Below are 268938 nucleotides of genomic sequence, written 5' to 3' on the forward strand. Positions count from 1 at the left end.
CATGCCTAGCAGTTAGTTCAGCATCTGAGAAATACTTGCTCTACTACTGCTCTGTTGTTAAGGTCACTGGCTCAGGCATGTCCAACATTGGACAGTGTAAGAAAACTGATATTTTTTTTATAGCATTAGAGCACGTTAACGTATTCTAGTAGAAAACCAAAATGTGATCATGAACCAGAATATGAGCATAATGCATGGCCTTTAATACCAAAGCCTTTAGAAAGGTAAATATAACTTCTGAGTGACATTTTGATTTAATGACAGAAAACGGCAGTTGTGAAAAAAAGCATTTTAATTATTTTCTAAAATCATCTTTAACTATTTTCACACAGGATTTAATTCTCAAAGAAATACACATCAATGACAACAACAACAAAAACAAAAGATTTTCTTCAGATATTGGCATTTCTACAGTGAAGAGCTGGTGGCAGCATCAGGAGCCCAGATGGGGGCCGGGATGCTGAGCTTCAGTCCTCAGACCAGTTGCCCGAGCAGACTTTCTATGCCCCTCTGGTGCCAGTCAATCAAGCAGCAGCAGCAGGTAGAAGCGCCAAAAAACAACCTCGCACTCTCTGCCAAAAACCCAGAGAGCTCCCTCCCATCAGTACAACACCACACACACACACATACATACATACATACATACCATACACACAAACACACGCTCATACATACAAAGACCTGGATGACAGCAGAGATGTACATCCAGTTCTCGTGGTGCAAAAAAGAAACAAAATCCATTTTCTAAATTAAAGGTTAATACAGACTACAGATGTGTGCCTGGTGCCTCATGAGACCTAACCGAATGATCAAGTCTGGAGCAAAACAATAATTTACAACAAACAAAAACAAAACAAGGAGATTCTTAACATACTCTACTTGGTTTTGTTTCATTGTAATTTGTATTAAAAGGACCCATCATAGCCTATGTATCACTATATCTAGTGGAAGTGATGTAGCAGAGGTAAAGCTCCTATAAAGCACAAAGAGCAGCAGTAGGGACGACCCATAATGACACATTACTCTGGCATTATAGGAGCGTTGGAGGAGCAGAAAAAACTCCAGTTTGTAAATTCGTAATTGTTGCTTTTTTTGATTCAGATCTTATGAATGAATGACATCTGAAGCTGTCAAAGTCACTGAGAGAGTGAGGTTTGCCTCGCCAGAAGAGGTGAGGCCGAGGAAGGCTGGATAAGTAGTTCTTGGTTGTATGTGCTGTTGGTTTTAAAGTTAAAAGGAGGTTGAGCAACGTAAGGTACGGAGGGTTTCTGCTCAAACGATGGGAGCATTTAGACTTACACGATGGTCACAGTCAGAATCAACACTGTTCCTGAAACAGGAAGAGAGACACGCAGGGAAATAGACTGATGTGAAAAGGAGACGGGAGAATGAAATTGACAGAATGGATGCCCTCCAGCCTAGCTCCCAGTCCTAACATCTCCACATCCATCTCTGGTTGATTTGTCTATACAGTATTTGATTCTTTTTTTTTTCTGTATTCAATAGCTTTCGTACTTCCCTTTAAACTTTACAGTACAATACACTATAGTGCACAATAGGGTTTCTGAGCCAGTTCTGGGGCTCAGAGTGGAGGGTGAGAGCATGTCAGCCTCACAGCGCTGCTTGATGTTCAAGTAACTATCGGGCGCGACACTCAGTCCCGCAGCCTGGTTGCTCTGCTGCAGCAGCCAGACGGTCCAAATAACCGGGGATGGTGCTTTGCGCCTCAGTCCTGCCCCAGGTCCTTCGCAGGGCCTCCGTCCAGGTAAATCTTGAGGGCTTTTTCCTTGCGTGGCGAGTAGCTGACGCGATGTCCGGTCTTAAGGAGACGGCTGCTCTCTTTCTTCATCAGCTCATTGCGCTCATCCTCTGAGAGCTCCATAGGTTCCTCTGTGCTCTGCCTGCACACACAAAGATCATAGTAATGTTCAAGTCACAACTAAATGTTACATTCTAAGAAAATGTGATGTCATGTAACGTGGTATCTACTCTCTGCTCATCTCCAGCTTTTAAGTTATTTTTGGTAAGTAGAAATCAGCTTTCTCGCTTAGTTGCAGCTCTCTTCAAAATGGTTCTGATATTATAAAAAGGTATGTATAGAATGTCATAATGCACAATGCCAACATTAGGGTCAGACAATAACAAGTTCTATTGTAGATTATATCAGTAAAAAAAACACAAAAGTCAATAGATCTTCTGTACCTGCGCATCTTTTGTAGGTCGACAGGAAGACTGGAAACTATCATACATATACATAGCTATAGTTTCAAATCTTATTAATATGATTATCATATCAAATAAGTCCCTCTTAAAGCTCCCATGAAGTCAAAATCGCTCTTTAAGTGTTTTTTTCACATACATCTTGCTCAGCATCTCACCTATAGGCCAGTATCAGGCCCAACAGTAGCAAAAAAGCTATTTTGAAGTTGTTTTAGTGTTAGAGTTTTGTTATGTACTGTAGATATTCAAGATGTTCATAAAGAAATCCAATACATGAAATAAATAGAGCAGAAACATCAGATTGGTCAGGCTATCATGTTTAACTATATATCTTTAGACTTTATGTTACGGTTTAAATTGAAAAAAAAAATAAAAATAAACAAGATTGGTGATCTCTCATACCTCCAAAACAAAAAACAGTTTTCTAAACAGAAGTAACAGCTGTTGCTAGCAAAATGACGCAGTGATTAGGTCTATAAACACCTCTGTTATTTCATGATGCTGCCATGGATATAAAAAAGAATGTCGCCAGAGGAGTGTGTTGCGAGAGACCAGACCCAAAGCATAAATACACAAAATCACAACTTTACAGTTCAACTTTACACTCTGTAATAGAGTTGACTGTTTCTCCAGAATTGCTTTTTGCACCTTTAATATTAAAAATTCTCATTCTGGTTATTGTCAAAACAATTGTGTACAATGACATAATGTACACCGAATTGTTACTATCAAATTTTCATATTGCTACATGCATAATGACATATCATAGTCGACACTGCTTGACCATAGTCAAGGACTGCAAGAGAAACTTCCATCAGTATTTGAATGTGGATAGTGATAATTTTGAGCTTGCTTACCTGTAGAATACCACAGCTCCATCGTCACAGATGTACAGAGGCCACACGTTTAGAGTCGACACTTTGGGGTTCCAGTCCAAATCCTGATGGATCTCCAACACAGAGATATCACAAGGGAATGTTCCTCTACCCTGCAGAGAACAGACGGACGGATTCTATGTCAGAATGGAATAGTTTAGTAGAATACAAAGAAGTAACCTGTGTGTCGTGCTGCATCAGACATACCTTTGCAAACTCCAGGTTCTCGAGGGGAATATCGCTGATTTCACTAAGCTGAAAATGGAAAAAAGAAACTCGTCAGAAAAGGCACATTGGACACAGTGAATGGTACAGAATGGCATTTGCTGCTAATATTTCTATCATTTAATATAGTTGAATGTTATTATCTATTCTATTATTCTGTGGATATTTAAAATTCTACATGTTTCTATGGATAAATGCATTGTATCTGATTATATAAAATATCTTAGTAAATATCTAAGAACACAGACATACCTTCTCCTTGAGTTCTTCTACACTGCTGCTCTCCAGAATAACTTCCTGGAAGGGCCCCAGCTTCATCGTAGCGGGGCTCCATCTCCTGGTGAGAACAGCCAGCTGCGACATCGACTTCATCTTCTCTGGTTCTGAAAACGGAATCACACCAGAATTTAACCCTGTGGTACTCTAACTCTACTTTATTTCACCTGGAAAAAAGAACACAAGTTCCCCTGCAGTCTATTACTTGTCTGCTGGCGTCACAGGTTTCAGCTAAGAATGACATCATAAATGAAGTAATAGCTTTGCTGTGATGTTGCTTTTGGGCCTCTGAAAACAACACTTACTGTCACCTTTCGGTGTGAACAAGTGTCTTTGAGGATTTCTTTCTTTCTTTCTTTCTTTTTTTTTTTACTGTCACATTTAGTTTTACTTTAGAACTACAGCTCCCACAGTACAAAAAACTCCTTAAAAGTACAATGACTAGCTTGTAGGAAACCGCAGTGTTACCATTAAGAACTTCCAGGAAAACTTCCCAGTTGGAGGAGATGCTGATGTCTTCTTCATAGACATGGTAGTCCAGAAATACTGTGCCTGGATTCTTCCATGTCTTTTTCCTGAGACGAACCCTGAACACACACACACACACACACACACACACACACATATATTGTTCATTAAAAACTTTATCAACTACACTTCTACTATTTTTTGAGTTATTATTGTGTAGTAACAAAGTCTTACCTGTCAATGCTGAGGTCAAGCTTGCACTGCTCTTTCAACTGAGGGAGCAGCTCCTCTTTCGACTGTCTGACAGTCATGCCCTTGGCAAACACCGTGTCCACGAGGAACTTGCAGGGCTGGGGCGCATGAATAAATGATCAATATTTATATCAGTGCTCACCTACTGTCCTGAGCTTAGAAACAAAAAAAACGTTCTTGCAGTGCTCACCTCTGTTTCATTCACTAGTAGTTGGTACACTTTCACTCTGTATTCACCCTTTTTCAGGGCTCTTCCTAGTCGAATAGTTATCTGTGGAAAGAAGAGAAATGTTGAATTTAAGTATTGGCTCACTAGTAGAAATTAGTGACATCTTACAAATATCTTATAAAACCAATCCTGACCTTGTTATCATCAGAGAAAGATGAGAGTGTTTCATTGAGCCGAACACTCTCAAACTCCTGGTTGTTGGCATACACTCGAAACACCTTAAACTGGGTGGAGGTGACACCCACATAGGGCTCCAGGTTCTGTTTAAATGCTGCTAATGTTATTCTCTTGTCCACATGAACCACTAAACCTGAAGCAGATCATAAGAAACAACAATTAGACATCATGGGAGATTTATTACTCTCCAAGCTTGATCAAGTTCTGCAAGCAAACAGCAGTGAAAGTGGTCTCTGTTTTAAACAGGACGTTGACTAATTCACCTATTTAACGATGATTAATCCTTTAAACTCAATCATAAATAGCAGGTTCGTACATTTTTGTGCATCCCACGTGGAGTCATCCTGAGAACAAGGCTCTGCTCTGAAGTACAGGTACTGTGCCTCAGCCTTGCTCTTCCCATTGTCATCATACTCGCTGTCTGTCCCAGAGTCTTCTTCAGCGGTGTCCCACGTCTCCTTTTTGCCCTCATGCGCTTTGGAGCGACGGCTACTCGTGATGCTGTGCGAGTCCAATCCATTGGCCAGCTGTATGGGCCCACTGTCTGCATTACACAGCGTATCACTACTGTGGCTGGAGCTCAGGATGTCGCTGTCCACTGAGCTGGTGCTGCGGTCATTGTTCACCTCAGAGTCCGAGCGCTCCTCACAGGCAAAGTGGTTCTCAGGGTCGGAGGAGGCACCGCTGCTTCCTCCAGCTGCGGCCCTGATCCGGTTCTCTAACTCTCTATTGTCTGCAGCTACACAGAGTGAAGAGTTTGAGTCAGCATCCTGGGTCGGGGATTCAATATGTTCAAAGTCGCTGGCGTCAGAGCTTTTCTGGCTGTCACTGGTGCTGGAGCCCTGCTGCTGCTGCTGCTGCTGCTGCTGCTGCTGCTGCTGCTGCTGCAGAGAGAGATTCTTTAACTTTTCTGTGCTCTCCTCAAGGATAGCCTCGACAGATTTCCTGTTACCCTTTGACCCCTCAAAGGTGACATCAGAGTCACCGCCTACTTTTTGGCAAAGAGTTCTGTTGGCCAAGGTACCAGGGGACTGCTCAGGCAGTAAGACCAAGAGTCGGATCGTATTCCCATGACGATCCAACAGTTTCCACAAGAGTGAGTCAGTGAAAGCAACCTGATGATCCGTTGACTCAGAGCTCTCTACAAAAACCTGATGGGAAAATAAAACGCAGAACAGGTCAAATTCAAATGTAGCTGTGTTTAGAAGTGTTCAAGTAGATTTCCTGACATAGTATTACAACGGAAACACCTGGAAGCAAAATTGTCTGAATGAAAAGAAAAAGTAGGGACCTTGTTGCTCCTGAAGAATCCCTCAGCTTTCAGTGTCTTGTTTGGAACATAGAGGAGCCGGAGGTCATTATAGCAGCGCTCAAGGACCACACGCATGTTTTCTGCAGAAAGCCCTGTAGCCTGGGAAGAAATGCGTTCCAAGTTTGCAAGAATTATCTCACGTTCTCACAGCTCATGTACATAGTTCATAAAATTAAGGAAGGAAGAGGACATTCAGTGAAAGAACTGAGAAAAGCGAGTTACCTGTGCAATAAGCTGTTTGAATTCAGTGATCGACTGGTTCAAGTATGCTCGAACACTGATTGGAGAGGCGATAGTCTCAGTCTTCAGATCCACAACATGAACCTTCACCATCACCTCTGCAGAAAATAAGAAAACATAACCACACAGACATAAAGCAGTTAGCAGTCTGCTCCTAAACAAAAGAGATTTTGAAACGTAATCATCTTATTTTATGTTATTACTTTCAGATATTCCTAACTAGTCTGATCAACAGCAGCGGGATACCGACCTCCAGGTTTGTAAGGCTGGAACACTTGCTCTGGTCTGCGTGTCTCGAGCAGCAAGTCGAACATATAGGAGGACTTGACTCCTCCCAGCAGCAGGCCCATTGGCGTGTCCTCCTCACCTTCGTAGGAGCGCTCCAGGTACTCGTGGAACTCATCATACTTTACCAAACGGCAGCAGTCCAGGGAGACCACTCCCTCCAGCTCCATCAGCTTAAGTAACAAACAAATGAAAAGAAAATGATACAGATGTTTTCCAGAAATTAACCAGAATTCTTTTGGCAATGTTAGATTACTGTGTAGTACTGACGCTGGACACATTACCCTTTTTTTTAGTATCTATTGTGGTTCATTTAAAGACACTTCAACATTCAATACTCAAACGTACGTTGAAAAAACACATGGGGAAGACAAACAATAAACCAACAAACCTTATAGGCCATGTCTGTTGCTTCTCTGAGAGTCTTGTCCTTGTGTACTTCCAGCTTGCTTTCCATCATCATTTTTACAGGGTGCATGCAGAAAAGCTTTATCTGAAGGTATAAACCAAGACAGCAAAAATAGTCAAACTTGATTTAAAAGAGAAGCAATATGTAAACTGATCCTAGTTCAGAACTAAAACATGTCTGGGGTTGAGCCATAAGCAGCACGTACCTTGCAAGTGTTACGCTCAATCTCCCTCTGTCGCTTCTCCTGCTCTTCAGACTCCTTCTCTTTCTGAACCAAGCTCTTTATGTGCTCTGGGAAGTCATCCACAGATAAATACTCTGCAGAGAAGACAGACAGTATACACATTACAACTGCATACTAATTCAAGGACAGGTAAAGACTAGACAACCCTAGTAATAGAAGCAATATTGAGATAAAAACATCTCCACAAAACTGAAGGGATAAAGTGACATGGTTTCTTGTTTTTTTGGGAATTAATTCACTTCTTACTTGCATTCCTTGAGGGATCTTTCAGTCTATAAATCAGCATATATGCATTTGTAGAGCTGCAGGGAGGAAAACAGATGTCTTGTTAATGATTGTAGTGGAACAAATACAGAGTTGCATGTGATGTGCGTCAACCCAGTGATTTTTCCAGATAGATTTGACAGCCAACTGACCTTGCAAAGGCACTGGAGTAATAGCCTCTGCTCCCTGAGGACCCCCCATATGTCTTCCTGATATCATCTTGGGTGATCTGCCAAACAAAAAATGCATAGACAACTAACGAGTTACAACCAGGTTAATGATATGTAGAGTGCAAACTGATGACTAGCACTGATATAATCTGCCGAGTCATTCTGCCTGGCATTCAAGTGCTCTAAGAGGACAAAGCAGGTTATTCCAGGGTTGAGGCTGACCTTGCTAACGTGTTGATCATTGAAACTGTACCACTGGCCATCACTGAAGGATTTGATGCAGGCGTAGTAGTGGCCACCCGCAGCACTCCCAGAATGGACCATGACGGAGAACAGCTCAAAGGTCAGCAAACTCTGAGAACAGATAGGAGGGGAAAAAATGTGATCAGGTGAAAGTAACAACTGAGTGACTTTTTGTAAGTGCTCAACATGATGTCAGTTTTGTGTAACGAAATCACCAGGAACCACAAAGTGTCTGCCACAAAGGTCATCATCTGGAAAGTGCCATCCGCAATATGAAAGACAGACATCTCATGTAACAATAACAGGGGAGTTTGGAATCACTTTTCAGCTTCGTCTGCAAGCACACAGCTGCTCAGTATCATTTTCTAGCAGTCTCCCCTATCGGTACAATATTGGCACAGCAAATCTCAGATAAGAGAAAATATGAAATAATTAGATTTACTGCCTCGTGGTTGCACCGCGCACCAGTCAAGTTGCAATTTAATTTTTTTGTATGTGACGGACAACCCAAAAATATGCCTCTGGCCACGGTTATCACTGGCTCAGAGGCATGAAAACCAAACCACAATTGAAACGAGTCTCTGGAAGAGCTTTACTACCCTTTATAATTCTGCTGAAGAAACTAAAATAATTAATTTGTGGTTTTCAAGATGTGATGCTGCGTATGCCGATGATGTTTGAACCCTTTTCATGTTTTGACATCTTGGGACTGTGAAATTTACATGATTCACATAATTTTCATCTGCATTTAGAGTTTTCTTTTATATGACCTTTTCTTTTATAGCATTTATCATAACTATTAATCTAATTAAGCACATATCAGCTAAAGTAAAGCAAATCAAAATCTGATGCTTTCTTGTAGGTACTCTATGTTTTGTCCACCTCAGCCTGCTTGTGTTGTGGTTCTCCTTAATGACAGCGAGTTCAGCAGAGTTCTACACTGTTTGCATTAAGCTGCAGATACAAGTGTAATTCAGAGTGTGTAAAACTGAAGAATTATTTTGTCAAGCCAGTGATTGACACCCAGGTTGGCAAAATACAGAGATTAACTTCACCAGATGGTGTCAAAACTATCATCTCTCCTCTTATTACCAAAGAACAGTGGTTAATAGCTCTCAATTTTTAGCTGTCGCTGACAGTCACGTTTAAGCTGTCGAAAGGCGGCAGCAGGCCATATCAGCTGCCGCTAATTAATGTTAATTCTGTGAGTAACTTGATGGTAGGCCAATGTAAATCTTGGCTGTCGTCAGGTCTGTTTGCAAGCTGCCATCTGTACTCTGCCAACGATCGTTTAGTGTTTCCGTAGTCCCAACAAATCCAGAGTGATACGGCTTCACTCTAGCTGATCACGCCAAGTCAATCAGGATGTTGAGTATTTGGATCAAGCAACTTGTCTAAAATACAGTGGATCAAATTCAGAAGGCAAAGTTATTTTCAATGTGCCATTCACAAATTTTATCAACATTTAGGCAGATAAAAGTATCAGATTGGGGCCACACTCAATGGAGACATCCAACACTCTTACAGACAACTAACCAACAATATCTATAACATGGTTGTTAAAGATCATTACCTTGGGCTTCAATACCCTCTCTGCACTGCCAGTGCTGTCCAAGCAGATGCCCTCATCCACACAATCATCGGTGGAGAAATCGTTGCTCATCTGGTCGCTGTGGCAACTGCCTTCATTCTCTGCCCCGCTGTCGGTGCAGCTCTCTGTCTGAGGAGACTTCTAGAGACAACAATATTTTAAAACCAATCAGAAATACAGGCTAGACACAGTGGCCAACCATAGCTTATGGAATACAAAGCAGAAAGTAGCTTCATTGGGAAAATGTGTCACACCCTCTAATGTCATGTGTTCTGTTTACTTGATCACATTTTAACAGTAAAAAAAACAAAACACACCTGTGACACACTGGGTGATGCCAAAAAGGTGTTTGTTCAATGATCTTGCACTTGCCACACAGGCAGTATAAGATGCAGAACAATAAATCGTTCAGGGATATCACATGTTGCTCCGTCACTACTAAATATACTGGTATTGAGAGAATATCAATAAACAGGGTTAAACGGTACTAGAAGAAAAATAGATGTTTATTCAGCATTTAAGAACATCAGCACCAATGGTTTCTTTATAACACTTAAAAAAAACACATGGAAGTGGAGTGTGTGGTGTATTTATTCTTTTTCCAAACTATGACTTATAGTCACACCAACTAATGGATGGTCAGTAGAAGGAAAACCACAATATATTCACAATTCTAAGGGCAAATGAATCTAATGTGTATCAGAAATAACACTGGAAGCAAGTAATGCCATTTGTGCTTTCACCTCATCTTCCACATCAATGAATGGACTCATGTCAAGCTCCTCAGGGAAAGTCATGCGGTCGTTCAGCTTGATGCGATGCATAGTGGTGTAATCGAAATCAAAGCGCTTCAGCTGGAGTGTCAGCAGGTAGGGAAAGTGCAGAAATCTCAGACCCTGTGCAGAGAAGCATTAATTAGCAGACAAGGCAGACCAATAGCAGAACTGTCTTCAATAAACATGACTCAGTTTGCTCACCTTCCGGGCATCACATTTCTTTTTGCATCGTTCACAGAAGTACTGATTGGGCCCATCCAGGGTTTCTGGTTGGATAAATGCCTGCAAAGCCTCTTCCTGTGGCAGAAAAAGTTGTTTGGGGTCCATTTAGAAGAAGAATAAAATACTTAATGGTCACGGTCAACTGTATAATCTGTATTAAAATGGCTGAATTCAATATACACTTAGTTAGTTGCTTCAGTCATAACAGTCAATATGTTAAAATGAAATGTAATGTGAACAGAAACACACCACACTGCCGTAGACCTGGCTGGCTCCAAAGGGTCTGATCACAAGAGGGATGTCCAGGTAAGTATCAATCCTCCAGCTTTCATAGCCACACTCCAGACAGCGCACATAATCCTTCAGCTTCCCCTGGTACAGCTGGTTGATCAGGTCAGCCTGAGGATACAGAGGCATGATAGTCAGGCATTCTCAACCAACTTTCTCTTGTAACAATACAACATTTGTTTGGACAACAGTTTCTCTCACTAAAGGAGACATCAATGAGCAATTATTGCTGTGTGAATCCACCTGCCATCAGAAACTTTAAAAAAAAGGATTAAACTGATTAAAAACAACTTTGCTATTCTTAAACTTGTGAGACAAGACATTAATATGTTGGTTTAAGGTGTAAAATAGAGCTACAGTGAAAGATATGAAAAAGAAACTGACCTCAAATGTGTTTCTTTATCCTTTTAATGCAATTCACTGTGTTGTGCTTCTCGCAATGAATGTCTAAAGGACATTCTTGCCTTAACGCACACTTCATATGTTCAGTTCCAACGTTAAGAAATTATTGTCACTTAAAATATAAGATTTATTTATCAATGCACTTATAAATGTTCAAAATAGTGCTCTATATTGACCTCATAAAAGCAACAAAACAAAACATTGTTTCATGCTATACGCAAGTGCTCAAATAGTGGAAGAAAGACTGTATCTCCACCACGGCTTCAGTAACAAACAGGGGACAGTACCTGTGAACCCAGTCTCAATAAGATAAGAAAGAATAACTGTTTTCATTGGCTGTGGACCAACAGTCAACCAACACGGATAAAGATTTTGGCATATAAAAAATTCTAGTTTGGGGCTTGAAGGGATGCATAATTTTCATACAACCCTGGTTCCCCAAAACGTTATAACACAGTTTTAAACACAATGGGATCATCTGCCACTTCATTTCTGAATAAGTTCAATTGAAAATCAGTAAACAGATGAGATGTTCCATGGTTGACCTCTTCAGTGTCACTCATCTCTGTGAATATATCATACATACATTTCAAAATCCTTGCTGTAACTTTCAACCTCCAAAAAGTAAACTAAAAAACAAGCAGAATCCATTACAGTAGTTCTCTACATCACTGTATTATTTTTAATGGGGCTCAATCACATGCATTCATTTTGTGTTGACCAGGAGCTCATGTGTACAGACCACATGGCTGTACATACGCACACTGGATTAAGTGTTTCCAGTTTAGAACTCACTCATGAGATAAGAAACAGCTAACCCTCAGGCTTACTGGCCCATTTCACTTTTCCAACAGTAGCCCTTTTGTTTCCATTGTCGGGGGGGGCTCCTTAGACTGGCTGCTGAAATTATGTTCGTCAGAAGTCTCGACAAACTTCTTGATTTCTCCTACCTGCTCGGTCTGCTTCCACTTTTGCTCCAGGGCATCAAACATGACTCTACACAGCTCCTGGACATCATGCTGCTGCCAAGCTAAAAATAAAAACACACAAAAAGAGCTATTAGGTGTACAGAAATTGAGGCACATGGTTTCTACTTTCGCAAACATGCAAACAAAAACAAAACGAAACATGTGAGCCTAGTCACAAGAGATTACAAGAGCTCACCCTCACTGCTGTCCCAACCAAAGCTCCGCGTTACATCAGTGGTCTCTATCGCCCGTTTCTTACTGGTCTGCAGCAGAACAAACAGCCTCTGCAGCTGGAAGGGGATACTGGTGACTGGATCCTCTTCAGACTCCTCAAACTCCCAGCTGAAGTTAGAGAAAATAACTTTAGTACTTCAAAGTGAAACATCACAAAGACTTCTAGGAGTGTAGTTCCTTACTTGTACAGTGCGTTTCTGAACTCCGGAGTCATGAACAGTGTCTGTAGAAGACTGTTCAAGTAGCAGGTCATAGCCTGGTTGACCAAGCCCACATAACCTAATGCAGGGGCAAGAGATAGGGAGTCAGAGGTCAGCTGGAGTTGTATTAAAGGTATACTGCCACATGTTCACAACAGAGTCAACAGCTCACCTGTCTCAGATTTGCTGAGGATGGATGAGTACGAGTAAGATGGACTGCTGTAGTCACCACTGCAGCCTGCAGCGCCGTCTCTGGGTAGCGGTCCAATGAAGCGCTCCTGGGAACTGTCATCCAGTCCACTGCTATCTGCTGTTCCTGACTCATCCTGCACAAATGAACACAGAGAGAGGAATCTTTTGAACTAACATCTTTAGTTTCCAATCTCCCTGTAACCCAAACACAAAAGAACTATTTAAGAAATTGGCAAGTATTTTGTTGATCTCACTTTACTCACAGATGCAATCTGGGGCTGCTCTCCATCTTTGTCTGTAAGCTGTAGGAAATTCTTCTTACCACCAGGCTCAAATCCAGAATCTAAGAGGGACATCTCACTGCTGTGGTCCAGTGGTGCCTAGGGGGAGGCAAAGCAATAACAAAAGTTATATTAACAGAAACATAAAATCAACAATCCCTGGACAAATCTGAGAAACAACAGCTTCAAAACAAGTAAGCTTCCTGCATGCTGAACTCACAAAGAGACTTAGATTCCCGCTAAACTCATTTTCAGCAAATTCTCTGTTTTGACGCATATGAGGAAAGTAGCTTGAAGCCAACATGTGAACAGAGCAACACAGACGACCAAGACTTTCCGTCTTTCTCCTGTGCGAGCTGAGGACAAGCAGGCAATGTGCTGCAGTGGAAACATACAGTAGCTTAATCCACTGACCTACTCAGTGAGATAACAACAGACACAGCACCTGGGCTTTGGCCTGGGTCAGCAGCGGGATTAGCCAGGGCTCATTTTAAAAAAAGGATGTAGTATGAACACAAACACAGACAACGCAGGACAAACTCAAAGTCAACAGAGAGAGAGAGCACATTGAGAATGTATTCATTCTATTGTTCTCTGAGCTAAACTTCAGAGTAAACTCTCTAAGGACCGCCTTTCTCAAACAGCTTGATTTCTTTGTAGCAGGCAGCAATGGTATGGCAACATCCGCTTCTGAACACTGATAGCACGAATAAAAAAAAAGTTGGCTGCCTGATTTTCAAGTATATCTCCAGACTATCAGCTTCTCTGGCGTCATGATATCACGACATAGTCCTTCCACTGTAAAAGTGGTGGGGCTGTGAGCCTTAAGTATACTTCTAGTAAGAAGAGGATGTGTGAACGGCAACTGCAAACACTGCCATTATTATGAATCCCACTAAAGTTCACCCTAACCCTAACTACATGAATCCAAAACGTTAACTTAAAGCTGCATCGGTTCATTTTTTGGCCTTTAACCTTCTAAAATTGGTACTGGAGACAAATAAGTCCGATATTTGTTTTTGTTGAAATAAAATCCAGCTTTTTAGATGTTGAATGTTCACAACATTTACAAGTTGGTCAAGGGGTGTCAAACTCAAATTAGGTTGGGGCCACTGCTGGTATTGTCATCAGTAGGAGCGTAACATCAGCTTTCAAGTACTACAAGAAAGAGCAGCATCCATGCACTACACGAACAATTCAAATATACTTGTACTTTATTTCTTGCAAGACATCTGGCTGCACTTCTGCTTCCATTTTCTTGCGAGAAATGCAATCAGAAGTCAACATCTGTATGTACATTAGTTTTTAACACTGCAAAACTTTTACCTAAGGTCACCTCTGTAGTTGGTGTTCGCAGTGTTACACATTGGTCAAACACAAGCATGGTAACCACTTGTACATACATCATCTCGTCATAGTACGGTCACAGCACAATGGAGATCAAGACAGAGAACATGACATTGCTGATTTTTGTGGCTTATTTTGTGTTGTTTTGGTCACAGACAGCCCTCTAACATTCCTGGACTTCTTGATTATGAGAGGCGGCATTATACGCATGTTATACGCATGATTAGACTTTTTTTATTATGTCCTTGTTGTGCACCCATGCTTGTGCTCATGCATGAGCAACCGTACTGTGTTGTAGCAAACCTCTTCTGATCGCGCAAGGTCCAAGAAAGTGTACCGTGCTTGAGCACAGTACAGAGCACTCACACTAGTCAAACAAACCGTGCAGGGTGCGGATTGCCTAGTGCGAGTGCACCCTAAATACAGAGGTTTCCCTGCCTAACTAGGGCAAGTCAACTATGTTTTTTATTTGAGCAATGTGAAAAGGCTCCTATCGATTGCAAACCTAGATTTACCAAGATACAAACAAGACCATTCATTGTGCAATTTCACCTTAGAATCATGTTGAATCCTTGAAATGCAACTTTTACGGGCCTCAAACCTTTGATTTGATGGAGTAATCATACACTCATATCTGTGTAGGTTTATGTAGAAATACAATTATCACAGGTTGGAAGAAACAAAAGTGACTGTCTGGATAAATTAATCTCCTAACCGCATCTGGTGTATTCCCCCAGACGAGGCCAAAAGTGCCATTCACATATCCTGCTTTGTGGGCGACATCTTCATGAAGTTTGGGGAGGGTGGTGGAAGCAGGCAGGTTGAGGGTGAGCCTCTCATTGACCGTCTTCGCACTGGTGGTGTCCTGAATAATACACAGCACTCTGGGCTCCTCAGCTGCATTTTGGATCTGCCAATCAAGAAGAATTGGGGAAAGAAATATTAGCAGGATGTATTAGGTGCATTTCCATTCTTTTTGTGTTATGAGTTAGAGTAAAAGGTTAAAACGTTTCAGGCTGTGCAACATAATGCAAGTCTTTACTAGAAACATTCAAGTATACAAATGCAAAATGTCATGCCTCAGTGCTGACATGAAACTTTTATATTGTATTTCAAAAAAAAGATTTCAATACTCATTTTCTGCAGTTTTCATACACCTTACTAGCTGCATGTTTTACACTCTCCTTTATGACAACAAGTCAGAACTAGTGTGTTAAAAAAGAAAACATCAGAGCTGGCACATAGTGTGTTTTCAATCAGATGTGTTATTATTTTTACTTATTCGACAAACAGAGAGTTTGTTGCAATTGCAAACCATCTAATTTAGGAAAATTCCTCTATGGTTGCTAGTGCTGCGAAAAAATATATAATTTGAGGATCTAAGCTTCATTCCCACTAGGTATAGATCTTAGGAAAACGCGTGTCTACTCTTCAAAATATGTTTTAAAAAAAAAGGATCATTTAAATAGCTGTACCAGGAAGAGTGCTGAGAGTGTTGGAACGAGGGCTGAAATTTCTGAAATTATATGCGGCCCTAATGAAAACATTATTTTTGAAAACACTTAAAAAGCTTCTTAAGTTCACTAACACATTTTTAGCCTAGGGATTACAGGGTTAGCCGAAAGTTTGCTCTCCTGTAAGTCAACCACAAACATGCTAATGATAAACAAGGTAGTCAGACGTCATTCCAGAATGTTAATCAGCTGCATGTCCCAACAAACATTAACATTAAAATTAAATAATTATTACTTAATCAGTTATGGTATCAAATTGTGAGGAAAGCTGCCAACATGTAGCTGTTATTATCCATTTCATTATACAATGCCATTATCTTGACAAATGAACAAACAGTATTTATTTGTGTGTGTGTGTGTGCGTGTGTTTACCCATCTGAACACTCTCCATAGTTTGTTTTCTGGTTAGTCTGGTATTTAATGAATGTAATCTACCTGTTCAGGCTGAAATGATGTGTAAACTGAAAACAAAGATCAAAACAAAAGTAGCAAGAACTGGCAGAATAACTCACTCAACAAGCGCTAATACACTGAGCATGCAAAGATGATGCCCAACTAGCTTCCTCAGCTTCATTTGAGTCATTACAAAATGTTTGGCATTTCAGATGACTAGACTACCGGAAGGCCGTATACAGCATCATGCTGCATAATGATGATTATCCGGTGCTGCTTCATGCATCTATTTAACACCATGCTTTAGCACTTTCTCCCACACCACACGCAAGGCATGGCTACCTGAGAAATCCTCTTCATCTCATCAAAAATACTCTGTCTGCAACTCCAAAACACACCCTAATAAAACACATGGAGATGGTTGAGGTGAGGGTCAATTAAAAAAACAAACAAACACAAGAACGAAAAATAAGTAGGAAAACATATCTTTTCAGGGTGTTTATTACCCTAAAATAAACACCTATAGGCTCAATGTGGTTGACTAGTAGGCCTACACTTACTAAAGTCCGGCTTTGAAATCAAACTCTTAGCTGGCAATTCAGAGATAATTACAGGAATGTATTCCAAGTTATTCCTGTTTTTGCAACCTCTTTGGGAGGTTTGGCAAAATGTGACTGGCAGGTCTTATAAAGAGGCCGCAGCTGACAACACACAAGTGTATTATGAGATTAAAGGTTATTTTTATCATGGATATAATTACAAGGTGCTGACATGAAGCCACAGGTACAACAAAGCACAGGCTCTATACATTTACAGCTTTAAATTATTATAAATAGCACAAAAATAAAGATTGGGAAACATCATTATCCCCGAACACCTATAAAATGCAATGCAATTACAACTGTACATGTCACGCATGCAGACAGTGAGAAGAGAGCAGAGATGTAGAGTAGATTATCACTAGAAATATGCACTGCCAAATATCCCCTGTATTTGCCTTTTAACTACAGCTCAACAAATCAAAGTAGCTACCTTAAATCACTGCCTTGTTGAGACACCATGTTGCCTGACAGTGAAGGCAAAATACCTATACAAAAAAAAAATGAAAAAAAAAAACACTGCACAGGAGGTTAACCAAAGCTGTAAACTTTAGTTTCCACTTAAAACGTCCTCAAATTCAAACATAAAGCAGGCTATGTGTCAGCTTCCTGCTATCAGGCTTAATAACAAAGACCCCTTAACATTGGAAGGAAAACATCAGGGAAACCCAGTGATGGCAACAAAGTCCATAATAGTGGGGGCAAACATCCTGTGTTGACGGGCCGTTTGTTTTTGGCTTGTTATGACTTGTACAAGCACAACAGACCAAAGGCAACACCAAAGAAAAAGAAGCGTAGATGATAGTCAACTTTCTCAAGGAAGGAACTCTGTGACCCGCAGAACTTAATAATTAACCAACCATGCCATGCTAGTCTAATTCCTACTTACCGTAAATGTTACGTTGTTGCACATGTATGGTGACTGGGGTTATTAACTGGGCACCTCTCCTCACAAATGCTTCATGTATTATGGCCCTTGGCATCACCCTACAGCTCTGAGTGACTTCTGGTATCCCAGTACACCAGCAACACTGCTGCCATCCACTTTCAACACCAAACACCAGCTTAAGTTACCGACACTAACCTTGAGCTCACGTCTTGTTCCACAACATTAGTCAATAGTTTGTTCACTTCGCCATTGCTTTCAGCAATAGGCCTGGAGTACTGGAAGCAATCTTTGAATAGGTTCTATATTACTATCCTAAAAGCATTTCTACAAACCTGAAAGATAGTCTGATGCATATCTTAATGATCGATGAGTTCATTGTTGGATCGCTGGAGAAATAAACAAGTAACCACAGCTGCACCTAGCAGCACCAATTTTACACAAGGAAGTTTGCAAACATATCTGCATGGTTTTGACCAATGTGTGCAGCAGTTAATTTGTGCAAAGATTCAAAGGATAGTTATCAACTGAGGGAATGCTTCCCTTCTACTCCATGCTAAGTATAGAGTGGTGTAGTTTGTAGTCTTAGAACACAGAAATTAGTATGCATTTCAGTTAAAAGCCTGACATAAGGTCTGTGGTTACCTCAAGCTCAAGATATTTACACATTATGTTGTAAATCAGGGCAGAAAATACATAATTAAATGTCCTACAATTTAAAAATAAGCACTTGCATGTCTTAAAAGCAAAAATCTTAATGAGATTTTAGTTAAAAAATTATTCCAACCCTGACTTTACAATTTGTTGATCAATTTTTAGAAAATGTGTATGGGAATTGTGCAGTAAGATGCTTAGTGGTGGTGACGTTTAAGTATTGCATCAACATCAGCTTTTTCCTAAAAATCTTTTAAAAATAACAAACCCTGCTTCATCCTCACAAGCCCATGTCATCCCTCTTGTTTATAATGAAGGCTTGCCCATCAGGGTTTTATTACATCCATTAATAATCAATCCATACATTGCTAAGATAGAGGCTACACTATTATTAGTAATATATTGAAACCTGTGCAGTGCTGCGACATTTATCTCATTTTCCCAGCAGCCCTGATATGAACAAGTGACGTCCTGTGCTTGATATATGACTGCTGCTGACGTCAATGCGGCCAAGTGTTATTAAAACAATAACCACAAATACTGGGAATCCCAATAACGTGTAGCAATCCTGTAGATAATTGTAAGTATAAAAAGCACATGAACGTGAGGGCAATGCCAATATTTTCCGAAGCATGTTAAAATCAGCGTTAACCTGAGTCAACACGTCAGCAAGCAAATTACCATCTGAAAAGCATGAATGGTGTTGACAGAGGATCGACCTGATTAATATACTGCTTGTGTGGAAAACATGACATCCATCGTAAATCAAAAGATTATTGTTTTAAGTTACGCATCGCACTGGACGTTTATACTTTAGATAACCACCAAGCCAAACAAGATAAACAAGCGAAGGCTACATAACTTATCACAACAAATCAGTTCGTCGAAGGTGCCTGAAAGGAAAGTGACATTATAAAGTCAACATTGAGGGCACCCAGACGACTAACTCTAGCAGCAACGTTGTGCTCACGCTATATACATCTGCATCTTTGATGAGTTACGTTAGCTAGTCAAATCTGCTAACATTAGCGCTAGCTCCTGGATTTGTCTAGCTAACGTTAACGCTAAAGCTACAAGTACCATTCAAAACAAGCTGCAAACGACAATACGGAATCAAAGTATGCATACTTATAGAACTAGCATTAGGGTTTATTGTTGCTTCAACACTGTCAGTAGGTGAATTGATGTGCTATAGCTAATGACATTTGGTTTAGCAACTTCAATAACATCTAGGTTGTTGTCATTACACAGACTTCTAGGGCTAACGACATTAGCTACCCACTTCCTACGAGCTAGCTAATGTTCCTGGCAAGTTAGCCAACTAATGTTGACAAACGTCGTGTTCGTCTGTCGACCGCAACATTTGAAACGCATTATAGTTTGTGATGTTCAGTACGCTTAATACGGAGTCCAAATAACTAAATGATAATTACGCTAAAGCGTTAGCTACCCATATAAACTCACTGTATGGGTAGCCGCTAACTGATGTTAGCTAAGACGTTAGTTAGCTAGCCGTGTCACGACAGGCCGTCCAAGTCATGTTTAGCTAACAGTTAGCAGCTGAGAGTTAGCCTCTAAATCACAAACCAAGATTACAAACTCTCAAAGTGGTGTAAAAGTTTTTGCCAATAACATTATCAATGAACATGATCTGCAAGGGTGACAGCTAACGCCCAGAGGTTGATTCTCCGACCTGGGCTGGGTCCGTGATAACCTCACCTCTTTGGGTACGAACTGGTTCTCCTCGCTAGGCACCATTTCCATTTGTGCGACAGTTTAGACAAGCATCTACCCGGACAAGGATGTCAGCGCAAAAACTTTGCAACGGCAAACACAGACATGGCTTGTGTCCGGTTTGTTGGAAGTTTGGATGCTTGGAAACCAAAATTCAACTTGCCAAAAACTTGTAGGCTTGTATCGAAGTGATCGCAACACTTTCGGTTACACTACCCAAGCACAAAGTGTCCTGCTATAAATGGAGAAAGATGGCCGGTGTTGTACTCCGCGAGACTTCACTCAGGCAGCTCTGGCGTCACATTCCATCCAGACAAACGTGCGTGATGCGTGTGTGTGTGTGTGTGTGTGTGTGTGTGTGTGTGTGTGTGTGTGTGTGTGTGTGTGTGTGTGTGTGTGTGTGCGGGCAGGATGACGTCGGCGTGTGTCTGCGTTTTTAAACGGACAGTTGATGACAGAAAGACAAAAACACGACTCTGATGGTTCGGCTCGTGTGAGAGAGACTGGAGCGGACCACAAGCAAACACGTGTGGTACTGTATGGAAGACCAGAGAGGGGAAAATCATTCTTGTGATCCATTTTCTAAGTCCAATTGATTTTGTTTTCTCTGCTATGTTTGTTGTTTACACAGGTGATTTTTTATGTTTTATGGCTTTTTTTTAAACAGACAATCTTTCAAATTTCCTTTTATTTTCCACATTCCATACTTGAATCTCAAGTTTCCTTAATTCACTGCCTGTGTATAAAATGCCACTCTCCCCACTGTGCTCAGGTTATGAAAAATATGAATAATGAGGAATCTAACATAGGCATATATAAAAAGTATTTTTAAAAAATAAAAGCATAAACAGTGATTCAAATCATAATTTTCTTCTCGTTATCTGGCAGGCCACTTCGGGTAGCCCTGGATCAGATGGAGAAGGTTCCCACTTGTCTACAAAAGGACCTGCAGTATGGATGAAAGAAGACTCACATGAACTGCAGAGAAATGCTGACCAGTGCATAGATACTTAGAAGCAAGACTGACAACCAACCATGATTAGGAACATGAAAAATTGCTGAATATCAATAGTATCAACTGACTTTTTAAGGGGTGTCAAATAGGGCCTCACTCATTTTATTGTCCTTTAATAAAATAAATGGGCTTTTTTGTGATAAATTGTCAATTGTGGCCACAGGACAGATGTTAACTAACTTGATATCTATTTGTATTTTTTTAGGGCACTTCAGGCCTGTCTTTACAAATAGAAGAGATAACAGGATATGAGGGAGACTGAGACTCAACAAAGGTCCCCAGCCGCACTCTATCAGGAGGATGTTATGGTTCATGGTTTGTACCTTAACCCCGATGTTACAGGGACGTCCCTGTTTAGACTGTAAGGTGAGTAACGCCGCACAGTAATGTGTTTACATCACTGGATATTTCTTCACTTCAGGGTAGCAGCACATGTGCAGAGCAAACAGTTACAAAATGCATATTTCACATTGTCACCTCACACTAAGAAGGGTCAGGGTGTGATAACAGTCTCTCTCTGCAGGTTTGCATGCTCCTTGTCTTTGTTCAAGTTTACATTCGGTTATCCGGGTTCCACATTCCAAAGACAAGTCAGGAGAACTGACTGAACTCTGAATCTGAGAGCTGAAAGATTTCACACAAAGTCTGTTTGTGCGTGTTGAGTCTGGAGACAAAGATGTGATTTTGGTTGTTCATTAGTTCACTGTGCCAGCATGAAATGATTTAAAAACATATCAAACTCACCGGTGAATAACTTCTTGTGATAGAATAATAAAACAAGCATGGTATGAGGGATTTCCTCAGTGCTTGCTGTCACCAAACAAGTGGATGGGCAAAGGGAGGGCTATAAGTAGGAGGTATAGAGGCCACGTTTTGTACCAGAATACTTATTTATATGTATCTGTTATACAAAGAAATGCATTTATGGTGATAAAATCTTCAGTCGGTTAATTAAAAAAGAGGAGATATCAATCCTTCAGTAATTCACAGTTCATTTGCTATTGCATAAGGCTGTACCACTGATATATTCTCTCAGTGAGATGATCTTATTTATGAACAGTGCAGTGAAAGACCAGTTTGAGAAGTTATATATTTTGATGGAGGTCCAGGTGCTGAATTTTGTGAAAGTGACCAAACGTTCAATCCACATTGAAAGGCAGGGCATCTGTTACTAAGTGATGTCACAAGCAGTCATTGCCCTCAGCCACACCCCCCGAGCAAAGCTGTAGTTGCAACAACATCGGCAAAGCTGAGCTGACGGTGGGAGATGTCGGCTCAGGCCTGTGAGGGCTGACCAATCAGAGCAGAGTGGGATTTTCAATAGGATAGCCTTAAAGAGACAGGCATTAAAAGAGAGCATTCAGACAGAAGGTGAATAGAGGTGCTGCAGCAATGGACAGTATGAGAAACATATATGCATTTTTTTTAAATATTAGATCATGTAAACATTTCCTATAAAGCATCTACAATTAAGTTTAAACCTGAAAATGAGCATACTATGGGACATTTAACAATGAGGCTCCCAAGAACAACCAGCTCAAAGTGAACTATACTTTACAGCAGCCAGCAGCTGAGGAGTCACTGAGGGAATCCACTGGTTGTTTATAGATGATATTTAAGAAATTGGCAAATTTAATGCAACAAAAATTGAGAGGTATAATCACAAAAGTTTATGTTTTTGTATATTTCTATGCATCTTCATCCAGATTTTCTGACTTCTCATGTTCTTCATTTATAACCTGAGGCTTTGGGACATAAAGTTAAGAAGCCTGATTGCTGTTGTGAAAAGGAAATCCCATCCGGGCACCTGTTAATCTATTGATTAAAGTTACTACAGTGTAACCAATAACTATATAGATGCACAAGAAATGTTGTAATACAATGCCAAAAATTAAAGCTGTGAGCAGCGTTGGTCGGGCCCTCGCAGTCCACGCACCTCGGGGCATGCTGCCGTCAGGGCTTCCGCACGCAACGCCTCGAAGAAGCCGTTTCTTTATAATTTGGTGCCCTGCTCCCGCTGGCATTAAGTAATGTACGCTGAAGACAGAAAAAAGAGCGTGTACTGCTGCACGATTCCCCAGACAAAGACTGAGATGATGGTCCGCTTCTGGAGCTGGCTGACGAAAATGTCCACATGAGGCATGATGCAATGAAATAGTTTCGGGAAGAAGCTGAAAGTATCATCGTCCAGTAGCTGAAGAGAATTTTTTCTCCAGTTCTTCCAGCTGCTCTACACTCTGGTGATGATGTCACGCACTCTAGCTCACGCAATACACACCCATTATAAAATCAGAAGGGTTAAAATCCGTAAAACTAAAACTGTGATGATTTGGAAACCGTAAGAGATTTTTAAAAACTGAATACATGCCCAACAGTTCAAGGTCTTCTCACTCTTTAAAAGGTGGAATGGTATCTGTAGCTCAAAGCATGAGCACAAGAAGAGGTTGAAAGTCGATGAGTTTTGAAGAGGATTTTAAGATTTTCCCATTTACTTTCCATTCAAACTAATCAGACTGTGACCAGATCGCCATCTATAGGCCGATTTGCACCAAATTTTACACAGAGCCTCATCAGTCCATGGAACACAATTATGAACATTTACGTGATAATCAGACCGTATTTTGTTTAGATGTGCAAGATTGTCTGCTTTCAACACAATATGCAGGAATTTTGTTGCAGGTTCCCTGCTCGGGCCCTAATAAAGAATCGCTTCAAAAACAATAGGGTCCTCGCAGGTTCCCTGCTCGGGCCCTAATTAAGGATCCATGGCGGGACTCAAACCCAGAGCAGAAGCAAAGCCTCCATTCACATCCTGCTCTACCACCTGAGCTAAACACCATTATGAGTTCACACTGGATGAATAAACACAATGAGTCCCGCCCACAGACTTTCTGACGAATGCAGGTGGAGCGCGCCGAAAAGGGGCGGTCTCGCTCGTTTCCCGCGTGAAATTAGTGGATTTCCCTCCAAAACTGTAGATGTGTATTTAAATAGCTGTTGGATCGTCACTCTGGTTCCAGCGGCTCTACTCTGAGGACACGAATACGGTCAGTAAACTCTTCTGTACGAATCTGCTTTATGTGTGTGCTTACCTGCTCAGTTCAGGTGTGTTCATGTCTGTGTGGGAGTTGTATAGATCTCAGGTGATTAGCCCAGGTGATGTTCCTTTATATCAAAGAGCTCCACATTGCAAAGTAACCTCCATGTTGTCTCAGCCTAGTGCCGGTTAAAATGGAGCCAGCCTCCCTCTCATGTCGGTCAGATTTGTTTTTGCCTCAAATGTTTCTGAAATAACTCTGAACACGAAACTGTAGACGTCTCGTGTGACTGTTTAGTGTTGAGATAAATTCGGCTGGAACATAATTCTGTAATTACATCCATTTAAACGCGCCGCGGACTGTATGTTTTGCCCAATGCACCAAACTCCATTGTGATTTTGGCCGTTTTATATCTGCGGTGTTACATGAACACTGCACAGTTAAGTAAATTTGGGTCACTGTCTCAGAACAAGTCGCTAGTTTCGTTAAATTCGGCTTGAAGTATTATTTATTTATTTATTATTTTAAACGGCATGAAAGCTGGTTAGCTAACGTTTACTGGTCAGTTTAAGTCAGTGGTTATGTTAGCTAGCTGAGTTTAAATTTGTTGGAGATGCACTGCAAGGTTTGGAAACATGTTACCAGCGGCTCAGCTGCTTTATTAACGGGCTACTGACACTATAATGAGCTTATAAAGACGTCTGGGTCATTTCATCGTTGTGTTTTTACAGACGGGTTTGCATGTTAGCTAAGGTGTGTGTCTGTTGGAGAGTGTTAGCATGACGCCATTATCGTGCTGTGTAATGTTAGCTTGTTAATACTATCATCTTTACAGCTGAATATCTGAGTACAGCACAGTTAGCTAACAGGCTCCAGGTGCTCAATAATGTCTCAGTATGTTAGTATGTCAGCATCTAGAAGGTCATTTTGAGCAGCTAAAGTAGTTTATACACAAAATAAGCAGCCTCATTGTAGCTGCACAGCATGTATTCAGTGTGTTTGTCTCAGTTTTGGTTTAATGTGTTACTGCAATCACTGCACTGTGTCAAAAGATAGACTTTGAAATCATATTACTCGTGTATAAAGCTCTTAATGTTCTCAGAACTTATTACATTTGGTTTACATTTGTTTTACCTTTAAAAAACACATTTATTAAATCAGATGAAAGTAGATTTTATAGTGCAGAGTGATGTGAGACTCCTGAGGTGATGTCATGCACGTGGTCACAGACCGCTATATCATTCTTTATTATGAAATGATAATCCTGTAAGAAATCCCATTTTGCCAGATGTGTCTATAATCTGTCCATACATCTTTTTTCTGCTTACAATCAGAATATGTGTATGCATGTAGTCATTATGTTATACTAAAGTGCCTCCTCCTCTCTCCAGGTGAACAGTGGGACTTGTCTTCAGCTTCAGGTGGAACAGCTCTGACCTGTATGGTGATCAGACCCGGAGAGGAGACACACCTGGTCCAACCAGGTCAGTGCAATATAGGTGCAAAAATTAGAGGCAGAAAGTGTGAGTTTTGTCAATTTCTGCTCATTAATACTCTATGATCAGTAAATGATTTTAGAGGATAGTCGAGTCTCATTCACAGGTCGTTGAATACCGACAGTTTGGGTTGGCAGAAGCCATGACAGTGTCACTGTTGGGACACTAGTCTCTCTCCCTCTTTTTCTGTTTGTCTTTAAAAAAAAGCTAATTAAAAAGGCAAACAAATTTGCAAGCAAGCAATGTACAGGTTAGTTCAATGGGGAATAAAAGAAGGAAGTCATAGTATTTTAATATTTACTAAGTGCGATATTGTAGCCAGCTGGCATTGTTTCAGTTTAACGAACACCTGCATTTATATATATTATGAATTATATAATTATATTTTATTTAACATGTATATCTCCACTGTTCAGCCACAACATTAAAACAACTGACAAGTGAAGTGAGCATTGATCATCTTGTTACAATCAAATGTTCTGCTGGGAAACTTTGAGTTCTGTCATTTCTGTGGATTCTCTTTGACAAACACAGCCACCCAAACACCGTTCAAACCAACTGCACCCCCTCATGGCAAAGAACCCAAGGCCTCAAACTGGTCTCCTCATTGTCCAGATCCCACTTCAGCTGAGCATCTGCTGGATGCGCCAGAACCAACTCCAATCCATGTTGGGGCCCCCATGGATCGGTCTTGGCTCTGACTGCATCCAGTGGAAGCTCAGTTGGATTGAGATCTGGGGAATCTGGAGGTCATGTTGACACCTTGAGCTCTTTCCCACGTTCCTCGGGTCGTTCCTGAGCAGTTTTTGCAGCGTTGCAGGCGCGTTGTCCTGCAGGGGGCGCACTGCCACCAAGGAGTGCTGCTGCCATGAGGGCGTGTACTTAGTCTGCAGCTGTGTTTGGGTGACTGGTGTTTGTCAAAGAGACATCACACGAATGCTGGGACCCATGGCTTCACAGCCGAACATGGCATTGGAACAAAATCATCCATGTTATTTATTTCACCTGTCACTGTTATAATGATATGACTCTCAGTGTATACACATGTTAAATACTCTATATATGTCTAAAATATCTATATGTCTATATTTCCTCTCAGTAAATCAAAATCTGATTGACCTGATTTGATTTGATAAAGCAAAGCCTGTTTGAAATACTTGTACTTCCTTTGAACCCTGTTGGTTTTGAGCTGGGACTTTTACATTTAAATGGACAGCTTCATTTATGTAGATTCAACACTAACATTAGCCTCGGCGTATTCCCCTAGCAGGCCACTAATAAGGATCCTATTCAGTTGCTGACGTGCAGCTGTGTGGTGGTGAAGTTTTTGGTTTAGAAGCGGTTCTTGTGGTCACATTCATGGTAGAGGTGCAGCAAACTGAGCTGTAAACACCAGCAGAATGACCGGAGACATGTTAATTTTTGGTGGCTTGTGTAAGGTTTGTTAGCAGTAGCATTCTTATTCATGGTAGAAGTGCAGCGGATTGAGAGCTACGACACCAGCAGAACTGAGCTGAGACGTGTTGTTTTGGAGGCCTTGTGGTGTAGAGCTTTCTGGGGACAAAAGTTCAGTAAGAGCAGTCCCGTTGTTAGTGGTCTGCCAGGCTTACCTGGTGTTATTGTAATTTATAGTTTAACTTGGCCAGACTTCAGCTATCTTCAATGGCAAATGCCCGAGTGCAGTCCATCGGAGCTGTAAGCAGTGTTTTCCATGAATGGCAGTAGTCAGGCCTTTGATCAGTTGCTGGTATTGGTAATAGCGTATCTTACGAGCCCTCGTGCGATCCCGCCAACTTACAGGTCCCTCATGTCCAGAAACCTATGGTTGGTAGAAGCGTGCACATAGTGTGCGTGTTTAGCTTGGGCTTCGGCCTGGCTAGGGACATGCTCAGGGCCACGGTAGAAGCTAGCCTGACGCCACTAAAGCGGCTTGGATCTCTGCCCTCAACTGTCCATGACGATTTCCCTCGCGAGTTCAGTGTGTATGGGCGCGATGCCTTTGCTTGAAGATAATGTTGAACCTCTGTGATAAAACTAAATGAAAACAATTGCAGGAATTCATTTTCTTTGCAACTGTGTGCAACAGCATCCTGCTTGATAACACCAAGCAGAGATCATTACAAAGCTGTTACAGGGCCCTCGGCCTTAATGCCCAGCAGACCACTGATAACGATCTGAATGTGTTGTGGTGACATTTTTTCTTTGGAAGCAGCAGTTGTTGTTGTTGTTGTCATGTTAATGGTAGAGATGTAGTGAAATGATAGCTACAGATACTTTGAGTGGTTGTTAATTTGTCTGAGTACTTCTGAGTGTATTGAAGGTTTGTTTTTAGTTCTTGTACATGTGCACTTGAGCGCGCAACTGTGTGCTCAGAGAGTGCTTGATAAGCTTTATGAAGCCTTTGGAGTTGTTGTCTTGTGAACTGATAGCTACATACAGCTTGAGCGGTTGTTAGTTATTTTGCACCCTTCGGAGTGTATTGAAGGTTTGTTTTTAGTTCTTGTACATGTGCACTTGAGCGCGCAACTGTGTGCTCAGAGAGTGCTTGATAAGCTTTATGAAGCCTTTGGAGTTGTTGTCTTGTGAACTGATAGCTACAAACAGCTTGAGCGGTTGTTAGTTATTTTGCACCCTTCGGAGTGTATTGAAGGTTTGTTTTTAGTTCTTGTACATCTGCACTTGAGTGCGCAACTGTGTGCTCAGAGAGTGCTTGATGAGCTTTATGAACCCTCGGAAGTTGTTGTTCTGCTGGCGAAAACATCGTGGTATGAAGCTTTTCAGGCTAACATTGTTAGCTAAACAATGTTGAGTGCCGTAAGCTACAATAGCCAGTTCGCCACTGTAGAGTTCCAGGCACCAAAGTTCAGTAATAGCAATCCAGTTGTTTGTGGTCAGGCTTGTGTGAACTGACCAACCAGACCAGACTTAAGTCCCACCTCAAAACCCATAAGATCGAGGAGAGTTTTTACAGCCACTGGATAATCACAAAAAATTTATATAAAAAATGTATCTTGAAATAAAATGTAATTGAAAATACATGTCTTCTCACTGTTAACAACTTGACTCTCTATGAGTCCTGTTAATAGCTCACAAAGTGCGTTATTTGACGACCTGAGAATGAGACTCAAAAAGCAGCTGTCTTTGTACAGAATTGCTTTATAAGTATGCCGGCATCATGCAATATATCAATTAATTAATAATTGTCCTCCATAATGCAGGACACTGGCTTGTCTCACATGGCCTCTCTAAGATCTCAACTTTCTGCTTTTAATGCTGATTAACTTAATCTATAATAATATATCATGTTTCATCAGCAAATGTTTAATATTGATATGAATCGACAAAGTAACTAGTAACTAAAGCTGTCAGACAAAGTACTGTGAAAGTATGAATAATATAGTTAAAACTAAATTTATGCAAAATATGAAAATTATTTAACATATATATATATATATATATATATATATATATATATATATATATATATATATATATATATATATATACACACTGTTCAGTTGAAACATTAAAACAACTGACAAGTGAAGTGAGCATTGATCATCTTGTTACAATCAAATGTTCTGCTGGGAAACTTTGAGTTCTGTCATTTCTGTGGATTCTCTTTGACAAACACAGCCACCCAAACACCGTTCAAACCAACTGCACCCCCTCATGGCAAAGAACCCAAGGCCTCAAACTGGTCTCCTCATTGTCCAGATCCCACTTCAGCTGAGCATCTGCTGGATGCGCCAGAACCAACTGCCATCCATGTTGGGGCCCCCATGGATTGTTATTGGCTCTGACTGCATCCAGTGGAAGCTCAGCTGGATTGAGATCTGGGGAATCTGGAGGTCATATTGACACCTTGAGCTCTTTCCCACGTTCCTCGGGTCGTTCCTGAGCAGTTTTTGCAGCGTTGCAGGCGCGTTGTCCTGCAGGGGGGGCACTGCCACCAAGGAGTGCTGCTGCCATGAGAGGGTGTACTTGGTCTGCAGCTGTGTTTGGGTGGCTGGTGTTTGTCAAAGAGACATCCACACGAATGCTGGGACCCATAGTTTCACAGCCGAACATGACATTGGAACACAATGATCCATGTTATTTATTTCACCTGTCACTGGTTCTAATGTTGTGGCTCTCAGTGTTTACACGTGTTAACTGCTTTTTACAGACACACTCAAAACCTCCCAAAAAAGGCTAAAAACTTCCACAAATACAAACAAAACCTCCACAAATACACAAAACATTCTCAAATATACTCAAACCTCCACAAAAAACTTTAACAAATTCACTAAAAATTTCCATAAATTCACTAAAAACTTCCACAAATACACTCAAACCTCCACAAATACACAAAAAGTCCATAAATTCACTAAAACTTCCACAAATATACACAAAACCTCCACAAATACACTCAAACCTCCACAAATCCAGAAAAAACTTAAACAAATTCACAAAAAATTTCCATAAATTCACTAAAAACTTCCACAAATATACACAAAACCTCCACAAATACACTCAAACCTCCACAAATACACAAAACGTCCATAAATTCACAAAAAATTTCCATAAATTCACTAAAACTTCCACAAATATACACAAAACCTCCACAAATACACAAAAAGTCCATAAATTCACTAAAACTTCCACAAACATACACAAAACTTCCACAAATACACTCAAACCTCCACAAATCCAGAAAAACTTTAACAAATTCACTGAAAATTTCCATAAATTCACTAAAAACTTCCACGAATATACACAAAACCTCCACAAATACACTCAAACCTCCACAAATCCACAAAAAACTTATACAAATTCATTAAAAATTTCCATTAATTCACTAAAAACTTCCACAAATCGACACAAAACCTCCGCAAATACACAAACCTTCACAAATATACTCAAACCTCCACAAATTCACTAAAAACTTCCACAAATAGACACAAAACCTGCACAAGAGACGTGAAACTACCACTGCTCTTCTTTCTCATCTTGCAGGTGATGGACAGTTGAAAGGACGAATCACCAAGATGAGCCAATCAATGGAGACGAGCCGCCACAGGAGCCTGAACCTGTACTTCACGAGGGGGATCAAACATGGCTGATATATCTGCAGTTCACTGCTCGTTTCTCCAGAATTATTTTTGTAAGGAGCAATATTTTAAATAATCTAGTGTGTGGTTCTTTGACCTTAAATGTTCAGCTGCTAGGACAGGATTTAAGTGACAGAGCTGACATGATGTCATCTCTGTTTGTCGGTCAACATTTGAGGTGATGAGGGCGGCACATGACCAGGATGTATGTCTTATTGACCTTATTTATAAAAATAATAATATGTATAATAATGTATTTATTTTTAGAGCACCTTTAAAAACAGTTTACATATTTAGTTTCATTATGATTTTGATGATTTACCACACAGGCAGTTGAGAGTCACAGTAAAGTTCAGTCCAGCCTGCTGAGATACGAATCACAAAACAAAAGGTGAAACACCTGAAAACAAAGGAGAAGAAATGGAGAAGGGACGGAGGACAGTGTGTTCTTTAGTGTTTAACGGTATGAGATTGTAAAAATGTCCACATTCCTCAGAAGCCTCACATTAAAGATATGTACAGATACGTTTGTCTTTTAACTGCTTCAGAAACACTGCAAAGAAAAAATAAATTAAAAACTACCTGACAGGTTATATGACAGCAAAAATATAAGAAACACTCTCACAACATAATAAATATGTACAATGAACTCTGTAGGTATAATTTGCATTATTATCTGTACCATCTAATTATTCCACAACAAGCTCACCAGGTTAAAATAAAAAGATGTATAGTTAACTGAACATAATTTATGGTAAAATAATGTGTATTGCTCCATAATGTACTTAAAAAAATACACTAAACTGTATGTGTTTTTTTGTGTCTTATTTAACTTATTTAAAGAAAAACTCTTCTGTCTGCAGATGAGTCGGTGCGTCTCGTCTCAAAGACGCACAGCAACCACAGATTCAGACCCATCGATGAAGCTGCACAGGGTCTTAAATAAGAGCTCCAGAAGTCCCTGAAGCCCTTACAGGAGAACCTAAAGGTCTTTGAACAAGTTAAAGGAAACTGAGCTCAAACAGCAGAAGGCATCAAGGTCCAGGCCCGACACACAGAGGCGCAGATCAAAGAGCAGTTTAAGAGCTTCATCAGTTTCTACAAGAGGAAGAGGAGGCCAGGATCTCTGCTCTGGGCAGAGAAATAGCGGCACTTTCACAGTCAGAGCCACAGAGGAGGATCAGACAGCTGAAGACGTCTCAATCCTGCAGAACTACAAGGCTGAAGTGAAGAGAGTCCAGCAGCGCCTCCTGCTGGAGGATCCACAGCTGGTCTCAGGAGCTCTGATAGACCAGGCCAAACATCTGGGCAACCTGAGCTTCAACATCTGGAATAAGATGAGGGACACTGCTGTCATTCTGGATCTGAACTCTGCTCATCCAGAACTCCTCCACTGTTTGTCTGTGATGATAACTGTGCTGATGATGAGGACTGTGGTGATCAAGCAATGTGTTCTCCCACTGAAGTTTATCAGGAAATAATGTCTCTGCAACAGTGAAACTAAGTAAGTTAAAAGTTCAACCAAAAAGGAAAGTTCACTCTTTATCTACTCACCCCCAAGCTGACTGAAAGTCAGGTGAAGTTTTGTGGTCCACAAAACATTTCTGGAGCTTCAAATGCAAGACAATGTGGCAGCATTCTCCTAAAAAAACTGAAATAAAAACTTCAAAAAAACACAGAAAATAAGATAAAATGGCTCCTTGCAGCTTGTCCAGCCTCCAACACAAACATAATGTGATAAAATATTAGAAACATTTTCTTATTTATGGCTGATTGGAATATTACATCACTGACTTTCTCATGCAGTTCCCATGGATCGTGATCAGAATCAGAATCAGAACTCTTTTATTCATCCTGCAAATGGGGATATCTGTGTGTCACAGCAGCATAAGGACAGTTCAATTTAACAATAAAGAATAATCATAGTACAAAATGAACAACATAATAAAAAGGTAAGAAACAGATTCCTATAAACATAATATGTACAAGTGTCCCGCCCCTTTCTGTGACATCACCCCATGAAGTCATCGTTCACATTTAATTTAATTACTTGTCCACATGAGGCATAATGCAACGAAATAGTTTCAGGAAGAAGCTGAAAGTATCATCGTCCAGTAGCTGAAGAGAATTTTTTCTCCAGTTCTTCCAGCTGCTCTACACTCTGGCGATGATGTCACGCACTCTAGCTCACGCAATACACACCCATTATAAAATCAGAAGACGGCCTAAAAATCTGTAAAACTAAAACTGTGATGGTTTGGAAACCGTAAGAGATTTTTAAAAACTGAATACATGCCCAACAGTTCAAGGTCTTCCGACTCTTTAAAAGGTGGAATGGTATCTGTAGCTCAAAGCATGAAGCACAAGAAGAGGTTGAAAGTCGATGAGTTTTGAAGAGGATTTTAAGATTTTCCCATTTACTTTCCATTCAAACTAATCAGACTGTGACCAGATCGCCATCTATTGGCCGATTTGCACCAAATTTTACACAGAGCCTCATCAGTCCATGGAACACAATTATGAACATTTACGTGATAATCGGACCGTATTTTGTTTAGATGTGCAAGATTGTCTGCTTTCAACACAATATGCAGGATTTTGTTGTTTTATATTTCGGCCGTTTTAAGGACTATCAAAATACTTTTGATAACTTTTTGTCAGGGGGGTCCATAGATGCTTCACGCAAAATTTAATGCCAATTGGTCAAATTGCCTAGGAGGAGTTCGAAAAAGTAGCTTTTTCATTTGTCGCAATTTTGCGAATGGAAAGTTAATGTAAAAGTGGGCGTGGCCTACACCAAATAATTCAGCTGCATGCAGGGAACATGTAGATAAAAGGTTTACCAATGTGTGACACAATATGTGTGAGTTATGGGCCAAAAACGCCTTCAAGTGGAAAACAGCGCCACCTGCTGGTCATTTTTGGTGTGTAAGTTGCAGGGGCTAGTCTATACCACGCCTATGAATTTCATTCCCATAAGTGTTATGGTTTGGGCACAGGGCCAAATATAATTTTAAACTGGCATCAGGGCGCCACCTAGTGGCCAATTGATAAGTCCTTTGTCAGATATCCTCAAGAGCGCAGTGGCAATGACTATACCAAGTTTGGTGTCAATCCGCCCAACCGATGTGGAGATATAAACTATTTGAATTTAAAGAGCGCCACCTTGTGGTCATCGCCTAACCTTTTGGACACATCATCAGGAATTCATGTCAAAGTATTATCTCAAGTTTCATGTCATTTGGACACACCGTTGTGGAGATATCCAACACTTCCTGTTTGGCAGGAAATCTGCAGGAAGTTGTTATTTAATAACGTGAGTATTGTTTGGCCTATCAAAATTCTTTTAATAACTTCTTGTCAGGAGCGTCCACAGATACTGTGTGCCGAGTTTCGTGCAAATCGGTGAAATCGCCTGGGAGGAGTTCGAAAAAGTAGGTTTTCGACATTTTGCGACGTAGCGAAAAAAAACGGTAGGCGGAAATGGGCGTGGCCTATACCACGAGACCACTTCACTGAACGCGTGGATATAAGGAATTTGAATGTGCGACAAAGTATATGGGAGTTATAAGCCAAAACGCGCTGTGCTTAATTAACAGCGCCACCTAGTGGTGGAAATTCAGGACGACAATAGATTATAAAATTTTTCGCCAGGTGTGACTTATATTCCAAGTTTGGTGAGTTTTTGGGTATGTCCAGGCAGTGAAAAATGCAATCATTTCGTCCGAAGAAAAAATAAATAAATAAATAAATAAAGAATCGCTTCAAAAACAATAGGGTCCTTGCAGGTTCCCTGCTCGGGCCCTAACAAGTCATGCTTCCATTTTGAATCAGCACAGAAATGACAACTGAGCTTTGAACACTTTTTAATGAGGGAGCCATTCAAATGATCATCACATTCTTAACAACCACCGTGTCTCCTTCAGGGAATGACATATTCGCAGATGTACTTCTTGAGGCTGCGACACACCTCGTCGTACCACTTGCCTTGTGCGACCACTGAGAGAGCAACACAGCTCTCCCTCTTCGTTCCTGTGGGCTGCTTCTTGGAGCGATCCCAGTTGAAGTAGCTGACTGGCAGACTGTTGACATCGACATACTGGCCTTCTTTCACTATGTCTGCCACACCGATCCAGAAGTCCTTGGATCCCGGGGCACTCCTCTTAGCATAGTCTCTCAGTTCATTGTTTTCCATCAAGTCCCGGGGCGTCGCAAGGGTTCCTCCTTGTGCAATACAGTCTTCGTTTGCTTCGTGGTAATGTTTGGGCTCCTCAATGGTGAGGTAACACTTCCTGTGAGCTTTGATGCCACGGAGACAGACTGAAAACACAAAGCACTTACTTCATGAGTGAGCTGAATTGTGAAGTAAATGTATTGTACTTTTTTAAAAATACTTATGAATCCCCCCCTTTTTTTCCTTAGCTAAGATTTGTAGCAATCATACAGCAACTCTTTTTAAAAAAACTTTTAATAGAGAGGGCTCACACACTGAATAGTGACTACTAAACTGTCCATGTAAGGAAAACGCAGTGTAATAATAGATTACAGATAGATTACAGAAATAAAAACAGCAAGTATATGGAAACAACAGAACACTATTTTAAAGAATAGTTATAACATAACCTATGAAATGAGTTATGTGTTACGTAGATTCTTCTCCTTGGACAGTTTAACCTTCAACTTCACAATTTAAGGGGTCCCTTGAGTGCTGCTGCCCTCTGCTGGTGACTCAGAACACTAAGCAATTCAAAATCTAGTTTTTCAAGTCACCAATTATGTCCACGCACACACACACACACACACACACACACACACACACACACACACACACACACACACACACTACATGGCAGCTCAGTGGCCTTGATTAACAAGTAACAGCCAGGGGAGGGCGTGTTACTTGGCACGTTGTTGTGTACACACATTTTTCCATCTAATTCTTTCAAGGAGATTCAGTTTCAGTGGTCACATTTAATGCACTTTTTGTCCATCATGTTGAGTCAGTGATAAAAAGGGTGATTAATCAAAGGAGAAAGAAAAAACATTTAGTTTGTGTATAGCACTTGAATAACAAACGTGAAAAATTGTAATGTTTATGTAGAAGTTCCCCTCAGCTCTAAGTGTAACTGAGTAAACGCATGAAGTCTGCGTTTGTTTGAATTAATCACTATGCTATTTAACTGATTTAATTTTGACACAGACTCAACATGACAGCAAAGCTTTGCATCAATGTGACACTATACTGGACTGTAAAATGCACATGCAGTTATTATACTTAGAGATACACGATGTAGTTCGGGGAAATACATTTAAACTCAGGTAACATTTACAAAATCAATAAGGTAATAACACTTGTAATGTATAATATTTGATGTGTTTTTGTACCAAAAAGTAAACAAGTGTAAAATTAGTTTATTCAGTCATGAAAATCAAAAGATGCAGTTTTCTCTTCTGATGAAACTATCTCCCCCCAAAAACTACATAGTTCTCCCTTAAAATCACTGTTTTTAGGCAAAAAATCATAATCACAATATCAACCAACCACTGTCCTGTGACTTTGACTTATTTCTTTTAAACAAACACATTTTAAGACTGCATGTTATCTCCTGTCATCTCTTCTCTGTCCAACCTCTCCTCACTGACTCGGGGCAGTACCTGTCTGCAGCGCCTGCATCTCTTTGAGTGAATTCACCTCCTGCCACAACCGCTCCAGCTGGGACTTCACATCATCTTCCTCCGCAGCTGCATCTCGATGAAGAGGCGAGGAAAAAAAAAAAAAAAACACAGGACAGATGACCATCGGTGGCGGTTCTCGTTATCTCCACCATGTGTGTGCCGTGTGTGCGTGGTTACCTCCGGCCTGCCGAGGTGTCACGGCCTTCCTGGTGCGGGATGGACGGCTGGAGCTGAAGTGGAGCAGGGAGAAGCAGAGGACGAGGAAGACAGGGAGGGCCAGACGTGCCATGTCTGAGTCCAGTGGATCCTACAGGACGGGACACAGTGGCACACCTTGTACTGCTGCGAGAGGAACCGAAAAACTCTGCAGGCGGCTCTATATATATACTGGCCCTCTATGTGCCTCTCTGGGTGCGCTCCCTGCATTGGCTCCAGCTCTGTTTGTGTTTGTCCAAACATCAGGAGGAGGTGAGAGAGGTATAAGGGTGGAGTGGCAAATAATGACTTCCTTGTGTCTGGCTTTTTGATAAATATTTACTTGGGACAAGGTGCGCTGAGCAGCATTCCCTTTCATTTCACTAACAAACTGGAAATTCTTTGACTGCTCCGCTATTACAGAGTGTTCTTCACCCTGTCCAACGCTCAGTGTCAGTCTTTGGACTTGTGAAAAGTGATGTTACGCCTCTGTGCCATCCCCAGAAAGAAAGTGCTGGACTGTCAAACGGTCCCACCAAATTATCATTTATGTACTCTAAGTGGTATCAATCTACACTTAGAAGGCTTGAATGTACACTTTCCAGTGTAAGAAACAAGAACGAGAACAGAGTAAATGCTGTTGCGACTGACTGCCTCTAGATATCTTTCCAATGTTTCAATGACCACTTGTATGATCTTTAAAAAAATAAAGCCCCTGTGAGACTAGAGGAAGTCCAGCTCCCAGCTCAGGTCCAGGCCAAGTTATTTTTAGAGTGAGATGTTGTATATAGATGGGAGGGGAGAGCTAAATAAGAAAAACCTTTTGGGGCATATGGGCTCATTATAGCACCACGACTTTCAAACCCAGCTCATGCATGTTTTTTCCCATTTTCACAGTCTTCAAACTGCACATTTACAAAAACGCACACACACCCTATAGGGGACGAGTTTCAGATATATGTTGTTTTCCAGCAAGTTATGCAATCTGCCTTGAAATAAACATACAAGAAAATAAATGTATGTTTGTCTTTGTTTTGTTTACCACATAAGGTTGTGACAAATATTGATACTGTAATACTGTTTCAATACCACATGTTTAAAATGAATCAATATCCACATTTGATAGAATTTGAAGTACCAAATCTCTCTAAAAAAAAAAAAACTACTAATGTGTTGGTTTAGTCACATTTCCTGTACCAGCACTGTGCACAGGTTTTTAATTTGAAAATTATATATATAAAAAAAAATGTTTTGGGCCTTCAACTCCCCACCCTTTTTCAGTGGTATCAAAAGAGGTATTGAGTTTTTTTGTATCAAAGTATTGTGATGGCCTTACAGACAGCACGTTGCACTCTAACATCTATTTAGTTTAGACTCCTTGCACAGTATGGAGTCCACGTTCTGTTTAGTCAGCATGCAAAAAAAAAAAAAGAAAAAATCTGTTGCATTTGCAAGAACTTCTGTTCCAAACAGCTAACACTTCTGTCTTTCCATCCTGAGGCAGACGCAACACCCAAACTAATCCTGAGTTGAGGATGAGACAGACAGTGACTGTAATGAGGTCAGGTGTTCTGGTATAATTATTAAGACACTGCACACATACACACATTGTACTACCTGTATAATTTGTTGCCATCTGTTGCCAAATTGAGGGATGTGCGGTACACTTTGTAACATATTTCAAATTTTAAAATGTAATGTACACACACAAAGAAGTCATTGTTTTTGTTTGTTTTAAATAAGTAGGCCTATCTATAGAATATGTGTATCAAAAGAGAAGAGACACACTTTGAATTTGGAAAGAACTGACTTCAGGCAGGCCGCAAATCTCATGTGGGCCAGAAAAAGAAAAAGAAACACACAATCATGAGATACTTTGCAGATAAATGTATTCAAGTAAACAGAGTTGTACTCAAAGAAAGTACATAACAAGGAAGAAAATGTGAATATGCAACCACAGGTAAACCATAGTTTATAAGGATTCTTGTAAGCACACTACAATGCTAAATCATGTGCCAAACACTTCTTTAGACACTTTTTTTTTTCACAAGACAATGTGAATGCACACTCAAAAACATCCTCTCTCTCTCACACACACATTCAAACACATAATCTGACCCGACACTGAAGGCATCAAAATTGAGATGTATTTCTAAAGTGTCTACACGTCACCATCCTTTTTTCCAAACAGACAAATCAATTTCTAAAGCACTTCAGTACCCCTGATAAATGTTCACTCCTGTTAGTTTGTCTCTTACTATGCTGTTCCATTCATTCTGTCCTATCATGGCATTTTTTAATTAAATACTGGCTTTTATTAGAGTTGAGAAAATATTTTTTTTGACGATACTCTGGCCTTCACTTTGATAATCCAAAGTAATAAATAATTCAAATGACTAGCTGATATAAAGAACACCGAATAAGCACAGCAGGAGAAATGGTTAAACGTTGTTACCTTCACAAATAATTACAGATCAGCCAGCTGTAGCTATTTGCTCCCGGCCAGCTGTTCTCCTCTCGCGCTTCACTAACAACTTGCAGATGTGGAGTAAAGCAGAGGGCATCATACTTGAAAACAAAATAACACACACCACCCTGCCTTTGTACACCAGCTCACTGCAAAAATAATTTATGTTCTTCGTGTTCTTATGGCACTTTTGTTGTGAGGCACCAGCAATTAAACAACTTTGGTCAGACAGGCAAAGCAGAGACTTCGCAACCCTCGAACTGCAGTCTGTCTGATGACTTCACGATCCTTCACTGAGAAAATCCAGAATTTTGTATTTACATATTTTTCTGAAAGATTCTGATACAGATATGAACTCGAAACTTGGAATGTGTTCTGTTCTATGCCAAAAACGACGCGCCAAATAAATGTGACGCAGTCTAGTGCAGCACATTATGTACTGTGCTTTATTAAAAGTTATAAATACACAGTTTAGTGGGTAAATGTGTCAGATTTACCTTCCTACAGATTACATGATCAGGCAAGGAAGAATCTGCAAAAGTTTAGGCATCCATTTTTGTATTCCAGTTAAAAATATGAAGCGTTTCTGTGGGTCGTGTCAATGCAAACTTCACTCGAGGAAGGCAGTTCAAGCCTCAAACACTTGTTTGTAGCTCAAAGGCACTGGTGATCCCATAATATTACACAGTTGGCAAACAGAATAAAATATCATGCATCTATCTACACACAAAACCTTTGATCTACTGCTCTACTTTTCCATTGCTCTCATATTACAACGGTCATCACTGAGGACAGACATGATGTGGCACCTATGAGCTGAATCTGTTTCTGAAGGATGCTAATCTTGAAGTGATGACGGTGAGCCAGCATGCTAAAATGCTTGTTCTGTCTGTTACTAAGTCAATAAACTGTTGGCAGATGCAATCATCTGTAAATTTGACACAAACCTATTCACATCATCAGCTAGCATAATGTCCATATCATATTAATACTACTTCGAGAATTCCACTTGTTGCCCTCGGTGAGAAGAATGTCATTACCCCAAAAAATCAGCTTGACCGATCAACTGACAAACAACAGGGTACAAGAGGCACAAACATATTCTGTACAAACATACATTCATGCATTCATGCACACGGCACATGCATACACACACAGGCACATACTGCACGACACTATGTGTGTGTGGTAGTATTCCTCTGTGGGGGGTGGGGTGTGTGCAGCCTCTCCAGTCTCTAGGTGGGTTGGGGTGCGCTGGGCTTAATGGATGAAAGGCATTCGCTCCTTGCTGTCGTTGTCTCCCTCTGGCTCCTCTTCCTCCTCTCCTGCTTCACTGGTTTCTGTGCTGTCGCTGGCCATCTAGTGGTGGTAAAATATTATGCAGCTGTCATTCTCTGTATACTGATACTACTGGCAGCCTTGTCTGTTACTTTCTGATCAGTTAATTCCTGTCATTTACTAAGAACACACAAAACAATGTTTCAGTTACCAGAGGAGTGGGAGTCTTCTCAACATCCAGAATGAGTTTTCCTATGTTGCCTCTGTCATGAATTCTCTGCATGGCCTCTTTTACCTGAGAATAAAACACAACAATTAACTTATCATCAACCAGCTGAGCTGTCGGGAAACGACATCATGACTAAATGTGAGATTGTAATATCAACAAATGAAATCTCATAAAATGATGGCTCTTGTTTTCAACATCTAAATATGGCACAGCTCCTGTAATTACTGAAGGAACATGTGTGGAACTTTGACAAGAACTTGGGTTTATACACACAAATAGATGTTTGATTTTGGTTTGATTTTAATTCAGCATAAAATAATAATTTGCTTCTTTCTTCTCTGTGGTCGGCGTAGTTTATTTAAAACCAAACATAAACACAGAGGAAGAAGTTCTTGTTACAAAACAGTTCGAGGCTTGTACTGCAGCCAGACTGTTTTATAGAAAAACACCAAGTGCCAATTTCATTTTTTTTTTAACAAATGTATCTTATTTATAACATTGCCCCTTGTCATCATGTTTTCAGTTTTCATTTTTTAAAAACTGTCACATTTTTTGAGAGCACTACCATTGTTCCATTAACGTAATTCTAGTATTACTGCAACATTTCTTGTGTACGTTGATCAACACATCCCACAGGTCAAAGCTATAAACAATGAAACTTCAATGCTACTCGTGAAAGCTCGTCTGACTCAACTGTGTAGAAAAAAATTCACACATCACAAAAGATTAGCGCAGGATGCCGTAACTTGCTTTCTCATTACAGTCTGCACAAAGAAACAACTGAATGTGCCTCTTTGTCTGGGGGCCATTGTATCACGAGCATTCATTTGCTAAAAGAAACGTCGGAAATCATGCCAAGAGCAAAAAATAGGTCAGAAACTTGCTCGGCACTGCTGCTAGGTAAAGTTTGCAGAAGGGGAGTGGGGGAGGGACACGGGGAGTTAATCCACTTGGATCGTAGGTGTAATTGGACTTTCCTGGTACTTTCAAGCAACCATTGTAAGATTTTGTACGAGGATTCACTTTTTATTTCGTGTGTCCTAATCAACATTTACCTTTACCCTCACTCTTTTCCAAAGTCAAGGTTTGGTGGTCAAATCACCTCCTGTTAGTTTGATCCCGTCACAAACTCTCCACCTTTTCGTTTCAGAAAAAAAGCTTGCATGGTCAATATAAAATCCAACACCCTATGAATTCTCCCCCCAGGCATACCAAGAGATGAGGCAGACCGTGCCCCTGACACTACATCCCACATCATCCTCCCCTGTAATGAGATTCTTCACGGGCACTAGTTCCAGTGAAAGGCCTGAGCAATCTGCCAGAGTTTAATGACAACAGTACACGGGGAGTTTCCCATGAGAAATGAAATTTCAGCAATCATTTCATCACACACTCTCCCCCGAACGGTAGACAGAGTTCAGATTGACTTGTAATCAGCTACTTTTGATGTATAACCTGCACTGCCTCGCCTTTTATCAGTATTCCAGGAGCTTTTTTGGCAGTGAAATAAATTCCAAACATTTTACTAGTGAAGACAGAGGACGTGTTGGATACATTCTGATATTGCTGATTGGAGGAATTAGGCAAATCACCCCTAGGTTAAACTCTAAACTCAGAAAATGGCTTTCACTGAAGTTATAATGATACCATTAGTCATAATATATTAGGAAATGGAGATCAAACTAAAATACAACAGAAAGCAGCTTTTATCCTTTTGACTCTGCAGTTGTGGCTCATGGAAGTTATGGACTAAAATGCGTTTTACCAGGGGTGCATTTGAGAGCATCAAAAACACAGGTGTAACCGAGCATTTAAAATACAACTGGACTAGTCACCAAATTCTTGGTCTGAGTGCATAAGTGAAGTGAATAAGTGAGCGAATGAGTGAGTAAGTCTGCACAATTAATCGAAATAGTGAAATTGCACTACATAGGTTGATACATAGGTACAATGTGTGACAAAACTGCAGTACAAACAAGTACTGCGGTGTAATGTAATGTCTGGCACAGACCCAAACAAATGGCTCGTCATCATGATTTTGCACTGAAAATGAGCACTGCGCAGAAACGATCATTCATAATATCTGTCAAAACAAATCGCAATATTATCATCTTTTATTGTGCAGAAAGAATAGAAAGTATTCTCACCTATTCCAGCTAACAGACCCTTTTTTTCATGGCTGACATTTCACTGTCAAAGCAGGAAAGGCGCAGGTGTGACCAATAATGTTAACGATAGCTCAGTTCTATTAAGTGTCCCGGTGAACCATGTAAGTGAGGGAGCATACACAACACAGGAGCCCTGGGACAAGTTCAACTAAATTGGAATGCAGCCGATATTAATGTCATAAATTCCACCTGTGCTTTTCCTGCTTTGACAAGTCAAACAATGTCTGCTGTGAGGCTGAAATCAGGTGAAGCAATGCCAGAATTACATGTTGCTAATCTCCATAACAAAAGCTGTAGCCCCTCTCACCTCAGGCATAACAAAACTAATCAATCAAGTACAGTTTTCACAACAACACACTGGGGCTGTCTCTTTCAATTTGAAATTATTACATTTTTTACATTCTTTACATTCAATTTTCTGCTTGACCTGTTGCAAGTGCCCTTGAACAATCAGTAAACTAAGCTAATCATAATTTTGATTTTGGAGGAGGACATTGGCAGGCATAGCCGTGCTGATTGGAGAATCAATCTTGTCCAGCACATATGGACAGTGGTCACACATGCACTGGCACGGAACAGGGATACAACAACACTTTTTATCCCCCCCATTTTCAGATGCTATTGTGATAAAGTGGTAACATCTAAAATAGGTAACAGTCATAGTGCGTTGGCAATAAGTCTTAATGTTATGGTGTCAAACATGCACCTACTTTTACTTGTGTTACAATCACAGCCATGAGTGTCGCCTTCAAACCAATTTTTTAAAAAAAAATGTTGTGTGCGTTCAAATTGTGTTGAACTTTAAACTTTTTGAAAAAGAGAGAGCCCTTGCCCACACACAGTCCAGCCCTTACAGTCTATCGTGGTGTGTCTCATTAGCTTTGACCTCAGAGATACCACGACTAATGAGACGCTCTCAGGCAGACCACATCTAGGGGTGTGTTCGAACGTCTCATGTCATCTAACAGAGGCAAGCTTTGCAGTTATGGAGCTTCATTTACCAGGAAGTTATGTCCACCAGAATACAATTAAGTGGTAACTGCCATACTATTGCCTGATATCTGCTGATTTAGGATTTAATAAGGATTGGGTGAACCCTGAGGACTGCAGAAGATGCACCAGTTGTGTTTTGGAAAGGCTGAAGGCACGATTCAGCGCACATGAGAAAAGTGACTTTTTCAGAGGTGGACTTTGCACCAACAAGAAAAAATGTCACTCAATTTTGCATTCAGTATATTCTAAACAATGACCGATAAGCTGGTCCGAAGATGCTAACATACAAATGATTAGATTAAGTTCTTCCTCAGAAATGGAACAACCACAGGTAAAGGGACACCTGAAGAGTTTGTAGGGATCGCGAGTGAAATGACTGACGTGTGGGGTTTGTGTGGGTGTGATAATAACTGTGGAAGAGGCAGAAGCAACCTACCCACCATCTGTGGAAGTCTGTCCAAGAACAGCTGACAATGTCCCACAGAAAGCAGCAGAGACAAACAACAGCTGATCTGCTGTCCAAGATGATTGTAGAAAATCTCTCCTCATGTGACCACCACTGCCATCAGTTCATGTTCAATCTGAATCTCATTGATCTGACCGCCTTACACCCTTTGATCACCCCAGGTTCTTACCTCCTCCAGCGCCCACAGGGAGTCTACAACCGGCTTGATTTTCTTTTGGTTGTAGAGACATAAGAGTTTGTCCATCACTGTTTTCACGAGACTACATTTGCCGTGCTTGAAGAGGAGGTTGAGGAGAGAGAATCCAGCTATAACTTTGTTCTCCTCATAGAGTTTAATAGGATTCACCTTCTCCACCTGCCACCACTGGAGGGGAAAAAAAAACCAGAGAGGCACGTCAATCGCGGGTGACTCATTTTAGTTTGTGCGAGTGTGTGTTTCATTTGCTATGAAATGATCATTGGATAGTAACAGACTGCATCTCTGACTCACGGATTTTGCAAAGCTGAAGAAACTCTTTGTTTCCCCAGTTACCATGTTTGACGCGCCTGAAAAAACACAAAGAAAAGGATTTCTGTATGCTGGACAGAAGTGACTGGTCATTAATAAGCAGCCATGAAGCATGAAAGGTGAAGTGGGGGAGAAAGAGTTGGCACCTTTAGACCCTTAGATCGGTGCAAGCATGCCTTTGCACAAATTCAGTGTAACCAAAACTAATTAATTAATCTACTGCTAATGCTGTTACCGTATTCATAAGGCCTGACAGGAACTAAAGTAATTAACAGAGATCAGATTAGAATGGTAGTTGTAAAGGAGTGTGGAGTATGTTTAATTAGAGTGAGCCTCACTATTTCCTCACTCGTCTTTAAAGGAAGGATTTGATATCTTAATTGATATTTTTTCCCAGAGTAAGCTTAGGTTAACGATAAAGACTTGATGCCAGGCCTCCAGCAACTGAAGCAGAGGTTGAAGCCAACTTGACATAAGTCCAAAACGTTAAGTGACAACATCATGTGATGCACCCTAAACCTACAAGACTTTTTTCTCATAGGCTTACATTCTCAAAGAAGCCTCTGTAAAACAATGGATACATTTTTTTGCATGTCACAACCACCATTAAATGGTTTGTTTTACTATCAGAAATGGGGAAAAAAATAAATCAGACAATAAGTGCCTCCATAGATCACAAATTACCACATATGTCTCACAAAAAACATTAATCATTTGATTTACAAAGGAATATGTATCAGACTATTTGCCTGTTTCGGTGTACCAGACTATTTGCTTGTTTCCATGCTTCCATTCATTATATTACGTTATCTGTATCTTGGCTCAAGTTTTATATATAATGGTCAGTATGTCAGTACATATTCTCACCGTAGAGGATGTAAGTTCCTAAAGGCTTCAGCAGAGTCAGGCCTTTCCCTGTGTTCTCTCCACACAGACAGTCTAACACGATGTCCACTCCATCTGGAGAAATCCTAAAACATCAAGAGCAAAGTAAAGTTCACTGAACAAAAGGACTCATAATATGAATGTCATGACTACAAATATGCGTATAGCCTGAACATTAGTGCTGCAATTAACAATTATTTGCAGATTTATTTTCTATTAATAATTTTGTCCATCAAATATCAAAAATATTTAATCTGTCTTACACAGTTTAAGGGAGCCCAAGCTGAAATCTTCATATGTTTTGTTTTTGTCTTACCAACAGTCCAACACACACACAAATGTTGAGTTTGCAATAAAGTGGGGCCCCAACCAGAGAACCAATAAAGCTTTTGCTTTATAAATGCATCAAGTGGCTAATTGATAATCATTGCTTTGAGCTGAAACATATAATCAGTTAAAAGCTGTTCACCAGAAAAGGCATTAGTATCGTTTTTGAGAATCCAAAGCTCTTCTTTTTAATCATTTAATAATGGCCTGGAGGTCTTGTAGACTGTTTGTTGGACAAAACAAATGATTTGATGAGAAAACATTGTGCTTTTAGGAAATGGTGATTGTCCTTTAATGGCAAAACAATGACTCCTGAAAATAATCAGTAGATTAATCAATAAAGAAAATTAGTTGCCACCCCAAAATAGTTGCAGAATCAATTTTATGTCCATCCACTGATCAGTTAATGGTATGTTCTACTGAACATGTCGAGCTAATCAACAGACCTTTTTTGTTGAGATAAAGTTAAATCAGAGGCTAACTTCATCCATTGATAAGGCTGTCTTACCTTGTTTATGACTGTGAGCACTAAATGTATAAAAAAAAAAATAATTAAAAGAATGCAAAACATATGCACATATTTATGAGTCAGTCTATGATTCAAACTCTGGAGCAGCTTCAGGTTTTGTGTAATCACAGATTCATAAGACTTTAGCAACGATTCTCAGGAGCATTACTCCGAGAAAAAGTTGCAGTGCACAGCCCACATGTCTGCCCACTGCTTTCTTATAAAGAACTTATTGATGTTTTGCAATGCCCACATTACTCCTCATCAGAATCATCCTTTATGTTGTGTAACAAAAATGTTTAATGATCTTGTCGCACAGAGAATCAGCCGGACGCAAAAGAAAAAAAAAAAAAAAAAAAAAAAAGGTCTGCCTTGAAGTGACTCATTAAAGGCACGGATACAAAAGAATGAAAGGCATGCTTTTATCAAGGCAGCCATAATTCCTCACTTTCTGCCTTTCTGCCCTGGACACCTGCTTGGCTAAACTGCTTGGTGGTCTTGTGATTCCCATGGTTTTTTGCCTTTTGTAAAATGACTAATTTAATTGTACTTTGCTCTTGATCCGGAGAAGAATGTGTGGGCCATAGAGATGAAAGGCATATTAATCCACAACCACTTGATATGTAGGCAGAGATCATGAAACAGTAAGTGCTTTTAAGAAAGTGTATGTATCATAATCTGAAAAAATGTAAACTACATGTGGGGCAAATGTATCCTTTGTTACATCACTCAAGCTCTCTGAAGCAGAGGAGGCAGGATGGTGCTGAGCTTCACAACATCTTCACAAAACAGATTAAAACTTCACAGCATAAATTGCAGCAAATTTGTGTCACATTACATAAGATCTCGGGCAATGTGCGCTACAAGGTGCTTTCTTTGTTGTGCACACCGGCTAACAGCGTGGAATGCTTTGGATATCAATGCTCAGCCTTAATTGGCTCAGTTGTTCCACATTGCCAGTGCGGACCTCCGCCCCACACAATGCTGCTGCTGCTCTCTGAGATGAGCTGTGCGTTGCCATGGGGACCAGTGCCACACAAGACCAAATAAGGCAACAGGTAACATCTGCATCCTCGCACAGTGAGGTCCACGTTGTCACATTAATCCACATGTGTAACACGCAGGCTGCACAACAACGCCTCATGTGTTTTATCCTAGATCTTTTGTCGATCACATGTAAAACACTTGATTTTTTTAAATGGTGCTACATGAATAAAGTTTGATTGATCTCACTGATTGATGTCATTTTTAACATTATACAATTAGTATTGCACAAGAGGAAATAAATTCAGACTCCTCAAGCTCAAATCAACCATGATACAAATGAACCCATTGGGCTTACTTTTTGATTTCTTGCATATAATCAGCATTTCGGTCAAAGAGGTGAGTCACCGAGTCTCTGATGGCTGCGTGTTTGAAACATGAGGCGATCCCAAACACTGTGACATTAGGAACAGTGGAGCACAGTTGAGCCACAGCTTGACCCTGAAAATAACAAAACAATTAGCAACAACGTATCTATGCCTGAGAACACAACATACAGGCAACAACACATTTGTATTGACTAGAATCCTTTAAGTGATTGACTTTAGTTATAAGCATTTCTTTCAGTCATTCCAAAACTCAAAATTACTCGGGATGGTCAAGATGTTTTGGTAATACATAATGCAAAGTCTGGTCTATGATTTCATTCGGCACTGTGGCATAAACAACAGTGACTTCTCCCATTTGTGGCTATGAAGCCATCGGTTACAATGAAATTCGGATGAAATGGAGGAACTTGTTTGGTGGCTGTGCAACAATCAGAGGACAAACACTTACTACACCACCTCCAGCAGAGTGAACCAACACTGACATCCCCTCTCGCAGATTGGCGACCTCAAACAGCATCATATAGGCAGCCACAAAGTTCAGGGAGAATGCTGCGGCCTCGGCAAACGTCATCTCGTCCGGCATCTTGTAGACAAAATCCACCGGTGTGCAAACAACTTCGGCCCAGGCATTGTAATTCACAAAAGCCATGACTCTGTCTCCTATCTGAAAGACACATGTTAAGAGTAACTGGATGATGAGCAGATGGGAAGTTATTGGCCGATTATTGATTACCTGAAATGGATATCGTTTTAATAGGCTCACAGCAGCTTTGTTTTGCAGATTCGGCTGCTCAGAAACTGACACCTCATTTCACTTACCTCGAATCCTGTTGTGTTTTCAGCCACTGACTCTATTATTCCAGAGCACTCAAAGCCAGGGACGAGAGGAGGTTTTGGCGGATTATCAATATTCCCCTGGCGTACCATCAGGTCCAAAAAATTCAAGCCACTGCAACAAAAAATTGACAGTTCCCACCTTTAATGTTTGTTGACGTGAGATACACCCTGATACATAATATTGAGGGGAAACATGCCTCTGAACCTCCTAAATAATATAAATATTTAGTACGAACTGTTGAGAGGTTCACAAAATGTGCCATTTCCACATCATTATCAGCTGTGAGTCACCGGCTATTTCCCTGTGAAGGCCAGATTCAACAGGCATGAATAACATTTTTCTAGCAGAGTTTGCAAACACCAGGCACTGCTTTCAGCTGTCATGTTTCTGCATTAATGACTCAATTTATACCTCGTGATTGACTGAAAATAAGTCGATCTGTGAGGAAAAACGCTGGCTTGTCTGACAACAGTTGCTCCAGCCAGCCTTGCACTAGAAAAAAAAGGACCTGTGGCTTCATCACTGCGAATTTTCTTTTTTTTCCCCCATCAGATGTGAGGTCCATCGATTCATACTTGTCAGAAACACTGCATAGCGAAGGCCAGAGAACACGTCACAGTCCATCAGCAGGTACAGGTAGGCATACAGTGGTGTATTTTCATATTTACCATGCTTTGACGCGGATCTTCACTTCGCCACCCTGGAGCTCGGGCATCGCCTTCTTGCTCACCCTGAGTTTGTTGAGACCCCCGAAGCCTGCCAGTATCACCGCTCGCATCTCTTTGGCATCGCCGCCGGACGATTCCACGTTGTCCGGTTCTTTGCCCACGTTCTTGTCTATCATGAACTCGGTTTCCTCCGTCATATCTGCTCCCTCTTTAGCCATGTCGGAGACCTGCCGCTCTGCTTCTGCGCTCCTCCTCGGGGCTCAGACTGATGTGGCGTGCAGCCCTGCGTGCTGACAGTCAAGCCGCTGTACGGACCTGTTTACCCACTGCGGGGCCGGAGATCTCACCATCTACAACAGCTTCGTGCAGTCGTTCGCGATTTAAGTGCTGATATTCCCCCCCGTCCAAGTCACAGAGATTCTCGTTTGTTTCAATTTGAGTTTGCCATTATACGAATCTAGGACTATAATTCATCCCTGGCTATATCCTTTGCTTGCAAGCGTGAAGTGCACCATCTGCTGGTGAAGTGTGTAAAAAAACTTTAAAACTCCGATAATGCAACTCATCCATCCATCCATCCATGATGCAACCCACTACAGTGCTTCAACAAGTGTGGTGCCTTCAGGTGCGCTTGGGAATATTGGCAAAGCATCGTACATCCCATTTCTCAACTCAAAGTGTATGTCATGCTTGCCAGTGTTGCCGACCTGGTAATTATGGATGTTTTAGTGAATATGAAAAATAAACAATTGTGTCAGAAAGCTGAGGTGCAGATTAACAAAGGCACAATACAGAAACGACGATATGGCTAATGCTAACCAACATTAAGTACCTCAAACATTTAAACTGAATTTTAATAAGCTAACTTGAATGACATCACAAAAAATGGCAATGTTTTAAACAAAAACTGCTTCCATCACTTGTCACGAATCCCAAATAATAAAACATAAGTGAAAAAAACAGCATAAGTTAATCATTTGTTTGTTTGCCAGTCCTAGTCGTAGAAATCAAGCTAACGGTAAAAGAGACACATAACGCCAGCTTTAGTAACGTTAGCCCTAACATATTATAACTTCATTGAGTTATTGTGGTTACTGTGGTAAAAAACGATGGGCTAATTTACTTACACATCCAACAGGAGAGTGACATTATGAGCCTGTAAAGTACTGAACGCATGATGAATCTATAACTACTGCTTGCTACAACTGGTCTCAATCGACTTTTAGCCGTTCGCTTTACGTGTGACGTTGCTAGGTGATTGGAGCGGTCAGACAAATTGGTAATGCTAGCTGCTAGCATTATTAGCTTTACCAGTCTGATAAGGTGAGAAGTAACACAATGGCTTTTGTTTATTAATATTGTTTTATATAATATTAATTAGTGCCCTGATGAAAAAAACAGCAACATATGCTGGTCTTGCAGCATAAATTGTGTTTTGGTGCTGGTCTATGCTGTTTTGTTTTTTTTCAGCAGGATGAGGCTTTTAGGAGTGGTGGTTCTGTCAAACTGTAACTGTATAAAGTAGCAGAAATTCGATATACTCAAGTAAGGTACCTCAAAATTGTAAACCCTGAAAAAGCCACATTGACCCCTAATTGACAATATTGATAAGAATCCCTTAAATTTGATTAGTGGGGAATTGTGACCAACATGTGTTGATTACAGCTGAAAAATAAAACATGTCAGACAAAACGGAGGGACACATTTTCTACACTAGATTCAGGGGAACATGATTAATTGAAATAATTGAAATCGAATATGGCTAAGAAAAGCTCCACTTTTTAAGAAATATTTGAAGTGTCTGAAAAAACAGCATTACAGTTAAGTTATTTCTTGTTATTTCTTTGCCTACATATGTACAGTTGCAATCAAAATTATTCAACCCCCACTGCAAATTAAGTTTATTGGCAAAATGTACAAATTAGCAGCTGTTTGCAGTAAATAAATCAAACAAGAACACTTTAAATAGCTCAACACAACTAATATCACAAGAGGTTTCTCCAAATTCAACCCAAGATGTCACTTTTAATGACACTGCAGTGTCAAAATCATTCAACCCCATCCTGACAAGCGTCTTCAATACTTAGTGGAGCACCCTTTTGCTGTCATGACCTGCTGCAAATGTGATGCATAGCCAGACACCAGCTTCTGCCAGCGTTCCTGAGGAATCTTAGCCCGTTCCTTTTTGGCAAAGGCCTTCAGATAACAAATATTGTTGGGTTTGCGTGCTGCAACCGCCTTTTAAAAATCCCACCAGAGATTTTCCAATGGGGTTCAAGTCAGGAGACTGTGATGGCCACTCTAGTGTCTTTGAGGACTTCTTCTGAAACCAAGCCTTGGTGGATTTTGAGGTATGCTTGGGATCATTGTCCTGTTCGAAGGTCCAAAGACGCCCAAGCTTCAGCTTCCTCACAGAGGCCATGACATTTTGTCCCAGGATTTCCTGATACTTGATTGAATCCATCTTGCCCTCCACACACTGCAGGTTTCCAGTGCCAGAGGAAGCGAAGCAGCCCCAGAGCATCAGTGAGCCACCGCCATGTTATATTTTTGAGACTACAGTCATCATTAAAAGTAGGATTTATTGTTGAATTTGGATAAAATCCTTGTAATATTAGTTTTATTTAACCATTTACACTGTTCTTGTGTGATCTGTTTATTGCAAACACCTGAAAAATGTTACATTTTACCAATAAACCTAAAATGCAGTGGGAGTTGAATAATTAATGACTGCAACTGTACTTATCCAATAAATAGCTGGTGTACACAATTTAATATATAACCAGCCTGGCCTATATTTCAGTCAAGCTTGCTTTGATGCAATTCCTTAATGTGTCTTTAACGCTTCATCTGTGGTAAACAACTTTAAAAGTGTCTGTTTGTACCAGTGCTTTATGAGGAGGTGGGGAAAACATATCTGATGTTGAGACTCTTAGTTTGGAAGTGTTCATTTCTATTAGTTTCTGACTGACTGCAAAAATTGTCCATGCTCTCCAACTGCCTCTGACAGCAGAACATTTAGATTGACACCATTAATATTCAATATGGTTTGTATACATTTATAACTGGAGAACAAATAAAAGTGAGGCCAAACTTCTCATGGCTTGCGCACACCAAGATTTATTTAATTACATGTAACAACTGATTCTAGGATTACTATGGCTTTCTTTATTCGATCAAGTAAGAAAGTGTGTGTGTGTGTGTGTGGGGGAGCAGCTGCTTAACTAACATTTTCAAAGACTACATACATTACAATGGTTTGTAATCAATTTAAAAGCAAACGGCAAATCTTTCGTGGGAGGGTAACACAAATTGCGTTCATAACATTACAAAACAGTCTTCACAAACTGACTTTGGGTCTGTAGCAATTCTCCATTCATAATAGAGATGGCTGTATGTATTACTTCACCTGCTTATCATTACACCAGCAACATCATCAAACCTGAGAGGCCCCAAAATTGGGAAGAAACCTACATGACTTGACAATTCACAAGCATTTCACCAAGTCGCTTTGTGCGTATTGCAGCCTTCACTGGTTGTATATTATATCTCAGAGTAGAGAATATCCAACTTCTTTATAAAAAAATGATAATTTAGTGTAATCTCACTTTTCTGACCCATGCCGCACTGCCAATGTGCAACCGCCAGAGACCATGTCCCTCTGCTTTTCTGTCACCTGCACATCAACAATTATCATGGAGTTCATTTATTTAACAATATCCTTTTTAAAACTGTACATTTACATTAGATATGCTGAGCAAAGGAAAAGGCTGGAGGTCAGCTGTGGAAGGGCATTTCTCTCTCTAATGTTTTGGAACATCAGTGAATATTCGCAGTCCGTGCATTCCTTGAATCTCCTCCTTGAGTGCCTGTGGAGGACAGACATAACAGAAAATTGAGTAAAAATCAACTTAATATAAGCATCTGGAAGTGTTTCACAAACATGTTCAGCAATGTTATCGGGATAATCTTACAAGCTCACAAGCACGGTTGACAAACAGAGAGGTTTCATTTCATTAACTGCTTTTAAAAAATCTAAATTAGAACCGAACAGTATGTCACAAATAGCTCAGTACTATTCATCATTTTATACCACCAGAGGTAATACGCCGCGTAGACTGTTATTATGAGTTACCTGGTTAACTAGTTGGTGTTGCTGAATGGTCCTTTTTCCTTTGAACTCACTGGACTCTATATGGATCTCATACATGGCCCCACAGCCACCTGAACGCAACACAGGGTCACAAAAACAACAATTTCTCAAGTGTACAACCATCTGATCCTTCACAGCCACAATATACACAAACATATATTTATGTATAATAACTATTATGATGTCCTGACTTTCTTGAACATCTGGAATATATTTATTTGAGTCAAATGATGCAGCCAGAAACGTTGAAGTAGTCTCGTGTTGTTATACATAATATATGGTTAATTGCCAGTAAACTTAAGAGATAGCAGTGGGGGGACAGTGGATGTTCAGGGCACATTTAAGTCCATTATAAACACGATTTGCCAGTTAAGTGTAGCACAATAACGTGTCCATGCCCATAACTTCACACAGCCAGACCCCCCTGACAGATCTGCTTACCTGATATGTCCACAACTTTGAGCGACGAGGCTAACGGAAACTTCTCCTTCAGTATCTCTGTGATGCGTACCTCTCCGTCTGTTTGTGTGGACAGACACCTCCGCACACAGCCAGAGACAACAACCTGAGGAGGCAGAAACGAGGGGAGGTGATGAGCTGCGTCAAGTTTAGCAAACCGCCGTTAGCATCACAGGCACACCGTTTGAGCCGCAGAGCAAGGACGAATGAAGAGTATTTACTTGATCACTGCGAAGAACCCGCCGTGCAGAGACCATAATGTTGGCCAAGTTCCGTTTGCAAGACAACATTGTGAAGATGTGGCGTCAGTTTAACCATGGGACGTGTATTTAATCCACACCGGTTGCTCAACAAGTCATGTCCTCAGACAGCTTCGTCTCAGTATTATGACGTCACACATCCGGGTACTTCAGGTGGGGTCATTTTTCTAACGGTCAAAAAAATATGGTTATAAAATGTTTAAAAAGTGGAAAGACAAAGGTAATAAACAATAATTTAATGAATATATGTATAGGAAGAAAAACTGGAATAATTGATGTAATATGTGTTGATCAAAGAAATGTAAATCATAGCATTTCCAAGCTCAAAATCTTGTTTTTTCATGTGTCATATATATTCATGAAATGAATAGCTTAGCTATACTATAATATTTTGACACACTTTTGCAACATTAAATTATTATACAGTAATTAGAATTAAACTGATTAACAATGATGAGATCTGACTGTGCAGAAACACGTGGAAAGGAACAATGCTAGCTTTGCTAACTCTGAATCCTATTATATTGCATTTCATAGAACTTGCTCTATCTAATCCTATCAAAAATGTCTTCTTTATAAAATGAAGACTGAAACTTACATCGTTTGTGTCCAGACTGGAGAAACAAATACAGAAAATATCGTCTTTTCATATGCAAAGTATATAATTTGTATATTAGATTGTCCAGACTTGATCATTTTTGTGTTGGACATTTGGACTTCACATAGAAAGAAAAGCACATGTACTATTGACAGCATCAATGCTTAGTTCTATATTTGTCCTTAGTTAAGACCCTGAACCTGATGCAGCTAACTGGTAATTCATCCATAATTGATTTGATTATTTACTGCTGTATTTGTCCTATTGTTAGAAGTCAAAATGTGAAAAAGGCCTACCTACATTATATGCAGTCCTTATTATAGGATAGATTTCCAAAAAATATTTTATAATTTTTAGTTAGCCACCTTTTCACCATTGTTTTTAGTTCAACCTTCTGTACAAGTCTGAACAACAACAGGCCCACCGGACAGTTGGAGCATCTGGCTCCTTCTAAAGTGCAGATTGACATTTTCACGGTAGGAGCAGGTCTGAATGGGAAGCTTATCTCACTCTGCAGGTTGTGGGCCCCTTTATTAATGGAGGCAGAGGAGCAATTAGTGGCTGTTGACAGTGGGATCTGGTGCCTTTTCACTGCAGGCCTGGGTTTTGTTTGTGCACAAGAATTATGGGTAAAACACAAAGCTGGACAACCATCAAGGTAGCCCTCCTAATGTTAGGAATAATCCTCAAAAGCTTCTGACGTCAGTGCCCTTTTAAAGACACGATGCTCTAAGAGAGTCTGAGCAGTGTGCAGGTGGTCACAGAGATGGAGAGCACCACTTTTCCCACACTGACTTTGCTGCTTCTCCTCCTCAGCTGGACATGTTATGCTGAGGAGGATACAGAGGCTCTCTACTGTCCAGAGCACCAGGAGGGTTTTGATGGCTCTTGTTACGAATTTGTGGCTCTGCAGCGATCCTTCCTCAGTGCCCAGGGTTGGTGTGAGCGAGGCGGAGGACACTTGGCCTTCATCCTGAATGATGAAATCCAGCAGTTTCTTCAGAAGCACTTGGAGCCGGGGAAGGACTGGTGGCTCGGGCTGGCACCCGCAGCTCCAAACCTCACGCTTGACTCTGCTGCTTCAGAGGGTGAGAGGGCGTGTGGACAGTGGAACCAGAGTAGAAACTTAAACAACTTTTAATGGCTTTATCTCAGTCTTTAGTGACTTTACATATATTTGTAATATAATAATAATAATAATAATAATAATAATAATAAAAAGAAAAGCCTATACTTTTTTTTTTAAAACTACCTTTTCAGAAATGAGTCAGTATTTGATATATCTGTGATCAATGATTTTCTAATAACAGTGAAAAAATGCCACAAATAAGGATTGTTGCCTTAGCTGCTATCTCATTAGGCAGCTTGCATGTCCTTTGTGGAGACCTGCAGTGTGGTTGTTTACTGACATTTGTTAGAGGACTGACACGTAAAGATATCTCCCTCAAGCAGCAGGTGTAAAAAGAGATATTTCTCATTAATCTGAGCGTCTCAGTTGGCTTGCTGTCAAGTGGCTTGATTTACAAATGTGCCTTTTATTCCCCCTCACAGAGGATCAGTCTTTGTCATCCCTTCACCCTGTCACCGGCTCAGTCTGCTGCTTTGTTCTTTTATGATCGCTAAATCTTAACAAGCTTTTGTTAACAACTGTAGTGCAAACATTTTCTGCAGCGGTTCACTTGAGAAACAGAATTCAAAATCAAAGTTTGATCAATCTTATTGTTGTGATTTTTTTCTTTCCCAGGGTCCCTTGCATGGCTGGATGGCTCAGATGTCAGCTATAGTAACTGGCAGAACAGTCCAGATGTACACACAGCCTGTGGACATGTCCTGAGACATTCAGGCTTCCAGTGGGAAGCAACAGGAAACTGTAGTCAGGAGCTCAACTTCATCTGCCAGTTTGGTATGCTCTCCTAAGTGAATAAACGTCTAGCATTAAACTTATGTTGTGTTTGCTCTCCCTTGTTTGATTCTTGATTTTCTTCCCCCTCCTCAGATTCAGGGCGATCTATCGCATGTGATGGCCAAAATGCAACACTGCAATGTGGTTCTGGTCAAGTTATAGAGATCGATGACGGCTTCTATGGTCGAAAAACAATTCACTACTGCCAGTCTAAACTCACAGCTGCGCCTACATCCTCTCAGGAGGAGTGCAGCTGGATAGATGTCACGGATTCAGTCACAGGTATATAAAAGTGTTTTTTTTAAAATTATGATTCAATATAGAGAACCACTTTTTTTAATGCTACATATTAACATTCTAGCAATATGTGTAATGAAACATCAAATTATTTACATAATTTACTATTTGGTACTTTAAATAATGGAATATTTTGTTTAAAGGCACATTTCAATTAACAATAAAATCCATGGGAACATATTTGACTTTGTTAAAGCCGCTGCAACATAAAACCCTCTCAAATCCTCTTAAACTACCTTTTTATTTCATGCTTTGTGTCAAACACAAAAGCCATGATTGCCCTGTGACTGCAGACAAAAGGATTACATTTCCAGAAAAGACATTAGACAAATCCGCTCTCAGGAGCTGAATAGACTTTGGTGAAAATATACATTCACATTCATCTCAGTCTAGGATTAGTAATGCTACAGGAGTTAATGTAATTATGAAGCAAATATCTGGTGTTTCGTCTCTGTGTTAATATACCTCTTTAAGAGCAATTAGATGCTACTAGACCCTCTCGAAAATTGAACCGAATTGTTTCCTTGACTTGTGTGTCATTCCAGCCCACTGTCACGGACTGCAGGCTTGCCAGGCTCCAGTGGATGTGAGCTCTTTTGGTGAACCGTGTCCTATGCTCGGAAGTTACCTGTCTATAGAGTACCACTGCAAACATGGTCAGATTTGTTCTTTAATACTTCCACTATACTAGAGCACGAAGTCGTAGGTTATGTGTGGTTAACAACTATGTGGACTTAGCCAAAGCTGTGGTTTGTGTCATCATGCTCAGACTATGTCGTGCATGTCTTGTATTGCCCTTTCACCTCTCACCTCCTTTGACAGCAGAACTATGTAACCCCTTAAACTAAACTTGCAAGTTGACTTTCGATTCATTCATACGGTTGCCGTGCTGAGTGAACTAACTTTTATTACAACATGGATGACTATAAATTCCTCTCAGGACTCCACCTGTTGATGAGCAAGCTGGCGGCCGTCTTTGACAATGTCACCATCACCGTGAAGTGGCTCCTTCATCCTTTTCAGGGAAACCTCACATGCAAACTGAATGCTGGAGACGGCCACACTATTGATCCATACAGCCCAGCAGAGTAAGCAACACTTTGCATTCAACCAGGTTGAAAGTAAAATAGCAATTCACTGGATAGGTAGTTAGATAGATAGATAGATAGATAGATAGATAGATAGATAGATAGATAGATAGATAGATAGATAGATAGATAGATAGCTTTTATTTGTGTAGTATACACTATTAAACCTTTGACTTACAGGATGGAGAGCAATGTGATGCACACGTTCAAGCGTCCTGGTGTTTTCATGGTTGGAGTGGAGTGCAGCACCAGTGACTGGCATGTCACAGCTCAGAAATCCATCACCATTCAGGAGCCTGTGGGAGAGTTCGGTCTCATTGCGAGCTATAGCAGGAACATGTCAACAGATGGCACTAAATTCAATGCTCTCCATGGTAGACCTGTTCAGATCCAAGTTGAAGTGGAGGCAGGTAAGTCAGTCCTGCACTGTTAGGGGGAATAAACACCTCCAATAAACCACTTCTCAAAAAAAAAGAAAATAAAACAAAATCATTTGTCGCCCTTTTTTTCCTCCTGTAAATAGGTACAAATGTTTCCTACACAATTCAACATAAAGGCCATGTGGTTGCAAACTCATCTGTGGACACAGGGATCACACCCCACAACATCACACTGAGCGCCCTTGTGCTGGAGAAGCTTGGACATGGCTGCCACAACCTGACCCTAACCGCCTCTAACAGGGTCACATCCCAGCCAGTGTCCACCGGTCTGGAGCTGTGTCTCCTGGAGCCAGTCGAAGGCCTGCAGGCGTCAGTGACAGCAGAGGGAGACGACTGTCCAGACTCCACCGATCTCGTCATTGGTGTTTCGTTGGAGCGAGGAGCCCCTGTGGAGCTGTTCTTCACTCTGACTGGAGCCACGGACGCTATCTCTGAGCCCAGAGACATGCTTAACGGGAGCTTTCAAGCTTATACATTCTCCAGCCCACTTGAAGGTACTTCAGCCTAAGCTGTACTGTAATTAAATGAAAAACCAAAGCATATAATACGTGCACTTAGTGACCTTAAAAACTCTTTGTTTTGGTGAAGGATTGTTGAGGGTGAAGGTACAAGCTGTGAATGCCTTCTCAACCTCTGATGTGGACGTGGACTTAAAGAACATACTTCAGGCTTGTCAGAATTACTCTGACCGGTCACCAGATGACTATGACAACGCAGTATGTATACAGTGAGCGTGATCTGTGCATACATGTATGTCACCTAACATTGAATTATCAATATGTGCATGTTTGTTTCTGTTGCAGCGCAATGACTTTGTTTCCATCCACAGACAGACACAGACGACTCTCATGACTTGAAGATGATTGCTACTCCAGACACTTTGGTCGACTACACTCAGAGTGTCACACTGAGCACAACTTGGACTGAATCGTTGCCCAGCAAAGGACTCACGTTTGATTGGAAATGTAGTAAGTGTAACAATTAATTCACCACTTAACCTATTTTAGTTTTTAAAAGTCAAACACAATTAGAGGAACACACAAGGTCAAAAACTTTTTAAATAGGTTGAATCTTAAATGCTCAGTGAGAACATTCCTAATTGTCTGGACCCAGCTGTTTTCTTATCCCTCAAGCTTGGTATTTGTTCTATTAGCTCTTTGGCTGTTTTAACATCCTACTTTTGCAATGCAGTACAAGGCTGTTTGGCAGAGTGAAGGGTCAGAATCTAGCTTGTGTTCAGGTCTTCACCATGACCTTATCCTTTCATATTTAAAAACAGACTGAATGAAACTATTAGATGTAAGCCCACTATGGAATTTTTTAAAGCGCTTTTCCCACATATCTTACATTCCTTTGCTTTGGCGACCCCTAGTGGGCATCAAGACCCTCAGGTTGGGAAACAGCTTGCTTGCTTTGTGTTCTTGTTTTTTTGTCCACCCCGTGTAATTGTGATTCATAATTGTATTTTCTCTATACAACAGCAGCACTGTAATCTCTAATTTCAACTTCTACCTCTGCTTCTTTTCATACAGGAGGAGAATGTAAATGTGGAAACAAGACACAGGGTGAGACTCGCGTGGTGGAAAAAGACTGCCTTCCAGACCCGTTTGATATTTTCATATATGCTGTGATTGTGAGGAGAACTACCTGGTTTAGGAAATCGGTTAAACTTGCTGCAGCTTCAAAGTGCATCTCTGTTGTTCTGAAGGAATTCACAGACGTCAGCATCAGGTAAAAGTGGTCCATAAGTTTAAGATCAGATATTCTCAAAATAATCACTCTGCAGTTTGTTGCAGGGGTTGACACACCACAACAAATCGTGTAACGCTGCATACATGTATTTGGAATGGATCATAGTTATATATTTACTTTTATCCTTGCAGTTGTGATAATTGTGCTTCAGTAAATGTGAACAACGATGTAAGGCTAAAACTGAGCTGTGAGACAACTTGCCCAGAGGTAGTTTGGCATATTGAAGACCCCAAACCTTCGATGGTGAGTCTGAATCAGCCTATCCAGCATTAATTAATTAATTTTGCCTGAGAGATTAATACGTCAAACACTTTCAGTATTAACCGCTGTTTTTTTTTTTTCCCAGGAGGACCTTCACAGATGTTTCTCCAAAGCAGGTAGAAGGCCGTCTATTGAGAGGCAGGATGGCGACACTGAGTATGTTGTACATAGCCAACATCTGAAAACCTCAAGGGAAACACTGCACAACATCAGTGTGATTGCTTACAGTACGTGGTCACTGATCATTTTTAGATACAGATAAAGTGTTGATATAAATAGGGATTCAGGCGTTTTTGAATGACTCTTCAAAAGTAGTGCTGTTTTTGACAATATGCATTAATTGTGTTTATGTTTTCCATTGTCTGGCCTTGAAAGAAGAAGCATTTGACAAAATGTGTGCTCTTCTTCTTTTACAGGCAAGACGGTGCCAGGTTTTGCCAAATACACTTTACCGATACCAGGTCCTGCACCAACTGAACCAGCTGCACCTACAGCCCCCACCCCCCCCTCATGTAGCATCTCTCCAGGGTCAGGAACAGTCCTCGATGCTTTTGACATTACCTGCAAAGCAACCTCCTTCTGCTCCACGGGATGCTCTTACTGCTTCAAAACAGACACAGGTGAGAATTTGCACCACTGTCTCTTTTGATTTATTTCACTTTTAAAGAAATTCTAAAGTGAAAATGACTGCCTGTTATTAATTTTAAAGTTATGACTATTTAACAACCCATAAACTGAGACATAATCAAGAATTCCTCACAAGTTTCAATAAATTGTTTCTTTTATCTTCAAGGCCAACATTTACGCTGCAGTAATGCAAATGAGGTGAAATCTGTCTTCTTGCCTCTCGGAAATGAGAGCAACAATTACAGTTTGTCTATTCTGGTGACTGTGAAAAATGAGTATGAGGAAGCCACCGCCACGATCTCCACCCAGGTTTGTCACATGATCAGAGAAATTAAAACTGACAAAACAGGCTGTCCATATCAAAGACTTTTAATGATTTAGATTGACTGTTAATGTTCCTCAAGGTGCGAAAAAGCAGCTCTGGCACCTCGGTGGATATTCTCCAATCGGCAGTGGAGGATACTGTGAGTCAGTTGGAGCAGCAGGGGCTGCTCTCCGGCGAGGCCATCGGACAAATATTTACTTCAGTTTCTGATATGTTGAACATAGAGGCCGGCCAAGATCAGAAGGATGCAAGGATGAAGGTAACAAAATGATATTTGTGAGGCTTTCAGCTAGAAGTCGACCCATTAATCAGTTTGGTTAACTTTTGATTTTGTACCTTCTTGATGTTCAGTTCCAGATTTTTGTATTTTATATAGTTTTTATTTTGAGTTTGATGTTCAGTTATCTGGGTTTATTCATAACTTAGACTTAAATGTTCAGTTCATCAGTTATCCAGTTGCTTATTAAGTCAAAGTTAAGTATTAGTGTAGTATCAGTATTTTTATCCCCACATGTGAAGGGCTATTGTCTGGTTAATCACCTATCACCTTTTTCCTGTTTCAGACTAGCAGTAATGTATCTGCCTTTGAAAATCAGTTGACAACGTGATGTTGATCAGAACTTCCTTCCCCTTTAGCTCAGAGAGCAAATGTTGACCAGAATGACCTCGGTTCTTCTGGACTCACCCAGCAACACCACTCAGGGAGTGCAAGTGACGGCCAGAGCTGTGGCTGGACTCACCCAGCGTCCGGACGAGCTCAGTCCAGCTGCTCAAGTACCGTACAGTATATCAGCACAGCAACTTTAAGAAATCTACGAATGTCCATAGGATTGCAACAGCGGCTGTAAATGTCATCTTAGCCATCGTTTCTTAATTAAAGATAAGCTCAGCCTTTTGTTGCTTTATTTTCTCTCCAGGAAGAAGCGGGCTCGTTGCTGGTGGACCTCAGCTCCTCCCTCAGCACTGTCAGCGTTAATCAGGAAGACAGAGATGATGGAGAAGTCGTGCAAGCTGCTACACCAATAGTCGAAGCAGCCAGTAATATTTTGAACGTTTCGTCAAATGTAAGGGAAACACTATCGCTGATCACTTGCTAAAAATCTATTTTTCCTCTGTCCTCTATGGTCTTTACCAAACAAGATGATTTCTGTTTTCTTCAGAAAAAAGTCTCAGAGTTTCTTCTCACCGGGATAAACAATGTCCAAAGTGCTTTGCTGATTAATAAAAAGCTGAACGGAGAGCCTGCCATCATTGATTCTGGTCAGATCAGCGTGTATGTCAACAGGCAAGAGATGACACACTGGCTAGAGCATGTACTTGATAAACTAGGGTTTGCTGAAGTCACTAAGAATATTGTGATTATGTCTGCTGCAGAGTGTCTCCAGGAAAGATGCAAACACAGGATATAAATGTACAGAAGAGCAGCTCCTCCAGGTTTTCCTTCCCCACACTGCCTTCTCATATTGTCTCTCCAGACGAGCCGGTAGATGTCAGAGTAAGTGTGTGTACTGTGGGTGATACACAGGAGTGTCTTAAAAAGTTTTTTTCCCGTGGTAGGAGGGGTCAGCAGTGTGGGATGTATAAGGTTTTCCTTACTGTTAAACATCCATAATACCCAGACCAGTTAGAATGTCAGCAGTAACTCATTCATTCCTCATAAATAAAGAGTCCTGATCTGGAAACAGAAAATGGAAGAATGAAGTATAAAATCTCAAAACTTTTTTTAAAAATCTTATATCATGTATGGCTATAGAACCAACAGAAAAATCCTAAATAAAGTTAAGAGTTACATTTTTGCACAAATTGCCCTATTCTATGTGACCACTTCCTTCTAGATGATGAGTTTTGAGACAAATCCATATTCTTGGAAGGAGGACAACATCACAGGAGCTGTCGGATCCGTCTCTCTCACCAGAGCGAACGGCGATCTCATTACTGTAGAGAACTTACCTGAAGAGATAGAGGTAATATTTTGTAGAGGTACTTTTTTGTTACTTTGGATGACACTGGTATACTGTTCAGAATTATGTATTTTCCTGCTTTTTCAGATTCTCTTGCCAAGGCTTGATGTTGGGCAAGAGAACAGCACAGTCCTGGACCTTGCCAATTTCAGCACATTAATAATTGACGTCCCCTCGCCGGATGTAACACTTGTGCTGAAAATGGAGCCGTCTGAAGACATTTCCTTCATGCTATTCCTGGGATACAGAGATTATCCAAATGATGAAATTTATGTGGCTAAGACTCAGATCCCTCTCGAGAATGCCACAGACGGTAATATAAAACAGATTTACTTTTTATAATAATACGTCTGAAAGTCACATTTAAACTGTACTCGAGAGAGGCAGTGTGGTGTTTTGACTATCCATTACTTCAGACTTCCTTTGTGTTTTGGGTGAACTTATTCAAAGTCGGACAGACTGAATACAGTTCTGTCATTTCAACACAGGGGAGAAATACACCTGGGTGCTGAGTCCCAAAGACAGAACAGGAGATGTTGGAGTGCACTACCTTGTCATGAAGCCGATTGTGGATTCTGGCGTCAAATCCGTCAACGCCACTGTTAATGTGATTTCCATCGCTGCCCAGTGTAAATACTGGAATGAAACTGAGTCTTCTTGGAGTGAAGACGGCTGCAGGGTGAGTTGAAAAACAGTAACACACATCCTCAGTGGTTGTAACAGTACATCCTTGAAAAGTGAGCTGTGGCATTTCTTTCTTTTTATTTCTACAGGTCGGTCCACTCACCACGCCTCTGGTCACTCAGTGCCTCTGTAACCACTTAACTTTCTTCGGCAGCTCTTTCTTTGTCATGCCCAACTTAGTGGATGTGTCACGCACCGCAGAACTCTTTGCTACTTTCACCAACAATCCTGTGGTGGTGTGTTTTGTGGGGGCCATCTTTGCTGTTTATGTCATGGTTGTTGTGTGGGCGCGCAGGAAAGACATCCAGGACTCGGCCAAGGTAATTCTCAGTCAAGACTTCCACCACATTATTTCACTGAATCTTAGAAAAGCCAGACCATTTGGGAGGCTCAGACTTTGCTGCTCACACACATAATATGAAATCCTCACAGTGTCACTACCACAGCACACTGGGTTGTATAAAAGTACCCAGAACTCATACCTGAGTAAAAGTAAACACATGAAGTTAAAATGTTACTTGGGAAAATGAAAGTCATCCATATTAACAGTACCTGACAAAAAGTCAAAGTATCTGATATTGAATATACTCAAGTATCAAAAATACAAGTAATGGTAAATTATACATATGGTATATTCACATGTATAGTTCCTTTTTTCTTCTTCTCCTTTTCAACTATGACAGTAAACTGAATATCTTTTAACATTTACTTTTCGTCATTGAATTAACCAATAAAAACAAATCCCTGAACAGTGTTTCTTCCACTCTCTCGTAGGTCAAGATAACAGTACTCGAGGATAACGACCCGTTGGCTGAGTATCGATACATGCTAACTTTCAGCACAGGGCATCGGCATGGTGCAGCCACCTCCTCTCAGGTCAGTGATGATCCACTAACAGAAAACTTGCCTTCTGCTGGATGGCGGTTATGATGCATACACAACTTTGAGTATATCTGTTCATCTTGATTGTTTTTAGGTGACGATAACTCTTCTGGGTACAGAAGGGGAAAGTGAGCCCCACCACCTGACAGACTCTGAGAAGCCAGTGTTTGAGAGGGGTGGGATGGACATGTTTCTGCTGACCACACACTTCTCCCTGGGAGATCTGCAGAGCATCAGGCTGTGGCATGACAACTCAGGAGCTCACCCTGCATGGTGCGGGTTACAGGACAAGACCGACTGACTTCAATCACAGTAAAGCTTGAGTTTGTACTAATTATTGATGTTACACACAGGTATGTCAACAAAGTGATGGTGCAGGATCTGGAGAGTGGTCAGAAATGGCACTTCCTGTGTAACTCCTGGCTGGCTGTAGATGTGGGAGAGTGTGCTCTTGACAAGGTCTTCCCAGTTGCGACGGAGATAGATTTGAAGAGGTTTAGGTAAGACCAGCTATAGACCTGGTTAAAACACATTACTGAGCATTTTACGATTCGATGTATTATTCTCCTGACTCCAAATATACTTTATCTTCAATACTTTCTAGTAACCTGTTCTTCATGAAAACAGCAAAGGATTTCCGTGACGGCCACATCTGGTTCTCTGTCATCAGTCGGCCCCCCTGCAGCACTTTCACGCGTGTGCAGCGAGTCTCCTGCTGTTTTTCCCTGCTGTTGTGCACAATGCTCACCAGCATCATGTTTTGGGGCATCCCTACTGACCCCTCTGAGCAGACCATGGACCTGGGTGGGTAACTAAATTCAAATACTCTGATAATTTAATCACATGACAGAGTCTCATGAAGCTTCCCAGGATTCAAATCTCAATCAGGCCATGCACACTTAGAAAGGATGTGATTATTTCTGACAATGACCTGGGGCAGGAGAAGTTTAACTGTTATTGTAGTACAATAAAAAAATCACATCAGTTTAAACACAACTTACTTTTCAGGTCACATCGAGTTCACCTGGCAACAAGTTATGATTGGGATTCAAAGTTCGATCATCATGTTTCCTATCAATCTCCTCATTGTGAGCATCTTCAGAAACACTCGTCCTCGAGAGAAGTCCACCAAAGCAGATTCAGCATCTAAACAGGGGAAGACTGTTCGGGTCTCTCCCTCACAGACTTCTTCCCCTCATAAAGAGCTGAAAGACATCACACCAGACACTGTGATCAAGGTGAGGAAAGAGATTCTCCTCAGTCATTTTCACAAGTGATAATAACTCTTCTGTTGTCTACAGTAAAGTGCTCGATGTGGCGTCTCCATTAGGACATTAAGAGGATTGCTCAGTCACTGTCGAAGGCCATGAAGAGTCCACTGCCAGAGCTGGAGCTCCGGTCTGGTCAGCCAGCTGACATCAACACTCTGCTGTCTCTGGTGGAGGACATCATCAGACAGCAGAACCGCGCGGCAGGAGAATTTTACAGTGACGCCTCCAAGAGGGACCGCTCTATGATCCTCAGCTTAGGTGCAGTTAATCTACAAGGTAAAAAATGACACAAGCTTTGCAGTTCTCTTCATATTGTGTGTTTCATATTTGTATTGGCTGAACCAATTAAACTGGCTTATTAAGAGGAAGAACAATATAATGACCTTTTAATACATAGGAAAGCAGCTGTATCTTCCTGATGGTATTGGCTTTAAATTAATTTTAACTTTAACTTTTACTTTAAAAAATGGCCAAGTAGAATCATTTTCTTAATATGATCATCTAATGCTGTCAATGGTCTAAACCAACAATTATGTTGACATGAAGGGACATTTTTTTGAATTAGTAAAGTCAAAATATATACCCTATAAATGTATAACCCTGAAGGATTTCTTGATGATTGCTTTTTTTCCACGGACAGAAGACAGTGTGTGGGGGAGCCCTGAGAGGACTTCAGATGAAGCTCAGAAGAAGAGCAACAACAGCAGGTACCTGTACAGGCAGCTGCGTCACGTTGAGAAGGAGCTGGGCTTGTTGGGACCTTCTCGTTTTTTGAACCCAGGCAGCTACAACAGAGCCATGCAGCAGGTTCAGGGAATGAAAGGTCTCCTGGAGTACCGGCTCCCCTCGTCCAGCCTGGAAGGAGACCAGCTGGACGGCAGCCCCAGTCCAGAGGAGAGCATCAATGGAGACTCAGCCAAAAAGAAGTGTTGCCAAGGAGGGCTGCCGTGGTGGTTTGTGTTTGTTGGCTGGATACTGGTGATCGCAACCAGCGGTGTGTCGGGTTATTTCACCATGATGTACGGGCTTACGTACGGGAAAGACCGCTCTATAAGCTGGCTTATCTCCATGGTGGTATCCTTCTTTGAGAGTTTGTTTATCACTCAACCTCTGAAGGTGAGCAACATTACAGTTACAGCATCAGAGCACACAGTGATAACATGTATCGCATTGCAAATGTTGAGAAAGTAATTCATAAGTTAAGCATTCCAGTTAATGTTAAGCCTTTTCTCCTTAAGAAATTGTTACAGTACTTATACATTTATCAATCAATCATTCAAACTTCATTTAAATAGCACAATTCAAACAAATCACAATGCAATCCAAAGTGCTATACAAGTGAAAACAAATTTTGACACTTCTACTACTTATTGTCACATCTCAAAACACATAAACAACAAAGCTCCGCAGGGTCAAGTAACTCAAGTCTTTATGTGACACTTAAGTTTAAAGAAATGTAGATAGAAAAATAGAGACATAAAATAAGTTCTCTGATAAAAGTATGTATTGAGAAGACATTTGAAATAAATAATTTTAAAGTAATTTTCATTAATGTTGATGTATTTATAGTAAAAAGTAAAATAATTTATTGATTCTTTCTTTATTGTCAAATGTAGTAACAATTCATATATTGCTTTATACACATTTTGCAAAGCTATCTATGACCGTCACAGATGTCCTCCACAGTGTTACAACACAGGCATCATTGTGAAGTTCCCTGGTACTGAAGTGTGAAAATCTTCCATCACAGGTTCTTGGTTTTGCTGCTTTCTTTGCTCTCGTTCTGAAGAAAGTTGACCAGGAAGAGTATGGAGAGCCTCAGATAGATGATAGTCTGAGAAATACAGGTACTTTTTTTTCACAGTTTTCAATTTTTGCTTCAGTCTGAAAAAACAAAACAAATCAGACCAACATCACTCTCATCAGATGATCATGACGCAGTGCGTGCAGCAAGAAGAGACAGTACCTGCAGTTTCTATCAGCCGCCACCTCCCACTGACATTGAGAGGATGAGGAACAACATGATCAAAGAGCAGAAAGTCTTTGCCCTAATAAGGGAGATTCTTGGTAGGAAAACCGCGATAATACATAACAACACATGATGTAATGTAATACAATTTGACATGTAAGATATTTGTTTATCATGCAGTCTACATGGGATTTATGTGGATGTTGCTCCTGGTGGCGTATGGTCAGAGGGACCCCAACGCTTACTTTCTGACCCGACACATCCGACAGAGCTTCAGCAGAGACATCTCAGATAGTATGAGTATTCAGGATGTGTTTACCTGGGCAAACACAACTCTGCTGAGCAACCTGTTTGGAGAGCACCCAGGTCAGTATGTTGTGAAGTTATGTGTTGTGTTAGTGGTGACTAAAAGCAGAATTTACTAGGACTGACTGTGACTAATAAAATCCATCACAGGGTTCATCACAGATGGGAACTCTAAGCTGGTGGGTAACGCTCGTCTCCGCCAGGTGAGGGTGAATAAGAACTCCTGCCCTGTGGCTCCATCCATGCAGCAACCTGGACGAGACTGCCATGCTCCGTACTCATGGGAGCTGGAGGACATGGGCTCCTACGGTCCAGGCTGGAGCCACTATGTGGCTGATAACGCCTCAGTTGACCTTAATAGCCCATGGGCGTACCAGTCCCAGGGTAAACTGAGGGCGTACCCCATCTGGGGTAGCGTGAAGCTTTATAGAGGAGGAGGCTTTGTGGTGGATCTTGGGTCAGATTCACTAAATTCAAGCAAGTGGGTATTAAACATTAAGGAAATTAGGTCAAGATAGATTTTCATCAGTGCTGCTTTATCTTTTGTTTTGTTTTGATTGCTAGACCCCTAGCAGCAGAAATGACATACTGTGCATCTAACCATGTTTTTTTCTCTTCAGAACCCTTCAACATCTTCATGACAACACCTGGTTTGACATGTACACCCAGGCAATCTTCGTGGAGTTCACAGTGTACAACGCCAATGTCAACCTCTTTTGCATCGTTACTCTCATGCTGGAGACCACAGCCATCGGTCAGTAGTCAGTGTACAATTACCAGTGTGAGAGCTGCATGGATACTTTTTTTTTTACAAGTCTTATGTTGTGTTTCCTCCAGGAGCTTTCCAGTTCCGCAGTGAGCTTCAGAGTGTGCGTCTTTACCAGTCGACCGGCGGCCTTCACGTCTTTGTCATGGCCTCTGAAGCCATCTACTTCTTTTTTATCATCTATTACATGTTTGTCCAGGTATGAAATTGCCACAACTTGAACTTACTATCATCACTAGCAACGTTAATTGAGTTCCTCTCACAAACTCCTCTTGTCCTGTTAGGGAAAGCTGATGAAGCAGCAGAGATCTGCTTATTTCAAGAGTAAGTGGAACCTGCTGGAGCTGGCTATTATCCTCCTCAGCTGGAGCGCGCTGTCTGTCTTCATCAAGAGGACCTTACTAGGAAAGCGGGACATTGAGTACTACCAGAACCACAAAGACCAGTAAGCAATAAGAAAGACACAACCCGTACAAGTATATACTTACATCTTAATATTGGTATGAACAAGTTTTGCTTATTCATTGTCAATTTTGCTTGTTTATTTTCTATTTTCTATTCTCTAACATAGTTAAGTGAGTAAGTGCATCTCACTGTCACGACCAGGGAAACCACAACAATAGTTTGGACTCAAATGCACAACACAACACACAGTTGGGCAAGGCAACAGTCTTTACTTGGAAATAGGTTCGGTACACGAGTAGTCAGTCAGCAGAGGCAAACACATCAGACAGGGAGCAAGCAGATTGCGACGAGGTCGGTGCATGTGTGGTCATTCAGTGAGGGCAAACAAGCCAAGCAGGGATCAGGCAAAGAGGAGGTCGGAGGAAACATGCCTGAAGTCGAAAACCAAGAAACACTCGAAGACAACTGGAACAAAGGCTGGGACATTTCTGCACGGGGACTAGAAGGCGAACTGGCAATGGACAGGGGAAACACAGAGACTATATATACACACACACACCAGCACCAGGTGAAAGTGATCAGGGCAGAGACAGACAATCAGGGAAGAGGACGAAACCCCCAAGTTGGGGGGGGGGGATCTGGAACGAGAGGAGAGGTAAATGCACAAGACTAAAACAGGGACAAAACTAAAACATGGACCGAGTCATAACACTCACACTTAAACCTCAGAGAAACGCTCTGGGATAACGTGTACGCAAGGTTTATAGTATGTATGAGGTACACACGTCCTTCCCTTAGAAATACCAGTTTATGTGAAAAGTGAAAAAGTGAGAAAAGTGTACATGCTGTCTCTATCAGTCTGAACCTGTTTTTAGTTTTTGGTTTGTTCTTACTGTTTAGTCTTTATTTGTCTACCTGTCGGTGACATAATGCATCCATCCTCGACTTGCCATAAAAAGTTAAAACTAATAAGTACACATTACTAAATGGACTATTATTTCCTTAATCAATTCCACAGCTCTCTCAACAGATTGTTAAAACAGGACCCTGTCCTCTCATACTCTCTCCAGATACGCCAGTTTCCATGAGACGGCCAAGGCTGATGCAGTGCTCGGGTATCTGATTGCCTTCCTGGTGCTGCTGGCTACAATCAAACTGTGGCACCTGCTGAGACTGAACCCAAAGCTGCACATGATCACAGCCACGCTGCAGCGAGCCTGGACTGATATTTCAGGCTTCCTGGTGGTCATGACCATCATGTTCCTGGCGTACTCCATTGCTGTGAGCAGATTCCCACACTTAACATCAACATGCTATACGTTGTGAAATAATGCTAATTCAAAAGGTGATCTTTCATACAGAGGTAAACTTTTTTCTTTTTTCAGTCTAACCTGATGTATGGCTGGAAGCTTTACTCCTACAGGACTCTGCTGGATGCAGCACAAACCATGATCAGCCTGCAGCTTGGGATTTTTAACTATGAAGAGGTTGGCATTGAACTATTATGACCACAGCAGATTATGACAGTTGAGCCCTCTTCAGCATTATGTCTTCCTCCTGATCCCTCAGGTGCTGAATTACAATCCAGTTCTTGGGGCCTTTCTCATTGGCTCCTGCATCGTGTTCATGACCTTTGTGGTGCTGAATCTCTTCATCTCTGTCATTCTGGTGGCTTTCAGTCAGGAGCAGATACATCACAAGGTAACTCACACTATGCCAAGTCAGAACTGAGTTGTTACATTACAGAAACAGCCACTCATGAAACATATCTCACTGTTCTTACAGCCATCAGAAGAAGATGAGATTGTGGACCTGATGCTGATGAAACTGTGCAGTTTGTTTGGACTCAAATTTAAGCAACAAGGTGGCGACTGCCTAACTGAGAGGCCAGATGTTTCATCTGCTTCGAGTAATGGACTCTCAATGATTTCTTCTGGGAATATTCGTGATGGTTAAAATGTTGCCACAGAATGCTTTGCTTCAATTATTGCTTGCCATTGCTTGCTTCATTAGTCAAACAAATGTCTTGATGCTTGATGTGACTGAATATTAAGTCCTTACAAGTCTATACATTTTCAGAATTTCTCTCCAGAGAATCTGAAATACTGAGAGAACATAGGAATTGAGGATACTACTTATGCTATGCACTGATGTGCTGTATTTGAGCTGCGGCATATTTTGTTAAGCAAATAAATTTGTGTTTCTGTGAGTAAATCTGGTACAACATGCTTTTATTCCCAAAAATACATTAATTGGTACTTGGTGACACAGTTTGTGTGCATCAGTCTGACAAAAAAAACTTTCTACCCGCTGTCATCCTAAATGTCAGCAACATATTTCCGTCATGTATATAATTATAGTTTTGTCCAGTTATACAGTTAGTTAGTTTCTCACAAGTAAGTGTGTAGAAGTAGCCAAATAAAAATCAAACAAAAAAGTTCAACAAATCAGTGATAACAAAAGGTGGATCTTGTTTCTTTATAAAACAAATATTGGCAATGAATATTAAGCTTATGTAAGACATATCTTATAGTTCTCATAATACATACCATAGTACACAACAGCTAAGAAAACATGATTACTGAATCACTTCTGACACAAAAAGGTGGCTGCATGAAACAACTGACAACAATAGGAAATCGGCTCGCAAATGATGTTGCTACCTCTAGTTATTATTAGATTCAACAAGATATCATTTTACTGCATTTATATAGTCAAAATAAATAGTAATGTGTAATACAATCCGGAGAGCTGTGAACTATAAACATTGGTGCAAACTTGATATCTTTGCCAGGTGCCTTTAAACACCTTTTTGCCATTCAGTTATGTTACGGTGTTTCTCACCATAACTTTTTTCCTCTCACAAATTGAATCATTCCATTTGGAATAGCACGAGTTAAAGAAATGCGTTTTCTGAAAGGAACTGGAAAACTGAACAGGCATAACTGCTCCTAAGACAGCATATTTTTTTTTCTTTTTTGTAATAATATGTATCACAAAATAGGCAAAGATACAAACACATCAGACATTTACTACATATAATGAAACAGAAAAATCTGCTTGGGGTTGTAAAGGTAAAATAAGTTAGAGAAAGATAGAACAAAAGAGAGAAAGAAAGAAAGAAAAAAAAAGGAAGAAATAAAAGGTACAACAAGAGATTGAAAAGCTCATCATACAGCTTAACTGTTTTGTCACTTTCTTTTAGTGTCAATAAGTGCCAGAGTTTTAATATATTCTCAAAGTTTGAACAGGAAACCTCTAGTTTGGGGAAATTTGGGAAAATCTACATTTGTGTATGTGAAATTTACCATACATAATTAATAAGTTCACAGTAATGTCAGTACATAATGGCATATTACACTCAATTCTGATATCATCATTCATTTTACACCGTGTACAGTTTTCCAGTCAAATGCAAAAGACAAAAAAATGTGTTAAAGATTCTGGTTTATCATTAGACCAACATGAATTTGCTGTTGGTGTCCAAAGATTTATAGAAATATTTTGATGTGTACTTCCTAAGTCTTGTTAGTAATGCAATAAATATATACTGTCCCTCTTGGAGATTTCTTCCTCCTTTCATAAAATATATTATCAAACGCTTGTTGCTGCATTTTGAATCCACTTAATCAAAACTATAAATCCTGACAGGGACGCTGCTGGGAGCTCTGTGGAAATATCAAAATTAACCCCTACGCAGACACTTTTACGTATTGCGTCACCTGTGTGGGCGTAGCTCTCGGTGCCAGAGCAGCTCGAGTCGTTTGCCGACAACAACATGCGTCGTAGGCGGACCGACGAGGGACTGTACAGCCGAGAGGCGGCGGAGACGGTTAGCCAACTTTAAGGACAGGGTCAAGTTAACAACTACAGTTTAGTCCGAAAACAACTTTTAACGTTCTGTGACAGTCAAGCGACAGTACAGTAAAAAAAAAAAAAAAAAAAAAAAGAAAGAAAGAAAAAAAGAAGAGGGTCCAGCGACGTCACGGTGTATCTGAGTGAGGGGTGTCCGGTTTCTCAGTGTGAGGGATTGCGATGCCCTCTGACTTTACCACCCTTTTCAGCGGGGACCTCGACCTGAATGCTCCCAGATCCTTGTACTCAAAAGGTAATACAAGCCTTCTTTTTAAAACGTTGTTCTATATATCGCTCATGTACAGCTAAGTCTCTACTCTTGTTGTAGTTTGTGAGTATGTGTGTTAGCTTAACTTTATCCACCCACCTGTGTTTGGTCGTAACTGTTCATGTAGCCGCTCAGCCCTCCTCTCACTGTCAGTTATCTATAAACTGCCTCCCGTCTGTCACATGCCCGCTGATAATAGCCTTCAGTTGAAGTCTTGAACCTCTCTGCTCTTACTCCTCTTTTCTTTTCTTTTCTTTTCTTTTCTTGCTTCTGGAGCAAGGTGAAATGCTTTTTTTTTTTTTTTAAGCTGAAGCCCCGAGCAGCTGCGTGCACACCGGTCAGACCAGTTTACTTTTCCCCTGCCAGCTGAAAAGCAGTGCTGTCTATTTTCTGTGGGTTGTTTGAATAAGCCATCACCCCCCTCCCCCTTCCCTCCCTCTGTACCACACATGCACTGCACTGCCCCTGAGGGACAGAGAGAGGCTCTGCTGGGCCCATACACATCAACTGTGTCATCATCAGTATGGGAGCCTCAGGCTGCCCACAGGTACTGAATCTGTACTGAACTGAACTCATGAGGGCAGGTGTAAGTCTGAAGAAAATGAAGACTAAACTCCAGGCAGGGGATTATGTGTACTGTGGCATGCAAACTCAAGGAGAAGGTTAACAGGGCTCTGGGCTGGCTTTTTAAACCGGCTGCACTGGTGCGCATTGCTGTTTTAATTTGATTCCTTAATTTGTTACGTAGAACAGGCTCCACAGCATTTTTCATGACAAAAAGGAATCAATAGCCCGATTCAAATATATTTTGAGGTTGTGCAGCACGACTGACAAAATAATCCACAGAAAATATGGTTATTGGCTAATATTTGTTCCAAAGCAACTGCTTACACACTCAGTGTTTGTTAAATATTTTTGCAGGCTAGAATTTTTTTTGACATTTGAGGCGTTTGTCCAATGAAAATGTTTAGTCGCACTTGAAACATTTTTGGGCACATGTGCCACCAAAACTGTCTCTCCCTGGAGCACTGGTTAATAATGTATGGACACGTGTATGAAAATATGCTCATTTGCATGTGCATCATAGTTAGTACACTCGTCAGGACAGTTTGTAGAGTTACAGGGGCAGTGATTAAAGAGTCACTCACAGTAAGATACAGCAACATTTATGATACATTGCCCATGATAATGATAGTGTCATGATACAGCTAAATAATCTGTATGTTGCAAGTTAATCATCTAATGATCTGTGTGACTGAAGAATATGAAACACCCCTACAAAGGCAAAGTGCAGTGGATTTATTCACTGCATTCAGTTGTCGGTTACACAGAATTTGACCTGTACTGAGATGAAACTATGCATAAAGATGTGCATAGAGTCTCAGTTGAGGGCCTCTTTATTATACACACTGACTGCAACTTGTCCGTGTTCACATTCGGTATCATCCCAACATAAAATAAACTGGGAAAGTGCCAGAATTAATGTTTAAAGGAACCAAACAACTCTACCTCACTAAATTCTTTTCAGTGTGTGTAAATTAAGTTTATAGGGATTTACAACACAAGGACTCAAAAAGTAGTGACGCTGGTAAGAGGAAGGGGAATCTGTTTAAAGCTTCAAGATACTGATATCGAGGTCAAGCCTTCTTAGATGTTGTGTGTACCATCCAAAAGTAGCTATAGTGTGAACACTAGCAGTGTTCAGAACAAAACTAGCCTCATAAGACTCTACATCCATTTTAATGTGTTAGATATTTCTGAAATGTAAATGAATACTGGACAAGTGTTCTTTTGAACAACTGAATTATGACTCCTCCCTAGACCAAGCAGGACCGAAAACCAAAGTTATTTTTGAGGGTCTGTTCACACAAACTATGCAAAACACAACAACGAACACATTTTATTTCTTACTTGTTGTATCTATACTACTTTTATATACTACTATCTTTTATATACTACTATCTATACTACTAGAACTTTTTTGGGACAATTCACAGTCACGATTCTTCAACAGGAACAGGACACTGCAACGCAACACACTGCTGCTTACTTTAAAGAGGATCGTCTATAATTAGGATAGTCATGAATATACCATTAAGAATAATGAAAACAGGGAAAGACTCAGAATGAGTATAGTTAAAAAAACAAACAAACCACAAAATAAAGTTTTTGTAATATACTGGTCATCTGGATTTTTGTCCTTATTTTCCTTTTAATTATTACCTCATTTCAGAACATTTATTAAATGTACTGAGCCCCAGTCCGACAACAACATTTAGAGGAACTAAGATACATTGGTAAAGTTAAATATTTTATGTATTTTATCAACTAATTGGAAACAAAGGAACAGATGAAGCTATTTATATTTCTATGATAAGTTTTGAGTCACTATATCATTTATTGTTTTTACTTTTGACACATCAGAAAGACTAGGCTATATGTAGACTCATCATCTTATGTGCACCATATAGATCAACTGAAATTCCAATAAGATCTAGACCAATTGTAACCTAACGTCTGGCTTGTTTGCTTACTAAGCACACTGTTGAGTAATTGTGTCAGCATAGGTGACTTGGCTATGTGTCAGAGGTGAAGTTAGTTTTGCATCTTGACGCCAAGATCAGCAGAAACATACAGTAATGTTATGGATATAATATAGAGTACACTATAGCAGCTTTGTTGAAGGTCATTATTCCAGCATTTTTATTAGGTTGTTTTCTTCAGTTTTTAACTCTGCAGACAGCTGCATTGGCCAGCTAAACCACAATGATGAATACATATTTTTAGCATCTGAGCAGTCCAGGGAATTCCAAGGAAAAATTGCAGTTTGACTGAAACAATGGCTTTCAGGATAGGAATGCCAGTTAACTGACTGGGGGATGATGGACATCATAAAATGTCTTCTCACCAGTTTCACATCAAAGGTGAAGAACATTATGGCTTTCCCATAAGTTCTATTGAACTGCTTAACAATTGCAAAACCACAGATCTTAACATAGTTTTTTTTTCTTATTGAAACCCACCAAAGCCTGGTCAATCATTAACCATCTAGCTTCTCTGTGTGTAAACCTGGTCTCAAATAGCACTCTATTAATATTGACTCTCCTGTGTTAAGCAAACTTAGCGGCATGCGCTTAAAAATACTTGATTGCCTTGAAAGCTTGTTGATATCTCATGATGAAAGAAAAAAAACCTCAGAGGGAGAACATCTAGAAAAATCAGTTCATAAATGTGTAATTTAGGTTAGTGTCTAATCAGTATTTGACATAATTAACTTATGACCTACTGGTAGTCTAAAGACGCAGTCATCATAAAAATCACGAGGTAGAGATGTTTAGTGATTTGCAGTCATCCAGAACATCTATACACTCATTCACTGATTTGCCACGCGGCCAAAACAAAGTCACAAGTGTGCAGTAAATACCAGAGGAGGTGATATTTTGACCTGGGCCTGATTAATCTTTTTACTGAGCTTTGGTTAGTGTTAATGATTAATCAAAGAGATTTAGAAGAAGGTAAAGAGGTGTGAGTAATTTGCATCATTGCATTTGTTTTTTGATAAGACACAATGAATCTTTCAACACTTTACCAAACACTGAAACGAGGATACATATGTATTCCATATCATTATTTAGGCTCTAATTTACATGCCTGTATACATCAATATTATATCACTTTCAGCCAGCTACAAATGCTAAAGGAACTCTGTTTCATTGCTTGTGGGAATGTAATGTGGTCTATAGCATGTGGAATGAAGTGCCAAGTAACGTTTAATATGGTTCGCCTGATAACAAGCAGTGTTAATGGCTATAGGTTGGGGTGTGTCATCTAAGACTAAAAAAGTGAAGTAGCCATATCAGTTCAGTTATTTTTATGTTATCCTGTTGACAAACCAACCAACAAACACATGAACATGGGTGAAAACATAAATAGATATCTGAAAAAATATCAGTGAAATAATCAAATTATTGTGCATAAAGTATCTGTAAAATATTGGCCTAAAATGAATAAACTGTCCTACAAGATAGCAGTGAAATATTACTAAAATATCAGTTTTTTAATGCCAAAACTGCTTTCACTTGATAACTATGATGTACTTGAGTGACACTGCTATTTTAGTGACAGAACTTCATTGTGTTACAACATTTGTTGATGTTGTATGCCTTACCAGAAAAGACATGACTTCTTTGGACCATAACATCTGCTTATTTTGGGTTCACTTGAATAAATTTTATGATCCGCAGCAAAGTTCTCATCATACCCATAAAATGTCTAAAATACCACAAGTATGATGCCTAGTTTTTTTCCACCATGTCAGATATGTTATTTTTGTTTCCTCCGCCTATTTTAGGTCAGCAGGTCAGTTGTGTTCATTAAATGTAAGAAGATCTTTCTCACCCTGAAGCTGCTGTTGAATGGACTTTATTTTCTTCTTTTGCAATGGAGCAGAGTTTCTCTAAGAAAAAAAATCTTTGTTGTACAAAGTGGAACAAGATGCTACATGTTTTGAAACAGTATTTTATGCTGTTCAGGTTTTATTGCTGTGTGTCAAGCTGGATTTCTGCTTCTTCATCAAAGTGTTTCAGTGATACATCTGCAAGGGTAAGATTTTATTTACATTGCAGCATATGATTTGATGATGCTGTATTCACAGGCCAGAATGTAGAAGATAAGATGCTTTTTCAGTTTCAACTGACCTAGTCTTGACACAGTGCAGTTGGCCATGATGCCTAATGCTTTTTGCCTCCACTCATTTTGTGGAGGATTTCTCACACTCTTATGTGAAAAGCCCAAAGCACCTGTGAGATCTAACATCCACCCCCTTATGTGTCTCTCCAGAGCAAGATGATTCTGAACTAAGACATTAAATATTAAGTGTGGTGGATCTTGGCTGGCAGAAGTCTTTCCATTGGCAGATGAGATGCAGCAGTTAAGGTGTCAGGAGCTCATAACTAGGTTGTACACATGGTGTTATACGCAGCATACACTGGGAAAGTAGGCATGTATAGTTTTACCTGTTAATCTGTAGAAATTGAAAAAAAAAATCTGTTCACAATACAGCAAAAAAAAAAAACGTAGTTTTTGCACAGCCCACCATCAGCTTTATTTGTACAGTATTGTTCTCTAAATAAATATAAAAATACCAGAAACCAGAACATCAGCTTCATGTAATCCAATATACCAGCCTTACAATACACCCTCCCTTTGTGAAGGTTATCATATTCAGTTTTTGTTGAGACTATGCCAGAGAGCTGTTGATTCAACTCTTTGTTCTCTTTGAAGGCTGAATATTGTGGTTGTTTATTGTTTGATTGACATATTTTAAAGCAGCTTCAAATTGAAACTGGTTTATCTAAACACCTGTACTTTTCCTTTGCTCTTCATCCCCTTCCTTCTGTATTCTACTACAAATGTACAGTTTCTTGTAATGAGACTTATGCTGTGAAGGCCCAGCGGTAACTAGCTCATGTGTCACTATCATCTTACTGTGTTGTCATTTTCAATGGTACCCTGAAGTAAATACTGATTACTGTTGCAATTACAGTTGGCAGTGAAGCATTTGATGAATAGATGAGTCAACAAAACATCAGACTTTGTCTCAGGGGACCACTGCTTCTTTCCCATTACAAACCAACAGTTGGCTTTGTTTGTGTGACCAAGATCATTCCCTAACCATAACCATATGTTTATTGTTCAAACCATGACCACACAGGTCCCCTAACTTTAATGGAATAGTCATGTTAACCAAACAATGATCTTTTTGCAAACCTAACTAAGTGGTTTTGTGCCTACACCTAACCAAAACCTTAACCAAAGCGTTGTGCGATCGTAAACCGATGACCTTTTCAGCAGTGATTTGTGATGTTTCCGAAGGTACAGACAAATGATGTCAGTCTTCTGACATGGTCATTAGATCAGAAAACAGTTCTGTGTGTCATTCAGACAACTAATCAATTAACCGACTAGTAGCTGCTGATCTCAAGGTATGTATTTTCTCCACTTTTCGGCTGTAGTTGCTAATTGGGTCTGGGTTGGATTCTCCTCAGGTCCGTCCAAGCCCTGTTTCTGCTAAGTAGTTTGGTTTAGTTCAGTTCAGTTCTTTACGCACTAGGAAAGTAATTTTATTTATTTTCATAATTTAAAGGTCTTTCTGGATGGTACCTGTTAGTTCCTGCTGGAAAAGTGAAGCCAGCCAGTAACAATCTTGCCTACATTTAAGAATACTGCCCACAGTGGAAACGCAAAGCATGTCTTGTGCGTAGGTAAGGCAACCATGAGTTTTGTACCAGTTCAGAGAGTACGGTACTGAAAGTAATTGGGCTAAAACGAAGCTTTAGGATTTGGCGAAAAGAATTCTATAGATCTATTTGTCCATTGAATCTGGTTCTGCTCTGAGGTTTCTTAACATTAAGAGGAAGTTTTATTCTTGCCACTGTCACCAAGCGCTTGCTCAAGGGGTAAATATTGGGTCCATGAGTATGGTCTAGACCTGCTTAATTTGGGAAGTGTCTTGAGATGTCTTTTTTGTTAATTGGCACTATAAAAATAAAGACAGATTGAACACTTTGGACCAGGAAAAATCTAGCCCGGCTTTAGCCCAGCTAAAGCCCTGCTAGCTGCTCCAGAGTATTAGCCCAGCATTTGCGAGGTTGTCGGTTGTTGAAAGTAGTCATGTGTCAGATTACGATCTAGCTGCATGTTTCATAGGAATTTAATCCAGGGCTAGTCGGAGTGCAGTGTGAATCGTATAGCCCTGGGCTTAGGTTAAACCTAAGTCAACAATGTGGGTGTAAACGTAGCTGAGTTATCTCAGGGTCCACTCTCAGACCATGGTTAAGTATTTCAAAAAATTATGAAATGGAAAATTCCCTCAGGTGTTTTTTGTCTTATAACATGGCTGGTTATAGACACCATAAAACTGGGTTACAGATACAGATTTAAGAACACTGTTGGTTTGGTTGGTTCCCAAAGCCCAAGATGACATCCTCGAATATCTTGTTTTATCCACATCCCAAAGATATTCAGTTAAATGTCATTGAGGAGTATAGAAGAATCAAAGTTGACGGCTAATCAGTCTTTGTTGACTCTGTTCTGCCTTTTATAAAAACCCGTCAGATCACAAGGTATAAAGGTTCATATACAGAGGTATCTCATGACCTTTAGACATGCTGTCAAAGATCCATCCTACTGCCTAAAGTTCATGGTATCTCAATATCCTGTGTTTTCATTTCTTTTTTCTGAGTCATCTGCTGCTTCCTCAGCAGACTGGCAGGCTTGGAATGAATTGAATCTCAGGACCGCCCAATTTCCCCCTGCATCCTGTCTTTGTTGGTAGACCTTCCCGCTTTCTTTACCAAAGTGACAGTAAAGGGTTTGGGCACTAAGACTGATGCCTGTTAAGGCAGAGGCCCGATGAAGGATGGAAGATAATTATAGAAAAGAAATTGTTTCAGGTGAAAGCAGTAGAACCTACAGTACCGACAGCTTCTTTTCTTTATTGACTTGTAAAGTGATAACCATTATCAAGATGCTGCTGCGTTGTTTAGAAACAGAAGCTGGTATTGAAGTGGGCTCTTATCAACTGTCTCGTTTACCCACACACAGAACTATTGTCTGTCAGAAGTTTAGCTTCTAGATGTCATGTGTCAATATATCTTCTTAACATATGCAGAGCAAGTAGCATCAACCAACATTATTTTATTTGTCATCTGCTGTTTATGTTGATAAAAGCATAAAAGCATATGCACATTACAATCAATTTCTTTAATTGCTGCCCTATTAATGATTAGTTGTTAAACATTTTCCCCTAAGAAAATTGTTTAACAACTGGCATGATTTATGTTTGATGCAAAAATAGGACCTAGGAGTTAAAAGAACAGATAAAGAAAACACAAAATGACTTAAGTGATAAACTGGTCCTGGTCTATGTTTGACTCAGGATCCAGAAAGAGTAACAGCTGAGAGCAACACAAACTGCACCGATATTGACTTGGACTGTCTCATTTTTCTTCAAAACAGGGCTGTCACAATGTCAGTCTTTCACGACATTATTGTGGCCAAACAAATTCATGATGACGATTATCTAAATATCTATGCAAATTTGAACACGCAATCAAATCTATCTTTAACCATATTTCTTTTGTGTTCTATCTGTTTTATTAGCAAGAAAATGCCCTCTAAATACAACTGTACGAAGCTGGAGAGAGATCTTGTAACCATAACTGTACTAATAAGTGTACAAAAACCTTTGCTGGACCACCCTCAGGATATGATCATATGTGTATTACAATATCTATATTTCATTTTTTAAAATCACATTTATTGTTACTATTGTGTAGACTGCAGTATCACAAAACCGCCACTTCAAATAAAAACAACCACCGGAGTCATTTAAACAAAGAAAAACTTACACAAAGCTGCTCTGTACTTTTTTTCACGCTCAACCTAAAGATTATACAGTATTTGAGGAAGACATGACTACAAGTGGCTACCTGTATGAGTACTACAGGCAGCCACTTGTGCTTTTCTTGGTAATGAGTTGAAAAGGATCATTAAACTGAGCAACAAACAACTAGTGTGCACCGAAGAAAGCTAAGCAGAAACTGCCTGAATTACTTTAAACAATAAAAGGAAGAATCTAATTGATCTGCATGTTCAAAGCCCCTATTCTATGTTTTGAATTATGTTACATACAGCCCAGTTCTCTTTTTATCATTTGATGAGCGTGGTGTTTTTTTCCTCTACCTAATAAATAAAACCCAGAGTTCTGAAACTAGATTGTTGTATGTTAGATAAACAAGAATGTTATAATAAGATTGTAAGTTTATGATACATCGAAACCATTAAGAAAAACTGACCTATGTATATATGTTAGATTAGGATTAATTATATAATTGATTAAAAGTTAGATAAAATTCTTGTGACATGGCTGCAATCTGCATCTTTTTTTTTTAGTTTTATGAAACCAAGGTCTGCTAAGCTCCTGACTACATTATGGTCCTTTTGACTTTAATTTTAAAATTTTCATGTTCGCTTCTAACCCCCACTGACATTGGAATAACTTGCCCCAGGACAAGTCGAGGCAAGTTAAGGTGAACTCGTCTCTGATCTTGCTTTAATACATTTGTGTAGATGATTGTTGTCCTATATATCCCTTTTTCCATTTCTGTTGCCAGTATTACTTTTACTCTCTTGTCGTTATTAAAGTGTACCATAACTGCTACTACTTTAGCAAATAGTCGTTAAAGTTCTTTTTATCCATTATTCAAATTCTCATAATCAGCGTCAAAGGCATTATATTGCATAAGTACTATTTTTTTCATCCTCTCTCTTTTTGTTACCACTCCTTCTTGTATCTGACTTTGGCAAGCGGGGGGGGGGGGGGTTTGGATGAGTGAAAAGACGTCATCAACAGAAATTACAACGTTCAGATCTCACTGTCACAGCAAGCCACAACCTGCTCAAATAGAAATCTCAAATCTTTTTTTCTCCCCATGCTTCAGTGTGTATTCTGACATAAATCCTGTTTTAGTAGTGAGGATGCTATTGCTTAAAGTGTTTTTTTGTGTATTGGATCAAAGGCTGCCCACTTACAGAAAAAACAAAAACTGATTATGATTCACCTGCTATTTTTTTTCCTGGATTGTTGGTATTTTTAGCAATAATGGTACCTCAGCAGGAGCTGTGTGTGATATACATTTTTAAGTAATTTTTAAGGAATCTCAACCAAATCTACCTACCTCAAACAACAAACAACAAAAGCAAAGGCAACAACAAGTTTATACATTCTTGTATGTTTTTTCTGTTTATTGACCACACTTTTCTCAATCTGCTGTGGTTTTGCCTGACTAATCAGAAGCTATTCCAAATTGTTGATTAGACTGAACACCAAATCTTCTCATGTAAGTGATATATTATGTAAGCCTACACCTCAGTTTGCCTCTGGAAGGTGGTCAGCCAGAGAAAAACACTGTCAGAAATCTAGAAAAATTTCAAATATGATGACCGGAAAGATTGCAGTGTGTAAAAGGCATCAAGGAGCAGGTTAGGGTTCAGGCAGGGCTGAGCAGACATGCTGCCTTTTTGTTTAAGGCTGTGATTGTTTTGAAATGGCTTCTCAGTTTACCAAAGTGTTCGGCGTTAGGTTTCTCAGTTGTACATTCTTACACTCTACTGTTCTATTGTGAATTACTCAGTGCCTCAAGACTCAAATAGACCTTCCCAGTGTACACTAAATATTGACCCAATGCCAGATAATTTATCTGTTTATTCCCACTTTTTTATCAAAGAGTCAACAGCTTCCATCAAGAATCACTCAGCAAGGTCTCTACACATTGACCTCTGTGCCACAGACTATTTTTAAATCCTGTTCACTGTGATTGAAGGAGGACTGTGCACTGTGTGTAGATGCACTGTGCAAACCAAGATGGACTAGACGCAGTGGTGTCAAACTGATCCAGTAAAGGGCCTTGTGGCTGCAGGTTTTCATTCCAACTAAGCAAGAACACACCTGATCCAAATCAGGTGTGTTCTTGCGTCGTTGGCTGATTGGTTGGCTGATCCAAATCAGGTGTGTTCTTGCTTGGTTGGAATGAAAACCTGCAGCCACATGGCCCTTTACTGGATCAGTTTGACACCACTGGACTAGAGTCTTTGAACCTTTACCTCAAACATCTGTTCAAAGACTTTGATTGTAATTCTGTGAGTTATTGTTTGACTAGTCACAGAGCTATCCCAGGACACTGACCAAAATATTTCAGGAACCTTTTCCCCTTTTGTAACCATGAACATTTTTCCTTTTGTTATATTCCGTTTGATCTGTCTGTGTTTTAAAAAGAAATAGTTTGACTTGTTCTAAAAAAATGTTCATTCACTCCTTGTCCCAGTGCTGATTAAAATTTTAAGAAAGTTGTGCATTTAACCTTTATGTTAATGTAAACATTGAGGCTCATGTGACTCACTTGATTACCCTCCCAGTTCCTGAAAAAAAATAGGTGCATATCAATCTCAGCTCAAAATGTGTCTTTCTTTAGTGGATTATAACACATTGGGTATGGAGTTAATCTGCAGACTAGTTGTGCCACGTTTTGTAGTCTAGCGGCTTGCCGTAAACACCTTAACTGTGTCATAACTGCTACCATAAAATGGCCAAGCCTGCCTTACATGACATTGCACTTCCTGTGGTGTGACTATTGCACATGCAAACATTGCAATGTCATAGCTAAAATGATATAAATTGTGTTTACGAGAAGACTGCTGAAAACTATTTTGTTTGTACAGATTTAACAAACAAGATAAAACATGAAATAAGTGGGTTTGTGAGATGCGGGTTGGTAGATTTTATTGCATTTGGTCGGAGCCATGTGAGCTGTTTCCCAGTTTTTCCAGCCCTTGCGCTGAGCCAAACTAACTGGCTGTTGGCTGCAGCTTACTATTTACTGTAAAGACATAAAAACAAAACAGTTTTGTAATTATTCCTTCCGGGTTCAGCCTAAATGTGGTTAGCATGGCAGCTCGGTGATGTCACATTGTGTAGTGTTTTCGTGCGTTATTGCCAAAGGCCCTTCCTGTTGCCTCAGCACAATTTTCCTGTGAGACAGACAGAAATTCCTGTATTGGCTCACCAAGTTGTTCTTTTGTACTGTAGGTTGTTAATGTTAATGTGTATGTGTGTGTGTGTGTGTGTGTGTGTGTGTGTGTGTGTTGTCCCCACTGATTCAGAAACAACTTTCATTGGAAGTGTTGTGTAGAAGTTTAGTACGTTCCAGTAACGCATGGCATTTTTGGGCGAGTATGTGTGTATTAACTTGTGTGTGTCTGTGTGTAGTCCTCTGTAAATAGTTAGAATTCCACTGCTTTCTGAAGTCACGCTTTCATGCTAAGCTCAGTGTCTGTCTCGTCTTTTGGAGTCGACGGGTAAACACAGAGCCAAAGGTAGATGTGCTATACAACATTACCCGAACCAGATTTTGACTGTTTTTTTCCAAAGTTGTTTCCACTTCCAATTTATGCACACTAACACTAAATTTGTTGCAGCGCTGTCGCTGTGAGCTTGACGGTTTGGCCCTCACAGGAGTCTCAGTGGGCTGCTTTGTAAAGTTAGGATAGTGTTGGTTGTCACTGAAAGCAAGTCATGTACATTGATGCCTGGAGGTCATTCCTGATCACTTCAGGGATTAGCTGGACTGAAAGAGCTACATGCCACAAACTCTTGACTAAGCCTGATGTAAAGATTCGCTGACCTTAACTTTCACCTACCATTGTGAGTACTGGGTGTATTGGGATGCTGGGAGTTATTGCTAAAATTGTAAATCTTTACATTTCTGACATAAGTGAGAAAAACTGCCTTTACCAGTCTTAATTTTTCAGGACTTACCTAACTACGACACTTTTTATGTAATATCTATGGATCTACTAGGGTTGCACAATTAACCATATCAGTATCAAAATTTGCAATATATATTGCATTATAATGTAGAACCTTAAGTGCTGCAGAGATGCCTTTGCCAACAAACATATTATCGTATGTACCTAATGTATTAACAACTAACATAACATTATCTCATGATTATTGTATTTTTCTCAGTGAAAGTTATGATGTGATAGTGAAAATCGTGCACCCTTATTTTCCAACATACTTGAACACCTAATTTGCTTTTTGCCTAAAATATATCTTTCCATACCTTTGTAATTGTAGGCTACATAAGGAAAGGTCAGGTCAGGGAATATAAATATAATATTGTGAGCATTTTTAATCTAGTAGATTCTGTAGGTATTCTTGTAAGATTACCACTGGCGTAAGCAGCCTTTACTAGAAGTTTAGCACATGTGGTTAAAGCTAGAAAAGTGCTCAAGGTAGAAATATTGACTTATGGTCAATCGATTATCATGCAAGCCCATTTAAAGGTCCATTGCATAGGATTTAGTGGCATTTAACGGTGTGGTTGCAGATGATTGCAACCAACTGAACACTTCTTGTCTCTCTGGTAGCCACTAAAAATGCAAAAGAACATGGTTTGTCCTGGCTACTGTAAAAACATAGTGATTCTTAGTTTAAGGTGATAATACACTCATGAAAACCATGTATTCCTGCTGCTGAATTCCCCTTTCTCCTACCCATTGCACCTTTAAGTGTTCCTTGATGTCACCAGCCTAAGCAACCTTTTCTGTTGTAAACCGGTGTCAAGTTTAGAAAGATGGTCAGGGTAGAAATATTTGCCTATGGTCAATGCAAGCTCATTTAGGTCTGAAAATGACATAATTTTAGAGAGGATTTCATAATATTCGCCTGTGATTATTTAATCAACGGCTAAAAATTTGCCCCCACTCCATTTTCTGACTTGTTTTCAGAGGTTTTTGTTGCTGTAAACAATCAAATGTTACGACCAATATTCATTGGTACAAAAGGATCAGACTGGCACAATGACTGATTTCACACATCCTCTCAGCTTGAGTGTGGTAATTCTTCTATGTTTCTTCATCAGACCAACATTTTATCAAAAACAACGATGTTGTCATGCTCCTTCCTGAATGCTTCAACTGTTTAAATGTAATGTTCAGTCACAGTAGGTGCCATTGTGTAGTAGGCTTTCGGGCAACCACTGTAAGAAGTATATTTCAACATATTTGAGTCATTGTGTCTGGTGTTAAGCACTTGGATTATCGACAGCGTCTGCAGTCAAAACAAAAGTTGTGTGACCTGAATTCCTGTTGTAGCTGATATAATGTTGGCCAGTCGGTTTTGGCTATTATAGAATTGAGGATACGCTAAGTCAGTCATCATCATTTTAAGGCCGCTTCTGCTGAAAATATCTGTGTGCATGTGATTGACTCCTGATATCATAAAGTAAACAAATTGATACAGACTTAATGTTAGATATGCAGCAGCCATACATGCACGACAGACAATGTTTTTGAAGGTAGACTAAGAAATGTTTTTCATAAAGTAATTCTCCAATACCTTTAATACCTTCCATGAATTACTCTGGAGATAAGCATTAGAAAATATGGCCTACCGTTAAATCTTTGCAGTTCAGAGATAACGTTAAATGTTGGAACATGAAATTGCACACTTTAAGGTCCTCCTTACCCTGGGAATATGCACAGACATTAATGATTTGTAAGACTGGCAATTAACAATATAACGGGTTGCGCAACAGAATTAATACTGGCCATAGCCAGAGCCATAGAACAGCGATGTAATCCACTAAATCACACATTTTAACATGTTGTGTCTTGATATCAAACAGAAAGCTACTGCTAGTTTTGCAACTCAGAATAAAGACTGTGTCCTGCAGATCTGTAGTGCTCTATTTTACCAACCTTACAAAGTGAGTTTTACTGTTACTTATCTCTTGGCTATTTTATGTGCAGTAATTATGTTTATTCTTAATGCCTGTCATCAGGTGGGATTCCCCTTTGTTAACTTAAGTTTTCTCAACGGAATAACTTTTATGGAAATGTAAAGGTTTAAATGTAGCCATGCTTTATGAATGGTAAGGAAGATTTATCACCTGATTGTTATGCATCTAGCAAATAGGAATGCCCATGCTAGGAAGATCAAGATCTTCACAACATTTTCTCATGCCGTCTTTGTCCACAGGGGTTGCAGAATCAACCACAACTGAAAGTTCCTTATAGCTGCTATAAGGTGTACAAAGAGCTCTGTAATGTTAGCCAGTGAAGTTATAAATAACCCTAATTGCTCTAACCCAGATAATCTGATTGGAATATGCCTCACAACGTGTCACTATGAAGATAATGAAATCTCACAACAGATGCTGATTGTTTAACAGCAAGTACTTTACAATAAGGTTTCAAAATTGATGTTGTAAAGCAATGATGCAAGGTATATTGTGGTTTATATATCATTATGTATGAACATTAAAGCATCAAATTTCAGACAGGCCATGCATTATTTCACATGTGATCAAACTAGCTGCACTAGGCCTACAACAATTAACAAATTGTTCCTCACTGATGTAACATGTCTTGGTTTATCTTGCATGTGGCCTTTTCTCAATCTGCTGCCTGTCACTGAATAGATGTTTATAACAGCAGAAGTAACGCCCACTGGATGTTTTACTTGCTCTACGATCACATTGTGTTGTCACGCCATTTTCAATGTAAGAATGCTTCTTTGACAAGTTCGTCCAGCTTGTGAATGTGCAGTCATTCGCATATTTATTAGGTTCACCTGGGAGTGCAGTTTTTCACAACTGTCCTGAAGTGAATCCTGTATGGGTTGATTTGCTTTTTCTTTCTCATTTATGATATAGATTAAAAGTATTTGGGTTTTGGATAAAATAAGTAGTTTGTAGACATTACTTTGGGCATTTACCATGAGCATTTAAAAAAAAAAGAGAGATTAAACTATCAATAGATTAATCATGTAAGTAAGTGGCAGATAAATCTATATAAACCTCGGTTGCAGTGCTTTTAAAAATTTAGACATGTCATTCAGCTCAATCAGTCAGACAAGCTCAAGTTTGTGTCACTTAAAGCAGCAACATCTTGTTGTGTTGATATTTGCAGCCTCTGTGGACAAAATAGGTATGAACACCACCACCTCCTGTCATAAGTATCTTGATATATTTTTTTTGATAATAAATATCAATAAACTTTGATATTATTTATAATTAGTGTCATGCATTAGCTACGTATTGATTAAGCATGAACTTTATAAGGGATATTGGTGGTGGTGGTGGCAATTCATTCTCAATCAATTCTTTGATCCAGTTTGGATAGTACTGTTTTATTTTCTAGTTTTCTCCACATTATCTCTCGCGAGACGCAAAAAGCTTTAAAGACTTGTCCCCTGATCTGTGTTGCTATGGAGTCTCTGGCAGCCTTCATGTAGGCTTGGCTGTAAACATTTCAGGGTTGTTGTACATGGTTTGCTGCAGGTGCCAGCGCCTTCTCCTTCTCATTGTCCAAATGTTCTGTCAAGGTGAGCTTAATCTTATCTTCCCCATCACTTTTTGTTCAGCAGTACTTTTTCAAGTTGAGTAATATAATATCTAAGTAGGTTGGATTTGTCCGCATAATTAGGTTCTTCTACTGCTTAATTTCTGCTTGACAGGATTCCACATGAAAATCCCACGAACCTGTTGAGCAAGTACAGAAAAGGGTCTGGGTGCACAGTAAACAAGACAGAGGGAGGGAGGTAGATGGAGGGGAGGAGGGGGACTGAAGGGGAGTTAAATCAGTCACTCAGCCAAAAAACAGTGCCACGCCCCAGGTGCCAGGGCTAGTAAGAGCAAGCAGCAGGAATGTGAGGGAAATGAATGGGAGTGTAAGTCCCTCCATTCACATGGTGAGTGCTTTCTTTTTTCACCTTTAGGCTGCACGATGTACCATGTAAACATATCACAAGGTATGGTGAGGGTATAAGAAGCAAAAATATTTGACTTCTGGCTCCAAAAATGTCTAAGTGTATGGAGGAGGTCTGATGTGAAACTTGGACTGTATGTGGTTTTTGTCAGCTATTCTTTGTTTACATTGAACGTGAGTGCAAACTAAATATGTGAAGCAGTTAATGAGGGTAGCCACAATGTATTATTAGTATGAGTGAACCTGATCAAAACCATATGAGCGTGGCGTGAACATATTCGGTCAGGCTTTTAATCTGTTATTATGATCACAGACGGACAGAAAATGAAAGGTTTTCCTCAGTGGTCTGCACAACACGTCTGTGGTCTAAAGTTAAAATCAAAACATCACGTGGCGTGTGGGAGTCAGTTTATTTCCCAGCTAACGAGGCTGACCTTTTACATTTTTTTGATCTTCTCCTGTGTGAAAGGAACAGTGTTTTTGTCACATGTGAATAAAGAATCGCACTCTGTCTGCTTACGAGGAAACAAATATTCGGTGAAATAAGACAGGGTTTTTTTTTCTGTCTTTAAAAACGTCAAGGAAGTGTGGAAACACTTTGAACAGTCCAACCAGTGATTCGAGACTGCCGCTCTGAGAGAAGAGTACATATTTTCTGTCTGTGCGGTTGGCAATCTGTTTACTGGAAGGGTTGCTCACCCAGAGCACATGTTGCTGCATGTGCAGTCAGCCAGTGAGCCCCAAGAAAACTGTAGAGTTAAGTGTGAATGCAGGGGCAGAGAGAGTGTTTTTGTGGAGGTGGTGGGGGGCTGTTTGTGTGCATGTGCATGCATGTGTGTCTGTGATTTTGTTTTGAGAACTTAGCAAATAACCAGTAAAACCACACTAGAATCCTGTGTGTACGTGTGGTTCAGTGCAAGTTATATGAGTTTGCTGAGTCCAGATTTAAGCTCCCTTTCTGGGAACCAGCATTCCCTGCTCCTCTACAGCGAGCTGTAAGAGACTGGAGGGCTTTGGGAATGAAGAGGCATGGGCTGGTTTCAGTATGTCCCAGGTTTGTCTATTGTACACAGTGAGTGGTAACAATGGGAGGGTTAAGTATCTGATATACACACCAAACCCTGGGACTCAGCTGCAAGTAATTAAAGCTGGCAGTTGGCAGAGAAGAGAGTCAGGCGACTGTAATGGCCGCTCTAAGTTCATACCATAATATTTGGATGATGAATCAGGCTGCTAGTAAAAGTGTTGTCATGCTGTTGACCCAAGGCTTTCTCCCCTCCCCGTGTCCTGTTGGCCCTGAGGGAGGCACTGAGAGGAGAGAAAAAAGGCTTTGTATGACCCTGCTGCCTGTTTGTAATGAGATCTAATGTTTATTTGGGATGCTGCAGGTTTTTTTTTTACTTAAGTAGTCTCATCATTTTGTTTCCCACTTTATTTGGTCCTCCTCAAGCTGTATTCAAAGCCCTGTGTCAGTGTTTTAGCTGAAATTAATTTTGCAATCTTGAAAAGGGGCACACATAATCCATCAACCACTTACTTGTTTATGGAAAGTTTGCTAGGTACAAAAATGTCACAAAAAGAGCCACGGCTAATCAGTATTTTTATTATTGATTAGTCTGCTTGATGATTTAATGGCAACTTATAGTTTGGCTTGAAGATATGATAAAACATTGAAAAATGTTCATTATGTTGCAGTTCTGAACAACAATCCAAAGTTCAAATGTACTGATTTGTACATTTAAGAAAGAAACAAAGAGACAAACTTATGTAACAAAGGCAGGATATTTTCTGAAAAAATACAAAAAGCATTTGCAGGCTGGTAAGTCAGGCTCTAGTTCAAAGACTTTTGTGAGAGCTGCAAGAATCCAATGAATTGCTTCAGCTTATGTCACTTGAGTCTGTTGGTGGGTCTGAAGATTACAAGTTTGAAAGTGAAAAAAAACTCTATGGTTAGAAAACTAGAACTCTGATTCTCTGCTTGAGACTACTAGCATAACACGCTTGAATCTCTGCTTAAACTGTTGGTGCTTTGTGGGTAATGTGAGTGCCAGGGGTTGGCGAGGAGGAACAGTGTGAAGAATGAAAAAGACGATATCTGTGGTCCTCCTGCACTGATTTTGGTCATTTTAAACTGTCTGTTATGAGCCCTACAGTGCTAAAGGAAAACAATACTAGACCAGATCCGGTGTGGCAGAAAGTTATTGTTGTTTTAACTAGCAAATGTTGACATAACATGTTATGTATGAGGAAAGCATGACTCAAAACATCAAGAAATCATGTCAATTTCATGTTTTCATTTTTAGAAAAAAGTGGTCAGTTAGCTGACACGCGAGTTTCAAAAGCTTTCGTGTTCCTGTTAATACGTGACCTTATAGTTTTTTCATGTGTTGCCTCCTCCTCTCTCGACAGAATCAGCGTATGACCTTCTTCCCAGAGAGCTACAGTTCCTTTCCTCCAATCAGCACAACTCAAAAGTCATGAGTCAGAAGAGCGGCGGAGAGGCAGGGCCTCCCCCTTCAGCGGCTCTAGCCTCAGGTAGGATTCTATTCCTATCTTTATTTCTCCTTTGCGAGCTGGACTGATAATGCCCCACCCCCAAACAAAAAAATCTTGTAACAGTTCTGTACCTGCGGGCAAACAAACACCTGTATGTGACAGGAAAGCACATCAGACCACCAGCCTGCTGCTCTGTGATCTTGACACATCAGTCCAAAAACAAATATAACATTTAACTGCTTAATAAAGAAGTTATGTGGGTGGAGTTTAGTACACTGATCATCTCTCTGTTACCGCTGATAAACCGTTCAATAATTGGTCGAGGGGATTATTGTTGATTCTTGTGATCTCCTTATGTTGAGGTCTCTCTTGAAGCAAAGTGTTGAAATGTAGGTCATGTATTTCAGGTTAAGGTAGTATTTAGAGCTCCCTGCCTTTTTTCCAAACTTTTTGTTTTTTGTGATACAGTTTATAGAATAGATTGATAGTTTAAACCGTTTACAGTACACAATTATAAGAAATCCCAACAAAGCTTATTATTTTACAGTGTTGCACAACATTCTTGTTTTTTTAACAGTTTTATTTACTGTATTTACTAATTTAGGAAGCTTTGAGTGGCTGTAATCATCTTGTTGACCGTATTGCACTTCCAGTGTTGAGCTGTTGTTCACAGCGGATAATTAAGACGTACTGTTAACCTGCAATATAGACAGATGGAAAAGGATCACTCACAATTTTAAAAAAAAACTTTTGTTTTGCTCACTTTAGATGAACTACAGATGCTTTGTTCGATGTGTAGCGATTACACAGTATTCAATTGAAACAGATGTTTACTAGTCATTGGAAAAAGTTCTGCATTTCACCAGAGTGCTGTCGGGATGAGGTATTATTGTAGGCTAATCCAGAAGTTAGCATCAGCTGGTTAAGGGATTTTTTGACTGGATTTTGCATTATTGAGACATAAATGAAATCCCCAGAATTGAAAAGCTTTGCAATACAAAATAAACTACACTGCGGTTGTATCAGTGTCATTTTGATATAAATTATTCAATCTACAAGTTATAAAGTTATGGTGTTAAGGGCATTAAACAAAACCTATTCAAAAAACCCTTAGACTTTTAGTTAAGGGAAGGGTAAATTTAAAAATGGTCACCTTTTTACAGATGATAGGACTCTTTCCTGCAGTACTCTATTGAGCTTGTCTGGCTGCATGTCAACAATGAACAATGCAAAAGCTTAATACAAGATGAGTGAAGGGTGCACAGACGATAAAGGAAATACAGGTTTTGAAGCATATTTAGTACGTAGAAATCTCAGCAAACCTTTCTGTCACATGTCTTCCCGTTTCCTTTTAATGTTTTTATTTGACAGATATAAACCTTTCCTCTGAGAAGTGACTGCTAGCCACCCTTCCAGCTGCCTAAAATGAAGTATGAATTAGCAGAACTGTGTTTTGATGGTTCTTATTTTTTTATTTGCAGCAGTGTTACTGCTGTTTTAAAATCTTTCATGGTGCACATATAGTTAGTTGTAGAAGTTAAATGTTTATAAGCCACCATTCAACATCTTGAACTGAACTGGAAATCAGACAGTGTGTGTTATTGTATGTTTTAGGTCTGTAATCATATAATGTCATTTTGAGCAAGTATCAAAACACAAAGAGTTGTGTTTTGATACTTGCTCAAAATGACATTACTTCCATACATTATGTGTCTCTTTTTGTTTCCAACTATGTTTTGCAAACTAATGAGTCACCAAACAAATCCAGAATGTCAACAGCAGTCTAACTCCTTTTTTTACAGTCTGCAACCTAACCAGACTTTCCCCCACTCTTCATCTAGTTCATTATAACCATTTGAGTGCTTTTGAAATTACAGTGTTATTTCAGCATGCTGGAGCAACATTTTCTGCCAAAACAAAATACCCTGTGTCATAAGCATTTTTCTAAAATCTGAATACATTTTTTACTGCTCAGCTCTTATTGCTCATTCGCTGTCTCGTTTTTATATTCCAGGAAGTTCCCTCTGAAGCAGGGAGTGTCTGCATATAAAATGGTCTGCAGTTCTCTGCTTCATAGGTCAGAAGCTTGTTTATTTTGTCTTTGTGGCTACGTTCAGTCCCAACAAAATTAACTTTTGTAGCCAAAAAAAAAAAATGAAGGAAAATTAAAGCTCCAATAATTGGCATGCATCATATTTTACATATTTTTGGTTTGAACTTCCCTCTCCATTCCAACATTTTTGCTTTTTAGTCTGTTCAACATGAACACAGCGCTAATAATATTGATAAAGTCACTCAGTTATTCGATTCAATTGTAAGTTAATTTACTCAGCACTTTTAAAGATTTTTGATAAGGGGGGACTGCTTACATATCTCTTCTTTGGTCCCTTTCTAGTCACACCCATACTGCACTTCACATACTGTACATTTTATTACAGATCTTCAGATATTATCAGCACTACTGACACATAATAGATCCAATGAAATGGGGGAAAATTTAATTGGTCAAAGAAAAAAGAAACAAAGAAAAGCAAAAAAAAAAAACAATCATAAACAATTTTGCTGCTTAAATGGGACTGCTAGCCAACACTGCTTAGGATGCCTTTATTCACGGTCTAATTATTTGCACTGTAGATGCCATGTCCTCTTCTATGACCATGGAAGGCCTCCGCAGTGCTTTTTCCACCTCTTCCAGCTCTGCCATCCATTCCAGCACTTCATCAAGTGACCAGATCCCAGTTCATAGCAGTAATGTTGAGCCAGAGGACAACAAGAGTAGCAGAGCAGTACCAGAGGTTGTTGGAGCCGATGGTGGGAATGCTAACGGCAGCAGTGGAGGAGGAAGAGGCGCAACGCCCCAGGATCCACATCACCAGATGACCCCATCGAAGCGCCGTACTGTACTGAACATCTCTCCACCTCCACAAGACCTGCTCGACGACAGCCTTATGTCCTGCCAGGATGAAGCTTCCCTGGACTCAGAGCAGAGCAGCAACATCTGGCTGGATGACTCGCTCTCCAACTTCAGTCTCATGAGCAGCATCTCTTACAATGACAACACAGAAGTGCCACGGAAGTCCCGCAAACGTACCCCTCGCCAGAGGCCAGGTCCAAAGTCTGTGCCTGCAGAGGAGGCTAGCATGGACGTATTTGATGCAGACAGTGCCAAAGGTCCCCACTTTGTCCTGTCACAGTTAGGCCCGGACAGCAAAACTGGACCAAAAGGAAGGTTGGTGAAACCCTTTGATAGACTAGTCATTTGTTGAAATACTTTAACCTAGATTAATTTGTTAGATTTCTAAAGAAGATTTCTAAATCTTCTAGGCCAAAGTCTCTGAGGCTCTACTGGAGGGATAAACCTCATGCTTCAAATCTAATCAGCAACTTTTCTAATGATTGATTAATCCATCCAATAATCCACTCATTTTTCACGCAAAATTGCAAAGCTTTCTCTGATTCCGGTTTCTAGCATGTGAGGATTTGCATTTTTTTGTTGTCAAATATAAAGTCAGTTAAACATTTTGAGGTTCTTTGAGTGATGATCAAACAAAACAAGCAAATTTAAGGCATCACATATCCCCTTTCCACCAAAGTTACTCTAGTTCAAGATCTCTGTTCAAGATTCTTGAAACATTGGTATCATCTTATGCGCCAGCACTTGTTTCCACCAGTTTTGACATGACCTATTGCAGTTGGGATGCACAACAACCTGTAGATTTATTTATCGGTCAGAATGCTTAGAACAATTCGAAATTAGGAGCCCAAACCAGAAGGAAACCGGTTCCAAGATGGTGGAAAAGTCACTACAGTGAGCTCTTAGAAATAGTGAATGGATTTTTTTCCTGTTTTTCGAAGATATGCCAATTACTAAGAGTTCTTTCATTTGTGCTCAATTTGAATCAGATCTATTAAAATAATTGTCATTCTTAAAATTTAAATGTCTTATATTCAGTGAAGCCTCCTGCCCTGTATGAAAGCCACTCCATTCAGGTTTTCCAGTTTCTGTTATCTGTCAGTGATCAAAGAAATCATGGACTCCACTAAATGTAGGAAGTGGTCTGCTGAGCAGTTAGTTGACTTTTTATTCATTCTAAATTCTCTCACTGGTAGTTGTTCACGCCTGTAGATACTCAATCTTTATTCTGTTACTATTTCAAAGGTCCTTCTGGATAATATCATCCAGCACTCACCCTGACTGTTGGTATAGGTATTATTAGGAAATGACCAATACACGACAGATGGAAATCTTCAACAAACTTCTCCGGCTCTAAATTTCCCACCACACTTTGAGTGAAGAAGAGCGGACAGATCAGAGGGGAGGGAGGGGCAGGATACTGAAGTACAAACAATGGTCGGCCACAGTGAATCACAGAGCCTCTCTCAAAGACCTAGGATAAGCAGAGCAGATTAAATAAACAGATTACTCTGAATGCTTTAAGGGCTGTGGATAGAATGTGCTTGGCTGATGGAGGGCCTTTTAACTCTGCACTGCACAGAGCCTCGCGTGGTGTTAACGAATCTGTTAAAGCAAGTTCCCGCACATTCTTTGCTTTTTCCTACTCAATACCAGTTGCCGTTATCTAAAATAAAAATGTCATAAAATGTTCGAATTAGAAGTGATCTGAATGGTCTTTGTTGCAGCTCTGATGATCCTAAGACAACCAAACAGAAAGGAGGAACACTCTTGATGCAATACCCGCAGAAGTGTGAAGGGAAGGAGCTGAAGATCCTCGTTCAGCCTGAGACTCAGCACCGAGCCCGCTACCTGACCGAAGGCAGCAGAGGGTCAGTGAAGGACCGCACTCAGCAGGGCTTTCCTACTGTAAAGGTAACTGTTAAACCCCTCACACGATCTTTGTAATGACTTTTTGCTATAGTGTGCCTTTGTCAAAGGTTAGGTTAATGATTGGGTTATTGCCAGAGGCTTTGAAATAAGTGTGCAAGTAAGGTTTGCTATTTTTAGAGCTACAGGAGCCGTTTGGCGATAAATGTCAAATATGTTCCAGATGGATGAGTAGAGCTCATTGTGCATCAAAAGAGTGGAACAACTTGCAAACTGTTTCATATCTGCTCTGACTTATGGTGCCCTGTTATGTTTTCTTAATGTTTTATGGAGTTTTGTATTACATATTTAGAGAGGACTGTCTTTGTAGAACTCTTATCCCAGAAAGGTTTGGACAATCTTTATCCCCAGCAACTACTTCAGGGTTTAACAGGTGACCTTGAATGCATTCATCTGCCTGTTAAATGTTACTTTTTCTTGTGTAAGTAAACAACCAGTTGTAGTCTAATAGTAATATTTTATGAAAAAAAACCCATTTTGAATGATCTGTGAAAAAGACGGAAGAACTAAGAAAGGAAAGGAAACTTTCCAATTCAGCTTTGTACATCTTTGGACCTCAGGCATCTAACTTTCTTGTGGAAACTAAAGAAGATGAAGAGTGGTCTCAACAGAGTGAGTTTGGAGCCAGACTAGAGACACTGTCTAGCATTTGATCATCAATTTGGTCTGTTTTTTATTGTTTTTTTGCCCCAGAGGTGATTTGGAGATGAATCTTGAAACAAAGTAGCGTGAGTGCTGCTGGATGTTTGTACGGTCAGGGTTTGTAAAGAGTAGGGAGAAGAAGGGGATAACAAGAAGAGGATAACAAACAGTGGGAGGCCTTTAAAACTAGATTGCACAAGAGGTTAGAATGAAGATAATACAAAGCTGATAAACAAGCTTAAATCGAGGGAGGGACACATGAAGATGAATAGCTTGTTGAGAAAGTGCAAGGTAACATCACTGAGGGCATCTGCCTGACAGGCAGGGAAGTATACATCTGCATCTAGCACCATCACCATATATATATACATATATCCTCCTACCCTTTACTGTTTGACCCTAACCCTAACCCTAACCCTAACCGAATTAATTATGCCCTTTTTTACTCCCACAGCTGGAGGCAGTGAATGAGCCAGTGGTCTTGCAGGTGTTTGTTGGAAACGATACAGGGCGTGTGAAGCCTCATGGATTTTACCAAGCTTGCAGGGTGACAGGCCGCAACACCACAGCGTGCAAAGAGGTGGACATTGATGGCACAACTGTCATTGAGGTGTCCCTTGATCCAAGCACCAACATGACACTAGCGTACGTACTTTTTTTGACATTGAAATCGAGTTAAATCGATTTTTTGTGTAACATGTTACTTCAATAAAGAATTTTATTTTAAAATGTTAAACCACAAACTGTGCCCCTTCTACTTTTGCTCTAATACTATGAAGTTTCATGTTTAAACTGTTTACTAACTGATATTGTATTTCTGTGCAGGGTGGACTGTGTTGGGATCTTGAAGCTCCGTAATGCCGACGTCGAGGCTCGCATTGGTGTGGCTGGATCAAAGAAGAAGAGCACACGGGCTCGGCTGGTGTTCCGGGTCAACATTCCCCGTCCAGACGGTTCAGTGCTAACGTTACAGACGCCCTCATCTCCAATATTGTGCAGTATGTCAGTCTCCCTTAGTTACAATAGATTGTATAGATAATTAGATACATTCTGGTGAATTATTTGCCATTTTTAAGCAGTTTCAACTGAGGCAAAGCAAGCAGTTGACCTGTCACCTACTTAGTTAATAATTACCACTATAAACTGAGCTATTTTCTTCTCTGTTTGTAAAGTTTAATATAGCCTGAGGTCATGAGGCTGCTGTCGTTTGATGTCCAACTTTAGAGACAATGTGTAAAGATCCATCCAGATTCCAGTTTTATTTAATTATGCACAGCGTGTGAGGGTGTGGTTGGTTTCATAAACAGGAAAGACGCTTAGGGCCATAAGAAAGTTTCCGAGTAAGTAGATTTGGAATAGTACTTTGAGAGAGACAAGGGAGAAAGAAAAGGGAAGGACGAAACAATAGAGGTGTGTGGAGCCAGCATGCAATCCAGGGAAATATCTTTCCACAAAACAAAAAAAAAAAAATAGTAATCCGCCTTTCATTTGTGTGTGTGTGTGTTGGGGGGTTGGGGGATAGTTAAAAAGGTTTGTGAAATGTATCATAGGACAGGGGAAGTGATTTTGTGGTTTTTTGCTCAAGGTTGTTCTTTAAGCCATGTTAGCGGTCTTAGAGTGTTTGAGTTTAGTTTGTTCAGAGTACCTGCAGGTTTTGAAAAGTCTTAAGTTGCATACATTTGGTCTGAGAAGTTTGGTTTTAAAATGTTTTTGTATCAGATTTCAGGCTTAATGTTTAATTCACCGAAACAATGTGGTATAGTAATAAACAACTGTATTAATTAAACGTTCTTAAATTTATCTTAGAGAGCCCTTCAGTAACCCTTGTAAAGTCCAGAGCCCAAAATATCTCCAGTGGGTTGTAGTCTCTTGTTTATTTATGTTATTTGTGTTTGGTCACATTCACTGTGTTGCCAATAGTGTCCAAAAAGCCATTGTTTCATGTTGAAATGATGCCTGGCAACCCCAAAACAAGTTTAACTAAATGCATTGATATAAAATGTGTCTACTGTGGCTTTTTTCAAATTGTTGAGGCATCTTCATCCATACTACTTTTTAATCTGTGAGTTTGTCATTGTTGTTTTTGTTTATTAATTATTGGATGAAAATTAGAAAACATACTGATAATACAATTGGAAGAGTGAAAATCTGGGGGATTTCAGACTATTCACAGCTTTGTATTTTGTTTTTTATGTTTTAATTAAGGCATAACATCCATGTGATATGTTAAACCAATATGCTTTTTTATTTCACTGATAAAACAGACATTTTCTGTATCTGCTCTGTTTATAGCTCAGCCCGCAGGGGTGCCTGAAATCCTGAAAAAGTCACTGCACAGTTGCTCAGTGAGAGGAGGAGAAGAGGTCTTTATCATTGGCAAAAACTTTCTTAAAGACACCAAAGTCATATTTCAGGAGAATGTTTCAGGTAATAGAAAAACTGCTATATTATGAGGATAACATTTTTCGTGTATATTTTGGGTTTATGCATATATTTTTTTTCCTCATCATCTTCTCTCTGTTCCAGATGAGAAATCATGGAAGGCAGAAGCTGAAATTGACATGGAGCTTTTTCACCAGGTAGAAATCAGATTGTTCTTGAGTTATTTTTATGCCAACTGATTAATGCCAATCACTAATGAGCTGAGTAGATAGCAGCAGCCATTTCAGATTTGTATGGGGCTTTAGATGTAATCATCTTAAATGGCTGCTGGTTCAAAGGTTTGAGTAGTCTTATTGTGTTCTGACCTAATTACACTCTCAAAGGCTATACTTACAGAGTGTGTCTCAACAGTCCAGTTTTAGCCTTTGCACTTCTAAACAAAATGGTCAGAATTGATGAATTAGCAGCTAAGAGAAAAGCTTCTTGCGTTTAACTCTCTGGATGACATTGCATTGTTTGATCAAGGTACACTGTGGAATTTCTTATAAAGAAAACATTTTTCTTTGTTTAGATTAATTGTTTTTCACTAAAATGTGTCTTTCTGCAAGGTCTGACAAACATGTCAGACTTTTTGTCAGACTTCATTTTCAGTGAAAATAATGAGTAAATTATAGAAAGGAATCTCTTTCTATAATTCCTTATGACCCTGCTGCCCTCTTTCTTATTTTCTACGTATTTTGCATTACAGTATAATACACCTGAATTCTAGGGTGCCCCTCGGCCTTACTTTCAATTTTGACCAGTGGCCACTTCTGGCATTGCAGCAAAAAAATTCCCTGCAGCCCAAAAAGCATTTGTGATATCGAGTTAAATTATGACTCCTTCTGTTTTAAATTTTTGATCCATGGAGCTTTATTCATACAACTTTGCTTGAGCCACGGAAAAATACTTTAAAAGACATCTTCACACTGTGAGGCAGTAACTCATGGTGAGGCCAGCTATAGAAACTCTACTGTGCAAATTGAATGGACCACACAACCAGGAAGTAAACTCAGAAACATGAAAACTATTTTAGTATATGCTGCCAAGAAAGCAATCTCATTAGATTAGATGGATGCCGTTTTTGGCTCACAATGTTATTCTGTTTCAAATCTATGGTATTTTGCAGTTTGGGATGTTTCTGGATGTCACATTCGTGTAGCCCCCAGCCAATAAAACATAACAACCAGGTTCAGACCTCACTGTGAAACAGAAAATATTTTGAAATAAAATGAATCTGTGTGAATTTTTTTTTCTAATGCTGCCTTGACTGATCTGTTTACAAACAGCAAACAAGAAATCCTGCATGTTATTTCTTTAGATTGGCTGGTTATCTTCTTTTCTGTAAATTTATAGGACAAATCTGCACAACTGAATGCAGAGTCATCAGTGTATAAATCCAGTATTCTTACTCTTTTGCCACCTCCTGTCCATTAGGTGTTTACATCACAACCTTCTGCAGTCACCATGCTCATGATGTGCTGATAGAGCACAGGATACACACAAAGTGATGACCTGCTAATCCAAATATTGCCCTTTTCCTGTCACTAGTGTACCTTCAGTTGTTTTATATATTTCAAATCAACTCACTGTTAACTCAGATAACATAACTGTATTTATGCTGTACTGTGGTATTCATTCTTTTGATCTGACTCTCTCTGAATGATCACCTCCAAGAATCACTTGATAGTGAAGGTTCCTCCATACCAGAACCAAGCCATCACCTCATCAGTGTGTGTGGGGGTCTATGTGGTGACAAATGCTGGGAGATCGCATGATGTTCAGCCGTTTACCTACACTCCAGATTCAGGTATGTTCATCTGCTAAATCACACAGGGTGTCTCTTCATCTGTCCGTCTTTTGAGAATCGAGTGATGTGAAGACGAGCTTGTTAGACAACATGTCACCCTCGGATAATGAGGTCACTGTTTACATTTATACTGGCTGGCACAACAGCTGGCGGAACAAAACAAATTGTGTTTTTTTCTTCTTTCTTTTTCTTTTACACTTTAAGCTCGCAAAGCTTTTTACTCAACACCACCACCTACAGTTTAGCAGGATCAGAGGAAATATTAGCAACCATTAGCATTATATTCCAATGGCACCACACACAGAACATTTCTAAACACATGCGCCCATCCACATTTAGGACTGTTTTTCATCAACATTTTTTCTAATTGCAAGGTCATTTATGGTAAACATTGAAAGATGTGATCATCACAGTAACAAGAATGAAACTGTGAACACTGTTATTTTTGGTATAACATCATAATTGTGCCATGTTTGACATCAACTTTCCAGTTTTATGGTTTTGTAAGAACATCTTTCTGTAATGTCTTTTGCAGCAAAAAATGATGTTCCTGTGAAGAAAGAGATGCCCTCTCCAGTGAAGACCTGTTCATTTGATGAACAAATTAAAGGTTCTTACCCCTTTTGTTAACTGTTCTACATAACCATGGTTGTAGTTTCCCATGTGAAAGATATTTATTTGCTAATATACTGCACACAGAATCACCTACATGCTTTGTTACACGTTTTAGCTAAGAGTGGATTGACACTTTTTTTTTAACAGCTGAGCATGAAGCAAAATTGAAAATGCTTTGAATAAGAATTTGTATATTTTCCTTGTTCTTGCTCCTACAGTTATCGATGGTGCCCTGATGCCATCGATGTTGCCTTTAGTGAAGAGAGAAGATGTCACTCCGATGGAGGTCACCAGCAACCTCCAGTCTTCTGGTGTATTTAAGGTGATACATCCATCTTTAAACTCATTAAAGGCCTAAGTAAAAACTATTGCTACTATGTAACTGACTAGCATCTCAGAGCAAAATAAAACACATCTTTTATGCCTATTTTGTGTTTCAGCAGACTGGTGACCTTTGTCCAGCCCCACAGAATGCAGACATGAGTGCAGGCCGCCTAAATAAAAACCGACCATTCTCCAACAACCTGTCTCAGCCTGCAGGCGACCCTGACAAAAGCCAGGCTCCTGTTTTTACCAACACAGAGCCCTTAAGCACTATCCAGAAGCAGGACATTGCAGCCACCAGCTCCTTCTCTGTCCCTGCCGACTCTCTGCTCCAACAAACCTCACAGCAGTTTCTCCTGGAGCCCAGAGAAGGTATCGGGCAGGAGAGGCCTGGCAGTGGCTCAGGAGCTGTGGGGAGGCTATGTGGAGAACCTGCAGCTCAACAGCAGCAGCTGCCACTGTTCCCCCCAGATGAAGTGGCCCAGCTGGAGGAGGCAGTGAGGCAACTAAAAGCCAAAGGGTACTGTAATTTACCACTTCAGTCTGAAAATGCAATGGCCAAACAACAGCAACAACACATCCAGCACCAACAACACATCCAGAAACAGCAAATTCAGCAGCAGCAACAACAACAAATTCAGCAACAGCAGCTTCAACAGCAGCATCAGCAACAGCAAGTTTTGGAGAATTTACAGCAACAGCTGTTTCAGTCACAGATTCGGATGCAGTGTGGGATGTTTCAGGACACCACTCAGGGCAAGAACCCAGAGCAGCAGGGCTCAGCACAAGGAGTGGTGCCGAACCAGGGCACTCTTTTCCAACAGGCCCAACAGCAGCAGCAACAGCAGCAACAACAGCAGCAGCAGCAGCAGCAACAGGCAGCTCTCTTTCAACAGGCAACTGACTTGCTCTCTATTCAGACCAACTTCCTCCAACAGACACCCTCTCACCCTTCACCGCCCATGTTCCATGCTCCCGGTTCTTTGGCTGAAACACAAGATCCACAAGGGGGGTTGTTTCAGAAAGCTTCTCAGGAGCAGGTCCAAGCCGCTCTCTTCCAAAATACCATGACGGTGCTACAGTCCCCAGACCAGCAGCCCTCAACACCTGGACTGTTCCTCCCTCAGACGTCCCTCCCCTCTCAGCTTTCAAACAGCAGTGCTCAGCAGCAGCAGCAGCAGCAGCAGCAGCAACAGCAGCAGCAGCAACAGCAGCTGGCCTTCCTCAATGCTCTACAAACTCCAGCCCCTGAACCACAGTCAGTATTTCAGGCTCAGACCCAGCTCTCCCCTATCCAGCAGAGAAGCCCCATGGAGCAACAGCAGCCTTCCCAGCCTCAGCCTCACACACAGCCACCCCAGCAGGCATCCCTCTTTCAGAACATCTCCCCACATCCATCTGCAAACACACTTTCTCCTGGCCAGCAGCAGCAACAACAGGCTGGCCTGCTGTTCTGCAACAACCCCATGTCCACCCCGGACCAGGCCTCCAGCCTACTGTTCAGTAGCCAGGGCCAGATGCCGCCACTGACCAGCAGCAATCTAGTTTCTCAAGAGCCCCAGAACCCCTCTATGCTCTTTTCCCAAGCCAGCATGGTGACAGTGAACCAGCAAGATCGCTCTGAGCCCATGGCCCTAGGGAACCCCACCGATCCACGACAGCAAGTCATGTTTCAGGATCAACAGCCTATGCAGCTGGGCAGTGGCGCAAACAGCCAGCAGGAACAGCCTGTGGGCCTCTTTATGCCTCAGTCCAACATGGCCTCTCTGCAGGGGGGACTGGCTGCTCAGGAGCTTGCACAGTCAGCCATGTTTGCCTCACAGACTGGTGTGGCAAACCTGCAGACGACCACCTCCTCCCCTGTTCAACAGCCAGGAACACTGTTTCAGACTGCTGTCAGTGGGCGCATCAGTCAGCCCAGCCAGACTCAACAACCTGGACTCTTCCTCTTTGGGATTCAGAACGGTGAGGGCTTGATTACACAGATGCTGCTGAAAACATTAATGACTGCTAATGAGTTCAGATGGCAGAAAATATTTGAACCATCTACACAAATGACTGAAAGCAAGTGATAGCTGTTGTTGATTCCCTCAGCTAATTGACATATTGAGTCCTTCACAAATTAAAAGATAGTTACAGAAAGTTAATGGAGAGCAAGCTAGTTTATTAATTATGAATCTAATTATTTGTAATTGTTACTTTATTACCCTCTTTATTGCAGCATCAAACATAAATGACTGAATTGCTTTATGACCATTTCAAAGGGTCCCTTGATCCTCCTTACAGATGGGCAATTGTCTTTCAGTGGAGCCATATTGTGATACGATATCTAGATTACAATATACTTCACATTCACCTGATTCTGCTTATTGTCCTTAGATTTTGCCAAATTTCACTACACTAAAAACAATGTGTTTACATATGAAAATCATAAAGAAATGTGGAGAATTAAACTCGCCTAACAAACTCAAAGTCTTGTCTATCATGTCTTCAGTATGCATTGATAGTGCTGTAAGTGTGAAGTTGTAAACTCGCCTGTTTTGGTTTTTTTTTTGCAGAATGTGGCCAGCTGATGAACTCTCCCGGAAACACGCTGTCAGATCAGATCATCGCCATCAGCCAGTCTGGTCAGAACCAGAGAGAAAGTGACGCACACATCCAGTCTCTGCTCAGCCAGTCCCTGTCTCAGCCTGGGTCTGTGCAGAACAGCATGACGGCCTCTCAGAACATGGAGAAGATTGATGACCTGCTTGTTAGCCTGCAGGAGTCAGGCAGCAACTTAACTCGTTCATATTAACCTTTATACAAGTTAATGGATCGGCCTTTTATTTTTTACTAATAATATCCTGGAGTTAGAATACTGTTTGTTGATAAGCACATGCAGAAAAATATTTGTTAAAACAGCCCTGGATCATGAAGTTTGACACAAACTGAACATTATGTGCTTATATCTGATGACCAAATATTATTATTATCATTATACACAGTATTTGGTCTTCTTCAGGATTAATGAAATTATTGTTTAGGACAAACTAATTTGCAGGCGGTGAACTTGGAAATAGGTTTTGGATTTCTTTGATAGAAGAGCTCCAAGGGAAAACAGAAAGCTTCACTTTCAGTATAGTTTTAAGTTTAGTGATTCATTTTACTTGTGAATTTTTGTGTATATCTATAGATAGACTATCAGTGATGTTGCCTTCAGCATCTCTCGTTTCTCGTGGCGTTTTCTAGTAGTATTCTCCAAAGTGTTTAGTGGTTTCCATGAATAGTGTTCCCTTAAATGCATCTTTTGTCTTTTTTGTTGCATGGAGGGTAGAGTGTGTGGTATATGAGGAAGGGCTGGACTGATTGTGGTATGTAGAGATGAAGGTAGCCACGGTTGATGTGGTTTGAAAAAAATGTTTCATGTGATGCGACCGTGCAGAAAGAGTGTTGAAAGAAGGTTGGAGAGGCAGAGAAATGGAAGGTAGAAGAACTGAGGAAATGAATAGGAAAGGTTTTTTTTTGTTTTTTAGAAATGTGGGTGCTCTTTATGTCAGTGTTTAAACATTGATTATATAGATCAATTTACTAGCTGTCGCTGATAGCCCACAAAGTTGGCTTTAATTACCGATGTGATATAAAATGAAAGTGAGTAGGTGTGTAAATAATGTGGTGTATTTTCAAAACGCCTGGCTTAGTACCGTAATAACTAAAAAAAAAGTAATATTGGTCATTCAGACAACAGCTATAAAGTGAAAATGGTCCCCTCCCGATGTGAAACATATCTTCCAATATTAGATACCTTTTCCACCACAGTGTTCAGATGGCACTTTGTGACATAGATTAGCAAACAAACACAAACTATGTCAAAACAAAACAGATTCTCCCTTGAATACATGACAAAAAGATGAATCTTTAAAGAAAGTGTGGTGGTAGAACATCCTAAATATTGAGTGCAAGTTCTCTTTTACACATTATTTTCAGCACTTTACGATGCTGTTCTTTGTGACCACTCTACTCGTGCAGGGTACATTACAGTCCCACAGGAGGTGGTGTTTGTCCTCATTGTTTACCGAAGAAGATACATTTTTTAACCTACGCATTGGATCAGAAATTATTGTAATTACTGCTTTGTTTGCATTGCAACATTTGTGTGGGGGAGCAGACAAAAATATCTCTCTTTCAAGCCAGATTCTATAAAATGTCAGTTACAACTTTTTTTCCTGTTGGTTCTAATTTTGTAATATTTACCAGCCATGTTACAACGATAATTATTCATTCCTAAAAACCTAATTCATTATTTATTCCTGACAAACCATTTTATAATCCTGGACCAATGAGGTAAAAATGTGGATCAAGACATTTTTATCCAAATAATGTCTTCTTCAGTTAACATGCAACTCTTATTTAAATACACGCATTAGTGGGAAAGTAGAATGTAATATAGTACATTATTACTACTTTTGTCATAAGGGTTAGATCATTATGTGTTTTAGTGTCATTCTGCGTCAGGCACGCATGAACTCGAGTAGTATTGTTAAACCAGCAAGTAAAGAGCCTTTTTTGAACCAGTTTTATTACTTTGTTGGATTGGGTGAATGTTGTAGTTTGTTGGCTAGAACTGAACATTAAACATCTCATCCAGTTTAAGGTATTATCACGCAGGAACAGAGCCCATTTGACATGTTTTCCTTGTTAATGTACATGTTTTTGTCTGCAGTTGGCCGGTGGCCTCAGGACCAAAGTTTGAGTCGAATCTTGCTTTGCATAAATCCTGATGACAGGCCAGTTTTATGGCTCCTGAGCATTTATTCTCTCTCTCTCTCTCTCTCTCTCTCTCTCTCTCTCTCTCTCTCTCTCTCTCTCTCTCTTTTTTTTTTACTTACTTACTTGCAAGTTAACTTTTTTAAGTTAATTTTTTGCCATCATTATGAGGCAAAATGTCCTGCTGCCATACTTTTCTTTCTGTTTGTTTGTTGTGTTGTTTTGGCAAAAGAAAAAAGAAAAGATGTTTGTGTCATGTTTAGTTTCACTGTAAGTGTATGCGTGAGCAAGGGGCTGGTTTCTCTGATGATGAAAGAATCAGCTCAGTCGTTGTCTTTGTTTTCTATGTACAGTTTGTTAAAAACACCGTTACATTTTATACACTTTAAAATCACAAACAGCTGTTTTATGATGGAAATCACCTAAACTTGACTTAATGTGATTCGTGGAACTACGGTTGAGCAGTTGGAGTGGTTTTTAAAGGGACCCTACTCCTGAAGGAAACCTGACTTTGGAGAAAAGAGCTATCTGTGATTGGCTTTCTTCAACTTGTGAAATAGAAGAACTAAGATTTCCAGTGTTGAGTATTTATGATTTTGTTTGTTTTTTGTTTGTTTTTTAAGTTTAGAGAGACTATCTTTTTTTTTTTATTATTATTATTATTATTATTATTATTCGTATAGTATCTGTGCCTCTTTTTGGAGAAGCATCTCTAATTTATTTGTGTGTTGGTTATTATCTAAATTGTTCCCTGTAATCATTCTATTGTTGGTGTGATTTGACCCCCCACACCTGCTGATGCTGTAAGTGGCACCTTGTGATAATAATGATAAATCAGATAGGAAAGTCTTCATAAAGTATGTGTAACATGTACATTCCTGTGTGCCATTACTCTTTTGTGATTTTGCAAGGTGTAGCTACAATCATACACACCACATTGTACATATCATGTGGCCCTGTAGTGCTTTTTTGACCAAATACTGCAGGGCAAAAATGGCAGTTTTTTACTGAAAACCCTACAAAACACGACCAACTTATTTCAGTATTTTTACTATGAATATAGTGCTGAATGTGATTGTAAATGTCTCACTTAGATGCAGAATGTTCTTTTATGCACAAACTGGGGAGGTAATTACTTTCTTGAAATTACAGTTTCCTCTTTTGTGTGTATTTACAATGTAACTGGAGATCAGAAATATATAAAAGTGTGATTTATTATACAGTCACTACTAGTTGTATGGAAAAGAGTGGGGTTGTTGATTTAAAAAAAAAAACGGTTCTCATGTTTCTTTGAGGCGACACTTGACTGTCTCTGTTTCTTGCAATAGAACAAGATGTGATTTAACATTACCAGAAAAAATGATATCAAACCGTTAAATTTCCCTAAAATTAGACACTAGTAGGTATTGTACATGTGCCTTGAGGAGATGTTGTAGTAGCGACCAGATTGATGTTTTACCATTGTTGCCTGTTAAATACAAAGCTGGTTCTGCCGGTGATGATTAGTCCTCGTTAATTAGAATGTATTAAGCCATAAGACTTAAAGTGTACTTTAAACGCTTGACAACAGTGACCAGATAACCGTGGTTGTGGTTGGTAAATGTGTTGTGCAATTTCTGTCAAGCATCTAACTTGTTTGTACTGAAGTGTCCGTTGCATTTATGTTGTAAGACGTAGATGCAGGCAAATTTTCTCTGAAACTGCTATGCAGCTAATATACTGTAAATGTAGATCTGTTAGTTTTTGAATATATATTTTTCTAAATAGCCTCTCCAAAGTAGAAAAACCAAAGTAGATGTTCTTTCTATTATTTATGTTGCCTGTTGAATATTTTCTGATGCTTTGGGTGCTGCCTACAAATTATTTTAAATCTTTTTAAGTCAGCTATAATGAAATTTCTCTTCTAAACAACCATCTTAGACATGGATTTTTTGGGGGTGGGGGGGTGAGACAAGTGTCACTAATATTTTCAGTCTTCTTTGATTCCCCTCTTGCCTGCAGGGTTTGTTTGGAGGTTTGCATTGCATCCTTTGTATTACTGTTTACTGGTGCAGTGGTTCTTGATCTCTCTGATTTCTCTCAGGGCCTCTGTGTTACCAGGATGTCATGCCGTTCTCACGCATCTCCTTAAAAGTTATTGAACACTAGATTTGTTTATTTCTGTAACTTTGGAACAATCTGAATCACAAATTCTGCAAAAACATGTGTAAACAATGTAATTTGCTATTTGTTATTTTCTATCTGTAACGTCTGTAAAAGTCTCTTCACAAGTGGACCACTCCTCTAGTAAACAGACAATTATTGTTCATGGAAAAAGCGAGGTGGGAAATTTTGCCTTTTTGTTTCCAACCTTGTGAACAACTGTCTAATAATCACCCATGGGGAAGAAAACTCTATATATTTTGCTTTTGTTGGGGCGTTTTTATTCTCTTGCTGTTTAATTTCTGTTAACTTGCTGCTATCTGTATTAAACATATATACCGAAAATTGTACATCTCTGAGCATTTATTGAAAAAAATCTCTATTTTCAATGCAGACTCTTAAAGCAATAAAAACATTATTTAAACATTTAAAGGACATATCACCCCCTGTATTACAACGTGAATTATGTGTTTATTTCTTTTCTTTCTTCAAATGTCTCTGGGTCAACTGGGAGATATGTGGGTGCTCAAAGTGTCTCTCTACCACAAATTCTTCAACATCAAGTTTGGTGATTAATGATTTTTTTACTATCACAGTTCTCTTACTACTTATAATCCCGCAACTGGATTTCCATTCACATTATACACACAGGTGCTCAAGGCCTCTGCAATGCCTAGGATGTGAACTAACATTCTCCAAGTACTAGTCCATATCATACTTTCTTGGACTTGAACCAGCGATCTTCAAGTCCCCAAGCCAAGTCCCTACGGACTGAGCTAGACTTCCCCATAGATATGCAGTTTAAAGGAAATTAAAAGAAAAATGTTTTACCAATACACAGGCTATAATGTTGATGAAAAAAGGGTGAGGTCTAATGTGTATCTTGGTAAAATAAAGACACATGAAAATAAAGTGGTCTATTTGAAATCATGCTATTGAGAATCACGACTATTTATGATGGATTTGAAGTTGAGTCTAATACATATAAATTGACTGAGACCTTGATTTAACCACATTGATTGCCCCCTGATTACTTATCTTAGGGAGAGGGACTAGGTGATGTAGTTTCAATTGTGTCAACAACTAACAGACACATTTCTGTGAATTGTACTGCAATGATCCATGGTCCTTGAGGATGAATAGCTGTCTACTGACCTCTCCTTCACTGCCACCATCAGGTCAGACATTTCACTACCCCCACTCAGAGTGAAAGAGTAAACACTGCTGTAGAAAGAGTTGCCTGCTTCAATTGCAGTAGTAAATGTGGACCCTCTAAAGTTCACCATGAGTAACTCTTGCATCACTTCAGCTGATACAAGTCTTGAAACCTCCACTGTTGTTGATTGGCAGGCTGTTGATCCATGTTACAACTTTAGCTTTTTGTAGAACTTTAAATAATGTTACAGGATTGACACATTTGGTAAGGCATTGGCCGCCGGTTTCAGGTCTCCTGTATTCCGACAGTCACCCAAACGCGCCACCAACAAGCGCATAGCGTTTTGCGGCGCGTGCGCGTCAGTTGATCTTTCCGGGCGCGCAGCATCTACAACATGGCAGACGTGACAGCGGTGGACGAAGGGAAACTCAGCAAAAAGTGAGTTTATTCCGCTCTTGCATCGCTTATTTAACAATTCTCGGTTCTCCAGGCAGCGTTATTTTCCCCGAACAAGTGTCTTTTGCAGCAGTCTTGACCCTTCCCGTTCGGCTTTGCAGTACTACTTAAAATGTTGCATCAGGTCTGAAGATGTGCGGGTTCCCATATGGAGTCCGATGGAAACCAACATATCCGAGGATGCAGTTCGTTTCCGCCGCCGGTATTTGTAGTCCCGAACGTCGTCCGAAGCCTATCTGGGCAGTGCATGTCACTAATGAGTAAAACTACAAGATCCAAAATGCAGTAAAAGCAATGTCCTCCTAACATTGAAGCGTGTAGTCGTGTTGTATTATTGTGTCTGATATTAGTGTTAACGTGTGATGTGATTATTGGTGGTGATTTTCTACAGGGGAGCGAGCTGTCGTTGTTTTTTAGGCGCAGTAGAACGCCGACACGATTCTTAAATATCGCTAACTACGTTGTGTTTCGGTCGCTTACACTTTCGTAAGGCTAACCACTTGCTAGCGGCACGTTAACTTGCCTCTGTTTGCCAAGGACATTATGATTATACCGTTGTATGTCTGTGTCACATTCGCCCTGATAACCATAAGTGAAAGGGAAACTAGTTTACTAGTTTGGCTATGACTGGATTTGTGCTACAGTGAGGGTCTTGGTGTAGTCAGTCATAACTGTATTAACCCCGATAGCTTGCTTCATTTCTTCAAACCAACGTGTTGATGCGTTGTGGCTGATTATTAAGTCCTTACAAGTCTTTTGATTATTAGCATGTTGTCTTCAGAGGGGCAGAAACACTGAGAGACCTGAGGAACTGAGGAAAATACTTATGGTATGCAGTGATGCACTCTATTTAGGCTCCAGTGTATTTTGTCAAGCAAATAAATGTGTGCTTTCCTCATTAAATCGGGTACAACATGCTTCTATGCCAGCTATAAGTCTGAAGAAAATGAAGACTGAACTCCAGGCAGGGGATTATCTGTACTGTGTCATGCAAACTCAAGGAAAAAATTAACAGGGTGTTCCTTGGCCTCTGTATATCAAAGGCGTTGTCATTATATTGCTGCATGTCTGTGCCACATCCGCCTTGCTAACCAAAAGCAAAAGTAAAATTGTTTACTGTTATGCTGTAATACATAATAAGATCATTGCACTGCTGTGCTATATTTTTCTTTTTAATGTGAGTTTGTACCCCATTGACTGGATTTGTGCTCCAGTGAGGGTCTTGGTGTAAAGTAAACCTTTATTAACCCCAACAGTTTTTTTTTTTTTTAAATCACCCTTTATTGCCTGGTGGGTCAGAGGCAGCCTTTGCTTTAATGCTGTACAATGTCTTTGTACATACATGTATATGTCTATTTTCCCAGGTGTGTTCACGGGCTGTGGTAGCTCAACATGCTGTGTCTGGTCAGGGCAGCCAGGCAGCAGCTGTGCCAAGCCTTTGGGGTCAGGGGACAGTGGTTAAAATATGCACCCCCATGTACAGCTGCAGTTCCAACTCAAATTTACGGGAACCGATGGAGAGGTGACAAAAGGTTGGTGGCTTTTCCATTCCAGTGAGAAAAACAACCAACCTTTTGTCATCGGAGCACATGTTGTCCCCTTCCCCCTGTCTGCATGATTGTTATTAATCTGTCTCTGTTTTTATTCAGTTGTGTTGTGGCCTTGTTTTATTTTGTACTTTTTTACACCACAATTGAATAAAACATGCTGTGTGGATTTGTGGAAAATCATACGTTTTCAGTTGAACAGTTTACCATTTTCAGGTCAAACTTTAATATTTTACCTATGACTCATCTTTGATTGCTCCGATCTTTCTATATCAGTGAGCTGAAGAGGCGAATGAAAGCTGAGAAAAAGGCGGCAGAGAAAGAAGCCAAGGTCAAAGAGCAGGTGGAACAAAAGAAGGAATCCAATGACCAAGGAGTGCAACAAGCCTGTGAAGATGAGGAGACGCTTGATCCGAATGTGAGATTTTCTATATGGTCATTATTCATCACGTATTACTGTTTATGCAATCAGTGTTTTGGTCAATGTCTTGTCTTGTATCTATTTCCTTCTCACATAGCAATACTTCAAGATCCGCTCCCAGGCCATCCAAGAACTGAAGGGCACAGCACAGGACCCGTACCCACACAAGTATCATGTAGACTTGTCTCTCACAGAGTTCCTCGAGAAATATAATTACCTACAGCCTGGAGACCAGCTGACTGATGTCGTCCTCAATGTTTCAGGTACCAGGAACATTTAGGATCTTAAATGTATTTCCTGTTTTGTATGTACAGTGTAATCCAACAGTAGATTCCCAGCTAAGATGAACATATGATTGGCAGGTCGTGTCCATGCTAAGAGGGTTTCTGGTGCCAAGCTGCTATTCTATGACCTGCGAGGTGAAGGCGTCAAGTTGCAAGTCATGGCAAACTCCAGGTAGCGAATGACTGTCATGGTTAAAAACAATTTTTTGTATTTGTTGATTTTACTGTGAAGCCTTTTAGTTCTTGGGTATTATTATAATAAGCTCAGTACAGTCAATATATTTTTACTAATTTTGACTGATAGACTGTGTCTTCACAGTCATAGGTTATTATTGCACCTCCAGTGTTTTTCTTTACTCCCTGTGGTGGATACTTTTCAGTTCAGGGACTTAATTTTTTTATATCGTTTTTTACTCTCAGGAACTACAAGTCTGAGGAGGAGTTTGTGGCCATAAACAACAAACTGCGCCGTGGTGATATCATCGGTGTCCGTGGTAACCCAGGCAAGACCAAGAAAGGGGAGTTGAGCATCATACCCATCGAGCTGACCCTGCTGTCACCATGTTTGCACATGCTGCCCCATCTCCACTTTGGCCTCAAAGACAAGGTAATGGCCACTACGAATAAACACTTTTAATAGAATTTCTTCCAAATCAGTTTGTGCAGTAGATCGCATAATGCCTCTTTACCATTGTAGCAATTCATTTGTTCTTGGTTGCTTTTGCCTCACTAAACGTGATGGCAATGATGACTGTTGGTGATGCTGAAAGAGATAGGAGTGTGTTGACTTCCTCTCTTGTACATCCTGTACTGCATATGAGGAAGGGAAAACAATTAAAATAATGAAATTGCAGTTCCTGCTATAACAAGTCCACCATGAGCAGATTTGATTTAATAACAAACTAGTGCCTGATGAAAAGATTATAGTTTATCTAGTTCAGTTTTCCCAGAAATATTTTTTGTCTTTTGATAAATGGTACTCAGGTGAGGACACACAATTCTTTTTTCTGTCGCTGCCAGAGGAAAAAAGTCTTCTGCTCACCTCTTCTGCGAATCACTGAATGAGTGTTTTCTTTTTTATATGAACCAGTCTTGGTTGTATTGTCACAAACATGGAAATCCTCAAGGCATTTCAGTGTTACAGTGATGTTAATTTTGTCGCGAATTTGGTCACTGCCTCTGTTAAAGACACACTGATTGTCATCGCAACAGTAAAAACCACTGCTGAATCATTTGTTCTCACCGCTGTGAAATCTTTCTCTCAAAGGAAACGCGATACCGCCAGCGCTACTTGGATCTGATTCTCAATGACTATGTGAGGCAGAAGTTTATGACTCGCTCCAAAATCATCACATACCTGCGCAGCTTCCTTGACCAGCTGGGATTTTTAGAGGTATGAATTAATGTTTGGTCACACAAATTTCTCTTTGAGTGTGTGCAAAATAGGGACTTCGTTTGTGTAAACTTGCCTTGTTGATTTATGTTCATTAATGTTTCAGATTGAGACACCGATGATGAACATTATTCCCGGTGGAGCCGTTGCCCGTCCATTTGTTACTTACCACAATGAGCTGGATATGAACCTGTACATGAGGATCGCTCCTGAGCTCTACCACAAGGTAATCCATGACTTTGAAGAGCCATCTTTCCCACTAATCAGTCACTTCAAGGGAGGAGATGTAATACTAAATTTAATGTCATGCCTGTGAATTATTTTGAAATGCACAGGTTTTTGAGTGTTTCATTTCTCAAATGTATAAATATTTACGTTGTATACCATATTTTTCCCACAGATGCTTGTGGTCGGTGGACTTGACAGAGTGTATGAGATTGGTCGTCAGTTCAGAAATGAAGGCATTGATCTCACTCATAATCCAGAGTTCACCACCTGTGAATTCTACATGGCATACGCAGATTACCACGACTTGATGGACATCACGGAGAAACTACTCTCAGGTAAATGAATGCACATTCAGCCAAAAGATTGGCAAAGGGTTTTTAGTTGTCTGCTCTCAGGGATTTAACAGTTCAACTGTCAAACAACATGTTTTATGTCATGTTTGGCAATCTGGGGGATTATTTTTGTACTGTCCCACTGGTGGGGAAACATTCATTGTTCTATTTTTTGCTCTCTCCACCAAAGAAAAATATTTCAGGTGTTACTTGTCCTTAAATGTAACATTTATATTTTGAAAGAGGCTTCTTGTTTCACAGTAATGAATGATAATGTTAAACTTTGTCAGGACAATTAAAGGGTGGCGGGAAGGTAGGGATGGGAATTGATAAGAATTTAATTATTCCGATTCCATTATCGATATTACTTATCGATTCAATTCCTTATCCATTCACTTATTGATTCTCATTGGGTGAGGGAATAAGTACGAATTTGTTTGTTTGTATTAACTCCCTTCAATATCTGATTAGAACCCCCCCATCCGACGACGGTGCGCAGCTACACTAAAAATTTCTGAGGAGAACCCTGCAGAGTATACCCAAATTATGTGTAGCAACCTCAGAACAAACCTAAAAGTAGGTGAGCTACTTCTCAAAGTCCAGGGACCCATAGCCTAGGGCAGTGTTTCTCAATCAGTATGCCATGGCACGCTTGTGTGTGCCTTGACAGATTGTCAAGAGTGCCTTACCTGAGTAACCCTGCCCCTGAACGGAGTAGCTAGAGGTGCTCAAGAGCCGTCAACATCATCTAAATTTGACGGAGAATGACAGTGGAGATTATTTGTGCAGTAGATGTTTACACAATGAAATGGTGCTCACATTAACTAAGTAGACAGAGCCTGGTCTGCCTGGAGAGTTTAAAGTTACCTTCGGCATTAATAACAGATGACGTCCATTAGCTCTGCTGCTGTTTGACCCACTTGCGTCGCTAAGTAGTATAAGTGTATCAACACATGACAATCCTGCAAATGAATTGCATGCTGTGTGGCCAGATGTTTCTGCATACTGGAGGTAGTTCCCCCCTTTGATGAAATGGAAACTTTACAAGTGTTCCAGATGACTGTATTGTCGTCTTTCTGCGTGAAATATATAACCAAGCCATAGAGCGCTCCTGCTATTAACACCTGTATGAGGGGAAACTTCAGGCCTCCCTCCGATGTTGATGTAAAGTAAGAGGCCAGAAAGGGTCAGTATGAGCTTGTCGGATGGTGACAGATGTACTGCACACTGATTACGTATTTTTTCATATCTGTTACTGTGCATTACATCAGATTATCACCACAGGAATTTATTATATAATTTCAAATATAAGTCGGCTCATTTTTTTTTTTTTAATGTCACTACAGATTGGTCATGTCTCACAGACAAAGTATACAGTGAACAAAACCGCTCTTCACTCCGCGGTTCTTTTCCTCTTTGCTTCAGGAATGGTGAAGCACATCACTGGAGGATACAAGGTGACTTATCACCCTGATGGTCCAGAAGGAACGGCCTACGAGATTGACTTCACTCCCCCATTCAGAAGAGTGAGCATGACACATGACCTGGAGAAGATTATGGGAGTCAAATTCCCTCCGACTGACAGCTACAACAGTGATGGTAAAACTTAAAACCTCCTCTTTTTTTTTTTTTCTTTGCGGAGACTGCAGTGTCTCTCTCACAATTCTCTCACGCTGTCCCTTCAAAATGTATGGTTTGTTTTTCTGTAACACCAGTCATTTCTTATTTAACATGTGTCTTTCTTTTGTCCTCAGAGACACGTAAATTCTTTGACAACCTCTGTGCACAGAAAGGAGTTGAATGTCCTCCACCCAGAACCACAGCCCGCCTCCTGGACAAGGTGAACATCACCATCTGTTGTACGGCCTTTCTTTGTTTTCTCTTTTTGTTAAACTGTCTTTACTGATGACTTTTCTTTTCACCCCACAGTTGGTTGGAGATTTCCTTGAAGTCACCTGTATTAACCCCACCTTCATCTGTGATCACCCTCAAATCATGAGTCCCTTGGCAAAATGGTGAGAAACGGTTTATTTCAGCCTCATGTTTATCATTTACAGTTGCGATGCTCAGGGTTCACACAGAGACTTTCTCACTCGTTAAAGGCACAGATCGGAGAAAGGCCTAACGGAGCGTTTTGAGCTCTTTGTGATGAAGAAAGAAATCTGCAATGCTTACACTGAGCTGAATGATCCGATCAGACAGAGGGAGCTATTCGAGCAACAAGCCATGGTATGCATGCCACAGATTTTATTATTTTTTTCTTGACCATTGTCCTTTTATCTGAAAGTTCAACTTTCTCTCAGTGAGAGAGTAAATCACTGCATGTCATTAATTCGAGCTGGATCTCTTTCAGGCCAAAGCTGAAGGTGATGATGAAGCCATGTTCATCGATGAGACCTTCTGCACGGCACTGGAATACGGACTGCCACCAACTGCAGGCTGGGGGATGGGCATCGATCGTCTCACCATGTTCCTCACTGACTCCAACAACATCAAGGTAAAGCTGTCATGTGAATCATAGTGTGTGAAAGGAGTAATCTGGTATCTTTACCTGGGCCTACAGTTTACATATTTTGGTGTGTAAACGACTCAGAACTATTTAAATTGGTCAAGTTGATCATATCAAGTAGATCAGATCTGTGTGACCACATGGCACCTTCCCTCAGTGCATTGTCCTTTTGAAACCTTTAGACTGAAGTACAACACAAGAGCATGATTAAAGAGATGCAAAGAACAATGGCTTATAGAGATAACATCATCAAGAAAGATAATTTCTGGCACTGTATGCGCATGAACTACCAATACCTGTCAGACTGATATGGCTTTGTTTTATACACTTTTCAGCTGACACTTTTTGTTCATTTACAGGAGGTGTTGCTGTTCCCTGCCATGAAGCCTGACGACAACAAGACATCAGCGCCCACAGAGGGCACGTCCGTCTAATGCCATGACCTCTGACCTCTCCTGCTGTCAGACCTGTGCAGGAGTCCGTATGGAGCCTTTACCTCACTGTGGTCACCAGTGGAGCCTGCGGGTTCTGTGTGTTAGTCTCTGTTTGATCGTTTCTTTCAGTAAGGGATGTCATGTTGTCTTGGTTACATGATTGAGAGGTAACAATGATGTATTTTTGTTTTTTTTCTGCTTTTGTATCTCTTACACTTTTGGTCTGTCCTTCTTGTTCAACTTTTAGGAGACATTTTAATTCCTGTTGTCCTCCACCAGACCGTAATTGGAAGGTATCTGATCAGGAAATTATGTGTGATCTGCTGTTTGCTACTGCTACTTTGGAATATGTTTGGACACTACTTAAGAGGTGACTGATACTGACAACCAAATACACAGAGTAGTTACACTACCTAGTAACTACCCCATGTAGGTATAGTAACAAAGCTCCAGCGCCTCTTTTATATGACATGGTCTCTGCATATTCAGGTTTTACTCAAGTCTGCTTGTATTTGTTGTCTGAGATGTTTCAAGATGGACCCAACAAATTCCTCTGCCAAGAAGCTCAAACATTTATCTGAATAAAATGCATATGCATCTACATTACACATCTCTTGTGGTGTGTTCCCGATGAGTCTGCGAGGGCGAAGGGCTGTCCCACTGTCAGATGGTCAGGTACATGATGGCTCTTTGAGGCATGTTGAGCCGTTAATGACCTCTTGCTGTAAGGTAATTACCCATAGTTCACTGGTTACCAGGGGAAGCCCCAAAACACAAAAGGATACTCTGGATGCTGTTGCTCTTTTTTTCTGTTTGCTCTGATTTGTGCTGCCCCTCCATGTAGATGCCATCTCATCTCAAAGCTCAGAGCAGGTTTTAGTTTAGTTTGGTCATTAAGACTCATGCCACCAACTCCTGACAGCAGACGTCACACAGAGCCTTACCCAGCGCGGAAGTGTCTGGCACAATTCTCTGCTCATCTTGATTCAGGTCCTTGAGGTTTCTGAGATTTTGAACAAAGATTAAAGTATTTCATGTGGAAGTGGAAATGCTTCCCTCTGTTTTTCAAAGCAGGCCTGGCACCAGGATGAAGTTACTGAGGGGGCAGTGTTTTTTATTGGTTTAACAATGCACCAGCCTCAGATAGGCTAAATAATAATAAAAAACACTGTGAGGTTATGGTTTCAAAATCAATACGTACAAAAAATACTGTGGTCCATGGTTCTAAAATGACTGCTAAGAAATAGTCAAGGAAAAGGAAATGTTTTATCCAAATAACAAGGGCCTCAGATAAGGTCCTTGTTATTTGGATAAAAATAAGAACAAGTACTTAAGTTTCTGGCACTGTGACTTAAGGAAAAACTAGGCCTGCAATCAGAGCTAAAGCACCACAATGTCAATGACCAGACTAATTTCATGAGATTTCATGAGATTGTGTGCCCAAATTATTGGGTAATACTATCTTAACAATCATTAATACATGCTACATGTATAAATTAATTAAACTTTACATAATGCAGCCATGTTTACTGATGGCGTTTCTAATAACAAATACCGTAGTTCATCTGTTGAGATTATTTGGACGACATTTATAAAGTTGCAACTAATGTTAACTAAACCTTTCCACTTGCTTAATAAATGGTTTATAAACTATTTCATAGAACAAGATAAAACAATAAAGTACTACATAGAATATACAAAAAACAAAGTGCTATAAATGATACATGATATAAAATGCTTAAGTAGTTATAAAATACTGTAAAAACAAGCTGAAAACATAAAAAAAATACTACAAAGTACCAGGAGCTGCTACGATAGGCTGCCACTAGCATGGCACCATCTTGAAATGTTTTCGAACCAGTGAAATAACATCTAAATAAAGCGTAATTGAGTATAAATTGACCATTTCTTAATAGTAGTTGTGTTACCAAATATTGTACTTTTTACTCCCATATAGTTACTCACACATATAGACTTTACATGTAAAAATTAATCCTACAAAATAATGTAATGTTGTCCACGCTCATTACAGTATATACAATAATTAGAACAGTCAGAGGCAAATCCAAACATTTATTGGACGTACCTTAATTTTATAGTCAGAGTTGCCCACCATGTTCACACTGCAGTCCGACTCCTGGCTGCTGTCTGTGGTGATCTGCTGGGTTATTACAAAACTTATTCTACCTATTGCTCTTTCACACAACAGAAATATGTAAACATAAAGCACATGTTTAAAAATACCACTGTTCCCCTATAACATAATGACATGAGGGTTTTTTTTTTTTGTCATTGTCTTTCAAAACGACCAGTATTAGCATTTAATGACCTGATTCCTCCTGTAATTAAAGAGGCATTTCAGACTTCTGGTGGTGCTGTGGAGCCAACCGGTGGCTTCAAACTGTGCAACTATTCCTTCCAACACACGGTCAACAAATTAATGTAAATGACAACATTGTGATTAGAAATGGTCCTATTCAAAATAACAAATTATAAACCTTTGCACTTACTTAACAAAAGGTTTATAAAGCAATTGCCATTGTTTGTAAACAGTGAAATGAAATAACTATTAGATAATGTTTTATTAACTACAGATTAACCAGTTATTAATAATGCTTACACCCATACAGTTATGTACACATAAACATTTTTAAATGTAAAAATAATGAGAAATGAGAACACAACTGTATATCCTGTTAATGCAGATACATTAACAAAATCTAACAAAATCTAAAAGTATTTTAAAAAGCAGTCTGAAGTGTAAGAGATGTAGTACTTTTACTTCTTCATATACATTTTGTGACTCACACCTCTATAAGTTTACTGAAAGTCACACAATTAGATCTTGATATAACTTTGGTCATTTGTTTATAATAAACAGGTGCGGAAGTCTAATTATCTTAGATATTTAAACTTTAGAGGACACACACACTTGAACTCACCCTCCTCCCAGGCGCGATCCCGCGCACAGTGGGATGGTGCGCGCTCCCGCGGTCGAGTGTAGTGTGTGCTGGATGAAAAGGTCGCCATACACACACACACACACACACACACAAGCACACACGGAGTGAAGATGGCGATGAGAGCGGTGCTGCGGTGCCTCTCTGCAAACTTTTCCCCCGGACTGCCTCAGCTGTCGCCGGCAGCGCTGCTCGCGGCGACTCGGCCGCCGTGGAGGAGCTGCTCTCCGCGGACACTGAGCACTACCTCGGCCCTGTCCACAGGTAAACCGCTGCCCGGGGTGGTGTGAGGGGGGTCAGGGAGGCGCTGGCGGTGTTAACACACACTACCGTCTGGCCGTGGCTCACGCGTTCCTGTCTGCGTGCAGCGGGACGAGACGACTCACGCAGTTTTTGTCACTTTCCCACAGCACAGGGCAGCGGAATGCGACAGGGGGGGGGCGGGTGGCGGCGAGAAGTTTGTTTTTTTAACTTGGAGGTGGCGGTGCAAGTGAGAAAACCTCAGGGGGGATTTTTAAAAAAGCTCGAATATTCAGCGAAGCTCGATTCCTCTTCCCTGTTTTTTTGGGCGTCATGGGAACACAGCCAGCCCACGAGCTCCATATTGTGATGTTAATTAATGAGCGTGGACAGCGAATTAGCCGAGTCTCGTGCAGCGAGTAGTGTCTTATTAAACACAAGTCAGCCATGATCCTGCAGAGGAGCCGCACAGAGCAGAGGGCAGATGACACTCAGGTGTCACCGACATTTCACTATTCGCTTCTATTCTTCCTCCTCGACATTTTAATGTCATTCCTTGAAGGCTCTCATACAGTTTAATGCTGATGAAGCGAACCCTTTTTTTATCATCTTATTTTATTTTATTTTATTTTATTTACAGCAGGCATGATTCAGCTCTCACGCATCAACATCTCTCCACAGTTGACAATCTGGTTCAAACCTGTATTTTTTCTTCATGGTCTGATGCTAATCCAGGAAGCTGTTGAGGCATTGTGACCCATCCCTCAGGGTGTTGGACGGATGACAGCGTCAGCTCTGATTTTGAAAGGATCCAACCCTTGTTTGTAATCGCACGTTTGACTCCATCAAATGCTGTGCGATAAGTCTTTTTTTTCTGCACATACGCTTATATTTGCGAACACACGGTGGTTGCGTAAGAATGTGCCTGCTGTTCATGTGTTCCACTCATTTCAGAGGACATGGATAACTTGAAATTAGTGGACTTTAAGTCTTTTTTGGTGAATCTGTGATTTCATCCCTCTCACTTCTTTGCTCTCCCTGCAGCCCTGAAGTTCACAGAGAAGCACGAGTGGGTGCGAGTGGAAGGTGGGATTGGCACAGTTGGTATCAGCAGTTACGCTCAGGTAGGTTTGTCTTTGTGTATTACTAATCATTGATTTATGACACACTTGGTTCAGAGGGTTACTGATGAATGTACAAATAGTGACAGGCTAATGTCTGCAGTTGAGTGCAGCACTTTGCCCTCGACTGTTCTGTTTTATGACAATTGGTTGAGACAGTTGATTAGCGCCAAACTGCAGTGGTGTGCAGAAAGTCTGGAGTGCCGCCTCACCTGCAGCCGTTAAAGCTCTGTGTGAAGGCCGGGGTCTTTGACTTGAATTGAGAATGTTTACAGGGAGGTGTTGTTTCCACGTTGAGCTGTGACAGGTTTGCCACACAGCCACTGAAATCCAGAGATAAAATGACTTTCATCTCTGCTTTTGATATGATGTCTTCCAAGACTCTTCCAAGACATCTTTTAAATCACTTATTAAAACCCGCTTTTACACACCTCTGAAGGCACCATTTAAAACAGATTTGTCATCTCTCTATCTTTTTTTATTCCTTTTCTTACCATCCTTTATTTATTGTTAATCTATATATTCTCCTTCATTCTTTTTACAGCTCTTCATCAGAGCTTTTTATCCATTTTTTATTTCCTCCGGTGTGATGTCATCATCATCTTATCGTCCATTTTATTAGTTTCATTCATTTATTCATCTCTATTTTTGCAGTACTTCTCCTCCCTCTTTCTTCTTCTGTGATCTTGCTTGTTGTATGGCTTTTATTCATCTTACATGTGATGACTCGTGTTGTTCCTTTTGTGTTTTTACCTCTGTTCTGCCTTCTTGTTTGAACTTGACTTACACTTTGCTTTCTTGTGTTTGGCTCGACTGTTGAGTGTCTAGTTTGTGTCTTCCTGAGTTTCCTGCTTTTGCTTGTTTGTCAACGCACTTTGTCAACTCTGCTTTTAAAGGTGCTATAAAAATAAAGTTTATTATTATTATAGAAGAAAATTAGTTGATTGTCAAAATGTTTACTGTCCAGCTTGGTTAAAGACGTGTGAATTGCTGCCCAAGCCTCCAGTGTTCTTAGTGATTTAGATAATGTGACAGTGTTACAAACTTTGTCTTTGCTGTGTTTTTACTGCCTCTGTTTATACTCATTAACCCTCATATCATCACTGCATTCAGAAAGAAATGCTCGTAAACCGCGGATGAGATTATTTCTGAACAAAGTGTGAGCTTTATCAATAGGCACTAATAGTGTACTTTCACTTGAGAGTTTGAACTTTAAGCAAACCTATGACCGTGTGTACCCACGACATCTGTGACCTGAATGTCATCCACCACATTAACGACTAAATATAGTGTGAGAGGACAAAAGAGCAAACTGTAATGGAAACTAGAATGACTTTAAGTTAATGCTGGTTAGCTGCCTGTTTACTTAAAGGTGTTTCTTTTCTAGATTTCAGCGACAAATTGGTGTGTGAATGACTAAGAAAATGCCCAGCGCACAGTCAGTGTGATTAAGATAATAAAAATGTGTTGGATTGGTTAAAACACACTTCTTACAACTCTATACATTTGTTCTTGTGATTAGCTGTACTCCAGTGATTGAGTATAGCACAATATATTTCACTGTGGTTGAAATCGCAGTAGGTTGTTTATAAAGCAACAAGTGATATAAATATAAAATAAATTGACCTTACTAATTAATTAATCAGAATAATCGTCAGTGCCCAGCTGCTTTCCAGAAAAGAGAAGTATATATATTTTCATGAGATTTGTTGCCAATAAAATACAGAATATAGCCAGTTTTATCCCTTAAAATGACAGACACAGACAGACAGTACAAGACATTATTATTTGATTTTACTCACTTCAACGAAATAGTTAAACTAGTTAAATATTTTAGGGAGGTTTTAATTAGATATTGCAGCACTATTCTGTTTCGTGGTGTATTGTGGTATGAAACTGGACAGTTATGGTAGCATGAGCATTTGCTTTTTTCTGTGGTATTGAATTTAACTGTATTAGTAGAAGAAATAAATAATTAAAAATTTCACCTCAGTTAGGAGACAACATTTTGTGAAATTATCATAAAAGGTTGTTCATTAAAAAAAAGCTTCTGTTTTCACTCTGTTAAGGGTCATTATTACTGATAATGATAATGATTCAGTAATACTGTTAATCATCATGTACTGAGGAAATCTCATTGTTTTTTTTGTATATTTCATGCTGTTGTATCATTTTAGGAAGCATTAGGCGATGTGGTTTACTGTGGACTCCCTGAAGTCGGCCAAAGTCTGGATCAGATGGGTAAGAGCCCGGAACACCCTGCACACTTTTCTAAGTAACATGTTCAGTAGTGTGATATCTGTCGTTTTTGTCTGCATGTGTGTTGTAGAGGAGTTTGGTGCCTTGGAAAGCGTAAAGGCTGCCAGTGAGCTTTACTCGCCACTGACAGGGGAAGTGACTGAGATCAACACAGAGCTGGCAGAGAATCCTGGGCTTGTGAATAAAGCCTGCTACGCAGAGGGTAAATATTTCGCATTCAATGCTGTTGCTTTAAGATTTTATTTGTCGTAGTCATTTCCAGGAAATTACTCCCATTTGTTGATTTGTTGTCAGGTCAGGTGAGAAAACCAGAATCCTGTAACAGCTTGTTCATGAACACTTCTGGCCTTTTTTAATATCACCCTTTTAACTTTCCAGGGTGGCTCATCAAGATGACGATTGGAAAACCCGAAGAACTGGACGGCCTCATGGATCAACCTGCTTACGATAAATTTCTTAAGTCTCTTGATGAATAAATCTGGGAACTCTCTGAGTTGTTTTGTAATGTAACTGCAATCAAAGACTAGTGGGCAGACTACTAACAACTTGTGTGGCGCTCTTTCTTATCTGTGGTATTTATTTTGATACTGGAATTTTGCTATCAAAATAATTTTAAATCCTCAGTAACATCTTCCACTTAGACGGTTAGGATTTGTTTTGCTACTAGCCAACCTAAAGGGCTCATAATGTCAAGATCTGTCAATATTACGGGGTCTTTTTCTGGTGCTTTGCTCCTCTTTTAAATGTGGTAAAGGACTGGAAAGTGATTGTAAGTGCTGTGTTGCATTCATTTTAATAAAAATTGGTCCATACATTTGAAGTGATGCCCCCCTGTCTTTTCAGTTGCATTAAAATTATATTCTTGCACTTGTGCATTAAACAACGATGCATGATGTGGTGAAGATGTGTTCATAAGTTGCCATCCATGTGCTGACAGGACATGCTGCCCCCTTTTTGCTTGTCATAGTTCCACACACCTTGACCTTTGCCCTCAGGTGAAGATAGGCAGAGATTGCAGAGGCTAGTTGAACAATGATTAATGAGGCCATGGTTTTAGAATCAGTGACTAAACAAAAAACTGCCCCCTCAGAATGATAATGGAGAAAAAGAGCTGTAATTAACTGTAAAAAAAAAATAAAAAAAGAAAGAAAGAAAGAAAAAAAAAGAAAAGGCTGAACTGACTAAATTAGATTTTATCTCAGGTGGTTAACATTACTGAAAATAAAATACACTTTCACCACTAGTTCGTTCTATTTTATTTAACAGTCAAATGTACTTGCAATAACTTCCTCTCAAAGGGCCGGTCTCATGCGCTGACCTATTTGTGTTGCCTCCCATTCAAAACCTGCATATTTCTCCATACTGATTTTTTTTTTTTTTTTTTTACAGTTGACCTCCTTCCACTCGATGCCCAGCTTCAAATATAATAAGACATGGAGCTGTTAGAATTAAGTTAGTAAGTAATTTTCTGAAAGATTGCGGGGATGATGCTCTCAGTTTGTTTTGTAATGGTCTTTAAGGCAAATATTTAATTAGACAATATTCAGATGTTTTTGAGAAAGAGAAGTTAACTCATAAAGCCAAAGCTGTTGACATTGTTTTAACTTTAATCCCACATCAATGCACAGTTGACGACCAAGGCTTCAAACAATCTATGAAAAGCTGTTTTGATTTGATTAAGACTACTTATTCTCTTTTGAATTTCTTGTGTCCTCTGTTGTCTTTACAGAGGACATACTGAGTCAGGAGCACACAGAGAAATGACTTTGGTAAATGAGTACAGCCAAGGTGCACATAGAAAATGTTATATAATTTATTGTTTAGACATGTAAATAGTATACATAAAAATGTGGCTGGTGCTTGAACACCTGAGCCACCACACAGCCACCTGTAATACATTTGTCAAAACATGCATTATCATTAAACGTCCATTGTTTTGAATAAAAAAACTGAAATACTTACAGTAATTAACCTGCACAGCATTACTTTGATTATAAAGGTCTCTAATGACACTGTATAATTCATGTTTTTCTCTAGGCAGTGTAATAATGGAAATACTTGTGAGACAGGAGGAAGCAGAAGGGACACAGTATATCATAATATGGTAATAACAGCATTCACTAATTAAAGCCTAAAGCATAATTCAGTTTTCACATTCAATGTCAGTTTGATTTCAGTGGTACACCTCAAAAATCTCATAAAGCACCAAAGCACCAAATGTTGAGCATGAAGCACAAAATGAAAAAATCCTTCCCTGGGTCAGTGCAGACTCAATTATGATCACGTGAACGGGACAAGTCCACGCTTTTACATATATCAGAGGTGAGTCTGCATTCATAGTATGTAATTACAGAATAAAAGACTTTATTGTATCAGTTTATTAAGCGAGGTTGTTCAACTGTCATCTGAGCTTAGAACAAATGCAAGCCTTGCTGTATTATGAAGAGACTAATTACTCCCTGCTTCTTGTGTGCCTGATTGTACGTTGGCCACCCTCAATTTAAATAATTTGTGGTTGTAGGTGAAGTCTGCACTCTGTCGGTGCACTTACTTAAGATAAGGCAGTTTTAGATGTCGCCATGGCTGCTGCTGACTACCGAGACAAGCTCAGATATGTCTACATCTAGTGGCCAGAGGAAAAACTTCCCGTTTAGGCCATTTACAGTCGAACTGTGTCAGACCAGTGAACACAATTAAATAATTCCAGTAAACATCAGCTTGCAAAATAAATGTTAAAAAGTGGGCACAGGCGTCCATACTATGAAACCTTATGAACGTAAATTGTGTACGACCTATATCCAAAAATATAGAATTAATAAAAATAATAACACACATAGACCTAGCTATTGTAAGCCATTAAATGCTTTAAAGTGTTATTATTAGGTCACTAATTTTTCCAGTCTTTGGTGACAAAAAAAGGTGTTCATAAATCATTGGATTAAATAATTTATTTTATTGTATAAAAAACCTACTAGCAAGATCTTTGTTTTGTGGTTGTCCATGTGCAGAACTACTTTACAAAGATAAATAGCCATTTTATATCTTTTGTGTTTTTGTATTAGGCAACATACCCGTTCATAATCATAAAGTAATAATATCAACCGGGATTTTCTAACGTTAAATAATCGGTATATTTTTGTACCGTTTTACGTTTTACCGCCTTCTTAAAGTTGGGATAATTATCTCACATATACTCTTTGATCACAACTGTTCGCCCATTGGCTGCTTCACACATATCCCACAATCCACCGCGTTTCTACTTCCTTTTTCCTTTCGGCCATTTTCCTCCCTCGTAGGTATGAGAATTTTTTCTCTACAGGTTTAGAAATAATCTATCTTAATCCTTGGTATTTTATCATTATTTATCAATTTCATTTACAACCCGGAATAGTGTGATTTGTGACCTTTGTAATAAGGTGAATATTGTAACAGAATTTCTCTTAATAATACTGAACAGCCACTGTGTTGGTGGTGATACCCGGTCAAGTGGTGTTGATGTGTGTGTTAGCATTGCCGCTACAGGCCAAGTTTTGTAGCTCCACACTTTAATAATGTCCCTCAAAATGTATATGTGTACAAGTAACGAGTGTCGGAATTGCAAAGATAAGCTATTATTGCATATAACGGCTGCTGGCGAGAAATTGCAGTCTAAACGTCTAGTAGTCCATTTAACCGCTAGCTTAGCATCATATGTAGCACTGAGAGCAATGATGGTGTGCCGGCATGACAACCTGCTCATACCCGTGTGCCACGCTGTGTTGCAGGGAAGTAGGCAGCCATGGCCCCCAGCCGGAATGGAATGATCTTGAACCCTCACTTTCACAAAGACTGGCAGAAGAGAGTGCGCACCTGGTTCAACCAGCCAGCCAGAAAGATCCGCAGGTGAGAGCGAGCTTTTGCCCCAGAGAGACATGCTAACTTGAGCTAGCATACCTCCCAGCAGCTTCACGGACGTGTAGCAAATATGAAGTCTTGTTTGACAGTCGTGAGACATTGCGAAGATACTCATGTTAATGTATTGAAATATAATTTGTAATGTTGAAATTAAATTGAAAAGATGACATAAAACTAATATAGTTGGATAGCCTTTCGTTGTTGACCTCTATATGTTTAATAAAACGTGATGCATCCATAAGAATAGTGATATGATAGATGTTTTATTGCATTATTCCTTCTGTTACATGTCAACTGGAGTATTCAGTATTATGTGTGCATGGATGTACAGTGATGCAGTGTGTACATGTGTAGTGATAATCAAAGCCAGGATTTTTCTTATTTAGTATCGTATTTAGATACATTGCTGTTACAGTTTTTATCACGGCAAGGCAAATCCCTAAATCTGAACACCAACGGGTGGAAAAGGGTTCAGTGACAGTATCAGGGCTCCCGTTTTTAAATATGATGCACTTGATATCTGAAAACACGGTTAAGTCCAATATTAACATGAAGTGTTGAAGCCGTACATGTATTCTAGCTTGCAGCCTATATCCCAGCACTGGAACATCATTTTTGTACTTATTGTGTCATGGTTGAAATGCAGTGTTAACACAACAGCAGTAATGCATGAAAAACTTTTGTTATTGCTGGACTTAAAAATGTGTTAAACTTGTGATAAAAATGTAACTAAAATACAATTCTTTAGGCGAAAGGCTCGTCAGGCTAAGGCCCGTCGCATTGCTCCCCGCCCTGTAGCTGGACCTCTAAGGCCACAAGTCAGATGTCCCACCATCAGGTATCACACGAAGGTTCGTGGTGGACGAGGCTTCACCCTGGAGGAACTCAAGGTAATACTTTCTGGTTGTTTCTAAGATGTGTTTCATGTGCAGCAATACAGCCCAGCGTTCTTTGAAAACTGTCAATGAATTAAATCAATTGACACAGAGCGTAAGTGGCCGGAAACCAATCAAGTAATTGTTTTGTTGTGGTAAATTTAAATGTCATGCTGAGAATCTAATAACTAGTGTTATTACCTGTTATAAAATTACCTCCCTCGTTTTCCCATTGGAAATGCTATTGATAAATACTGACAAAACAGAACTGGCTCAACCTTTTGCTGATGAATCATGCTTTCCACCCAACCAAAAACTCAATAGCTGTAGAAAAACACAAGGGGCTGCTCAAATACATGATGTTCTTGCCAACGCATACCTTGATTTTCCTCCCATGTACTTGGCTGCTGTGGGAGGAAGGCTAAATGCCTCGTTGGTGTGCATCACCCCAGAACATGTGTGCTTTTTTTGTGTTTTCCTTAGCAAAAAGTAGGCTTGAAACAGGTGTGATGGTAAATTTCCCTATTCTGTCAGATACCATCTTTATGAAATTAGAACCTTTAATTCTAACCATCATTTGCTTTTGATGTAGTGGGAAACAACCGCCTCTCTGTAGTGGAACCATTTGAGTTTGATCTTGCACTTAAGCCAAATTGTTGGAGCAAATATCAGCATATTTGGAAAGGAGTCCACTGGCTTCCAGCTTATGAGGTTGCAGTGTTAAATGATTTATTAATGGGGTAACTGGGCACATTTGTCATTAATATTTATCAGGATGTGGAAATATGAAGATTGCCCTTTCAGATGCGTATTTCGCTAAGCCAGATTGTCGGTATAGAAAGGCTTGAACATGTCTAACTAGGCTCATTTTAAATATGAAAGTGCAGTCATTGTCAGCCAGACTTAAACTAAATGAGCAGCCAGCTTTTAAGTTTGAGTGGAGCTCTGTCCAAAGACCAATAAAGAATAGCATTTGAAGCACCTGAAATGGCACATCTGTGCATGTTGACAGGAATGTTCAGAAATGTGTAAAAGAACATCTTGTGTGTTCAGTGTCTTAGCAGTCAGATGATGATAAATCTCCGGAATCTCTGTATTTTCTTGATGAATACTTTGAACCCCTTTTCTGATGACTGCTTTTTCCAAGAGGGGGAAAAAAACCCTGAATTGATATCTTACGTGTGGATGTTGCATGCAACTGAGAAGTCCTTGTATTAACCTCATGATCTTTGCTCCTCCCTGCAGGCCGCTGGCATCCACAAAAAGACAGCCCGCACCATTGGTATCGCAGTTGACTCTCGCCGTCGCAACAGATCCACAGAGTCTCTGCAGGCCAACGTGCAGCGCCTGAAGGAGTACCGCTCCAAACTCATCCTGTTCCCCAGGAAGGCTTCTGCACCTAAGAAGGGAGACAGCACGGTATTTTTTATTTATTTTTTTTTTTATGTTGCATGAAGCTCAAAGATTTAAAAGAAGCCTCACATCAAAATTGTAAAGCATGTGATGGACTGTAGTCATGGTGGTTGTCCTCGTCATAGTTATGATTGTTTGGCAGATTTTTCCAGAGAATAACAAGTGTTAAAATATTCAACAAAGGCATGTGGTCAGTAGGAGTGAGTCATCTCAGAACAATTTGAGAGCCCTCTCCAGTGTTTGTTTACTGCCGCTCCATCTTGTGAAAATTAATAGACAGCGTTTCGAGTACTAAATAAAACTAAAGGAACCCAGTTGAGAAAAAAAAGTATTCCTCATGTGTTTGAAATAAAGTGTAGAGATTTAAGAGCTCAGATTTAGCCATACCCTGTCCCCTTATGCAGTTACACTCTTCTAGATGAGGTGCATTACCTCTGTTTGCACAACTTAATGAGGCTAAACTTTCTGACAGCTGCACACCTTCAGTAGAATATCATAATTTGCATTCTAATTTTATAGGTTGTCTGAAGTATGTATCAGACTGAATGGGGACTGGAGGTTGCCTACACAGTTGAACATTCGAAATTTTAACTCATTCACCTATTAGAATGAGTTAATGAGTGAACTTTTTTGAGACCATCAAGTGGATTAAGACGTTACTGCTCACTCTGCTCCAATTATCAGTGGACCCTAAATCATAAGAATCAGATTCCTGTACAGATTAATATTAAACTTGTCAAACAAAGGAGTCTATAACTGTACTGCTCTGATTGAAAATGAATAACCAACGTTAATCAGCATTCTTTTTTTGCCAACAACTTTGAGTTTACCTTTTTTGATTTGAGTAATTTCACAACACCAGATGTTCTCTGGATCTGCCTGTGTGCAAGCCTTATTTAGTAAAATGGATTTGTCATTGCCTTAAGATTAACTTTGTGATCTTTTCAGGAGGAGGAAATCAAGATGGCCACTCAGCTCAGCGGTGCCATCATGCCCATCAAAACGGTAAGTTTGTTTTACCTTGAAATTCCAACAAATACTATGTTACCAAGTATTTAAAGATGGTTTACAACACATGTGTCAAACTGATCCAGTAAAGGGCCGCTGTGGCTGCAGGTTTTCATTCCAACCAAGCAAGAACACATCTGATTTGGATCAGCCAACCGATCAGCCAACCAAGTAAGAACACACCTTTTGGATCAGGTGTGTTCTTGCTTGGTTGGAATGAAAACCTGCAGCCACAGTGGCCCTTTACTGGATCAGTTTGACACCACTGGTTTACAATGTGGACATTAGAAATAAATGCGATTGTTATAGGTGGAAAATAAGCCTAAACTTAAGTGACATTTTATAGTAAACTGAATGGATTTTGTTCGTTGCGTTTCATACATAAACCGTGATGTTGTGACATCTGTTTAAGTGCTAGCAGTCAGATGATGACAAATCTCCGGAATCTCTGTATTTCTTTGATGAAACATTTGAACCCTTTTTCTGATGACTGCTTTTTAGAATCAAACCTGAAAAGCAAATTGCTTGTACTAAAATATTGATGCTGCAAAATGTGACAAATTTGCATATTGGTTAATGTTGAATTGGTTTGATCGTGTTATTTGTCAGTCACTGGAGATGAAAACCGTTGAACCTGATTTTTAACATTGTTTCCCTCCCATCTTCCAGGTGCACAAGAAGGAGAAGGCCCGGGTCATCTCCGAGGACGAGAAGAACTTCAAGGCTTTCGCCAGCCTGCGTATGGCGCGCGCCAACGCTCGTCTTTTTGGCATCCGTGCCAAGAGAGCCAAGGAGGCTGCCGAGCAGGACGTGGAAAAGAAGAAGTGAAAATAGTCACTCTGGAACTTTGCAAAATAAAGTGTTTAAAAGGATCAATGTGAGTGTCGTGATTAGTATCCTAATGGTCTCGTCAGATTAGGGCAGCGGTTCTGAATTTTCTTTTTTTTTTTTTTCTTTTTTCTTTTTTCTTTTTTAGTTTTCAGACAAGCTCCCAACAGTCCAGTCCAGATCTCAAATGCTAAAACATTCATGCCCAAATGTGTTCATTTAATTTCCAACTGGATGTTTAACTATTAATAGACTGAAAGTGGATATAATTGGGGATGTTTGAATATTTTCTGACAATTTAATTGTCAATGTTTCAAATCCTGGGGGGTGTTAAAGAGCTAAAAATACTAGCAACCATTTATCCATTATCTTGATTGCTTTTAGCCAGTTGTTTCAATTATCAACAACTGTTTCTTCTCACTGAAGTTTCCATGCACTCCTAATTCCAGTATCACCTACAATAATTGTTGCAGATGACTGCATGTATTTTCCCAATCAAATCATCAATTGTATTGGTGTTTTACAATTAGATGAGCTACTCTACAAAACCCACTGGGATACAAGTCGTGCTAGTTTAGATCAATGGATTAGGGAATTGATCCTCACAAGATGGGGGAAAGGACATTATGTCTTGTCAGTACTAAGAATTGGGTATCAATTAAACAACTGGGTCATTTTCACAGGTTTCTGCACAGACGAGATTAAATTTGTTGATGTATTGAATTGTTGGGTTCAAATTGCAGCTCCAAGCCTCTGGCCATAGTGAAAGGTAAAAAACAGTATAACGTATAATTCAGTGTTGCGTGGGGACAAGATATCAGAAAAGCTACAAAGATTTTAAACAAATTTCACTTCCTGAACAAACCTGATCAAGGTCTACTCATGAGGAGGTTTTTGTCTTTTTTTTCTCTTTTACAGCAGACATTTTGACCTGTTGAAGCAGGAATAACACCTCCATCTTCTGACTCCATCTTCCTTGAGCATCTTCACAGTGTGAATAATGCCGAGGCCTCGAAATGGAGACTGCAAATTTTAATCTACCCATCAATTTTATCATTGCTGCATTTTCATGTCTTGTGTGAAAAAAAGTGTTCACTACATGCTTCAGTAACCTCTCTGAGCCCCATATGGCAGTTGATGGTACAAAAGACAAATATATTTAGGTTATCCTCTCACTGTACTTCAAGATTTATCCACTTATTAACTGACATAAGACTGAAGTGTCAAAGCTGTTAATTTATATCCTAAAATAAGGATTCAGTGTCCATATTAGGCTTGTATCTACAGCAGTAGGTGGCAGTAGAGTCACAAAATGTTACTCATTGATGGAGACATAAATGCATTAAGGGTAGGGTTGACAGCAATTCAGGACTTGTGAATCCATTTTTAAACTACTGGATCTTTTTGCTAGCAGATCATTAACCGGACATGAGGGCATAATTGCATCCCATTTAACAGTCTATTAGGAAATTATTGATGTCAGAAACTCAGCAGTAAGTAGAGGCTCTGATGCATGTGAATCAAACTGGTCTTTTTAACTCAAAGTTTCACTAAGAAATAAAGGTTTGACTAGTTCAAAACCAGGTGGAGACTCTTCTTAAACGTGACAGGTTAATAGAATATTAAATGACCGTCTGCAGCATGCTCATGCACAGGTAGTAAAAATGGAGATCAACGACTCCTCAAGGCTGAGGACGGTTGGCAGAGGTGGAGGGCAGAATAAAATCTTACCTGAGTGGGACATTTTAACACTCAGCTGCCGCAGAGGGGGCAAAGTTGAATTTCAATTTTGATACTGAACATTTTGTGGTGGCAGACATGAACCGAAACTGACTGTTAATACCAATCATTTCTATGACAACAGAGACTCTGGCCATTACTAAACTGTTAACACATATTGGGTGTGCTGTCAGGTGAAACACAAAGTCAAAAAGTTAATAAACAACACGACAGGTCCAAGAGAAAAATAACTCCCCAATTGAGTGAGATTGCCTACTTTGAATGCATAACCAGGGGCAAATGTCCACTTACAAAAAATGATCCCAAAGCCAACATATGCAGACTGAATCAAGATGGGGTGAGACTAAATGTCCTTGACTGTCTCCTTAAGTGTCCCCTCTGTGTTCCAACTGTCTGAATGCAAATAAATTATTCAGCTAATGGACGGGAGCGGACAGTCAAGTCATTTTGGAACGAGGCTGATTGATAAGGCTGAAATGGGAACTCAGATTGATGGTCCTTAAGATGTATCCTTAAGCCGGGGTGCTGTAAAATAATCAATTTACTAAAAACTGAAATGTAATGGGACACTATAGATTCTGAGAACCATTACCTCTCACCGGCTTTTCCTAAATGTGTTTACAGGGCTTTAACCAGATGAAAGCGACCTCCAGGTAACTAAGTGTGGACTCGTTTAGTCAAGATTCGGACACTTTGAACACCAAATTCAACATTTACCAGTGAAGAGAATTGTATTTGTCCTGTGATAAACTGCATATAGAAGCAATACCAAATAGTACACAGATCAACATCTACATGTTTTTATTAATGTGTTGATTTCTTGTCACTAAGCCTTTAAATGATACATTCACACTGAACAGATCAGCTCAGGAACGTAAGCTCTCTGTTACATTATTAACTGATGTTGCATCAAGTGAGCTGGATTTTTGTGACATAAAAGTTTTATACGGTCTGTGTTTACGGTCAATATGTCAGTGTCGATTCTGCTTTTCAGAGAGGCCGAGCATTTACATGGGTCTGAAATAAAGATCTGTTTAACGGGAATCCTAATTTGGTAGCGTATCAATACACGGACAAACAAAACATGAAAACAAGTCAGGAATAGCCAAATGTAATTGGAAAGAACATAAACCCTATATGATGAATTCAATCAGCAGATTCTCATAAACAGCACAATTTGCTGTGTTGGAAAAGGAGTAGGAAGAAGGAAACACTTACATAATCCTCCCCCTGCGCCACTACTCATGAATGAACCCATCATCTTTGTCCTGAATATAGTACATATACTGTATATATACGCTCAGAACATGTGTATATATACACAATCTATTCATCTGTCTCATATCTATATGTATAAATATCAGATCATTAAAGGTACACTACGTAAGAATTGGCCACCTGTCGATTTCAACAAACAGGCGGAGGAGGCAGCACATCACCAGGAGTGACTGCTTACTGCTGATAAACTGCAGCTGCTGTTGGCTAGTTAGCTCGGTTAGCAGTGCAGCTAGCGGTCCTATTAGCTGACTCAAGTCTTCCCGGACTGCTCACTCAGGACACCAGGTGGGTGTTGGTGTTAAGGTAGTCTCACATGGTGAGTTTAAAAAAGAAGGAAGGGTCATCGCATCACTCAGTCATGCTCTGGGGCCAGACTGTGGCGGCAGCTGTAGTGAAGTCAATGGGAGACACCTGGAGAAACGTCACATTATGTCGCATGAATCCCGATGAAGAAATGCCTCCAGAGAGAGACGACATGTCAGAGAGCAGGATAACGACTGATTTCTCCGTCAGCATGTTCACGGTGTTTTTCGTGGTGCCTCGCCAGTCAGACCTGCCTCTTTTGATTACAGTATCATCAGCCCCTGTCAAAGCTTTGGGAGGAAACATCAGTGGTTCACCCACTTTCTTAAGTGTGTTCTTTCATTTGCTCAGTCACACCATGTAGATATGTTGGGTTCAAGTGTTCAGCTTCTCCCATTGGCTTCAGTACAGCTGTCACCACATTCTGGCCCTGGTGCAAGATGCTGTTGATAACTGTGTTAATATTCCAATTAAACTCATAATCCTTACCTCAGGTACTCATGCCTTTAGCTTTATAAACAATTATCTGGATTCTAACCCAGATATCAGTGTCAGTGAAATAAGATGCAGAAGTTGTCATGATCACGTTTGTTAATGGCGAGCAACAGTAACCAGGATACATCCTTTATCATACATTCCTTCAATCGTCTATGGCAAGCCATTTTAACATTTAATTGAACCACACTCCTGTCTGTAATTACATTTTAGATAGATATAACAGCATTTCTCCTAGTTAAAATTGTATTCTCACTAGTTGGAATGGTAAATTAAAGATATCCGCAATAAGATTCTTACCAGTAGAAGTTGTATTTCAAGATATCTACAACTTTAATTGTACTTGCCAAAACTAAATTTAAGATGAATTTAAATCCTTAAAAAGTATAAGTGGCCTTTTTAACATTTGATAGCTAGACTGGATATGTATTGCAGATATCTATAATTCAATTCTTCCCAGTCAAAAAGAATATTCCAGATATCCACAATGACATTCTTCCTAGGACAAATGACGTCACCTTTGCCATTCATGTGTATTTGGCTTTCAGTTTCAGATATCCACAATTACATTCTGCAATAGATATCTGAATAGAATTCTTACTAGGAAAAACTCCCATTTCAGATATCTTCACTCCAGTTGTTACTAGTCATAATTTTCATTCCAGATATCCAGAATGTAATTTTGAACGGAGATCCTCAATTTGTATTATGACTAGTAAAAGTGCAGTTGTAGACATCTGTTTATGTATTGTGGACATCCATAATGACATTTTTACTAGTCACAATGTATTTTTGGATACTTGGAAATTAGGACGAGTAACAAATGGATTGAAGATATCTGAAATGGGAGTTTTTCTATTGCAGATATCCAGAATGTAATTGTGGATTTCTGAAATTGAAAGCCCAATACACATGAAAGGCAAAAGTAATGTCATATGTCCTAGGAAGAATGTGATTGTGGATATCTGAAATGTTTTTGTTTTTTTTTGACTAGGAAGAATTTAATTACAGATATATGCAATACATATCCAGCCTAGCTTTTAAATGATCATAATCATCGTTAGTCCTGCACTAGTTCATCGTTACATGATTTTTTTCCTTACAACTACGCAAAAAAACAAAAACAAAAAAAAAAACAAAAAAAAAAACACCAAATAGTCTGTGGTCACTGCTTCTTAATTGCAATGATTTGCTGCTTTTTTTATTCTTTTGTTCTAGCCCAACGATAATTCAGTGAACTAGAAGGTTGAATATAAGACGACTCCGTGCATCAGAAGCTCCTTTAGAAGATCGTCATTACTTTTGCAGTACACCAGTTTGTAGTTTAATTTCCTCCCTTCTGTTTCTCACAGTGAACGTGTTCCCCCAGCTGCTCTCCCGGTGTGTAAAACTGATCACGGCACATTTAGCATTCTCTGCGATTAATTGTTGTACGTCTCCAGCTGTTTTCATTAGCTGTAATTAATACATTTCCTCCTGAGATCACTGAAGCTGCGGTGTCGCTTCACCTCTGTGATGTATTCTCCCCGCAAGAGGGACCAGACCGCCAGTATTTCTAGGTCAGTAAGCCAAATATAATGATGACAGAGGAAGACTCATATAGATAGTATTTCTCTTCAATGAGGTGTAACTTGAAGTGGAAGCCGGCTGAAACACAAGCCCGGTGATTGATTACCACTAGCGGTGATGCTGCAGCTTCCATCAGCAATAAGAAAAGACTTAAGAAATCAATAATGTCTTTGAAGATTTCAAAAACAAAAAACAAAACAAAACCTATCCATGGCCAAAAATACCTCAAGTCGAGGGAGCTGCCAGTGGAAAAAGAAAAAAAAAAAAAACTGTGGATGATGTTACACAAACAAACCCGGAGCAAGTTAGACTGAAGACGTGAGTGCATCAGGCCGTGTTAAGAGATCTTTCTATTTGGGTTATAGTACACACAGTGTGGTCAGCAGCAGCAGCAGCAGCAGCAGGGCGAGCAGTGACTGGGGAGAGCCAGCGGGGAGGGAGTCTGAGGAGATAATCCATGTGTAAATGCAGTGAACGTCCTGGGAGGTGAGGAACCGACACAGCAGCAGCAGCAGCAGCAGATGGCAAGTGTTTTGGAGCTGTGGCGTAACAGGGCTCAGGTGTGTGCCCCAAAGCAGACTGTCTGAATACCCATGGAGGAAGAAGCTGTGAGGGTGAAAAACTGCGGGAGCGGAACTGACTTTGGGTGTCAGGAGGCAGCAAGTTTACATGTTCGACACAGATCAGGGAATTCATTTGATATCCTTGTATGTAGATAACATCAACCTGTGGGAGGAATCTGTCTTCTTTGTGTTGCTTGGTGTGTAAAGTTATCAGCTTAACAGAGCAGATAATTAAAAGAAAGAAAAAAAAAAGGGCGCACAGAGCTGAATTTTTTTTTTTAATATGTTATGAGTTTGGAATAATTTGATTGACCCGTCTGTCTGCTGCACAAACCATTTCACCAGCTGAAAGCGTCTGAGTGGCTCAGCCCTCAAAGATTCGACTGCGTCTCCTTGAAACTGAAGACAAAGTTGTAACGCTGCAAAGCGTTTTAATGAAAATGTGAAGGACACTTCAAACATCCTGAGATGTCGAAGCCTTCAGGAATAAAACATTCCTATTATCATTATAAAGTGCACTGTAACTAACAAGCCGACCACACAGGGTGCTTTTAAACACTCAACACCACAGCTTTTTATTTTCCGTTCCAAACTGGATTTTGATGAATACAAATGAAGAAGTCACTCTTCGTGGCTTTGTCTTACGTGGCCTTAAGCCGCTGCTTTGCCAGAGAACTCTGCGAAGAGCTGCTGTTGTGTCGGAGCAATCTGTAAAAATCTATAAATGTTACGCAATGTCTGCAAATACATTCATGAAAATAATACACATGTGGGAGGACTGTGAGAAGGTTGAAGCATAAACGTTGTGGCGAAACAATAGGTTACGTAACATGCGTTGCTGTCAAATGATTGAACATCTCATGTTCATTTTAATGTGAGTGACATCCTACTAAAGGATGTGCATATGTGTGTGTGTGTGTGTGTGTGTGTGTGCGTGTGTGTGCGTGTGTGTGTGTGTTAAGAGAGCAGAGAGTCACAGGTCCTCAGCTGTCTGGAGCTCCCACGTGGAGATGGTGGTTTTGATGTGCTGGAAGCTTTGTTGTTCCTGTTGTTTTACTGTGAAATGACCCTCGCACGTCAACAGGAAACCAGCCAGGACCAGCTGGTTCAGACGGGACTTCCTGTCTTTTCTGAATACAAATTGACTAAAGTATGGATCCTTCTAACAGGATCTGAGCATCTGATTCTTCCTTTTTATGTTCACATGTGCACTGTAGCATCTCGTCTGAACTCGTAGACCCTTTTCACAGCCGACGGTTTCACTTGTCGAAGCAGGAACAGCCCCGATGTGTCCAGTAACATTAACGATGTCGCTATTCTACTACAGGTGCAACATAACATTCAGAAATGTAATAAAATCATCAGCAGAACGTGAAGATCAGTTCTGGCATCATGAAATCCAAAGTTTGGGCCACTAACTGCGGGGCTTATCGAGCTAACTAGCAGCAGTTAGCGGTAACTCCGGCGATGTGCTTGTTTGTTTTGAGCATGAATTCGACAGGTGGTCACTTCTTGTGCGTTGCACCTTTAACTGTCCCAGTGAGCCATGTCAGCGAGTGAGTGTGCACAGTACCAGAGCCAGGGAACAAGCTCAACTAAATGGAATGCAGCCATCGTCAGTGTTCCACCTGTGCTCCTCCTGCTTTGACAAAATCAAAATGTCCGTCACTGGTGCACCACCAGGAGAGGCAAACCAGGAAAATGCTTTGGGTCCTCATGGGGCCCCAGCGACCTCTCCTATTGACACATATTGTAATGTCCACTACAGAATTACTCCCTTAAACCACCCATAAAGGCAACATACTGCCTCCAAACCAATGCTTTATATGTTGATGATCACCAGGTTATTGACAATGTGACCAAGTGGTCCATCAGTTTGAAGTTTAAAAAAAAGGCTTTTAGAGCATTTTGCTGTCAGATTATTTAGAACATGATGGTGAATCTGAGAGGACAGCGGTGTTAAACACAGAGACTTGGATTTTTTCAGTTTTCAGTTTTTTTTTGTTTTTTTTTTAAATTTCAAAACAAGTCCAGTTGCTTATGAGCCTGATTGCTTCAGCGCTGCTTTGCTGTGACGCTCCAGAAATGTTTTGCGAACAAAGAAAGATTAACTTGAGCTTCCTTCCACGTGGGGGGGTGAGTAGATATAATCATTAAATTTTCATTTTTGGGTGAACTTAACCTTTAAATTTGTTCTTCTATATGACACTTTTAAGGCTGCTGTCTTAACCAAGGCTTCCTTTTAAAAAAAAATTTAACAGATTCTGCTAAAATAAAGAATAAATGTGAAGTATGCACTGGACATTAGAAGAATCTGATTGATATATCGGTCTTAACTGAGCCTGTGGAGGATTATGGGTGCTTATTGGGAAGTGTCGCTCTGGTTGCTACTGCATGTGTCACCATTAAGACTTACACGCATTTCATTCACATCTTCACGGATCATAAGTTCATCCCTCTCTAAGCCTGAGTGTCAGCTCACACATCTACTCACGTTTCTCTTCCTCTGCGTGTGAAAGGCTGCCAGATACCGATAATCAATGATGATCAATAATAATTAAATGAAAGCCTCTGCAATGCATCTCCACTGTCATCTTTTCCGAAAGCTCGATTTTCTTTCTTTCTTTTTTTTTTTTTAGGAAGTGATCTCCCAATAATCGAGCCCCATCTTAAAGCCGCATCCATCCTTTGACATCAGCAGCTGGACTCTCCTCTCCTCCTCTCCACTCCCCATCATCCCCTCACAGCCGAGCCATCCTCCTCCCTCCTCCTCCTCTTTCCTCCTCCCTCCTCCTCCTCTCTCGGTCTGAACCAATGAGTTTCACCGGGGGAAGAGCCACTGTGTTATGGGAGAGGATTAAAACAAGTGTGTTTAAGAGTAAAAGAACGGCGGAAAGGTAGGAAGTGAGTTTTCTTAACTTGATCTCGAGCGGAGGATGAGGAGGAATCACCGCTGTGCGTTTTCATTCTGACTGGAAGTGAGTAGGAGCGTCAGTGACGAGCGGTGCTCACAAAGTAGACCGCCCGGGTCGAGTGCGAGGCTTTGGTTGGGTGTATTTTAGGATTTATATGTGGTTGTAATGTAACGGCTTTATTTCATTTTATGTATTATTATTAATATTTTTTCATAAAGCGTGACAGATGTGTTGATCCGCTGTGATTCACTGACGAGGGAGCCGTTTCCTCGTCGCCCTCATTAAGTTGTTGGGTTGAATCGGCAGCCTTCCTCTCTCAGGAGCGGACGTGTTGCTTTACCGGCAGAGTGGGAGAGGTTGTTGTTGTTTATAATTAATTTTGCTTTACTATAACTTTTGCCCGGCTCTTGCTTAGATTCATTGTTTTTGTAATTGAGTTAAGTTCCAGAGCGATGCTTTTATTTTTAAAATTTTTTTTTTTGGTGGTAACATCTGGTTTTTCCGGAGTCCACAGCTGGCGATCAGATCCACGGGCGCTGTCCCTGGTGCTGAGAGCCAAACAGTGCAGCCAGCAGTGCACTTGTTCATTTGTCTCCTAGGGATGAGCCACTCTGAGTGAAGGATGCTGGTGGAGAGATTCACACTCTCTGCCCCTCTGAAGCTGTTAAACCCTTTAGCTTGAGGACACTTTCCTGAGCTGACTAATTCCAGTTGTTTTTTTTTTTTAAACATCTTTTTTTTCCTTTTTAATCAGCTTTCACTTTCAGTGTTGTAAAATGAGAAATTGTCTCCACTGAAACTGTTCTCTATCTCATCTTTAGTGCGAGAGAGAAAAATGTTGCCTTGCAGAAAGTGATGTTTCTGTGTGTGTTTGTGGATAGCTTGTGTAATTCATACTCTAGATTTTCACAAATCTTTCCAGGGATCTGTAAAAAAAACAAAACAAAAAAAACAAAACAAATACAAAAACCTAAAAACACCCTCGCCAATCTTCATGTCCTGTCTCCTGTCAGTGCCGAGGTGAGATGATGTCCCTGCTCTGACAGGCATGTGATAACAGCTTTGGTTAGGTTTTCTTTTTTTTTTTTTTTGCTCCTCCTGGGACTCAACTGGGAATCTCTCTTCTCTCTCTGTGTGACATCTGCATCAAGTCAAAAGAGGCTGTCTCCTGCGAGCGTGCCACGTCTTCACTGAGAGCCCTCCAAGCCACGACTGCTCCCTCCTGTCCCTGGGAGCTCATAACCGACAGCCTCGCACGCCGTGCCGCTTCACTGGTTGGCAGCTCCTCTTTGACCTGAGCCAGGATGAATGACGTTCAGGAGGCCACCTCCCCGGCCACCAGCCTCAGTGGTCCAGCTACCTGCGTCTCCAAAGTGGAGCTGCGTGTGTCTTGCAAAGCTCTGCTGGACCGAGACACGCTGAATAAGTCAGACCCCTGTGTCATAATCATGGTACAGACCAACGGACAGTGGACAGAGGTGAGCCCCCCGCCCCCACCTTCTAATCTGACAAATGCACAAGGTCCTTTGTGGAGAAAAAGTGAGAGGCTGAAATCTCCCCTTCTATAGGTAGCAGGATGTAGATTTTAAAAATTAATTCCCCCATCTTTTATTCATCCCTGTATCTGACTCATTAAACACACCATTCCAGAGTAAAGAATCATGCTCTGAATCCCACATACAGAAGAGCTCACATTATTCTAATTACAGCACCTCGAGGTGATCCGAGCAACACGTTGCTGCACAGAGAGCCCCTCCCTCCATTATCCAGTGCGAGACATCCGAAAAAGCTCATATTTAGAGATGAATCAGTGGTGACGTGTGAAATTTTGTACGTTGGGATGACTGTCCCACTCCAGTAATCCTCAAAACCCATGTTATCACGCAAGATCGACCGGGGAGATGAATCTGTTAATGGTTTGGTGAACTTGCAGCTGTTTTTTTCTTTTTTTTTTTTCTCGCTCTTTTGGAAAAAGATCATCGCGGCTCACATAAACAGCTGCCTGACTCATGATTAAAAATGTCAGAGGAAGAGTGGAAATTAGTCAGACGACAACAGATTGTGCTGCCTGCCCTGTAGGATTCTCATTGTGCAGCAGCAGCAGCAGCAGCACATATACATCCCACTGCTCTACATGTGTGGACAAACAGTAGGTGGAGTGTAATATGCAGTGTAATGTGTTGTGCTCCAGCTGAAAATGTTTACTTTCTCGGTTAGGGTTGGTCCCAAGCTGATCCGAGCGTGCGCGGGAGGTCCCTCATTTCCCTGTTAATTAAGCCATTTGGTCCATGAGGGGGGAAGCCAAAACACAGGTCTCCATTAAGCAAGGGGATGTGTTAAAAAGGTGGCCGAGGATAACTAATTGCATGGATTTATATTTTTCCTCCCTTCAACCCCTCCCTCGACCAGCTGAAAACCCCTCTTTTCAGGGAAATGGGAGATAATAATTACTCTGCCTGAATCCTGCCACATGGGAGCCATTTGTTGAAGATGTTTGGGCTGAATGAATGTGGAGACTGTTTTGTGGCAGCGATGATAAAAAACACTCAGCTGACAGTGTTGAGCACACAGTTATGGATTTTTTTTTTCTTGGTTGTAAGGAGGCTGCTACATGCAATGAGTGACCTGGGTTCAATGTAGCCTATGAGAGTAGCTATGTTTAGCTCCACTAACCGAGGCAAAATCATGTGGTGATGTCAGAGGCGCTCTATCTATCTATCTATCTATCTATCTATCTATCTATCTATCTATCTATCTATCTATCTATCTATCTATCTATCTATCTATCTATCTATCTATCTATCTATCTATGTCCACTCACTCAGTAACATGCGTAGTTGTAGATTATACAACAAGGCCCATCATTTCTCCCACTAGGGGCCCCTCAATCAGCAACTACAAACAATGGGCCTGGATAATGCCCTGAAGTAGCAAGGGATCATGGGAGTTGTCTTCATTGTTGAACAAGCTCCTCTGCCGACGAAAGTGAAAAATCGTGCTCCATGAACGATTGAGCAGTTCAACACTTCCTCGTTCTCTAAAGCGTCACCTGTTGCTTCCCCTGTTTAATTTAAAGGTCCCACATTATGCTCATTTCATTACTTTTATTTTGGGTGTCAATTAGAATATGTTTACATGCTATTTATCTCACACTGTCCACTGCTGATGAACCTCTGTTCATCTCCTGTCTGCACGCTCAGTTTTAGCCCCTGTCTCTTTAAGGCCCCCCCTCCCCATAAAGCCCAGTCTTCTCTGATTGGTCAGCTCTCACAGGTTTAAGCAGACACCTCATGCTAATGATTTGGAACCTCCTTTACCTGCATCTGTCGCAGTAGTTATACATGTACAAAGTTATGACATCACAACCTCACAGCAGTCCTGACGGCTTGTTTGAAAGAGGACTTTCTGCAAATGGTCTGTGTGCGTTTCCTTGTGGATTGAGCATTTTGATACTTTCACAGTATTCACATAGCAAGTAGACCTGCTCTGTAATCAAAAGAGACATGGAAATCTTACCACGGTACAATTGGCCCCTTTAACATATGAATCAATGCAGGATGTATCATGACTTCCTGTTGCTCACCACTGAAAAGAACGACTCATGACTTTATGTGATTAGTTTACACTTTACACTTCATCCATTAAGGAATGTAAATGAATGTGCATCAAGTTATCTCAGATACATAAAAGTTTATTTATGTGACTGTATTTATGTTTATCATATATAAATGTATCCAATTATATATTCCGCCTTTGGGCAGGTTTAGGTACTTTTGTGCTCTGAAGCTCTGGTTTAGCGAATGGAATCAATGTACTTAAATGACAGGTTACCACTCAAAATCAGTCAGGGACATTGGGATATTTACGTTATTTCTACAGTGACATTTTGTATTTTGCAAATATGTTTGGTCCCTAAAAATAATGCGACACACTTCATTTGACTTTGCATATCCACGCACATGCATATACGCACCCATATCCCAATATCCCTAACTAAATGTAAGTAGTGTGTAATCTGTGCTCTTATTATAAGGTGTTAAGCCTTAGTGGCACGGCTCTAGAATTACCAAGGGGCCTCATGTGATTTAGAAATTACTACCCCACGTTTGTGTTTCGTGTGGCACATCAGCAAAGTCTATATTTGACTCCGTATGATGTCAAGGCTCTGTGTAAAATCAACTTTCAGGCGCAAATCTTCTGTTCTTCAGCAGCCACATTAATAATATAGTATAGAGTGGATCAGCCCATTTGATTTGCAAGTGTTAGAAGCATAAATACACCTGTGTAGCTCATTCAGATCAGTAATTTACAATGCTTTGTGGCTGTACTTGACAATGGCAAGTTTTGTCACTTTTAAACATCAATATATCTGCTCTCACACCTCAGTTGATTTCGTACTTGTGCAGAAATAGAAATACAGCCCCGAATCACCAGGATTAAGATCTACACGAGCCCTGTATGACCACAAGTCCGCTGTGTTTGGCAAATTAGCAGGTAATTTGCAATGTAATTGTTAACGTGGACTCTGGACTCTTATCTGTGCCGGATTAAAATCACAGACATCCTCTGCAATCATTACAAATGACCAGAGGTCCCCAGGTACAGCGATACTACTCCTTTGTGAATAGGGCTTTACCCTGATTTTCCTTGTAATGTCAAGTAATTATCGACCAGGAATTTATTATATCCTTGCTGCTAACACTGAAAAATAATTGGTAATGCTGGACTTTTATTGCTGTGGACAATTTAGAGCTACTTTACAGCGGTAAAAGATCTGTAGTTCTTCCACTGCAATCTGTTTATCCATCCTGACAGTCCTGACAGTGTACACATGCTGTCCAATCCTCCGCTGTCAAATCCCTCAGTCCTGGGAGGCACCATTGCTTGTGCAAATTGTTTACTTACGTCAACAACTGAGTAAGAGGCTGAGCCCACTCATATCACCGCCACCCTCGTCCTCTTTTTTTTTCCTGAGCTCGCGCTGCGTGGCCCCACTGACTTGCATCTATTAGTCGAACCGCTTTTATTTCATTACTGCCGTACTTCAGCACCTGATCTCCTCCAAGGACAGACGCAGAGGCAGGGTGGAGATGATTTCTCTTCTTCTTTGTCTGAACCTGACTCGACATGCTCCCATTATAACGAGTCGATTCAAACCCTGATCTTTCTGTTGATACGCTGCACAGGCTTGTTACGATCGAGCTCCACACTCGATAATGTCCTACCTTCCTGGCAGAACTGATTAGAGAAAGCCTTAATTTTCCATGTCAGGGATCTGTATGTAGTTTCTGGCTGCGCACCAACAACAAACAGGCGTCACAGACTTCAGCACAACCTATCCTCCGTAGCTCTGATTAGCTTTAATCAACAAACAGACTCATCCCAAATCTGTCCATCCAGATGGCATATAGAGAGGCGGAAGAAGGCTAGAAAAACAATAAAGAGGAGTGGGGATGAATGAGGCTGGGGAAGCCAAGTGTTCACTGGAAGTTCTCTCTTTGTGATGTTTGCCAGAGGAATACCTTCTGCCAACCATCCATAACTTTTGTTGACTTAAGATTTTTTTAATGCTTAAATATTTAAAAAACAGAAAACTGACCGGAGTCTGATTGTTTTTTAAGCATACGGCTGTTTGTTTTATCAGTTCAAGCAAATAAAGATGTGACAAAACACAATCCTCGATTTTAGGCAACAAATATGACTTGTTTTATTGTTTACCAACCGATAAATTAATTTGCAAATTGGCAGTAAGGCAAAAGAGAATAAATCATGATGGGTGGAGGGGTGCCGAGTGCTCAAAAGCAAAAAATTAAAAAGTCAGTAGCAGGACAGCACTCCTGTTACAATGTTTATTCATGGGCTGATGTTTCCGGCAGATGTCCTTCCTCGGCTTGCAAACTGGCGACAGTGATTGAAAGCGTAAAAAATACAATAAACCAGGATAGTTTTCTCACAGATTAGGAGAAACAGAATAAACGAAAGCACAAGATAGTGAGGATATTTTCTAGGGTCACTGCAGCGCATGAATACAAAGTTAACCTGGGACATCCCCTTAATATGATGAAACACTTCTGTCCTGATGTGAGTGGTCTCCTCAAGATGAAAACGATCTCTTCAAGATGGAAACGCCCCTCGCTTAACCTTACCGTCGGGAGTCATAACTGCTTATGAGACAATCTCAGTTTTAATAAAAACGTCTCTGTATGGCCCACATAAACAAATGAGACCCACAGTCAGAACGCTGCCTGTCACTGGGTCAGATTCCGACTTGCTGGGGTTCTTACAAGTCATAAAAATCAAATCTTCTTGCTCTGGCGTGGTGCTGAAGATGAATTGAGTCATATTTCGCTGCCACAAATAGATAAGCCACCTCACCGTGCAAACCGCTGTGTTTAAAAAAAGAAAACAAGTATGAAGAAAGTGTGCCGTCTTCCTTTAATCAAGGTATTTAAACCTGGAGGCGGTGATGTTTGTTCCACTTTTTTACACAGGATGCGCCAGAATCCACACAAAGTTTATAGCTTATAGCTGCTTTAATGGGAGCGTGGGGTCACTGACTGGTCTGATGAATGTAACAAATCACACAAACATGTTTTCGACCTTTATAACCTTCCCAGTCCCAGATAATCAAAACAATAACTATTGGAGGAATGCAGTATATATATATATATATATATATATATATATATATATATATATATATATATATATATATATATATATATATATATATATATATATATATAGATATATATATATATATATATATAGAGCAGAGCTCAGAGACTTGGAGAATATATGTCAAGAGGCACTGGAGCTGTTCTTGTGTCACATCTGGAAATGGACCCTTTATTGCTTTAATTTCTTATTATGAAGTAAATATTGATTGCACAATGTAATGACTATGAAAAAATGACAGCTTCCGCTTTTAGATTGGTTCCCTGACAGACTCACTTCCACTGTGCAATTCAGTTTTCCATCAGGTGTAAAATCGATACAACCCTATCTGCTTTCTTGTCTCTATTATAGACTAAATAAATGTATAAACACGCCTTTTCCCTAATGTTTACCTTTACTCCCCCCTCCGCCCCGAGCAGTCACTTGTATGCTTAAACTGTGTTGTATTCATATCAAATAATGGCAGTTTCTCTTTACACTGTCAGTCAATTTGGTTCTTTCTCCTCTCACATTTACAAAGAGGTGTTGATTGTTTCATGGCAATGAACTAGTTTGTTCAAAAGACACTCGCAGGTGGGGTGAAGAGCCCGTCCTAGCGGAATAATGGTGCACATTTTCAGACAGCCTCTCCTGGAAGTTAATCATAGTGTTGCACTTAACATGTGATGATGATAGTGGGTAAAGATAGAGGCTTGAGAGAGAGAGGTTCATAACCAGCTCACTGTCTCACCTCCCAAAAGCTGGCCAATCACAACGTGAAGTGTGTATGAGTTTAAAATTAGGATGGGAAGGTGTACGGGGACGCATTGTTTGGCATTCTGACAAGATCTTTGGATGGACGATACTGACGCCTGTGTAAGATGCTTTTTGTATAAAGATGAAAATATACGACATTCACTGCCAATAGATATCACACCAGAGCATCAGCACCTCAGACTAAAACAAGTGTGCGCGTCATTTACTCAATAAAAGTGAAAAAAAAAGAAAGCAGCATTAGATCAAATAGTAAAATATTTCTTGCTTAAAATGTTTTCAGAAACTTATTTTCACAATCACGTTCTGAAAAACACCTGACAGGCGTACCAAACGTCATTATACATTTGCAGTTTGGTTAGGTTTTGGAAAACATTGCGGTTTGTTTTAAAATCAATAGCTATAATGAATGTAAGTTAACTTAACTACATTACCAAGGTAAAATAAAGTGACCCAGCCCTCTGTCCCAGACCTCATCATGATGTGGACTTTAATGTTAACTTGATGAAACATAAATATGGGTCGTAGTAAGCTGCTGTCAATGGTGACCTATATAGTTGTTTTTCTGATGAGGACACGGCACATTTTTGTGCACTGTTTGGAAGACTCACATGAACGCTCATGTGCACATACAAGTATGCCTGACCAGTTTGGCTAATAATACCAATAACAGGGACAATCATGCCATCACCAGACATTACAACCACGTTAATGTTAAAAATATCATATATTTAACCTTAAACTTGTCACACATCTATAGTTTGGTAATAACTGATGCGTGTATGTGTGTATCTGTGTGTGGGTGTGTGTGTGTGTGTGTGTGTGTGTGTGTGTGTGTGTAGAAGGCATAATTCTCATTTGAAATACAGTGCTATTTCTCAAACTGTCCGGTTCAGTCTGAGTATCACTGCCAAAGCGAGACGAATGAGACGAGAGGCCAATGTCACCACTTTCTGAAGTCATCATGACTCAAAGTCTGGACCTGTTCCACGAAAATGAAGAAATGACTTTGGACACCCTGCCAGACAGAAATGTGTCTGTTCAGGATGACCACTCAAAGACTTTTCAAAGTAAAACCTTCCGTAGGTCTAAAGACAGTCTGTTAATTATTGTTAATGGATCAGCTCCAGATTATGATGTGTCTGTTCTGTCATCTACACGTCTCATAAAGGTGTAATTATCAAAACATACATTAAACATAACCGCAGTATGTCATAAAGCCGTGTATTTACCCCTTTTTTATTCAGTGAAGTGTGCAAATAACCTCTGCACACTTAAATATCATGTCCAGTGATGATTTGTCCTTGTGACAAATTGGGCAGCATATAAATGTTCACAGAGCTGTGTGAGAGCTAAATCCTACATCATGAGCTGATGGGGCCTCAGAGAGCTCAGCCCTTTCTTGTCAGGCAGTGAAAGACAAGCATGGACGTTTTTCTGTATGCTGAGATTAAAAGTCAGAGCCCTCCAATCTTCTCTCATATCATCCGCTTGGCGGAACATAATAACATTTGCCCCTCTATATATACACACACTGGCACTGCCATAAAACGAGTGGGACACTTCCTAAATTATATTTTTCAATCCCATTTTTCAGAGATGTTTCTGTAAAAGTATACCAGATTCCAGTGGTGAAAGAAGCACTCACATCTTTCACTTAACCGGCAAGAGACACGTTTTTGCTTTAATTTATCATAATGAAGTAAATGTTGACTTCACAGTTTGAAGGGTATATAATAGTGACATGGTAATGACAGCATTTAGATCGGCTCCCATAAACAGAAATTTCACAAAAAAATTTGGTCTTCCACCGGTCATGAAATCTCTCGGGGATCCTGCGATCAGGTTTGCAGCCTGTCACCATTTCTGTCTGCTCTCACATCTCCATTAGAGTCTAAATGGATGAATAAACTCTGAGGAAAACAAAAACAATCCAGTTGTCTTTGTGACAACAGCACCAACAAAACCACTTAGAAATGTTATGTCTGTTTCCACTTTGAATAAAAGAAACAATGACACACTGTAAATAATACACTGTTATAAGTTAAAGTCCTGTATCCAGAATTTTACACAAGTAAAAGTCCAAGAATTAGCCTCAAATACCTAATATTAAGTTTTATGATGTTATTGAATTATTAATATTGGAATATTTATATAGGTTTAACATTAATGTTGTGTATTATATGATTTTTATATCTGATTATCCAAAGTAACTTATCAAATGAATGTAGTGCATTAAAAATGTTTACAATAACAATGTTTACCTTGAAATGTAGTGGAATAGAAGTGGAAAGGAACAAAACATGTAAATACTCAAGCGCAGCACTTGAGAAAATGTACTTTCCACCACTATAGAATACAGTCTGTAAATCACAGTCAGATGAAAGCTGTATTCCAAAAAGATCTCCTATTTCTTTAATCACACATTTAATAAATTCAAATAAGAAACATTTCAATGTCTGCATGTGTTCAAAGGTTTAAAATCTTGTGTTCCCTCTCAGCTGGACAGGACAGAAGTGATCAAGAGCAACCTGCACCCGGTCTTTGCCAAGGTTTTCACATTGGACTACTACTTTGAGGAGGTGCAGAAGCTGCGATTTGAGGTCTACGACATCCACGGCACTCACAGCATCGGCACCCGCGACGATGACTTTCTGGGTGGGGTGGAGTGCACTCTCGGCCAGGTACGTAGATGCTACTGTCAGCTGTGTTTTCCAGAATACATCAAATCTGGATCCAAGTTCTGTTACCGTGGTTTTGTGCTCTCAAAGCTGTAATTTGTTGGCCAGCAAGGATGTAAAACATAGACTTCGTTGGTCTGTGATGTTAGTGTTAACATATCTACACTAGCTACATATAGCGGCAGAGTAATTACTGGATGTCTATCTCTGGCGTTGATGACTAAGATCTCTTTACAATGCTCTCCACTGCTACGAGCTCAGGGCCAACGCTGTGTTTATCTTGCATTTCTGCAGATCGTGGCCCAAAAGAAGATGGTGAAGCCTTTATTGCTGAAGTACGGGAAATATGCCGGCAAATCCACCATAACGGTAGGTTTCCCACTTTGTGCCTGTGACCTTACTGCTCTGGCGAATGAAATTGTTTGGTTTGCTGGACATCATAAAGTGGAAGTCAGCGGCTAATGGCCAGTGAGAGCTGAGTGAAATAATGGATGGCAAATTGATGCATAGTAGCGTTGAGATTTCTGTGTTTGTTGAGTTTTTTTTTTTCCAGTCCCACACCTGTGCACTCTCAGGCACCATAACGGACTTTTACTCTGTTTTCTGTTGTACTGTATGGATTTTCCACATTAACCTCCCATGGCTCCAACCTTTAGAGCTATTTTCAAATACTTTGAAGATGAAGTTGAAAACCCCACTTATAGAGTGACTCCATGTTTCTGCTTTACATCGGCATTTCAAAGGTATTAACATTATCATGACCATGTACATTTGGTTATCTATGGTAGTGACTTTGGATTAGTGTGATCAACAAAGTTTATATCAGTCTGTCTCTATCAGAAAATAATGTTTTGTGAAATTATAACAGGGCATTTGTACATTCTCATACTGTTGAAACCCTGGTGGTGATGGTCATTAATCATCTGTTGTCCATTTTTGGTGTCATGGGGCGCCGTTACTACACACAGGGAAGCAAGCACATCCATTGAAAATTATGCATGTATAAGATATCACATGTGTCATATGTAGAGGAGGCGAGCTGGAGGTTCATTAAGCTCCATCTCACAGCTGACAAGCCAAGTGGGGGTAGTATATAAAAAACAGTGGTCCACCTTGGTCTGGGAATACACAAGGGAACTGTTGGCTGTTATATGGGGACCATGTCTGTGCTCGACTGTCAAGGTTGTCAAACAACCCAAATTAAGAGACAGAATTTGATTGTCCCTTACAGTACAGGTGTTCCTGTGTCTGTGCCTGACAATTGTTTATTCTATAAAAAAATAAATGTGTTAACAACATGTGTTAATTGTAGGGTACACATATTATCCATAAGCACACTGGGATTTATTAGGTATCATTAGTGCCTTATTTTGAATGACTGTATTATTTCACAACTAGGCCATTAACCAAGAATTTTCCCTCAATGGTAGTAAAAACCTGTGTGGGCTACAGCTGAATTAGATATGAGCAGAACCAATCTTTTAAAAGCGGATCATATTCTTCAAGTTAGAAATAATTTGGGGTTATTTGGACTCTTGTAACGTTTGTAGTTTAAGTGTTTTGTTACAAAACAATACAGCATATTAATGGAGTGACTATTCTTGTGGTATGACCGTAATATAAGGCCCATTCACAGCCAAGCATATTCAATGAGCAATTTGTGAGATATGGACAGAATTTGTAGTTTGAAGTGAACTTATTATATGAAAAAAAAAAATATGAAAAAGAATGTGAACCCTAACCCTTACATCACATGCGTTTATCTACGAGTCAGAGAAATATCTACTGAAGTTGGCATGCTAATCAGCTAGCCTCTGCCTGTCTCGTCTCGTTATACCGCTTTGTACTGCGAGTGGTGCGTTTCAGCTGGGAGGTCCATGCCAGATTTCACAAGCCCTGTTAGCTTTTAGTGTATTAAATGAACAAAGTCAACTCACAGAATGTCAAGAAAGGAAACACCCTTGCATCCATTTTCCTTGCCAAACAGACAATTACAACGGTGCACTTTCTGAATCCAGGCCAGGAGGCAAAATCTAGCGCAACTAGCTCCATGGCTAACTGAACCATGAGCTAATCAGCGAACGGCTGCTAGCTATAACCAAGGAGAACTAGCAAAGAGCAGCAGTTGTAAGTTACTTGGTGATATGCTGCCCTCTATGTTTTTGGCGCTACCTTCGAAATCTGGCCATATTCTACAAATGACACCTCTACCGTTGTTATTTATGTGCAACACCTTCCTGACTTCCTCTCAATAAGCAGTCGTCAGGAGGTTATTGAGGGGAAACTCTTAGATAATATCCCAGTAACTGTAAAATATGGACGTGCAGAAAAAGGCATTACGACAATAATGACAAATAAACAGCCAATATACCACCAAAATGAAAGATCATAAGCTGCTAGTTAATGGTAAAATATGTGTCTTTCAATATAAACTGTTACCGTAGACATCTGTTTAAATGCAGTCCTGCTGTTTCACATTAGCAGGGAGCTACTTTTTAACTATTCCCCTTGCATACTTCTACATACCCATGATCCCCGGCGCTTCGAGGGAAGATGTTAAAGACAGAGCCATCCATTTGAAATATTAGTAATTTCATCTCTTTTTCCACAGTTTGACTTATTCAAACCAGAGCCAGCAGCAAAGACCCTTTGAAGGTCTTCAGGATAACTGTGTGAATTTCACACGGGGGGATTCTTTTGACCATTTCATCGACTCAAATACTGTATAAAGCATTCACACCATGATAAAGTTAAACCCTCATCCAATACGTGTTTGCTGCCCACACATGCTGACACTAAGCTATCTCTTTGTTCATGTTTATTGCATTTTTTATATATCGCACCATTTGCTCCTGTTTTGCTATACCAGTATAAAAAGTGTCATTTACATGTTCAATATTTGTATGAATACAATCATGAATATATTGTATGTAACACAATAGGAATACAGATTGTTTTGTGAAATGGACACACACACACACACACAAACAAACACACTCATATATTATATGCATGTGAGGACTCATTTAGACATTATGCATTTCCTCAGCCCTTAATCGTAATAAACATAATCTTAACCGTGGCGGCTCAATGGACAGGGGTGATGTAGTCTAAGTGGAACACATTAAAACGTTTCCATAACTTAAACAATGTTTATCTGCTTCATCTTTGTCTGTAATCTAACTGAACTGAGGTCTATTTGAGGTGGTTTGCCTTATGGATCATTATATTCTATCAGAGCTCTAGATGGCCTGTTTCCACAAAAATGGAAGAGTATAAGGGCCAGGGGTGAGAAAAAGAAATGAGAGGCTTTTTTTTTATTATGCACTTCAAGAAACAAGTTTAAATGTCGAGAACAAACTTGACATTTCCAAGATTAAAGTCGACCTTTTGAGACTACATCAAACAGCTGATATGAGCGGCTCAACAAAGTGCCTCGTGTAGATGAATTGGTGGAAATGTCCTTCCAAATCGGTTGTAATAACAAAGGAATTATATGTCTTTTTAACTCATGAACACAGTGTAGTTTTCAGTATGAAGACTCTGAAGCAATTGTTACACTACATACAGAACGTTAAAAGGATGTAGTAACTTCAGACACTGTAGGCCTGGGCAGCTTGCATAGCTGTCAGTAATGCTCCACTAACTGGGTTTGGACCAGAAGAATTGACTCTATTGTCAGCATTTCTACCCTAGTCACGAAATTGTATGTGAACTTTATTCTCAACATTTCTACTTTATCTCTCTACTTTTTCTGCGTGATGATAAAAAAACAAACAAAAAAACTTCCTCCTCTCACCTGCCAAATTCCATGGCAAACGTAACAAATAGCCTGATATGATTTTTAACAGATATTTCAACCACTACTTATGGTCACCAGAATAAATGCTGGCAAAGTATGTGTCTGCAAAACTACAGAGAAGTTTCTTTATTTTGCAACTTTGAATTGTTTAGGTTTAGACACAAAAACACTGTGTTAGGTTCAGGAAAATATCATGCTTTGGCTTAAAACACCTGTTTTGGTAGGGACAAAAATGAATTGAAATCATCCTGAGGTCTCCTTAGAAACATCCAGTGATTTCACACTTATAAATGTTGAAACCTGCTCACCAGCTTGGCAGCCTTTTCAACTGCTACCATCACCGTCAGGTAATAAACATGTTATGTGAATGGGATGTGACACGTCTTTGCAGAAAAATTACCAGCTAACATATTTTTCCTGGCATTTAGGTTGCCCTGAAATGGAGAATCAGACAAAACACGCACACACACACACACACACACACACACACACACACACACACACACACACACACACACACACACACACACACACACACACACACACACACACACACACACACACACACACACACACACACACACCTTCAGCCCTCACCTCTTATAAAGATTTTCCCCTGCACTTGCTTTCTGTCAAGACAAGCTGTCTGATAAAAAGTACAAGTTTCCAGCTGTGCCAATCATTGCTGTCAGGCCTTGTCTGTCCCCGGCCGTGCGTGCTCTACAGCTACAGTTCTGGCATTTTGAAGTCAAGTTTCTGTCAGTTACAAATAGACACAGAGAGGGAGAGCAAACGTCTGTGTTGTGTGAGTGGGCCAGACAGCCCAGTAGGAGCAGCGTTCCTGCACTTCTTTTCTTTTAAGCTAACACACACATATAAACAGACAGAGCAGCAGCCGTTCAGAGATCCTGCTGCTACGAAACCTCACAGTTGAACCACACTATATGTGGTTACTTTTACATCCATAAAAAGTTAAACACCCGAGTAGGAGACAATCGCCTGTAACAGTGGAGGCCCATTAGTTTGCAGCTAATGGTGCTTTCTGCTCTCTAGTTTTAATGGTCAGCAGTCCTGTGTTAAATAACAGCCTGCTCACTTTATGAACTTCTCACAGCAGCACAGCAAAAGCAGAGCTTTTTTGGCGATGGAGAGTAAAAATGGTGGAGAAAAAAACACCACATATATGTTGACAAATTGTCAATAATGCCTCTGATAAATCTAATCTCTTGAATTGGGTTTCATGATGTATAAATGTTTGCGTTGAGGAAGGTCTTAAATATAGGCAGACACTTATATTTGTGTGAAAACTCCTCCAAGTTATTTTTACCGTAATGTTTTAGATGCTTATGTAATCTGCAACCAAACATCATTTGTCAAAGGAGCTCTGTATTCAGCCACAACAGTAGCTTTAAGAGCTTTTACATGCATGCTTCTAACATACAAGTTAGTATTTCTTGCTGTAAATAATGAAGCCCAAAGAACAAAAACATTACTGACAAATCTCATTTCCTTTTCAGGTGCACGCTGAGGAAATATCTGGCAACAACGGGTATGTGGAGCTCTCCTTCTGTGCCAAGAAGCTTGATGATAAGGTGAGCGGAGCACACCGTTTTAATGGAAACACAAACACGGTTCATATTTTATCAGATATGGTTTAGTAGCACAAAACAGGGGTGGTAGTAATATGATAATAGTGATAGTGCAGTGCAGCCTCAGGCACACGTAACAGAATTATATCTCCTGTAACTCTAGAGATGATAATGATAATCACATTAGTATGAAAAAGAGACAATAAGAAAATGATTTTAACACATAATGTTCTTATATGCAAAGGCGCAGTGATCATTTATCACATGGAAATCACATGACAGCGCCCAATATTACATTGTGTTCAGTGGTTCCACTTTAAGGCTGGATGTCGCTGACCTTAGCTGCTCCTGCTCTCACATCTCACACTGGCAAACTTTGCTGAAGGCATGTTTCAATCAAAAAGACAGCGGGAGCTTACATCCAATTACAACTCTGATGATAGGAAGTCGCTCCATGTTCTCAAGAGCAACCCTAGGATGCCACACTCTTAGGCTGACCTTGATACCCGGTGGTATTCTGAGAAAAATTTAAATTTTCCACAGCACGCACACACATTTATTTTGGAAATTGCAGTTTGCAGTACACAGCTGCTCTGACGGCGAGGCTGTACCTGACGCTTACATGAGTCTGGAGGTACAGGGTCCCTGCTGAAAATCCTGGAGACAATCCAAATGTTTGCTTTGTTTAAACCGATGCCGCATTCAAATAAACCACTGTTAACGTTCTGGATGTTACAGCTGTGCAGCGCGTCAGTTTGGAGAAACGGTGTGTAATTAAGTGCCTCAGAGACACCAAAGTGTCTCACAAAACAAAAATAACAGCAGCTCATTTGGAACCGAGCACAAAACCAGCTAAATTTGCCATTTTTTGTTTGCCAGATACCTAAAAAGCATTGATTTAGAAAATAAGACACACTGACTTTGTTTACATACACAGACAATTTAATTCTGACTATAAGAATAGTCCATCTGTAATTTGGAGATTGCAAACTTAACTTTGCCAGAAAAAACTCAGGATGTGTCACGTCTGTCGGTGACGTCAGGCTCATTTTTGCAAACATAACGATGTCAACAACAAACACGAGTGTGAGCATTGTTTGCTAACATATCACTCATGCAAAGTTATAATTTACATTCCTTGTGTTAGAGGCAAGCTGCTGCTCTGTCAGATTGTGATGTGGTCGGACAAGTGAAGAATTTACTGTTAAACAATATGAGTCATTTTTTTGGCCACCTGAGGGAAGAATTCAATATTGATATATATTCATGGCACGATGAATGTGTTAACAACAATAATGTCTTTAAACAATCTTAAATTCAGAATTTACATCACATGAATAACTTAAGTCAAGTAACAAGCCCAAAAACTGGTTTAGCTAATTTCACACAGCAGGATTGTGGCCTTGATCCTTCACTTACTGATTGTTTTCTGCCGTCAGAAAGCCCCAGATCAGAAGCAAATCAGTGCTCGGTCCAGTGTGCGATGATCTTCATGTGTGAACTGTTCAAAGACGCGATTCAGGAGCTCGCCGACACGTCTAGCTAGCAGGCTTTACACCTGGTTGACTTTCTGAAGGGTCGGCGAGCCAGACAAGAGCTACAGCCACAGAGAGCAGACACTCTTATTTCTCCTTCCCCCCTCTGCTGTCATCCACTGTAGCTCTCTAAACCCAGTCTTATCATGCATTTATGCGTATGGAGTGGGCACAATAATAGCCAATACTCTATCAGACAACATACACTTGAGCTTTTCAGTATTTGTAACCGTGGCGTCCTTGCTGAACCACAATACTAGCAGGCAGTCGTACATTTTCATTGCAAGAAATGATCCTTGCTATCCTACTACAGAATCCACTCCAATTCTGTTCATTTCTGTCACATCTTGCATGTGTGATCTTGTAGCCTGTTGTGTGGGCCCCCTGTCACTGATCAACCACGTAGCCCAGTGACCTTGAATTTACAAAGTGCTTTGACCAACAAGCAAATGCAGAAAACTCAGGAAGACAATTTTACAGAATTAACACTTAACAGTTGAGCCAAAAACAGGAAAGCTGAGTCTTAGGGTGAGTTAAAAACAAGAAGGCAGAACACAAAATGTGAAAACACAAAAGCCAATATGAGTCAAGGAATAAAATCCATAAAAACAGGAAAGATCACAGAAAAACCAAAAGAGAAAAGAAAAGTACTGCAAAAATGCAGATAGATAAAAGAGTGAAATGAAATAAGGAGGATAAGAAGACGACGTCACATCAGAGGAATTAAGATCAGATTAAAAGATAAAGGACTTTAAAAAGAATGAAAGAAAATAAATTGATTAACAATAAACGAATGAAAATGGTAAAAGATGGTGCTTAAAGGATTCAGTAAGAGTTGTGCTTCTAACTGATCAATTTAAACACAGTATTCCCTCTCCTCTTAGCCCAGCTTTTAGCCTTTAGCTTTTAGCTGCCAAATGCTCCACTATGTTCACTTACTTCATAAGTAACTTAATACTTACTTAATACTTACCATTTACTTAATACTGCTTGATGTTTGGTGAACTGACACAGTAAACGCTGGCTGTAAAGACAAAACCCACCAGCTAACCTGCACCCATTCTTGATTCAGGGGTCCATTGCCGATATAAAAATATGAAAAAGTGTTGCTTGTTTTCTTTTCTTTAAAGCTGGTATTTGTAAGAAAAGTAGATTTTTTTTTAATCTCAGTCCCAACTCGTCAAAAACTGACACTCTGGGATTGTAGGACGTGACCGCCGACTTCCCAAAGCGTCGGTTGTTGACGAATTGGTGTTATCAGCAATAAGGTAGTGATAAACACATTTTTCTTAACAATGCAGATTGGGTGCGACAGACCACTTGGGTGTAGCAATTTATCTCACACAAACAACAGATGATGACTGAAGCAGCAAATTGCTTATTAGCTGCTTGTCAGCCGTATCACCTCTCGAACCTGCTGAGGATATCAGAGGACCGCAGCGCAGTCGTCGATGAACGGGACGATTAACGATGTGATAGCGTACATCCTATTTATTGGTCACGATTAACATTACTGCTATTGTTAGCCATTTTTGACGTGCGCATCTGATCAAGCCGCGCTGCTTATGTTGCTGGCTATGGGTTGCCATGACAACAAAAGAGAGGATGCTACAGCTTGTTTTTGCTCCGGTCCCCCAGGAGATGTATCTGTCTAATGTGGCGGGAAATGCAGAATTAACTGTCTCATTCCGTGTACACAAACCCCCTCGCAGACACACACACACACACACACACACACACACACACACACACACACACACACACACACACACACAGACAGAGTAATCATTTGTTTTCCTCGCTGAAGAATCAATTGACCTAAATAATCAGTGTTGCTCTGCTCTCAGCGTGCACTTCAGACTCATGGGATGATTTATCGCAAACAACCGTAAAGGATGCAAAATCTTGGGCTTGTCTTCAATTTAGCAGGGTGTTTACTGACACGAACACTGGTGATGTAAATGGACACAGCCACAGATGAGTTCATTTGAATGGGCGTCGCTATGACGAACCAGTGCTGGGCTTATTGGCATGCATTCTGCACGTAGGAAGCAATAGTGCCACTGAAAGTCTAACTCCTCCTCTAGTGAGCTTCTAATATTGATTGAACAAACTAATAAAGATAATCCAGAACTGCAGGTTTATCAGGATGTCCGTGCAAGAAAGAACTTCAGAAGTGATTGAGTGAATAAACTGTAATGACCAGAGAATGAGGTGGAGACTATACGATTCTTAAATCTTCCGCTGATATCTCCTACAAAGGAGCCACCATGCTGTGCCGGTGCTCTAAACTGTACGAAGGCTCCTCCTGACCTTTAATCACAGAGACAATTACGTCTGCCTCTGCAATCAGTGATGATAACGCAGTGTCAACAGCCATTGGTAAAAGCATAAGTTTCCTCTCAAGCAAACCAGGGTGGGAGTTATGTGGAAGCCAGAGGGAGCCATTATTTTAATCACAAATGGATTGCATTTTTCCATGTGATGATTATTATTTACCTTAATGATATGTTTTGCAAAAGAAAAACTGACTTTACCAAAAACTGGTGGGAAACACAGGGACGGTTCAGAAGAGTTCAGGATGTGGCAGGGCTGCTAATCACGTAGTCTCTCTTTATCTGTCTCTCATCAGGCTATTACTTATTTATGTCTGCTTATGGTACATATTTTGGAGCGGCACATAAAACTCCTCCCAATATGATAAAAACCCAGATAGAACAACCCAGGATACATATTAAAATAATTGAAACATTGATGTTGTGGCAATGCTTTTCCATAACTCTGCCTGTGTGAAGTTCATCACAGCCCCATGGCAAATACTGGAAAACATTATCTGACTCATCAGCTGTAGATCAAATTAAATCTAACCCGCAGTGATAGATGCACTCTTCAATGTTCTGCATGTATTTCATTTGTTCTCATTTCTCTCTTGTTAGATAGATCTTGATCTCAGTGAGACTTCCTGAATAAACAATGTTAAAGGAAACATTCTCCCTTCTTACCCAGAGGACTCAATCGCCAGAACAAATGTTGGCAAAATATGTTTTCTGAAAACCACACATATGTGGAAACTTTACATTTCTTCATGTTGCAATTTTATGTTTTCTTTATGGCCAGTCTTTCATTTTATAACGTGACAATGCTGTGCTTATGGTCTGGTTAGGTCTAGGGACACAAAACACTTGGTTGGGGTCAGGAAAAGGTTACCTGGTTCTGTCGCGACAAACATGGCTGGAAATCGTCCCAATGACTTGTTAAAAATACCAGGTTTTTGGCTGCAAATTGTCTTGATCTCTCAAAGATATCCCTCGGCTTCATGCTTACAAATGTAGAAATGCATGTATTGCAGAAATGTTGGAATGATACAGTGTGGTTTGTGTGTGATTTGCAGAAATGTAAAATGCCAACATCTTATTCAGGCAATTGGTCTGCACCAGGAAAAAAACCCCAAAACATTAATTAGACTTTCTAATCTCTCCTAACAATCAGTTGTCTGAGTCAGTGGGACACTTTTGATCTTCTGTTTCTCTGCAGGACCTCTTCAGCAAGTCAGACCCGTTTTTGGAAATATATCGAATCAACGACGATGAAACCGAACAGCTTGTGCACAGAACTGAGGTACATTAATCATAATTCCTCTTCATTTGCAGCTACAGCTGCTTGTGCCACTTTACCCAGTATGTAATGTGTTCTTACTCTAACAGGTGATTAAAAACAACCTGAATCCTGTGTGGGAGCCCTTCAAAGTGTCTCTCATATCCCTGTGCAGCTGCGACGAGGAGCGGAAGCTCAAGGTAATGGGTCTTTGGCAACTGCAAATCAACACCATTAAAAAACAGAGGCCAACCAGTCTAATACAGCTGCAAACAGAAACCAGTGCAAGTCCTTATATAGACTGTATGTATGGATTTTAAGAATAGAATGAAGGAAGATTACTGATTATTTGAGAGGCAAATCAGTAAAGAAATATTGTGTGTATGACCAAAGAGAGAAAACAGAGAGAAAGCAGTAAACAGTGGTGTCCCTGTGTGTACCTCAGTGCCTAGTGTGGGATTATGACTCCAGAGGGAAGCATGACTTCATCGGCGAGTTCTACGCCACGTTCAGGGAAATGCAGAAAATTTCCAGTGGAAATAAGGTCAGTGAACTGAGAGGTGGAGTGGAGCGGAGGAGAGACAGCCGCGTAACTGTTTCATCCATTTCCAACATGCCTCTCGATTTACTCTGCTGAAATCGCTCACAGACGAAAACAAATGTTGCGGCGCTTCAGACGTATCAAATGTTGAAAAATGACACAGGTGTTGCTTCTGTTCTTCTTCTCGTCGTGCTCTGTTTAAGGTGACGTGGGACTGTGTGAATCCCAAGTACAAACAGAAGAAGAGAAATTATAAGAATTCAGGAGTTGTCATCCTCAGTGACCTTAAGGTGGGTTTCCTTTGCAGAAATATGTCACATTTCACTTCATTATTCTATTCTAGATGAATGAACAGCCTTTTATATTCGCACAGGTTTTTTTTTGTATGAAACAGTTTGCTAATCAGTGCTTGTTTGCATGTATATAATGTACACAGAAACATACTTGTTTGTATTTCACTGCACATCTACAGTAGATGTACAGTGCAGAAGTTCACATCGTTTTCCATTGCTTGTACACAATTTATCAAACATCTTCCCGCTCTGACCAGTCAACAGATTTGTTGAGCTAATTCCATTTTAATTACCAGATGCTTCACCATAGTTGAATACTCACTCTCCCACCCGAACATCCCTTCTTAGGTTTTGCCTTGAAGACATATTCTGTTTTGTTTTGTTTTTTTCTCTCCTCGCAGCTCCACAGAGTGTACTCCTTCTTAGATTACATCATGGGAGGATGCCAGATTCACTTTACGGTAATTTGAGCCATCATTGAATTGCGCCGGTCCTCGTTTCATGAATTAATGAACACTCTGAAGTTCTCTGCATTTTATTTAAGATCATACTGCATAAAAACACCAGCTTGTCATCGTTGGTTCATCAGCATGCAGTATGTAACAAATGTAACATCGCCTTATTGTGAATCATTACACAGTGTCCATGGTTGGAAGTATAACTAAGTACATTTACTCAAATACAGTGCTGCGGTACAGATTTGAGGTACTTGTACATTACTTGAATATTCTAATATCATGCCACTTCATACTTCTACTCCAATTCTACAATTCATGCAGAAATGTTGTTTTTATTTCTACGCTAGATTGTTTTAGTTACTAGTTAATTTACAATTTAAGCATTGATGCTTACAGAACATAATGAAAATGTACAAATAGGTAAACAATTACCTAACCAGTCATGTTTTCAGCTTATTAGGTGGGAGGATTTTCCCTTTTAATTACCTTAATAATCATTTTTCTTGAAAATGTTTTTTCCTTTTGGTTCGATGAAATCGTGTTGTGAGGGTGTCTCTTTAGGTTTTAGGTAATCATGAAGGCATTTCTCTCATTTTCTAGTTCTAGATTTTTTTTTTTTTTCACAAAACAAACAATACGTGGCGAATATAATGAGGAGCTCAATCCATACTGACAATGATAAAGGGTAGCAGTCTTGTTCAAATTGATCTCCAGCCCTTGCTCTTTTCTAGCTTCAAGTATTTGTCCTGATTATATTAATTGTGAAGCAATTTTAAAGGCAATATGTCCCAGTCTCTTTCAGACCTAGTTAACATCATCCCCAGAGAGCAGAATTGTACCAGACACCCTCATCTGGCCCACGAACTTTTGCCATCCACTCCTGTTTGCCAGATCTGAGCCACCAGCAGGACATACCAGGGCCAGATATCAGCCAGGAGCAAACCAAATACACCAAAACTGGCCCACGTCCAGATCCACCCCACCAGAAAAGAATGAACTGTGGCCCAGAGTTAGTCCAGTCGTGGTTTATTCGGCTCGCTCTTGGCTGACATCCAACATCAGTCGCCTTAGGATGACTGGTTAGGGAAGCTGTACTGATAACAGCAGGTTAGTCTCCAGGGCAACCGAGGCCAAAAGAAATGATGTTTTGGCCTCAGACGGTCAGACAGACAGACAGACTGAAAGTCTCAAGTTAGATTGTGTTACATGTGATCACACAACCTGTCTAGGTGATAACGTAGGTAAACAGTTTCTTTAGATTCCAATACCAGCTAGAATTCTTACATATATTCATAGATGAATGAAGACTAACCTCACGGGACATGCAGTAAGTCTTGTGGGTCTGGTATGGTTAAATACTTCCTGTTCAGGAGGTGGTCTTCACTACACAGTGTCGCCACATGTAATGCCTTAGCCTGTTCTCCTCGACTGAGCTTCAGTAAACATTTCAGTGTAATGTGAGTTGACCAGTTCTGGAGAATTCCTCCACACTTTTACTGAAGGCTACTTTAAGGTTCTTTAATTTTTAGGTGTTTCTGGCAGCACATGTGGACAAAAGGCGATCAGCTTTTAACCTCTGGCTGTGAGACCAGTTATCCTCAGCCCAGAAATAGTTAATCTTCCTGTTGATAGTATTGGGTAGATCAGTAATGAGTCTGTTTCATGACCAGTTAAGTACATTTACTTAACATTGTGTATGCAGGACTTTATACAGTGTGGCGCTGGCACTTTTATATGAGACCTTATTCACCATAGACAGTTTTCAAAGATCTTTTTATCCTTATAACATCCCCTGTTGGCGTTTTCTGTCCATTCTTGTTCTCTTGTCGTAGGCAGCTTCATGGAATAAATTCAAACCCTCGTCAACTCTTGCCCTTTGGTCTGCCCTCTTTAGTTCTTCCGCTCCCTCTTTGGCTGGATTACTGAAGCAGTGAATGTTAATGCCGAGGACTGCCGTGGTAGAGGCAGTTCATCCTCCTGAAACAGTTGGCTGCTTGGATCCACAGTGTATGGGATCTGTAGCTGCTTCAATCTATGTGGGTGTAGAAAGTGCAAATTCCTACCTCTGATCAGATAATTTATACTGCCATTAGGCATACTGCAGTCTCGCTCGCACAGAATGAGCAGCCAAATAAAAAGTCTTTTGGAGAAAGTTAAGTAGCGAAAGAAAAAACGGCTCAGTGGATTCTGTGAGATGTGTTCACGCTGCTCACTTTGTAACTTCTTTCCGGCAGGTTGCTATTGACTTCACAGCGTCCAATGGGGATCCCAGGAACAGCTGCTCATTACACTACATCAACCCTTACCAGCCCAACGAGTACCTGAAGGCTCTGATAGCGGTGGGGGAGATCTGTCAGGACTACGATAGGTTTGTCAATCTTTTGTTTCTCAATAATGGCTCTCCGCTGTTGTGAAATAGAGCTGTAGAGTGCTTCTCAAATGCCATTTCGGTGGGATCTCCGCACTGTAACTAGCCACTCCGTCCGAGCCACGGCAAAAAGGATTGTAATGGAAATCATGGCGTACTGAATGGCAGAGACAATCACGCGGGGGTATTACATTTCTGCTCACCAGTTTTGTTACCGAGCTGATGGAGGTGAACTGTTGACCGCCAGCTCCTCCATCCCCGATTCATTAATTCACTGAAATGTAGTCTGCATTTAGAATTCTTTTTAACAGCCGAGTTACAAGCCTTGCATTGTCCCCCCCCCAAAGCAGCTGGTAACACGCAGCACAAGCCTGTTTTTTGTCCACATCAAGTTCTCATTGGCAACTCTGTTCTAATCTGTGTTAAACCCAGGGCGAGGTGAAGCACGAGACGCTGTTTGCACCTCGCAAAATCAGAGCAAGCAAATTTGGCCTCCACTGGCATTACTTATGCATGAGACTAATCTGGGGCTCGAGATGTCAGTCAAGGACGCTGACACCATACACATTCCTTTATGGTTCCTTCATTTTCTCAACGCATTAATTCATTTCCAGCCTTAAACGATCTGTCAGAGAGATGGCATTTTGACCTTTATGTCAGCCACAGACGTTTAAATCGCTGAAATCCATCAGTTGTGTGACAGACAGATTTTTAAAGCAATTTACTAATTCATTTCTGACCCATTCTAGAACAACAGCTTGGATAAGAAAATAACTCTACAAACAACAAATGGAACATATTATGATATTTTTTTTTGGACAGGCTAAGAAATGCTTCCTGTAGTAAACTGAAGGAGACCTATTATGCTAATTTTCAGCTTTCATAGTTTGAGTTACTTCTAGAATAAGTTTATATGGTTTAATGCTCATAGACAAACAAACCAAACGCTGACTCCAGAGACGGACTTTTACGTTTTTAACAGCCAGTTGGTACAGTACAGTTTTCCATTGATTAAGTGTCAGACAGTGTTCCAGCTTCTGTGGAATCAGGGTTGTAGAAAACCTGTCTGCTAGCACGTCCCGGCTCCACACGCCGCTTCGGGCTCATTATGTTTGATGCCATGCCACTCGTATTAATGAGTGACAAAGAAGCGTGATGACAAACAGTGGGGAATAACTTCTGAGGCTTGGGTGTGTGTGCTTATGTGTGTGTATATTTGTGGTGTACGAGCCTCATACCCCGCTGTTAGATGGTGCTGCAGCTGCCTGGAACCTGGGGCGCCCTGCCCTGGGGCAGCGAAGCACTGGAGGGAGCGTCTTGGTGGAGACGAGTCACTGTGAGAGGGACCGGGGTGAAGTTAGTGAGGCTTATGCGGGGGAAAGCGGGATCTAAAAGCTGTGACGTTTTGCCAGGCAATCGACTCGACTCTCCCTGCTGTCATGAACTTGTGGGTTTGATGTGATGGGGGGCTTAGTAGGCTGGGTCAAGGGGGCAGAGACAGGGCGTAAGGTTTTGCTTAGGTTTGCACAGTGTATGCTTACTGCAGCTTTAAGACACAAATAGTATGAGCATTGCATTTATTAGATTTCCCAATCTATCCCCATGTTTTCTAATGGTGTGACTACTGTCTAAAGGAAAAACACATCTACAGTACAATATCTGTATATAGAAGAAAGGCATGTCTTGAGTTTAGGAATCACTGCGACCTGTGGTGTTTGTGAGGCCAACTGTTTTACATGTGCTTCACCGTCTCTGTGCTCACAGTGGTGACTGCGTGTGCTTTCTCGTGTGGACAGCGCTATGATGCAGTTTCCTCTCAGCATCTGTTGCAGCTACCGGTTCTCCTTCTCAGCTGGCACAGGCTCATTACCCTGAACTACAGCCGAACACACACACAGAGGGAGAGAGAGAGAGAGAGGGGCTAACACCAGGAAAGCAGGCACTTCACGACGAAGTGGGAGGCATTTATGGCTGGAGAAATAACAGTGTGGCGTACAGGCTGATGTAAAGACAGAGGAGGTGCGACATTAAAGCCTGCTTGAGGAATCGTGAGACGCCGAACCCATCTGAGCAAAGTTATATACGGTCTCTGTTACTGTACTCGTGAACACTGGCTTCAGTCGCACACATTTTCTGCTTGTTAAATTACTGAGAACAACTGTTAAACAATGCGCACACGTGCAAACAGCTGTTAGTTATTTCAGGTGGACTTGCAGGTACTTTCCTCATTAATGGAGAATTATTTATAATATGATATGTTTCAGAGAAAGACCCTCTCATCTGTGGAAACTAAGCCAGATGAGGATTAACACTCTGACTCGTGATTTATGCAGATCCTCCTATTGAATATCAGGGGAGCACTGTCTGGCTAATTATAGCATAGCAAGAGATAGCACGGGAGACACTGAAAAACCAGCCTGAAAATTAGCGGCTCAGCCTTGTAGCTTCTATCATTTTGTCATGTTTACATATATACACCAGGGCGTCACACATGGAAACACGCCTCTGGGTGAGCAGTGAAGTGAAGTGTAGGCAGCCTCTCCCTCTCAAGTTGGAATTGTTATTGAGGTGTAAAACGTGGGCAAGCAAACCTTTTAGCCTTTAGTGAATATAGGTGATGTGGGATTTTGCAGAGGAGTGCATTATGGAGCTGGAGTGATTAGCCTTTTTCTGTGTGGGCTGAGGCTCGTTTACCTTGCTGAGAGGGCTGTTATACTGGGCACATCTCCCCGTGGCTCCTCACGTGTGCAGACAAAAAGTGCGAAAACGAGGACCGCCGTGCACCTCGCGGCTAAAGTCATAGGATGGAAAATGGCCTGCCAGCAGTCGGCTCTGTCCTTCTATCTGGACTGAAGGTGCTATTCACATATCTTGACCATGGAGTTGGAACATCTCTGTATGCAAGTCAACCTGAAGTCCGTTCATTTTATAAGAACCTCCGTGATCCCAAATGTGTTTGCTAAACTCCTCCTCAGGACTGTGAAATTGAAAGTGAAACATTTGGTGGCATATTGAATTAACATTAGCACCATGCTAGCTGTATGGTTCATCACAACACTAGTGGTTAAGGTGCTTTAATGTTTATGGAATGCATCCAGTTCTGCAGTGCTGCATTCTGTCTGAGACACTCTGTTTTAGCTCCTGTGCCTTTAAGGTCCCTCCCTCTCTCAAATACCTAGTCTGCTCTGATTGGTCAGCTCACACACGCCAGAGCCAGAACCTCTCAAGTGTCTCCACTCAGCTCTGTCCTTTTTTTCAGCCTCTATTTAGCTTAACTTTTACCAGGAACTTAAAGCTAGGGTCTGTAATGTTGTTCAGAAACACATTTTGTTATACTGGGTGAAATGGTCCTGCTATCCTGAGAGTTGTCAACATATTATGTATTCAGAAAAAGGAACGAAAATAATCAGACCACTGTAGCAGCTGCAGGACTGAGAAAAAGCTGACCAATCTGTCCTTTTCAGCCTGAATAGCTCGGATTGGTCAGATGCCTTCATGTCTCCTTCTGCCTGCGCCCCCCTCTGTCCCTCCCTCCTCTGCGCGTGCACACGTTGCGTTTCACTGATGCCGGAAATATTCAGCACACTCCTTTGAAGAAATATGGAAATATGGAGTTGGAGGAGAAGAAGTTCATTTGGCTACAATGGCAGAGAAAATGCAAAATGTAACCGCTCGCCCTGCTAATAAGGCAAGGAAAAAAATCCTGAGGCAGAAAATGCTGCAACAGAATAGGCTCTGGATAAAGAAAGAAGTCAGACCCGAGTCAACATCGGTGCAGCGTTTGAGTGGTGGAGACAACTGGGGCATGTGAAGGACCTGAAAAGTGATGCAGAGGTTGCTCTCTTTCTGTTGGACAGGTAATGATTTGTTTTGTTTCGGGGGGGTTATTTTCATGAAATATGTAGGGTTTGCCAACTTGGCTACATTTTTAGCTCGTATTAGCCCAATGCTAACGTTAGCTTCTTTGTGTGTTGTTTTTAGCCATGAGAATGGCTAATGAGCCGGCCCAGTTTCCACTGGATACTGTCGCTGCGTTGCGGCTCCGATCCGGTTTTGCTCCGCCCTCTGTCAGTCCCTACCGGTTGCGGTTGGAGTCCGCTATGGCGCAGTAAGGCAGACAGCTGGCCTCACGAAGTGTGTGTTAACGCATAGTGTTTTATTTTGAAAAGTAACCGGATGTTGTTTGTTATTTCGGCACTTTACTTCCTGTCTGCTCCGTGCTAAATTAAGCTGAATTGCTGCGTCGTGCTCCGACATCTCCTTCTCTCGAGTCTCACTGCCAGATGCGTGTTCAAGTTTGTGGGGGCGTGGCTTTGGACGGAGCACTGACGGTATGGTGGGAGGGGAGACTTAGAGGAGGTGCCACTTTCAAATCTTGCTAGCTGTCTTGCTAGCTCTCCAGGATTGTAGACCCTAGCTTTAACCCAGAAAGAAAGGAAAACAAAAAACAAAAAAGCCTAAAGTTAATAAGAGATGCTCTGCAGTTCCATGCCAACCATCATAGCTGAGAACTGAAAAATGTCTGACTGAGTCCTTCAGGAGTCATACCCACCCTGACCCTGACCTCAGCTTTACATATTCACTGTTGATTATTACTAAAGCTCCAGGGCCCAAAAAACAGTAGCTTTACTAAACACCATGATCAACAGCCTCACTTATTTGTCACCATGCATTCTTTTTGGTCCTGTTTTGGTCTAGATAAAGCTCCATGTGTATTTTAAAAACATGTTAACCGTGACGTTTCTATCCATCCATGAAGAACTGCATTTCCTTTCGCTGAGCACTTGGTGCGTGCATCCATAATTACAGACGCAACACCACACCAAGTGGAAATGAGGCGTTAAGAAATTAGAAAATTGTACATAGAAATCAATTCATTAAGGCTCCAAGGGCAAATCTGTGAAAGTATTGAAAGAGCACAGAGGTCAAGATAATGAGGGTTGTGTATTGGCCTTGTTAACAGTAACAAGAATACAGTACATCTCAGAGTAAAAATTGCCTCAGCATGAATAATTCCATCCCAATTAAAATGTTTCCATTCGCAGTCGCATTGGTAAAGCTGGTAAAAACCATAATATCAAAGACTATTATTCTGCATCCACATAACATGCCCCGAATGTTTTGAAAGGTCCCATTGTGGGTGTTCAACCTTTATTCTGTGAATTGGAATGATTTTTATGAGAACTGATAAAAAAAGAGGGAACATGTCGATGTTGAGGGTGCATTTCGAGCAGAGACATCTTTTCATGCTGTTGTCTGAGTTGTAGAACCAGAAATCCACAAATTTCTTTAAAATATTGTTACTGGAGTGTGTTTATATCTGGATCCCGTACAGCCCATTAGCCAGGGCATGTGGAGAGGGAGCATTACAGAGAATAGATGTTGGACTCATTCACATGCTCACCCCCCCGTTGGAACAGGGGATAATGATGGCAACCAAATATGCACTCAAAATGGGCTGTGTACCATATTCAGTGATGTCTTTTTAACTGAGCTCAAATTCTCCAAAGCCTGCAGGCTGTTGCTGTTACCATTTGCAGCCACTGTAAATATTATACTGCTTGGTTAAAGTAAAAGACACATTAATCTTTTTTCTCCTTTGAGAAAAGTTGAGGAGGAGGATAAAAAAGATATATATGTCTATTTTTGCGATCTGTTTCGATGTTGGAGTGTTTTTTTTTTTTTTTTTGGACAACAACATGAATTACCAATTCTGTTAATTACTGTAGAGAAACAACTGAAACTTGCCGTAAGTATGTTCACGGATCAAAGTCTTTTGCTCATTCAGAATGTGTTAAAAACCATCACTCTGCCAGTGTTTATAAAAGTCCACACCCATCAGAGTTAATTAAACACTTCTGATAGCTTCTGAAAAGCTGCCTCAAAGCCATATTAGCTCTGTGAGCGGACAAACAACTCTCCAATCAACACTTGTCAACACAGCAAATAAATCAGCACTTAAAAATAACACAGTAAACTTCCGCCTGCACAATTCAGCGCACACACGCCACATGTCCACAGTTTAAACTGATCATTTGGGATATTTGTGCCCCAAACAGAGATTCTGTTGAGCTGCAGATGTGATTTGCGATTGTGGTTGTTTTGTCAGTCATGAAAACATTAATATTCTTATAAGGGAGGCATCGACAGAAGCTGTCTGGAGACAAACAGACACTGATGTAATGTGATGTGTTCTTGTCCATAATGGTGAAAACCACAAAAGTGTTATCTGTTTAATGTTAACTTAGTGTACAGTTTGTCCTGACCACACTTCCAAAGCAATATTATTGCTTTGGAAGTGTGGTCACCAAGAATTTGTTGCAATACTTCCATGAGGGGAAAGAAAAAGAGACAATATACTACACACTCAATAATGGAACTAAATAGCATATTTTGTTCGACTCTCCCTGCAAGGTCGAAGCTCTAGTCTTGCATTAAACACGGACATCTCAAGATAAGTTAAAAAAAAGAGATAGATGGATGACTGTCGGAACAAGGACAGCTGCTGTAAGTCATACACAAAGCTTTGTTTTGTTATGTGCATTAAAGGGTTAATCCACCAACTCAGTGGCTGCTGCCTACGTTACCCACAATAAAACTTAGCTTCAAGGTAAGTTATCAGATTACGTTCAGCTTCCTCTGGAGCCACAAAAGGCTTTATACTTATTCCTGTTATCACACTTTAATGTTCAATTGATGGAATTAAATGGCTTTTTGTGGGACATTTTATTTTTGAGATTGCACTTTATGATTGATCGACTCATGGATGAATATGTTCTATACTGTAGCTGTAGATGGCTGGGAAAGGCATCCGGGAGGGACTCAGTCTAATTATGTCCATGAAACACTACAGACTGAATCCACATAGACTGTCAGCCAGAAACTCTAGCCTGCTTAAGCCCCATTGAGATTTATTTGCTGCTCCATTCTTTCTAAGTTGAGTGAAACTGTGTTTGGGCTATGAACAACCCAGCTGAATGACCAGTAATAGTCACCCTTCAATTAAATTACCTGCATCCGGGCTGGGCTGCAAGTGTGTAGCATGCCTTTATAGATACCTCAAATAGTCCAAGCCCCTCTGTACACCTGTAGCTTTCCCATATAATTTCAATGGGGACTCACATCTTCATTATTCTATCAGCCAATTATTTAGCCTTCACTGGAGTTGTATATATTTTTTGCTTATATTTTGATGTGTGTTGGAGCTGGTTTGTAAGCATTTTACTGCTAGTACCGCCACACAACTACTGGATTATTATTGAGCCGTCAAGTATCCAAGTGTTGATCCTCCCTGTCCTGTGTATATGCACATATGCTGTTTCCTTTGTACACTCTAAAACATCACATTTCTTGTTGTCGAACGATGTGAAGGTGTGGGCTCAGGTCTTAGTTTACCTTAATGGTCTCTCTACAAACAGGTCTGTCTTGCTCATAATTGAGATGCACAAATAAAACAGCCTTTGCCTTTGTTATTTATACCAAGCTGTGCACCCTGGCCCTCAAGAGGGAGCATAGCAGAGCCTCTTACCGTAAGATCTGCTCATCTAAACATTGCCCTGAAAAATGGAAAAGAATAAAGACTGTGGGAAGTTCTTTGAACAGGTGTAAAGCACTGGCTGCAGGGGCCCTGGGATGGATTTCAAATTGTAATTCAAGCTTTTAACATTTATGAAATGCAGACAAGAGAGGGTTTTTGCCCTTGGAAACGAGAACAGATGGATAAGCAGCCAATATTTTGAGATCCTTGTCACATGCTACATCCCAGATTAAACTGTAGTAACTCTGTACGACTGATTAATTTGCTTATCGTTTCAGCGACAAAAGATTTTCAGCGCTGGGGTTTGGTGCCAGAATCCCTCCAAATTATGAGGTGAGTATCTCCGTTCCCATCTCCGCTCTGCTTGAACAATATTATGCATACTGTATATTCATGTGCTCTTATCAGATCCTGGTATTTTACACCACCGGGGACTTCACAGTGAGCAAGTTGATTTCAGTCACCTATTATACGACACAATCTGTCAAAATTTCACATTTTAAAACTAATCACCAAGTTTATTTATATTCATGAGCCCCTTGTCTTGAAATATCAACTTGTCTGGAGGAAATAACATGCTGTGATGACACAATAGCCCCTGTAGAGTTGATCCTGGATTTACATAAGAATTCCTGAGTTTCAGAGCATTTGTTTAAGCAGAAACCAGAAGCCTTCAGTGATTCTGAATGGAGCCCTGGGGGGACGTCTGACATGGGAAGAGTCAGACTGCGCACACACACGCACAGTTGAATCACCATGACGTTTGATAATTAATCAAACCAGAACTGTCTATGTTTAATGTAAAAATTGCCCTGTGCTATATGTGCTGATGTGAAGTACCGGCAATCATCGTGCCAATCATACTAAGATTTGTGACTCAGTAAATACAACCTATTAATATCTCTATTCCCTGTGACAGTGACTGCCTCGCAGGAGTCACATTTATTTTACTGCCTGCTGCTGCCATATTGTGCTTGGTGGTGCATAAGAATGCTAATTAAGTCATTAGACTAATCATGAATTGCATCTATGAACTCACAGCGCTCAAGTTTCATGGACCTGGCCTTTTTATCTCAGGATGTGCTGCTATGCACTCTTGTGTCCTTAATTATGTGCTATCCGTACTAAGGGTGATTACGAAATGAATATAAATTAAGTCCCATGACGTTCATCGACTGGCTAAGGATCACATGAGAAGCCTAACATTGCATTGCACTAAATATGGTGTCGTCATGACTACTTTCACGCCAGTCAAAGCTAGTCTCACAGTCTCACAGTCTCACTCTGCTTGTTTGCCTCCAAGTGGACTGATGTTGGTTGTTGGCTTTCTGTGAGCATGTGAGAATATTAAGTTATATTACTATTTATGCAGTTGGTAAACATGCATGTGTCTCCAAATGTGAGTTTAGAGATTTTCCTTGATTAATCTAACTGTCAAAAGCAGTTCCCAGGCTGAAATTTGATCCCACAGAACCCCACACCCAGTAATTAAGTTATTTCTTTGTGAACTCTGGGTCAGAACTTAATAACACACAAGAAGCATTTCAGCTCAACATGACCTGCTATCAGCGAACCAAATTTGATTTCACAGGCAGGTTCTGACCACGACCAGATCTTAACTAATCAGGACAGTCTGAATTTGGTTTGATCTGTCAATGATTTTTTTTAAATTTGTGACAGGGAGATGGCCCAAACCTGAGCCCATTTGTATTTCCCCTCACCCTAAACCAATAGTTATTCCAATATCTGTAGAAGATTTTAAGCAATTTCTTTCATTGAAAGTCAACTGCCTTAACAGTTGGTTATCTGTAAATCAAGATTAATATATGAATATATTAATATATGACATATGTTGTATGTTTTTCTACTAGAAAACTGTTTTAATCACTGACATAATCTGTGTTCGAAGCTGAAACAGAGGTGTACTTTCAGCAGCATGGACACTACTGAATGATCTGATCGGGAATACTTGGTCCCAGTGAGTCTCTATGATACTCTCGCTGTTCCACATGGCTACCTTTCATACTGGTCATGAATGCGACACTATTTTATAGTGTACCAGAGACTAAATATATATAAAGTACATATACAGTACAATATTATAGACCCATGATATGATACTAAATGCTGAGAGAAAAAAGTTCAATTACAAGTCCGTCTGTTAGTTCAGCACCCTGGACAGTGTCATGGATTTATCAATACACAGTAAAGATAACAATAATAACGATATTCATCACTTAGTCCGCTAAATTAGACATGTTCTTAAACAAAACCAAGAACTCAAACCAAATCTGACCTCAGACTTTAGCAGAACGTTTTGTTTTTACCCCTTTGCTCTTTGCAAGAAGATTAAAGAGGCAATATGTTCTCAGGGCCCTTTAAAACCTTTATTGTAAGAATGTTTGTTTCGCACTGGTGTTCACCCACAAAAATATTTTTTTATGCACTTGGGCAAACCGGCAAAGCTTAAAGATAAGACTGTAATATTGAATGACTGACTGTCACACAGTAGCAGCAACAGCAGAGGTGTAACTAATAACATTACCAATACTTGCCATGCCAGTGAACCAGCCTGCATATAAACAAAAGCCATACAATTGCTACACCTAAATGGAAGACAGCCATTATTAATGTTATTAGTCATGCCTGTCGATTTCCTGCTATGTCATGTCAAAAGGTCTGCTGTGAGACAGGCCTGTTAAATGAGATACAAAACAAGATCCCTAGTGGGCTAAAGCTAAGTCTTAATGGTGGTCTGTGTGACTGATTTGTCTCTGGCTCCTCATATATATCTTTACAGTCACTGACTTCAAGCTGTTAATCACATTAGAGACAAAAATGACTTTTTAAAAAGTAGCCAGCTGGAGAGGAGTCAGTTGTCACTGATCTGGCTGTTTATGGGAAAAAAAAAACTTGTGCTTCCTTTTGAGAGGAGGTATGAAGAAGAGGATTTCATCTTTGCCAGTTAGAACAGCTTTGAGTTGAACAAATTCAATCTGACGTTTGGATAGCAAGAATAGAACTGATAAAAGAGGATATTAATACAAGGAGAATGTAGTGTACAACAACCAGTATATCACATAACAAAACAAACTCACCTGTAAGTGAAAAGTGAGCAACTTTTATCCAGTAGTACTGATTTCAAATCCATTGTACACAACATTGGCTTAATTATGCAAAAACTCAATACTGTTAACTCATCATTGCTATTAGTTCCTGATTTCAGTGAACATTGTATTAGCACATACTTACCCCACCTTTTATTATTTTACATGCAAAAGTAATGTATGACAATTTAATCACTACTATGAATACATCTGAAACAATTCATATTAGACAAACATATGTTAACTATTATGTAGTTGCTTATTACCATAGCTAGTAACACATTGGCTCTTTTTATAACATTAAAACCTATATTCTTCATGATCATTTTTACCTCAGTAGCCTCATAATTACTGTTATTAATTTGTTCTACATGACTTATGATCCTAATATGCTTTTTATAAGTTAGTAATACCACAAGAATGGTCATTCTCCCTTGATAACACTTCATATTCTTATTTAAGAAAACACAAAGCTACACGTATTTTAAGTGTCCATATAACTCTAAAGTCATTATGACTCAGGTTTTGATTTGGTCACTTTTGGTTCCCTTGGTTCTTCTGAGTTCACACTTCACTTTAAATGGATCAGTCCTCGAGTTGTAAAGTTAGAGCTTGAATAGTTTGCAACTAAAGTCAGCCTGTGATGAGGGACAAGTAATTAAATGAGTCTCCATGTCAACACTTTCCTTCAAATGTTGGGCATCAATTGATGTATTTTATGTTGTAGAACAAAACTTCAATCTATTAAACTTATGTTAACTGCAGACCTTATTTCAGACATTTAACAAAAAACCCATTAAAAAAAAACCCCACTGAGACGAGGGAACTGGAAGTGCAAAAATGCAAACTTATTTCCAAATTTTCGGAATAATTCCTGCGGTACTCAATTGATGTCAAAAGTAACTTCTTCACAGAATTTACAGCAATGCTAGAAGAAAGTCCATGTTCCAGAACTGGAGCCATTTACGTTACATTAGGGAAATAAATACAGAGCATGTTGCCATTCGCTGTAGCAGTGCTTAACAATTTTCTCTTTCCCCTTCACCATCCACAGGTGTCTCACGACTTTGCCATTAATTTCAACCCAGAGGATGATGAATGTGAAGGTATGGAGAGGCCTGTGCACCAGCTACCATGAAAAGTGCATCTCTATGTTGACGATACTTAAATGAACATCAAAGGATTTATCCTCTTTATCTTGTATGAGGCAGAAAAACAAGGAAAGCCACTTACAATTCTTTGCTATACTGCAGTGTATAATTTGTCTGATTGTGCCTTTAGGCTTGCAGACACTTAAGTGTAGATAACGATACTGATGTTTCATGCTGCTGTGCTCCCTTTGTTCAGAGATCCAAGGAGTGGTTGAAGCATACCAGAACTGCCTTCCAAAGATCCAGTTGTATGGCCCAACCAATGTCTCTCCCATCATTAACAGAATAGCCAAGCTGGCAGCAGGCGACGGCAACATCAAAGATGCTTCTGTGAGTGTCCCTTTATACACCATTAAAAAAAATCTGTGGATGTAATACCGGGTTTGTTGTTGTGCATCCCACTGAGATCCCAGAGTGAGCAGCCTCTGGTTCACCTCACTGTTTATGGTAATGATGCCCTGCAGCGCAAAGAAGCCCATTGTCGAACAAACGAGTGTTCCTTAAATTATGGATTGAAACCATGAAGTGCTGTATTAGTGGTTTATTTTTTGGAAAAAAAAGTTCAATATCGAGACCTTTTTTGGCTAGAAATTAATGCATGAGTTACAGTTAAAATGTGAATAATAAGTTACTATGCTGCTCATCTTTCCTTCACATTGCTTTGGGAGTAAAAACACTTGTCTTTCATCTATTTACGATGTTAAATTACCCACCGGCTACATGGACATCGTGTTGTGAACCATTAAACTCCTGTAATCGCTGACCTTCATGTAATTATTATCTCCACAATGTCAGCCCTTATCTGATCATAAATGAGCTGCAGTAAACAATTTGGCTTTCAGGGCATGTAATAGAAATGCACAGTCGCAACATTTAGAAAAACATTTAATAGTCTTGCTATCAACAAGCTAACTACTTCTCATGGGAACCATAAGAAATGATTAAGTATACTGTGCCATGTTAATATTCTTGTACTGTACTATTCATATTATCCAGTTCAGTAGACACATGAAAGTAATTTCACACATATGCTCTTGCACACATTTTTGATTTTGTCACTTCGTCTTTTGTTTTTAATACACCTTTTCTGCTCTTGTTTTCCATGTCACACCTTAACTAAGTGGCAGACACACATAAACTTATCTTCTCAGTGGAGGCTGTAGAATTATTCAACACAGCATGAAAAGACTAATCACACATAAATACCCACTGAGAGGTGTCCTTGCTTACAACTGCACGTTGCCAATGTTAAAATGGGTCAACAAAAAAAATGGATTGATTCACACTGAAAGCTCTAATGTTCTTCCAGAGATACCACATCCTGCTCATCCTCACGGATGGCGTGGTGACAGACATGGCAGACACACGTGAAGCCATTGTACGAGCCTCCTACCAGCCTCTCTCCATAATCATTGTCGGCGTGGGCAATGCAGACTTCACAGACATGCAGATTTTGGATGGAGATGATGGAGTCCTACGATCACCGAAGGGTGAACCCGTCCTCAGGGACATCGTGCAGTTCGTGCCCTTCAGAGACTTCAAAACGGTCAGTTAATTTCTCTCTCTGTGAATCTTGACTGTCAGTTTTCTCTCCAATCCCACTCCTACTGCTGCGCTAGTGATGCTCATGGACATTACATTTTTTTATGTAACGTCCCCCTCCTTGTTATTGAAAAGAGCAGGAGGCTCTTGCTGGCTTCGCCAGTGCTACAGATGGGCATCATGAACTGGAGGAGCTCCAGAAATTTCTTCAAAACAAGAATGTATTCTAAATGTAGCTTCATGCAATCAGCAACATTTCAGCTGCACAAATATACTGACTATATGTCTCGTATTCTGAACAGACACATTTCCCAAATGTGTTGTCACATTATTGTACAATTTTTAGTTAGTAGCTAGTTGTACTGTACACGTACTACTGCATGTGTAGCAATACACTACAATACACAATACACACCCCAAGACCTGTGAACACACTGTAATGTTTATTGCACAAAATAAAACCCTACTACTTTCAGCAGCTATCGTTAGTCATATTGTTTTGTTATTTATTTATTTATATTTTTACTATTTTATATCTGCCTTTTATGAAAGACAAGAGGCAAACAAATACAACAAATCGCACACAAACCTAAAGCGCCAGTATTTGACGAGCAACCAGCAAATGAGACTCAACCATCTTCCTCCAGAATTGCTTAGATTCCATATAGTTTAAGGACGTGCTGGAAACTAAATTCACCTGTGGGAGATTTCAAACTGATGCATCGCTCGCTGTGTCCCAACATGATAATGAAAACCTCAAATGAGAGAATACATTTTGGAACAGTACTGGTCATCCATCCTTCTCCACTGAGTAATGTGGCACATAAATTCAAAGTAACCTCGATTGCACAGGCCTACAATTTTGAATTAAATGATGCCCTGATGTAATGTGTTCGATGCCTTTGAAATTAGTTTTGAAATATGGTCAAACAACAAACTTTATTGAGACGCTTGTCTAACAAAAAAACCCTGCACTGTTTGAAACAAATCTTTCTGTTTTCATGACGCTCTTAGGAGCGAGGATGAACAGACGTTTTTTTTCCAGAGTCGTGAGCAATAGTTTAAAACAATGTCTGACACTGACATATCGCTTTTAATTTGTCTGAAACAAAGGAAGAATTTCTAACGCCACCCACAGACCCCTGATCAGGAAAAACACTTAAAATCTCCACTGGAAAATGTTGTGTATCTCAGATTAAAACAATCTTTAACAGTTGTTTTGACACCTCCAGCTGTGCTCTGTCTCTTTTGCAGGCCTCCCCTGCGGCGCTGGCCAAATGTGTTCTGGCGGAGGTGCCCAAGCAAGTTGTCGAGTACTACAGCCACAAGGCCATTTCCCCTATGTGTCCTTTGAGGGAATCACTGACCCCCATCCTCACCCCGGTCGCCACCACCCCAACAGAATAAGCACCCTCCTGACTCCTGCTACCGAGCTTTGACCGCAGCACCAGTCCGGCAAACTGAGAGAGAGAAAAGGACGCATGCCTTGTGATTTTGGACAAAGGACTGAAGAGAAAATCTTTCTAAATGTGATGTTACCCATTTATTTCCCTTCCCCACTGCTATCAAAGTGTTTACACAAGAAGGGTGCGATGGAGACTGTGGGCTTTTTTTATTTTCTCTGCTCAGTGTGGATACAGCATTTCTCCCTGGGTGTGCAAATTGACCATCCAGCTGTTTCAGCATCATGAATCCAGGCAGATTGTTTTTTCCCCCATAGTTTTTATGCATGAAGGCCAATCCCTCAGCGCTGATCTCAACGATTGGACGCACACTTGTTATTCCTCACTGATCATGAAATTCAGCACCTTTGACCTAAATGTTTTCCTCGTCACATCATTTTCAAAGATGTACTGCTCATTGTACAGTATGTTACAATCAAAATTAGATTGCTCAACTTGAATAAAATTAAATTCAGATATTATAGATGAATCACTAGAAGAAGAGATGCTGCATTCAGACCTTCAATCATATATATATATATATATATATATACATAGATATATAAGTCTGTCTGGCTGCATGATTGGCCTTATTTTGGATTATGGTCATTAATTCCAGACAATGGAACAGATTATTGGTAAAATCACAAATTCTGCAATTGCTAGCACAATATAAATGATCTGTTATGATCTTTTTTCTTAAATTAAAAAGTGCACCAGCATGAACTATGAATGACACCAGCTCTACCTAGCAAATGCAACAGCAAACAGTGCTGAGTATGTTTGGCAGTTGGCAGGTGCAGGTCGATGGGTTAGTGTATTCTGTCTGAAATGATGAGCCGAATAACAATAATGAGCTGAACCTTCAGTAATTAATTAGGCCCTCTTAATGCCAGGTGAGAAAACAGCAGCAGTGGAAAAAACATTTCTTACATCTGATGTGTCACCACTTCAGACCCTGTTCACCTCGTACATTCGTGAAGCTGCAAGTGACTTAACTTCTGCGATGTCCGCTACAGCTCGAGCTCTTCTTTATGTGCTTTTTACAGTTACATCAGGGAGGCAACGAGAGACAGAAAATACAGCCAGGTCATCAGGTTGAAGGAGGAGACCAGTTTGGGTTGCCGTGCAGCAACACGGTGTTGCACAGAGCTGCCTTCTTTGAGGTTAGGCGTGAACAAAACCCAAATTACATTTTTCTCCAAGACAAGATGAATGATTGCACCGTGTTATTTGGTCTTTTGTGAGCTGGAAGCAGTATAAGGTGTGCAAAATTATGTGCTTCATGTACGGCACATCCTCTCCCCCCGAATCGTTCGTTATTGGTGTCAGCCCCTGAACCGGTTGTCGAGCAGGTAGCATCCTTGATGTTTCTGCAGCGTGTTTATTTATTTTTCCTTTTCCTGCTGCTTTTTTATATGCAATGTAATTCCACTCGATGTTTCATGAGTAATTTAACTCTTGAGTACACGGCTGAAAGCACAAAGCCTATCACAGGGAGTGCAGTGAGGTAATGTTCATAAAAACCCGCACTGGAATGATTAAATTCACACTAGAATTAGATTCAATCAGAATGTTAAAACATTAAAAATTCACCAAATTTCCTTTGACTATTAAAACGTTTCTCACCATGAAATTGGTTTGAATAGTTGGCTTAATACCTGAACAAACTGCTCTGTGAATGTTTTCGTTTTTCGAGTCACTCCTGCCTGAAGGATCGCCGTTCACTTGAAAGGCTGCGTTGGATTTTCATGCTGTTCTATTGAGCTTTGATATGTTGAAAAACAAACAAACAAACAAAAAAAACTTTAACCTTCACTTTCTCGTACATCGGCGGGTTCTGTGTCAGATTGTTGTCATAGCTTTCATAGCAAAGCCAGAAAAAGTCGTGTCATGTGCTGGCCTCAATGTTTTCCCAAAGAAAAAACGTGTTGATGCGACAGAGGTTGAGGCACGACTGCTAACTGAAACAGAGTCTTCTAAGCAAATAACACGTTAATGTTTGAATTGCTGATTTTTGTGTGAAACTATATGAATAAAGCTCTAACACTGTTGCCCTTAGCAGCGACATAAATACTCCACAGATTTAAAACCACACTGTCAACAATACATTTTAAACACTGATGTCTTTTGGTTTGGCCTGATTGTTAATTAATTGTGGCCTCTTCTAATAACGACTCTATACTTTGTGTATTTGCTAAGCGGTTTTGTGTTTATCTTATACGGTGTATTTGTGCTTTGAGCGACTCTGAATGGTGACTAATTCACATGGCTGACAAACAAGCTGTCCCTGCCATTACATGCTATGGAAGGATATCTAGTCTTTGCAGATATTCTAACGTACGCACATCCACCCCCAGGCTACAAATATTAATCTGACTTTGATTTGTCCTCTAGAGCTTCACCAGCCCTCCCCAGATACACACTATTGACTTTTCATGAATGCACCTAAACACAGTTCACTCTGCTGTTGGCTGCTCCCTGAACTCCTTTGAAGACCACAACTATTGAGGATTCTTCACTCACTATGGATCACAGGATGAGGCCTATTGATTCAGCGAGCCTAGGTTTGGAGCCACACTAAGTTGCTTGAATGTAAATGATCCTTGAGAGTCTCACGACTGAAGCCCGGCTCAATGTGACTGCTTTACAGCAGGGAGGGAACAGAGTGCTGCAGGGCAGATGTTTATTTGTAGGCTAAATTAAGTATCATCCTGGTTCCCTCAACAAAAATGCGATGGGACTAAAGGCAGGTTTACGCTCGGCTTTAAATGAACTACATCAATGTCCCATGATCCTTCCCTCTCACTGAAGTTACGTAGTGCAGAAACAAGTGACAGAGACACAATTCACCCTGTTACAAGACACTGTACCACCAACATGATTCTGAAGCTGTTGTTTTGAGGTTAAAAAAGTTACATAATGTCACTTTCATTATATTTAATCGTTGAACAAAATGTGGAAATATCTTAAAAAGCTCATATTATGTTTTTTGTTGTCCCGTCCAGAAGTCGTCACCAAAGGGACTTACTCTCTCCCACAGAAAATGCTGCTCCTTCACTGACTAAAACGCCTGGCTTGTAGTCGAGCCTTTACTTCTGTGACTTATGTGCATTACTATGAAACACTTGTTATATAAATATATATTTATTATGAAATATACAACTGTACCACGACCATGGTTACCAACCATAGTGGCATTACTTTTGAAGAGCCGCCTTGCCCCGATTGGCTACATCCTGTTAAGTAATGCACATGTACAACACTGATCAAAGACTGGAACAGCTATTCTACTAGAACTCCCAAATAAAAGTCTGAACCATAAACTTAACATAATATGACTTCTTTAAGCTTTAAGCTTCTTTAAGAGACGGTTGGATCAAGTGCAAAAACATGTTTCTGTGTTTTAGGACTCATTCCTGCGGCACTCTGTGGATGTTAAAATAAGGAAAATACTTTGCCCGAATAAACAGAATTTGAGGTTACAGGTTATTTATTAATAGGGTTAGGGTTAGGGTTATAGTTTCTGTATGATGAATATTTTTTTGTTTTTACATTCAATAACATAATACAAATAGAAATGTCAAGCACTCTTTGTGCTTTCACATAAATCATTATAGGCTCCCTATTCAGACTAAATGAGATAATAATGTGCAGATATCAACCAATATTTCTCCTCCTTGAGGGCAAACCAGCTCACGTATTAATATCTTAAAGGGCATCAGGACTTCTTCAAGTGATTCATGCCTCCAGGTACATGGCAATTCACTCTTTGCCCGCCTATTACGTGGATCACATCATCGCTGCTTCGCCTCAGGTTATGAGCGCTTCAGGGTCAAATGGTTTTCCAGACATACATTTTCATGAGTTACTATTGTATTAAGTTCTTAAGAAATAAGTATAAATGTTTTCTCTGTTTAAACATCAAAACAATGAGCCAAGCGAATGGTTCATGCTCTTCTGGGAATTATAAAATGTATTAGATGACTTATGAAAATGGTTCAACTGTGATACATGAACATTTAATGCCTCGTCAGGTTTGTCCCGAACAAATAACTCTTCAAACGTTTTTTTTTTTTTTTTTTTTAAAGTTATTCTATTATTGCTTATCTTTTCCATTAAGTGACACGTTTCACTGCAATCGGTCATGTGTGAAATGATGAATGTTGTGTCGAGTGTATATTTATATCGAGTTTTTAAAGAACATTCTCGTGTGTGCAAGAGCTAGCTGAAACCCACGCTGCTGTCATCGCTTTAGACATCTTATTGAAAAAACTACATTCATGTGTTTAATGGGAAACCATCATCCGTGCCCCCCCAGTAGTGCAAACAGCAGTGAGCTGACACTCTGGAGACAACGAGACCACAGCTCATTTGGCCATCATGCACTGCGGATTAAAAAGAATCCACTGAGCTGCTCATTTCCCCCTTATCTATACTCGCACCACTGTGAGACAAAATTACCAAGTCGTAGGTCTTACACCACACTGATGTTTATAAGACTTCCCACACACAAACACTCTTCTCTACCCTCCGTTTATCCAAACAAGGTTTACAGCCCATAACCCTAATATGCAACTGGTGTAAATGCCGGCTGTGTGGGTGATGAGCAACCCGTGTACCATTAGTAAATATTTGATTTCTTCTAAAGGAAGAAAGGAATTTATTGCATGCTTACTTTTATTGTTAAGCTGTGCTGTGCAGTCATTCCTTTGGGTCTTATGATATGCTAATATGCAAGCCTGCATTTGCACAAACCTCTGTTCTTGTAGTTGACGCTCTCTGTCTTGCGGTTAGGTAAATAAATCTCATCATTTAACTGAAACCGTCTCCGTGACTTGATATTATGTCTAATGACGCTTTCAATGATTTTGTTGGGAAAAAAAAAAAAAAAGATGTATAACGTCTGTTTGCCTTTGTCATCCAGTTTCCTCTGATCCCACTCGTTCATCTCAGTGATCATCTCACAAAACATTTTTCTCGCCGCCGCACAGGAGCGGATGAATAGAAATGAGAGCACGGTATTGATGTGCTTGATGAAATGCATGCTATCGTGTACACATTTGCCCTGTGTGGTTGGGCTGCCGATGCCGTTGAGTAGTTATTGCATGGAAAGAGGGACCGAGCCTACTCTTTAATTCCATCAGACAGCTCCTTTCATATAACTGCTTTTGTTGAGAGCACTGAATAACGGTTGTTTCCATGGTGACACCTACTTGTGTGGAGACGTAGACCTTCATTTTTGTCAGATTCAGGGACAGAGATGCAGGATGTGCCGAGGGCTCTGGGAGGAGGCCATCGTCACAGTGTTGTGATAAAAAAAAGAAAAAAAAGGAGGGTTTGTGGTGGCTGCTGTCCTTCGCGAGGCCTCTGAATGTCCAGCAGGGCTGTGAACCTCAGACGAGCTGTGTTCACTGAGGACAGCTCCTCTCTCTCACTCTCTCTCTCTTATAACTCTTTTTTTCTGCCTGGCAGTCTGATTTATGGCCACAATTTAGGACCACTCACCACCGCTTAACATTCATGGCCAATAAAATCAACAGCGGGCTTGCACCCTGGGACAAGGTGCTGTTGTTTAGTGGAATCAGCTCAGTGGCTCCATGTTATCAAATTACCTTTAATGCCTTTAAACTCAGCTGGGCTTCCCTAGCACCGCCATGGCCGGGAAGTCTAGCTGGAGGCAGTGCAAGAAAAACCAAGAAGGACAGAAGAGAAAATTGGTTTTATTCTCAGTGGCTGGTTGCCGAACGTCTGCCCCTAATGAGGAAATGACTAATAAGAGATGGAGAATGGGAAATCTCAGTAGTAATTAGCTGTCTCCTCCTTCCCCTGAGGGAACAGAACAACACACCTTTGAAATGCTTCCAGTAACCTCCTCTGATGTTGTCTCTCGCATGCTTTCTATCATACATGCATATATATATATATATATATATATATATATATATATATATATATATATATATATATATATATATATATATATGTATATAGATAGATAGATATAGATATATAGATATAGATATAGATATATAGGCACATCCACACAAACACACTTTGAAGAATGAGTTGAGAATACATCATGAATAAATAATGATGCTTTTGTGACAAGCACCTCGACAGGGAATCACTGAGTGTAACGTGTAACATGCACGACAAAGAGGGAACCTACTTTTCTGTCATACGTTGCCAATAAAACATTCTGTTATGTTCAAATGATGCATTGTTCCAATCGTCGGGTTCGAGCGAGTGTGTTGAAACATTTCAATAGATGAGTCATTCACACGCTGCTGAGAAAGGAGAGTACACACAGGATGGACTGTAGTTTGGGATCTTTGCTTGCATTAAACTGACCCTCTGTGAGACGTTAGCACCGTCGGGCCATGTCACAGCGTAGCCTTGCCTTCGGTCTCACTCACTATCTCACTCCATTCACATTCTGTCTCTTCCCCCTCACACAGACATTTCAATTTTCACATTCATTTGAGATTCAAGTTAGTCATTGTCACTGCTTATGAGGAAACAAAAAAGCTCCCTCGCTATCAGCATTCAATTTGAGTTTTTTCCCATGGCGTGGGTGTTTAAGTACGTTTCCTCATCATAATATTGGAGGAAATTAAAAAAACACAAGCATGAGTTGGCACACTGATATTCTCACAATGACGAGAACTGGATGTCACATAATTTCCTTCAATCTGACTCTGATAAATTGAAATTCTCATTATCGGTACTTCTACACATAACACTGTCCAGCATATTGGTCCACACGCCGCCTCTGTCACACACTAACCGTCATATTTGATCCTCTCCTGATGTTCGACCACCACCTCATGATGCTCTTCCTCCTCCTCCCCCTCCCCTGCAGACATACTCATCCAGCATTCATTTAATTGCACTACCTCTCTTGCTTCTTTAATTTTCTTGCACTGTTTACAACTGCCCCACACAATATTTCCACCTACTTTCTGTTCACATCCGAGTGTTCAGGTCATCTAACTCACCATCGTCTTTATTCTGTACCATTCTTGAGCCTTATGTTTAGTTTGTGATGTCCTGGTTCATTGCTGTGTGTCTTTTCCTGTGTAGTACACACAAGAATAATGTAAATCCATCACCATTCGCCAACAAAGCAGATCCTCATTCTCATTTGAGTTTTTTTGTTGTTTGTGTTTTGTATTTTCTGTACTTTGGACTGCCAGCTTTAATTAAAGCTAACTTTTGGGTTTCAACCTGTCTGCCGTGGTGCTGTGAATTTTGGTTCTGTTTTTGCAAACCTGCTCCGAAGGTTGGTCGACGTATCTGCAGAACAAGTAATGACCTTTGTCAGGCTGCAGGACTTTCAGTTAGTCCCTGCCTCATAAACCTTATTCCTTAACCGCATAACTTTTCCTTCCTGTCCATTGACCAATATGAAATTAAACAACTGATCCACATGAGGGAATCCTTCATGCAGTGGAGCCACAGAACCTGGGTGTGATTAGCTCAGAGAGTAGGCGGGTGAACCGGACACCCAGCAACATTTTCTGTGTTGCACTCATCCTCGTCTCCCATTTCTGATGGAACAAAGCAGCCAGAAGGTCTGTGTTTCCGTCTTCATCATTTCTTATAACCCTTACAGGCAAAAGGCAGTAAGAGCTTAAGTATGCAGTACATCAGCCTGTTCAAGATGAAATCCGTAGCTTTTTATGAATATGATCTTCGTTTCGGGCCATCTGCTGGACGAGTTCTGTTAGATGTTAAGACTGGCACATGTACTGTTGTAAGATTTGTTGATGTGAGATTCTCTCTCATTGCTGAGGGTAACAGCTTGCTAACTTTCTGGCAACAGCGAGAGAGTCTGTTCGAACCAGGGCATCACATAGAAATGATTATTTTATTATCAAATTGCCAAATCTGTGTCATTAGATGGGGTATTAGTGTGTCATTTAACCATATAAGCAATTTCATATTCTATGAATCCATTTAATTTATAAATGTATTCATTTTTCCTTGTGTAATACTTGTGCTCAGCCCAGAATAGTAGAATGTTAAATGACTGTAAAAGCAAAACAACTGCGCACAGATTCTCAGCCACCACCTGACTCGTTTGGTCACTTGACATTTACATGAAACTTAATCAGCTGGTTAGCATTCAGCTGCTTTTTTACACATCCATCAGTTATGGAACAACATTTTTTCACGTCAAGTATTTACTCTCTTTCAGCTCCTTTTTGGTCACCACCAGCTCCTCTGGAAATATTTGTCTCTCCAGCTGCCAAATGTTCAACTGCTAGTCACCGACTGTGTCTGTCTGCCAATTGCTGCTGAGCATGTAGTAATTAGTGGATGTCTTGAGACAAAATAGAGTTGATTGATTGATTGATTGGGTACTTTATTAAAGCTAGGGTCTGTAATGTTGTTCAGAAATACATTTTGTTATACTGGGTGAAATGGTCCTGCTATCCTGAGAGTTGTCAATATATTATGTATTCAGAAAAAGGAATGAAAATAATCAGACCTCTGTAGCAGCTGCAGTACTGGGAAAAAGCTGACCAATCCCTGCTTTTCAGCCTGAATAGCTCGGATTGGTCAGATGCCTTCATGTCTCGTTCTGCCTGCGCCCCCCTCTGTCCCTCCCTCCTCCGCTCGTGCACACGTCACGTTTCACTGATGCCGGAAGTGTTCAGCACACTCCTCTGAGGAAATAGGGAGTTGCAGGAGAAGACGTTCATTTGGTTACAATGGCAGAGAAAATGCAAAATGTTACAGCTCGCCCGCTAAAAAGGCAAGGAAAAGAAATCCTGAGGCAGAAATGGCTGCAACAAAATAGGCTCTGGATAAAGAAAGAAGTCAGACCCAGTCAACATCAGTGCAGCGGTTGAGTGGTGGAGACAACTGGGGCATGTGAAGGGCCTGAAAAGTGATGCAGAGGTTGCTCTCTTTCTGTTGGACAGGTAATGATTTGTTTTGTTTTTGGGGGGAATTGTTATTTTCATGAAATATGTAAGGTTTGCCAACTTGGTTACGTTTGTAGCTTGTATTAGCCAAATGCTAATGTTAGCTTCTTTGTGTGTTGTTTTTAGCCATGAGAATGGCTAATGAGTCGGCCCAGTTTCCACGGGATACGGTCGGCTGTGTTGCGGCTCCGATCCCGTTTTCTCCGCCCCCTGGCAGTCCCCACCTGTTGTGGTTTGAGTCCGCCACGGCGCAGTATGGTAGACAGCTGGCCTCACGAGGGGGGCTGATGTCAACACGGAGTGTTTTATTTTGAAAATCAACCGGATGTTGTTTGTTATTCCGGCGCTTTACTTCCTGTCTGCTCCATGCTAAATTCAGCTGATTTGCTGCGTTGTGCTCCATCATCTCCTTCTCTCTGCTGAGTCCCGCTGCCAGATGTGCGTTCAAATTTTTGGGGGCGGGGCTTTGGACGGAGCACTGACGGGATGGGGAGGGGGAATTTAGAGGAGGTGCCACTTTCAAATCTTGCTAGCTCTCCAGCATTGTAGACCCTAGCTTTAATCCTTGACAGGAAATGAATTAATCCTAAACAAAAAACAAACAAACAAAAAAACAATGAGCTTAAACTCACTGTTGGCCTAATCACAATGTTTACTTACAATGACTTCCGAAAGAGAGAAAGACAAGAAGACATCTCCTGCGTTACACCTTACCATACATACCACTTAATTGTCTTTTTAAATGATGTAATGTCAAATTGTATTTGATAATTTATCTAAAATGTATGTATGATGCTGTCATATCTTATCAATAACAATGGCAATGGCTAGCATTTCCTACCGATTTTATATATCTCCAGTCAAAGGCCAGTTTTCTACCTGGAAATAATTGTTGTGACTGCGATGCCATACCTTTTAACTGGACGATGAAATTACTGTGAACAACATAAAAAAACAATGATGCAGATGTGTTCTCCAGTGTTTAGTGTTCTGCACATGTGCTCACGCTCATGAGATCATAGTAAGACTACACACTGGTGTAGAATTACCATGAGCCGAGCGTGTCGGGAAAAACTGTGATGGTTAATGATGTCATACACGTTACGGAGGCAGCAACACAGGAGCTGTGAAGATGCAGCACTTGCTGTACGAACCAGTGGAGCAGAACGGTCTTAATAGAAAAATAATACAAGCTATGAGGAGCAGAGAGGGGAAGTTTTCCCCTTTGACTCTTCTCGTACTGTATTAGATTCTCCCAGTGCCGGCAGATATCAACAAATCGTAGGCTACAGTATTATGTTACAAGAATAATTCATTGTCTGAATAAAAGGAGAACGTGGTGTAATATTGTTGTGTAATATCTGTGTGTAATGTGATGGCTGCTTCAGGGTTGCGAGGTGATAAAAGGCAATAATTATTCTTTAGCGACGTTGCTGATTTTCTGGTCCGGGTGAATAATTGGCAATTATGTGTTAACCAGGTTTGATGGCCTTGTGTACACGATCACGCAGGTTAACATTTGGGTTTATTGATTAGAGAGCACTAAGTAACTGCCATACACAATTTTTCACCCATGTACTATACATTTGTTTGACCTCCAGTCGAACTTAAGTTTGCTTACGTAGATTCGTTCTGAACATCCTGCAACTAAGAAAAAAGTGTTCAATGCCACCGCTTACATCTTCTGTCTTCTCTTGGCGTGGTTATTCATTTGTCTCATTCTCACAGATAAGTGGCCGCCAGACTGACCTCATGTTCAGACATCGCCAGCCACACTGGTGATTAGTAAATCCTTCAAACGCATAAAGTGCCACCAGTGTCAGGCTTTTTTAAACGAAGGAGAAATAGCCTTTTCCGACACTCGCTACTCTAACAGGCACGCAGGGACAAATGCGTGGCAGAAGACTTAGAAATGCCAGTTTCTAGAGCAAACAGTACCCTCAAGCTGGACAGGTAAATGAAACAGATAATGTGGCAGGATGTAGACATAATCTCTTCTTCGAGGAAAAGGAGTAAAACCAACAAAGTCACAAGCCGAATAAGTAATGTAACATGTAAGCTGGAGCTCTGTTTCCCTTTGCCGTCCAGTCAAAGTCTGTCTATAGAGACAGATGGTGAATTTAAATATACTGTATGTCTGCATCAAGTCTAACAGTAATGTTGTGCGTCATTCAAAATGTAGAGGTCATAACTGTGTGCTGTCTATCAGAAAATGACATCTGTTATGGACTAAATGCTATTATGGGATTTCTCAGCTGAAGATAAATGACAGAGTGGATGTGTGAGTTAGCATAGACAATAAGGATATAATCTTTTTGTTAAGGTTACCTGAATGAATCATTCAGCACATTACGCATACATTTGAAACACATTTAACATAATTAGGATGGTGTATTCAGAGGCTTGTTATTTAGACAGGTTGATTTATGTGGCTGTCTGAGCAAATATGTCAAAGTTTCACACTGGGGTATTTTAATGAAACCCCTCCTGCTGCATTGACCCTGAGGTAGCATTACGATGCAAGATCCTCCATGTTTATTGAACCCAAGTTGTATTATTGACAAGATCAGAAGCTAGTCATATTCAAGAGGGATTTTTTTTATCGATTGGTGGTGTCATTTAAAGTACCTGTCCTTTGAAATGTTCAGTGAGAGAGATGGGTTTTCCTCTTGCTCCTACAGTTCAATGTCAGAACAAAAACAGAGACCACACAAAAGCAAACATTTTAAATGATATCTCATTAAGTCAAACTGAACCAAAATGGACCAAATCCAAAGCTAAGCTGAAGGAACACATCCAAACTACAAACCCTGTTGGCTGGGAGCAAGAGGGAGGTATCCAGCCATGTTGTAGCAGGTGCAGCAATCAGAGGAATTTACTTCAGGTGTGGCTCCTTCTGCTGCCACTCTGTCTCAATACACAAACGTGTTAACAACACAAGTAACCACCAACAGAGTGGGAGGGGTCGTCAAAGGTTCACTGTGTAGAAGGATGTATGTGCAGAGTTTGACACTGGAAGGCTGATTTTACTTTAATTACTCAAACTGACGATGGTCTCTGCTCATTCTGAATCTGATTTTACGACGTAGGCTTAACTTTCATGACATGACCTAAAAAAAACCTCAGATGCCATGTTTGTATGTTTCCTGGTATGGGGTTGAACTGTTGGTCATCTCTCTGGACTCTGGAGACGGTTTGATTCAGTTCAGTTTTGATTAGTAATGTCAGTTGGGACCCTCTGTTTTGCATCAGCACACAAGGTGGTTTGCTAAGCTCAAGCGTGTTTCCTATTGATCAGGGATGTCTTTACGGTGACACCACACCCTTTGGCTGAGGGGCTGTTCTTTGTAATCTTAATTGTAATCTCAAATTATCAGTCACATGTGTGAGAGCCCATTGAACAGAGGCGAGGATTTAATTTTACTAAAGCGCCTACCGATTGATTGTATTGTCGGGGAATGGCACTGATGACCTCTGTTCTTTTTCTCATGGGAACGACAGAAAGAATTATCAACGATTTTTTTCAGTGTCTGAAATTCTCTGTCAAATGTAATCTCCTGTACATACAACAGAAGCCAAGTTTAGTTCTACAGCGCTTTTTACATAAAGAGGCATTTCACAAAAAAGAAAAGTCTAAATCTGTATGACTGAATAAAATGAGCTTAAAATGTGAATTGTAAGTTGAATGTAAACAAATGTAAAATGTGCCAATGTGATGGCACCAGATTGCATAGTTTTTAATCACAATTATTGGTATTATTACTAGATTATTTCAATTTACTACAGTGTAGGTTTTATTTTTATTGTTCCAGCCACAATTTCCAGTGGTTACTGTTACAGTGTACTCACTGGGAACACAGAAAACATCTCTGCAAAAATGCATGTTGTATGAAGGAATTAAGCAGGAGATGCTGATAGACAGCTTTCACACAGACAGTGAATGAAACCAGCTATTGGATTAGAGGGGACTACGAATGTCGTGATTACAACCCAACCATTCTCTCTATCGCTCTCTATCTTTCTCCATCAATAAATCAATCAACCCAATCGATACCTTAAGCCGCACGACATTTCATTGTGTGTCTTTCAGTCCAGTTGCTTTAGTCTGGGTCCAAATAGGTGAGGCAGTAAGAGTGGCGGTGTCCCATGTGAAAGGCTATGTTCAGACTGCCAGCCCAAATCTGTTTATTGGCATGTCAAGACTGTATCTGGATTGATTTGAGATTGTCTGGACAGACAAAACACATACAGTTTTTTGCAAATTAGATCCAAACCACACGTGGAAGTGGTTTGAAATGTGATTCCGATTGGATTTCTACAAATACGTCTTAGTCTGGATGCTCTAGCAGCTCGTATCAGATTTCAAAGTGTCTTTTGTGTCACCCGGAACATGACACACAACAATGACAATGACTGTTTTGAGGGGAGGAATCTGTATATTGTTAGGCTTTCTTTCAGATCTGATTTGAAAGAAAAATCTGATTTGCCTGCTGACTGAATGTAGTCTAAGACTAGGAGTCAGTGTTGGCTTAATACAACTCACAATACAAACAATACAACTCATGACGTCATCTTTTCCTAAACCTAACCAAGTAGGATGGTTACTTAACTCTAACCAAGATGTGCCTGTCATGTGTGGAGATTATTTTGTTGCCATCACCACAGGTGTGTGACTGTTTGTCTGCTCTCCACTGAGGCTAAGGGGAAGGATATCCATATCACCTGCATGATAAATTGGACCAGATATTTGTGTGCAGAGTGGTGAAACCAGATTTAGTTTCTTTCATGGTTTAACAATGGAAGAAAAAGGACAGAGTGGGTGCTTTTATGTTGGTGTTGCCTAATTTACACCAGTGAGAGAAATTAACAGATAAAAAAAAAAAAAAAAAACAACTCATGTGTTGCAACCCATTCTCTCTGTTTTTGAATAAGCCGACAAAGAGAGGCTCCAATTTACAGCCTCCAGTGGCTCACTGTCTCTGTAGGAGATAAATGGACTTAATTTTGTCCAGTGTTCAGCCTGCATGGCTCCATTGCCAAACCAACAAATGCAAGGCTCAAATTACAAGGAAACAGATAGTGATATCTCTTTTTTGTTAATGTCTGAAAGGAAAGATTGAGGGTCAGAAAGTTTCTGCTCCTTAAGTTCCTTTGAAGCAAACACTCATACTCTGATTCAGAATGCCTCCAGCAATGTAATTCATTTGATCAATAACTGACAGTCAACTCTATTGTGTTACAACCCATATCATAAGATGTAAAGACATAAAGTGGAGTAGAGCAACTGTTTTGATTTACATGTAGGATTATCTACATCTGTCAAACTTTCTATCTCGGGTTTGTACAAGCTCATTTACTGGTTTAAAAAGGACCAAGAAGGAGTGCTGCCTTCACCTGAAGTAGTGTGGAAATGTTAAAATACAGAGATTTGATGCCCTTCAGGACAGCTGCAGAGGGAGAATAATCCAATTCCATAAACATTTCAAGAGCCATCATTATTAACCTTGGTGGAAACCAATGCATTTCAATGTTAAATCAGATTTCTTCATTAATCCATGGGTCAGTCGTCTGTTTAAAACGAATAACTTTACTACATCATCCATGTGATAAGGAAGCCAACCAGTCACCGAAGGACACTCACAGCTGATTCAAATTCTGTCGCTCACAAACGTCACACACAGACATGAACAGAAGATAAAATCAAGGCAAATCAGAAAAACCCTCAGGAAACATTTGAGTCTGTCAAACCATTCTGACATGTTTAAGATATCAGCTAAAAAATAAACTGAACCTGAACTTGCCTCACTCAAAGTCCCCATGGCCTGCACTGTTGAGGTGTTAATGGGACAGTTAATGTTTTGACACTTTTCAGGTGTAGGGCATGTGCTTTTTGAAGGTTATGATGACACAAAATATAGTTAAATGTACAAAAATCCGACAAACACAACACTACAAAGTTTTCTATGTGACTTAAGTGCAATATAACAGGAAAGACAGGAGCCAGAATGATTTACAAAATCATTTATATCGCTAAACAATCCAGGAGTCTGTAACTAGGGTTGAGCAAGTACTCAGCTGAAACCATTATCCAATACAGATAGTATACTTTTCACAAGTACAAGTATCATCTCGGTGAAATTTGTCAATACCCGTGTTTAAGAAAAGTCCTCATCATGAGTTGACTGAAGTTTATTAAAAACTGTAAAATGCAGTCCTGTGAAAGGTTTTCTAACATAAAATGAATAGAGCAACTCCTGAACAACTGTTAAGGTTTGTTTTGCCCATTTCTGGTTATAGTGCAACCCACCTCTAGTTCAATACCCACCCATTCCAAGAACAAATCCAGATAATTTCCTAATCGTATCACTGAAAATCAGGATTGCTATTTATCAATCTTGTTCAAACTGAGAAGCCAAAAACTCAAAATATTGTAACGTAATAAAGTGAGGGAAAGTGATCTCGGGTCAGTCTCATTGCAAGCCCAGACAGAGGCAAAGCTGATTAAAGACTCTTGCTCTTGATCTTGGTCATATTAGCGAAAAAGGTAATTGAGCATTATTATGAGTGCGGGCAGAGGTTCCTCATTGTTCTGCAGACATTTTTTGATTAAAAATATGACTGCATTCTCTGCTACTGGCAGGTTTTGTGTCAGTATTATCATCCTTTTGTCCTATTGCCGCTTGTTAAACCTTTAACACAGAAACACAGGACATTGAATAAAAAGAAGAGAAGCTGGCATAATAAAAGGTAAGACAGATGATAAAAAATGATTTTAATCAAATAATTGCAATTAGAAAGATGGCATTTCCATATTGCAGCTGTTCTACCAATTCTCAAAAACCAAGCTCAAACTGGTCAAACTGTTTACCAGCCACGTTGGGGCTAAAGTTACGAATGCTCGCTAGTAAAATGTTAACCTTAACTAACGTTGGCAACATTAGCTGCTGCATGAACTGGCAACCACTTGAGGGGACGGGTGATTTGATCAACTGTGGTGTTGTGGCATGAATGCAGTGGCGAGGGGGAGATGGAATGCTATATTTGGTTAGCAACATTAATGTCGCTAATGCTAGTTAGCTAACATTAGGGCAGTACATGCTGCAGGACTCAGCCATTCATTTTATTTTTTCACATACTGACAATTAGTTGGACACTTGATCACTGACGAAACACAAACACTACCTGATATTAATGTTGTTAACTGTTGCTTCACAAACCTTGTTAGAAGCTGGAACCAATGGTCTGACTTCTTACACAGACATAAACAAATCATGAACTTTGGACCCGACAAACATTTTAAATGATTGATTCACAATCATAATGTTTTTAAGGAAAAGAGATTCTTTAATTCTGCTTCTTTATACAAGCTTTACAGATGTAGCTACTATGTTTTAAAAATGATTTGTCTACATAAAACTGTTTCAATACGACCTTTATTATAACCAGTTTAATACTGAGCAGGACTGCACAGGGAGCAATTCTTTACTGTAACAGCTGACAAATTACACAAAATGCAATTTGTTCTCTCTGAAGTCGGACTTTGTAAAAGATTTGGCACAGAGTCTGGGACTGGTAGCCCACAACAAAGTTGGTAATGCTGTGTTGGCAATCAGCCTCTTGAGCCTGAAAAGGCAGAGTCTGGATACTGCAGCTAGTAGAGACAGACAGAGAAAAGACTGAAAGAATGAGTGTTTAATAGACTTCTATTTATATGGATACACATGGATGTATTTCATGGCAAGCTCCCATTGTCTGTTGTCAGTCATCTGATGAATGGCGGACAGGTGTTGTCAGCGCAGCACTTTTCAAAACTACCAATCAGGACATCAGTTTGTGAGCCGAATGCTCCCAGCCAGACTGCTAGTAAAATTTATTTTGTGCTGTCCATAAGACAGAGCTGTCTGTCCTCACCGAGGACATCCATTGAGGTAATAATGCATTGCCAACATTTCCCCCTAATGTCCCTGAGCGACGTGTGAGGAGAACTTCAAACAAGACATTTAGTTTTAATGGCCACTGATGGTTTCTGCCTCCAACTGCAAACCTATGACAGAGGTGCCATCTATCAGAGCCGACAGAGTGGATAAATACATCTGTCACTGTTTTTCTGCGGAACAGACCACATGATTGTGTCTCTATTAATCACAGATCCTCACTTGATCATAGGAGATGATAACTGTTCTTGCTGCCTCAAAGAGTTACATAAGGACATTTGACAGAAAAAGGTTTGGAAGTAATAATGTTTAAAACCTCATGTTGACTGAAAGATCAAGTTCCAAAGCCTTCAGTCTATCCAGCCGTATGAGGATACAATGTCAAAGCAACAGTATGTGGGAAATGGTATTTTGTGCGTCGTAAATAGAACTCCGAACTACGATACTACTTACAATTTTTAAAGATGTAATGTAATGTTACATGCAAACTACAAACACAACTCTGCACTCAACATGCAAGCTAAGACATTTTTGCAATGCAGCGGCCAAAGTTTGCACCTAGCTGAGAACTGTAGCATGCAAAGCTAACATAACCTTGGCTTTTATTCAAGCCGAGATGTGACTCACATTTGATTTCTCCATGTTATGTGTGATTGATAGTAATTTTTGTCAGTATGGATGGTTGAAACCCAAATGGAGGGATACAGCGCTTGAAAATATCAATGATTATATTCAAGAAACATTTCTCTTGCCAGAGGGATTGATAATTAGTGGCTATTGGCAAGACTAGTGGATCCACTTATACAGTGATGGTAGCTGGACAACTAAATTAAGAGGATACTTATCAAGGCAGCTGGGCCAACTGTGGACGGATCAAGCTGCTAAGTATCAAGTCTTCATTTGGGGGGAGATCTTTCCATGGTCTACACCTGCATATCCTTTACAGGGTCGCAGGGACTGGAGCTGATCGCTAAATCTGGTTGCTAAAAAACCCACAAATACATCCTGTTCATACCATATGTGTCAGATGGGTTGTGTTTCAGCCGTAGAGGGATCTGACGTGTACGTCTGCAGATGGTATCATGTGGTGTCATTGACTGAAACCATAGAGGGAAAATTCTACCAGCATGCAATGTGTGCCGTGTGGCTCATGTCCTTTCGATTTTTTGAAGGAGACCAGCCGAGTGCAGGAAATAGATTTTTACTTCATCATTTACTTGTGTAAAATGTTTGACACAAAAATGTAAGAATAAAAGGAGGTTAGACAATGTGTCTGTGTTTTTTGTGTCTCTGTATTAATTTCGCTTTGATACACTAAACTGGGTTGTGAATCAAGATACTGTATGAGATGATGGTGTTTGTTTATGTAATCCCTTACGTACGACTTTAATTAAACAGGGCCACTTCTTTCACTGGAAGTTAACCTTCCCTTTTCTTTCAGCATGAACACTAATACAGATTTATAACGCAAACTATCTGGGGAGGAGTGGGTGATGCACAGTAACAGTTTATAGACCATTAGGAGCTTGATGATGGTTCTCCTGGTCCATTAAATGTTTGCTCATGTGTACGTGCAGAAAACGTCAAAGCGTCACCTGGGACCGGCTGCCTATTGTGACTGAATGCAGATTGTATGTACCGTCCCGCATTAGCACTCATCGTCACGTCATGCTCACTGTTTTACAAGTACAAAACGTCCTGATGGGAGTGAGGGGGTCCAAGTCCCACTTTAATTATAGATTAATCTGGACGCCGGAAAGAGAAGAGAATATACTCTGTGACAACAAGCACGACTCAATTTCTCTTTACCCACGGTGGTGTTTGTGCTGGAAATGTTAATGTGCTGTTATTATCGCTGCTTTGACTGCACAAACACTGAGACGTGATTGTACGCAGTGTTTTTTTTTTTTTTTTTAATGGTCAATCTTCACTCTATTCTGCACACACGCAAACACAAAGTTAGTTTTACGAAGAACTGAGGCACGGAGAAAAACAGTCGCCAGCCACACAGAGTTGGTGGAGCGGTGTTGTTGGCAGGTGAGTTAAATCCCTACAAATCTGCTCTGGAACACCTGGCAGAGATTGATACTGGTCCTGTTGTCCAGACTGTGTTTTAATTAGTAGCCCCAAGTGATTACCACTCACCAATCATCAGCACATTGTATACTCAGCTGACTTTCTCCACTTGGGCTGTTTTAATGTGAAAAAGGCACATAAACGAAACCTCAACTAAGCTTTTCAGTCATGCTAGCAGCCAGGCACCATGTTGGGTGGCGAGTCCAACACCTCGGTCCCTACGAAAATATCTCAACAGCTTGGATTGCCATTAGATTTGATGCAGACGTCCATGGTCCACAGAGGATGAATTCTGATGATGTTTGTTATCCCCTGACTTCTTGTAATACCACTATATAGTAAAAGTTTCACTTTCTTCTGTGCTTTAAAGCTGCTGCAACCATTATGTTCTTATCAAGATGAGTGTAAAATAGCGTTGAAGGAGCTTTTGAAATGCGACTTGCTTGTTGTGCTGCTGTGACACATTCAGTGATTAAATGCAGTCTTTGAAGGATGCAGCCCCTGATTTGAGTCACAGCTCATGTCATGGAGACCTATTCTGGCATCACTGCCAATTTTAACCAGTCAGGACAGAGGACTCCATAGGGAGTTGGTCCTGTCTGCTTTGAGAACATGCAGAGAGCAGGATCCTCCTGTTCTGGTACCTATACAGGCAATGACAGATCAGGGACAGCTACTGATTCCAGTGGTCATGGTGAAGGCGTATACGTAAAGGAGGGAGTAAAATGAACACAAAGTTGGCTCCAACAACGTCAACGTTTCCCACCTGCTTTAAATGCAAAACAGAGGCAGGCAGCACTTTGCTGCACTTCCGTCCCATGTGATATAGCGAGGACAGAAAAGAGTGATGACTGGTACCAAAGAAAAAGTCATGGTCGCCGTATGCCAAAGAAGTAAATGTAAAAGTGTTGTAAATGTTAACCTCAGGGCTGTTACTGAAATGGTCGATGCTGTTCTTTTACTTGGAGAGATGGTCTCACTTTCTAGTCCAGATTTGTTGATTTGTGACAATGGCCAATCAAGAGAAAAGAGTCAGGTGTCCAGTTTATCAGTAACATTCTGCAGCTCCTCAAGCTCGGATCTCGACATGATCTGAATACTTTACATTCGGGTTTCCCTTGTGTTGTTGTGGTAGGTACACCTCTTTAGCAGCTACCTTCCTTCGAGTGGCACTTTCATACCTTCAATCACTGCCTCTGAGCCCCGTTTCATTGAGGACAATTTATAGATTACATTTCTGCTTACTCTGAACAATCAATCAGCAGCAGCAGTTGTGAGGGATTCCTCCTTATCTCAGTAAGCTGGGAGAAGGGAAAAGAAACAGTAAAACCAGTCCGAGCACTGAATTGCTGATAGAGTAGGTGTGAGATTTCTGCAGCTCGACACTTCCCGGATTAGGCCTCTGTGCTGCGGTACGTACTCCTTGACCGACTGCGCGGATGAATGACAACTGTCTTCACAAGCCCGTGAGTTTCCTCATTTCCCCACGCCGTTATTTAATTTTCATTTTCAGAGCTCTCATTTCCCTTCCATGGAATCAGGCACTTTGTGTGGCTGTAATGAAACCTTATCCCGGAGAAGGACTTTGACGACAATGCATGCGCTTCATCAAAGAGATGTGATTTTTGAGGTCATTGTGCATCAGCCACAAAATGCTGAAAGGTGGGAATAAGCATGTGATGACCTTAACGCTCAGCAAAATTACTTCCTACTTCCTTCCAGTGATAAAACAGACCAACAGAATTACGAGCAGATTTCGCATAACTAACAGGGACGTGGGCCCGTCTCCTCCACACTCAGTCTATGTTTGGAATAAGCAACTTTAAAAAAGATATAAGATGTGTTTTTTGGGCAGGCAAGATCTGTACTGGTCCAGCTGTTAAGTCTCCCTATGCTTACTGGTCTGTACAATAATGGTGTGATTGATGACATTGATTCTCCACAGGTCCACTGTGTGTTGAAGATCAGATGTAGCTCAAGCTCAATATGCCTTTTCCTGTCCGTCTCTGCTACCACTTTGAGTGGACAGACAGCCGATTCTTTGCAGGAGTGAGGGTGTAAAGCCACATTTATACTCTGCTGTCCAAACACCCTATCTGATACAACTTTGCACGCATGGCCTTGTTGTTTGTATTGAGCTGTTTGAGGATTCAAGCACACTAAATCTGAGCAAACAGCTGAAGTCCAAACCAACAACAGGGATGAAAATGGACTGTGACTGTCAGAAATAGCACTCTGCCTGAACGGTGTCTGTGCAGCAGCCACACTGAGGGAATATTCAGCAGTCAGGCCTGAGTCAGTAAAGTGTGTCACGCATCTTAAACCTGCAGGTCAAAGAGCGCGATGATGGTCTGTAAGCAGGTGACTTAGAGCTGGAGCGCTGCCGATGCTCCGGGCTTTGTCACCCACCTGAGCTCATGCAGAGCAGGTGTCCTCAAGGGTCTGAGTCGTCAATGACGTCCACAGTTCACCCCCCGACAACAGACAAATAGATGCTGCCAGGTAGTGTATGCAGCATGCATTTAGCATGAAACAGCTCTGTTAAATAACAATGGACATTTTGCTTTGAAAGATTGCACTTTATACCGTCTCATTTTCTGTGCTGCAGACAGGAAATTACACAGTTCAGGGGTCCCATGTACTCACTACACTTGAAAACAATATACTGGCTTATTAAATGATTATGTAACTGATACTGCAGTTCTAGTCTTCATCATTGATTGGTTGCGTCGTGTCTAAAAGCCTTGGCTCTGCCTGGCAGAAGAACAGTGTTGTATTATCAACGTATCTAATCAAAATATGGCTTCAACAATTACATTTTGAGAAGCAACACAATAGTTCGGGCTGAAGTCATGTTCCTCACTGTATCACAGAGTCAAAAAATACTGGATGTGCATATCTGTTGAACTGGCAACGCACAAATTCTTTTGACACCATCTGTGTTTAGGCTGGTTCCCCCACAAACCTCACTTTCAAAATGCTATTTTTGTCTGCCACCAGGCAGGAAATCTCCCAGGAAAATGAAGGCTGACTGGTGATCCAATCACGCTGGCAGCCTGGCACCATTTCTATCTGCTTTCAAGTCTCCATTCGAGAAAAAAAATGAATTAACTCAAGTTTTGTCGTTGTTACTCTGAGGAAAACACAAAGTATCCAGTTGTCACCAGGAATGATACCAGTTGGAAATGCTGAGGAGGGAAAGTCGTCTGTTTCACATTGAGTTAAAGCAGCGATTAGATTAGATCGGCTTTATTTATACCACAACGGGGAAATTCACCTGTTCCAACAGCTCAGCCTGTTGGGGAAAAGAATCAGACAAATATGCATAAACAGAAAAAAATAAGATATTTACAAAAAGCAAACTGGTATGTTATTTCAGAGGCATTTTTTGGTTTTGTTTGTTGAAAATCTCTTGAAATCGTGACAGCAATCAATAAATCAAATGCTCTGACAAATATAAAGAAAAAACCTAGGTGGACATTTTGTTGTTTACTGTCATCATGATAATGTTTGGTGTTTTCTTACATTTTGAGTGAGACTTCAGTTAGTTGGATTTGGTCACTGGTGGCACTTATGAGCTGCGTTATAAGTCCAAGAATGACTCACTGCAGCAGTGACGGATTGTCGTCCGGCAGCCCCCCAGAGCAGTAACTTCCACACTGCGAAGCCTTTTTGGACTGACGTACGCTCATGACAGCTATTTTTAATCATGTTTGTATGTTTTTGGCATTCAACAGAGTTGTTTTTCAGATTCAAAAAGCTAAGAGTGCTTGTGGAATCTAGCGAGCTTGCCATTAATGCATATCTCCCACAGCTGTCAGTGCAGTCAGGCAGTGCACGTTCATGGGTTTCGGAGGATCTGCTCCGGAAGGAGGCTCGAGGCGTTACTTTCAATATTTTAGGTTCCTTGCTATAGCGCAATAACAGGCTTACACTCAGTTAATATTCAAATCAAACACAGCATGATATTCATTACATCAAAAGAAAAACCCAAGGTCTTATGTGCGTCATTTTCCCATGTTTCCCCCTAAATTGTCATCGTAATCTTGGGAATATTTGGGATCTTGAATTTAAAAGTGTTAACTGGAACAATACGATTCACATTCACTGGTGACATAAGAAAAGAATAAAAGCAAGACATTCACCGTGATGGATTACTGCATGTATCTCAAACAAGTTTCATGTCTCTGCAAATTGGTTAAGTGTGGTAGTGTGCTGAAATGGATATTGGCTCTTTGGAAAGTAGGAAATCAGTGTAAGGCTAAACGTTTGTAGAAGGTGGTAGAGGGTACTGTAAAGAAATTGGTTAGCAGTAACATAAAGTGTACAGTGTTTTCTGTTAAAGCTTAACTCAGTGATTGGGTGTCCACGTTGGCTATATTCAGATGTATTTAAAGATTTATACTCTATAGATTTCGTAGTGAGACGACAAAATGGACATAGAGCTTCTTGTACTGAATATGCAGCAGAGTAAGTGCTTTCATCTCCGCCGTGTTTTGTTCTTTTTTTTTTATTATATGACAGGCAGGTTATGTGAGGTCAGGAAAGAGTCCCACTGACAAAGCAGAAGCCAGCTGGGACAATGTTGACCCACGGTCAGAAAGATCACCGGCATAAACACTCAGCGACCTGCTCTGAATAATAAAACCTCAGATTGGAAAGTTTTCTTGAGACCAATACGTGTCCTGTGGTTGATATTTCCTGATGTGTGTTTGCTTATTGTGAGGCACTTATGAGCATCACAATGAGCCCCGTTTTTGTTTGGTTGACATTACAGCAGCTGCAGACCCAGAAGTATGGATTTTTTTGTTTTTTTTTTGTTTGACACATCCTTTCATTCTGCAACAGTGCTGCACCACCGTAAATCGAGCAGTTTACTGGGGGGATATTTGAAAATCATCATGTTTCGACTTCTTTCATTCATGTGTTACACTCCTTCCTTCCTCTCAATCTTCTACAAAGTCAAACTTTTCAATATAGAGATGTCAGAATCCACCGAAATGTCATTTCTGTAAGTGAAGAAGCGGTACCTTGAAATGACTACCTTTGATCTTCAGTGAGTCGTAGTGAGGTTTACCATCCTGCCATCAAAGAGCCCTGCATGAGAAAAATGTTAAAGTCTTGGATATGTCAGAAGGAAGGAAGGAAACAGATTATTCACTCCGTAATGAGTAATATTCCTTTGTGCATTTAATGTAGGAAAAAAAAAACAAGCATCAATCTAGATCTCACTTTAAGAAAAAAACAAATTACACTGGAATATAATTCCCCTATTTATATGATCTGATGGTAGATTAGACACTGTAAATGTTGAAGGAACACTGTGACATTTTGGGAAATATGCGTGTTTGCTGCAAAGTTAGATTATGGGTTGGATATGAATTTTATCTCTGCTATATCTATATGTGTGCACTGGGCAGCATTATGATAACACATGTTTACACTAGTTCAGTCATGCATTTAAATCTTTCTGCCTGAATGTTGATATTAGACTTGCTATTCCATAAACAGTTATACTGTGTTATATTTGTGCTTGCAGATTTTTCTTTTTTCTCTAAAAATTACAAAGGCCACTTAAAGCCAGACAACACCAGGGTCCTTGGTTCATTTTTGACATGGCAGTTATTGAATAATTTACACAACATGAAAACCCACACGGAAAGAAAAATAACTTAGTAAAGAATGAAAATGGAAAATGTGTGTTGTAATAAAAACAACTGGTGTCCACTGACTAAATGCAGTCCTTATGGACTATGAAGAGGAACAACCCAGATAAGTTTCTTTGTAGCAAAACCAATAGATTATTGATTTGAAATTCAATTAGGCTGCTTTATTTTAGAGCTTCAGCAGAGCTGGGTCATTTTTTTTCACCCTTTGGACAACGGGAGTAATCAGAATGTTAAGACTTCATGAGGGTGAAATCAATGATTGCTTCACTAAATCCACTGAAATCCCATTTAAAACATTTACAACAAACCCAAAATACGCCTCCAAAAACAAACGATGTAGCTACAAACAATAACAGTCCCAATACATTTGTTTGAGCAATGTCTGTAATAACCGCAGGTCCGAGAGGATGTAGAGGTTTAGTAGAGATGTAACATTAAAGGGAGTGTTAGAGAGCATCAAAGATATGGATGAAACCATGTTACATTGATGTGAGTATCCACAGTGCCACTACTATAGTTTGAAAGAAGCTGTGAAACAAATCATCCAGGAAAACTTGAGAAAAGCTGAGAGCAGCTTTGTTTTGTTTTCAACCTCTACCCTCTTTCCCTGCTTTTTTGTGTCTAATTTTGTGACTAATGATGACAACATTTTTTTTTTTTTAATTGCATGAGGACTGCAGCTGCTAAACAGTATGTAATATAATCCATCAGGGTGATATGATACTGCACCATCAACATACGTCCATAAAAGTGCATTATCAAGAAGAACCTACAAAGAACGAAAATGTTTTCCTTACATTTCTCTTGACTTTTCTTACTCAAGTTTCCTCCAAGTTTCCGAACTCAAGAGACTCCTCCATTACAAAGAGACCAGATCAAGCAAAAGGCAAAGACACATTTTTTGCATACGTACATTGACGTGTGCAGTCAAGCTGAAGGTTTAAAGTGCAACGCGGTTCACAAGCCGACGAGAGTGGTTTCATTTGATACAAGGCCAGTTTAAAAAATTGCCGTCCTTATTCGTCACAGGCACAAAAACATGTGATAATAGGGTCCAGGTTGAAAACCACCAAAGTTACACTTAAATTGAGTCTAAATATTGCAAAAAAAAAAAAAATCATCTATAACTCATTTCTTCCAGGTTGTATACTGCAACCTCTCTGAAAGGCCCTAGCTTTCATCGAGACTTACGACTGCAGAGCGTGACCTCAGAAATAATTATTAGAGTCAGAGTCATCTGGCCAAACCTGGAAAATACGACTTACGAGGCTGATAGCCAGAGGTCCTTGGGTGCCTTCAGGTTGGACAGGAAGCTCAAGGACAGTGGACAAAAAAGCAAGCACAGCACCTGTGAGGGATAGAAGGCACCAAAGTCTTGAAGTGAGAGGGGCAGGAGAGAGAAATACAGTCTGTTCACAAAAGGATGCATGAATTAAAAACTGAGCACCGGAGAGAGAACTAGACCAGGCAGGAGTGGGACAGACGGCCGAGTCTCTGGAGGGTGGTGGAGACACTTAAACATGGTCTGGCGGACATGGAATGTAAACTCCAGGAGAACAGAGGCCTGCGAGACAGGGATGGTAATGAGAAAAAGTGGGAACACAAGAGAGGTCTGAAATTTAACTGTATTCGCAAATGAGGGAGCTGGGGACTCTAAGGGAGGAATCTCAATGAAGAGTTCGCAAAGCTGACACAGCCTTGTAACAACTATAGACTGTGTAGCGTTGGCACTGAGCTGCCAGGTGATGAAAACACAAAAGACCCTGCCAAAAAGAAAGAAGAAACAAAAGAATGAAACAAAGTTTAAGCCAGGATAAAGAACTTGAGAGGAAGATGAAATCAAGTGAAGAAAGCTTGTTGTAAGACTTGATTCTGTTTGTTCTGGGGAAAAACAGGGAAACCCTCCATCAACATATCAAGGAGAAGATTTGAATCTCTATGAAAAACTGGGTCTTTGACAAAGAATTGGAGGAAAGACATAACTCTTGAAAAACTCAATAAATTCAACTCTAATATCCTAAAGGGATAAAGGAACTCTTTTTCAGTACAATTAGAAGTTAGAAATACATAGAGGACTGTTGGAAAGGAGTCATCAACACAATTATTTTCCAGCGTCATCTGCAAAGAAATGACTGCACACGCAGATAATTGTATTCGTGGTCTTATTCCAGAAGCACTGGCCCCGAGAACTCAGAAAGTACGTTGTATAACCTTCAACTAACATGAGCAAAGTGTCTTATTGCTACAGATTGTTGCTTCTTGCGTAGAAAATAGAGTCTTTCTTTCTTTCTTTCTTTCTTTCTTTCTTTCTTTCTTTCTTTCTTTCTTTCTTTCTTTCTTTCTTTCTTTCTTTTTTCTTTCTTTCTTTCTCTATATTTGTGTGTATGTATATGTAATTTTTATGAAACCCTTTACTTGCCAACAAATAACAAAAATTAACTCAGGTAACTCAATATTATTGTCAGTAGGATCAGTGGGAGTCAATATATAGTACAAATTATAGGGTAAAACCAGTGCAGAATTACAGTTATTAGTAATTAAGCTAGTATTTAGCATTTGTATCTATTATTGCTTTGTAAAGACAGATTGTGAGCAGGTAATATTACCTTGTGTGGTCTCATATTTTAACTGTCACAGGTTAACACATAATTACAATTCCACTGCCTGTTTCTTTGAAATATATGGATAGTTTCAACAAAAGCATGGTATTAAGACCTTAAGCTGTAATTACCTTCCTGTGGCCAGTGAAGCCTGCGAGGTAACGACATTTAGATGAAACAGGTAAATCAGTGTGTAACTACCATTATTGTTTTTATCCACCATAGTGGCCCTGAGTTCAAGGGTGGGCAAGTGGGGAGGAAGGAGGATGTTTTGAGGGAGACTTTGATTATGCAAAATCAATAAAGAAAGTGGAGACAAGAAATAACTGATGGAACAGAAAATCAGAACTGCCTGAGGAATAGGACAGTCTGGACCAACTAGCTGAGCTCCAGGAAGGCCTGAAGGTCAGGATGTAAAGCGGAATGTTAAAGGGGCGTGAAGAGGGAAAATGAGAGGTAGCAGGAGTCCAGCCTGTGTCCCAGCCTCCCAAACATGACTGACCTCTGCTGAAAAACCACAACATTAACCCTTTGTTCACACGTTTCCACTTACCTGAGAGGGACATCTTGTGGTTGTTATAATAATAATAATAATAATAATATATCCAGAAAGATTATTTTATTAATTATTGATGAGAGGTGGTTCAAATGTAAACAAAAGCCCTAGAAGAAAGAAAATATAGGACTGTAATATTAGACTAGTTATAGATATTTCTGTTGTTGTTATAGTTTGACATGTTTCCATTGGTATACTTCAGTAAATACACATTACAAGTAACATATTGCAGTGCGAAAACATGAGGAAAACAAGCATTATTCTCAATTTCAGTGAATTTGAAAACACAAAATTCAAGTTTTCCATCTATGAGTGAACTCTGTCGCGCACAGAAATATGCTTGTATTTTGTACTGCGTTCATAGAAAAAATAACAGACTGTGTAGCTGAAGTGATGACAGAGGGAGATGTACCAACAGTGCTAACACCAAGTTCTTTATCTCGGCATTATACATCTTTGTTGCTCAGCTCTTTTGTTCTTCAGATATTCAGGCCAAGGCTGGTAAAAGGCGCCGTGTCTCCAGCAGTCTGAAAAATCCAACCCTGAAGTTCTCTCTATTATACTCCCTCTGGCACAAACAGACTTCCACCTACGCCTCGCCTCATATCGATGTGCCTGACATTTTAAAATGTTTGACTGACGCTTTATCACTGCCACAGATTTTGTCTGAAAGGACAGCGTCAAGATTATGCCAAATTCCCCATCTTGTGTCAGGACATTGAGACGTGGATGAATATATTTGGACTGAGAGGATGAGGGAAAGCTGTTTATTGCATAAAAAAAAAAATTACTGCTTTTTAGTGAGAGCGTATTCTCTACATTGAAGCACCTTCGGACGTGTTATTCAAAACCTCTTTTAGCATTCTGCCTAATTGATGACATGTCACAACTTCACCAAACCACGAGAAACACTTGAAATGAAACAAGTTTTTAAAGGGACAAAACAAATACGAAAAGAGTCGGTAAAGATTATGAGGTCTTGCAGCTACAATATGAAAAAAAATCTGCCCTGGGTGTTTCTAAATTAATGGTTTATTAGGATGTAATTAAATTTGGGCAGCTACAGCAGAAAGCTCTGATGACTGCCTTTGATCATCTGTCCACACATGAATGTGAAATAACAACAGAGCAAAAGATTAATCTTGTGAAGTCGTAAACCCTTTGATATATAAATAAAAGAAAATACGGCATTATGCGTTGACTATTTATCACTGCCAGTGCTACAACCATGTTTCTGAAATTACCATAATGGAGTTGCCATGGGCTGGAAAACATTGGTATGAAATGATGATCTCCTTTCTGTGATTGTGTTTTAATGAAAACCAACACAAAGTGCAGCCTCTCTCTTCAACCCATCTGAATTCTGCAAGACACACAGTTACAGACAGGATGTAATATCCTGGTGCATTAGCTTGTCTCTTATGCGATTACGACACACGAGGACACACACGTTTTTTTCTTCTTTGACATAAAAACGCCGGGCTGAGTTGCCTTTAGATACGGTGAATTCTTCGTCATCCTGGGCAGTCTTCAGTTTGATCCGGCTAAAATGATTTAATAGTTCTCAGTCGCCACATTACAACATGTAAACCATGGATATGTTGTAGCCTGTATGAGTCATATGAATCATATCAACACTTCCAATATGGGTCACATTACATGACTTCCATGTCAGGAGGTGGAAGATATAGTGGAAGTGTTAAGGCCGGGCTAGACAGCTCTAATGTAAGTGGCGACAAAACTAGGTTTGACTACAACTTATTTTCAGCCAGAAGAACCCAATGTTTTTATAACCCTAACCAAGTTTTTTAACCAGACCACAAACCAGAGATACTATAGAGGAGACAAACACATTCAGTCATTTTGGATAGAAAAGTCTGTAACGCCAGAGATGGCGCTCATATGACACATATCTAGCTCCTTCCCCCCGAAAACCAGTCAACAGCTTTAAGTAGAGCCATACCTGCACTTATGGGAGATTCTCAACAGTTTGTTGAGAAAGGAAGTTAAACTATGTGCATATGCAGTGGAAGTATAACCTGTGGGAATGAGGGGACAAAAAATATTATTTTGGGGCAGAGTTACCAAACTTTTCTAGTGTATTTTTACATTTTTAAAATGTAAAATTAAATCAGATTTGATTGGTGATTCTATACATATACACATCAGTTTAAGCTCTGGCTCTCTCCCCATTCATTTAGATGGGGGCCTTGTTAGTTTGCCTGAAATAACTGCCCGGGGGCGTTGTTGAGTTGGCTGCCAATTAGCAAGACTTTCCTAAAAGGACTCTGGCACAGCGTTGTCAAAACATGGACAAAGATGGAAAATGAAACCTAAAGAAACATGAAGTTGCAACGTAAAGAAATGTAAAGTTTGTATATTACAATGGTCTGCAGAAATGTATTGTCCACTTCAGTAAATCTATGTAAAATGCACCCTGCTCCCAAGGTGCTCCTAAGTGTGATCGTGGTCTACAGGCAGACGCCTCAGTTATGTTTTCGTTTTGCCCAAAGCTTGGAACATATTGCTGCTCGATGTTTGACTTATTTCTGCCATTGTTGGATAGCAGTCTTCAGCCCTTTTGCCCGCCACTGGCCATCAGAGCCCCTCTCTCTTGCAACTCACCAAGGTTGAAATGATTGCTTTTTTAAAGGTCATATCAATGCACATAACTTTTCAAGGTTTTTAAAGTTTGGAAATGCAGTCCATGCTGATGCATAGCCAGGTGACCATCTATTTCTAGTATAATGTAAGAAATTAGACAGGAGCAGGATGTGAGAGGAGGAGGGGAGAATGCCATGTTGATTGAGGTGTCAGAAGGCCACAGGTGGGGCACATTCTCCACATGGGAGGATCCAGAAATGTAGATAAGGTGGCATTTTACTGTCCCATCTAAAGTGTCACGGTCCCGGGAAGGACAGGATGCACCCAAACATCAAAGCATCGTTCTTATGGCAAGAAACCTGTTTTATGTGTGTTTTAAATGAAAGTAACTTCCTCCCTGTTCTGTACTTACGTGTTAACATTTTAGAGTTTAGGAGAGAACACTTTCAACTTCTCTCCACGCTGTGTGTTATTAAAGAGATCTGATTCATACGCTGAAGTCTGAAGTTCTTCAGAGACTTAGCAACTCTCAACCTCACAAGGAGAATTTCCACTACGATGAAAATATTACTATAGCATTTGTAATGTTTGGGTTTTTTAAATGATATTTCCCACAAGCCATATATTATGTGTCTTTTGTTTCACAACTCATTGTAATATCAGGTGCAAATATGAAGTAAAATGTTAACTCTGAACATTGCAGTCGGACAGTAATGTGTAATATGTTGCAAATCTTTATCAATGATCCATTGCGGTATTTTGTGCCTTCATTAAATAAGCAGTAGAGAGATGACAGGAAATGAGAGGGGTGGAGGGAATAACAGATCCTGGCAAATAACATTTTTAAACAAAATAGAATGATTGATTTTCCTGAAGATGGTATTTTGAACAATTATAGAGGAATAACATGTTTTCATTTGCTCAACTAATGGATCTCCACTGGATTCCAGTGTAATAATTTAGTGAAAGGACGAAAGAACAGGAAATAAAATGTGCTGGCTCTCTACTCTCTATGCACACAAACACAGCCAGCCATCATTATAGTAGCAGTTTCTGACATGGTCCTCGGTGTGTATCTGTTTGAGTTTCACTATAGATACAGCACATGTATATTTCCACAAGCAGTGAATCATTCTGTCAGACCAAATGAGTTGTCTGATAATTAGGGGAACTGCATCATCACGCAGTCATTGGTCAGCGGCAGACAGCTCCATCCCTCACACTCCTGTCTCATTCACATTCAAGTATCCTTCCACATTCACTCTCAAAGTCGTTCATTAGTTTTTGTCTCCATCTTTCTTTTTTTCTCCAGTTGGCTATTGTTTCACCAGGATGACTCTCAGAATATCAGAGTTTGATTTATTTTTTTTAAGCTCCAGTGATCAGCGATTTAAAAAGCAATCAGTTAACTTGACATCGCTTCTGTCTATCTGCCTCTTTTGAGGCATAAATGACATAAACGTAAATGTCTTCCATGTGAGAGGTTTTTCATGTGTCAGTATGCTGAAGTCACTCCGCTGGTCACAACATCCTGACTAATAACAAATTTGATGGAAAACACAACTTTGGTCATTGCTTCTATTTTTTTTCTAACCAGGACAACCTTCCTCTAAAGGTGCTGATCAAAATTAATATTTCTATTTCTGTTTCATGAAGATGCGGCAACAATTTGTCATTAGAGCAAAATATTTGCTCTGAGTGCTGGGGTAAGTGGGAGCATCTAATTTGATTTGTTGGTCGTGGAATTGTTGCACAGTAATTGATTGAAATTGCATCTCAAGTGGCTGTTTTGCTGGAAGCAACGTCTTAGCCTTCATTTATCCGCAAATCTGCAAGCAAGTCATCCCTCACTCGACTTTCCTCGAACAGGAAGAGCTACATCAATAAACCTTCAGAAATGGTAAAGATACGTAGACTTTCCTAAAAGGAAACACACCAGTCCTTCTGTCATGTGAAACACAAGAGAAGCTGGCGGTAAAGCAAGTGCACGTGACCATGTTTGCATTCAAAGACAAAGAAAAGCAACGGAGTGACGAGAGACTGTTTTGTGTTTATTTCTGCTCCTGTTCTAATTTCAAGTGTTGTCTACAGTCAGTCAGATTACCTCCTGTTCAGTCCACCGGAGTCGACAGAGAGTCTGACCTCAGGACGGCTCGATGGAGCTCGACTCTCTATCAATCTTAAAATCACTTTACGATTCACGGTGCTACGCCACGAGATGAGTATAGTCAAGGCTGTTGAAGACTTTCTGAAGGTGCTGTAGTTTTCAGCTCAGTATGAGTTTTTTGCTCAATAGTTGGGTAATAAACAACAATTTTCTGAGTCTGGGTTAAAATTGGTGAGCACTCAGGACTATCCACGGCAAACAGGGGTTTCTCCTAATTGGAGAGTTAATGGCCTGACGGGCATCGTTTCAGAAAGCTTTTACTGAAACTCTCCATGTTTTGCATAACTAAAACCATTCATTTAACTGACAGTTTTAAAACCAGTTCGGAAGCACTCATTTGCATTTGAAGCGTAGGGAGACATTATCAAGAATATATATATATATATATATATATATATATATATATATATATATATATATATATATATATATATATATATATATATTTATATATATATATATATTTATATATATATATATTTATATATATATATATATATATATATATATATAAAAACATTCTGCTGTTCTGAACTATAAAAGTATGCACTTCAGAATTACCAAAAATAAATGAATTATATCTCAGTAGAAGGAAAAAATAATAATAATGTATGTAAAAAAAACTAAAATACCTTGATATGATGCAGGTATTCCTGTGATTAATTATCAATAGAAAATGATTGTGAAAAATGTAATTTGTTTTTTGTTGTTGTTTTCTTTCTTTCTTTCTTTTTTTCTTTTTTCTTTTTTTTACAGACAAATGTTGTCACAGTGACATCCAATAGAAACCTCTGTGATTGTAGTTGGACTGTCAGTCAGCCTTTATATGACTCTGCTGTAACTGAGCAACAGGTGCACCTTCCATAAGCCATCAGGAATGTTTGCCCTTGTAGAAGAAAATATTTTACTTTGAAGCTGTTAACACAAAAGCTGTTCCTGTGTTTGGGCTGCCCCTGGAAATAGTGGCAGACATGCAATCCAATCTGGGTACATGACTGACTGAATAACCCTGAAAACCACCAAAGATTTCAGATGATACAGCCTCTCGAGATCCTAAGCAACCTTTTCAGCAAACTTGTGGGTAAAAGAAAGAGGAATGTTTTCTGAGAGTTTCTGATATTTTATTCAAGATCATCATGAGGCAATGGCCAGCCACAGCACTGGAGACAAACATTTGAAGTCAGTGTCTTGGCTTGATCAGTATGACACCTCAAGAAAAGAAAAAAAAAAAATTCATTGGAAGCGGAGTTTGAGTTTCTCCATCTGTGACTGTGGTGACCAAAACCAGGCAAATTAAGCAAACTCACAGATGTTTTCCTAACCCTAACCCAGTGGGTTTTGTGCCTAAACCCAAAAGCACAGCATTGATGTGACATAAAATTTTACCCTAAAGAAAAGGACAATTTCAAAATATCTGTGATTTGCAGAAACGTACATTAGCAACATTTCCTCTGGTGTTTGTGTTGTGATATGCCATGGTCACATGTAAGTGATTCTCAAACTTATCTGATATGAGCCTGTCAGAGTGCAGACTTAACAGGGACAGAAGTGGAAAAAGAGAGGACATGCTGCAGAAAAGTCATTTTTCGGACTGTCTTGGAAAATGAATGATACACCTCATACAAGAGGCGTTTTGGTCTAGTTTTACCTAAATGAACTGAAACCAATTCAGTACAAGTAGAGGGCTGGAACTGACACAAATAACAAATTAAAGCCATTATATTAATTACCTGGTGTTAAACCAGTGGAAATAATCACCATTATAAAGTATTAACTTTATAATGGTAATTTTGTAGAAAGTGGAGTCTGCATCCAATAGATAAAGTGTTCTGTTGAACGTTGCACAACCTCAGCCATAAATACTAACAACAGGTAAAGGTAGTTAATGCTGAGCCTGATTGCTTTCCCCTATTGTTACTGTATCTTATGCGCCTCAGGCTGAGTGAGACCATGATGGTTATAGTTCGCTGAATGTTCTGTTGTCGTCCTGAAGAAATAAAAAAAAGAGCTGTTTATCGTTTTGAGCTCATGATCCAACTCCTCTTACATTTTGTATCGTAGCTCTCTTCTCTCAAACTATCCAGCGCATCTAAAGTGACAAACACATTTTCACTTTGTTTGATCTCACATTCTTCCTGGCGGCCATGAGCGCAAATGACAGTAAATGGAAGGGATGAAAGAGAGTTGTCACGTCTGTGACACATGGGACGCAGCAACAGCCAAAAAGCACATTTGTCTCTGGGTGCCAGCGTGCCCATACTGCAGCCAACATCCATATTCATTACCACCACGGCTGCCACAGTCCTGCAGCGGTAATGATTCATTAATGGACTCATTGCTGGACTATCAGCCTGTATAAGTCCTGTGCATCACCAATGCACGATAGAGAAAAAGTAAACACACATCAATATAAAAGGGTGTAGTTTGTTGAGCTGCGGTTTGATTTTGTTTTGCTTTTTTTGGAGTCGATGTTCATGACTGTAACTAGAAAGTCTACAAAATGAATATCTGGAATTGACAATATGTTTATGTTTAATAGGTGTACAGAAGCAACAGAAACCACTTTAATTAATCTATTTGATCTCTCTTGTGTCTCTCCTAATCAAGGCTCACTATCACATAATATTACTGTTCGTTATTACACTTATCACATTAGTTTAATCATTTTCATTGTCTAAAACATTTTAGTTTTCAGGACAGAAAAAAAAGAAAAAAGTTCAGAGCAAATTAGCAAACGTAATTAAATATCCCTGTTGTTTTGTGTAGCAGTATTTATCTGGGACTTAATCCCTTCTTATTAGCTGTTATTCATTTTTAGTCAGGCGTTCTTTTCATGTATTGATGCTGTAGGATTTTAGAGTCAATTCACATTTTCTGTTTCATTTTCAGTGCATGTTGGCACCCGGAGGTGTGATCAATAGTACATTGTCTTTGTCTGCACACTGTTGGAAGCAATGTCAGCCTGTGGTTACAATTTCATTTGACAACTACCTACCTACCTAAGGACAAGGAACCAGATGTCCAGAACAGATGATTTACCATGTTATGTAAGTCAGCAAGATTCTATCATTTTTTTTAAGCATATAGAAGTTGTATTAGGAAATGAATGTGTACTGCACTGGTATATGTACGATACCATCAAAATCCCACATCACCCAACCATTTAGGAACCAGCTGGAGCAGTCACACTTTTGTCTTAGTTGCTCAGTGTTTGTCAATTTTTCACCCAGGAGAAATGTGATTGATAGAAATTCTTGAATTTCCAGTAATTCATTTTCTCTATGGTACGTATTTTTGAGATTTTTTCTCTGAAACCATGGCTGCCTTACATAACTTCACTTCTTCACTCTATCCAACATAATACCCGAATCTCAGATGTGCATTCAAAGGATATAAAATGACCTACAGGAATATTCGTGGTGGCAAAGTCTCAGCACACACATCGCCATGCCGTGGAGCTTTGTGCTGACAAAATGTTGCAGCCGCTCAAGTGAGTTGCCACAAAGAGCCTGACAGTCCCTGAACGACTGCGAGGAAATTAAAAGGATAAATAAATGAAGGGGTCTACATCCACACTTCCTTTCTGTGGGATAATTCTAAATGGGTTTGAGGTCCCAAAATTCTCACACTCCTTCCTAAATTCACCAGAATAAAGAGATGTTTATACTGAAAGGTTCTCTCGGGGCTGCACCACTATTTTGTCATGTTTTGTCATGAGTGGTGTACACACGGAAATTTAAAACAGCCAGGGGAAAAATATTCCATTAGGGGGGGACACTGTACTTTATGCGACCACTGAGATTTTGCGAAACCCATTATGTGAATTTATGCAATCTTGGCAGTGGAGTGATTTCTTCACTAGTGTTTTTTTTTTTTTTTTTTTTCTGGAAGGGACAAAAGGACCTCCCGTATTTTATGACTCAGCAGGGTCCAAACAAATGCATGACGGACTCGTCTTTCAACTGGTTAGACATGCACATCCTGTATCTGCTTCTCTGCAACCTGAGAGCAAAAGATAGTGCTGGCCACACGAAACAAACTGACCTCGCTCTCATTTATCTATTCGGTAGATTTGGCAAAAACTGCACACTGACATGCTGCCTCTGAATAAGCAGCTGACAACTCCATCATGTATATATTACTGTCAGCCACATGATAATGGGCCAGTCTGTCTTCCCTTTATTCTGTTTTCGGTTATAGAACAGGCTGCTGTAATGACTGGATATCAGAAATCCATCTTTCCCCCGTTTCTCCAGCACACACTACAGGGAGCAGCCACACACAGATAGTGGACAGGGCGGCAATATGTGAATGGTAAACAAGCTTCATATGAAGAAGAAATCCTCAGGGATTCTTTGGCAAGCACCTGCTCCTACTTAGATAAACAGCAGTGAATCCAGAACAGGAGGGGATGTAGATAAAGGGGGGAGGGCAAGAATTGAATAGGGACGGATGTATGCTCTGCATGAGTGTAGTCACTCTATCATTCAGTAATCACAGTTTGTGGGATGTCTGATGAAAAACGGATAAGAAAAAAAATAAATAGAGCTCACTATCTGATATTTTAATGCTTCAAATGTGCTCTGAATAGCTGCAGTGAAAAGATGGCGAGGCGGCTGATCTGCCATGGTTACCCTTAAAATGTTTCTCTGGTTTCCTCCATGTTTCTCTGGACTCCATCCACCTCCTCAGATAAATACAGACATCTTATTGCTCTTCCAGGTTTGTGTGTTTTCCTTTAACCTCTCTAGGAAGCCCATATCTGCAGCGTGTAATGAGTAATGGGCAATCATAGTGTAATATAATGCATTCATAATGCTTTATGTCTGATAATGACTGCTAAGTCAAAGCCTCTTATTGATGCTCTTGACTAGCTATAACCTAAAGGTTGACCAGCTTGGCTTAAAATACAAATGCTGTGTTATGTAAAACCCGTCATTAATGAACTGTAAATTTATACTTAATTAAATTAAGAAAATTGTGTTCACAGTTATTAAGTTGTAACTGCTGTTGTTGTAATCAACACTGACAATGGCTTCTGACTAAATGCTGGTTCGCACCATCGAGCGAATGCCTGTTCATTCACTCTCGTTTTATCTCAGTTTCTTTCATTCTCCCTCTTCGTCCTCTTGCCGCGATAAGGTTTTTCTTTTGCGGTGTTGAGTTTCCACATTTGTACCAGTTGTTGCACTGTTAGCTGGGCATAGCAACCAGGGAAATTTTATAGGGAACCAATCTTCATGCGTGATATTTACCTACAGCAATAACGCTGTGCACTGTATTTACCTCAGAATGATAAGTGGAAGCAAAACAGCCATCACTTACCACTTTAAACATCCATTTATTGCAAATCAAATTTCAATATACTCCTTGTGTAGACATCTATGGACTAACATTTGCGATAATGTCAGTGCTACTAACAATATATCCACTATGAAGGCACCACTGGGAACAATCTTTGAGATGCTGTCTGACTATCTGCTACTATCTAACAGCAGTATTGAGTCTTGACAATGATTGTGAACATACTATCAAGTAAAAAAGCCAATAACATTTTTCTACCATGGCTGCAGATTAAGCCGGAAGACGGCTTTTATCATGTCTGGTGCTGAACACCCTGCAGCAGCTGAGCGGCCTTTTGTTCATTCATTAAAATGCGTTTTTGTTTTTCTCCAGCATCATATCATTAGTGGCTGATTTTATCAGATTTTCTGTTGCATGGTGAATAAAGTGATCTTTTCCAGACAGATGGATTTATTAAGAGCTCATCATTAAAGCTTGTCCTGTGCCTCAGTAGTCCTGAGGCACGGGAGAAGAGTTGATAGTGTGTGTGTTAGATCGATTCTGCTTTTGATCATGTGGTCTTCAAAACACAAGATAAACCTTTCTGTATTTGCCTCTTCAACACACTTAATGTGCAGAGCTGCATGTGAACTGGTCTCATCTGCCCTATTACATCAGTTCATCACCTTTTTGTTTCCCGTGAGCATGTTTAGTGCAACTAGTGCACATTCCTGAGTAATAGTAACAATCTCCCACAGGTAGAGTTGCATCGCAATTAGAGTAAATGTCTACTACTTCATGATTTTTTTTTCTAAGCTGACTGATATCACAAGAAATCCCATCTCTGAACTGTGTCTATCAGCTCTCCTTCACTGGTTCAATACCAGCATCAGTCCAGGAGCAAACTGTGTAATGAGCTGCTGTTTGAGTAAATCAGACGCTGAATAAACCCAGATTGCCATCACAGACTTAATGAAAACCACAGTGCACATTTGTACACTCCAGTTGTTAGAGAATCTGTCCCTCATTGTGACTAAACACATAATCCTGAGTGCACTTAAGTATCTTAGTGTTCCAGGCCGGTAATGCAGATGTAACTACATTCAAATCATATGAAGCGTTCGACACTGTGATTCTGAGAACACAAATGTTTGGAGATGTGTCTCTCTACTATTTTGTTTAAAACTTGTTGATGTTGTTTTTCTGGCGGTGGTCGCTGAAGGACTGCTCAATAAACTTTTCCTTCTTTGAGGGGAAGTAGCAGCAGAGGAGAAATGTGTTGCCATAACTCCTACCAGGCAGCCCTTTCAGGGGCTAATTGTCATTCACTGCATGTTACTCCGCAGGGTTTGACGCACACATGGATGACGTCACACAATAAACATTTTTCTGCCCAATCAACAGGAAGGCCAGAAATGAGAGAAAGTGGGAAGCTCTGCAGAAGGGGCAGTCGCGAAGGAGCCTCCAACCAGCCTTGTATTGTCATCTTGTTTTGTGAATGGGGCTTTGAGATTTTCATTGAAACAGGATATTAAGTAAAAAGACAAACATTTTCAGTTCCTGCCTGTTTTATTATTTCCTGTTTACCTATTAGTGCAAGAGTACTGCTACATAAAGCTGCTTCTCTCTCCTCTCTTGCCCATGTTTCCAATGCATCTCATAAACTAAACAACAGGACCAAAGTTAATTAACTCCTCCTGGTTTTCTTTTTGAACATATATGATTACACTTCTTCACCTACAAAGGACGGAAGTTATAGTTCATGATGTGAGATGGCTGGGGATCCAGTGTACGCGATGATACAAGTGCAAGACCTTGCTTTTTGGTCTTAGTATTTCAGCTATTTTTATCACAATTTTCTCTGGAGTGGAGTGAACCATGCAGGGCAGGGTCAGTGTGATATTAGACCGTGACCTCCACTAACACCGCAAAAAACAGTCCTCTCAAATTACGCACTTCTGGGGGGCCAAGTGCACAAATGTTTTTCTCTCAGAGACCCAACGACACTGTGCACAGCGGGTTTCACAAATATTAAGGGCTTAAAAGCAAACCTTACTCATCTTTACTGATCTATCTTCTCGGGCTCTTCGCTCTCTTGTTTTTCTTTTAAGATAACTGCAGTGATGAGTGTTGCTTACAAAACACTTCTGCAGAGTTCAAAAGCCCATGCAACCGATTATTTCTGAGAGCTGTTATTATAGAAGATAGTACTATATTGGCTTATTGCACAAAATTGCTTGAAAGAAAGAAAAACTTCAAAGAACTTATAGCATTAGCAACTTTAAAGAGACATCGGCAAATCGGGAGAGACCTCAACACCAACAGCACCCAAGACAGGTGGCAGGTGATCCAAAATAATGCAGGAGTGCCTCCATTATGTGTGAGTCAGCTGTGAAGTCTACTCCACCTCCAGAGGTCCAGCTACTATCGGCAACAACAGTGGATGTGATAACAGTCTTACGGAGAGCGAATATGAATAGAACTAATGGTCCTGATATCTGGCTATGTCAATCTGCTAGCTGGTGTTATAACTGACATTATTTAACATGTCATTCTCACAGAAGACCATTCACACCTGCTTCAAGACAGCCACCATCACTCCGGTACCTAAAAACTCTGCAGCGTTCAGTCCAACTGTCCAGTGGCTCTCACCCCACCCTGAAGTCTAATGGGAAACTGGTTCTCCAGCACATCAAAGACTACATACCTGCCATCACAACACATCCACAGAGGATGCCATATATACTGCCCTCCACTCAGTTTTCCATGCTTAAAAAAACACTTATAAGACGACGGCTAAATTCTGCAGCCATGTTCTCGTCGGCTTTCCCGGAGAAGCAATAGAAAGCACCCTGACTGAAAACATCGCAAAGTGGCATGCCTCGTGCACGGCCCAGGACAGGAAGCCTCTGCAGCGGGTGATTAAAAGAGAGAAGTCTACAATGAGCCCAAAGGATACTGAAAGACGACATCCACCCCAGACACAGTATGTTCACCCTGCTGCTATCTGGCAAGCGATACAGAAGCATCTGCACTGTTCTGACTTGTGCCGTCTCCCATTTACCACTTTCCTCTTGCACTTCTGAAGGCTTGTAACTGAAAGAAGCCAGAAATCAACTAGTAATACCTTGAAATCTGGTCGTGACTGCATTCATTCCAGGTCAGTTGCGAGCACCTACATACAAATAAAGCTGCCACACTACTGACTGCAAGGCTAACAAAGGATTGTATGGCAGTGTGCAAGTTGCAACCACTGGCAAAGGTCAAATCAATGGGTCCAGCTTTTCTGGCAGCTCACAGTTCCACACTGTAGATTTTTTATAAAGAAGTGAAATACATCACCACACACACACGATGAAAATCGCAGTGCTTTTTTTGTGCAACATTTCATGATTCACGTTTATTCATTCATTCACTTAGGCTGAAGCTACTGTACTGCTAAAATGCTTAATGCACAGCATTAAAAAAGCAGGAATTGGACTCTTTCGCCTTCACTCTTCCATTGTGTGACAACCCCACTTCAAGGGGTTTAGACCCCTGTTACATAAGATCGACTACAGAGAGGCACATTAGCTGCATTCAACGGTGATTCTCTGACAAAATAAAAAAAAAGTATAAAAGATCTTCAATGATATTCAATACCCAGGCTTTTTAAATGAAAAGAGCTGTTATGCAAGGCTGATATTCTAGCCTCAGTGTAGGTATTTTGGTCCAAGGGAGAGAAGCAGAGGCACGATGACATACAAACATTGTGTAACAGGGTCAACATGTGCTGCTTAAATTACCCTGAATTTTTTTTTTCTTTTACGAATGTGGAGCACCAGATTGCCATCTTTCAATCTACACAAAATATTTAGGGATGTAGCACGTATCCCTGCAACCCCCTGATAGGCTTGTTTTATTTGACACTCCCACCATTGCTTCTGTCTCACCTCATGAAACATAAAGGAAACCCCACACATTGTATGTGAGTATTATACAGCAGCAGAGTCACGAGTATTATTTGTATGGAATGATTTAGTCAAATCTGAGTGTGATTCATCTAGCGATTTCTTCGACATTTGTTCTGTTTGATATGCACTGTATGTTTCTGTATGAGCAGTCCACTTACAGTACTTTCTCCATTCAGTTTCCGCACCTATCTCTGCACACAGCGCGGGCTGGGTCTTCCTTATTTGAGTCAACAGGGAGTACACATTGGGTGTGTAGGCACAAAGAGGATATATTTTCAACACCGCTTTAATAACTCACAGTCTGCCAGGTTGGCTTCGTCTGTGCTGGCAGAGCCCTGTTATCAGTTAGACGGACTGTCAAGACAGACATCGAGTTTTCACACAATCGGCCATCAAACCGCCCCGCTATACAATCTCTCCTAAACATCATGCATCAACCCTCACCGGTAGAATTAGATGGTGCTGCTGCCCACACACACACACACACACACACAGACAAGCACACACATGCACAGACAGATCAAATCAATGGTTACCTTCCTCCACATCAGGAAGTGCTGTACAGTAGGTGGGCCGATGGAGGAGTCCTCCCACTCACAGGATATTCAATTGCAAGCATGTACGAATTTCATCCACTCCTCATCTCACTTGTGTTCGCATGGGATCAACTACATTTGCACATGCACCTTTGGGCAAGTGCTGCTTGTGTGTGTACGCGCCCACACATGTAGACTCGACACAGAAAGGCACGCACAAACACTTGAACTCTGTCACATGAAAATATCTCGTGATTTGAGCCACATATAAATACTCCCAAAGCAGCTGGATTTGTGAATGAACTGACAGGAGAAGAAAAATGTCTCAGAGTCCCCTCTTGTTTGTATTTTTCAAAACCCGCCGTAGGTTACTCTGTAAAAAAAGTAACTCTGGATTTTATGTGACATGGGCTGATAAACCGTATGGGAAGTAACAAATGGAGCTGGTATCTACATCCTGAAAAAAAAGGGCTATATAGGTCAAAAAGGCTATATGTAGCATCTTGTGCTATATCTGTAGCTGTCTGGTGCTTCTACATCCTCTCAAAATGAGACAGAATCAGGTAAGGAGCATGCAATCGACTGTGCAATGAACATGACGGAGTGCAACCAGGGGAGGGGGACTGAGAATATTAACCCAGGAGCCCGAGTTCAACCCCCTCCTCCAGGCCTCGTGTTCAAAATCACCAAGAGGAATCCGCTCATTAGGACAGCGAGAAACACATATATCAAAAGCAGATAGCTGTCAGTTATCCTCTGGGGGATCTGGGCTATGGTAGCAGTGCAGAGATGCTGTGTGTCTGCGGGCCATATACTGCATATACATGTATGTTTACAGTCCGGTCTGTGTTGTATAGTTTTGGTTAATTTCCTCCCACGGCACACTATGGCAGCTGCTGCAATCGCTGCTAAAACATTAATTTTATTGGGAGATTCTTGGGAAATTATGTTGATGACTTTGAAGCTGCTGTAGGACTCTGGAGAGGTCACCGTGGACTTGGAAATCTTTAATGAGCTGAATTTGAGGTTTTCATTGGTCTACACGTTTACTGCACAATGTAAAACCATGTTCTATCATTCTGATGATGAACACATAATAAAGTAATGTCCTAATTATTTCCACAAAAGCTAGATTCCAAGGGCATAGGATCCATTTATATACTGTGATGTTAACAGTTGGAATCATCTTCTTCTTTATGCAAAAGGGAGCAGTGGTGAAATGTAAGTCAGCACATTTATTAAGATACTGCACTTAAAGTGAAGATTTTGAGGTATTTTTCTTAAAAACATCAATTTCGGCAAACAAGATTTGCCAAGAAGGCTCCTTGTTACATATTGTGTGTCTAAGTCTTTCAATTTTTTATCACTTTATACTTGCACTCCACTACATCAGAGGGAAATGTCCTTTTTACTCCACTACATTTAGGTAACAGCTTTAGTTTCTTGACAAATTCTGATTATTCCTCATGGTGGAATTCCAGTTCCTACACATTGTAGCTTTAAGTAAAAGATCCTGTGGCTTCTTCTGACACTGAATGGAGGACAATAAGACATGTGCGGTTGTTTGTCTGCCACAGAAATAATAACTCATGGGTAAGAGTGTCCTTGGGGATGCAGGAAAGTGGCTGAGTGTGTTGGTATATGCTGTTTAATGGACTGACTGTCACACAGAAGAATACCTCTGAAACAGATGGTTACCTGAGTTGGAAAGGTCAGTCACAATCTGTCCTGCCCTTTTCTTTGCCCTTGTGTCATGTAGTTCTTTTTTTTTTTTTCTTTAGGAGGGAGGCTGGCAGCTCACACTCAGCAGTGCAGACAAAAACACTTCTGCTTGTCACTGGAATGGGGGGTGTGGGAAAGCCTGACACTGATGGTGTTTGATGATGGAAACTGGACCATGATTGGCTGTAAGATGTCAGGCTTCCGAGGCTGAGACTGAGCGTACATCTTCTGTGGAACCTTAATAGTGATGGACTGTTCACTGACTCATTGTTACTGTTGGTGATGGAAGCTGCAAACCTGAAGCTTGAGGGAATGGCTGGTTGTGAGTCACAAGTTGCATTTTTATTTGCTGCCACCTGATATGTAGCCACAGAATAATAAAAAAACCCCCCAGTAATTTACAAGTTTGAAAAAAAATGTGAATTATTCATGAGAAATACTTTATACACTTAATTCATAATATTAAGCACTGCAGAGGCACTGCACTTTACACTCACGTCACACCTTTATTAATTATAATTAGTGAGACAACCCGACTGGATGTGATGAAAGCCCCGTGGGGCTGAAACTGTCCTGCTAATTGTAATTAATAAAGCGACAGAGAGAGCATACAGGTCAGCCTGGTGGTTTAATGTGCTTTAGTCTAGCCCCTATGTGTAATCAGATAATAGATAAATACTTCATGAGTAGACTTGAGTCTCATATCTAAAAATCCTTACATATGCAAAGGAAAGCTGGGTGAAGAGCTTCACAGCAGAAAACAGCGTTGCAGCATTCTCCTAAACAACTCAAGCAGACGGGGAAAAATGGCTCCGTGTAGCAAATCTGGCGTAATCCAACTCCCTTTTTTAGAGATGAAGTCTTCATTGTGGCTGCTAAACTAAAAGCTGAAGTGGATGCACATGCTTGTCAGAAAAAAAATGTCTTTCCCCATCAATATAGGATCTCTGTGCTTCCACAGAGTCTTGGATAACAACGGACAAGCTGTCTGGACCACTTCATGTCTTTTTTTTCCCCCCTTGTTTTACATTTTAAAACAAGTCTCCATCTACTTCGGTTGTTTAACATAACACTGTTTAGCTGTGAATCTCGGGAAATGTTTTGTGGACCAAGAAACTTCACCAACTTACTGTCGGCATGAGAGTGAGGAGATAATGACTTAATTTCCATTTTTGGGTGAATTTATCTTTTAATCTACTGATGTCATTTAAATATTGTATAAAAAAAATACCTAAAAATATATCCTTTATACAAAACCTTCAAAGTGTCTCAGCCTCTCCATGAGAAAATGTCGACTGTGAGCCACTCCTGCTTGATATTTCCTGCCACAGAAAGATCTCATCAAAAGCGCCATGTGCACATACAAGAACACATGCGCCACATATGCAGAACACATTAGCATATACAGCATCGACATGTGGATTCATGAATAAATGCATGAGTAGGAAATCTACAGATAAATGTAAATTTGCTGAATGGCAGTGTGAATGGGGAGGTTATCTGAAAGCGACGATAACGTTCTCAAGTACAGTTTTCAATTGATGCTCTGGTTTACTGCCTTACAAAAGGCCATACCGTGTATGAAACAGATATACCTCATTTCCTGAAGCAATTCAATCAAAATCATATTTGTATATATTTGAGTATTTTGAAGTTTTACAACATGAAGCATATTGTAAGACAGCATCATATTGCAGCACCACAATGAAGGAGCACATATTCTATAAATCAATCATACAATTTACACATTTACAAATGAGTTAGATGCATCAGCAGATGATTTGATGTCTTGGTGTGTAAGATGGCTGCAGAGACACTGGTTGGTACCTGCCCACATTAATTGCACCAGGTGTGCTGCTGATTGTTGAGCTGAGGGGCATGCTGCTTCCAAACACAGCCACACATCCTCATGCCTATTTTTTGTTTGTTTGTTTGCGCTTTAATGGCCCACGTGTCTTGTGTTTTGGTTGCGCTCATGCCACTCTGAGGGGGGAAAATGTTCTCAACGCTTAACTCCTCAGCTCCTGGCGACTCCAACCTGTCAGCTGCCGACCCTCAGATGCTACAGGAGCTGACGCACCGCTCCCTCAAAGTAAGCATAATCATCGTTCTGGGAGTGATGATCACTTTGGGAAATGTTGCAGTTCTCCTGGTTATAACTTCCTCCGTGGCTGGTTGGTCAAGAAACTCTCGGTACTTTCTCCTCTCTCTCACTGCTGCAGACTCTGCCTTCGGACTGCTGGTTATGCCCTTGAATCTGTGGGTGAGTCTGCTAAAGGACTACAGTGAAGGGCCAGATGCTCTGTGTCATGTCGTGGCCTTTTGCAATGCCACCGTCTACTCCACCTGCATGTACACGCTGGCCACGATAAGCCTGGAGAGGTACATCGCGGTGTTTTACCCGCTGCAGTACTCGTCTCTGATGACAAGGAAAAGGACGCTGCTGCTGATCGCCTTCGCCTGGTGCTTCCCCCCCTTCCTACTGTCGCCAATATCGTTTCCGGGTGGCATCATCGAGGTGCATTTCTCTACGGCGTCACTGGTCTGCAATCCGTCCTACTCCACAAACGTCGGCTACTCCCTGAGCCTGACGTGTTTCATATTTTTCCCCTGCTCCATCATCATGACATATGCCAACCTGAGAGTGTGGTGCGCTGCCAAGAGACAGAGGCTCAAACTGCGTAAATACGCGTGCGCGCGGCGCAGCAGACACAACGTGGCATCCAGGGTGCTCGTGCCTGTGATGGCAGCGTACTACACCTGTTGGACCCCCTGCATGGCGACCATGATCTACAATGGTAAGCAGTGGGATATACGTGTATACAGAGTGCTGGGTGTGTGTGTGTGTGGGGGGGGTGTCATCCCACATAAAACAATAGTTTTTGAAAAAAACAAAAACAGTATAGACAGACAGAAAAAAAAAACAGTCTGTGTATTAAGTGACTGAACAGACTCTAGCAGAAGCAAATTGCTTATATATGCCTGTCTACATTCATATATATTTTTTTTTTTTGTGAATTAACCCCAACAAAAGAAAAAGCATCTCCCTTTAATCCCAATTTTAGCTTTTTGTACACAGTCCAAGAGTGACTTTGACATTATCGGCATTATTTTATGATAAAACAAGTCATTACATTTCATGGAGATTGAAAAACAGTGGATTTGTGCAAGCAAATTAAGCGGTCTTGTGTGATAATATGTAAAGCTTGGCTATTAAAATTGAAGTTGTCTCCCCCACGACTCCACACAACACTATATCTGCCTTATAAGGCCTTATAATTTGATCTACACTGAGATTTATGGGGTTGTTTTTTCCTTCAGTCAATATGTTGGTGACTCTCTTATTGAAAAACAGCTTCCAATATATAACAGCCCATTTATCAATGTGGACATTGGTGGAATATACAGATAGCGAGTGGATGGGGGGGGGGGGGGGGGTTTATTTCACAGGCTTTCTTACTGGGTGCAGCTCACTAACATCATGGTAACAGTTTGTACCTGGATGGTTCTCAGTGGAAACATCTTCTTTGGTTTCACTCTGCTCGTTTTTACCAGATTTTGGCTCCTCTTGACACAGCTGCTCGAATAATTGAACTCGGCCACTGGAAAATGAAGACACTGGTATTCACCTTTTTAAAGACTAAATCTAAATACAAACCCATGCAAAATGAAAACACCACTTATTCCACTGATGGCTCCAAAATTGACTTTGTGTGTTTCTTTTCCAGCAACGAGTTCAGAATCATCTGAGAAAGTTAAATCTGTTATGATCTACAGAATAATTTAGCTAATGCATCCTGTTGATGTGCCACGTATCTGGATTATGTGGCATTAACTGTCATGGAATATGTGAAATAATGTTTATAGAATGAGGCTTCCAGGCGTAGACACAGCTGACCTTACAATGACTGGAGAAGCATGCATTCTTGTATGAGTTTTAACTTTAAGCTGTTTTGAGTCATATGTGCACATATGTCATATTTCCAGGGTGAGGGTGACCTGATATATATATCTATATTTTATCTAATGTTCAGTTAGCCTAAAAACAAACAATTCCATTCTGCATCTTAGCTAGTGACCTGTGCTTTGTGCTGTGGAGGATTCAGTGCTGCTTTTGTACCACCATGTGACATTTTTTTTTGTAATTGGCGTGTGGGAGGAATGACAAGTTCTAGCTTACCACCACAGTCTGCTGACCTGCATCATTGGAAGTGCTGCGCTGTGTGTTAAATGCTAGATTCCATTATATTCCACTTCAGGGCGTAGAGAATCTCAGCAAAGGAAGTGATAGGACATTAAAACAAAACACATCTGTGAAATGAAAGCCTTCTGTGTTTTCTCCTCAGAACCCTTGGATTAAAACCAGATTTTAGGAAAGCACAGCTCTGTCTCGCTGCCTGCAGCGGTATGACTATTGAAATCTGTAGCCAATGAAAATGTGGGACATATTCTCAATATGTGGGGCACGGGGACATGGGAAAAAAGTGCTGTGCAGTACCACATAAAGTGGGACACTGGGTCACCCAAACCAGGGCTTTTTCTGGTATTCAGGTACTTTTTAAGCTTAAGTCAGATTTATAGTTTCAAAGGTAGCAGTAGAGCACATAAGTAGGTATTTGAATCTTAAGTTGAGTACTTAGTCCTCCCTCTTTATCGATTTCAGTGAGAGCTGTGCTGGGAGAACTGGCTGTCAGAGTCATTTATCTGATTCTGGGCATGAATATATTGATTAAATGCCAGTTTTATGACTCAAACCTTTTTTGACTTTTTCTCATTTACCCCAACCATGTGCTGTCTTGGAGTAGTCAAGACTGAATGATCGAGTCACAGCTGAATATTTTTGGACATAAAGACCTTTTCCAAAGAGGGCTGTAATTAATCTGATATGGATGAAAATCCCCACAAAATGAAGCTGACAGTCTTAACTGGAACTTCAAAGTGTGCTGCTGCTCTGCAAATGCTCGTGAGCCTCACTGTAAAGTGGTCGCCTCCTCGTCACCAAATCTATCAGTTAATTTTGTACTTTTATATCAAGACTATAAATGATAAGTTGATGGCTTCATTTAATGGCTCTCAGGGGAAAATCTCACATCTCGAGGGGTGATTCTATTTAATTTTTTTTTACTACCAGTTGATGTATTGCATTCTCATCTCGGTTTAAAGTAAATGTATTGATTTAATTGATCATGAACCAGCCATAGTTAAGAGTACTGACCCTTTCCTACCTAAGGTCAACAAAAGGCAGACCACTTTTCTCATTCAGAAGCTGCCGTCTTGTGTTATTAGGGCTGCAACTAACAGTAATTTTCAGTGTTGATTAATCTGTTGATTAATGTTTGGTCTATAAAATATCAGAAAATGGTCAAATATGTGATTTAAACGTGGTTAAATAATTTACAATTTAGAAGCTGGAGAAAAAAATGACTCAAACAAATGTATTTAATGAAGATAAAAACAAATTGATTCATCACTGGCATGTGTTCTTCTCACAGCAGTCTCAGGCAGCAGCGTACCAGAGTGGGTTGAGTTTGTGGTGGTGTGGCTGCCGACCGCCAACGGTTTCCTCAACTGCATCTTCTACTTCTGGATAAACCGAAGTTTCCGCAGGAAGTTCCACCTCGTCCTCCAGAGGCTGACCTTGGCACTCTGCCCAGAACTGGCCGACGCCCTCGGGTGCTGCAGCGCTTCGACGACACAGTTTGTGTCAGGAGTTGCGGACAATAACAACAGCGTCCACGAGCGCTCCTCCAGTGTATCTTCCACCTGTACACTGCTGAGCATGGCTTAGGATGACAGCAGCTGAAGGACGTGCTCAGTGATTGCTGTGCTATCCTACATTGTACTGGCTGGGCTGTTTAACCAAAGTCAAGTTATTGAAATTTCTACATAAAGTGTCATGGGTAAGAGATAAAGTAATGAGACATATGGGTTACAATGCAATGGTTGATACTAAGACGGGCTATCATGGCAAGTATGTGAAATAACCCCTGTACAGTCTACATCATCATAATCTGAGTTATATTGATTATTGTGTGTTTGTTTCATTTTTATTTCCTTTTTATGACATTTTCAGTTTAAAAGCAGTGTTCAGTTATCTAGAACACAGGCTCAGTTTATAAGTTATTGGATTTTTTTCGTTTTACTAAAGCATACAAGATTTGATTTCCTGTCAGAGATGGCCTCTTTTAGTTGTTTTATAGTTATAGCTATCAACCTTGTCTGCGCCCCAGAAATGTCTTCCATTATTCTGCGTACAGTTGTGTAATCTCTTTTATCAGTGTCGGCTGTTCTGCGTCTGGGCTTGTTGCTGGGGTCGACACATTTCGCTTCAGACGTTTGAGGTTAGTCAATTAGTTCATCACAAGAACCTGATATTTAGGCACCTATTCATACGAGACATTTGTGAACTAACGTCACTTTCCAATTACAAGCACTTTGAAGGATTGAGGCCATCTACCTCAATTTTGAACCACACGATGAAGACCTTGGCATATAACAGCTGGGAGAAGTTAACCTTTAAGTCACGGCATTTCAGTTTATGCAAGGAGAAAAGTAATTAAGCAGCCACGGAGTAGAAAGGTCAGTGCATATGTGGCAGCAAAGAGATAACTTGGGTGACTTCTGAGGCCGCGGTTGTTTATTTTGAGACGTTAAGATCTTGATCTTCCTCTCAGTATCTTGTGGATTCACCTTGGCGATGCTCATGTCATCTTTGTCTGAACAGAGTTCAGCGTCGTGGTGCATTTAAGTTCACGTTCGAAAGGACACTGAAACGCAAACATTTTATGCAGCTTATTTTAGACTTATGGTTGCTGCTTGGTGTCTCTAACATTGAAGCTTGGGAATTATCTTAATGTATTGAATGTCAGAAGGTTTGCCTCTAAATTTATGTGAAAAACATGATCAATTTAAAGGATAAGTTCACCACAAAATGAAAGTTCTTTAAAAGTCATTATCTCCTCACCCCCAAATCGATGGAAAGTCAGGTGAAGTTTTGTAGTCCACAACACATTTCTGGTGTTTGAAACCAAAACAGTGTCAAAGTAGATATGGACTTATAAAAGACATCATAAAACATAAACCTTAAAAAAAAAAAAAAACAACCTGAAATGGCTCCCTACAGCTTAGTTGGTGTTATCCAAGTTGTACAATATTTACACCATATACATGCTGCTGAGCTTGTGTTTCCACTTCAGACAGGGCTTTTGGCTTTAATGAGGCTGTAAATAATATCTTTTGAAATTCTGGAGATTTGGATTTCTTTCACTTCACCGCGTGGGGATGAGTAAACGATGACTGAATTTTCATGTTTGGGTGAACTTATCCTTTAATAATGACCTTTTGTATGTACACATCTTGTCTTAATTTTACAAAGCATGAAGAAGAATGTATTGTAATGTAATGGTTTGTCGATGATCTATTAAATAAAGCATTATGAATCTGAAATGCTTGCCTCACACTCCACATTACTACAGAATGAACCTGTCGAATAAAAACAGTAGTGTGTCTTACAGTACCTGAGTCTCATTAAGACAGCATGCTTTTGCCAAATACAGCACTTCACTTCCTATAAACATACTTTATATGCAATGGAAATATCTCCAAAACCTGGGGCCACGTTTAGAGCAGAAGTGTGATGGATTAGTTTTTCTTATTAAGAAATGATTTTGTCTCAGTTGATGAAGATTGTACCGGAAGTCACTCAAGCTGGCTATGTTCCCTCAGCACGTAGTGTACAGAAATTTAATTTAGGGGTTTGTAATTAAAACTAATTTAGAAGTGGAATTTGTTCACATTCAGTAATTGTGCTGTGTTGTAGTAGGCTACAGCATGCATATTTTTGTGGGATAGAAGAAGAATATAATTGAATTTATCGCCTACTCTATTATTGTATTACACATTAGGCACTTCTGTAAAGGAAAACAGGGCATTAAAACCGAGTTACAGAGATAAGATTACCAACAAAGTTTTGGAACAATTGTTTACAGCTGAACTATCAAAAGTTTAATATAATGTAGTTTGAGAAGTTTCTTTCCACTTCAACCACTTTCTCTGATAAGCTGAAAGTGAAATATATCTCTAATAACACTAAACAGTAGGCCTCAGGGTTTGCCATTACAATCGACGCATATACATTTGACATCAGACTATTTTTCAGTTTCTTTGGTTTAACATCTGATGAAGGCACTTATGATGAATAATTTGTATTGAATTATGCTAATCACTACCAACCAATGCCGTGTGAGATCACAGGTTGGGCTGGAGGTTAGGGAATTAAAGTACATTATTAAAAATAATCATTATGCTTTGGCTTCTGAATAATGGATGGGTACCATTTTGATTGATCGTGTGCCCGGTTTTCTTTCTGGATGAAAGTTGAACAACAACTGATAAACAGTCTATAAACATACAGTGTGTGCATGTGAGGCCAACAACTCGCCTGTGAAACAGCTTCAAGTTACACAGGTGAAAGCACTGAGGTAAGAAAGGAACAATAACAGATGAACTTCCTTAATCCTTCTTCCTTCCTTAAAGCTAGGGTCTGTAATGTTGTTCAAAAACACATTTTGTTATACTGGGTGAAATGGTCCTGCTATCCTGAGAGTTGTCAATATATTATGTATTCAGAAAAGGGAACCAGAATAATCAGACCTCTGTGGCAGCTGCAGGGCTGAGAAAAAGCTGACCAGTCCCTGCTTTTCAGCCTGAATAGCTCGGATTGGTCAGATGCCTTCATGTCTCGTTCTGCCTGCGCCCCCCTCTGTCCCTCCCTCCTCCGCTTGCTCACACGTCACGTTTCACTGATACCGGAAATATTCAGCACACTCCTCTGCAGAAATACAGAGTTGCAGGAGAAGATGTTTATTTGGCTACAATGGCAGAGAAAATGCAAATGTAACAGCTCGCCCGCTAAAAAGGCAAGGAAAAGAAAGCCTGAGGCAGAAATGGCTGCAACAAAATAGGCTCTGGATAAAGAAAGAAGTCAGACCCGAGTCAACAGCGTTGCTGCATTTGAGTGGTGGAGACAACTGGGGCATGTGAAGGGCCTGAAAAGTGATGCAGAGGTTGCTCTCTTTCTGTTGGACAGGTAATGATTTGTTTTGTTTCATGGGTATTTGTTAATTTCATGAAATATGTAAGGTTTGCCAACTTGGCAATGTCTGTAGCTTGTATTAGCCCAATGCTAATGTTGGCTTCTTTGTGTGTTGTTTTTAGCCATGAGAATGGCTAATGAGTCGGCCCAGTTTCCACTGGATATGGTCTGCTGTGTTGTGGCTCCGATCCGGTTTTGCTCCGCCCTCCGGCAGTCCCCACCGGTTGCGGTTTGCGTCCACCACGGCGCAGTATGGTAGACAGCTGTCCTCACGACGTGTGCTGGAGTCAAACACGGAGCGTCTTATTTTGAAAAGTAACCGGATGTTGTTTGTTATTCCGGCACTTTACTTCCTGTCTGCTCCCCGCTAAATTCAGCTGATTGCTGCGTCGTGCTCCGGCATCTCCTTCACTCTGCTGAGTCCCGCTGCCAGATGCGCGTTCAAGTTTGTGGGGGCGTGGCTTTGGACGGAGCCCTGGCGGGATGGGGGGGGGCACTTAGAGGAGGTGCCACTTTCAAATCTTGCTAGCTGTCTTGCTAGCTCTCCAGTATTGTAAACCCTAGCTTTAATACATGTTAAGTGAAATGGCGTGATGATTATTATTAATTACTAAATTAGTTTCTGATTACAATTTGTCATACCTTTCCTGTCCAGTGAAAATATTTATCTCCAAATTTTCTGATGCAAATGTGATAAATTGAAGAATGAGTAAAAAACATCAGATATAATAGTAAAACACTGACATGTTATTAGAACAATGAGTTGAACTTTTGATACTTAACTATTTTGCTGAAAATACTTTTTACATTATGCATTCTTTTACTTAAGGTTGTGAATGCAGGACTTTTACTTGTAGTGCAGTATGTTAAGTCCAGGATCATGTTACTTATTTCACTACTGGATGCAACATTTTACTTCTTAACATTTTGGGTGTTTTAGGCTCCGAATTGTGAGTCGCCAGGAGAGAGCATTTGACTTTTGTCTCTTGAGTGAATTTAATCCTTTTATGGGTTTAAGTCGTTCAGAGAAAAAGAGTTAGGAATATTTGATTGTGAGAGGTGAGTGTTTTCAGCGAACCTTTTAGGCACTTGTCAAAGCTGCAGAAACCCTCTTGGGATTCCCTCTTCAAATAGAAAACCTGACACTCTGTATCTCTCTTACTGCCAGGAATTTGGTGTTAGCATTGTCCCATGCTACAAATTTACATCTTTAATTCTGTATTTTAAGAAAAGATGTCCTTTTAGAACTAAATTATCGTCAGAGATCATTTTCATTCCTGCAGATTCCATAAGGGTTTTTCCCAGCCAGTCTTGCTGAGCGGGTCTCTCAGGGGACTGGAGTGTGTGCATTAGCAACCTCAGCTCTCCTTGAGGGTTGACAAGCAGCTCAGTCATGGGGAATGATGTCTATCTGAGGGCTTCGTGTACTCCCGCGGACAGAATACGCTGTCTCATAACAGCTCATCATTCTGCCTGGTCTTAATTGCTGTCACAACATCAGTGTTAACACGGATGTGAAATGGCCGGTGGCTTTAATGCTCTCTGGGTCAGCTTACGATGTGACACAGTGCGCATCTGTTGTTCTTGTATAGACAGGAGTGCACCAGCAGTCCAGATGTTTGTGAAAACCAGCCCCTATGTCTGTTTGGTCAGCGTGTTGTCTCTGTATCTTCATATACTTATAGACTTATTGTCTATTGTCTTGTGTATCACATTATTACAGTAACATGTCTGACAATTTGGTTGATATAACTCAATATCACATTCACATTTTCTTAGTGGGCTCCACGATCTGTACAGTGAATGACACCTTGTGTCCCTGGACCCTCTATTTGAGTAACAAAACCCTCCCTGGAAAATGAAATATAAAAAACACAAACAAGACAGAAAAATGGAAGAAACCCCAGGAAGAGCCACAGAGGAGGGATCTGTCTCCCAGGATGGACAGACAAAAACAGTACACAACAATGAAATCACAGAGTACAAATGTAACAGTGTTGCCCATCTTTCCTACGGCGTGTGACAGCACTGTGTTTATTGTGTTCCTGCTGTTTCGTACCCATTAAAAACCCAAAGATAAACACAGCTGAATACTGTGATGAATTTATCAGTGTGGGTAAGCAAGTAAGAATGGCCATTTTAATGAACCATCTCCACTGCTGCACTGTTTGCGGCCTAATGAGAAGACATCGTACATCTTGAGGCTGTAGTGCCATCTTGTGTTAACACTGAGTATGGCCGGGCAGAAAGGAAACAACACCTTTTGACCACCAACACATTTATGATCATTTATAACAGGTTGTGGTAGATTCTATATAGAATACATTTTTGTTATGTTATTGAATGTGCTTTTTTTATGTTGCTTGTTGGCTGCTCAAATCGTGGCATGTTGAAGAAACCCAATGCAAGTAGAAACAGTTCATCAGCTCATGCAACAAGGGGGCATCCAGTTCTTGATTTGCTCCACCTGATTACAGAGGATTCATCAATGGGTGTTGATTTGTGCTCTCTGCGCTTGCCCGCGAGCACCATGTGAGGGCTCTTGTGGAGGTTGCAGATGGAAAGGCTTTTACTCTAATCACTGCTTCCTGCTCCTCTCCTCACAGAAGAAGTAGCTGATGAGAGCAGGCGTATGGAGAAACTCAGGTGTTAGTCGCTTTGTGCCTGCAACGCACCATGAAATGGTTACCTAGAAGAAAACTCATCAGAGTACAAGTGCGTGACCACATTATCATCATCTACGTCAGTGCAATTCTTTTACATTAAATCACAATGGCACAATGATTTCAGTTTTAACAAAAGGATACCTGAGTGCTTTGTGCCTCCCACCTCCCTGTGAAGCATGGAATGTGTACTCCTTCTTTAAGCAATTATATATTCACTGCCTACATCCTAGATGTGTTACAATGGAGCTCATTGCCTTTAGTCATCAAAGAATGAATGCAGACTTGTCTCAGCTCCTGCAGATAGGAGCAGGACCACCGAGTGAAATTAAAACCCAGCTGTTCAATTTTTCATATCAGTATTCCTCTCAAATTAGCACAGCACTGTTGTGACATACTATTCATTACTGAGTATATGAATATTTAAAGGAAAGGGAGACGTGCCTGTCAGTGGGCTTTTGCCAATGAAAATCATTTTTCGCAACAATGCTCTGAGACTGTACTTAAACAGGACCGATCAGATGTGAAAACCACACTGGATGCAAGGCTGTGACACGACGTGAGGCAGCTCCATCCACCACAGCAGCCTCATCTAACAAAGTGATGTTTTCAGGGTTTGCTTGCATTACAAGTGTTAGCTGAACTAAAGCTCCAAGCTCTCAACACCTGCAGTTGTTGCTCCATCTGCCCCACACTCGAGTTCAGGTTTATTCCTTCTTCAGCATCCCCCTGTCATTTTCAAACTTGTGACTGGCATCAAGGATAACAGAGGTCAGACTGTTAGTGCACAGTTCAGAGGCTGATTTCCAGCGATTACAGGTCGAGAGATGAAGTTAGTTCACGTCTCAACTCTCTGGCTCAAAGTTCCCATTGTTGTTTTCTAGGTTGGATTGTCATAGTGTCTCCCTCTCTGATCATAAGCAAATAAGCAAATAAACTAGTTTCAAACCGTGCACCAGACAGGCTCCACGGTCTAAGAAGATTTCTCCCTTTTTTCAACATGAATCAATATCTAACACATTTTCACTGCATCCTCTGCACAAGCTAATGTACCTATAACACAATATACCAACAGCAGGAGTCTGCTGAGAGTATAGGCGGATATGTGGAGTTCTTATATTCTCAAAAAATATCTATGGAGAAAATATTTAGCGGAACCTCTTCCTGCCACAGCCCACAGACACTCAGGTTAGGTTACGCTAAATTGCCTGGAGGTGTGAATATGAGTGTGAATGGTTGTTTATCTCTACGTGATGAACTGATGACCTTCCAGTGTTGGCTGGGATTGGCTCCAGAACCCAAAACCCTGTATGGGATAAGCGGGTACAGATAATGGACGAATGGAAAATTTTCAATGCATATTTCAATGTTTTTTCTGTTTGAGAACTCTATAAGATGCATTAGGGCCTTGACTTTGGTGATTTCATTTTTATGTTGTGGAGCAAACACTGCTAAAGAATAATCTTCATCACATATTGTTAATATATGTATATCATGTATCTTGCGCAAGGTTGTTAGGGTTACTTTAAAAATGTAATACAATAGTGGATAATTTCCTGTTTATTTTGTTTGTAATGTAATCCAAGTATCACAGTATTACAGTAATGTAACTTGATTACTTTCTGTTACTCTTGGACAACCTCAAAAGCAAATATGTGCCAATAAAGATGATAAAATATCAGTTAAATTACTAATTTTTGATACACTAAGTTTTATGCATGGTTACAGACTACGACATGATCCCTCATTTTGAAACTGTAATCCTGATAGTAATCCCCTTACTGAATGTATATACAATCCTAAGTGATGATCTTAAGTTATTCACTCAGTATTCAGTGACAACCCAGTTGAATTTTTGAAAGATACATTTTATTCAAAGAGAATTTTAATGACAGGAAATGGCAGTTGAAATGCAGAAATGTGGCAAATATTTATCTTCAAAGTCATCCAACTACATTTTGACATCTGCAAGTAAACACTGCAGCCACATGTAAAATATGTTAAATATGTAAAATAGCAGCAAGTTTAATTAATTAATTAAAATTTGAACTTTTGTGAACTGACAGGTGGTAAATTGACTTCGAATTGTAATGTTCACTGGAGTTGGAAAATGCTTTTTGTGATAGTAATGTAGTATAAAATGCCTATTTCAGAATATCCAATAAAAGGTATGACTTAAGAAACGCTATGCAAACCTTAGGTAACCCAAAACCAGAAATGGATAATTAACTAGGATATTGACAGAGATGATTATTTAATGTATGCTAACCAACTTTAGCCTTCAAGACATCCATCTGTGACTCTTATGACAACTGCCCGAGTTCATTCAATGCAATAATTCAAACCCTCCAGTGACAGCTGCCAGTATTATTTACTCTAAACATAGAATTAAGATGCATAACAATGAAACAAAGCTGTGAAAAAGCATCAGTTAAATAACAAACGGCATAGAGAGGGACATTACATTTAAAAAAACAAAACAATCAAATGACAAATACTTCTCTTCTTTCAACTCAATGATTCATATTCAGTTATTATATCTGGGTTCTAAAATATTCCTCTTTGATTTCATACCACATGATTTATATTAAATATATGGACCAGGTGTTTTGACATTTACACATATTCCTGACAAAAGAAGCTCTACCTTAAATAATCAATGATAACGATGTAATTCACCACTATGCGCAAGTTGGAAAGTTTATGCATTTACAATCAAAGGATAAATGCAATCAAGAACTGCTTAACATCAGGACTGTACCACGGACTGATGGGAATAAACTCAAGATTCTTACAAAGAGTTAGGCAGCAGTAACATTTCTCACTTTATTCAAACTAAGAAAATGCATTAGAATTTATAATTCAGTGTAAACGGTAGAGTGCTCACTGTTAACTATTACCCTGATTTCATCATCATTCTGCATACTTCATCCTTCAGCGTTTCCATTCAGTGAAATAATGGGGTATGTTAGCAAAACCTTTCTCTGAGCAGGCAAATGGTTAAAAAGCATACAGAGACCAACCTTGGTCAAGTGCATATGAAAGCTTAAGTTAAAAGACAACATTTTAACATAAATGACAACAGGCATAGTGACAATGAAACAGAAAGAAACTGAAGGCAGACAATTTAATAAAGTCTCTGCCCAGCTGTCTATTTGGTGCACTTTACGTAGACGGACAAGTACTTTATCAAACTGTTCCCCCTCCTGTTATTGTTGCAGAAGATGCATACACTCCTACTTGTGTAGGTTCAGTGTGTGTGTGTGTGTGGAGGTTTTGGTCAAACATTTCAAGGCCAGATGAAAAGAATGAGATGAAAACAAGATGCCAGCAGCACTCAAGAGGACTTGTGTTCAAACAAGTAGAAGCGATACATGACGCCAACGACGACGGCAGCAACAGCGGGTATCAACCACACGGTCCAGGAACTGCAGGGAAAATTAAACATCAAATATGCATTTATTGAGCCAGAGCAATTAAAATGGACAAAAATAAACAAGAAATAGCAACAAAAAGGAAACGAGAACAAAACCATAAATAAGAAAATGAATAAAAACAGTGAAGAAACATGTTTTGTCAATAGCAGGAACAGGAAACAATAAGATTGGTCTGGTTGTTTTGGCATGATGACTCACCTGGACTCTCCTGAATTCGTGCTGTGTGCCTCCTGTGGCAGAAAACAAAAGGACGGAAATTGAAATTGGTCTTGTGTAATTTAGCGCACCCCCCCCCCCCAAAAAAAACATTGTTTTGTCTTAGTAGGTTCTGTTTCAGTGACTTTTCTGTTGCACTTATTAGATGTCTAATGAAAAGACAAGCTTACCTTTACAGGCTCCTTTTTTCTGTCATCCTACAAAGAAAATCAACAAAAAAGGTATTATTGTCTTTGTGTAGCTGACACAAATTACACTCCAACAAACTTAGAATTGACAAAATTTTAACTTTGGAAATTGCTCGATTTCTTTGTCTAGTTCAGATGATAAAGCCTCATATTTGCATCATATAAACTTTGAAATATTTTATAAGCAACAAATTTTGCCCTCGTTACAAATAGAAGTGCCTTCTAAAGGGTTTTCAGTGACTAATATACACAGGAGGACTGGTTACAGTGAGCAAAACTTACTTGTCCAATGTGATGATTTGGGTGGAAAAGTTTACTTTTTGCTTATGCTCTCTCATTCTTTCACATAGCAGTTTGTGTCTTCTGGCAGACAGTCATGTGTTTTGTTCCCCAGCATGGTGTCATCTCCTGCCACTCTTTCCTGCTAGTCTACTGGCATGATCTCCAACGACAGCATGGGCTTTGCTCAGTTTAGTTGGATGACCATCTCCACATATTTTCCTATAATTGTTTAATTGATACACTAATGAAAACCAGGTAATACAAACTGAAAGCTAAGACTGCTTGGGAGATATAAGAGATGTTTTGAAATAAATTCAAATGTATACCTGAGCTACAGCTTTCAGCAGTAATGTACAATCAAAGCAATGCACCTCTATTGGCCTAATTTAGCCCTTTCTCATCAGATAGAGAACCATGCTCACAAGACAACCATATCTAAAAGGGTGTTACAAGTCAGCTTCCACTGTTTTGTCATGTCCTCCAATGTATTATTAAGCATGTAAACCCCAAATTACTGCATGACACCTTGTGACTCCAAGCAATATGTGCACCAAATGGCAACATAGATTGATTGCTCTGCTTGATTAATTTAGATAATACTGTTGATTAGTCTGTCATTGGCATTTGAGAGAGGGAAATGGACTTCATGTAAAAACCCTTAAGGCAAGAAATCATAGGCCTGATCTCACCATGTGAAGCTCCCCAATGAAGTACTGCTGAAGCATCTCCCTGGCATCTGTGGAATGACCCACATCCTCAAAGCTCTCTGTGGCATCTGCACCTGCCTGCTCCAGCAAAACCTCCTCACCTCCCGGATGCTGAGGACAAAGAATGGGTTAACCCAGGAAGGAGCTAGTTAATTCCCGTTCTTGTAATATAATCCATATAGTACTTTATTAGGTTTAGTGCAAAGCAGAGGCATTTTAGTTAAATGCACCAATATTGTCTCTCTGTGGGGAAAGTAACTAAGTACATTTGCTCCAGTAAATTGTGTACTTGCACAATTTCGATGTATCCAACTGTGGTAGAATAATTCCATTTTATGCAACTTCACACTTCTGGACCATTAAATATTTTTAGATGGTAATGATGTACCAAATTGCCATCTTCTGTCATCAGTAGGGATGTACGATATGGATTTTTTTCAGCCGATAGTGACAACTGACTATTACCTTCTTCACTGTCAATACCAATCAGAAAATAATTCATTTTCCATTTTTCTTATTGAAAAAGAAGTTCCTTTCTTGTAGTTGATGTGAAGCTGAAGGCATTCCACAGCTCTTGTAAGATTTGTTCTGTTAAAACTTAAAAATGAAATGTAAAATGTTTCCTTCCTCTCTGAATCACTGAGGCACATGTGGATAGAGTAAAAGAAGACAGAAACTGAGAATTAACAGCATCTAAATGTGTAGATGCTACACTTCATAAGTAATTTGGCTTCAGGCTGATATATTCAGGACTTTCCAATTTTCAGTATCAGTGATTTTTCTGTCAGACTGCTAAAAAAAATAAACAAATTTAAAAATGTGCTGCATTGGCTCTGATACAGCATCCTCTCACACGATGTCCTGCCAACAACAATATCTGATTGGTATCATGTCACAATAAATAGCCTTTAAACACTGAATAATCTAAATCTGCAAAGTAACTAGTAACTTTAACTGTCAGCAGAAAAAGTGATTGCTGAGCAAAAATACCTGGAAAGTTTTACTTAAAGAATCGAACTTCAAAATCTTGACACTGAGATTTTAACTTTTAACACAGATTAATATCAGTCCCAAATTTCCGTTTCCAGGCTCTTTGATTTCTAATAATCCATATCATTATCGGCCATGAAAAAGCCTAATCAGTCAACCCCTGATATATAACACTGTTAAGAGTCTAAACAGTGCTATTTTGGATGTTGAATACTTGCGTAGTATAAAGTCAATTTCAGTTTGAATTGCAAAACTTTTACTTGTAATCAAGAACTTTAACTCTGTGGCAGTACTAGCTTTACTTCAGTCAGGATCTGAACACTCGTTCCAGCACTGGTATTTCTAAAGACCATGTCACTTATTACATTGCTGCTTATCTTACAGTGTTAGCATGGTTACGTGTCACACTGCATCTATTGTCTCGGCTGGCCCGTGTCACTGCAGATTGCGACGATTATCTTAATAGTGAACCAACACACATGCTGCCCTTAAAGGTTTAACGCTGTATCATACAGATATAATGAAGCTTTTTTATAGCAACAATAGCGTTATGAAACTGGGTCAACAGCTTTAACCGTTTGCTAACGTTAGCTAACAACTGATGTTGCTAACGATTAGTTATTTACAGTTATTGGGGTCCGCACAAGATCACCTGAGGACGACGTTGAAGTTAGCTTCTGATTCGTAGTGTTATATCCACCTTCATCTATAGTAAATGTTCACAGATGTAAATGTGAAACTGTGTCATAAATAGTCTCTAATTTATCTGTGATAATCTCGTCCAGCTTCAACAAATACAGGTAAAGTGATTTTTGATCCGAAGTTAAAAAACAGCAGTGGAAATCTCCCTCTTGTCCCCTTTTCACAATAGAATGAAGGTTTCACACATTTCAAAGTGGCACTCAGACACCTTTCAGACCTAAGCTGTCTAACAAAAAGTGCTCAGCATTGTAGGTTATATGTCAGGTTTCACCTCAACTTTCTTCTCGACTGCCAAATCGGAAGTGTCGAATCAGAAGCCAACTTCAGCATCGCATAGTAACCTTGTGTAACCCCTGAGTAACTTCAAACTTAGAGATTAAATGATGGGTAGGGTCGGTAACACTTTAAGTAAACAGTTAGCAAACCTTACACGTCAACACGTAAGGCTAACGATCGTTTTATAATACCAGGAAGTAACACTGGTCCCTCCGAAATTGGATAACCAAAGGCTAACAGCACACATGTGGAATGTAACAATGTTATGCTTCAGTTATTGTTACTAACAGAAATCGTGTCTTACCTCTTCGAGGAAACGTGTGATGTCATATATTTTGTCATGAATGATGAGCCATGTGTCATTGCACATATTATGTACTCTTATTTCTTCTAACGTGTAATATTTTACACCACTTTCTACTGCTTCGCTGGTCTCCTCCACACTGGTGGCATCCGCAGGTCCATTGCATGCGTTAATGAGGTTCTCGTTAATTTCCTCACCCATTCTGACGCTAATGCAGATAACCTAGGCTATATCGACTTAGCGCTTAGCTTCTGTTAGCCAGGTACGGATCTAGCTCTAGCTATCAACGTGTAGGTCCGTTTCCAGCCTGTACGGATAGAGTTAGTCGTGCTCCCAAAAGCCCCGAGTATCACCGTAACGACTAGCTAACATGAACACTATTCTCAAGCCACAAATTCTAAACAGTGTTGGGTTACGGAATCAAGAAAAACAGCCTAACCCGGCACATCAGCAGACATGTGAAACAGACCAATGACATGCCTGGTATTTTACCATGAAGCCCAAACACAAGGACTAACCAATGAGAACGTGATTTTGGGAGTGATGACCAATCACAATCGACCAGTTCATCATCACGAGACCAGAACATTAGACAGAAGGTATCAACTGTGCGCTGTCAATGCGCATACAGTGCGTTTCTAATGACATAACATGACTTATATGTGCAGGCCTCTAAGATTTTGTAACTTCATTGTCATCATTTTCAATTTAAACAATGAAAACTTCGATTATGATTAAGATAAATATGACTGATAAAAATGTAAATAATGAATATATGATTTTGATAAGGATGGTATATCAGCAATATATTCATATTTTTCGTATGACGAAGAAAAAAGGTAACTAATATGATATTTAAACAAGTTTCAGAAGATTAATTAGAGGGTAGGTTTAGACCATTAAGGACGCTGGGTAATTATCATTCAATGACTTATGTAGAAGGGGGTGGGAATAATTAAGTTTATACTACTTCTCACTCCATATTGAACATGTAAACAAAGTCAACAGTTGTTTGATAATTTCTCTTTGCTTAATGCTTTTCATTGTGTGTAAAAATCTATTTGTTTCTGTCTGTCCACTGTGCCTTATATTGATTTTTGTTATTATAAAAGATGCAATATATAAAATATAGTTTACATTTTGTATTAACTTATGTGTAAATATTCAGGCTACTATATTTTGGAACAGTGGAATGATTTGTGACCACATGTAACTAAAAACAAAGGATCATACAAAAGATTTTCTTTTCTTTTTTTTTTTTTTAATAAATTCCTAGCTAAAACCCTTCTCTGCTGACAGTGAGGCCTCTGTAGCAGATGTATGCTACTGATAGATCAGGTTGCCTGCCATACGACAGTGATAGATAATTTTCCAGTGGTTTAGTTCACATGACAACATAGCTGGTTTTAACCACACCTTTTTCAGGAAACACATGGAAAATATATTTTTTTCAGTAAGCAGCATAACTTTTGCTTGTACTAAGATAAGATATCAACATCACCATCAGTGAAACATATACATTCTGTATAAGGTTCAAAACTTGTCAACAACCCTGCCCCTATCCCAGTTGAGTGCCTCTTTACACCATGCTAAAGTCTGATCATAATTTAAGACCCACCATGTGACTGTCTACATAGGTTGCTGTGTGAAAGAGAGACCCAGAACTTTGCAACATTCAGGGATAAAGATCCAAACAAGCTATTACTTTAAATATCACTACTTGTGATGTTGACTTCTACTGTTTTATCGTAAACAAACAAAAAACATTTGAAAAGTATAAGTGGATTAACTGATATCCTGTTTTTTTCTCCTTTTTTTGTATAATTAAAGCAGCAATGGGAGAACTGTGTGTTTACAATTTAAGTAATTTGCTTTTATAAATTACACTTTCTTTGGTTTTCTAAAGCAGCACATTTTGTTTGTAATTCAAAGCTCCAAGAAAAAGCCAGGATTCTCCTTTTCATCTCAGCTACTCATTCTCTAAATTAATATGTTACTAGTTTGCAATATTTATCTCAGATGTTGGTGTTGATAATTTGGCCAGGGGGTTATTGTTTTACGGAGGTGGGGAAACCTTTAATTCATGCGTGTCCTTTTTGAACAACTAGCTGTTTTGAGTTGAACAGACACTCTTCCAGGTCTATAGAATCAACACTCAATGTCTTCCAGCAACTATATGTCAAGGAGTGTATTCCTGGCTGGTGTGTTAACCTTTTAAAGGATATACTTGATGCATTTGAGATTGTTCCACATAATGTACAGAGGTCATACCAGATATCATGATGTTTTGATACATTTATTTTGAGTGTCTGTGTTGCACAAAGTTTTTTTTCATCAGAATTGTATAAAGCATAGTAGTTCAATTTTAATCAAAGGAGAAAGATCCTCTATGACTTATGCCTTCACAAACTAAATAAATAAACTAATTTTCACAATTGAATACACTGAATAAACGACCTGACCTTACAGGACAACACAGTTTCATACTGTTTTACTTTGTTTATATTTGGCAGACTGTGCCACCTTTCTAGCTTCAAACAGTGTTGTGGGGACCTAATTTTCTTCTTTTTTATTAGCTATGGGAAAATAAACATTTGTGATTTTGTATTATTACACAGTGGCATTGTAAATATTAAAAGTCGGAGTTTCAATTGCTTATCCCAAACTACACAGTGCCCATTTCAATGTTGCACTTTTTAGCAAGCCTTTGAATTTAATTAGTAATGTGTTTTGCAGTCCTGGTTCTACTGTTGCCTGTTACCTGTTACTTTGTGTGGTAAAGGGACTCTCAGGCATAAATGTTGCTTTTCTCATCTCAACTCAACTAAAAAAAAATAAAGTAATCATTTGTTAAAAATGTAAAACAATGATTTGAAGTGAGGCTTTCATAAAAGACAAGTTGACCCTCCAACACCTGTTTCAATAAAGTTTAGAATATTTTTTCTGCCCCCTCCGCTTGGAATTGTGGGATTGCAATGGCTGCTCCCTAGTCTGTAAACATACGCGTTGTGTTTACGAAAGCTGCCATTTAAGTAAATACTACTGACGGCCACGGATCCGTGATTTCCTAGCTGACTTGCCCGCTCTTAACTGGACCTCAAATCTTTACCTTCATGTGAGAATATCTTCATTTTATACCGAGAGAAATACGCGGAGGTTTCACGCAGTTTCCCGCCCGGCCTCCTCGGGACCGAGCCGGATAGCTCGCAGGCTAGCTAACGTTAGCCAACGTATCCGAGGTACGTTACGTTCTATTTCACCGAAATGTTTTTAAACTAGGGGTGAATGCAATAATTGTACTTATTTACTCATATCCTACATCATTTCACACCATAAACTACACCGACTTATGGTCTTGGTATACCTTAAGAAATGATGAAGTCATAAGTGGGGTAACTATACTGCCCTAAAATGCGGATAGAGTGTTGTTGACAGGCCACGATTTGATAATAATTGACGGTTATCAGTATCAAGTTATCAATGTCTTGTTTGGTAGTTTCTGGGTAAGTTAATAGATCACCGGACGTCATCCATCAGACCGAAAGTACAAATAAAAGAACAGATGAAAGACAATAATTCTTAACTGACCTGTAACAACCCGCGCTTTGTGCCCAGGTACTAAAACTTAAACATTAATTGCAGTTCACTGTAGTGCTAAATCGATTACTATACTGTAATCAGTTTGTATTGTTCAAAGGATTCAATAAGAAAAACCTGCAAACATCTTCTTGTCTAGTTTCTCTGCTATAAGGGTCTGCTGTAATGTTAACTGCCAATAAAGTTGTAAGTAAAACTGCAACCCAACCTCTGAAATGTGAGCTTGTCTAAGTCTTTTTTAGTTTTGGACTTTGGGTCAGACAATGTTAACACGTTCAATGGGTCATCTTTGACTCTGAGATCTCTTGGTTGGCATTTATCATTAATTTCTGACCTCATCAATCGTATTAATAATGAAAGTAACCATTTGTTGTAGTCCTAGTTTACGATGCCCAAAACACAAGTAATGTGTGCTTTACAGTTTAGTAGCTTTACACATTCCAATTATTTCCCCACAGATAATGGATGATGATGTGTCCATGCATAGACTGGAAGGGACCGACCCAGATTCTCAGGTTGGGGGGCTGATAGTAAAGAAGAAGAGTGCCGCTGCAGAGCCCCATGTTTTTCGGGCACCCACTCCGCGCACTTCCCTGCTGGGCTTGGATCTGCTGGCAGCCCAGAAAAGGAAGGAGCGGGAGAGTAAGGAGCTGGCAGATGCTAGTGCCGATGACAGACAAAACAAGAAGTCAAAGGTGTCCTCCTATAAGGACTGGGAAGAAGGTAAAAGTGACTCTGGGTCTGATGAAGAAGACGATGAAGATAACAGTACCAGCGCTCAAAAGGAGAGGTAAGTGTCAGAATCCTGTTTTATTGAACGTGTTTGGTAATACGCATTAGACAGGCAACGCTTATCACATACACCACAGTGTACATTATGGAATGATGATTAAAAAAACATAATTATGAACAAGTATCATTTTATTTCATAATGCCACTTTGCAAAAACATTTAGATGCAAAAACATTTAGATTCAAAAAGGCATTATAATTGAAATGACACATTTTAATAGAAACATATATATTTTTTAAAAAGGGCATTATAATTGCTTTAAACTCTGTGATCCTTTTTTTTGTATTTTGTTTGTATATGGATATATGTCCTGGACATCCCAGTTAAGGAATTTGTAAAACACGTCTTTGTGGATTCCTGTCACCTTACTAAATATGTGAAAAACCAGCAGTGTCAGTCATTGCAAAACGTAAATAAATATGAATGTTAACACCCTTTACATTTGGAAATTATATTTTGTTTTACCAACTGTAGTGGCACACAAATGGGTATAGCGTGACTGAATATTTTGTTTTCATCTCCCCAGCAGGAAGTATCGTGTGACTGGCTCCGAGACGCCCTCAAACCCTGGAGGGGTCAGTGAAGAGTTCCGTCGTAGACACAAGCAGAGAGAGAAAGACAGACGTGAGCACGGAGTCTATGCCTCCTCCAAAGAAGACAAGAATCGAGAACGAGACAGAGACAGAGATAGGAGCAGAGATAAGGGCAGAGACCGAAGAAGTGAAAGAGGTGAAAGAGGTGATTGTTCTTTCTTTTTCGATTAAAATTTTAAGCATTTTCTGGTAATAACTTCTTATGTGAGAGGATCTTTATTCCAGTATCAAACTGGCTACATTTAACGAAAATACTAAAACATTTGTTTCCTTAACAGTTCAGAACAATAAGCAAGTACATTTAGGAAGTCTCTATTTAGCCTTTTCGTAATACTTTAAAATGTGTGTTTATTTATTGTTAAGCGCATGTAATATTTGAAAAGATTTATTTGGAGATCCATCGATATTGAAAGCCAGTTATACCAGTCGGAGTTGTTGAGAGTAACTTTCCTTTTGTCTTACCTGTCAGATGAGCGAGAGGGCAGCCACAGCCGCAGCAGCAGCAGCAGCCGGTCAGAGCGCGGTGAGAGGAGTGAGCGCTCACAGAGAGAAGGCTGGTCTGAACGCATCAGCCGAGGGAGTAAGAGAGATGAACCTCTGACACCACAGACACGACCCAGAGGTAGTTTGTTTTATTCATCTGATTCTTTTTTTAAGTCATTATAATAACTTTCTGTGTTCAAGGGACCTTCTACTTAATTTGATTCTTAATTGACTGTTTTATTTTTCACAGATTCTTTCACACCCTCTCGCTCCAACTGGGAGGAGGACGACAGTGGTTATGCCAGCTCACGCCATTCCCAGTGGGAGTCTCCGTCCCCCGCCCCGTCCAGCAGAGAGTCTGATCGCTCTGAGCGAAGCCACCGCTCCAGCCGAGAGAGTGAGAGGAGGGACAGGTAAACAACTGTCATTCATTTTGTCTCACATTTTTTATACCCCAGGCACCATGGCCTCAGTTTTATTCAGAGAATTTCCTTCAAGTGGATGTTTATAATAATAATTGACAACACATGATGGTACAGTGGACTTAAAATAAAGACAGATACTCTAACGTCTGTTTTCTGTGTGCGCAGGTCAGTAAGAGGCCGTTACCCTGACGACACACCCCTGCCTACCCCGTCATATAAGTACAACGAGTGGGCTAATGACAGAAAGCATTTGGGTTCTACACCTCGTTTGTCACAAGGAAAAGGTACTCTTCTAAAATTAGCCTGTTTTGTGCTCACGTGCAAGATTTTAATACCTTATGAATTATAACATCTCTTATTTTGGCTCCTCTTCAGGTAGGAAAGAAGATGGTGAGGGAGGAATTATGTTTGATAACGAGGTCGAGAAAGACCAGTGGCAGGAGGACCAGAAGGTGAGCGACACAGTTTCTCCTCATTTATGCATTATAGGAACTTGTTCTGGTGATGACTTTTCGTTTACATTTCTAATCGTCTTGTGGTTTTGCAGCAAGCAGACAGAGATTGGTACATGATGGATGAAGGCTATGATGAGTTCCACAACCCTTTCACCTCCACATCTGACGACTACGTAAAGAAGAGGGAGCAGATCCTTCAGAAGCAGACGCAAAAAAGAATATCTGCCCAGAAACGACAGATCAATGAGGTAGAACCTCAGTCCTGATAATAAGCGAGCCTGCATGCACAGGCATACACGGTGTATGTGTGTACTTGTATGTTTGTCTTGTTAGTGCATCCGTCTGTGTCGATATATCTTGGTAACAGACTGTGTTTCTTGTCTCAGGATAATGAGCGGTGGGAGACTAACCGCATGCTGACCAGTGGTGTGGTGCAGAGGCTGGAGGTGGATGAAGACTTTGAGGAAGACAATGCTGCGAAGGTTCACCTGCTGGTTCACAACCTGGTTCCCCCCTTTCTGGATGGAAGAATAGTCTTCACCAAGCAGGTAAACAAGACCTAATCAGCTGATGATCTAAGGCCTGTAGTGACTAGTTTTACCCTTCAGTTTTGATTCAGTGCCTCATGTGTCCTATTTTTGTCAGTACTGCACTGTTGTAATTATTATATTTTTTTCCATCTAAATGTTTTACATTTGTGTTTCTTGTCTTGCTGCAGCCAGAGCCTGTCATCCCTGTGAAAGATGCTACCTCTGACATGGCCATCATCTCTCGTAAAGGCAGCCAGCTTGTCCGTAAACACCGTGAGCAGAAAGAGCGCAAGAAGGTGGGAAGCACTAATGACAAACATTAAGAGTACCCATGGGATGATCGTCTGTTCCGCTGTTGTGGTCTTGATCCTGACCAGAGGTTAATTTGGGTCTTGAGTTGCTTCACTTTTCTATAAGAGGGTTAAAGAAGGAAATCTGGGGTGTTAAATATCCATAAATATAGAATTCTACAGCCAAGTCATAGAGAATGTTGTTGTTGCACTCAACTCGTACACAGGTGTCACCATATGATCTATGATCTTCACACTCTGCTGCTGAGAAATATCAGTGGGGTTTGTTTTTGTGCACCTGTCTGTTTGAGAATATCAATGCTGTCTAATTTCATCACTTCACTAAAATAAAAGTTCTTCATGATCACCTGACATCGATGGTGGATGCAATTTTAACTGCAAGCCACCTACAGGGAAGTGAAACAACTTGACAAATGCAACGCCAGGCGCTCCGTCATCTCGGCCCTGTGCTGAATGCGCATGAAATTGCAATTTGTGAGTGCAGTTACAGACTGAAGCGGCAATGTTCTTAACTGTGTGATGTAATTGGAATGAATATGTTTTCAGGCACAGCACAAACACTGGGAATTAGCAGGCACCAAGTTGGGGGACATCATGGGGATCCAGAAGAAGGAGGAAGCAGATGTCTCTGGGGGAAAACCTGTTGGTGAGGACGGAAAAGTGGACTACAAGTGAGTAAAGTGGCTTTGCAAAGTTTCTCAATACCTACTTTTCTTTAAATAATGCACAGGCTTAGCTTGTTGAATTGTAAATGTCAGTTTATCTGACTCGCTATAATAATTTTTTGCTGATTTTACAGAACCGAGCAAAAATTTGCAGACCACATGAAAGAAAAGTCTGAAGCCAGCAGTGAGTTTGCTAAAAAGAAGACTCTTCTGGAGCAGAGACAGTACCTGCCTATTTTTGCTGTCAGACAACAACTTCTTAACATCATCAGGTAATGATATTTAGACATCGAGTTCATCGTTCACATCCAATTTTAATGCCAAATTTTAGCCTTGCATCAAAACTGTGATGAGTTACTCTTTGACTTGGTAGTAACCTTTACGATTTCAATGTGTTTACAGGGACAACAGCATTGTGATTGTTGTTGGGGAGACGGGCAGTGGGAAGACCACCCAGCTGACACAGTACCTGCACGAGGATGGCTACACTAGCTATGGCATGGTGGGCTGTACTCAGCCCCGAAGAGTGGCAGCCATGAGTGTGGCCAAGAGAGTCAGTGAGGAGATTGGCACCAACCTTGGAGAGGAGGTGAGGCAGCTGGGGGATGCTTGAGCAAACAGTCATTACATTTTGGAGTTAGCCCTGCTGATGCTAACCAGCAGTCAGTGTACAGTTTTACCTTTGATTGTGGAACACCTGTGAACATCTAATGTTAATTTATCTACTGTTCTGAGATGAGATTTAATCAGCCATCACTTATGTCTCTTATGATGATGAGTGTCTTGCTTTACGACAAATTCCAATAGATTGAGATAAATTCTTAGAGTATCCCAAATGATCTCAGAGTGTAGGCGATAAACTACAGAGAGATTGCTTTGTTAAAATTTGACTCAGAGTAGTTTTTCGTATTTACATAAAATGTGCTTAATATTTGAATTTTGAGCTCTCGTCTAACTAACATATAAAAAGATGTGGACTTGTTTTGATCCAGTCCTTTTGCTCATGTAGTTGTCCCCTTAACTTCTGAGTAGAGACAAAACCAGCTACTGTGGCCTTGTTGTTTTGAATGACTCTGCTACAGTTATCGCTATATTGCACAGACTCAATGGTAAGTCATATGCTGTATAACACCGCCATCTAGTGGAAAAAGGCAAACATACTGTTTAGTAGGGATTATACTGTGAAGCAACAAAAGAAAAGAAATGCTTCAGCTGCTTAAAAATTATGCAGAGCCTGTTGAAAATTACAGATATTAGGTGATTAATTTATCAAAGGTATATTGTGTCTTTTGTAAACTCTATGCCTGTCATAAAGTCATGTTTTCTGTGACAAAGTACATTCAAGTTCATACAACATCGTATTTTCCGTTGATTTTCTGACATCGTTGCCTGCAGGTGGGCTACGCTATCCGTTTTGAGGACTGCACATCTGAGAAAACATTAATAAAGTACATGACAGATGGAATCCTGCTCAGAGAGTCACTGAGGGAGTCAGACCTGGACCACTACAGTGCTGTTATCATGGACGAAGCTCACGAACGCTCCCTTAATACTGATGTGCTGTTCGGTCTGCTGCGTGAGGTCAGTGTGCTGCTACCTAAAACCCATTTAATGCTGTTGTGTGTGTGTGTGTGTGTGTGTGTGTGTGTGTGTGTGTGTGTGTCTGAGTGATAAATTAGGTTGTTGGTTTTCCGATTGGGCTGAAATAATCTATGATTTAATTTACCCACTTCTCTTCTGTCCACTGTTTCCCAACAGGTTGTCTCTCGACGCACTGATCTGAAGCTCATAGTCACCTCCGCAACTATGGACTCAGACAAGTTTGCTGCATTTTTTGGCAACGTACCCATATTCCACATTCCAGGGAGAACATTTCCTGTTGACATTTTGTTTAGCAAGGTATGGTTTCTTTTGCATTCTGTGTACATTTACACTACATACTCAATACAATTTCATCATTGTCACTTGATCCTATAAGCAGCTTCAGATCGTTATTATTATTATTATTATTTCATATTTCAGGAATACATGCTCATTATAAACTTTGTCCTTGACATTGGTAATTTGCATATTTTTTCTTAAAGTACAATCACAGATTTTAATGTAATTTTACCCATAAATAAGTCACATAAATAAACAGTTAAGTTCCCCAAGTTCCCCTAGCATATAACAATTAATTGCTGTCTCTACTGTTGTGCCAAAGTTCTAAGATGTAAGTTTAGGTCGTCATGGGGTGATGTCAGTGTTTTTGTTCTGTATTGGACTGATTTCATTTTGTGCTGTGCAGACCCCTCAGGAGGACTATGTGGAGGCAGCGGTGAAGCAGGCTCTGCAGATCCACCTCAGTGGGTTGATAGGAGACATCCTCATCTTTATGCCTGGGCAGGAGGATATTGAGGTGAGAGATATGGCTGCTATTATCAGTCATATTGTTGTTGCAGTTTGATTTTGCCATAAAAGACTGTGAACTGAATTACACGTATAAAAGAAGCTGTATGTGACATTAACGGAAAATTTCCAAAAATGCTGCCACATCCAGTCCTTGGCTATTTTCAATTTGTGTACCCAGTTGGAGTAAAGTTTATCCTTCTCCTCACAGGTGACGTCTGATCAGATAGTGGAGCGGTTGGAGGACTTGGAGAATGCTCCTCCTCTGGCTGTGCTGCCCATCTACTCACAGCTGCCATCTGACCTGCAGGCTAAGATCTTTCAAAAGGTTTGTAGCAGCCATAACGGCCCGTAACGTTGCGCACACCTGTACACATGACATCCGAGAGTACCAATTGAAAAGCTGACTACCTTTTTATTTTCTTGTGTATCCTATGGTAGGCTCCAGATGGTGTTAGGAAATGCATTGTTGCCACAAACATCGCTGAGACCTCCCTCACTGTGGACGGTATCATGTTTGTCGTTGATTCAGGATACTGCAAACTAAAGGTTTGTCACTCAATCTTCAAAGATCCTTTCACCGTATACAAGTTTAAACCAGCCTGAGAATGTTTTTATTTTGCTTACTTATGTTTTCTGTTAACAGGTTTTCAATCCTCGCATTGGAATGGACGCTCTGCAGGTTTATCCCATCAGCCAGGCTAACGCCAACCAGCGTTCTGGCAGAGCAGGACGTACAGGACCAGGGCAGTGTTACAGGTAATAGTCGGTGTTTTCTCTTTGCCATAGGCATATCTGTTGAGCTGGAACTGATGCATGGTCAGTAGTTGTGTCATATTGGGTTCCTACAAAGCTGCTCCGAACCTTTTCTATCATTTTTTGCTGAGAGTACCAATCATCGCTCCCCTGAATAGCAAGAAAATACATTATATATATGATATTTGTATCCAAGTCTACATTCAGTGAATAGAAATATGTTTCTTTTCCATTCCTGAGCATCACTTTGGCATGTTAAGTCTGTTTTCCTTCCTTCAGTCGTTTGAAATCAGTGTCGTCCTCGGATAGTTCGCTCAGGGCTCTGGATGTGTGACATGGCCGTTCTTTCAAGGCAGTCAGAGGCAGGAAGAGGGAGAGCCGTCCAGAAACCTAATCTCCAGAGGATTTCATGCCTTTTAACTCTATTTATGGCAGAGAAATGTGCCACAAAGACCCTGTCAGAGGTTCCACTTGACCCCTCCCTCTTTTGCCACCTTTGCTTAAGCAGAGATTGAGTGACGGGATGATACGTTTGGCATTGCTAATGAGCTGGAAATCCCGCATTTCTGTATTAATCCTGCCCACCTGCACTTTAACACAAGCATACACAAATCTATGAAGAATCAGTTTGGGAGCAGCTTTGCACCGAGTACAGTCGAGGCGTTTGAGTCGCTGTGGATGTGTGTATGTGTTGGAGAGCAGAGAGAGTGAGTCACGCCGGTTTGCTTCGCTTGCGTGGAGAATTCCTCGCTCAAAGAGCCTTTTAGCTGTGACTACAGGCACTCACTCACAAGCTCGAAACCCCCACATACATTCAAATCATTCTGTAATTATAAGATCCGACGTCAGACAGCTGTTATTGTTGTGAGAGCTTTGTTAAGTTGGGCCTTTTACTTCAACTCAGGCTCCGGATGTTTGCTGAAATAAATTGTACTGAATTTTCCTCTGCAGCTGATCTATATCTGGTGTTTATTGCCTAGTTACAATCCCACTGGCATGCCTGCACAACAGTGTCACATAAAAAACATATCCCAGAGGAGCATACCTCTCTGTGCATGTCTGTGCAATGTTTTGAGTTTACTTCAAAAAGAAGTAAATTTTTGTCTGATTTTAATAGAACATCATTCTTTGCTGTCTCTGTCCAGACTCTACACTCAGAGCGCCTATAAGAATGAAATGCTGACCACCACCATACCGGAGATCCAGAGGACCAACCTAGCTAATGTAGTCCTGCTTTTGAAGTCCCTGGGTGTGCAGGATTTGCTCCTCTTCCACTTCATGGACCCTCCTCCTGAGGACAACATGCTCAACTCCATGTATCAGCTCTGGATCCTGGGAGCTCTGGACAACACAGGTGGGTCGTGAACAGGGATTGGGATTTGATTCCTTACACCATAAAAAATGGTGTGTGTGTTGACATGGGCTCATTTTGTAAGACATCAGCAAATTGTCAAAAATCACATCACAAGTTTTCAGAGCTTAAGATGACGACTTCAACTGTTTTGTCCAAAACACAAAGACATTCCGTTTACTGTCATAGAAGAAAAAAACAAAACAAGGAAATATTCATAATCGAGACAGTAGGACCACAGAAATTCCACAATTTGTGCTAAACCAAGAAAGATTATATGATTATCGCAATTGTAGCTTTATGTCAATTGATTAATTGAATATCCAACTTATCAATCCAGTTCTAATTAAAAAAACATACTAATAAATAAACAAACAATATATACATTTTGGTCATGTGTTAATAATGTCATGACACTCATGCGTTGTATCAGAGTTATTTTTCCCCCCGCCTCCAGTAGCAGACCTCACAAGGTCTTGTTTACAGTCGGGCCAAACAACATGTATCATCCTCCGTTTGAGATGAAGATGAAGCTGTGACAGAGAATATTGGGTATTAGAGGGCTGAATTTCCCCCTCAGCCCTGCTTTGAGCTGCTGCACAGTGATTGCTGACACCACAAACACAGGCAGGAGACTATCTGTTTAAAGGATGCTGCAGTGATGCTGCAGACACTGCAAACAGGCCTGGAGGAGGTAGTTGTGAGGTTTAGCCAGTGGAGTAATTGCCTAGTAACTGATCCTGTGTTTGATTTGACTGGTCGGGTCTCATTTCTGTCTCATCCTTAGCCAGATTCTAGGGGATTTAGGGATTTGGGGATAAGGGGGGACTTTTGATGATTCCCTGTATGGTGTGTTAACAGCAGATTATCTCTGATTAAGGCTTACCTGGCCCAAACTGGCTGCTCTGCTTCTCTGCTTTTCCTCCTCATAAGCTTCTTAGACTCTGTCGTCTAATCATTTAAATCAGAACTGGCAAAGTTTTTGATCTCGCTCTTTTTTTTTCTCTCTCTCTCTACAAGTATTCTCAACTGTCAGCAGTTCATCCTCTTCTCTCACGGTGATAGACAAATAAGTGTCACATTATGCCGGCTTCTCCATCACGGCAGAAGGCTTTTGATGGAAAAGAAGCTTATCACTCGTCTTGTGCTCTTCCCTCCTTCATTCTTTGCATTTCCTGCACTTTTATATTCCTCACGTGCAGCCTTGTGATTGTGTTCTTTTTGTGTCCTTTCAGGTGGTCTAACACCGACAGGGCGTCTGATGGTGGAGTTTCCCCTTGACCCCGCCCTGTCTAAGGTGCTGATTGTGTCCTGCGACATGGGCTGCAGTGCTGACATCCTCATCATCGTCTCCATGCTGTCCGTGCCAGCCATCTTCTACAGACCTAAGGTACGGCTCATTTGACACAGAATTAAAACATGATCTGTGCAATTGTTTAAGACAAATTTACCGATACTCACGTACTTTGCTTTGTTCATGGGGATTTGATCCATATTTTTGTATTAACAATGAGTCACATGACTACTTGTTAGGTTTATGAAGTGTTATCAGCTGATTGTTTTTGGTTCAAGTTTGTGTGCTCCTTGAACGGTCCGAGTTGGGAAGTCATTTTTCTGACCTCAGAACACATTTTTATCGCATTTACACAAAACAGTGACACCTGTCATCACGATTTGAGTGACAAGGAATAGGGCAGTAAATAATGCAGTGATTTTGGTAAAACTTACATCAACCCAGTGTTTACACTTGATGTTACACAAAATGTTCTCTACTTTACAAGTGGTTTTTCTGACTTGAGAGAGCATTCTCATGAATTTCTGTTTTTAATGAGAGAGTTCTAAAAACCCTCTGCAGGCTACCTGTCTAGCACCAAAACAACAGACAGACACAGTTAGCAACTATCAGCCAAACATTTAGCAGCTGAGAAGCCACATATTTCACATGGTCAAGTTGTCAGAGACCAAAAACAAAGCCAAATGAAGAACGAACACCAGAAATTTCCCTCAAACTGAATGCTGTGTAAATAGACAACAAGATAACATCATGTCTACGGGGTGTTCACATTCTTAAATACTGTTTTTAGTAATTCAGACATTTAAATATGTATGTAATTTGTGCATGCAGCACTAGAATGATAAAGAAAGACTCAGTCATATAGGGTAAACTCAGTCTGTATGTCTCTACAGGGTCGTGAGGAGGAGAGCGACCAGGTGAGGGAGAAGTTCGCAGTCCCGGAGAGCGACCACCTTACCTACCTTAACGTCTACATGCAGTGGAAAAACAACAACTACTCCAGCGCGTGGTGCAACGAGCACTTCATCCACACCAAGGCCATGAGGAAGGTCAGATTGACTGCTCCAGCAGTTTTCCCGAGAATTTCAGCGAGATGATCACGTGGAAGTCTCACACTTTAAATTGTGCAATGTTTAGTTTGTAGTTTGTAGTTTGAATATGTGTATGATAGGATTCAGATCCTATGAAGCCTCGAGTATCCTGCGGAATTATTTTGAATATAGTCGTTTTCAGTCTGAGATATTCACCTGACAGCAGTGATATATTCCCCCAAAAACAACTGATTGCAGTAAGCAGGTTGGATGAGTTTTCTATAGGTTCCACCTCTAAGAAATATTGTTTTTGTGCAGGTGCGTGAGGTACGCTCCCAGTTAAAAGACATCATGGTGCAGCAGAGGATGAACCTGATTTCCTGCGGGTCAGACTGGGACATCATCAGAAAGTGCATCTGTGCTGCTTACTTCCACCAAGCTGCCAAGCTCAAGGTACTTCTTGCTCTCTGGGTTCTCCTCAGTTAATATGTCACGCCTAGTGGCAACTGGTTGTGGCAGATTTATGGCAGCATAATTACAGAGTGGTGAAATATCCCTTCTGGCCCTCACATTAATAAAGCACTAAAATCTGAAAGGGAATTTGAAATCATGACTGTATAATCAAGGTTCTCTGTTTGACTTATGAGAGGCTGGCTAACCAGAGCAATCGTAGCAGTGTTGAATATACTTCAAATTTATTTTCCTGCCGTCTGAGCCAGGTGGAGAAGCAAATTAACCCAGATGACCTGTTTTGATCTGGCCTTAAAGTGCCACCATAGATGCAGGCTCAAGCACACGCATTTCACATTTTCCTCTCCACACAATCTGAGCTGCACATTTAATGTGTTATTTATGTCTGTGTTTGCTCCCAGGGCATCGGTGAATACGTCAACGTGAGGACGGGCATGCCATGTCACCTCCATCCCACCAGCTCCCTCTTTGGCATGGGCTACACTCCCGACTACATCATCTACCACGAGCTCGTCATGACCACCAAGGTAAAATGTCTGTCAGTTGCAGGACTCGGCTGGCGTGAAGACAATTAAAAAGATATGTGTTGTTGATGTTTTTACTTGTAATTTGTGTTGCAGGAGTACATGCAGTGTGTGACTGCAGTGGACGGAGAGTGGCTGGCAGAACTTGGGCCCATGTTTTACAGCATCAAACATGCAGGAAGAAGCAGACAGGTAAGGCAAAGCAAGGCCAGTATGTACTGAGTAAATATTAGGTGCATGTGAGGAGTACATTTACAATAAACATCTGGAAGTTTGAAGACGGGAATGTTGACATGTGTTTGTGTGCTTCTGGTTTTGGGCTGCTGATCTTAAAGTGAAACTCTCGCCAAAAAGCAACCGAGGCTTTATTTGTGAATGTGTTTGAGTCAAACCTTCGTGTAAAAGCATAATTATGATGAAAGAGGCACTTTTAAGATTTACCATAGTTTCGTTTTCGGCAAGCTAATTTTCAGTGGGATGCAGGGACACTCGTACACAAGCATCAAAATCGCTGTTTTTAAAACATTAAGAAAGCTCGACACAACATGAAACTTTGCTCATAGTATCACCAGGGTCTCTACACATAAACACGGGCATTGAGAACATTGTTTGTGAAGTGTTGATCCCCGAGTGTGACCTAACAGGAAGGCTTGAGGAGTGGTCCACCATTACTCTCCTTCCTGTTAGGTTGCACTCGGGGATCGATCTTATCTTGGCACAACCCCCCATGTGGAAAGACGGTATTTTAGACTACCGTGTGCTTCTGATGTTGAAGCTGTGGTTTTGGGAAGGTTCTTCACAGTTCCAATGGGCTGTGTGATATCACATCAACATTTCGATGTAGGTAATTTCATATCCAGGTAACAATACATGTCACGATACGGCACATTCTTTCTAAATTCATGAGTAAATTCACTCTCCTTGAGGTTTTTTTTGTTGCGTTGATGCGATTTCCTGCCTGCGTCATTGCCGTGCAGAAGCTTGCAAAGCGCAATCCAAATGACTAAAAACATTCCAATAAAGTTTGTGAGTTGCAACACAACAAAATAAATGATGGAGCATAAAATCAAACGTTTATCTATTGTCAGACAGTATATGTTGTCTTATCACACAGCCATGATTAACATGACAAAGCTCTCCTCTGGAAAGCAAAGTCTATAAAGGAATGTTTAACCAATTTTCCAAGCTTATCAACCTCATTAATGCTGTTGTGCCTGAATGGGAGCAAACCTCTGCAGCTAGATTCCAAAATCTTTCATTAGGTGTGGAGGCTGATGTAGAAGCGTATAGATGCCCATGGTTTTCAACTTCACTTTATTCAATGTCAGTTTATCTACATTGCAAATCACCCAGAGAGTCTCTACAATTCAGTCAGTAAAAACACCAAAACACAATAACATGTAAGAGAAAAACACAGTTTTACATATAAAAAAAACATTTGAAAAAGCAATCATACAGATAAATACTGATAAGTGTGTTAAAGGTTCAGACTTCTTCGATTACATGCTGTGTTTTCAACCAACTAGAGACTTTTGTTGCCGTCTTAGGTTGACCAGAGAAAAGTCCATTACAATACTATATTCTGTAGGATATGAAGGCATGTATGAGGATTTCTGTCTGATTTTGGACGTATTTTGGCTATTTTATGGAGATGAAACAAGGCATCTCTAAATGTTTTGTTTCTGTGTACCACCCCTCCCCCCGCGTGCTCCTCCAGGAGAACCGTCGCCGGGCCAAGGAGGAGATCACCAACATGGAGGAGGAGATGTCCCTGGCTCAGCAGCAGTTGCTATCGCGTCGGGAGGAGCAGGAGAGGAAGAACTGCAACACCGGCAGTGTCAGGTAAGTCGGCGACTATCTCTCCTCCCTCTGCCTCCTCATCACACGCGGGCCTCATCTAACAAGAGTTCCCCGTGGCCCTCACTTTCCATACACAGTCAAGATAGAAACGTTTAATTTACCTACCCCGCTGCCAATCCATATCTTCACCCTCTCCCTCCCTCCCTCTCCTCCACTCTCTCTACTCCACCTCTCTCACTCTTCATGATGAGCTTTTCTCACCTCTGGTCCCTCCAGACGAGACAAAAAGAAATAATATTGACTCCTGGCTGACCCCCATTACTGCAGCAATTTAAATTGTGCCATAGCGGAGCAGAGAAAGGAGGGGAACGTTCAATTTCAAATTAGACCAAAAAATTAATTTCACACCCGTCCGCGAGTTTTACAGAGAGAAGTAAGGTTATAAAGACAGATTTAGAAAAAAAAACACTTTTATAGTTAATTAATCAGCTGGTTTATCTGTCTGAGTTTGTGTGACCACGTCTGTAACAGATCAGTTGAAAATAATCACACTCGAGGTTTAAGATTAAGAATTAGATTCAAGCAGAGGAAGCGGGATGTGTGATGATGAACGTCGTCGGCTCTCCTGGGCTCTCGGCCGCCTTTGTCCTCCGGCGGGCCTCACAAGCGTTTCCTCCTCTCTCAGTTCATGGTGACCGGGATGAAATATATTCGTCGGGTACGCCTTCATGTGCCGGCTGCTTATCACCTGTCTCCCTGCTCACCAGCACAGATCAGTGGTGTGAATTAGTAAATGGCACAGTCAGTTGTTTTGTGTGTAGAAGTGGAACAGCGTGAGTGTTTCTGTAGAGCTGGAAGTGGAGGCTTGTTTTGTTCCATATGAAGCACTTAAAGGGCAATGGTGCAGGTTTCACTTCCATAAGTACAATTATATGTACTTATGGCTGGCTAGCAAACTCTACTTCTGATTGTCAGAAAGCTGTGAAGTAGATAAGTAGTGAGCAGCTAAACTTTGTCTGGTCCCAGTTTGTCTAAAAGCTACTTTTAGCTTCTGGGAGCTTTAGCAAAGTTTGATGTGCATAATTCATTCACTGTTCCCTGACGTGGATAGACCAAACAATTAGCTGATTAACCAAGAAAACAGTCTACAGATTAGTAGACTCAGTTGCAGCCCTACTTTCATGTACTGAAAGCTGGCTTTGAATGCAGGGTTGGGCGAAGCTGCCTTAAAATAATATCACAAGATTGTTCGGCTATATCATGATTCACGATGTGTAACTCGAGATTTTAAAAACTCTGAAGCACTTCATAAATATCAAGATATTTTTGCCAAAACCTTGTCAGCATTGGGACAGTATTGTCAGATACTGATAATAATCATCAGTAATGTCACTAAATGACTAATTGGGTTAAGACTTGCAACAGTCTGGGTTCAAAATGAGTTCTAAAACCAGGAAACAACAACACCTGCGAATGCCAAATCATGATGTATCGATATCCAAAATCTCACATGATATGTAGTCTCATGTCACAATAATGATATATGTATAATATTGCCCAGTCCTAATTGAATGCCTGGTCCAAACTGTACTGTTATGACAGTTACTGATGATTAATTAGTCAGTTTTTAGTCTGTAAGTCATTCACACATAGTTCTCAGACAGCTGCCTGTGTTTGAGAAGTTTGACGTAAAAACATTTTGAGGAAAAAAGTTGGACAAATTCATCAAAATGAAGTAAATATAAACTATGAGGCGTATGTGTATTTCACATTTTTTGCAGGTTGTTTTCAACTGCAGGTTACAGAGGGTTCTGTATTCATTTCTATACGTGTTGAAAATCGATCGGCAAACTTCTGGAACTTGCCTGAGTCGTGTAATCCATCACAGCGTGCGTCGAGTATGGCCTCCAGATTTGTCAAAGCTACAGTACTGTTGTTAGGTGATGCATTTTAAGGTATGGAGTCATTTTAAATGTCTGCATTGAAAGTAGGAATATATCTGATTAAAATGAGTGCAAAGCTGATCGATCACACAGCTCAAGCAAGCTTCAAAAGTCTGTTAACTTTTAGATGTTCTGTGTATGTAGAGACGGGAATAAAAACCAGTGGATGCCCAGATTGGTAGGACAAAAACATTCGACTTATGTGGCTTGTCGTCATGTAAAACACACATTTCATGGTTCTTCATTACCCTGTAAAGGAAAATCCATGTTCAAATCCAGTAGACACTCTACATTTGTGCATTATCCCGCTGCATGTGTACACAAGATGTCACAATACTGGAATTTCTAATGTCGATGCAATACCTGGGAAAATATTGAGAGTCATTTCCATGGTTGATACCACAGGGAAATAATGACACAACCCACAGGAAGTAAAACTTTATTTAAACATGAATACAACAGCATCTTAATTCATTAACTCCAGGAAGCAGCGCATGTGTCGACTCGCTGTCAGAGACAAAAAGTGGAAAAAAAAACAAACAAACAAAAAAGCGAGTGCTGGAGTATCGATACTGTGAAGAAATGACGACATTGTGAAACTGTCAAATCAGTATGCATAAATGGTTTGATACCATCCAGATGTGTCTGCACAGCTGTTACGAAACTACCAGCAGCTTGTGTATTGAGTAAACGTATATGGGCGCAGTGACAGAAGGGGGTTATGGCCTGATGGTTGTAATTGCTGCAGGTGTGTGTGTGTGTGTGTGTGTGTGTGTGTGTGTGTGTGTGTGTGTGTGTGTGTGTGTGTGTGAGAAGACGGAGGGATGTGGGCAGTGTCAGGGTGTCACGCGGTTGTAATTAAAGATGATAGATTTGCTGTCAGAGGCGTCAGGCTCTACTTCCCAACACTCTTCACAGAGACACCGGCCTGCCTTTTCCTCTCCTTCAGTCCGGCTGCTGTCATTCGTTCACATTCAGCTTCCACTCACCTTCAGCGTCTTATTTATTAAATTTTTTTCAACCACCTTGTGTAAGACATGTTTAGTATAACACTTGTCTTCTCACTGATTTTTTTCCTGGTTCAGGGCGGTGAAAATCTGCACACCAGGAAGAAGAGAGGAGGTCCCCATGACGCCCAAGCGCACCCCGGCCCGCTTCGGACTGTAGAGCAAACCACCCAGCCTGATTCCTATAGACTCATTTCCATTTTGGACCTGGACCACACCAGCACAAGCGAACCACCCCAACTTCCAGCTGCCAGTCGTCCCTCCCAGCATGGCTACAATCAACTGCAGTTCATGTACACACCACTAGAGTGAGAACTTGTATAAGGCACAAGACTCAAGGACGAGTCGGGTCCATCAACACGCCTCACTCCACCTTTTATCAGCCGATTGCTGTTTCCACGATACATTTAGGGACGAAAGGACTGTTTTTTTTGTTGTTTTTTTGTATATTCAGTTATTCTGTGTGGTCATTACTGAAGCAAAGCATTTTTACAGACGTCTCTATTATGAGTTTACCTGCGCTAGAAATAATTTTCTACGGTCTGTTGCATTTTCTCCATCCGGGGGAAAACTGAAAATCTGAATTCAATGTTACTTGTCTTTGTGTCCTTGTGTGCTACTAGTTCTTGTACAGTCGTGGCTTGAACAGCGTGCGTGACACCATGAAGTGCTCCTCCATAGACTGAAGCACTATTCTAACTGTACTTGTGGCACGAGTGTCTTCAGACTCTAGAGTTGTGTTGTAAAAAAAAAAAAAACCCTAACACACACACACACACAAACACGCGCACGCAGGCTTAGGCAATTGACCCCTTTCTACTTCCTGTTAACCTTGTTCCCAACAATGTGATGTAGCACAGCTTTGCTTCACACGAAACATCATCACGCTGGATTAAACATATCAACTGTTTTATTTTCATGGTCCTTGTGTTCAAAATAGCACACAGTCAGTCTCCTTTGTGTTGTTCTTTCTCTAAACAAATGTGTCTGTTGATATGCGCCCTCTCCTGCCCCCTCAGCTGATGAGAATATCACGCAGCTTCAGATAGGCTGGTCTATCTGTAACAAAACAGTTTAGTGGAGGCCATGTTTGGAAGGTGGCAGTGGTTGTGTTTTGTCTTTTTCTACATGGATCTGAGACAGCAGGAGGACTGCTAATGGCTTCTTTTTTTTTGTCTTCTCTCAACATCTTTTGTAAATGGAACAAAAAAAAATAAATGTTAGCTATTTTTTTAATCCAAGGTGATTTCATTTGATATTGTAGTCACTAATGTGTCTTTTTGTGCACCGCGTGTGCCAAACTAATTGTGTCATTTAGATGCACTTTTTTTGAATGATGGCTCAATAAGTGAAAGTGATGCAAATTAGTTAAGGCTATAAATTCTCCACATGAGGTGCGGCTCTCTTCACTGAATATTCTTGCTTTTGTGCCTCCCTATAAAACAAAACAGGGTGAAGCCACAAGCACACACGCAGTATGTCAACAGTTTAATCGTTTTCTGCAGCCAGAGATTTCATAAGAGACTCAAAACGTGAGTAAAGATGATTTTCAGCATCCGTTCATCTGCAGATTGCTTCTGGATTAATTGTTCTTTATCTGCAACATTTCAGAAACTAGTGAATGCTCCATTCCATTCCATAGAGCAGCTAACGGTCATTTTCATTATTGATTATTTGTTTGGTTTATAAAATGCCAACTGATATTGATAACTATGATAATAAAAAAAATGAAACATTGATTTTGTGTTAAGAAGAATACACATATGATAATATCTTGTAAGTTACCTACCACAGATGTTGGCTTTGTGGATCTTTTGTTCATCGGTTCATTTGTTGGCCTTTTTCTTTCTGTACAGTTATGGTTACAGACTCTCTCTCTTTGCACCTCCCTAAAGTCATATTTTGATTGTAATACATTTGCCTAAAATGAAACTAAACGCACTTCAATTTTTTTATTCTTTTTTTTTTTTTTTTCTGGAGATGTCATGATAATATCTCCATCGTTTATTTGTTTGGCCCCCTATAATCTTGTAGTGATGATCTGATATTGCGACGGGCCTGAATCCAATCATAAGAAAGACACGGGTAATGTCTTAAACTTATTTTGTTTGGCCCAAAGCTCAAAACACAAAGATATCCAGTTTCTGATGACAGTTTCTCAAAATTCAGAAGTAGAAACAAACTAAACAAAGACTTAAAACACAATTTTATATTTAGAAATGTACATGTAGGGCATTTTTAGACACGACTTACAGTAATTCACACACTGTGGCTGCCATGCAAGGTTTGGGGTTCAGTATCTTGCCCAAGGACACTTTGACATGCAGCTAGGGGGAACGGGGATTCAAACCGGCGACCTTCTGTTTACCAGACGACCTGCTCTACTTTCTAAGCTACCGCTGTCCCAGGAACTCACACAATTATAAGAATAGCTGCTGATTCATTATCTTTTTGACTGACTTATTGTTTCAGTTGTGCTTCAAATTGCTGTTTTTACTGTGTTTAATTATCATTTTCTCGATGAATCACTGCCAATTGCAAAAAAAGGCCATGGCTACAACTCAATAACTTGTTCTGTTCAACAACTCCAACCACAAACATGCTGTGTTCTCCATCAAATGTGACTGCAGGAAGCTGAACACAAACCTCCTAACTGTATACCTGAAACAATGACAGAACAACTTGTGAACTGTCAAAAAGTAATTTTCTTTTGACTGATCAATTGAATAATAATGGTTTCAGCTCAAATTTCAGTTGCTGTATCCGTCTCACCAACAACTCGATAGCGAGAATATTAAGTTTGGTTGTTTATGATAAGAAAAAGGAGCACATCCTCCCAGTTTATAGGCTGGCAAACAGGTTATATTCCCCTCGCCTGAAACAATTAATTATACATGTTAAAAAAAGATTCATTTTCTGTTGATCAAGTTCTTGTTTTGGTTCTGCAAAACTCACCAAAAACCAGGACAGACTTAAAATTGACATAATCCCAACTCTCCTCACGTGTGATTAACTTTTTCTTACAACTAACTTGGGGCCGGTGAGGTCGTGGGTCTCGGTGGCAGAACAATCTAAACATAAATATGAAGCAACCCAACACACGGCGACGCCATACGACCTACACAAGTGAAATAGCCGTACTGAAATCCCCACAACGGTTGTTTTCAGTGTCAGCTTCACAATTGTGAGAACCGAGGCGGGCGGAACTGATCAGAGAGAAACAAAAAGCCCGGGTCCGTCCCTCCCTCACTCTGGCGCTCGCACCCACAGATGTCACACATCTCCATGGGTGATCCGCGGGCTTTGAAACCCCTCAGCTGTAAAGATGTTGATATGCTTTAGATGAAGAGGAGCCAGGCTTGTATGTGGGTGGATCTTCATGTTTGGCTTTACTGAAGCTGTATGTAAATCTTCAGGTCACAAAGCCTGGGTGGTGTTTCTCTCTCTTCATCACGGTTAGGCTGACATTTCTTGATGTCTCTTAGCTGAAACCACTCGTACTAGCTGGCATCAATTTGGAGGGAGAAAGACAAAAAAAAAAAAAAAAAAAAAAGGCGCCGGCCTGCCTGTGATTTCTTCACATGTAGCGCACAACAACTAGCAGTGTTTTTCTCTTCGCTGAATCCCTCTGCGGCGCTTCTTTCTTGTTGGTCAGCGATAGTCTGCCTCACTGTAACCCTTATGCAAATAAGCACGGTTATGAGCGTTCCCTCGACCCCCTCCATTCTCCCAAGTCGCCTTGATTGAGTGTGGCAGGCGGAGGAGGGGATGGATATAATGGACTCCACCAACTTTAATGAGACAAATCTCAGCTATGGGCTGACATTTTGAAATAGTCCTTGTGAATGACAGTGTCAGCAGTCACCTTTACCAAAGCTTTCCAGGGAAGGTCCCTGTAATGATGGAGGGAATTAAAATGGCCTCCAAGGCGGAGGAGATAGGCGCCGCAGGATTAGGGTGCAAAGCCACGCCTCTTAAATGGGCTCTGCTGCCACACCCAAAATAAAGACGCTGCCTTTTCGTACGAGTGCGGCTCCACGTGT

At 40.3% G+C, this 268938-nt stretch overlaps 13 protein-coding genes, 5 long non-coding RNA genes and 2 other non-coding genes across 41 annotated transcripts; 13 read left to right on the forward strand and 7 right to left on the reverse strand.

Moving 5' to 3' along the window:
* Nucleotides 1–269: 269 nt before the first annotated feature.
* On the reverse strand, nucleotides 270–20553 carry usp47 (ubiquitin specific peptidase 47). 2 transcript variants are annotated; one of them, XM_037094776.1, is made up of 28 exons: nucleotides 20156–20553; nucleotides 15106–15300; nucleotides 13017–13142; nucleotides 12743–12896; nucleotides 12553–12649; nucleotides 12333–12478; nucleotides 12119–12198; nucleotides 10728–10877; nucleotides 10458–10553; nucleotides 10224–10376; nucleotides 9463–9621; nucleotides 7869–8000; nucleotides 7629–7705; nucleotides 7459–7514; nucleotides 7174–7286; nucleotides 6951–7052; nucleotides 6525–6732; nucleotides 6257–6372; nucleotides 6014–6133; nucleotides 5039–5873; nucleotides 4680–4855; nucleotides 4507–4587; nucleotides 4299–4414; nucleotides 4065–4183; nucleotides 3573–3703; nucleotides 3303–3350; nucleotides 3078–3208; nucleotides 270–1901 (listed from the first exon to the last, which is right to left on the reverse strand). In XM_037094776.1, the coding sequence occupies exons 1-28, from the start codon at nucleotides 20198–20200 to the stop codon at nucleotides 1727–1729; spliced, it is 4137 nt and encodes a 1378-aa protein (XP_036950671.1). In that variant the 5' UTR covers nucleotides 20201–20553; the 3' UTR covers nucleotides 270–1726. The 2 variants fall into 2 exon arrangements, with proteins under 2 accessions (XP_036950671.1, XP_036950672.1); XM_037094777.1 differs by having other exon boundaries at nucleotides 1727–1901; nucleotides 13026–13142; nucleotides 20156–20552.
* Nucleotides 20554–23889: 3336 nt separating this feature from the next.
* Nucleotides 23890–36594, forward strand: LOC119017771. 4 transcript variants are annotated; one of them, XR_005074548.1, is made up of 5 exons: nucleotides 23890–24232; nucleotides 25615–25707; nucleotides 30718–30865; nucleotides 31676–32316; nucleotides 36465–36594. It is a non-coding gene; the product is annotated as an uncharacterized LOC119017771 (long non-coding RNA). The 4 variants fall into 4 exon arrangements; XR_005074549.1 differs by lacking the exon at nucleotides 36465–36594 and adding an exon at nucleotides 34739–34828; XR_005074547.1 differs by lacking the exon at nucleotides 36465–36594 and adding an exon at nucleotides 31142–31275 and having other exon boundaries at nucleotides 31676–32804.
* clec3a (C-type lectin domain family 3, member A) lies at nucleotides 34662–40451 on the reverse strand. The gene is made up of 4 exons (XM_037094788.1): nucleotides 40317–40451; nucleotides 36666–36795; nucleotides 36468–36554; nucleotides 34662–35132 (listed from the first exon to the last, which is right to left on the reverse strand). Exons 2-4 carry the CDS (start codon nucleotides 36775–36777, stop codon nucleotides 34735–34737), a joined length of 597 nt encoding a protein of 198 aa, XP_036950683.1. The 5' UTR covers nucleotides 36778–36795; nucleotides 40317–40451; the 3' UTR covers nucleotides 34662–34734.
* On the reverse strand, nucleotides 38556–50641 carry vat1l (vesicle amine transport 1-like). 4 transcript variants are annotated; one of them, XM_037094785.1, is made up of 10 exons: nucleotides 50519–50641; nucleotides 49392–49750; nucleotides 48705–48834; nucleotides 48334–48549; nucleotides 47855–47997; nucleotides 45660–45763; nucleotides 44775–44830; nucleotides 44454–44648; nucleotides 40640–40723; nucleotides 38556–40509 (listed from the first exon to the last, which is right to left on the reverse strand). In XM_037094785.1, the coding sequence occupies exons 2-10, from the start codon at nucleotides 49607–49609 to the stop codon at nucleotides 40411–40413; spliced, it is 1245 nt and encodes a 414-aa protein (XP_036950680.1). In that variant the 5' UTR covers nucleotides 49610–49750; nucleotides 50519–50641; the 3' UTR covers nucleotides 38556–40410. The 4 variants fall into 4 exon arrangements, with proteins under 4 accessions (XP_036950680.1, XP_036950682.1, XP_036950679.1 ...); XM_037094787.1 differs by having other exon boundaries at nucleotides 44631–44648; nucleotides 49392–50098; nucleotides 50519–50637; XM_037094784.1 differs by having other exon boundaries at nucleotides 49392–50098; nucleotides 50519–50637.
* On the forward strand, nucleotides 50592–52099 carry LOC119017773. Of its 2 annotated transcripts, XR_005074553.1 has the most exons (3): nucleotides 50592–50714; nucleotides 51649–51742; nucleotides 51877–52099. It is a non-coding gene; the product is annotated as an uncharacterized LOC119017773 (long non-coding RNA). The 2 variants fall into 2 exon arrangements; XR_005074552.1 differs by lacking the exon at nucleotides 50592–50714 and having other exon boundaries at nucleotides 50721–51742.
* Nucleotides 52100–52491: 392 nt separating this feature from the next.
* bola3 (bolA family member 3) lies at nucleotides 52492–54367 on the reverse strand. Its single transcript, XM_037094790.1, has 4 exons — nucleotides 54225–54367; nucleotides 53986–54109; nucleotides 53527–53615; nucleotides 52492–53260 (listed from the first exon to the last, which is right to left on the reverse strand). The coding sequence occupies exons 1-4, from the start codon at nucleotides 54291–54293 to the stop codon at nucleotides 53195–53197; spliced, it is 348 nt and encodes a 115-aa protein (XP_036950685.1). The 5' UTR covers nucleotides 54294–54367; the 3' UTR covers nucleotides 52492–53194.
* On the forward strand, nucleotides 54299–72126 carry LOC119017762 (polycystic kidney disease protein 1-like 2). 2 transcript variants are annotated; one of them, XM_037094775.1, is made up of 42 exons: nucleotides 54299–54416; nucleotides 55775–55949; nucleotides 56606–56764; nucleotides 56858–57046; nucleotides 57607–57717; nucleotides 58002–58149; nucleotides 58330–58559; nucleotides 58673–59083; nucleotides 59178–59305; nucleotides 59419–59557; nucleotides 60122–60320; nucleotides 60473–60584; nucleotides 60688–60829; nucleotides 61019–61222; nucleotides 61396–61538; nucleotides 61634–61813; nucleotides 62191–62328; nucleotides 62472–62618; nucleotides 62715–62839; nucleotides 62929–63049; nucleotides 63390–63518; nucleotides 63603–63828; nucleotides 64004–64194; nucleotides 64289–64519; nucleotides 64974–65075; nucleotides 65176–65354; nucleotides 65435–65581; nucleotides 65686–65885; nucleotides 66090–66319; nucleotides 66412–66628; nucleotides 66993–67468; nucleotides 68103–68199; nucleotides 68294–68419; nucleotides 68502–68687; nucleotides 68778–69108; nucleotides 69248–69381; nucleotides 69465–69592; nucleotides 69678–69838; nucleotides 70869–71079; nucleotides 71184–71285; nucleotides 71368–71499; nucleotides 71584–72126. In XM_037094775.1, the coding sequence occupies exons 1-42, from the start codon at nucleotides 54390–54392 to the stop codon at nucleotides 71752–71754; spliced, it is 7335 nt and encodes a 2444-aa protein (XP_036950670.1). In that variant the 5' UTR covers nucleotides 54299–54389; the 3' UTR covers nucleotides 71755–72126. The 2 variants fall into 2 exon arrangements, with proteins under 2 accessions (XP_036950670.1, XP_036950669.1); XM_037094774.1 differs by having other exon boundaries at nucleotides 68279–68419; nucleotides 71584–72125.
* Nucleotides 72127–73493: 1367 nt separating this feature from the next.
* Nucleotides 73494–110642, forward strand: nfat5b (nuclear factor of activated T cells 5b). Of its 3 annotated transcripts, none has more exons than XM_037094778.1 (13): nucleotides 73494–73906; nucleotides 92663–92788; nucleotides 95384–95978; nucleotides 97391–97577; nucleotides 98689–98879; nucleotides 99060–99232; nucleotides 100527–100661; nucleotides 100761–100813; nucleotides 102333–102465; nucleotides 103001–103075; nucleotides 103299–103402; nucleotides 103521–105369; nucleotides 105963–110642. In XM_037094778.1, exons 1-13 carry the CDS (start codon nucleotides 73834–73836, stop codon nucleotides 106199–106201), a joined length of 3933 nt encoding a protein of 1310 aa, XP_036950673.1. In that variant the 5' UTR covers nucleotides 73494–73833; the 3' UTR covers nucleotides 106202–110642. The 3 variants fall into 3 exon arrangements, with proteins under 3 accessions (XP_036950673.1, XP_036950674.1, XP_036950675.1); XM_037094779.1 differs by having other exon boundaries at nucleotides 73496–73906; nucleotides 103524–105369; XM_037094780.1 differs by lacking the exon at nucleotides 73494–73906 and adding an exon at nucleotides 94764–94826 and having other exon boundaries at nucleotides 92661–92788.
* A 1089-nt stretch (nucleotides 110643–111731) lies between these two features.
* kars1 (lysyl-tRNA synthetase 1) lies at nucleotides 111732–119655 on the forward strand. Of its 2 annotated transcripts, XM_037094782.1 has the most exons (15): nucleotides 111755–111886; nucleotides 113269–113436; nucleotides 113728–113869; nucleotides 113970–114135; nucleotides 114235–114328; nucleotides 114577–114763; nucleotides 115424–115549; nucleotides 115656–115775; nucleotides 115950–116112; nucleotides 117535–117708; nucleotides 117864–117949; nucleotides 118039–118124; nucleotides 118212–118338; nucleotides 118463–118606; nucleotides 118978–119655. In XM_037094782.1, exons 2-15 carry the CDS (start codon nucleotides 113297–113299, stop codon nucleotides 119050–119052), a joined length of 1830 nt encoding a protein of 609 aa, XP_036950677.1. In that variant the 5' UTR covers nucleotides 111755–111886; nucleotides 113269–113296; the 3' UTR covers nucleotides 119053–119655. The 2 variants fall into 2 exon arrangements, with proteins under 2 accessions (XP_036950678.1, XP_036950677.1); XM_037094783.1 differs by lacking the exon at nucleotides 113269–113436 and having other exon boundaries at nucleotides 111732–111886.
* On the reverse strand, nucleotides 119240–122137 carry LOC119017772. Of its 2 annotated transcripts, none has more exons than XR_005074550.1 (3): nucleotides 121995–122137; nucleotides 121139–121210; nucleotides 119240–120055 (listed from the first exon to the last, which is right to left on the reverse strand). It is a non-coding gene; the product is annotated as an uncharacterized LOC119017772 (long non-coding RNA). The 2 variants fall into 2 exon arrangements; XR_005074551.1 differs by having other exon boundaries at nucleotides 121139–121213; nucleotides 121995–122134.
* On the forward strand, nucleotides 122040–126452 carry gcshb (glycine cleavage system protein H (aminomethyl carrier), b). The gene is made up of 5 exons (XM_037094789.1): nucleotides 122040–122276; nucleotides 123297–123376; nucleotides 125551–125614; nucleotides 125703–125834; nucleotides 126011–126452. Exons 1-5 carry the CDS (start codon nucleotides 122126–122128, stop codon nucleotides 126106–126108), a joined length of 525 nt encoding a protein of 174 aa, XP_036950684.1. The 5' UTR covers nucleotides 122040–122125; the 3' UTR covers nucleotides 126109–126452.
* A 2369-nt stretch (nucleotides 126453–128821) lies between these two features.
* rpl13 (ribosomal protein L13) lies at nucleotides 128822–133694 on the forward strand. Of its 3 annotated transcripts, none has more exons than XM_037096072.1 (6): nucleotides 128822–128928; nucleotides 129397–129514; nucleotides 130275–130416; nucleotides 131647–131820; nucleotides 132763–132881; nucleotides 133097–133491. In XM_037096072.1, the coding sequence occupies exons 2-5, from the start codon at nucleotides 129411–129413 to the stop codon at nucleotides 132871–132873; spliced, it is 531 nt and encodes a 176-aa protein (XP_036951967.1). In that variant the 5' UTR covers nucleotides 128822–128928; nucleotides 129397–129410; the 3' UTR covers nucleotides 132874–132881; nucleotides 133097–133491. The 3 variants fall into 3 exon arrangements, with proteins under 3 accessions (XP_036951967.1, XP_036951969.1, XP_036951966.1); XM_037096074.1 differs by having other exon boundaries at nucleotides 132763–132878; nucleotides 133091–133491; XM_037096071.1 differs by lacking the exon at nucleotides 133097–133491 and adding an exon at nucleotides 133492–133694 and having other exon boundaries at nucleotides 128823–128928; nucleotides 132763–132819.
* On the forward strand, nucleotides 131471–131544 carry LOC119018841. The gene has a single exon (XR_005074876.1). It is a non-coding gene; the product is annotated as a small nucleolar RNA MBII-202 (small nucleolar RNA).
* On the forward strand, nucleotides 133249–133327 carry LOC119018840. The gene has a single exon (XR_005074875.1). It is a non-coding gene; the product is annotated as a small nucleolar RNA MBII-202 (small nucleolar RNA).
* An 8682-nt stretch (nucleotides 133695–142376) lies between the features above and the next one.
* Nucleotides 142377–183638, forward strand: cpne7 (copine VII). Of its 4 annotated transcripts, none has more exons than XM_037096133.1 (17): nucleotides 142419–142576; nucleotides 143436–143533; nucleotides 143665–143991; nucleotides 152446–152628; nucleotides 152920–152994; nucleotides 157945–158019; nucleotides 163086–163169; nucleotides 163256–163345; nucleotides 163591–163689; nucleotides 163890–163976; nucleotides 164381–164440; nucleotides 166672–166805; nucleotides 174621–174675; nucleotides 178504–178555; nucleotides 178797–178930; nucleotides 179910–180146; nucleotides 181397–183638. In XM_037096133.1, exons 3-17 carry the CDS (start codon nucleotides 143818–143820, stop codon nucleotides 181547–181549), a joined length of 1692 nt encoding a protein of 563 aa, XP_036952028.1. In that variant the 5' UTR covers nucleotides 142419–142576; nucleotides 143436–143533; nucleotides 143665–143817; the 3' UTR covers nucleotides 181550–183638. The 4 variants fall into 4 exon arrangements, with proteins under 4 accessions (XP_036952031.1, XP_036952028.1, XP_036952029.1 ...); XM_037096135.1 differs by having other exon boundaries at nucleotides 142444–142502; XM_037096136.1 differs by lacking the exon at nucleotides 143436–143533 and having other exon boundaries at nucleotides 142377–142495.
* On the reverse strand, nucleotides 166975–170625 carry LOC119018456. Its single transcript, XR_005074764.1, has 3 exons — nucleotides 169500–170625; nucleotides 168568–168681; nucleotides 166975–168139 (listed from the first exon to the last, which is right to left on the reverse strand). It is a non-coding gene; the product is annotated as an uncharacterized LOC119018456 (long non-coding RNA).
* A 6679-nt stretch (nucleotides 183639–190317) lies between the features above and the next one.
* On the forward strand, nucleotides 190318–191865 carry LOC119018337. The gene is made up of 2 exons (XR_005074717.1): nucleotides 190318–190517; nucleotides 190647–191865. It is a non-coding gene; the product is annotated as an uncharacterized LOC119018337 (long non-coding RNA).
* Nucleotides 191866–226238: 34373 nt separating this feature from the next.
* zgc:162592 (uncharacterized protein LOC561993 homolog) lies at nucleotides 226239–233066 on the forward strand. Its single transcript, XM_037096248.1, has 2 exons — nucleotides 226239–228418; nucleotides 231113–233066. The coding sequence occupies exons 1-2, from the start codon at nucleotides 227617–227619 to the stop codon at nucleotides 231406–231408; spliced, it is 1098 nt and encodes a 365-aa protein (XP_036952143.1). The 5' UTR covers nucleotides 226239–227616; the 3' UTR covers nucleotides 231409–233066.
* Nucleotides 233067–239224: 6158 nt separating this feature from the next.
* LOC119018544 (cytochrome b5) lies at nucleotides 239225–244974 on the reverse strand. Its single transcript, XM_037096295.1, has 5 exons — nucleotides 244480–244974; nucleotides 242190–242318; nucleotides 241201–241227; nucleotides 241013–241044; nucleotides 239225–240805 (listed from the first exon to the last, which is right to left on the reverse strand). The coding sequence occupies exons 1-5, from the start codon at nucleotides 244678–244680 to the stop codon at nucleotides 240715–240717; spliced, it is 480 nt and encodes a 159-aa protein (XP_036952190.1). The 5' UTR covers nucleotides 244681–244974; the 3' UTR covers nucleotides 239225–240714.
* A 2452-nt stretch (nucleotides 244975–247426) lies between these two features.
* dhx38 (DEAH (Asp-Glu-Ala-His) box polypeptide 38) lies at nucleotides 247427–266288 on the forward strand. 4 transcript variants are annotated; one of them, XM_037095692.1, is made up of 27 exons: nucleotides 247427–247718; nucleotides 248535–248866; nucleotides 249395–249606; nucleotides 249931–250083; nucleotides 250195–250357; nucleotides 250535–250653; nucleotides 250745–250821; nucleotides 250917–251072; nucleotides 251211–251372; nucleotides 251543–251650; nucleotides 252212–252336; nucleotides 252465–252602; nucleotides 252733–252919; nucleotides 253726–253911; nucleotides 254089–254229; nucleotides 254618–254728; nucleotides 254930–255046; nucleotides 255160–255267; nucleotides 255365–255477; nucleotides 256620–256828; nucleotides 258061–258215; nucleotides 259013–259168; nucleotides 259469–259603; nucleotides 260023–260148; nucleotides 260242–260337; nucleotides 261863–261987; nucleotides 264974–266288. In XM_037095692.1, exons 2-27 carry the CDS (start codon nucleotides 248538–248540, stop codon nucleotides 265053–265055), a joined length of 3789 nt encoding a protein of 1262 aa, XP_036951587.1. In that variant the 5' UTR covers nucleotides 247427–247718; nucleotides 248535–248537; the 3' UTR covers nucleotides 265056–266288. The 4 variants fall into 4 exon arrangements, with proteins under 4 accessions (XP_036951587.1, XP_036951590.1, XP_036951589.1 ...); XM_037095695.1 differs by having other exon boundaries at nucleotides 249395–249597; XM_037095694.1 differs by having other exon boundaries at nucleotides 249398–249606.
* Nucleotides 266289–268938: the final 2650 nt, after the last annotated feature.

This window comes from Acanthopagrus latus, chromosome 4, assembly GCF_904848185.1.
Source record: "Acanthopagrus latus isolate v.2019 chromosome 4, fAcaLat1.1, whole genome shotgun sequence".
Lineage (NCBI taxonomy): Eukaryota > Metazoa > Chordata > Actinopteri > Spariformes > Sparidae > Acanthopagrus > Acanthopagrus latus.

Coding starts and splice junctions, on each gene's coding strand:
- kars1 (XM_037094782.1), top strand. CDS start 113,297: ATGCTGTGTCTGGTCAGGGCAGCCAGGCAGCAGCTGTGCCAAGCCTTT. Junction 117,950..118,038: donor CAGCCCGCCTCCTGGACAAG/GTGAACATCACC, acceptor TTCACCCCACAG/TTGGTTGGAGATTTCCTTGA. Junction 118,125..118,211: donor ATGAGTCCCTTGGCAAAATG/GTGAGAAACGGT, acceptor CACTCGTTAAAG/GCACAGATCGGAGAAAGGCC.
- rpl13 (XM_037096071.1), top strand. CDS start 129,411: ATGGCCCCCAGCCGGAATGGAATGATCTTGAACCCTCACTTTCACAAA. Junction 130,417..131,646: donor TCACCCTGGAGGAACTCAAG/GTAATACTTTCT, acceptor TCCTCCCTGCAG/GCCGCTGGCATCCACAAAAA. Junction 131,821..132,762: donor CTAAGAAGGGAGACAGCACG/GTATTTTTTATT, acceptor TGATCTTTTCAG/GAGGAGGAAATCAAGATGGC.
- bola3 (XM_037094790.1), bottom strand. CDS start 54,293: ATGTTGTCTTGCAAACGGAACTTGGCCAACATTATGGTCTCTGCACGG. Junction 53,616..53,985: donor CAAAGTTGTGGACATATCAG/GTAAGCAGATCT, acceptor TGTTGCGTTCAG/GTGGCTGTGGGGCCATGTAT. Junction 53,261..53,526: donor AACACCAACTAGTTAACCAG/GTAACTCATAAT, acceptor TGTCCTCCACAG/GCACTCAAGGAGGAGATTCA.
- LOC119017762 (XM_037094774.1), top strand. CDS start 54,390: ATGACGTCACACATCCGGGTACTTCAG. Junction 62,840..62,928: donor ATCAGCGTGTATGTCAACAG/GCAAGAGATGAC, acceptor TGTCTGCTGCAG/AGTGTCTCCAGGAAAGATGC. Junction 66,320..66,411: donor CACCAGACACTGTGATCAAG/GTGAGGAAAGAG, acceptor CGTCTCCATTAG/GACATTAAGAGGATTGCTCA.
- zgc:162592 (XM_037096248.1), top strand. CDS start 227,617: ATGTTCTCAACGCTTAACTCCTCAGCTCCTGGCGACTCCAACCTGTCA. Junction 228,419..231,112: donor GGCGACCATGATCTACAATG/GTAAGCAGTGGG, acceptor TTCTTCTCACAG/CAGTCTCAGGCAGCAGCGTA.
- LOC119018544 (XM_037096295.1), bottom strand. CDS start 244,680: ATGGGTGAGGAAATTAACGAGAACCTCATTAACGCATGCAATGGACCT. Junction 241,228..242,189: donor TCATTGGGGAGCTTCACATG/GTGAGATCAGGC, acceptor TTTTCTTTGTAG/GATGACAGAAAAAAGGAGCC. Junction 240,806..241,012: donor ACGAATTCAGGAGAGTCCAG/GTGAGTCATCAT, acceptor TTTTCCCTGCAG/TTCCTGGACCGTGTGGTTGA.
- dhx38 (XM_037095692.1), top strand. CDS start 248,538: ATGGATGATGATGTGTCCATGCATAGACTGGAAGGGACCGACCCAGAT. Junction 250,822..250,916: donor AGTGGCAGGAGGACCAGAAG/GTGAGCGACACA, acceptor GTGGTTTTGCAG/CAAGCAGACAGAGATTGGTA. Junction 259,604..260,022: donor ACCAAGCTGCCAAGCTCAAG/GTACTTCTTGCT, acceptor GTTTGCTCCCAG/GGCATCGGTGAATACGTCAA.
- gcshb (XM_037094789.1), top strand. CDS start 122,126: ATGGCGATGAGAGCGGTGCTGCGGTGCCTCTCTGCAAACTTTTCCCCC. Junction 122,277..123,296: donor TACCTCGGCCCTGTCCACAG/GTAAACCGCTGC, acceptor CTCTCCCTGCAG/CCCTGAAGTTCACAGAGAAG. Junction 123,377..125,550: donor GTATCAGCAGTTACGCTCAG/GTAGGTTTGTCT, acceptor GTATCATTTTAG/GAAGCATTAGGCGATGTGGT.
- cpne7 (XM_037096136.1), top strand. CDS start 143,818: ATGAATGACGTTCAGGAGGCCACCTCCCCGGCCACCAGCCTCAGTGGT. Junction 143,992..152,445: donor CCAACGGACAGTGGACAGAG/GTGAGCCCCCCG, acceptor GTTCCCTCTCAG/CTGGACAGGACAGAAGTGAT. Junction 152,629..152,919: donor TGGAGTGCACTCTCGGCCAG/GTACGTAGATGC, acceptor GCATTTCTGCAG/ATCGTGGCCCAAAAGAAGAT.
- vat1l (XM_037094785.1), bottom strand. CDS start 49,609: ATGGCTAAAGAGGGAGCAGATATGACGGAGGAAACCGAGTTCATGATA. Junction 48,550..48,704: donor AAAACACAACAGGATTCGAG/GTAAGTGAAATG, acceptor TGTGTCTTTCAG/ATAGGAGACAGAGTCATGGC. Junction 45,764..47,854: donor TATATGCAAGAAATCAAAAA/GTAAGCCCAATG, acceptor TTGATGTTTTAG/GATTTCTCCAGATGGAGTGG.
- usp47 (XM_037094776.1), bottom strand. CDS start 20,200: ATGGAAATGGTGCCTAGCGAGGAGAACCAGTTCGTACCCAAAGAG. Junction 10,878..12,118: donor AGTGGAAGCAGACCGAGCAG/GTAGGAGAAATC, acceptor CTGTATCCTCAG/GCTGACCTGATCAACCAGCT. Junction 7,287..7,458: donor AGATCCCTCAAGGAATGCAA/GTAAGAAGTGAA, acceptor TCTTCTCTGCAG/AGTATTTATCTGTGGATGAC.
- nfat5b (XM_037094778.1), top strand. CDS start 73,834: ATGCCCTCTGACTTTACCACCCTTTTCAGCGGGGACCTCGACCTGAAT. Junction 73,907..92,662: donor CAGATCCTTGTACTCAAAAG/GTAATACAAGCC, acceptor CTCTCTCGACAG/AATCAGCGTATGACCTTCTT. Junction 100,814..102,332: donor ACATGGAGCTTTTTCACCAG/GTAGAAATCAGA, acceptor ATCACCTCCAAG/AATCACTTGATAGTGAAGGT.
- clec3a (XM_037094788.1), bottom strand. CDS start 36,777: ATGGCACGTCTGGCCCTCCCTGTCTTCCTCGTCCTCTGCTTCTCCCTG. Junction 36,555..36,665: donor GACACCTCGGCAGGCCGGAG/GTAACCACGCAC, acceptor ATCGAGATGCAG/CTGCGGAGGAAGATGATGTG. Junction 35,133..36,467: donor GATGCAGGCGCTGCAGACAG/GTACTGCCCCGA, acceptor TTGTGTTTTCAG/TCTGTCTCCGTGGCATCAAA.